This window comes from Mixophyes fleayi, chromosome 4, assembly GCF_038048845.1.
Source record: "Mixophyes fleayi isolate aMixFle1 chromosome 4, aMixFle1.hap1, whole genome shotgun sequence".
Lineage (NCBI taxonomy): Eukaryota > Metazoa > Chordata > Amphibia > Anura > Limnodynastidae > Mixophyes > Mixophyes fleayi.
Window position 1 is genome coordinate 34323938 of NC_134405.1, and position 219120 is coordinate 34543057.

Here is a 219120-nt window from a genome sequence, read left to right on the forward strand (position 1 = left end):
GTTACAATACATATAAACATTTTATTGATTGGCAGACAAAAATATTGTCCTTCACATATTTTGTTTGTTAAAATTTTTGTCTTGCTTCTAAGAACAATTGTACAGAGTAGGTTATGATTGCATCAGTGGAATCAAATAACCTGTAGCCTAACAAGAATTTCAAGATATTTTTAATAAAAAGCAGTCCTAAGCCTTGTCTTTGCATCGGTTCTTCAATTGCCCTATTGATTTAGATTAAATAGCTGCAATTCCATTTGGATGAATTTATTCATTATCCAAGCCTGAGTTTTTTTGTAAAGGAAACATTGAGGAAAATTCTAGAAAGTATTCATCCATCCATCAACCCGGCTAAGGCCTTCTATTAAGCTTGCAGTGAGAAAAGATGGTAGTTTATGGCTTGTGTGTGGACAATGATATTATTATTCAAAATAAATAAACTTTGAGATGTTTGAAAGATTGAGAACTGTGTAAGTTTTTACCAAACTCGATCATCGGGGGCTTATAGTTTTGTCCAGAATGGAAAACAATCTTTCATATCTGTTATGGATTATTTCAACACATAGTCATGCACTCTGACCTCTCTAATGCTCCAGCTACCTACCAACATTTTGTGAATTATATATTTCATGATGAGCGGGATCATTTATTTAGATTACATTTTCCCTCAAATTTTGTTTGATCATCACTGCCACGTTCGGTCTGTTCAAGGACATCTCAGGAAACACCATTTGTATGTAAAGCTGTAAACATGTTTGTTAGATTTCAAGAGTATTAGTTCTTGTTACATATTATTAACTAGTTGAAGTACCCGGCATTGTCAGTGTTGAAATCTTCAAGTTATTAAATTAACTATAAGTTGGATGTAACTGTCAACATTTTAAAAATAATTATCAGCTTAGAAGCTCTTCCAACACACCCATTCGGTGGCTCCCAGCGTCATTTTTGTTTTTATACTAAATTTTATCCAAATCCATCCAGTGGAAGGCCCAGAACAGGCTCCCTGGGTCAAAGTTCTGGCCAGTGTACACCAACAAAACCTCAGACCGGGACCTCAACCATCTAGTAGGTCTTCTGGGATCCAATGTTGCCAGTCTGTGAAGTTTCCATCCAACTCCATCCAGGGTAAGGCTCAGAACAGGGTCCCCGGGTCACAGTTCTGCCCACCGTACACCAACAGGAGGTCCAACCAAGGCCTTGACACCCTTAATACTTGCCCAGGATCCAACTGCTCCACCTCACGTTGACTCCACCCCAATAGGTTCAGGAGAGTCAGAGTGCAAACAAACCAAATCTATCCAGTGAAGGGCCCAGAACAGGCTCTGTGGGTCAGAGTTCTGGCCAGTGTACACCAATGGGTGGTCTGACTGGTTCCCTATACAGCCTTAAATATGGCAGGAATCCAACTGGACCACCTCGCATTGGTTTCATCCAAACTGGTTCAAGGATGTCGAAGATATTCGCCTAAAACGAAAGAAACAAACAAACAAACAAACTTCTTTTATATATTTAGCTAAAAAGAAGATACTAAAATGGATCCTGTAAAGAGAAAGGTTATTGAGAATTGGCCTGTTTCTAAGGATGTTAAGGCTGTCCTGTGATTCTTGGGATTATCTAATTTTTACTGAATATTCTTCAAAAAGTTTTCAATAATTATTCAATCTATCTCTCATTTAACTCATACAGTGTTTTTCTTTTCAGTGGTTTAATGCAGCACATGAAACCGTTTGTACACTAAAGAGCTCAGTTCAGGAAGCACCTGCATTAGTTCAAGCAGGGGCTCAAGATATTTTCTTGGAGGCAGATGCCTCCGGTTCATCTATAGGTGTCACCTTGTCATAAAAACATGGTGTTATACCACTTTATTACCTTATGCTTATTTTTCAAAACAAGTAAATCATGCAGAACAAAACTACTTGGTAGGTGATAGAGAACGGTTGGCTATTGCATTGGCACTAAAAGAGTGTAGACATTTGCTTGAGGGATCTCGTTTCCCGATTGCATCAATACAATCCACAAAAACTTAGAATATCAAAGAAAGCTAAAAGACTTAATTGTCAGCATGCTCATTGGGCTCTTTACGTCCCACATTTCAATTTTGTTTCTGACTTTGTCTAGACAGTTTGAAAAATCTACAGAGAAATCTGAATATTTTACAACCTAGCCATAACTTCCAACAGTATTTGGAAGTTGATTAACCCAAGAGCAAAAAAGAAGTTACTGACAGTGATAAAAACGTTTTGGTATAATCCCCTAACAAAACAAAACTTGCTATAATTTAATAAAGCATCTGTTTATAATTTTATCTATTGCAATTATACAACTTGATCTAGCCACTGGAATGTGACAATTGTACTACAACGGATTTATAATATTACATTTTAAAAAATACATTTCTGCTCTTATAAGCGCAATTGAGCATTGACAAAATCATCTCCAGCACAAAACTCATAAGTGGAGATGCCTCTACTTACTGCAAAGTGTTATACATTTGGAGACATTTATCCACCTACCTTCAATTCTGCACTTACTCCAAATTCAGAGTGGAATAAAACATTTTAAACATTACCAACACATCACATTATCTCATTAAGACTGTTTACAAGAATACAATACATATTTGCACAAAGTGAAATCCAGTTACAATATATACTTATCTTATAATAAACTTTCCCAGATTATCTGTGGATGAGGGGAAAACAAATAGAGATCAATGACTTGAATAGATAAAGGTCAAATGCTGTGTACTTAAATCCAGAAAAAGACTATTGTATTAATCAGTTCGTAGCCATAGAAGACTGCTTGTAGTGGGTTATTGTGGTGCTGTATCTGGACTGTGGTCTGTAGGGGATAGTTATGGTGGGAGCTTGGCCACTTTTACCCCACTCACACTACTACTGGTGCATATCACCTGCACCCTACTTACAGCGACATCCTATTCAAACCACCTACCTCAGTTGTTTGAACCCTTACAGCAACCTATCTCTAATCTCACAATACCAGCCCTCTTAACGCTAGCTATCTAAAGAAGGAATAAACCAGGTATATGGACAATGCTCACACCACTATATCTATCCTCTATGGACTACAGCACAGATACATCACCATGGAAACCCATTACAAACTGCTCTCCATGGCTACAGACAGATACGTATTACCTGTTTCTAGACCTACTAGGTGAAGGGATGTCTGCAGTGCACACACATCACCGGCCACACCAGCCAAGTGCGATAGTGCACTATGATATTGTGTACATCAGCAAATTAATATGGGGACTATATAGGAAGGGGTACAATAAAAAAAAAGAAAATGGCATTTGCACAGGTTGTGTCTGCTGCAAACTAGTTTGCAATATGGGAGTAAATAATGCTAAAATAAGCGCATGGAAAAATAGCATATTTCTGCCCATGTGTAGAGTCATACATATATTGAGACTTGAATAATGTGCTGACTCTGCATTAGAAGTATTAGCAAAATGCTTCTGGCAGAACGTACATTTGCATATAGCATCAAGTAAGCGCATTAATGAATAAAGAATTCTCACTATTAACAATTACCTAATATCAACCCTTTGTTAGGAACCCCTCTAGCCGAGTCTACTCCGTCAGTCAGGTGTTCACTGGAGCCCCTAGTGGTGTGGACAGACTTGGCCGCAGACTGACAGAGGGTCGTGAAGTGTGTACCGGCTGGGGAGAACCCAGGTAAGCGAAGTGAAGTCCAGGCAAGGGTCAAGGGCTGGCAGCAGACAGCAAATCCAAAAAACAGGCCGAGGTCAAGGGTCACGGGCAAACAGGAAGGTCGGTAAACACGCCACAGGTCGGGGTCACAAGAAACACAGGCAGGGTCCAAATCCAGGCAAAGGGTTATACACGGGAAATCCAACAGAATATCCAAAGGACAGGAGCAGGGAGCAGAGCAGGTCAGCAGACTGGTAACAGAAGCTATAACGGCAATAAGGCTGCAGACCTCACTGCCCTAAATACACAGGCAGACCAATCAGGGCTGAGTACACACTTGCAGGCTAATTGCCTGTCACGCTGCCACAGGCTGCGGGGAACGTTAGAGCATGCGCCCGGCTACACAGCCTGCCGGAGCGCATAAAGATCACTTTCGGCGTTCGGCCGTTGCCCTGGCAACGGTCGGCCCGAATCCCGGAAGTGACGTCCCGGTCGTCATGGTGACGACCGGGACGTCGGAAGGAGCAGGAAGCGAGCCGTGGTGGCTGTGAGTACAGCCGCGGCTCGTGACACCCTTACCTCATAATCTACAAGAAGACACAAATGTTACATTAGCCAACAACACTTTTGCACCTTCACTGCACCTTTTTAGGTAGATCTATAAGTAACACGCTAATACTTCAGTCACACTGTTTATAAATAACCTCATTTGAAGAACACCTTACAAATTACGCTCAAGGAACCAGCAAGATGTGATCAAAAAAAGAAAATTGTTGAAAAAAAAAAAAACATGTTTGAAAAATGTTGCCCAAGCAAATCTGCACTGTTTGTATTTCTTAGTGCAGGCACTGTGCCTAAGAACCGTTGCAGGCAGCACCTCATCAGCAACATCTGTGGATAATAGAGAATATTAGTGTCACAATAGTCATTTATTTTCACTAATTATACATTACAAAATTACAAATGAAATACATAATTATTTTGAATGGGTTTGGTTGTTTGCAATTAATCTAGTTTCGTTTTTATTGCCTTTACCCTTTTGGGTTATGTTATCTCATACTTGCCTACTTTTGGCAAGTTGTATCCGGGAAAGGGGCGTGTCTAGAGGGCAGGAGGGGGGGGGCGACCAAACACGTAATTTCGGCCCCCCCCCACGACAAAAATGCTGTTTTGTCGTGGGGGGCCAGGCCAAAATGACGCGTTTTACGGCAAATCGTGTAGTTTTAGCCCCGCAAAAGCAGCATGCGGGAGATTTGCCAGCTCTCCCAGGAGTCCGTGAAACCGACCTGACATTCCGGGAGAGTTGGCAAGTATGTGTTATCTTCAATTTTAGGATTAAAGCAACATTTATAGAGAGCTTTACTTTAGAGAGCAGGAGCCATTAGTCTGTTTCTGTGCCCAGAATATGCAGGAGGAATAGTGCTTGTCAGTATCCCGAGCATCAGAATACCATACCCCAGCCCAGTGAAGTATCACATAATGGACTGATGCTGTCCTATTGGATACCTTGGACATCCCAGGTACACCAAGCCATAAATATTCATAAAAGGCCAATATCACAGCATTTGCAGTCTGGAAACACAATGGGCCTGATTTATTAAGGAAAGTAAGGCAAATAAGTGAGTTTTCTCCTGGACAAAAACCATGTTAGAATGCAAAGGGTGCAATTTAGTTTATTATTTTGCACATAATATAAATACTGGCTACTTTTTCATGTAGAACACAAATACTTGATAAAGTTGCTCATTTTTTTTGCTTTACTTACCGTAATGAATCAGGCCCAGTGTCTGATAATAGACTGATTAATATTGATTGATTCTTTATCAGATATGCTGGTATATATAGTCAGACTATAAAGGCAGATTTCCACTATCGGCTTCAGCCAGTTTGGTCACACACATAAGATATTGATCCCACTCTGAGAATCATTATTATCATTCTCATTGAATTGGGTGGTGCCACAGTGCTTAGCAGTGAACAAATAAAACAAGGACCTACAAGGTAGACAAATGCAGAGATGGAAACAAAGTGTGGGGAGATTGAAAGCAGTGAGGTATAGCACTGTGACTTATATAGGTGAGCTACTGTAATTATGAGTTATTATTTTAGGTAGCATTAAGGAATTGAAGACTTGGGGGAGTGTTTGATCTGGCATACAGGGAATTCTATAAGTGAGTAGCGGCACCTGAGAAGTCTTGAAGGCGGAAGTGATAAGTGGATACCAGACGGGAGGTGAAGTACAGGTCAGCGTCAGATCTAAGAGGGAGTGAGTGTATTTCGAGTGAAATTTTAGTTGCATAGAAGGGTAGTGTTATTGGGGGCTTTGTAGGTGAGTGTGAGTCATTTGCAGTTTATGGTATTTTGGAGGACAGTCTAAGTAAGTAGCTTATCAGTGTGGTCAATAAAAAAATGAACAGTCGATTTGTTTGTGTCCTATTCTACATATTATCTAATTTTCTAAAGAACTGAGCAACAGGTAAACATTATGCAACAAAGAATACACAGAGTTTAAACCCTTGCTCAAGCTTATACCAGGAACTATAGATATCCCCACCATTAATCCCATGAACAGGAAGGTAAAGGCAAATTCTATCTTTAACTATTATACATACTAAAGCTAATGACTGCAGAAGAAAGATGTCTATGTATTTTGTTTTTTTATAATTGTGACCCCAGAAATGCCATTTGTAGGAACCTCTATAAACACAATTTTCTGAATTGTTTTCTTTAAATATACAGTGTTACTAGGGAAAAGTGACATCACAAATGTATATGCAACGATTTTGGCAGAAAACTACATCTAACCTCATGATTTTTCCTCCGGGTGCTCCAGTTTCCTCACACACTCCAAAAACATACTGGTAGGTTAATTGGCTGCTATCTAAATTGACCCTAGTCTCTCCCTCTCTGTCTGTCTGTTTGTCTGTCTGTGTGTGAGTGTGTGTCTATATTAGGGAATTTAGACTGTAAGCTCCAATGGGGCAGGGACTGATGTGAATGAGTTCTCTGTACAGCACTGCGGAATTAGTGGCGCTATATAAATAAATGATGATGATGATGATTTCACATGTAAGACATACTTGGCAACTTGTAAAACCTGTCCCCCAGGAGAACTTGGAGAATAGGTCACGTGATAAGTGTAGGGTGCATAGTGATGATATAACCCCGCCCCTACTATTAAAAAAAAGCAAAGATTCAATGAATTGAAGAGCGGGGGCTGGGCTTAATGACGCGATAAGCCCTCCTCCACAAGCAGGGAGGTTGCTTACTCTTCCCCGAAATTTGGGAGCCTCCCGGAAATTCCAGGAGAGTAGTCAAGTATGATATCAGAGTAGTACTAAACAGTATCCATTCTCTGCTTTCCCTCCATTACCAATTTGCCTTTAAGACCCTGTGTTTGTACAAAGCTAACAGAAGGATATAAGCAGTGGTGGGATTCACCTGGTTCGCCAGAACCGATACCTAATTTTAAGGTCAGTTTGGCGAACCGGTGGCTCTGGACTGAGTCCATCCTCCTCGTTGGTGGGAAGAGCAGGGACCGTTACAAAAAAATTACTCACCTGTTCGTGGTGTCAGCACTCCTCCTCCCTGCTCCATCCGCACTGAGTGTCGGGTGTGACATCATCAGGCCCAACATTCAGTGAGGATCGGCACAGAGAGGAGACTGCAAGCAAGAAGCAGGAAGACAGAAGAGAAGAAAAGAGAAGAAAGAAGCTGATAGAAAAGATAAGTGAAGGAATAGAAGCAACGGGGAGCAAAATTAGCTTGCAGAGTATGAAGAGGGGCAAAAGCAGCATGGCAAAGTGTCTTGTAGAAGGCATAAAGACATATGACCTTCATCCCTGATATCCCTACCTCTCAAAATTTTAAATTTTAAAATTAGAAGACTTTCCCCAAGGTCATCAAACAGTGCATAGATCTGGTGTACAGATGAGCGGCAATAGGCAAGTGCTACTGTGATGGCACAACGCCTGGTGGGCAAACAGTGAAATCAAGTGATAATAATGCCTTTGTCCAGTCTACAGGACTTGGAGTGTCTACTAATATTCAGTTACTAATATGATCCATAGTAGGAAATTTATGTGATGTTAAATACTTTCGTGTCAAAAAAGACAAAAGTATTATAGGAGTGATACCTTTATTGGCTAACCCCAAAAAAATGATTATATTTGCCAGCTTTCAGAGCGCAGAGGCCCCTTCATCAGGCAACTTTACAAATGAATGACTGAGAAAAAGGCACAACATTTAAGAGCTGTTACATCATAATAGGAAAGGAAAGAGGTTGATGGTATGAGGACATGACCATGAAGGGGTTAAAACCAACTTAATAAACTTGCACAATTATTACAGATATTTTTTTAATCGTATACCACTGTATCTTATAAGACTATGATCCCTTTGAACGTGTTTAACTTCCTTCTGTCTTTATTGCGTTATTGCCTGGATATTTTAAGTGTGTTGTACTATCTCTCTCTCTCTCTCTTCCCTTAATTTACAAAAAGTCATACCTGCATCAATCACCACCAGCTTTCTGTCTCAATTCCTCTATCTGAAATATATATACACAGTGCCCAAGTACTTCACTTATAATATTTAATAGAGCTACTGCACTCTGCTAGCCTATATTAATGTCAATGCAGATAGGTATGCAGCAACTGGGAGAACAGATCTAAAATGTTAAGTGTCTGTACACTTTGGGCTAGATTTACTAAGCTGCGGGTTTGAAAAAGTGGGGATGTTGCCTATAGCAAACAATCAGATTCTAGCTGTCATTTTGTAGAAGGTACTAAATAAATGAAAGCTAGAATCTGATTGGTTGCTATAGGCAACATCCCCACTTTTCCAAACCCGCAGCTTAGTAAATCTAGCCCTTTGTCTCATCCCTGCAAAATGAACTAAAATATGAAAGCAAATACTGAATAAACAGGATTTCTTTTCCTATATCTGTCCAAAGTCAGCCTTCATTTTACTGCAACAAATCCTCGCTTCATTCAAGCAATTTCATAGTTTGGTAAAGCAGTGAAACTTCTATAACTGTTACATTCATGTTTCACCCTCAAAACTGTAGTCTAACTCTCTAAACTTTGTTAGAGGACATGACCAGTGCAAATGGGAAGGCCACCAAAAGAAAGAATACCTTGTGCTTTCCGATACATTTGATTCAGCGCGCCACAATCCCATCATTTCACATTTTACGACACCAAAGCAAAGATGTTGCAGAACATCCTCTCTTTCACAAGGTCCATGCAGAAAAAAATAATAAAATAAAGTCCAGATACATAATAATGGAAAAGTAGAAAAAATAAATAAATACAACTTGAAGGTTCACAACATAGTGTTATGAGCATGAGTCCATATTCTTCTAGAATCTGGAGAAGAAAAATAAATTGGCAATAATATCTGATCTTCCCAGTTTGACTGCTCACAACCTTATTCGGGCATGAAAGGGCGGAGGTGATCCTCAATGGTGCCAACCGCCCAATGGGTGACCTGTTCCTGTGGCAGGTAAAGGCAGACGCTGCATAACTTGAGGATTGCGGATGTGTAGCAGAATTCTTTCAGTAAAGTGCTAGCCACACCCCCACATTAGGTTGGCCACACCCACTTGGCAAATGTCGCTCCCACTGAGATGCGGGGCGCCGGTGCCCTGTCTCGCCCAGGGCACTAAAATGTCTAGTTACGGCACTGTGCTATATAAATAACATATACAGTACTTTCCATTAATTATGTGTGAAAATAATTATTATGATAGCACTTGGATTAACAAGAACTGAACTTGTTTACTTATATTTATTGACTTTATTATATGGATGATTTTATCCATTTTTACACTTTTATAGCTTGTGCTAGAGCTGTTTTGTACTGATGGTTCTCGTCTTCTTCAGTCTCAATGTCTAGACACTTTATATGCTACAAACAATAGGTTCTTAGATAATTATCTGATAGTGCTGTCTATTGAATATCTAGCCTGATCCCAGCTGTATGAATGAAAGATATATGATACACTGTCTGCTCCTGTAGAAACACTATGGACCCAGACATATAGCGATTCCAAACACTGATAACAGGACAGTGGTCTATGTCTAAAACAAAAAAACATTTCATGATCACAACTCTTTCAGCAAGTCTAATTCATAACAAAAGGCCCCTATCTTATACCAGTGGTGTTAGTGCATATATAGAGAATTATTATTGTGATTGACTCACCATCTGTCAACATAATACATATTTACCACATTATTGTCATCTATATGTAGCAATCACTGCTGTAAAATCTACGCCATTTATGCAACTAACATTTTTGAAAAAATTATTCCAACCAATAGGGCAGCAATGGGGTCATGAGTTCGATTCCCGACCATGGGCATATCTGTGTGGAGTTTGTATGGGTTGTTGAGTGGATCTCCTCTGGGTGCTCCAGTCTCCTCCCACACTCCAAAAGCATACTAGTAGCTGCTATAAAAATTGACAGTAGTCTCTCTTTCTCTCTCTTTCTCTGTGTATATGTTAGGGAATTTAGACTGTAAGCTCCAATGGGGCAGGGACTGAAGTGAGTGAGTTCTCTGTACAGGGCTGCAGAATTAGTGCCACTACATAAATAGCTGATGATGATAATTGCTTGTTGCCTATAGTAAGGAGCTGCTGCCAACAGAAAAAAATACTAGAACAAGTCAGATGTATGATTTTTTGTCTGCATCTTAGGTACATCTGTCAATTATATTGGAGTCACTGGGCTAGCAATTGTTTCGATAGAGCTTATAGATACTGGGGAGGGGGCGGGTTCATGCTGTTTTTGTGGCACTATTTGTTAGAAATCCAAGCTGAGGGAACAGCAGATGGTCACCAGTGTGAACTCAAAACTGGAGACTAAAAAAAACTACAGTTGCATCCATGTGTGGCTCCCTAATGGACGTGTTCCTTGCGCAGTACAGACACACATCCTGCGGTCAGCTGCAAATTCAGCACTACCATGGAGTGAGATTGCTGTCACTCACAAAATAGTGGAGCTGCTAATTGTTTTTTTTTGTTTATTTTTTAATCTTGATGAAACAAATGACACTACAATTTAGTCCAACAATTTAAAGATATTTTTAAAAAGTACATTTATGAAAAACAAAAGGAAAGGAAAGAAATAAAAATTATAATCAAACTGTTACAATGCAAAAAAAAATAATCAAATTAACCAGAACATATTCCAATCCAGCTGCGGTCAGAAGTAAAGTATTATTATAATTTGTATAAATACAGGTTAAATAACATGTAATAAACCTATAAGACCAACTTCTCTACATTACTGAAGTTGACATTTCCGGTGGTAATCGCTTGAACGCTGACGAGAAATCCGACAAGGAGAAGACCTCCAAAAAAAAAGCAATTTGATGAAAAAATTATTGCAATATACACAGACTTACCTAAAAACCGTCTCTGCAGATATCCAATGGCACCAGAAGGCTGACAGGAAGTCCTTCCAAAGTCCTTCCGAATGGACAGCTCTCCGGCAGTAGTGTCTGCCGTCAGTGCGACCTCCATCAATGCTCATTTAAAGCGGCAATGTTGGGACCCTGCAGGTTAGGTATTTAAACACTTCACCTGCGGGGTCCCAACATTGCCACTTTAAATAAGCATTGATGGAGGTCGCACTAGCGTGAAACTCTACCGCCAGAGAGCTGTCCATTCTCTTTGTCGGATTTCTCGTCAGCGTTCAAGCGTACCCAACCCGACATTTCACTAGGAATAATTCACTAGCTGCTAATTCATCAATTTGGGTATTCCCTGGAATACACGCATGCAGTCTATGAAGGTCTGAGCAGCTTTGTAGCACAAAAAATACCGTCCCCGCATCTATCCAACTCAGTCCTGATTTATGGATGGTAATTTAAGTGTGTATGCAAATTTGGAGCTACATACTGCAGGTTGGTTTGTAGAGATCTGGCTGATCATTACACTGTTATGAGGATTTAGTATATACTAGTGCTTAATTTGCATTTGAACATCAGTACTCTCCATTGCTAATTTGGAATTTAATAAACCCGCTGATTTATTTTGCAATAAAACCCTATCCTAGGAGGGACCTTCCATTTTTACAAGAGTGGAACTAATTTTGATTCTCTAATTTTTTTCTGTGAGCATTTATAACATCTGTGCCTCTCTGTATATGCTGATATGAACACTCATTGCATTAGTTTAACATACTTCTTTTTTTTTGCTGGCAATACTTTTACATGATGTTTTTACTGTTTTAATACATTTTCTGACATACTGTATACTTTATTATTTCAGTAAAACAAACTGGTTTTTACTTTTACTTTTAATGTGGGAACGTATTCTAATTGTACATATATATTCCTTGCTGCATCCAAGCGCTCTGTGTGCATTCAGTTCACACTACTGTGCAGACATCCCATTAAAGTTTTGTTGGCTTTGTGTATCCTTGAATTGATGTTGAAAGTCAGCTTAGAGCTTGTAAGAGAATGTAATGCCAAACATTGTTCACTGATAACCAAACTAAGCAGAGACTTCTACACCAATTCAATGTATTTGAAATATATTGTTATTTTGTAGTTTACCAATACATTTATATGAAGCTGCTCTACTGTCTCTTTCTAAGCCACTGAGGCACTTTTCTATGATAAAAGTAAAATAAGAACATTTTATAGTATAAGCCTGGGAGTAGAAAGAGAATGTACAAAATACTGTTATAGGCATGACCTAAACCTCTGTAATGTTGAGTTAGTTTATTCAGGCCCAGTGAGCCAAAAGTGAAGTTGTTTTAAAACGCTCACAAATTGGCTCTACGCACTCCCAAATTCATCAAGGAGTGGATCTCAAGATACATACAGTAATAGATTTGTGTGCAGCTCTGCTGTGCTCTACTCCACAAGACACTGCAGAATATGTCCAAAGCCTACGTGGATTAAAAATTTGCAAAAGAACAGAAGAAAATAAAATTATAGAATTAATGTCATTAGTTAATAATAAAGGTATTAACGATAACAGTAAAAAAATAATGATATTTTTCATTATTTATTTCCTCCCCCATGAAATACATTTATTAGGTTGTTCTTAATATCTACTGAACATAAAATTCATTTTTACAGTTTCTCCAAATTCCAAACACATGTTATAGCATGCACACAAGACTATTATCTCTAGTACTCAGGCTAGACCTGTAGCTGGAGCAAGAGATATGGCAGAAAAACACTTTTCGATGACCAGAGCTTCATTCAGCTGCAGACGTGTGCGTTTGAGTTTGACACGCCCATACTCTAAATTGACTATGGCAAAACGCCCTTTCCCTGTTCTATTCACTCCCCAAAATCATAGGCTGTAGTAAGTGTCATTGCTCACGAAGAAGACAGGGCTGTATTTACTGGCATAGGGTTACTGCGCAAGCCCAAAACCGGGCTTGCGCAGAGTGATTTTGCGTATGATACACTCAAAATCAGCAGATACGCACCATGATTAAACAGGCCCACAGTGGTTTAAGTAACTCTCAATCTCTTGAAATTATTCCTCTTCGGGTTAATGGATTCTAAATTTATTGTAACTGGTTTATTTTCCCTATTTACATTTCAATTATTCTCAAATGATTTTATTTAAATGTATTGTTATTATTTTTACTAAACCACATCCAAACACAGAACGCAGTGACAGGTTTATCCGCCGGTGTCTTTATATTTAAACTATTAATCATATGAGGTTAACACGTTATTTCATTTAGATTAATAGCAGACTGTTTTTTTAAAAAAATAATAATTATTTAAAAATAGGTTACGTGACAAATTAAGGAGTTTTCTTTTGTTAATTGAGGTCATCAGGTGAAATTCTACCTCTTATACTACACTGAAACGAGATGCTATAAAGTAATTTATATATTTAAAAATAAAGTGCAACGTGAATTAAAAGTTCCCAATCAGAGTGGTCTACAAGGTGCTGAAATTACAAAAAGATCAAGAAATAAAGCCTACAGTATACTGTTTATAAAAATCCATGTTTAATTGCACAATCAGGGAGTTTAATGTCTTAGTAGTTATTGCATAGGGCCTAGGTTCCCAAACTGTGCGCCGTGGCACCCCTGGGAGTCGCGGTGCTGTCCCCGGGGATGCCATGGACAGGAAGAAGAAGAAGAAAAAATATATATATAAAAAAAAATCTCACGGAAAGCCGGGCATGACATCATCACACCCGACATATTCAGTGAGAAGCAGCAGGAAAGAGGAGGATGCTGAGTCCCAGGCGCTGCCATTTTGGTAAGTTTTTCTTTTTTTTTTCTTTTTTTTCTTCTTCCTGTCCACGGCAGGATACAGAGGAGGCAGAGAGCGGATGCAGAGGGGGCACACAGCGAGGGAGCAGTGCACGGATGCAGAGGGGACAGAGCGCGGATGCAGAGGGGGCACAGCGAGGGAGCAGAGCACGGATGCAGAGTGGGCAGAGGGCAGAAGCAGATGGGGCACAGAGTGTGTGGATGCAGGGGGCACAGAGTGTGTGGATGCAGAGTGGGCACAGAGTGTGTGGATGCAGTGGGCACAGAGTGTGTGGATGCAGAGTGGGCACAAATTGTGTGGATGCAGAGGGGATGCAGAGTGTGTGGATACAGGTTACAGAGAGTGTGTGGTTGCAGGGGGCACAGAGTGTGTGAATGCAGGGGGCATAGTGTGTGTTAGCTGTAAATTATTCTTTGACAGAAATATAATTGAAAAAAATATATAAAAATATTATTTTCCCTTGTATATGTGTGTATTATTTTTGCATTCAACTAAATAAGTATTTCTGTCCTGATCTAAATACTTATTACTTTTTTTGATTACTTATAAAACGGGACTGCTCGATAATTATTTTGGAGGGGTGCCTTGAAAAAATTATGGAGACTCTAAGGGTGTCGCGAACTGCAAAAGTTGGGGAACCACTGGCCTAGGGTATCGACAGTACTTCAACTTGCTGTCTCAATTATTTCCAACAGAATCACACTCTTCAAAGGATAGAGCTTTAAGTGATTGTAACTAATCCCCTAGACTCCATTCTTTACTGTGTAGTTAACTCAGTAGTTTACTCAGTAGTTAAATATTTCTATCTAGATTATTGTATCCCTTCAGAGATCATTCACTGTAAACTTGTTCAGCACTGAAAGAGTTTTCAAACCTTGAAGCAACCTAGAGTATTCACTAATTACCATTGCTTCACCTTTCTGATTTACCACAACAGAGATTTAATTCCAACGCCATTAGGGTTTATTTGATGTCAATTCCAATCCTTTGCTTTCAAGATTGATGGATTTCACTAATTACCTATTAAACAGATATACTCATAATTGGGGAGCTGACTTTATAGATCCAGGACATGTAGAATAGGCTTTACACATTATCATCACCATTTATTTACATAGCACCACTAATTCTGATTTATTTATATAGCACCACTGATTCTGCCACGCTGCATCAGTCCCTGTCCCATTGGAGCTTACAGTCTAAAGTCCCTAACATACACATACAGACAGACAGACAGACAGAGACTAGGGACAATTTTTGATAGCAGCCAATTAACCTACTAGTATGTTTTTTGGACTGTGGGAGGAAGCAGGAGCACCCGCAGGAAACCCACGCAAACTCCACACAGATAAGGCCATGGTTGGGAATTGAATTCATGATCCCAGCACTGTGAGGAAGAAAAAAAACTATCTACAATCTTATATCCAATAGGAATAGACCTGGCGCTGACCTTGAATGAACCAAAGCTCAAAGAGCTCAGAAGAAAGGTTATTTTCTAGTAAGTCAATATTATTAAAACCACAATAAATCACTTTGGAGGGGTTCTGTGCAGCTTTGTAAAGGTTGTATAGCAACGTTTATTGTGCAGAAATAGATCCTCCCTGAAGTAAGAATACCACCATAAATTAATATCTTATACAAAACATTTTGTTAAGTAATAAACACATTAAACATAAACAGTAAAAAAAAAAAAAAATTAAAAACACTCCAGGGGGTAAATGTATCAAGGTCCGATTTTTTTCAGCGTTTAAAAATCACGGCAAATCGCGGTTGACAACCCTCGATTTTAGTCCCCAAGTTGCCAGACGTATCAAACTGCGATTTTTACTATGATCTTAAAAATCACCCAGCCTGGTGCTTTTAGCACTAGGCTTGGTGTCCCTAGATGGGGGTCCGCTCGTTTTTTTGGTGGATCCCACTCCCTAGGGAATCCAGCCCAGCGCTGTAAAGCCTGGGTTTGGTTATCATTATGGCAGGGGGACCCCTACCGCGTGTCTCCCTGCTATAGTGCCACCCACAATAACTGGTTTGCCTAGTGCTGGTTATGTGAAAATCGAGGGGACCCCACGCAAATTTTCCCACCGAAATTCACGTAGCCAGCAGTAGGCTGGCCCCACTAGGGTTAATAGTGCTCGGACGTGGGGGCCCCATGCTTTTTTTTAAAAACTTTTATCTACTTTTAAACTTTCGACAGCTGCCGAACATCCTACTGTATAGACAGAACAGTGTAATAGTTATGTGTTTAGTAATCACTTTGCTAAGGAGCAGTGTGTTGTATCTGGCGATTTTTAAAGCAAACTTGGGAGAGTTTGCTTAATCGCAGCTTCATACATTTGAGACTTGTATAGCTGCAGTACAAACAGTCTGAACTTTGATCTCTATCGATTTTGGAAATAGCGATTTTGACAGAAACACATCTCTGGCGATTTTACATGAAATCTCAGCTTCATACATCAGCGAGTTTCAACTCTCCTGAGAAAAATTCCTGGATTTAAAAAAATCGCACCTTGATACATTTACCCCCATGTGTTAATTGTGATGACCAATATTGTCATTGCATTCAAGCAACTCCTATAGTGCACATATAGGGGAAAAAGCGGAAATTCAATATAAAACGAATGATGGTCCCGGATAGTTAAAAATTACATAAAATCGAGGGATCCTTCCAAGAAATTTCAATACCACAATCCTTTAGATGTTAACACTAATTAGAATGTCACCTGGGAGATAAAGTTCACAAATATACCAGCAAGCAATTATGCCTGCAGTGTCTATCTCCATCCACTAGAGCTCTAGCATTGGCGTTCTTTGCTGCACATATTTTTTATTTGTTTAATGTGTTTACCCTCTATTTAGGGAGAGATCGATTATTTGCAACTATAACAATGATTTATATAGAGGGGGGTTAATCACAAACGGACCCTGTCTCTATAATATAGAATAATATAAGAAAATGAAACAATTATATTGTTGCATATAAAGTGTCTTTAGAAATAGTTATACATTTTTGATCAATGTACTATTATATTATTTTGCGTGTTTTAAAGTTGTAATACAGGGAAACCACCATATTATTAGTAATAGTTTCTATCATTGTGTTTATTAATTAATAAAATGTTTTGTATATGATAATATTACTTCATGGTGGTATTCTTACTTCAGAGAGGATCTATTTCTGCACTTTTTTCTTTTCTTTTCTTGTTTTCACACATAAGTACAAAAACTACTTTTAATACCATTTTCATACTAATCTCTTATACTCAGCTGACCTGATTCATTAAGGCAAATAAAGCAAAAAAAAAAGTAGGGGGCATGGCTTGTCAGTCACTGTGGATGGTAGCCTTTCGATTGGGCTCCTGTGCAAGATCATTCCCCATTTTGCTCTTGGGTAGCAAATCTACTTTAATTAGACCATACATGAGTCTCCATGCTCTGATCATCGGGAGGATTCTTCTGACTGATACCCGGACTTCAGGACACGCCGAGCAGCAGGTCCCATAGCGGGGCTTAACTGACCTGTGTCCTCCTGGTGGACTCTCAGAGGAAGGGACTGGGTCTCTGTCTTCAGATGTTACACCACTATTATGCAGGATATTATCACTGCGCCGATCAGTGGTGAAGGAGGTGCAACTCTAGGGCTAAATTATCGTCTGTTCCTGTGAGAGTAGGCAGACGGTAGCCATTATCAACCGCAGGTAGCCATTATCAACCGCAGGACAGTGTTGTGAGATCCAGCAATCTATTCATATAACCCTGCGATTGGGACACTTATTGGAGTCTGTGGCAACGAAAGTGAGCCCCCCTTGCAGCCTGCTTTGTGCACGTATCCTCCTGTTCGTGATTCCGTGCTTAAATAGGAGTCACAAGATGGACCTCAGTGCAGGGTATGTGAGTGACTGTGCGGCTGTTTATAACAGTAGTGAAGATAATACAAAATATCTATCCTCTTTTTGACTGTCTCATCCATATTACTGTGTCCGCACACATATTTACCTCTCTACCTGAAAAAGTCTGTTAAATTCAGCTTACCAGGAATTAATCTAACTTCAACTAGTAGAACAGCTGCTGCTATCTTGTGGCGCTTTTTGATTGTTACACATACTCCTTTGTTTTTTCTTCCCTTTTTGTATGTGTTTCTTGCAAAGCTTAATAGCTCTAGTGTTGCTCCTAACTAGAGATGCTCACTGACCCCCATGTTTTGGTTTTGGATCTGGATTACCGTCGTGTTTTGGTTTTGGTTTTGGTTTTGCCAAATCGCCCTTGTGTGTTTTGGTTTTGGTTTTATTTTGCAATTTTGTTTAAAAATCAATGTTTTTGGGCATAAAATAACCAAATTTAGTGCTCTACCTGTTTATTGGGTAAGTAAAGTAATTGTAAAGCTATATAATTATGAAAAAAACAGTTTAATTCCTGGTAGGCCGTCATTAATTCTACACACAAACCAAAGTGTCTTCCTCTCCATCTATGCATATTGGCAATGCAGCCATCGTCTTTGGGTGTATATTACACCCTACACTTATAGTTAAATATCTAAAGAAATGGACAAAGGCAGTTTGGTTTCTGTCTCTCTAGGCCCCCCTCCACTTGTAGAAAATACAAAAAAATTCAGCCGTCATAGACTGTACAATATAAATTGAAATGGACAAAGGCAGTTTGGTTTCTGTCTGTATAGGCCCCCCTCCACTTGAAGAAAATAGTAAAAAATTCAGCCGTTATAGACTGTGCTATATAAATTGAAATGGACAAAGCCAGTTTGGGGTCAGTCTGTGTATGACACCCTACCCTTATTGAGAAATTGCCAAAACAGCAGCCTTTCAAGACTGTACATGATATAGAAATGCCCCAAGTCCCTTTCCTATTTGGGGGTAGATTGCACCCTACACTTATACTTATAAGTATACTTATTTTTTTTTGGGTGTGTTTTTTTCCTTGATTTAAAAAAACTATGTACTTTTACATAGGCTTTACCAGATGACGTACAGGAAAGACTATCATGGACAGGTGCCAGCACCTGCTTGCTGATTCTGCTCATATGTGGACTGCTTTGAATCCATTTTAATGAGCCCAAACCACTTGTAGTGCAAAATATTTAATAGATACTGCTGCTAGATATGACTTTTTACAGCCAGAAAAATTATTGTTTTACACTGGGGAATATGGGACACCCCAAAGCACTTGTAGTGCAAAATATTGTATAGATAGCTAGTGCTAAATATGACTTTTGGCAGCCAGAAAAGTTCTTGTATCACACTGGGGAATATGGGACACCCCAAAGCACTTGTAGTGCAAAATATTGTATAAATACTGCTGCTAAATATGACTTTTGACAGCCAGAAAAATTAGTGTTTCACACTGGGGAATATGGGACACCCCAAAGCACTTGTAGTGCAAAAAATTGTATAGATACTGCTGATAAATATCACTTTTGACAGCCAGAAAAATTTGTGTTTCACACTGGGGAATATGGTACAAAAAAATTGAAAAAAAAAAAAAGCCTCCTCTATCATCCTCTCTTCCTGCTCTAACAATTGCTAATAGAATTGGTAATAATAATAGAATTGAATAGATTAGAATTGAAAAAATAATACAAAGAATAAGGTGTACAATTATTGCTCTGTTCCTGCTCTAATACAGCCTGTGACCTAACTCTGCTCTCTCCCTCTCTCAAATGGCGATGGATTGCTGTGTAGGCGGGTATTTATGCTTTTCAAATCTCGCGAGAACCGAGCTCTGAAATATGAATACGTCACAATGACGTTTTGCCTCGATTTCGAATCCCAATGGGGGGGGAGAATTCCGAGCCTGCTCCGATCGGTACTCGGATAGGCAAAGTTCGGGTGGGTTCAATTCTCAGGAAACCAAGCCCACCCATCTCTACTCCGAACAATATGCTCTAAATTTGGAAAGGCTTACCTCACCCATTTTCACTATGTAACCCCTCTGCCATAACTATGGCTTAATGCTTTTTGTGTAGCAGTGTCTGACAGATTTCATGTTTATATACCTACCTGGTTAACTACCAAGGACCTGGAGAACACTTGTTACTAACAATTATTTTTTATGAATATAGGGAATAATAAAAAGGTTTCTCACACGAGGGATTCTACAGGAGGAAAGGACTCCCCTCTGCAAACGGATATGCATCAATTTCTCAAGACCTCTATATCTTATGATCCCTCCTTATCCTCTGGATCTTCTCCATCTCATTCTCTGCTGGAGAATTATCCCTCTTTGGACTCTATGGACGTATCTGCTCAGCTGGGTGAAAAAGTGGGACTCAAGGATATTCTACATCACATTAAATTCCTGTTTACTAAACAAGACATTTTGACTCTGGAACAAAAACTGCAACAAACAGATTCATCAGCGGTTTCATCCATCCATGCTGACCTCTCCTCATTAGCTGACATAATGACATTCTTAGAGGATGAGAGAGACGTTTCTGCACATTGTGTTGCAAACATCCAAGACTAACATCATACTTACCTACTTTCTTCAGCTCCCTTCCGGGAGCCAGCCAGTGGAGGGGGGCGTGAAGGGGCGGGGTGGCCGAAATCGCGTCATTTCGGCCCCGCCCCCTGTGACGTCATGACGCAAATTGCGTCATTTGACAGCGGGGGCGGGGCCAAACGCCGCGATTCACCGGGAATCGCGGCGTTTGGGATCTAATTCTGCCCACTTCACTAGGAAGTGGGGCACTTCCTAGTGAAGTGGGCAGAATTCGGGAGATTGCCACACTCGCCCGGGAGTCCGGGAGACTCTCACAAAATGCGGGAGTCTCCCGGACATTCCGGGAGAGTTGGCAAGTATGACTAACATTAAGTATCGGAGGGGGTTCCCACTTAGTTTGCAGGCTTCACTTAATGGCAAACAAGCACTTCTCAAAGACCCTTCTGATCTTGACCAATTTTGCACTACCCTGGATCTTTCAAAGCCTGCACTTCCAGAATGGCACCACCCCTATCACAGAGTGAAAAGTAGCAGAAAGTTCGGAAACCCAGAAGTCGGCGTAAGAACCTGAAAGATGCTACCTGAACCGATCCACATATTTGCTTGTATTAATTTGTAAGTGTTAGATCATTTTGTTCTGGACTTTGTTGAGCCGTCCTCGGGTTTAGATTATGCTCTGTTTACTATTTTAGATATCCATTTGCTGATCTTGTTTATTGCTAATTTGTATATACTGATATTGTTTAATGCAATTGGTATTTTGAAATGCTAATCTTGTTTCCTCAACAGGTTATTTTTTGTTTTTCAATTCTTCACCAGTTAGTACAGACACTCCTGTGGTGATGACCTAACTAGTCTGATTATCAGCATCAGATGCCTACATTTGATTTTAGTCCTCATAGATTTCTACAACATCTGTTCTTGTTGAGGTTTTTGCAGCGGGCTGGATCTGGACTGCGGGGGACAGATTTTATATATGCTAGTTTTACCAGAAATTATGGTGTAAATTCTTACACTCATATACTACCTTAGATGAGTCCTATGTCCTATGTCTTGTCTGCGGCGTCTCAGGTCTCTCTCTCCTCTTTCTTTCCTGGTTTCCACCTCGAGAGGAGTCTTTTTGTGTGCTTAATCTTTGTATGATAATAACCTACTACATATCTTATTTGGTCTTTCTTCAGCTACCTTCGCTCTTTCCATTATATTTACAAATTTGTCTAAACTGCATAACTTTCAAGTTGTCTAGGTAGGGTTCACTTAATTCATATGTCTGTTGAACAGTGATTTTTCGTATTGGAAGCTGCTGCCACTTTGCCCTTGTTGGCATTACCGTCCTTATACTACTACCTTTCCATGGGACTGGTTTTCCCTCTCATGGGATTTAGGTGCGTTGTTCTTTTGCTTTACTACAATTTTCAATTTACAGGTTGGGAATTTTGTAATTTTGCCTTACCCTTTTTCCTTATCCATTCCCTCTCTCCATCCCCAGATCCTTGGCTACTGTGCGCTTCCATGCGCCAGATTATCTTTGATGGCATCTACCCATAGTAGCCACGTAGCCACCAAACCTACTATGACAGAATCATTGAAGTTTTGCTCAATTAATGCAAGAGATCTTAATATACCAGAAAAACGGTCCCAAACTCTCAACTCCTTTCACTCTGATAGAGTAGATGTGGTCTTTATACAGGAGACACACTTCAAACGTGACGCAGCCCCTCTATTACACAGCAAATATTATCAACTCACCTTTTATAGCTGTAACCCTTCGGGTAAAAGCAAGGGTGTTGTTATTTTGTTTTCCAATTGCCTGACAATAACCAATATATCCCACCACACCTTTGGGAGGGGGCAGGAGTCTCTTGGGGACATATACAGTTTTTCAACACTGATACTCCTTTATTAATGTTTATGCTCCTAACCAAGGACAGTTAACTTTCTTGTCTGAGGCTTTGGAAATGTTGGATGCTCGTCATAATTGGGTGATGGAGACTCTTCTTGACACCTCTGGGGGCTCCCCGAATTACCCTCAAAGACAGCATCGCCAGCTAAGACGTATCTTTCATAATTACCAGTTGGCCAATGTCTGGCGCCTCCTGCATCCGTCCGATAGAGAATTTACTCTTTACTCCTTTCCCTATGCAGCCTACTCAAGGATCGATTACATATTTCTTAGCCACAGATTTTTATATTTCGTTAAAGAGGCTAACATAGGTCAATTGGCTAGGTCGGATTACACCCCTATTTATTTATCTTACTTTGACCTTAACCGATGCTAGCTCTTTAAATTGGAGTTGCTCCTTCAAGACTAATATTGTAGAACCCAATTAGAATTTACTATCTCTCTTAATGATAAACCAGATGTGCCTAAAGTGGTTATTTGGGAAGCTCATAAATGCGCCCTGAGGGGCAAAATCATTCAGTTGTGGGCTTTCATGAAACAACAGAAAGAAGCATATATGGAGAGTCTTCTACGTAAGATCAAAGATCTCGAGACTAGATATAAATTCTCCCTGGCCGGAGATGTTCTTGTGGAGCTGATGGAGGCGTGTTCTGCCCTGTGTTATCTCCTACAGGATAAAACAAAAAAAGCTCTGAGGGAATGCAAACAGAAGTATAACAAGTGAGGAATAAACCTGGGCGTATGTTGGCAGAAGCCTTATGCGCCTCAAAGAGCAGCATCATATATTCACTCCATTAAAAATCTTAAGCGCAAGGATTGTTTTTCAAGTGATGCAATAGCGGATACTACACAAAATTATATAATATTCTTCCCTCTCTGCAATTGCACGTCTGAAAGAGGAAATAGCAAAGTATCTACGCAGTTGTGATTTTCCCAAACTCTCTGCAGAAGTCAGACAGACATTAGATGAACCTTTCACTCTGCTGGAGCTGGAGGCTGCAAATTCGTCTACCCCTTCTGGTAAGAGTCCAGGCCCAGATGGCTTCACCATTGTTCAATATAAATCATTGGGGCCAAACTGAACCCTCTCCTTCTGCAAGTGTTTAATGAGATTTCAGCGTAGGTTTTTACCAACAGTCTTTAGAGGCCCATGTCACAGTTATACCAAAAGAATGATAGGACCCCTCCCAGTGCTCCAGTTACAGTTCAATCTCTCTGCTCAATGTTATTTGCGAAATTGCTTTCTAATCGCCTCCAACTTCTTTCACCATCATTGATCCATAGCGATCAGGTGGGCTTTGTACTAGGTCGGGAGGTTTAGGACAACACTACCAAGGTCTTTGATCTAATATACTCTGCGAGCAGATAAGGAACGCGGACTCTCTTTCTGTCGACAGACACAGAAAAGGCATTTGACAGGGTAGATTGGTTGTTTCTTTTTGGAATGCTGGAGCACTTGGGAGTGGGCCCCATATGTAGACATAGGATACTTTCCTTATACAACAATCCCACAGCTAGAATCAAAATTAATTGCTCTCTCTCAAATCCCATTAAGATTCATAATGATAGAAGACAAGGATATCCCCTGTCTCCTCTAGTGTTTGTTTTGTGCATGGAGCCCTTGGCTAACATTATAAGTTGTAGTCCTGATCTTGCAGTCCCTCCCCCCAGGTGTGGGAGGGATTCAGAAATTAGCCCTTTTTGCAGATGACCTGATAGCTATTGTTACCAACCCTGTAGCCTCACTGCCCAATCTGATGTTGGAGCTCCAAAAATTTAGACACCTTTCTAATTTTAAAATCAATTATTGTAAATCAGTAACTTTGAACCTTTCAGTCTCTCCAACTACACTGGTGGGTATTAAAACAGGCATTCCCCTTCACCTGGCATCAATTGCATATCAAATACCGGGGAGTGATTATTACCAAAGATCACCGGGATTTGTTCAGGGTGAACTTTGTTTCGCTTTTATCTAAATTGCATGCAGAGCTTCAACATTGTCGTCCTTACGGCTTCTCTTGGCTAGGGAGGATTAATATTACTAAAATGAATACCTCGACCAAGGTGCTTTTCCCTCTCCAGGATCTTCCAATTCCTAAAGTTTTTGTTGACTTACAATCTCTCATTAGGGATTTTGTATGGGCTGAAACCTCTCTAATTCATAGGATATATTAGCAAGACACAGGTCCCAGGGGGATCTTCAACATCCCCTTTTCTTTAAGTATAATAAGGCGATTATGATGACCAGAGAGGTTGAATAGACATGGTCTTCTGTATCCAAACAATGGGTGGCAATTGAGGGTCATGAGATGGGCATTTTTTCTTATATGTTCCCATTGCTTAAAAAGCTCCTTAGCTTGGCTCACCCTACAATTGGTCTTACCTTACACTGTTGGGCAAGGTTATGGTGTTTAAAATACAATTTCTCTCCTCGATCCCCCTTAATGCCTGTGTCTCAGAACCTTGAATTACCCCCGGAAATGCCCTCAGGTAAGTTTGATCTTTGGATGGACACTAGCAGACTAGACACTTTCTCTTGATAAAAAGAATCTTTTGATCAATGATTGGGCACTGACATCTTTTGAGCTGTTGTGCTGAGACTTTCGGGACTCTAAGCATACTGAGCCTGAGTCATTAAGGAGAGAAAAGCATAATAAAGTGTAACTTTGCACCTGGGCAAAACCATGTTGCATTGGAGGGGGAGGTAAATTTAAAATGTGGGGATAGATTTATTGTTGGGATAGGGCAGGTTTAAATTTCATTGCAAAAATAAATCTATCAAGTATTTGAGTGCTACATAAAAGTCAGCCAGTATTTAACTTATGTGCAAAATAATAAACTAATTTGCACCTGTTGCATTGTAACATGGTTTGTCCCAGAGAATATTTACTCCTTTTTTTGCCTTACTTTTCTTAATGACTCAGACCCACTATCTCCACTAATTATGCACTTCTGATCGAAAATCTCCATGATTCTCTTCTAAAATATACCAAATTATGGGATCGCGATTTGGCCAGATCTGATTCTCAGGAGATTTGTCCAAAGATCTTCCAGTACTCCCAGCTGAGCTCCTCTAGTGTTTCTGTTTGGAGTTCAAAGTGCTCTCCAGGTGGTATAAATGTCCTTCTCAGTTATCTAAAATGTACCCTGGGGTCTTGGGTAGGTGCTGGAGTTGTGGGTTGGAGTTGGGTCATTTTTATACTTTTGGTTGAATTTCCCCAGACTCTCTCTTTTTTGGCTCAAAATTAAAGAAGCGTCCGAAAAAATTATGTCATGTCCAGTTCCATCTGGTCCGAGTTTTGGGCTGCTTATCCTCACAAGTATCCCAATATCTAAATACAATAAATCACTTCTCAGACAGCTTAATAATGCAGCCAAAGCTGTGATTCCTGTTCACTGGAGATACCCTGTCCCCCCTTCCTTAAGGAGTGGGTAGCAAGAATTGATTTTTATATGGCAATGGATGATCTCTCTTTATCTAGTACAGACCGTTATACAGATTATGTTTCCACTTGGGCCAGCTGGTTGGAATTCAAGGAATCCCAGCTGTTTCGTTGAATGTGTGAGGAGTGAGGCCGACATAGAATTTGGATTGTGTTTTGCCTCTGGTCACTTCTGGGTCAGTTTGCCAATTGAGTTTGTTCTAATGGTTTTTGTAATTCATTATTAGATCTCAGGTACTCTCCTTCACTATTTTTGACAATTATTTGCTGTATGCTTCTGAGGATCTAACGTTCTCTTTAAGCCCTCCCATTCTCTTCCCACCCCAAAACTATGTTTGGTGTTTGTTACTGTTTCTCCTGACTACACTCTATGGAGATCCTGTGTTTAGTTGGACTTATAATGTTGAAAATGATGTCTCTATGCTGTGTCAGTTTGTTAGTTTTTCAATAAAAAGAGATTATACAAAAAAAAGAGTACATTTTCAGCTTGGCAAAACCATGTGGCATTGGAGGGGTTGTAAATTTAAAATGTGAGAAAAGATTTATAGTCAGTGTTGGCTCTAAACAACTTTAAATTTCAGTGTAAAAATAAAGCTATCAAGTATTGTTCTGCTACATAAAAAAGCAGCCAGTATTTTCCTAACATGCAAAATAATAAACTAATTTGTACCCCTCGCATTGCAGCCTGGTTTGCCCAGGATCAAATGAATTCCTTTATTTTGCTTTCCTTTCCTTAATAAATCAGGCTCAGCATTTTCTGAATATTAAAGTTGAGGCCACAGATCTGAAGTAGTCACAACATAAGTAGCAGCTCATTACCTTAAGTTATTTAATACCTTCTTCTACCTAATCATAATAAGGATAATGATAAGGATCATAAGGATAGCTTACACATTAGGACTTTCTATAACTAAATATATTACCTTGAATGTGATCATTTGACTAAGTAGACCGGTTTTATGGTAATCACTAGAAAAGTTGGAATCATTAAAGCGTAAGCAGATTAATGCTTGATGCACTGTACAACTGGATGTAATAATCCAGTGATTACTTTTAATGTGTTTCCAACATAAATTGAAACTGGTTTAATTATTAAAGCAGTAAGGAACGTTATGACACCAATCTGAGAAGACAAGGAGCCTGATGCATCAAGGCATGTATCTACCGATATTGAGCGTATCGTACACAAAATCACTCTGCCCAGAACCAGGAGATATGTCCATGAACGCAGCCCTGTCTGCTGTGTCTTCGAAGGCAAAGGACACTTACTACAGCCTACAATAAACAGGGCGGCGAGAGGGCATTTTGCTGTAGTCGCTGTACAAAAAGGGCGTGCCAAACTCAAGCGCTCACAACTACGTCCGTATCCAGTTCTGCCCATGTCAAAGTTACTTTTTTTCTGCTGTATCTCTTGCGCCAGGTACAGGGCTAGTCTAAGTCCTGACCAGTAGTGATTACAGTCTTGTATGGATGCTAGAACATGTGTTTGCAATCTTGAGCAACTGTAAAGATGTATTTTTTGCTAAGTAGAAATTGAGAACATCCTAATAAATGTTTTTCATGGAAAAATACTGTTTTCTCTTTAATGCCTATATTACTAACAGGTGACATGAGTTAAAAAAAAAATTATGTGCGTTCTTTTGCAAATTATAATCCACAGTCACAAGACCAAATACTGGATGGGGACTACTTGCCAGTATTAGCACAAATGAGCTAGGAGGCGCGGATTCTAACATGCCCCTGGTGTTCACCAGGGAGCCCCACAAGGAGGAATGGGCTTGGCTGCAGGGAGCTGTTCTCCAAGTAAGTCACCAGCAAAGTAGTAGGTGAATAAAGAATGGTCAGGCAGACCGAGTCAGAGCCAGCGGGGATACGAAGTACAGAATAGAAGTCCAGAGAATGGTCAGGGGAAGCCAGGGATCAAACCAGGGGAGCCAAATTGTTTTCCAAAAAGAATTTAGGAGCCAACCCGAGCCAGGAGCCAAAGGAACACAGGAGCAAGGAACAGGGAGCTGGATATAGGAGGAGGAACAAGGAGGACGCTGGAGCTAGATATAGACCTAATACTTTGGCACCCTAATGGTGCCAGAGCCGGCTATAAATAGAGGGCAGATTGACCTGATTGACCTGACAGAATTTGGGCAGTCAGAGATGTAACTGACTGCCGACAGCCTGAACCGAAAGCATCCTGTTGCCTACAACAAGCCCACACTGCATGCACCAGTAGGTGTTGGGTGAGCCTGGAGAAGCAGCATCATGTTGCTAGGCAACGGGACGTGCCCAACACAAAAGAGCAGGTGACTGTCCCTGCATAGCGGGGAAAGTGTGGGGACAGCTCCTGACACCACATAGGTATTAGACATATCCTGCAGTGTCTTGTGTAGTGGAGCAGCAGACCTACACCTGATTTTAACAGCTCACATATCTTGAGATCCATGCTTTGATGAGTTCGGGAGTGTGCAAAGCCTAAATAAGTGCGTTTAATACTAAAAGCAGGTTTGCGCTCAGTATGTGTGCTTTGATGAATCAAGTCCAACTATGCACACTAGCTATACAGCCATCACTGGTTTGCAGCCATTTTACAATGATGATATATGGTTAACACATTTGATCAGTGTTCTTTAATCAGACCCTCAAATGTCTCCCCCAACAAACACTAGCAATAAAAGTTTTAAACAAACAGTGAAAGGACAGCATACCATTAGAAATAAAAATGCACTTTCGTAATACAGCTCTGACACTGGTGCAAATAAGGTTAAAGTAATAACCTGTTGATGAAAGAGAGGAAGCAGAGATTAGTCACTTCTCATAGCCTGATATAGAGATAACTGATAACTAATAAGAAGTCCGGTATAACTCCAAATTATGCTATTTAAATCTTAATACACTTGTAGCTATACAGTCATGGCCAAAAGTTTTGAGAAGGACACAAATAATATTTTTCACAAAGTCTGCTGCCTCAGTTTTTATGATGGCAATTTGTGTATACTCCAGAATGTCATGAAGAGTGATCAGATGAATTGCAATTAATTTCAAAGTCCCTCTTTGCCATGACAATGAACTTTATCCAAAAACAATTTTTACATTGAATTTCAGCCCTGAAAGGACCAGCTGACATCAGGCCAGTGATTCTCTTGTTAACATAGGTGAGAGTGTTGACGAGGACAAGGCTGGAAATCACTCTGTCATGCTGATTGAGTTAGACTAAGAGACTGGAAGCTTTAAACAGAGGGTGGAATTATTGTTCTTCCTCTGTTAACCATGGTTATCTTCAAGGAAACACGTGCAGTCATCATTGATTTGCACAAAAAGGGCTTCACAGGCAAGGATATTGCTGCTAGTAAGATTGCACCTAAAATAAACCATTTATCTGATCATCAAGAACTTTAAGGAGAGAGGTTCAATAGTTGTGAAGAAGGCTTCAGGGCGCCCAAGAACATCCAGCAAGCACCAGTACTGCCTCCTAAAGTTGATTCAGATGCGGGATCAGGGCAGGGCCCTCTTTTCCATTGGGCACGATGGGCAGGTGCCCGGGGGCCCCACAGGCAAGGGGGCCCCATAGGCAGGGCTCTTAATTAGAATAAATAACCCTGCAAAAAAAAAAACCTGCAAAAAAAACCTTCAAAGGTCACTGAGCAAGTACATCTATCAATCTCTATATCTATAGCTATATCTATATCTATATCTATATCTGTATCTCTATACATCTATATTAGGGATGTGTACCGGCCACTTTTGGTGTCTCGTGTTTTGTGTTTTGGATTCGGATTTGCTTGAGGTTTTGGGTTCAGATTTGTTTCGCAAAACACCTGACGAAAGGTTTTGGTTCGGATTTAAGGTTTTGGATTCGGATTTATTTTGAAAAAAACATAAAAAGTGCTAAAAACCAGTTTTGTGGTTTTTTTTTCACTCCTACGCTATTATTAACCTCAATAACATTCAATAACAATCATTTCCACTAATTTCCAGTCTATTCTGAACACCTCACAATATTGTTTTTAGGCCAAAAGGTTGCACCGAGATAGCTTGAGCACATAATGCCAAAAAAAGAGGTACAAGATGGAATTGTTCTGGGCCCTCCCTCCCACCCCTCGCGAGATTGGACGCGACACTTGGACGACAGAGACTCGTTTTCAATTTTTTGCCCGCCGGAAATATCCGAACAGTGCTCGGATCCCGTTCGGTTCCGCACTGTTCGGGTGGGTTCGGATTAGCGGAATCCGAGCCCGCTCATCTCTAATATATATATATATATATATATATATATATATATATATATATATATATATATGTAGCAGCCCCGGTGCACTGCTTTGCCCGGGGGCCCATAATGTTGTTAAGAAGGCCCTGGATCAGGGCACAATCAGTGCAGCGCTTGCTCAGGAATGGCAGCAGGCAAGTGTGAGTGCGTCTGCACGATCAGTGAGGCGAAGACTTTTGGAGTATGGCCTGGTGTCAAGAAGGTCTTGACTCTGAAGAATGTCTGAGACAACCAGCTACAGCCTGCTACATCCAAAAAACACATATCTAATCTCACTATTCTGGATAATGTAGCTTGCGTAGTTTATTACACACTATATCCTGTTTATTTGCCTTTGCCCCAGGCCACTTATTTTTAAATATATATCGAACCCCAAAAAGTTTACCAAACTATAGAGGTAAATCTTAACTGTGCTTCCCTCAAATATGTTTGAGAAATCATTAAGCAGCTAATAGGAGAGAACATAGGAAAACCTAAAACCTATAATATAAGAGATAATAAATAGAGCAAATCTCCAAGGTGCTGAATAATTTGAATCAAATATGATTTATTATTTAATCAAATATTAATCAAATATAATGATACAATATAATATTTGATTACGATTAGTCACTGCCTTGGAGACTTGTTCTATTCATAATGTTTACCAAACTGTTTATCTTTCAATCCTTCTATGACATAACCATTTGAATGACAACATCCTTCACCCTTTCCATTTTGCCCCGTAGCTAATCATCTTACCTGTCACTTAACACTCATAAACTTCTTTCCTCCATCACTCGGCACAACATAAGGCCTTTTAAATCATATAATTATCTTTTCTATGTTTCATTCCTTCAGCTAGCAGATGGTGATATAACCAGGTTCTCTTCAATTCTTTCATACACAACATTTTTATTCTGTACAGAAATCCAGCGCACCTCAAACATATAACCTGCTATCACTTTCAAAATTGTTTCATTAATTAATAATGTCCTATGGAACGCACACTCTGTCTGTAGTGTCGAAGTCGTATAATTGGATGAACGAAAGTATATTGGTTGATATTGTTTTATTGGTCGATTGCACTCAGTATGCCACGCTACACGTGGCATTTTGCGATCGCACGTTAAAATACGCACGTACACACTTGCATTACAACATTTAGTTATTTATGTAATTCATATTCATATTGATTCCGTTACACAGTCATTTATGAGCAGAGAGTATTTAGTTTATTATTAGTTTATATAATATGATTATATGTACACTTCAGTGTTATTTAAGGTTCAGGTTATAAAAAAAGGTGTCCTGTCTAGTATCATATTAAACCCCTTTTCACCAGCAGCTGTCTGGTGCATTCAGCGAAGAGATCGCACATTGCATACTCTAGTTATTGATGCTAGGGAATAAACATTTAATATGATACTGACCATAAAATGCTAATAGACTAATTGTAACTGGAGAGTCAGGCGGGAAGAACAGAGCTCATCCCCTGGAGAGATGACCCCCCCACCTTTGGATTCCTTAGATTGAACCAGCCTATGACCTGTTTACCCTGGACCCATCTGATGCCTGGACCTATAGAAGCAAGCACGTCATCTCTATTGTTCACTCTGTAACACTGACTGTATATATAATCATAGCTGCACCCCCACTAGCCTCAGTCTACTCTGACCACAGTATTCTAAACATATATACTGTTCACTGGGGCCCGTGGTAGCGCAGCGGTATGTATGTAACTTTTGGTATTGCCTGTACTGTACAGTATCATAATATAATCATGTATTGAACTGTTAAACTATTTGCATCTGCTAAAATAAATCACTTTGTGCGTTAGAAACACAATACAATCGCTTGGGCAATGCTTATTTGAAAACGATAGAATTACTTTAATAGTAGGAACCAAACCTCCATCCATGACCTCTTCCTCACAAGCAACCGTAACCTTCCGACAATAACAAAAACATGGCTCACACATTCAGACACTGGTTCACCTGCAGCCCTTTCACACTGTGGTCCCCACTTTACCTACACCTACAGGCCTGGAAGCAGACAATAGGGTGGGGTTAGATTACTCCTTTCTCCTTACTGTAGAAATACAGTTCTTATAAATTTCCCATCACGTTTGCATCTTTTGAAGTACATAGTCAATCCTTTCTTTCTGCATGTTGCTGTTATCGTTCAATCATTTGGCTCACCCGTGAAATTTTGGGGACTGAAGCCTGAATGTAGAGAGTTGACAATGGAGTGTGAGGAGAGAAAGTGGAACAGGCGTATGTACACTAATCACTCAAATAGTTTGGAGGCAAAGGGAGGAGAGAAATAGGGCATTAGCTGGAATGAGTTTGAATCCAGAGATGGTTTCTTTAGAACTGGTGAGATGAGCGCATGTTTAAAGAAGGATGGAAATGTGCCAGTTGAGAGACATATTGAGGAGGAGAGCTAGAGTTAAGCAGACAGTGGAGGACAGTATCGGTGAAGTTGAGAGGGAATAGGGTTGAGGGGACAAGTTGGAGGGTGAGATGATGAAATGAGTTTAGAGAATTCATCTTCAGTTACTGGAGATAATGAATTAAGGGTGGATTGAAGAGTGTAGGTGAAGGTGGGTGGAGTGCATGGAATTTGGCATAAGGAAATATCTTGTCAAATGGTTTTGATTTCGTCTATCAAGTAGGTGGCAAAATCATAGGCTGTGATTGAGAAAGTGGGGGAGCTGCAGGTGGGCAGAGAAGTGAGCTGAAAGTGGATGACTCGGGTTAGAAGACTGGATAAATATTACAGATTTGTAGAATGTTTGTTCAGCCATTGAAAGGGCAGTGCTGTAAGATGAAAGGATGAATTTATAGTGGAGGAAATCAGAATAGGAACAAGATTTCCTCCAGTGGTGCCATGCAGTGCGGGAGCACTTTTGAAGGTAGCAGGTCTGTTGGGTGTGCCATGGTTGGGGTTTGGATTGTCTGAAACTGTATGTGGTAGCTAGAGCTGCGTTGTCTATGGCTGAAGTGAGATGAGTTTTTTGTTGTAGAAAAAGGTGGCCTGGTTAGGACAAGACAATGCAGACATAGGTGTTTTAGTGAAAATGAGAAATGGATTGAGATAAGAGTGCCTGTTGCGTATATGTGAGTTTGGGTGCAGTGCGGAGGGCATGAGGTAAGGTGAGGCTAATCAAAAGGAGGTTGTGGTCATTGAGTGGGAATTCTAAGTTGGTGAAACTAGAGATGAAGCAGTAGCAGGAGAATACAAAGACAAGAGAGTGTCCATCACAGTGGGTGGGAGATGAGGTTCACTGGGAGAGACCAAAGGAGGAAGTAAGTGAGAGAAGTTTAGAAGGTAGATTGTAGGATTATCAATGGCAATGTTGAAATATGAGAGCAGGAAGACCTAAAATGAGAGTAGGCAGGTCAAAGGTTAGGAAATAAGTGAGTCAAGCCTCAAAGTTGTCAAGAAATTGGGAAACTGGTCCTGATGAGCGATAAATGACAGCAACAGAAAGGATAAAATAGGCGGTTAGAATGGACATCAAAGGAAGAAAATGAGAGTGAGGGTTCAGAGGGTAAGACCATCTATCACCTTGTCTGTTTCCAGGTCTAGGGGCATGGCTGAGGGAAAGTCCCCCATAGGAGAGAGCTGAAGGGGATGTCGTGTAAGAGGAGATGAGCTAAGTTTCTGTAATGACAAGCAGGTTGAGAGATTTAGAAATGAATAGATCATGAATGGATGCATGTTCACTACAAACAGATCTGGCATTCCATAGTGCACAGAATAATGGAAGTGGAGATATGTGTATAAGATTGGTGGGATTGCAAGCATGGGGTGGATGGAAAGATTTGGGTTGGAGCGAGGAACGTGAGCAGAATTGTGATTGTACGGGGTCCAGGATTAGGTTAGTTGTCACCAGCAGCCTTGAGAAGTAGCTGGGTGAGGAAGAGGACATGCAAGGAGGAAATGTGGCTGAGGATATTTCTGTTTATGTAGGCTGATGAGTGTGTTGGGTACAGGAGACAAAACAGTTCATGTGTGCAGAGTAGTGAGGAGGAAAGCAGTGAAGGGGAAATCATAATAGGGGAGGGAGAATTAGGAAGATGGAGATAGAAGACGAGTTTCAAGAGAAGTTTGGTGACAGTAAATAGGAGAGTGTGTAAATTGAGTAGGTGCATTAAGGAGAGAAGTGAGAGATGTGAATGATTGTGTATTAGCTGGGGCGGGTAATGAGAGAGCGGGAAGGAAAAATAGATCCAAATTGTGCAGGGAAAGGAAGAGGTGAAGGATAATTTACCTCCCCTGGCTGAAGCTAATCGAGTAGGTAGTTTTTGTAGCTTTTAGACAACGAAATCCAGGACACTGACAGTTGGGTGTAGAGGGCCCAGCAGCTAAAGAGAGATGTCAACAGCTCAGTGGCCAGCTAAACAGATGTTGAAACAGCAATGACAGTGGAGCTCTATGCATTCCACAGCTAAACAGAAATGGAAGTTCAGTAGATCCTAATACAACCTTGTTTTTTGGTATGAAGTTGATCCTCAGTGCTGTTGTGACGTATTCAACAGTATTCAGATATATCCAATGCTTTATATTTTTATGAAAATAAGGAAAAGTGAGAGCTTGGACAAAGAACTGAGCCAGTGTACAGCTTACTCCAACTGCCATCTGCATGCCACCATATTCCTGAACAGTCATGTTTTCCATTGGACAGATCTATTTTTCTGTGGGCAAAATGGTTATGACCTTTTGGATTGGACAATTGGGATCTATCTATCATAATAAACCTAGGCCCTGGTCATGTGTCATCCACACCTGCAAGCTGTATAAGGAAGAGGGAGGGATCAAGCATATAATTTATCAGAATAGTAATGTTTCATATACACACGTGTGTAAATCTACATTGAGATTTTTTTTTCAGAATTCATTTTGACTTTATTTGTCATATTAAACTTAATTTAATAACTCTGTATGTTCTTAACAAATCTATGTGCCAGATAAATTTGATTGTTATAACCACTAAATAATTAAATACAGGGAATTGCTTGGTTTGCAAAAACTGATAAATCTATCTTGGAACTGTGAGACAATTTCCTCAAAGAATCTGCTTTGAGAACAAATCTTAGAGGTGGCAGATCCGAGTAGTCAAATAGCAAGTGCAAAATAGTATTTTGAACAGTTTTAAATTATATTTAGACCATCAAGATGATTTTTTTTTTGTTCGATTAACTCTTTCACACCCACGTTATGCAGGCCCAGGTGAGTGCTGTATGTGACAACATGATAGCCCTAATTATTAACCAGCCAGTGAATTGCTTTCATTAACATAACTTACATTTCCCTGACATCTAAACTAAATGGTTGTCATTTGTTACAGTCTAACTGTGCTAATTTCACAGTGCTCAGAAATAACAATATGGGTTATACTATGCTGACGATGACAAAGAACAGAGACAGTCCAACAGAGATAAAGATTTAATGTTACGTAGGATATGACAAACGGATAAACTGACATATGTCTGTTGACATGAGTGAGTTTTCAGTCTGTGTTTTCAGTTTTGACAGCCAAAAGTCTCAAGTTCTTCAGACACTACAGATAAAGTGTCACAGAGCTGGTCATGTTCAGGAAGCTGACACTCTCTGTTATTCGGCCACCATTCGATCCAGGTTTCGCTCCCAATGATGTAGGTATAGCTGAGGAAATGTACAGAGAACTATAGACAACAGCCATAGCCATAAAATCAAAATATACAGCACAGTTGTCTTCTCTGAACTACAAGTACAGTTCAATAACATCTAGTTTTTCTCTGATAATGTTCATTGATGAAATAAAAAAACCTGTTAAACTGCCCTTCACTATAAAAACATCTTATTACTATCTACAATAATTAGAGCTTACACTTTGATTTCTATTGATTGTAAAGTTTAAGATGGCATAATTGAGTTTTGGTTTCTATTCTCTTCATCTGCAGTATGAAGCACACAAAGGATGCTGTTCCAAATTCCACCCCTGTCCACCTTGCTGTATTCACTGTATTTATGTTCCCTAGAAGCATACTTGCCAACTCTCCCGGAATGCCCGGGAGACTCCCGCATTTCGCGAGAGTCTCCCGGACTCCCAGGAGAGTGTGGCAATCTTCCTGATCTGCTAGTGAAGTGGGCAGAATTCGGTTCAAACGCCGCAATTCACTGGGAATCGCTGCATTTTGCTCATTACGTCACAGGGGGCGGGGCCAAAATGACGTGATTTTTGGAGCCCCGCCCCCTACATGCCCACCTCCCCCCAGGCAGCTCCTGGAAGAAAAATATAAAATGTTGGCAAGTATGCCCTAGAGTGAATTGCTTTGATTTTCAGTTAAGATTTTTTTCAAATTATCATGTTCAGAACAAGATTAATACGCTTGGATAAAAGTAATTTTCAGATTTTTAGTTTATTAGTTTATAACATTATTATTATGTCCACCCATCTAATATTTTCCCTTTAATTTGCCTTAATTTGCATGTACTGTACAATTTAAAAGCAGTCTCACTTACCCAAATGTCTCAGTTTGCCAAACATCCTTGGTTGTACCATACACAATATAATCGTGTCCTTTATTGAACTTTAACTTTTCTCTACATTTAATGTGACTGATGAAGGTGCGTTTGTTGCCCCGAGCATCTTCATCTGAACCTGTGACATATCGGATAAGATAGGAATTGAAGCAGCTCATCAGCTAATTATGATCCTAAATAACAAATCCTGCACTCCTACAGCTATCCTAATTATTGTACTCAGACAAGTAAAATACAATAAAATAGTATGATCAAAATAAGAAACCACAGATTTTTTTCTACCTTGGTTCTACCAAATTCACTGTACTGTCTTCCCACAGAATGATGTACTGTAAAGAATAAAAATGTATCTTTATTGTTTCAGAAATGTACATTCTATACATGCCGGCTTATGTGTTCCGATATATCCTTTGTCAGTCTCCGCACTCATCTTAGTTTAAAATGTTATCCTTCTGATTCACTTAAAAACAATGGGCCTGATTCATTAAGGATCTTAAATGAAGAGGTATCTTATTTCAGTCTCCTGGACAAGACCATGTTACAATGCAAAGGAGTGCAAACTAGTATTGTGTTTTGCACATAAGTTAAATACTGACTGTTTTTTCATGTAGCACACAAATATCAACTTTGAATTTCAGTGTACAAATAAGCTTTCAAGTATTTGTGTGCTACATGAAAAAACAGTCAGTAGTTAACTTATGTGCAAAACAGAAAACTAGTCTGCATCCCTTGCATTGTAACATGATTTTACCCAGGAGACTGAAAGAAGATACCTCTTCATTTAAGATCCTTAATGAATCAGGCCCCATATCACTTATGAAACTATTTTATTGCCTAATGCCCACAGATAATCTTCATAATGTCGCTATATTACCCACTTTCTTCAGGCTGTTAAATTTCATAAACATTGCAGCAACACACCCTTAGGCACTTTTTCATCACCCCCCCCCCCCCCCTCCGTTTCTACATCTCTCCCATACAGGTTGAAAGCTCTTTCTCTCTCCAGTGCTGGTCATTGTTTCTAACTGTATCTCTACCTCACTTAAATTTCATAGAATTACCTCTAAGATATAAAAATATTAATAGATGTCCAGCAAATGTTTCTTTAGCAAAGTGCCCTCCACATACTAATAGGACCAAGATACCGCCTAGTGCAGGTTACATTGTCCAGGCTTTGGTGCCAGAAGTCTATTTATTGGTGTCAAAGCTGTGTAGGCAAGACAGCAGCACCTGACTGAAGCACCAGTAAGAGGACACAGGAGTAATGTGTGTTCTGACTGGTTGTTGACAGAAGGCTCTGTGCAGTGCTGGACTTGATGAAATAATCACATGGATAAGATTGTTGTTTTGTTTATAAAATGTAATCAGTTATAAGATCATTTGTTAATAGATCTTTAGTCTAAAATTCACAGAACCATGCATTGTATGTGAGGGCACCTTTAGGACACCTGTGCAAATAATCTTGCACATAATTCTATATTTTGTTGTATTTTCAGCATATATTATTTCAGACTACAAAATGGCTGCCTCCACTGCGTGTAGACAGAAGGTAAACATTAGTCTTTTCCTGTCACTTGTAACAAACACACACATCATAGACATAACTTATATACAACACTCCTCTTACACATCAGAAGAAGCAGTAAATGACTTTACCTATCTTGAACACTTTATTAATTTGCATCACATATCGGTCATAGTCCTTTTCATACTGCGCCTCGAGCAGGTTCACCTTGTACACTACAGAGGTAATAAGACGATTTGTTAACTTGATGAATAAATTGTATGAGAATAGATCATCATCACCATTTATTAATATAGCGCCACTGATTCCGCAGCGCTGTACAGAGAACTCATTCACATCTGTCCCTGCCCCACTGAAGCTCACAGTCTAAATTCCCTAATATAGACACACACTCACACACAGACAGAGAGGGAGACAGACAGGTAGAGACTAGGGTCAATTTTGATAGTAGCCAATTAACCTACTAGTATGTTTTTGGAGTGTGGGAGGAAACCGGAGCACCCGGAGGAAACCCACGCAAACACAGGGAGAACATACAAACTCCACACAGATAAGGCCATGGTCGGGAATTGAATTCATGACCCCAGTGCTGTGAGGCAGAAGTGCTAACACTACGCCACCGTGCTGCCCTAATAGATGAAAATAAATATAAAAATGATAAAAGGGAAAGATGTTCATTATAAAGAAAACTAGGACATCACAGTAGATTATCAATCATAGGCACCTTGTCCCCATATAAGCAGCGATGGTGTGTCCTCAGGCTAGCCTTGGAGCATAAATGAAATATGAAGATAAATGAATTGTTCAGTGGGATTGAACAATTGCTCCTGAGGTTATTACTGAGGGCATATGAGACATTTATTTCAGCTCTATAATAAGTTACAACTTGAAATGTTTAAGTGACCCGGTGATGTTAAAATATGATGTAATTTATGTTTTCATTGTGAAATATTAATGTGGTGAAAATAAATAAATACCATTTTACAACATCCCTCCAGATTATTGGAACTTTTTTTTTTTTTTTTAAATAAGTTTTATTGAGGTTTTTAGCAACAAACACAGGTTACACATATGTATTTTCAGCAGTATTCATTTTGGATGGCGAGTGTTAGAGAGATTATAACATCATAAGAACGTAACATTAAGCCAAAGAAGATTAGGGGGTAAATGTATCAATATGCGGGTTCTTCAACACCCGCGTGTTCAGCCTCTTCCGCGATTAAATTTCAAGCGGCGCTGCATTGTAAAGGGAAGTTAACCCTTTACAATGCAGCGCCGCTTGAAATTTAATCGCGGAAGAGGCTGAACACGCGGGTGTTGAAGAACCCGTATATTAAAACATTTACCCCTAGATGTGTCAAAGAGTGCATATATTCCCATCTACGAAAGGTGGGTATAGCTGACCTGACATATAAAACACAAAGTCAGACAGGGGGGGGGGGGGTGGGTAAAACAAAGAAACATAAGGAAAGAATGGGGGATGGCATGATGCAAGTCATCATAATAGAAGGTCTACAGCATATACAGAGGAGATATAGAACATAGCCTAATCCAACAATCACAAGCGGCTGGTTCACCCCTGTAACCTAAAGATACATGTTTCAGACGGATGTACCCAAGGCCGCAAACTCTGGCGAATCTATAAAATTTAGTATATAGTATAATATGTTACAAAAGAGTCCATATCTGACAAATATAATTTATCCATGGACCTGTAATATTCTAATCTCCTAATCCGGTCACAAAATATTTGGTGGCGTGGTTGTTTTCCATCTCACAGGTATGACTGCCTTGGCGGCTGATATCACAAATTTTAACAGAGATTTTTTAAAGCAGGAAATAGGCATATCTACTTTATTGAGGAGCCAGTACACCGGGGTATCGGGAATAGCCTGGCCAAGCAACTTCCGTGTGAGGTCTATAACCTGCGACCAAAAGGGTTGTAGTATGGGGCAGTCCCACCAGATATGTAATAAAGATCCTGATCCTAAACTACACCTCCAGCAGGCACTAGACAGTCCGCAAAACATTCGGATTATTGGAACTTTTGCTGACATGTCTGAGATGCATTTCAAAATTATAAAAAGTGCCTCCAATTAATTAGTAAGTGTTCACAGATACTATTTGCTGGTAGGAGTGGCCTACTCAGGCAGTGTCTTGCCATGATGGCTGTGTGTCCTGAGGCAGTAGAGATGAGGAGAGAGCAAGGGTAGGAGGCAAACAGCTTAATATTTCACAAAGATTAAAGATTCTGAAACAGCCCCATCATTCCCCATAGATCTGATACTTACTGGTCACCGTTTGCAGAGTCTCTCAGTAGGCATCCAAACTACCCCCCAGACTGTGAGAGACAGAGGTCACTTCCTAGCAGCTTTTTGTCAGCACCTTGCAGGTGCAGCACTTGATTAGTCTGCTGTGAGACTGGGAGATACGAAGACCCAGGCTGGGACTTATGTATGGAGCCCACCATTCATAAACATTGCTGTGTGACTGGATCATATAGCAAACTAATCCATTTTGTTTGTTTGTTTTTTGTTTGTTTATTTTTTTGTTTTTGTGTTTTTACCTCTGGCAGGACTGAAATGCAATATGTAGATTTAACCTCATGTTTCCAATTCCCATTGTCCCATAGATTGTAATCTTGGGAGCAGGGCCTTCTCACCTCTTTGTCTATTTTACCCAGTTTGTTTATTCTGTGTTTGACCCCAATTGTAAAGCACTATGGAATTTGCTGTTGCTATATAAATAAATGTTGATGATCATGGTTCACTCTCCATATATAACTCCAGGGACCTTTACCAGTTTTCCTGAAGTTCCTTCCCATACAATACAATCTCCCTGGGGTTCTAGAGCATACAGGACAGAAAACATGGGACATATAGCTCTGCCATTCACCATTGGTTAGTGCTTCTGTCATTATATATATATATATATATATATATATATATATATATATATATATTTTTATATTTTATGAAAATGCTTCATGGAAAGAAGCATGAAATGTTACATACATGAAATAGATATTTCTACAGAGTCTATGCATTGTACATTACAGACTTTTGTAGCTGTGCAAGTAAAACAAATCAAGCTGAATGTTTGCAAATTGGGGTTACAGTTAATGTCAAGGTATATAGGGGTGGGAGATTGGGGCAGAAAATGAGACGAGAGGAGGCAGGTTGTACATCTTAATAGGCAAGAAATTATGTATGGTATAGTAGTGTTTCACTGATCAGATTAAATAGCACATATCTTTTTGCACTATATATCATCTAAAATTATATATTATATTTACATACTACACTATATGTATTTTATTTTTTTGCATGTCCTGTTCACTTTGTAGGCTGACACAATTAGTGGAACGTTCACATTTATATGCAATTATTTTTGTAGGAAATTGCCAATTAGTGGATTGATCAGGGTTTTTTTTGACATAAATGAAGGTAATGTGTTGTCCCAAGTTACATTGAGAATCTAGGCTTGATGTGGCGGATCTTAATTTGGATGGATCCGTAGTGAATTTTACTGAAAAGCGAGTGAAGGTGAGGGGTCAGAATGTCGGCAAAGTTTTTGTAATAAGAGACCGAAAAATCCATCAAGCCTGGGGCTTACCTGTCTTCTGGGCCTCCACAACCTGAGTAATGTCTCCTATTGGGATTTATCCACTGTGAAGGTTGTTCGCTTGATGGTATAACTTAGATAGATTAGCTTCAGCTGTATTATACGCATAGAGTATAACTATCTGTAATTGTTTTACCTATTTTTTTCCTGCTACCATTACCCCTACCCTATTATATATAAAAATACATTTTTACATATTTAACTTGTCCCAGACACTTTTATACATGGATATCAGCATCATATAAAGTGTCCCATGTGCTTTCAACTATTTCTAATTTTATGATTAAACTACTGTTTTGAAGGCAGTAGGGACCACACCAAAGTAGCAACTATAACATACATATACAGTACAAGTTAACCCGTGCAAGATACTCATGCATTCTAGTCAAATCAAACTACGTAAGGTGTTAAAAAGGTTCTTGTCATGCATTTGGGCCTAGCCCAGGCCTCCTCAGGGGAAGAGCGTTACTTCCCGACGCAAGCGCCCTTTTTTAACATAGTTTTGTCCACATGTCACCACCTCATGATTTTTCTCAATCACCTTATCCTTCATCTTCATCACCACATCCTTTATCAAGCTACTTAAGGTGTTAAAAACTCCCCACTGTCACCCCCCCCGGCAACCACCAACCACTCCCAACTGTCACTTCTCCTTCAAGAAATATATAGGTTAGTGTATAACTCTGCCCAGCAGGTGGCGCTGCCGCTTTTTTTTTTTCCCACACACGCCACTAGGCTTTTATATAGTAGATATACATGTCACTATAAATAAATCACTGAGCAGTAGATCGGCTAGCCAGGAGTCATTAATTGCATTCATAAGTCTAATAGTCATACATCTCACCATAGTCCATTCCTGCCTCACATGCTTTTGTCATTCGATCAAATGCAGTATGTTGTTTTTCATGATGTTTCATCAAGCAATTTCCTGTAAGACAGCAATGTCAGGATAAGAGATAAGTGAACACACCCTACATTACTAACTAAATCCACCCAATGACCAATGAAATTCAAGCAGACTTTTGGAAATGTTTATATAAGTTCTTTTTACATAATAGTGACATGTGCACCCAGAAGTACTTGTGGACTTAAGCTGTGGCAGGGTTTAGAAATTTTACTAATAACAGTAGATCACCTGAATGTATTTTAGTAGATTACATTGTTAGTGTTGAGCCCAATCTGTGTCACCTTCTAAACTCACTAAAGGTCTGTCTTTATTGGATGTAGAACAGTGTTTCTCAACTCCAGTCCTCAGGACCCCCTAGCAGTACATGTTTTCCCTATCTCCTTGCTGGAGCACAGGTGTAGTCATTACTGACTGACACAGTGTAGCAGGTGGTATAATTATTTCACTGGTCACCTGGCAATCCTGCACTGTCAGTGGGTCCTGAGGACTGGAGTTGAGAAACACTAATGTAGAAGGACAGGCCAGGAAAGATAAAGTTGCCGTTTGGACTCTGAGGGGGGTATTTAATTGTTAGCGTTAACGCTAAAAAACGAGCGCTCAAAAAATATTACCGTTTATACGGTAATATTGCGCGCGAAAAGCGTTAATACGGTAGTTTACTCGCGGAATTTCAGGGAGCGGCGAGCTGAAATTCCGCGGGTAATTACCGTATTAACGCTAAGATTTTTTGAGCGCTCGTTTGAGAGCGTTAACGCTAACAATTGAATACAATTAGACAGGTTCATAACCCACTTGTGTGCCCTACAGGCATCAACAGCAGGTTATTCATCAACTGTCTCACCTGGCACCTAAGAGCTTGTTGTGACAAAGGAATTTAGTCAAAGAGACTCATCGCTGTTTCTCCAGTGTTCGCCATGCTGCTGCTTTATTAGACATTATATAAAGGTGAACCACACTCTGAAGCTTCTTCTTAGATTTTTAGATGCCCTGGACAGATTTAAAAAAAAGTAGTTGCTGCCTCTTTTTGTTTTAAAGGAGGTGGTGGAAAGGATGGCTTTCTTATTACCTGATGAGTATTTTTGTAAAGAGAACTTTGCAAATCACATGATCCTTATAGGACTACGTTACATTCTTGGTATTTCTTAGCAGTCCCAAGCAAACATTCTAAACTACTGTGGGAGGCAGTGATTGTGACACTGAAGATAAATGGGGAAATGTTACAGGAAATTTGGGGGATCTATCAACTCATCACCACTTTGAAGAAGCACAGTAGTATGTGCTTACAGATAAATAAGTAAGGAGAAATTTCTGGGACCTGTAGCTTGACAAGGCTGATTCTCTCCCTGTCAATACATTAGTTGAGTCACTAATCTCACATATCCTTTAAGAATTGGTACACTTATTTTATTTTTTCAGGACATGATGATGCTCCACACAGGGCCAATCATCAAGAGGATACTGCTCCTACTACCACCTCTGTTCTATACAATGCACCCTGGACCTTTCTTGTGTTGGCTGTAAACCATCTGTGTTTGGATTCAAGCAGAATTTGGATGCCCAAGTTGCATTTTGTATGTTTTTTCTCTTTTTGTTTTAGTTTGTTAAAGTGCATTTGTCATGTTTCCAGTTTTCATTTCCTGCTTTCTGGGATGTCTTCAGTTTTGAAGTAGAATGGGGAAATAAAAATTTGGCTGGCAGACGCTGCCACGGAACATGGGGACATTTTTCTATCTCTGTTTCAAGTAGGCAACATGATACTAAAAAAGAACACCAGGCACAAAGTCCATTGTATTTATTGTGACTTACCCTCAGAACATTGACACACTTCTCCCTGGCATAACCGACCCAGCAAACTGTCACCTTCATCTTTGTGGTAGAACTTAGTACAGCGACTTTCTGTGAGAAGAGAAACTCATGTTACTTTCGAAGAGAAAGTTGTTGAATGTAATCTACATAATTAATATAATCATTGCTTCACTGCACTACTACTTAAAGTGAAAGCATCACTAATTTACACCTGCTTTACAATCTGCCTTTACAAATTATAAGGTGCTTTGATTTTGGAGAGGTGGAAAAATCTTAAGAGGCGCAATGTGCAAAAATGTAACTGTCACATCAAAGTTCAACCTCCTATTACTTTACTACCAGCCCTTTAGTTTCATCTTCATTTCCTACATCTCTGGGATGCCTTCAGATTTGAAGCCGCCCAACATGGGGAACAAATTCCTGCCTCTGTTTCCAGCAGGCAGCATTATACTACAAAAGAGCAACATGCCAAACAAATAAACTTTTCATTCTTCTCCTAAACCCTGCTTGCTTTAGCTTCATATATGGCTGATATTAATCATGAGTTTGTGGGGATATGAGGATTGTCTTTTTTACAATTGCCAATTTTGTGTGTACCATTGTATTACAATTTTCATAGTGTGCTTGGGAAATGAGCACTGAAAACTTGTTTCTGCAACCTGCACAACAACAAGGTATATGAATATGACAGACAGCAGGCTACGGGGAAGCAGTAACAAAAGGAAACATATATAAAAAATATATAATTTACTTGTTAATACTTGCGCATGCATTGTGCTCCTCCTAGTCAGAAGTAGAGCAATGACACCTGCCATCCAATTGATGATAGGACCTGGCAGATGGCGCCTCAAGTATAGTTGGTTGTCATGTAATGGCAATCAGATTCCTTTCCTTGTATTACCTAGCAGCAGATGCCTGGCAAATAGTTCATTAGAATCTACTGCGCTAGTGAAGCTAATCTAATTAGCTTGGTCTTTCCTTATTAGCCCCTCTGGAATTAAAAAATGCTTCCTATTTTTCAGCTATGCTGGTGATAGTCTCTCTGTTTGAGCTAGTGTACTGTTTGGAATTGTGGCATGCCTGTTTCTGGATTTGCTATTAAACTTTTTCAGCATGTTAACCATTTGTTGCATTGAACTTTGAAGGCCCTGACTTGTTTTATTCTGATTTATTCTATTGAATGCGGCCAGCCCTGAACTCAGCTTGTCTTTCATCATCATCATCATCATCACCATTTATTTATATAGTGCCACTGACTCCACAGCACTGTACAAAGAACTCATTTGCATCAGTCCCTGCTCCATTGGAGCTTGCAGTCTAAATTCCCTAACACACAGACAGACAGAGAGCGATAGACTAGGGTCAATTTTGAAAGCAGCCAATTAACCAACTAGTATGTTTTTGGAATCATGCCTTTGTACTCAGCCTGCCCTGGTCTTTGGCCTGTGTTTTCGACTTATCCTGATATTGTTTCAGTAGTTTGCTACCTCCTTCAGTGTCCTGTCCACCCCATCAGCAGTATTGTGTTTTACAAACTACTTCTACTCCCACAAGTTAAGACATTGGGACAACCAATTACGGTGAAACATATATTCTGCCTTGGAAAGGGGCTGCTATAGTCAAAGACCTCATGAAGTGGTTCCAGTATTTTGTTATCCCTTCCAATATTGCCCATAACTATGATTTCTCTTGAACTAGGTAAATTTAAGCAAAGTAAATTTTTGAGGTCACACTGATGTTAAAGTGGACCCAGTACTTATAGACAGCAGGGGTAGCCATTCTGTGGGCTGAATCAATAACCATGAGTATGCAGTATATTGAAAGTGAATTAATAGGTAATGTTCCTATGAACATTGGTTTAGATCCAACAAAAAATCTCTACTACTTGCGTGTGTTGGTGAGGAGTTCACTTTAATACATATAGGGATGTCTCAGCCCCATATGATGCCTGAGGCACGTGCCGGCCACCTCTCCAGGCCAACAATATTTGCATTAATGAGGAGGCACATAAATATTTATATATATATATATATATATATATATCCCATAACTCTTTCCTGTTATCACCTCATGAGGAGCATGCTGGTAGCCAAGAATGTACAAGATGATTGAGTATCCACCCTCCTTCATATTGCCTCTACATCTGGTGCAAGAAGGACATATATGGCCATATACTTATACCCACCATAATACCTGGTTGTCCCCAGGCTGAAAATGTCAGCCCATCCCTGGTAGGTGTTATTTTACAGTTTACCTGGTGTGTAATAGTCATAGACTGTGACTGATCCAGGCTGGATAAGCCCCACATTAAAGTATTGGTGAGCATTGAACTTCAGACATTCCTCCTCAGTATGAGAGATCTGAAAAGGAAAAAACAAGACATTTCATAGAAAACATGAAATTAATGTCAGATAGTATTGATCTTATCCCTGGTAAAAACAGAAACATCCCTTAATAGGCATGACAGTAAATCCACATTATTTGAAGTAGTGAGGAAATATATGCTACAGCAATATAAAAAATGTAAGTACTATGGCTGGGTGGAAGCAATGTATGAAGGTTTATACTTGTGAGGACTGTGCGTCCGGTTGGGTCTGTCCACAAATCAACTAGACAATTCTTTACAACCAAACAGTGGTTTATTCAACAGATGGCTGTGACAGAATGGACCACCTATGCCACCCTGTCTATTGTTGCTTGGAACCAGCTGGACATACTTTGACACCATCCCCTTTCATTATTCTGAATATACCCCTCCTCCCGCAGTAGAAAGCGCCTGCTGCCACCACTGGACTCCTTAATGGCGCCCAAAACCACGTTCCTTCTGGGTAACTGTTGTTGCTAGTGTACTCCCATGCTGGTACACTTGGGCTGATACCCCTGACTGCTTACTATGGATCAGGGTGTTGTGGATCAATCCCCCCTGGCCTATCACACTGGCCAGTGCTGCTGGGTAGCGGCGGAGCGGTGGTACTAGAAAACTGGGTCCAAACCTCAGAAACAGCCGGAGGACGGATTAGATTTAATGTCTAATCTGTAGGTCACAGGATTACAGCAATATTGAAGAAGTTGTTAAGCAAGGTCTTGAAGCAAAGAGTGATGTTTCTTTGACTCAAGTGTCCTGACAAGGACAATTCCACTGATTAAAAGGTATCAGTGGTCAGTTCAGATGGAACATCAGAATGATACATTTCAGTTTACAAGGGCTATCTTTTTATACAGTTTTAGACACAGTCTTGCAGGCTATTTTTAGAATCGGGATGCAATTTGTTTACCCAAACATGGATTTACATGCAATGCAAAGGTAACAATTTTTACTTATCTGTTATATCCTAAAACCTTGCTGTGATTCCTTGCATCTTATTTTGGACACAGTGGACATCTGACAGCAAGTCTAATTATCCCTTCCTTTCCCTTAAGGAGTATTGAACACTCACATCAAAAGGTCTAATAAACATGAGATAAGCATGGGTGCTTACTTCCAACAGTTGCAGAATACACATTTCCTCCAAAGAAAAGAATTCCCCAAGAAAAGTTGCGAACCCCAAACAAGGCATTTCCTTACACCAATATGTACAAAAGACTTTCTAAACAAAGGCTTATTGTATCAGATATATACATCAGAAATTATGCATTTCCTTGTAATATTATCTGTGTAAATAATTTCTAACAGTGTAACTATAAATAACAAAAGATACATTAATTTCTCCATCCTGTTTTATACAAGGTCATTAATCATTAGCGGAGGAAAACTCCAGCAGCGCTTAATATATTATTATTAAAGCCCTCAACAATATTTTTCTTAATATAGTACTAGCTTTTGATAACTGCATGCAACCTACACCCCCAATTTATTATGCAACCTTCCAAATTTAGTCCGTGAGGTGCAGTCTTTTCAGCTATCTGTCTCACTAAAAGAGGTTGAAGGTCTCCACCAGTTGGACATCAGAAAAATTTCTGGTGCCAACACAATCCATGCCCCTTAAAGTTTGCCTATCATGCCAAGGCCTATTACGCATCTATTTAACTTATCCCTTTTTCAAGGGACTCTCCCCAAACTTTCAAAAAATACACATGCAATTCCAATGTTTGAATGTGATTTAAACAATTACAGGTTCTAATGAGAGTTTTGATAGCACAGTGAGACACTTTTATTTTCCTTGGCTATTGACACATATGGTTCTTATTAGTCGTTCTTTACCTTGTACTAAGGGGTTTACAATTTGGCAGGTTGGAGGAACATATCTTGTTATAGCTTTAAGGGAAAAGCACCTGCTATAGATGAAAAGCATTAGTGTCCTGGAATACTGGCATGCCAGAACAGGTCTGAGAGGTTAACATTATAGGCTGTTAAAAAAGAGTATAACATTTTACATTTTTCAATTAAATGGAAGTTACTCTCTGTCCCCACTTGTCCAAACAGGGAGTCATTAAGCAAGTTTTATACTATCATCATCATCATAACCATTTATTTATATAGCGCCACTGATTCTGCAGCGCTGTACAGAGAACTAATTCACATCAGTCCCTGCCCCATTGGAGCTTACAGTCTAAATTCCCTAACACACACACATAAAGAGAGAGAGAGAGAGACTAGGGTCCCTTAGATTGTACGCTCCTTCGAGCAGGGTCTTCTCTCCTCCTGTCTTCACCACTTTTACTCTGCTCGCCAGCAACCTAGCCTTACTCCTTGAGGACCCTCTTCCCCCATCCCCTCTCGCTTCCTCCTCTTCCCCTGGGGGTCTCCCTCTAATCCGTGCCCTCCCTCCTTGGTGCCGTTGTTGGCTGACCTTTCCGCCGCCCCTCTAGCTGTGCCTTGAGCTCACTGAGTTACTGTGATTATTGTTTACTGTTCTATGCCGTCTCTCCTCGTATTGTTATTTTGTTTGTCTCTGTACGGCGCCGCGGACACCTAGTGGCGCCTTATGAATAAAAATTAATAATAATAAATAATAATAGGGTCAATTTTGATAGCAGCCAATTAACCTACTTGTATGTTTTTGGAGTGTGGGAGGAAACCAGAGCACCCGAAGAAAACCCACACAAACACGGGGAGAACATACAAACTCCACACACATAAGGCCAGGGTCAGGAATTGAACTCATGACCCCAGCAGAAGTGCTAACCACTTAGCCACCGTGCTGCCCCACTAAAGAACTTTTAGTATAAAAGGTATACTAAAATAATACTATGATATAAATTGTTTAACATGGGAAACATATGTAAAATAGATAATTGTGTTTTGAAAAATTGATTTTGTATGTGATATTGTTAGTGACTTGAATGATTAGAAAATGATTGCTTAAAAAGTGTTGGATTGTAAGTGTACTTAGAATGTGAAATTGAAAGTAATAAGTTAAGTAAGTTTATTATTGGAAATTGTTACAATTGTTAAGTAATTGGGAAAAATAGTTTAAATTATATTGTTTGGTTACTTGGGAAAGATTACATCGTACTTGTAAAGACTGTTTGGAAGGTGTGTTTCTGGTTTAAAGATGGCTATATTGAAGTAATGCCCTTTAGATCTGGAGAAATTGAGTTCATGGGATGATAGCTATATAATCACGATTATTGGACAAATAGACTCCCGTCTGAGATAAATAATATCTGTGTTGTAACGGTAAAAGCTTCCATGTGAGATAGGTGTAATGTGGACAATGTGTAAAGGTTGCTAGACAAAGAGATGTTTGCAGTAGACTTATAAGTATTGTAATGTTATTTTTGAAGTTTTAGCGCTAGATTTAAACTGAAAATCGGCGGTTTCACCAAAGATGGAGTTTGCAAAACGGCTGCAAAACTACCATCCAAACGGCCAAAATAAAAGAGATGGTTGTGAGTGGCGAGATTGCTCAAATTGAATGCTATTTTAAGCTAATTTGCCATTGACGTTCAAATTATTATGGCAATCATTATCTATTGATTAAGGGGCAAACTGATTTAACATTAACTTATGGGGGATTTAATTTTTTTTTTTCTTAAGGGGACACTATTATTGCATTATATTATGGGGGAAATGTGAATATATGATCATTTTAATTGAATCATTTTAATGGTGGATATATTTTTTTTATGTTGCACAATTTGGCATTACATAGTGCCAGAATAATATAATAATTAAATAATTTTGTCCCCTTAATATAATTAAAAAAAAATCCCCCACAAGTTAATATTAATTAAGTTTTGCCCCTTAATTAATAAATTTACCCCAATAATTTAAATGTTAATAGTGCTTTCTCCCACCGGTCGGCTAACTCTCTTTCTCATCCCTTCTTCCCTTCTCCCCCTTCCTCGACTCCGTCTCCGTTTCTCCCGTCTCTCCGTCTCATCCATGTGTCTGTCTGTCTTCCCCTCCCTTTAGATTGTTCGCTCCTTTGAGCAGGGCTCTCCTACCTCCTGTTTCCATCACTTTTAACTGCGCTCTCCAGCTACTCAGCTCACCTCCTCTCGGTCCCTCTGCCCTCTCTCTCCTCTCGCTTCTCTCCGCTCCCCTCAGTGACTCTCAACCTGTCATCCGTGCCCACCCTCTTGGGCCATAGTTACCTGCCTATACTCACTTTTCCCATCCCTACCTCTCTTTCATGCTGTGCCTGAGCCCCCAGAGTTATAGTGCTTACTGTTACTTGTACTGTGCTGTTTCACCTTGTACTGTGCCATTGTTTGTCCTTGTATGGTGCTACGGATACTTTGTGGCGCTCTATAAATAAAAAATTAATAATAATAATAATAATAATAATAATGTTCTGAATGGCAAAATAGCTAAAAGAGCATGTTTGAGCTGTCAAGCCATTCAGAAGCAGGTATTAAAACTTTCCTGTCCTATCTTTTGGATGGTGGTTTTGATGGCGGTTTGCACCACTTAACCGTTGACGAACTGGATTCTTAGTAAATATAGTCCTTGGGTCATTCCATGTCAGTTCAACCAGGATTGTCCACCACCCATCTCAGATTTCTACGAAAAAAATTTAGTTAAGAGAGGATGTCAAAACAACTATTTCTGCCAAATATCTCGACTGTCTGACAATTAGTTGATTATATATTGATTTTTCAATTTATTAAATAATTTACTAATCGCGGCTTCTTTATCCAGTTTATTTGAAGTATTACCGGTGTTTATTAAGGAATCAACACTAGTTTGGACCCCTAAGGTAACTCTTCCTCCCGAATCCAAAAATCCAAACCAAATTATTTTATCTGCCTCATGTTTTGCGTTACGGCAAAAACACACGTTTTTTAAATATCATTAAAAACACTAGATTTAATTGACATTAGGGATCCCGTTTTTTGGGGGGTGTTTAAAAAAGGTATAAATTACTACCACAAAAAAAATCAGCCGGGTACTCTCTTTCATAGTGGAGAAAAAAAATAATGAAGTTGATGCTCGATTACTGCTGTACAGCATACATAATTTACACATTGTTAACAACCATACCAAAAAAAGTGAACTAAACTGAGGCAATGGGATAAACCTCCCATACAGGAAATGAAACAAACAAACTGATGGGAAGGGGATTCCCTTTACAGAGACCAAAACTGAAACTTTCTAGAGAAAGAGAGAGGGAGACACAGAAAGAGTGAATCATGGCAGCTGCTCATTTGGTAGTCTTTTAAATACGGACTGCCATATTACTATTTACTCAAAAGTCATTGGATTACATAGCTGGGGCCACTTTACAGATGAAGAAAAAGAACTTTTGATTCTGAGAACTGAAGATTCAAATGCAGTAACCAATGATCCTGGAACCCCAGTCTGCTAACATCATGAAAAGCTTTTGCCGCTAAGATAAGAAGAATTTCAGGAAACATGCTGTAATTCTTTTTTGGACAAGAAGGAAAGAAAAGAAGTGTATAGAAGGGGCACTCCGATTAGGTCTATAATAAAATAAATCTTTATTGGATATGCATTAAAAAATGTTCTGGTTAAACAGGAGCGAAATATTTAAAAATACACATATAAGACAAACAAGTGTGGAGGTGAATTAAAATGCAAATACAATTTGCATTGCCTCTGCTATCTATCAGAATGTGCCTTTCTAAGTGCAAAGATCCCAGCCTGAGTAAATGCTCCAAAGTTGTAATAATTATCATATGAGGTCACAAGAGCCAAAAGGTGATTCTAATAATATTATTAGGTAGTGTAGCCCAATAATAGTGGCATAAATAAGTTCCCTACGATCACAAATATAAGGGAAATCCCTGCCTGAATAGGTAACTTGGAGCGATCAGTGAGAGATATTATGCTACCTATCAAACTGCCCCATAATAAGTGCAAAAATCGAGTAGATACTAAAAAATTTAGGATGGTTGCCATATAAAGTTTGAAAAACCCAAGGTATTTCTAGTAGTATTAGGTAATATAGCCCAATAGCATTGGCATCAAAAAATGAATGAAGAGACAAAGTATTATTAAGTCCCCTATGATCGCGGGTATATGTGAAAATCCCTGCCTAAGTAGGTAACTGAGGAGCAATCATAGGGAGAAAGGTGCAAGCTGGATGATGAGGATAGCGAGACAAAACACCAACGTGCGTTTCGCTTTGTAGCTTTTTCAAGCCTGACTGTTTTTTCATGTAGCACACAAATATCAAATTTAAATTTTAGTGTACAAATAAGCTATGACGTATTTGTGTGCTACATGCAAAAACAGTCAGTATTTAACTTATGTGCAAAACAGAATACTAATTTACACTCCTTGCATTGTAACATGGTTTTGTCCAGGAGACTTAAATAAGAAGTTTCTCAAGTTAAGATCCTTAATGAATCAGGCCCAAGATGTGCTGATACACTTAATGAAACCAATCAACAAATGTGCTGTCCTGGCCTTCAAGAGATAAGTGTTTTGTTCCTTTTATTCACGTCCTCTGTGTAACGGAAGTGCCTCCTATCCAAGGAAGTACTGGAAGGCAGTATACACTTTCTGCTGACACTTTAAGGAAAATTACAGACCGTTACAAACAAGGCAAAAATAATGAGATTGTTGACTCAACTTCAGTTAAGGGCTTAAGTTATGTTAAAGGTTTTAAATTTCATAATTTCTTGTGATAATTATGTATGCGGTACAAGAATAATCGAACATCAACATTAACTTCATTATTTTTTTTCTCCACCATGAAACAGAGGACCCTGCTGATTTTTTTGTGATAGTAATATATACCTTTTTTAAACACCCACCCAAAAAATGGAATCCCTAATGTCAAATGTAATGTGGTCTCAGCTATGTAATCCAATGGTTTTTGAGTAAATCGTAATATGACAGTCTGTATGTAAAAGACTACCAAATGAGCAGCTGCCATGATTGTCTCTTTCTGTGTCTCCCGCTCTCTCTCTGGAAAGTTTCAGTTTTGGTCTCTCTAAAGGGAATCCCCTTCCCATCAGTTTCTGTTTGTTTTATTTCCTTGTATGGGAGTTTTATCCCATTGCTTCAGTTTAGTTCACTTTTTTGGTATGGTTTTTAACAATATGTAAATTATGTATGCTGTACAGCAGTAATCGAGCATCAACTTCATTATTTTTTTTCTCCACTATGAAACAGAGTACCCGGCTGATTTTTTTTGTGGTAGTAATTTATACCTTTTTTAAACACCCCCGCCCCCCAAAAAAAAAAAATGGGATCCCTAATGTCAATAGAATCTAGCGTTTTTAATGATATTCGAAATTCGTGCATTTTTTCCGTAACGCAAAACATGAGGCAGATAAAGTAATTTGGTTTGGATTTTTGGATTCGGGAGGAAGAGTTACCTTAGGAGTCAAAATTTTGTGTCGATTCCTTAATAAACACCTGTAATACTTCAAATAAACTGGATAAAGAAGCCGCGATTAGTAAATTATTTAATAAATTGAAAAATCAATATATAATCAACTAATTGTCAGACAATCGACATATTTGGCAGAAATTGTTATTTTGACATCCTCTCTTAACTAAAACATTTTCAAAAAAATCTGAGAAGGGTGGTGGACAAATCATGTTTTTTTGGGTGATCTGACGTGGAATGACACCCTTAGTATTTTAGTTGACTACGACATTGCCTTATTGTATATTGCATAAGTGCATCAATCCCCTCCACACGCCAGTCCCTCCCTGAAATCGTAAGGTGTAGTAAGTGTCCTCTGCACTCCAAGTCCACTCGGTAGTAGCTGCGTTCTTTGGCGTATAATACGGTTCTGGGCATATACAGCGTAAAATACAATACACATAAAATCAGCAGATAAGCTCCTTAATGATTCAGGCCCATTATTTCTACATTCACATAATCATACATACACATATAGTGCTACATGTTAATTTACTAACAGTTTCCTCCCACACTCCAAAAACAGAGCAGTAGGTTAATTTGCAGCTACCAAATTGACCCTACTCTGTGTGTGTGTGTGTGTGTGTATGTGTTAGGGAATTCAGACTGTAAGCTCCACTGGAGCAGGGACTAGTGGTGCCATATAAATAGCTGATGATGATGAATATCTTAAATAAGACTTTGTGATTTTGTAGAAAATCTTTTATGAAATGTATTATACTGTCCTTACCAGAGTAAATTGTGCTGATATTGAAATAGAGCTGGATTTAAACTAGAACCTACTCTTTATGAGTGGTAATATATTATTAAGATAGGTACTCATTGGTCATTTGCATATTAGCATATTTCATTCACTATTGGACCCTCATGCTAACAGAGAGCAATAACAGACTCAGAAAATAGCACAGTTTTATGCACCCTTTTACAGCTGTAAATTTAGGGAATAATCGTTGGGCATAGATTTATAAATGACAATCTCTAATTACTTAAACAGGTTAACATATTGTAAGGGCAGGATGGATGAGAGCAATTGCTTGGCAGCAGAGGTCAAAAGGAACAAGAGTCATTCATCCCGATACACTTACAAGCCCAAGAATTTACTGATGTGATCCACAAAAGCCAGGACTGGTTGTAGTGGGGCCAGAATATTAAGATGAATCAGACCATCATACACATATAACAAGATGTGTTCTTCAATCCCACTAAATAATGAACAAGTTGAAGAACAATTCATGAGAGCCTGTAAAAGTAATAAGGTAGAGCATATGGGTACCTCTTTTTCCCCTAATACATAATACTTCTAGAAACATTTGTGAATGCCCAACTGAAATCTGTCATATGTATAAATTACAATAATCTGCTAAACCCATTTTGGTTTGTGAACTGAACATAGTGCCAGGTAGCAAATTACTGGCAGCATGAACATAGATACAGATCTATGTAAGGCCTTCAAAATTGTTGACTACAGTCTTCTTCATTCTTTATTGAAAGCTAATTGCTTAGCTTCCACCTCCTCACATTAGTTGCATAGTTACTTTCTTGTGGGTCAATGTCAAATGTGATCTCTCCCCTTTAAATCTGCTAAAACTTAGCATCCCACAGGCATCCATCATGAGGTCTGTAGTACTTGGCATCTACATCAACAATATAGAAGACATTACTGACATGTTCACCTATAAATATATATATATATATATATATATATATATATATATATATATATTAGAGATTGTCATTTAGTGAACAATGTACTGAAGGGGGTATTGTGAGTATGAAAGATCCCATCTAGTAGTCAGAAGACACATAACATATGATATATGTGGCATATTGTGTGTATAACTTTCTTCTCTACCAACTTGGTATAATAAACTTATATTAGATAAATCGTCACTACCAACGCCTTTTTTCTTACATGGCTATCCTTGCTCCTTAGGAGAATTGTCTTACACAGGGTTAGGAAACGCTGGTCCTCACCTTTATAAATACACACACAAAACACAAACAAATTTAGTAAAATGTTTGTAAATGACTCTTTTGTGTAGTTGACGATTGCTACTGACTAGATTTTCCTGATTTCTTGACCTTATTTTGTTTGTTCGATTTTGTTTTTTTGCATGCCACTTACCATTTATAACGACCTTTGCTATTCCAAATTGACTCGATTTAATATCCATACGTTTTATTTGCACTTAGCATTAAATTCATAGGAAAATAGTAATTAAGCAACAAAGTGTAACTGCGATGCCACCTAAAAGGCAAATATCTGCGGTGGGAGTAACTGCAGAGCAAGAAGCAGCAAAAAGGCGAAGATCTGAGCGGGAAAAAGCCCAACGACAAACTTTGACTGAGGGTCAAAGAGAACGTGAACACGATCATCATCGCCATGAAAATCTGACTCCTCGGCAAATTGCCCGTCACAGAGGAGACAATCGAAGAGAAAACAGGACAGAGGTAATATCACATCAACGCCTACAAAGTCAGCAAACAAGATGCCACGCCATTCTTGATGTCGGTAACTTTGATGAAACAAATATTATTGCTCATAACTGTGGTCCTATGAACAGTATTTGTGAATTTTGTGACACTAAGCATTTTGCGACTAAGCAGCTCTTTGACAAACTATTCAATCAATGCTGCCACAAGGGTAAAGTCAAATTGGGTGCAATAAAAAAATGGTCCAACATGATCTTACTCTTATTTTTCCGTCATTTTGATGGGCTATTAACTACTTATGAATAAAGATACATTTAGAAAATATATATATAAATTTTAACAATAAATACATTTATCTGGGTGTTATTAATGTCTACTGTACATAAAATGCATTTTTTACAGTTGCTTTTAATTGCAAACACATGTTCTAGCATGCATTTGAGACCTCATCATTATCACTCAGCACTTACACCTGCCCTGTCGCTGGTGCAAGTGATAAGGCTAAATATCACATAACTGAGAGATGCCCAGAGCTTGAATCGGATGAATGTACATGCGATCGACCTTGACACGTCCTTATTGTGCATTGCCTATGTGCATACGCCCCCATCTCCCCTTCCGCTCTTCAAGTCGCAGACTGTCATTTGCATTCACATATGAATTGCATGCACTTGCGTTTACGGGCATAAAGTTAGGTTCTAGGCATGCACAAAGCAATTGCACCCAAAATGTACGTTCCTTAAAGAATCAGGCCAAGTATATCTCAATAGCATTTAATACAATAGATAAAAGCAATAAAAAAACTAGCAAAATAATGAAAGAAACAAGCTGTAGTGTCAATGTTTGCTTCTCACCTTGTTTAGGTAGATTATCAGGGTCCCTTTATCAAATGCCCCTTTGTTGATCTCAAAATCAGAGATGAATCTGTCTACTCCTTTTCTAAGCTGCAGAAATAAGAAAATTACATTTCAGACACCACTACTGTACTGATATTTCTTCAAAACAAATTCTTACAGTGTGATCTGTTTAATTCTCTCACTTCCAATGTGAAGCAGCGGTGTTCAGAATATAATCTGTGGGCTCTTCTACTTGCCAAACAATAATAATAATAAGTGAGGAGCCTAAAACATTCTGCACCACAATCCCACCTGTCTCACAATAAACTAGAGATGGGCGGGTCCGGTTCCCCGAGAACCGAACCCACCCGAACTTTGGCTATCCGAGTACCGAGCTGAGTAGCTCGGTACTCTCCCGCCCGCTCCGAATCCAAATCGAGGCCGAACGTCATTGTGACGTTGTCGGATCTCGTGGCTCGGTTCTCGCGATACTTCAAGATTATAAATACACGCTTCCACAGCAATCCATCGCCATTTGACAGAAGGAGAGAGCAGGGTGTAGTCACAGGCTGATTAGAGCAGGGACAGAGAATAAAATATTCTTATTCCAATTGGTGTAACAAAAATCGCAAGAGAAGAGAGGAGGATAGAGGTTTATTTTATTTTTTTAATATTTGGCACTCCCCAGTGCTTTTGGGGTGTACTCCATAATTGTGCATAAATATTTCTGGCTGTCAAAATTACTATCTGTCAGCAGTATCTACCAAATAATTTTTAGCACTCCCCAGTGCTTTTGGGGTGTCCCCCATAATTGTGCATACATATTTCTGGCTGTCAAAAGTCATATCTGTCAGCAGTATCTACCATTTCTCTTAATATTGTACAGTCTATAACGGCTGAATTTTTTTGTATTTTTAAACAAGTGGAGGGGGGCCTATAGAGACAGAAAGCAAACTGCCTTTTTCCATTTCTTTACATATTTAACTATAAGTGTAGGGTGTAATATACACCCAAAGACGATGGCTGCATTGCCAATATGCATAGATGGAGAGGAAGACAATCTGTTTTGTGTGTAGAATAAATGAAGGCCTGCCTACCAGGAATTAAACTGTTTTTTGGATGATTTATTACCTCTACAATTAGAATACTTATCTATGAAACAGTTGGAGCACTAAATTGGGTTATTTTAGGCCCAAAAACATTGATTTTCCTACAAAATAGCAAAACAAAACCAAAGAAAACCAAAACCAAAACACGACGGTAATCCAAAACCAAAACACGGGGGTCAGTGACCATCTCTACAATAAACCAACTCTGATGAGCCTATTGAAATATATGCCATAGATGAAGTGTATTTCCTGAAAAGCTATCATTTGTTTTAAGCTACCATTTATGACATACCACAGTGTATCTAATTGTGAACGGTCCAACCTACATAACCACTTACCTTCTTGAGACCTTCAACATCTGGAGAGAATCCAGTCATCATGGAAACATCCAGGATAGACATGGTGGCATCTACAGATTTACGGTGCCTGAGAAAATGGCAAACATCTGTTAAATACTAGGATTGGTTTGGCTTGGCAGTTCAAATAGCCTCACATATATCCATCACTTTACACCCCTTTCCCCTTGTCAGTTGTATTCTCCAAAAAGTTCATATTATGTCAGGTTCTGGTTCCCTGCTAACACCTTCCTGTCTGCACTCATAGTGCAGTAATCTAGGTAACAGTAGTGTCAGTGTTATGTCTTACACAATGGAGAAAAGCAACAATGATACCACTACGGATTAGTGGATTGAAGTTTGTGTAAAGTTAAGTGTTTCATGATTAGTGAATCTGTTTGTAAATATTTAGCTACAAAAATTCAGAATTTGGAAACAAATTATTTTTTAAAATAGTTGTTTACTACCAAATATACTATACTGGATACATTAATACATTATCATTATCATTATCTTTTAAAATATATATATGAACCTGTAACCATTACTGTTTCAAGATTTTTAATTGTTCTGTGAATAGCTTGAGATTCATTTATGTCTGGGTAGCAGGTTCATGTTGAACACCCAAAAGCACCATCAGTATTTGGAGACTAAAAGATGGTTTACCCTGGGGCATTTCAATAATTTGCGTCGGTGATAATCTCTCACGCTGAGGGCAAGACCTCCTCTGCACAAGGAATGATCTCTTTGCTGCAAAGTGGTCACACCCTTGATCTTGTTTTCCAGAGTGGATTCCAAATCTTTGGTTGAACAATAAACTCAAGGTACTTCATCAGATCATCACTCATTTGGTTATCAGTCGTAACTTTTCAAAATAGAACATTACCTATGGCAGTGGTTCCCAAACTGTGTGCCAACGGCTCCCTGGGGTGCCACAGCAATCTCACAGGGGTGTCGCGGCCAGGGCCGGTGGTAAGCAAGGCAGGGGACTACTTGGGAACTATTTTGGCTAAGGGTGCCTTGAACTGAGAAAGTTTGGGACCCACTGACCTATGGAGATGAGCACATAATGTCCAATGAGGGGTCTCATTTCCCAGTCTCTGACAGCAAATCTAGATCTCTCTGGTGTAATGTGTGCCTGTGAGGAGCACTTTGATCTCTTGTCCGTTACTATGATAGGCACGTGAGAGACTCAATGGACACTATGGATCCTGTCCGTATACAACCCCACATCCCACTGCCAAGCTACTTGGTTTGACAACAATAATGGTGAGCTGAAGAAGAGGGTTTACAGGATTGAAATAAAATGACAGAAAACATGCATGCTAAAACTTATCAAACATATTGAAATATACCAATCTACAATCACCAGTAAGAAGTCTGAGTTACAATCTAGTGAGATTATTAAAGCAAGCAAGAGATAAGTTCAGCTTTTCTGTACAGTAGAGAGGCTTTGCAGACCATCAAGGCCAAGCCTCTTAAACTAGCTTTGACCTTCTTAATGTAGAAGACCTTTTTGAAATTATCCTAAGGTTGCATCCAACTACTTGCAAATATATGTATAAGTGTATTACATTTTTCTGAGGGAATCAAATGCTCAATTCATTCTTTCATCTGAGGAACATAACCAGAATCGAGCAATTGATCCTCAGAAAAATTTCATACACTTATACATATATATGTGTCCTCATGCTTGGACTACTGCAGTGCATTCTACTTGGGTCTTTCAGAAAAATAACTGGACCTCTTGTAGCTCTAGAACTCCACCTCTTTCCCATATTTCAGTTTTACCTCTGGTACAAAATGCAGCAGCCAGGCTAACCAACCCTGTTCCTGCCACAGAACACCTGGGGGCAGATGTATCAAGCTGAGGGTTTTCCGGCGGGTTTGAAAAACCAATCAGATTCTAGCTGTCATTTATTTAGTACATTCTATAAAATGATAGCTAGAATTTGATTGGTTGCTATGGCCAATATCTCCACTTTTCAAACCCACCATAACACTCTTAGCTTGATACATTTACCCCCTGTTCTCTATTCATTTCACTGGCAGACTGTAAGATCACTTTCAAGATTGGCTTACTGACACTCAAAACCCTATACAACCAGCCTCCTGTGAATTTGAAACAGTTTTGATTCCCTATACTCCCACTTACTCACTTTGAGCTATAGATGAAGGACTACTAACATACCAAGACTTTCCGATATATTTTTGGGGAATTGAGCTATTATCTTTGCTGCTCCTACTCTTTGGAACTCACTGCCTTGTACCATCCACAAGCTCCCTACTATAAATTTTTTCAAACATAAACTAAATACCTGTTTACTCAAGCATTTAATTTATGTGCCTCTTCAGATTTTTCCATCTCCCTGTAATGCTTTGTGCGCTTCTGTTTATAGAGGTGCCTCTCAAAATTAGAGAGTTGTGTGTACCGTGATGTGCCCAGGGCGGACTATCTACATGCAATAGTGCAAAACTAATTCTTTTTTCACTGTGCACCCATTATGTTTTCTAAATGAATTCTTCTGTCTATAAATCTCACAACTAGTTTATTTATGTGAGAAAACCCTCCGCACCAGTACTAATTGTAATTATGAATAAACCCTAAACCGACTTGTAGATTCCTATAGATATCTTCATTTTTTACAATGTTGGGGGCATTCTATAGTAGTAAAGCATATGCGTAAAGTTAAAGAAGTTTAGTACTACTGTAAATTAGAGGAACTCCCAGAGTTTTCAAGACATTGTGAAAATCCAAAATTCAATTAATCCAATATAGATAAGAGAGAAAAGGAGATGATCCACTGATCAAGCCAAAGAATTAAATAAAATATAAATTTATTAAATCATTAAATAGCAACTTAAATATTGAAAAACCATAAAATGAGCAGTAGGAGCGAGCTATGTTCCTTTATTAATAATTATTCCTCTTTATTGACCTAATTCTACAGTATAGTACACTTTTTTAATCTATGGAGCCTTTTCATATTGTGGTTGTCAAAATTGAACCTGTTAGGTGGCAGCCCAGTGTCGTTTTTGTTTTTATATTGAATGTCATCCAAATCTATCCAGTGGAAGGCCCAGAACAGGCACCCTGGGTCATAGTTCTGGCCAGTGTACACCAACGGGAGGTCCGACCGGGACCCAAAACCTTCTAAAATCTGGCCAGGATCCCAATGTACCACCTTGCATTTGTTTCTTCCCAGTCGGTGCAGAGGTTTATGAATGCATAACCAGACAAACAAACCAAATCCATTCAGTGAAAGGCAAGGAACAGGCTCCCCACGTCAAAATTCTGTCTAGCGTATGTCTTCTGGGATCCCATGTTACCAGTCTGTGAACGTTAAGTCCAAAATCATCCAGTGGAAGGCTCAGAACAGTCTCCCCAGGTCAAAGTTCTGTCCATACACTAACGGGAGGTCCAAAATGGACCCTAACGCCCTAAAACCTTGCCAGGATCGGGTCAAAGTTCTTTTTTGTTTTTTATCTCTGCTCTCACATATCTCCAGATGAGTTTTACAACAAAAATGTACATGTATGTTAGTTTTATGTCATTAATTTTACGAAGGGTTTGTAAAGTGATTATGTCAAAATAATTCCTACAAATATATAACAAAAATCTATTTTGTGCACATTTTGTGTTTTGCTTTTTTGGTCTTTATGTTAAATTTAATTATTATTTTTTATAATAGCGTGCTTTTAGATATTTGTGTCTTAACTATTTATATTGTGCTTACTATCACGTATTTAATTTAAATTAAACTTACTTGAAACTTTAATTCTTATCAATCATATTGGTAAAGTGTTTTAGTTACTGTTTCTGTCATCATGCCCAAATGGTGATATAATAAACTGAATAAATTAATAGAATAACTAATGAAAGTATAAAGATAAAGCTAGGAAAGTGGTAATAAATTCTAACTCGCAAATCAATAGATTTATCATCATCAAATTTATTAATCTATTATATTTAATCCCTTATCAAAAAAGAATCCTCATTCTCTGTAAATTGTGCTGCCAAATAAGTTTATAAAACCGAAGAAAAATTAGTCCGTTCATTAAGTCCATTTGGATGTACTGTATTTAACAAGAAGATATACCTATTATTATTATTATTATTATTATCATTTATTTGTTAGGCGCCACAAGGTGTCCGCAGCGCCGTACATAGTACAAACAGTAAACCATACAGGGTTAAACAGTACAGAACAGTAAACACAAAGTACCAGTGCTTCAGAAACTCCGGGACAGACAAATGGAGTAAGGACGGAGCAGAAGAACAGGTGTGGAGACACGAGGGAAGAAGTGCCCTGCTCAAACGAGCTTACATTTTCTTTTTAGTAATTCCTGGTTTAGGTCACCCCCTCTGATTTCAAGATAAACTTTTCCAATACCAATAGCCTTTAAGCCTCTGGAATCACCATCATCATTTTTCAAAAGTATCTGATGTAAGAGTCCTTAATCTGAACAAGTCCAAATTTGATTTTTTTATATTTACAGCATGTAAAAGTACCTTCTTTTTGAGGGGTCGAATAGTCAATACTATATATCTCTTCTTCCACGAACATGTTAAACAGTCTGATTATATCTTATCATGAAAATCTGTTGTAGTTGACATGTACTGGCAAGATTTACAACTGCCACACTTCTATAATCCTGTTTTACCATATCATCATCATCATCATCATTTATTTATATAGCGCCAACATATTCTGTAGCGCTTTACAATTGGGGACAAACATAGAAAACTACTAAACAAACTGGGTAAAACAGACAAAGAGGTGTGAAGGCCCTGCTCGCAAGCTTACAATCTATTGGACAATGGGAGTTTGGCGCATGAGGTTAAGTCTACATTTGCAGTCGGACCAGCCAGACTGCAAAGGTAAAAGTGACTTATAAGCAAAATGATCCTGTCACACAACAATGTTGCTCAGGGGTAGTTGCATAACAGATGGTAATAGGGTAATGTAGTGAGGTTAAGAGGGTGGTTGAGGAATATTATAAGCTTGTCTAAAGAGGGGGGTTTTCAGAGAACACTTGAAGCTTGTAGACTAGAAGTGAGTCTTATTGTGCGAGGGAGAGAATTCCATAGAGTAGGTGCAGCCCCGGAAAAAGTCCTGTAATCGGGAATGGGAGGATGTAATGAGTGTGGATGAGAGACGCAGATCTTGTGCAGAACGAAATTACCGAGTTGGGAGATATTTTGTGACAAGAGAGAAAATGTATGTTGGTGCAGCTTTGTTGATGGCCTTGTAGGTTAGTAAGAGTATTTTATATTGGATTCGGTAGAAAATAGGCAACCAGTGTAGAGACAACAGAGGAATAACGATTTCCAAGGAAAGTCAATGTTGCTGCAGCATGCAAAATAGATTGTAGGGGTTTGAGTCTGGTCTTGGGAAGGCCAGTAATGAGGGAATTGCAATAGTCCATGCGGGAGATAATAAGTGCATGAATTAAGGTTTTTGCAGTGTCTTGTGTGAGATATGTGCGAATTATGGAAAGGTTTTTTAGATGTATGTAACATGATTTAGATATAGAGTCAATGTGGGGAACAAAGATAAGGGGTGAGTCAAGGATTACACCTAGGCAGCAAGCTTGTGGGGTGGGATTTTTGGTCATGTTATCAACAGAGATAGAAATGTCAGGTATGCTCTTGTTGGTGGGTGGGAATATTATTAACTCTGTTTTAGAAAGATTAAGTTTGAGTTGGCGAGAGGACATCCAAGATGAAATAGCAGAAAGAAAGTCAGTTACACGGGACAACACAGATGTCGAGAGATCAGGAGAGGATTGATAAATTTGGGTATCATCCGCATAGAGATGATACTGAAAGCCAAAGGAACTTATTAGATTTCCAAGAGAAGCGGTATAGATAGAGAACAGCAGAGGACCTAGCACTGAGCCTTGCGGTACTCCAACTGATAAAGGAAGCGGAGCAGGGGTTACCCCAGAGAAATTAACAGTGAAAGAGCGATTAGAAAGGTAGGATGAGAACCAGGATAGAACAGTGTCTTGAAGCCCTAGGGATTCCAGTGTTTGAATGAAAGAGAGTGGTCAACGGTGTCAAATGCAGCCAAGAGATCCAGGAGAATTAGAAGAGAGTAATGGCATTTAGTTTTAGCAGTGATCAGATCATTGACAACCTTAGTCAACGCAGTCTCTGTGGAGTGTTGAGAACGAAAGCCAGACTGAAGAGGATCCAATAGGTTGTTTGCGGAAAGTTAGCGTGTGAGGCGAGTGTAGGCAAGTGTCTCTAGAAGCTTGGAGGGGCACGGCAGCTGAGAGATGGGACGGTAATTTGAGAGAGAGTTTGGGTCGGAATCTTGTTTTTTTAGAATTGGAGTAATCACTGCATGCTTGTATAGTGACGGAAAGATGCCAGTAGAGAGCAAGAGATTACTGATTTTAGTTAGAGGTGAGATGAGCACAGGAGACAGGGATCTACCAATTTGCGATGGAATAGGATCAAGAGGACAGGAGGTAGAGTAGGAGGATAAGAAGAGAGTAGAGATGTCCTCTTCATTTGTGGGGTCAAATGATATATGTATTTCTCCATTTAGAAGTACAGTTTAAATAGCTACTCTATCTGATAGATGGGTTTCTACTTTGAAAAAAGCATTTGCACTATGGGAATAATATCTTAGTTAGGAGCGTTTAAGCAAAAAAGACAATCTAGGAGACTTAGTGTCTCAAAGTACACTATTGATACACTATTGACAATGTCCGCTAATAGGGAGCTGCTCAGAAATTCAATGGGCACAGTAAAAGTCATGCCTGTGAAATACCTACCAAGTTAGAAGCAACAACTATATGAACCATATAACGACTATAGGAATCAGATTGTAAATCTAGAAATAATTAAAGTGTTCAAACTTGATACAATCTCTATCCAGAAAGGAGAATGAATGGATAGCGTGACTTCAATTTTATATGCACCCAGAAATATGAACTGTGTGAAATGCCATATAATGTTAGTTAGATGGACACTGTCAAAGTTAACAATTTGACAACAAACTTCTAATCATCTTAAGATACCAATGTGGTATAGCACAGTAAATAGCAAGATAGCAGTAACATTATCAACAATATTAGTATTTGAATTCTGAGGCTTAAATTTTAGTCTCAGTGCTGATAATTTCTGAGGTGTGCGTGATCACTGATAACTTAGTAAAGCAGGAGTAACACGGAGAACAGAACAAAAGATATTGTAACAATTGTCTCATTGTATGTAAAGTAGAGAGCCCTGGGGTGATGGATACATGCGTTAGCCTGGTTTAGCGCTGTCCACAGAGAGTCACGGAGCAGAACTAGTCCACCGGTCTTCACCATGAACTGCCGCAAGGCAGAATGGACTCTAGAGGTCTGGAACATGCAGGTCAGAGGGTTGCTCTGATCAGCAACTAGGTGTAACACAGCAGAGAGAAAGTGATATCCGAAAGTAGGTTAACTAGCCGAGGACTGATACACTGGTGGTAGTGAGGTACAAAATCAGTATTAAGAAGAGAAGTCCAAAAACAGGCCGGTATCTGGTACACAGGCAATAGTGCAGTACAAAATCAGGGTCGGAGAGAGCGGTCAAAGCAAACAAGGACTGGTACAACATGGGTTAACAGGCAGAAGCACTATCCAAGAAGGAATCTCAAGGAAAGCCAAGGTCAGGAGCAATACAGCATAACAAGGAGTCAGTCTGGGTATGCATACTTTTTGCTCTTACACAACTGCAATGTCAAAATGAGCTTATATACTCTGCAGGTTTGAATATGCCGCCTCCCAGCCATGATCATGTGATCTTCACACAGAGAAGAGATCAGCAGCACAGGAGTGTGAAGCAGGTAAGTTTTGTGACACATACTGTACGAGTTAAAATTACTTTTATTTGGTATTCCTTCACTCTGTACTATAGCTATACAATAAGAAACATTTAGATAAATAAGTGATAGTGTGGAGTACATCATTCTACGTAAGCTGTATCTCATCAATGGCTCTATTAACAAAATGGTGTTATGTGCTCTGCAGGTAATTTTTTTTTTCTTCCCACATTTTGCCCACCAATCGTTATGGTCATACTGTTTCTTTTGCTGTTTATTTGGGTATTTTATTTGCTATCACAGTATATTTTCAGGTTTATTTAACCAATGCTAAAGGTACGGTTTGAAAATCCTACATATAAATTGCTGACTCACTAGCTTTTACCTGCCGATCAGAGCTAGGGCACAGTTAATTTATCCTCCCCCACCTCTGCCCAGCAGCTTCATATTGCCTCTTTAGCAATTCCCACTGACTGACAGTTTTGTTGAAGAATTGGATAGAGAATGTGAATGACAAACCTGAAGCAGATTGTCATAGATATCGTCTTCAAGGCTCCATCTGGTCTTGGAGCTGCATTGGGAACAAATGTACATGTAAACATTATTTAATATACTAGAAACATAGACAATAAAACAACACACACAATACTTGCCCACTTTCCTAAAGTGTCAAGGAGACTACAGATTTTCTGGAAGGTCTCCTGAACTCCCTAGAGAGCAGGCCGATCTCTCACATCCTGTCCACTTCCTAGTGAAGTTGGTGGGATGCTAGCCTCAATGATGTGCTTTGCAGTAAATCACGTCATTTGGTGTTCAGATTTGCAATTCTCAGTCCAACCCTCCACATTCTTTCTGATCATTAGTTTACATGATGTTAAATACTTTTGTGTCAAAAAAGACAAAAGTATTATAAGAGTGATACCTTAATTGGCTAACCCAAAAAAATGTATTATTATATTTGCTGGCTTTAAGAGCCCAGAGGTCCCTTCATCAGGCACTTTCCAAATGAATGACTAAGAAACAGGCACAACATTTCAGATCTGTTACATGAAGAAATTTGTACAGGGGGGGGGGGAATATATCATTAAGATAAGCTAAAGTAATAAAACTGAGGTTTTTGTTACGGATGGAAGCGTAAAGTCCTATGAGTCCAGAGATCTGGAGTCACTTTGGTGTGGGGTGTGAAGTGTGTCCAAGTAGTGGGTCATAAATACAGGTGTTAGATTGAGCCCTTGTGTCAATGACTGGAATGTTCTTATCAGCTTAAATTCCCAGATTTATCTCTCCCTGTTATTTTTAAAAAGACCTTTCAGTATTAGGACTTTTAAATCTGTCCTACTGTGTCCTGGTCCAGAGAAGTGATTACTCACAGGGGTGTCCAGACTTTTCTTTATTGTATGTCTGTCTAGATTCATCCTGCATTGTAGTTTCTGCTTGGTCTCTCCAATGTAAATTCCCTCAGGGCACCTTGTACACTGTATCATGTACACCACATTGGAGGATGTACATGAGAATGTGTCAGTGATTTTATAGTCCCGTTGTGTGTTGGGTATGTGGACTGTGTTTGGTGGTAGGACATGTGTGTAGGTTTTGAATTTTTTGTTTTTTGGGAAGGTGCTAGTCTCTGATGGTGACGACAGGGCACTTCTAACGGGGAGATTTCTTAAATCTGGTGGCTGTTTGTATGAAAGGAGAGGTAAATCTGGGAATATTTCCTTCAGTCTATTGTCTTTCTGAAATATGGACAGCACAGTGGCCTAGTGGTTAGCACTTCTGCCTCACAGCACTATGGTCAGGAGTTCGATTCCCGAAAGGTTTTTTTAAAAATGACAGGGTGTGAAAAATCTGGGAATTTAAGCTGACAACAACATTCCACTCATTGACATAAGGGCTCAATCTAACACCTGTAATTATGACCCACTACCATATCTCTGGACTCATAGGACTTTACGCTTCCATCCATATCGAAAACCTCAGTTTTATTACTTTAGCTTTTTTAATGATATATTCCCCCCTTGTACAAATTTCTTGATGTAACAGCTCTGAAATGTTGTGCCTGTTTCTTAGTCATTAATTTGTAAAGTGCCTAATGAAGGGGCCTCTGTGCTCTGAAAGCTAGCAAATATAGTAATATTTTTTTTGGGTTAGCCCAGTGGTTCCCAAACTTTTGCAGTTTGCGGCACCCTTAGAGTCTCCAAATTTTTTCAAGGCACCCCTCCAAAATAATTATTGAGCAGTCCTGTTTTAGAAGTAGTTGGGTCAAAAAATTATTTAGGTCAGGACAGAAATACTTATTTAGTTATATGCAAAAATGCCCCCTCTGCATCCAGACACTCTGCCCTCAGGCACTCTGCCCCCTCTGCATCCAAACACACTGCCCCCTCTGCATCCAGACACACTGTCCTCTCTCACTCTGCCCCCTCTGCCCTCTGTCACGCTGTCCCTCCTCCTCTGCCCTCTCTCACGCTGTGTCCCCCAACACTGCCCCTGTCACGCTGTGTCCCCCAACACTGCCCCTGTCATGCTGTCCCCCCTCCTCTGCCCTCTCTCATGCTGTGCCCCCCAACACTGCCCCTGTCACGCTGTGCCCCCCAACACTGTCCCTGTCACGCTGTGCCCCCCAACACTGCCCCTGTCACGCTGTGTCCCCCAACACTGCCCCTGTCATGCTGTGTCCCCCAACACTGCCCCTGTCACGCTGTGTCCCCCAACACTGCCCCTGTCACGCTGTGCTCCCCAACACTGCCCCTGTCACGCTATGCCCACCAACACTGCCCCTGTCACGCTGTGCCCCCCAACACTGCCCTTTCACGCTGTCCCCCCTACTCTGCCCTCTCTCACGCTGTGTCCCCCAACACTGCCCCTGTCACGCTGTGTCCCCCAACACTGCCCCTGTCACGCTGTGTCCCCCAACACTGCCCCTGTCACGCTGTCCCCCCTCCTCTGCCCTCTCTCACGCTGTGCCCCCCAACACTGCCCCTGTCACGCTGTGCCCCCCAACACTGCCCCTGTCACGCTGTGTCCCCCAACACTGCCCCTGTCACGCTGTGCCCCCCAACACTGCCCCTGTCACGCTGTGCCCCCCAACACTGCCCCTGTCATGCTGTGTCCCCCAACACTGCCCCTGTCACGCTGTGCCCCCCAACACTGCCCTTTCACGCTGTCCCCCCTCCTCTGCCCTCTCTCACGCTGTGTCCCCCAACACTGCCCCGTCACGCTGTGTCCCCCAACACTGCCCCTGTCACGCTGTGTGCCCCAACACTGCCCCTGTCACGCTGTGCCCCCCAACACTGCCCCTGTCACGCTGTGCCCCCCAACACTGCCCCTGTCACGCTGTGTCCCCCAACACTGCCCCTGTCACGCTGTGCCCCCCAACACTGCCCTTTCACGCTGTCCCCCCTCCTCTGCCCTCTCTTACGCTGTGTCCCCCAACACTGCCCCTGTCACGCTGTGTCCCCCAACACTGCCCCTGTCACGCTGTGCCCCCCAACACTGCCCCTGTCACGCTGTGTCCCCCAACACTGCCCCTGTCACGCTGTGCCCCCCAACACTGCCCCTGTCACGCTGTGTCCCCCAACACTGCCCCTGTCACGCTGTGCCCCCCAACACTGCCCTTTCACGCTGTCCCCCCTCCTCTGCCCTCTCTTACGCTGTGTCCCCCAACACTGCCCCTGTCACGCTGTGTCCCCCAACACTGCCCCTGTCACGCTGTGCCCCCCAACACTGCCCCTGTCACGCTGTGTCCCCCAACACTGCCCCTGTCACGCTGTGCCCCCCAACACTGCCCCTGTCACACTGTGTCCCCCAACACTGCCCCTGTCACGCTGTGTCCCCCAACACTGCCCCTGTCACGCTGTGCCCCCCAACACTGCTCCTGTCACGCTGTGCCCCCCAACACTGCCCCTGTCACGCTGTGCCCCCCAACACTGCCCCTGTCACGCTGTGTCCCCCAACACTGCCCCTGTCACGCTGTGCCCCCCAACACTGCCCCTGTCACGCTGTGCCCCCCAACACTGCCCCTGTCACGCTGTGTCCCCCAACACTGCCCCTGTCACGCTGTGCCCCCCAACACTGCCCTTTCACGCTGTCCCCCCTCCTCTGCCCTCTCTCACGCTGTGTCCCCCAACACTGCCCCTGTCACGCTGTGTCCCCCAACACTGCCCCTGTCACGCTGTGTGCCCCAACACTGCCCCTGTCACGCTATGCCCCCCAACACTGCCCCTGTCACGCTGTGCCCCCCAACACTGCCCCTGTCACGCTGTGTCCCCCAACACTGCCCCTGTCACGCTGTGCCCCCCAACACTGCCCTTTCACGCTGTCCCCCCTCCTCTGCCCTCTCTTACGCTGTGTCCCCCAACACTGCCCCTGTCACGCTGTGTCCCCCAACACTGCCCCTGTCACGCTGTGCCCCCCAACACTGCCCTTTCACGCTGTCCCCCCTCCTCTGCCCTCTCTCACGCTGTGTCCCCCAACACTGCCCCTGTCACGCTGTGTCCCCCAACACTGCCCCTGTCACGCTGTGTCCCCCAACACTGCCCCTGTTACGATCCCTTTCACTCCTCTGCCGCGCGCCAGCCATAGGAAAAAAAAGAAAGAACACAAAAACTTGCCAATCCGCCGGGCGCCGGGACCCTGCAGCCTCCTCTCTCCCACAGCTGTCACTGAATATCGACGTCAGTGACAAGCTGCTGCGGGAGAGAGGAGGCTGCAGGGTCCCGGCGCCCGGCGGATTGGCAAGTTTTTGTGTTCTTTCTTTTTGCTATGTCTGGCCCGCGGCACCCCAATGACAGCGCCGCGGCACCCCTTGGAGCCGCTGCGCACACTTTGGGAACCGCCGGGTTAGCCAATAAAGGTATCACTCCTATAATACTTTTGTCTTTTTTTATACAAAAGTATTTAGCATCACATATATTTTTCTGGCTAACACGGTACTGCAATAATATTTTTTAAAAAATAAATTTTTGGCTGCACAGCTCATTAGTTTGAAACACATTGAGAATATTTGTGTATAATAAAAAATAACATTACTGTACTTTAAAATGTAGTGTTTTACCAAATACAGCAATGTGGAGAGCTAGTTTGATTGTTTTAGAGCAATCATGTTTTCTAACATTTAGATCACAGACTGTCTGAACAATAAGTAACAATCTTATTTGTCACCCACATAAGTATGAACATATTTCTTGATCAGTCCACGTATGGCAGCTTTAGCTATGGGTTGCATCATTATCATCTATATAGTATTTACTGTACAATAGAAAATACAATGACAATCACACTCACCATGAGGCTCGTCCTTCACAGTGACAGAAAGATCAAAGTTACTGCACTCTTTATCCTTCTCCGTCACTATCTCATAGTACACCGCCATCACCTGCACAGAGTGTGATGTCATCAGCAACAACATAGAATCATTAAATCAGTTGTAGTGTACCAGCCCTTACACACAATGGAAGCATTCATTCTGTGGGGTTGGCTGTACCAATATTGAGGGGAATGTAGCCTATTAATGACTTTCTACATGCCACAGTGATGTTAATTGACTGTATTCTCATGTACTGCATATAGTTGAAGCTCATAATATGCCTGCCTCCAGTGTATATGCCGTATACTAGTACACATTTATTTTTTTACTGAAAAATTACAATAAAATGTCAAGGTACCCAAAGCATTCTAAGTTTGAATGCAAACAAACATAGAGAAGTTTCGTGATTCCCTATTTCTGATTGGTAGCTTGGACTCATGTGACCAGTGGCTGTCAGTATGTATCATTTGTTTGGTCCGATCATCGGTGTCATTAATGGCCTAATAATTAACGTTAGTTAAGAGTTCGTATATGAGTTTAGTGTGTAAGATTTTAAAATTGTTAAATATATAATAACATTTTTCTAGCAAAATGTATATCGGACAAGCTACTATTTCACGTTATGAGATCACGTGATTATTTTGAAAAATGATTGTGATAATATGAATGAGTTCTTTATTTATTGACTAATTCTAAATAGCATCTCATTAAATATATATATATATATATATATATATATATATATATATTAATCATAAATTATATTAGATTGATTTTTAAGATTAGAATAGATGCTCATTTTTATGAGCTCTTTTGTTAACCAATGAAGTGACGATGACTTCCTGATGCAATGAATGCTGCTAGGATATGATTGGTTAAGTGATTGGGATTTAGAATATTTAAAGGTGCCTGTATGTATCATGTGTGACCTTTGATGAAACCACCCATTTGTGGGTGTTGAAACGCATCAGAAACCCCAACGTGACCAGTTAGATAGCATTATCTAATTGTTCAACGTTGTGTGTGGAAGCACTACTTGTTTGGATATAACGTGATCTCTTGAGTTCCAGCCCTCAGCAGCATTTTGGAGGAGATATTGGTATAAACATCTTAAGGTACAGCAATTAAATCCAAGCTGCTGCTTGCCGATGAGGATTGAGGACAACTGGTGTTGGACGCGACTTCAACCAATGGCGATTAAGCAATAATGTCATGAAGTCAAGTCGGGTTATTGCTTAATCGCCCTTAGTTGAGGTCTCGTCCAACACCAGTCACCCTCGATCCTTGTCGGCAAGCAGTGCTACAGTGTAGACAAGTCGGGGTAAGTGGTGTTGATTTAATCAGCTTCATTATACCGTACCCCACCCCACTGCAGTATTGGAAAGACATCAGTCCATTGCTTAACGAGTTTTAGTTCAGTTTAAAAATCGAACGATGAGCTTTGGGACGACCATCGTTCATATTTCAGTGTACACACTAATGCAATATTTGGCCCAACAGTCGTTTATCATGTGGTAGTCAAGATAATCAGGTGACAGCTCTGTAGTGTGTACCCAGACTTAGTCATTTCAGAGAATTCTCTGTTATTTGCTGAGCGATCAGATAGACAGTTTTGAACTCCAGAAATTATCTCTATCAGTGTAAACATTGTCCTTGCTTGGACAGAGAATCTAATGTAAGAGTGTTCCCTGTGACCACAGTGGATACAACAAATCAGCCTTTCTAACTATTGTATAATATATACTGTATATTTAGAATGTTCTCTCCAATGTTTGCATAACTATTCACTTTAGGTTCTCTACCAATACCCCTACACAAACAATGAAATGGTAATGATTGAAAAGTTGTAATTTGCCATTTCTTACCGTTAAAGTAGCTTGTCCTTTTCCTTTTGCCTTCACTACAAAATCTTTATTTATTTTGGTCTGTAAAAATAGAGGATGAAGTTATAAGCCAGACATGAATACACTATTTATATGTAATGTTGATATTTTAGACAATCACTTCCTACTCTTGATTGTCGAGAAATCACAACTCGAATGTTTTTAAAACAGGAGACCACAAACTTCCTACTTCAGTTAGACAGTTATATTACATCATCGCTCTCAGGGGCTAGCTGTTAAACCTTGGCATGGGTGATAATCAAACAGCACTGGTCCATGAGCAGCAGCCATCTTTTAAAGGTGGTTTTAGGTATAGACCACCGGGGCTGATTTATCAAAAGGCAAAAATCTCTTCTGCTGGACAAAATGTGTGTTTTCACTTCAATCTCTAAAATCAGTCCCAAGGGTTAGATTGCCAAGAGCCTTAGAAATGTGTGAAGGTCACTGCGTTTTGGTTTTGGATTTGGTTCTACAATTATTTTGTGTTATGTTTTTGCTTTGGCTAACAAACCTCACATGTTTTGATTTATGATTTGGATTTCATTAAAAATTGAGAAAAACAGGTAAAATCGTGTAAATATTCTTGTTCCTACATTAGCATTAATATAATTTTGCATTCGTTGACAGTCATTTACATTCTATTTTTTTAAATTACCACCTCACAACTGTCACTATTTTCACCAATGTTGGACAAAAGTTGCAGCAACCTGGCTGGCTTAAAATATAATAGTGACAGAGAAGCAGCACATAACAGTTTAATAAAAGATGTAATCCTTATTAAACTTATTTGCACAGGAGATAGGATGGCAGGTTAACAATGTAAAGAATACTTTTAAAATATACAGGTAGAGTACTGACTGATAGGATTGCTATTTTAGAAAAGAAGATAGAACAAGGTGGGCCTCAGCCAGAAGTTAAGTGGTGGGAGAAAGACAACGGACTTATTTATTATTTTCAACGATACAGAGCATTGAGGACACATTGTATAGAAACAGTAATAAATGCTCATTAGAAGGATAACAGCGCATCAATAGACATTTTATACAAGATGTGTTATGCCTCCCTATGTTTTGTATGGGGCAGCAGCACCTATAATACACCAGAGATGCTGCTGTTCTGCTCCTGAACTCCGCAACATGCCTGAAGGAGTTAATCTCCTTGCCTGATGCCTAATTAGAACTGCACCTCTCATACTGCTTCAAATACCTGCCTCAAGCTGTGCTCTGTGCAGTTCATCCATGTATACCTGGCTGTTGCTTGTGTCCCCCTGTTCCAGTATGGTTCTGCTGATACTTGATCTCCCGTTGTGACCTTGGCCTGTTTACCGTTTATGCTTGTTTGTTCGTGACCCCGAACTCTGCCTGAATACTGCGTACTGCTTGAACGCTTGTTGCCCTAGACCTCAGCCTGATTACCGGACTATGCTAGTTTGCTTGTGACCCTGTACTTTGCCTGGACTCTGGTTTTGCTTGTACTGGTGTTGCCAGACCTCTGCCTGGTCATTGGACTCTACTCCTCTGTTTGCTTCCCTGGACAGACTCTTGCATCCTGACATTGGGTAACTCACCATTCTTATCCCTGCATTTAAACTATATTTGCATTCACTGGGACCTGCTATTTCTGTGTACCTTCCTGCCACACCTGTTCATATTTATGTTGGGAGTTATAATTGTTTATGCTGTTACATGAAAACCTGCATATTCCATGAACTGAATCTTTGCTCATATATTTTGCCAGAATAAAGACATTTGTATTATACTTCCGTGGCCACTTCCTGAGTTTACTAGGAATCATAACAAGATGGTAAACTTAGGTGGCCTGTACACAGAAGTTAAATGGTAAGAGATAGACAACAGACACAATATTTTCAAAGTTAGATAGCATGTGTGACACATTGTAGAAAGACAGTAATAGAAGCACATTAAATTGACAGCAGTAGCATCAAAATACATTTTAGACAAGATGGACCAATGTGAGTAAAGCCGATAATGTAAAATAGTGCAAGATAGAAATGTACTTTGACCCTACTACCCACTCTTATGTAGTATATTAAAAAGAACATGCAGTTTAGTGACAGGGAATGTCACATTTGAGGCTGAAGTGATTGATTTGTTTGAGCCCCCACATTTTGGTTGCTGTTAAAGTGTAGAATAGAAAAGAATTTTAACAATTTACTAATAGCTAACAGTTATCATCTTCCTCAATGTTGACAATGTCAACACCGTATTCATTATCCTCACCTTTGATGTCAATATCATCATTTCACAATATTAGTTCATCCCCACTGGAATCCAACATTACAAATTATGTTTGCTATTGGCAACATTCACAGTATTCCTCATAAAATTTGTAGTTTATTTTGATGGACACCAGTTTTTCAACACTTTTGGGAAGTAGCATCCTACAATGATAGCTCACAATGTTCCTGTCTGTGCTAAACACTCTTTGAGAGTACACACTGGAGGGTGGGCAGCTTAAGTACACTAAAGCTAGTTTGTACAATGGGGCTCCAAATTGCCTTTTTTCTCTCCCAGAAATCTAAGGGAGTATCTATGATGCTGTTTTGTACATTATCAATAAAGTAATCCTCCACCATTTTATTAATACAAGGTGAGATGTGGTAGAGGTGCCAATATATTTATGTATTTATTTTAAGGCTTACCAGGTGGTAAAATAATCTTTCAAATTGGTGCACTGTGTTGACTCTTTTAGGCTGGAGGGTCTTGCCATAAACGTACAGAACTGATGGAAGAGGTCTTCACCTATAGCAGCTGCCTTTCCTGTAGAGCTTGATGTGCTCATAGGTTTTCGGATCCCCCCAGGTCTTAACTCTAATGTAGTGTAAGCTTATGAGCAGCACCACAGCGGATGGAAGATTGAGGAAATCCAGACGGTAGCGAGTAGTCAGAAGGCAGGCCGAGACCTGGGAGTCCGTAGCAAATAGGAAGGTCGGAGATAAGCAATAAGATCAAGGCTGGCGACAAACAAGAGAATCCAAGAAACAGGTCCAGAGGTCAGGTCAATCAGTAAAAAGGCAAGGTCCAATAGCAAGCAAGAAGTCACAACGATAAGTCAACCCAGAGTGTCAGCAGGACACATAAGGTACAACAACACAGTAGGTCTTCCTTGCCTTAAATACAGGAAGCAGCCAATCAGAGCTCTGCCTGCAAAATACCCCCAGGGGCTGCCTAATAAACAATTACATTATTTAACCCACAGGCTAATTTACTTTATGTGCATGCGCCCGACTGCCCAGCATTGCTGGGATGCGGCGCTGATTAGACAGCGTCCCAACCATTGCCATGGTAACAGTCGGGACGGAGGAAAGGGGAAGTAACTCTTAAAAAAGGAGATTTTTTTTCTGGCAGTAGCATTTTTAGGAGATGCTGAACCAGGGGGCGTGTCATGTGCGACTTGAGCCGATAATTTGTACACAAGGAGCTGTAGACATTACATATAACTTAATCATACCTTCAAGTATGGTTGCCAATAATAGTGATCCAATTTTAAGCTGTTGCAAACCCTTAGGTTCTGGTGAAGCATATAAAGAACTGTCAAGTTTTATTTCCTCCTTAGCTAGCTGCTTTTCCTCTAGTTTGATTAGGGATATGAATTGGCTCAGACTGGCTGTGTCTGAAAGTACGTCAATTGTTAAAATTTCAAATTGTTTCAGTGGTTCAATAAAAACAAAAAGATTCTCCAGTGTTCTGGAGCAAGGTAACATGTCCACCCTCTCCATATCACAAGACTTGATGTATACTTCTTGTTGGTTTTTTGCTGTTCCTCCTGTTGCTGAATGCATATAAAGTGTGGAATTCTACCTTGTTTCTTCTTCATTTGGTGGTATAGCAGATCATATTTTTAATCGCTGCTGCAATGTTCTATATGCGATTGTTGAATGCTGAAAATGTCCAGAAAGTAAATTGACTACAGACAGCATCTCTTACACTGACCTCTCAATTTTTGAGAAATTTTTCATCACCACATTTATTGTGCTTGCAAATCATGGTACTGTCACGATCTGCCTGCAGCATACTGCTTTGCCTGGCAGCTCCTGCCTCCTGGACTATCAGACTTTATCATTTGTGTTCATTGTGTGTTAGCAGCAGTACCTCTGATCACCAGAGGTGCTGCTATTGTGCCTGTTGTCCTATCCTGATGTCAGATCCTGTTGTTGCACCCTGTGGAATCTTTCTCCTGCCTTGCTCCTGTGATTATGCTGCATTGGGATCTATCTCAGCATACAATCTGCTGACCTGTTCCTTATTTGTACCTGGGACTTACCTGTGCATTTCCCTGTGCATGCTGCCTGGAATATTTCCTCACCTCCCATTTACCTGCATCAGCTGTATATCTCGTAAACTCTGCAAGATATTATGTCATCAACTATTCTCCAGCAATAAACATTGTTTGTTTTTCACCTATCCATGACTCCTCAGCTGTATTTCTACTCTGATCCGTGACAGTATAACCAGCCCACAAAACAGCTTTGGAGTCAGGTGAAAGTTTTGTTTTATTCTGGGACCTTTTTTTTCTGCAATCAAGTTTTCATTTGTTTTTTGCAACATGTCTGTTTCACCAATCATGGAATTGCCACTGCTACAAACTTTACAGATGGACATTATCTTGCTACGCTCCTAGCTGGCTAAATTTTCTACCTTACTTTTGGACCCACTCAGGAGACTGTCAGATTCTGTCTCTCCTAATTCAGAAGCTGCTGAGCTCAATCCACCTTCTCTGCTGATGAACCTGTGCAAACAGCACCTCTTAAAAGTGCTTCTACAAATTTGCTGTTTTCTATGAACTATGGGGTAACAAATTCCCAGTACACAGGTGGTCCACGCCCCCATCTGACCGAAGAGGAACGGCGGCGCTGGACAACATACAAGTTGTGTCTCTACTGTGCCAGCAATGCACATTTCTTGCAGGACTGTCCTATCCGTAGACCATGTCGGCCTACTGATCCATCCCCTGTTGCTTCCTCTTTGTTTTCCAAAATTGGTTATGCTCCACCATTTCTATTCTCTGGGAAGAGACCCAATCTGCCAGCTCCAGCCGCCTGTCCTTAGGCGCCAGCTCCAGCCGCCTGTCCTGAGATCCTAGCCTGTCTCCTGTGCCGAGGTGCCAGCCTCTGTCTCCTGTGCCAAGGTGCCAGCCTCTGTCTCCTGTGCCGAGGTGCCAGCCTCTGTCTCCTGTGCCGAGGTGCCAGCCTCTGTCTCCTGTGCCGAGGTGCCAGCCTCTTCTGTGCCGAGGTGCCAGCCTCTGTCTCCTGTGCCGAGGTGTCAGCATCTGCCTCCAGCTCTGAGGTCACATCATCTGCCTCCAGCTCTGAGGTCACATCATCTGCCTCCAGCTCTGAGGTCACATCATCTGCCTCCAGCCTGGAGCCTGCTGCCACTGTGTCCGGTCCTGAGCCTGCTGCCACTGTGTCCGGTCCTGAGTCTCCTGCCACTGTGTCCGGTCCTGAGTCTCCTCCCACTGTGTCCGGTCCGGAGTCTCCTGCCACTGTGTCCGGTCCCGAGTCTCCTGCCACTGTGTCCGGTCCCGAGTCTCCTGCCACTGTGTCCGGTCCCGAGTCTCCTGCCACTGTGTCCGGTCCCGAGTCTCCTGCCACTGTGTCCGGTCCCGAGTTTCCTGCCTCTGTCTCCGGTTCTGAGTCTTCAGCCTCTGTCTTCGGTTCCGAGTCTTCAGCCTCTGTCTCCGGTTCCGAGTCTTCAGCCGCCGTCTCCGGTTCCGAGTCTTCAGCCGCCGTCTCCAGTTCCGAGTCTTCAGCCGCCGTCTCCGGTTCCGAGTCTTCAGCCGCCGTCTCCGGTTCCGAGTCTTCAGCCGCCGTCTCCGGTTCCGAGTCTTCAGCCGCTGTCTCCAGTTCCGAGTCTTCAGCCGCTGTCTCCAGTTCCGAGTCTTCAGCCGCTGTCTCCAGTTCCGAGTCTTCAGCCGCTATCTCTGTTGCTGAGCTTCAGCCTTCTCCAGAGGGGGCACTGCCCTTAAAGTCTGCTTCAGAGAGGGCGCTGCCCTTAAAGACTTCTCCAGAGGGGTTGCTGCCCTTAAAGTCTTCTCCAGAGGGGACGCTGCCCTTACAGTCTGCTCCAGAAGAGTTGCCAATCCATGCGGTCCAGCCCGAGTTGCCAGTCCATGCGGTCCAGCCCGAGTTGCCAGTCCATGCGGTCCAGCCGGAGTTGCCAGTCCATGCGGTTCAGCCCGAGTTACCACTTGGTGCTGTCTGCCCTCAGGCTTCTCAAAGTGCTGTCTGCTCCCAGGCTTCTCAAAGTGCTGTCTGCTCTCAGGCTTCTCAAAGCGCTGTCTGCCCTCATGCTTCTCAAAGTGCTGTCTGCCCTCAGGCTTCTCAAAGTGCTGTCTGCCCTCAGGCTTCTCAAAGTGCTGTCTGCCCTCAGGCTTCTCAAAGTGCTGTCTGCCCTCAGGCTTCTCAAAGTGCTGTCTCTGCCAAGCCTACCGCCCAGTCCGGGCCTGCTGGCAAGCCTTCTGCCCAGTCCGGGCCTGCTGCCCAGCCTTCTGCCCAGTCTGGGCCTGCTCCCATGTCTGCCGCTCAGTCCGGGTCTGCTCCCAAGTCTGCCACCCAGTCCGGGCCTGCTCTCAAGTCTGCCGCCCAGTCCGGGCCTGCTCCCAAGTCTTCCGCCCAGTCCGGGCCTGCTCCCAAGTCTGCCACCCAGTCCGGGCCTGCTCTCAAGTCTGCCGCCCAGTCCGGGCCTGCTCCCAAGTCTTCCGCCCAGTCCGGGCCTGCTCCCAAGTCTGCCGCCCAGTCCGGGCCTGCTCCCAAGTCTGCCGCCCAGTCCGGGCCTGCTCCCAAGTTTGCCGCCCAGTCCGGGCCTGCTCCCAAGTCTGCCGCCCAGTCCGGGCCTGCTCCCAAGTCTGTCGCCCAGTCCGGGTCCTCTGTCAAGTCTGTTGCCAAGTCCGAGTCATCCTGTGCTGAGGGTGCCAAGTCTGAGCCATTGCCTTTCTTTGAGCGGAAAATTTCCCAACTCTGTGCCCTTCTGAAATTTGCTGCCTCTTATATTCCCTCCATACCAGAGCTAGTTAACAGCCCTAAGGGACAGGTACTATTCCTAATATCCCATTTTAGGGGAGAGGCTTTGGAATGGGCAAACCCATTTATTGAGATGGATCATCCCATCTTATCGGTTTTACAATCCTTTGCTGAGGCAGTAATCATTAAGTTTGTAACTCCTCCCGCTATGCCATCTAGCGGGGCCTCTGCATTGTCAGCAATAATACCTATCTCTCCTGGCCAAGAGATACCATTGTGCTCCTCCCAGTTGGCTCAGGTCCCAATCCCGAGGAAGTCCCGTAAAAGGGGAGGACGTAAAAAGAAAGGAGGTTCTGCAGTGCTTCAGCTTCCATCTGACATGGTCTCCTTTGCCTCTCCGCCCATGGACGAGGGCTTTTCTGTCGGGCCCCCAATTCTGGACTATGATTCAGATGAACTCAGACATTTTTGGTAATTGGGCGTCTGGAATCCGCCCTTAAGGGAGGGGGTACTGTCACGATCTGCCTGCAGCATACTGCTTTGCCTGGCAGCTCCTGCCTCTTGGACTATCAAACTTTATCATTTGTGTTCATTTTGTGTTAGCAGCAGTACCTCTGATCACCAGAGGTGCTGCTATTGTGCCTGTTGTCCTATCCTGATGTCAGATCCTGTTGTTGCACCCTGTGAAATCTTTCTCCTGCCTTGCTCCTGTGATTATGCTGCATTGGGATCTATCTCAGCATACAATCTGCTGACCTGTTCCTTATTTGTACCTGGGACTTACCTGTGCATTTCCCTGTGCATGCTGCCTGGAATATTTCCTCACCTCCCATTTACCTGCATCAGCTATATATCTGGTAAACTCTGCAAGATATTATGTCATCAACTGTTCTCCAGCAATAAACATTGTTTTTTTCACCTATCCATAACTCCTCAGCTGTATTTCTACTCTGATCCGTGACAGGTACATTTAGAAATTCACCCAGTCAAAATGCACAGTGTTTGCTCTGTTATCGTCAAGAGGATTCCTGAGAGTCTCAGCTAGGGGAGCCATTTTTCTATGACATTCCTGCATTTTTCAACAATTTGACACCTGTATTTTTCTTAGTGAAGTCAGCAATACAGAGAACAGCAGGCCTGTGAATGAACTGGCATTGTGTGCTAGCAGTACTCTGTTGAAGAATTTAAGATAATTATGATACTACAGGCATTGCTGCTGCTGCTGAAGATAATACATCTGCCCAGTGGGCTGTCACAGCCATGTAGTCTGTTGTTTGACCAGTACCACTTGTTCACATATCTGTAGTTAAGTGGATCGCCAGAACAATGACATTTTCTAGGGACTAAATTACTTTTTGTTTAGCCTCCTGGTACAACTGAAGGGAGAAATGCAATCGGGATGGAATTTGGTCCCATAAACATATGACCTCAACTAATCTGCTAAAACCTGATGGTGAAAATTTAAAGCACATCCTGTCATGGCTTTTGTGATCCGCTGTGCAACAGGATGCTGGCTGTCATACCTGGTTCCTATTGCTAATGACTGTTTCACAGGCAATTGTTGTATATAACTATACATACTCTTTTTGTTCCTGTTCTGTATTGAAGTTTCACCCACAGCAGCAGTAGCCTTTGCTCACAATGATTCTTTTGACAATCATGGATTGCATGAGTCAGTTTGTATTTGCAAATTGGATGCTGAAATATTTATTAATAATGAAGACAGTGATCATGAAGGTGTTGATGGTGAAGATATCATTAGGTATCTACGCTGCATAGTAAAACCTAAGAAATTCTTTATATCTTGGGTAGATTTACTAAGACTTTTAAAAAGGAAAATTGGAGGTGTTGCACAAAACAACCAATCAGACTATAGCTATTAGTTATCTAGTGCATTGAGTAAATTTATCCCCTGATGTTATTCTTGGTATTCACATTTTCAAAACTATAAATCCTCATGAAAATATTTGTAGCACAGTATTATTGATAGGAATCATTCTGAATAACATTGGATCAGCCCACAAAATTGCTGTCACCCTGTGTGTAGATGTGAGGTCAGATAGAGGCATCTAGCGTGTGTAGATATTGTTTTCCATGTTGTTATATATTATGTGCCACAAACAATTTCCATGCTGCATATTCAGTTCTCACCTCATCAGAACGAGCCTGTAGGGAATTCTCTAGATTGATGCGGTAGTTTATGGGGTCTCTTCTCTCAGGTAATTGGAAGGAAACATCCATATTCAACACCTTGATGTTTGCCTTTTTTACCTGATACTCTGCCAGTGCTTGGAAGACCATGATGGTAGCCTAGAGAGAGTGAGAATAAAGATATAATTTTGATAGCCTTGAGGGAGTAGACATAAAATACTTGTCTGGAACACAGAAGGAAATAATATTAAGATAGAACAGTGGCACAGTGATTAGCATGATTGCTTTACAGCACTGAGGTCATGACTTGAGCCCTATAGATGTGGAATTTGTATGCTCTTCCCATATTTACGTAGGATCTTCCGCGTGTTCCTCTTTCCTCAAACAGACAAGAAACACACTGGTAGATTAATCATCTTTAGACAAAATGGACCAGAGGGTGTGTGGTAGGGAATTTAGACTATAAACTCCAATGGGACAGAGACTGATGTGAATAATTAAATATCCTCTGTACATCACTGTGGAATATGATTGGTGCTATATAAATAAAATTACAATAATAAAAACATAATTTTGATATCCTTGAGACATCAAACATGAGGGAATTGGCTATAACAGCAAAAATCATATGAAGACACCATATAAAATGAAAACTTTCACTATCACTCACTTGTGTTGAACCATATTTCTCTCCAAAAAATCGCTGCTCACTGAGCCAGACTACTACAGGATCTATCAGTTCATAATCTTCCAGATACAGGAGGGTTAGTAGAGCATAAGATGTGGCCTCCAACGAGATTAGTCTGGAACCTGGCACATTCCAATGAGTTTTGTCTGGACAAGACAGAGAAAAATGGTATATATGTATTGGAGATGAATTTGAATGAATGACACAAAGCGTATAAAACACCTAACACCCTCGTGGTTGTCCACCTTTACACAACACATGATATGTTGGCGATTTCCACCTAACCTTGTAGTTCTTTACTGTGATCCCACCTTTGCCTGTATGATCTAGACACAATGGTACCTTGCAGAGGTGGGAGATGTCAGCATGACTTCAGTAGAGATTACAAACTCTGCATCTTTGGGTTGATTGGGCAGGAGTCACGGCCAATAAAACCACCTTAAGCATACATTGTACATGTTTGCTTATAGACACAGCACACCTGGATTCAAATGTAGGAAACAGTGGAGTCCTACATGAGACTAGTATGTTTTCCAAAAAAGAACTTCACCTTTAACTTTCCGTTTTATAAATTTACCGGTAACTCAGATACTGTACTTTGCAAGTTGTTGGCTTATTCAACCAATATAATGCATTCAAACTATTTCCAAATTACTATTTTTTACATAAAGGTGACGGTCTAGGAATGGCACTATTGATTTCTTAAAAATTAATTTCAGGTGTATTGAATACCATGGCACATCCAAAAATAACTCTTAGAAAATCCTCTACTTGCACCTGGTTCATTACCTGTTGCTGCAGAAAGTAATTTATTTGAATCCTGCAGTTTCCCAGCCAGAGCAAGTGCGTATGAGGTGATAGCAATGGAATGTGGGTGTCTCAGAGAATAATAACGTTCTGATATGTAGTTTGTAGCCTTATCAATGCTTTGATGCAGATTCTAAGGATCAAGTAATGAGAGGTAGGAGTTACTTTTATTCAGTTGTAACAATTAGATTATAATATTTCACTCAAATATAGATTGTCAGCTGTTTGAACAAGGCACTTACATTGACGTGAGCGCTACATATTTTCTGACTCTCCAGTAAAGTAATGACGACAAAAGAGGTAATGGCGACGTCCGGATCTAATGATCCCCCGAGGCCACCCTGTGTGACAAAGAATACATTTTTGTGTAACATGATATTTCATGTGCATTATGATGACATGTGACATTGACAAGCTAGATATCTATGTGACATTTAAAGACTTCTTGGGCCCCTATTCTCCCGAGACAGTTCTAGGCATTATGAATATGAACACACCTGGAATATATATATATGGAGCTCATAATTTACTTGGATTAGTATTACTGTAATGGTCATCTGTTTAGTGCAGGTTGGAGTCCTTTACACCAAGATGTCCACCATCTGGCTGCACTTAGCTATAATTAGTGGTGGCCTGTCTCCATGCTCTGCTGGAGCCGTATTCCATGATGCTCTTACCTTCATGTACTGACCACTAATGGGAATATCCTCTTGGAACATCCCATCTGGCTTTTGCCTCTCCAGTAGAAGCCACTTGATGGAACCACACAGAATACTTTTGTCAATATCGGTCACATCATTGGCCATAGCAAAGACTTTGGCAACATAAGCCGTGAGCCTGAAGGAAAACAGTAGAAGAATAAATATGGTGAGGACATTTTGCAGAATTATTGCTGTGTCTAAATAGAAAGATGCAGTTACCAGGTGCCGGAGTTTGACCCAGGGAAAGCTCCATATGAGCCGTCTTTGCTACGATGACTGAGTTGATTGACATAACCTACAATGAAAGAGAGAAGATAGAGCATATTACAGCAATTAAAAGCCTGCCATTGAAAATAAAGTGTGTTTGTTGAGTACATGCAAATTCTTTTCTTCTTCTTTCCCATAAGTATAGAGTTGTGTTTTTCACTATAAAAGTGGACCAGTTTTGGAACTCCTTACTATGGAAACTGTGTAATGTGTGATTCAGTAATTACATCTAACTATAAATGGATCGGATGCATTTCTTACAAGATATGGCATGTTTATCTATAATTAACATGATATACTAAAAGGGTAAATGTTGCAGGGGGTTAATAGGATTTAACTAAATTCTAAAAATTAGCTTTACTAGAGGTTATAAATATATATTAAGCATAAAACACCAGCAACTTTTCAGTCAAACAGAAGGAAGGTACCCAAAAATTCCTTAATGTATACCACGTTAAGTATATATAATAACAAGTAAATAATAAATTCAACTAAATCACACTATAGTGTATCAATATGAGTATAAAGCACCAATGCATACTCTGTAATCTGTGCTGTTCTGCATAACTCATAAACCAAGAAGTGTCTTGAGATCTTTTAAAATAATATGTTTTGGAAACATGTCATTGCTCTGGCAAGGTAATGGTTATCACATTGAAATAAATGATTGAAGTGGAGAAATTAAAGTTAATAGGAAAGCCATTATCTTCTCTCAGAAATGATAAGAGCTACAAGTAGCGTCACTTCTTCTTGTAGTGCTTAGGGATAACATTTTTCTAAAGCATTCACCCAGAAATGTATTTATTGCAAAGAGTTCACAGATGATACATGTTACTCCTTACTTTTTTTTCAAGCCAAATGCAGTAAAATAGTTATACTCAAAGCCAATGCACCTGCACCATCTGTATCCACATTAGTGTCACCGCCGAACTTCCATGGGACACCTGCATCCCCCATTAGCATTTGGGACTCTACAAACTATGCCTCCTGTACTCAACGTAGAGGCCAAAGCTCAGAAGGTCCATGACACATCTCTCCATGGAAGGTAGGGAAATATAATTTTGCATGCTCAGAAAGGGAACTCGTGCAAATGCACAAATGCAAGCTTTAGTGTATCTGACACAAAAAAATATATATAGCTTGATATTATTATTATTATCATCCTTTATTTGTTAGACGCAACAAGATTTCTGCAGCGCCATACACCATACAAACAGTACACTATACAGAGTGAAACAGTACAAAACAATAAACAAATTACCAGTACTTCAGAAACTCCAGGCAGGTAAAGCAATAAACACGGAGCAGAAGAACAGGTAGGGAGACAGGAGGGAAGAGGGCCCTGCTCATGTGAGCTTACATCCTAAGGGAGAGAAAACAGAACAGGCACAAGGGGAGTCAGATGAGGCAAGGGAGAGCGTGGGTGGAGGAGAAGAAGGGGTTATGCGGATGGTTGGTAGGCTTTAAGGAAGAGGTGGGTTTTCAGTGCACGTTTGAATGAGCACAGAGTAGGAGAGAGGCGGATGGAACGAGGGAGGTCATTCCAGTGAAGGGGGGCTGCGGGGGAAAAGTCTTGGATTCTGGCGTGGGAAGAGGTGATCAGAGTGGAGGAGAGGCGGCGATCATTGGCTGAGCGCAGAGAGCGGGCGGGAGTGTGAGTGGAGAGGAGGTTAGAGATGTAGGGGGCAGTAGAGTGGGAGAGAGCCTTGTAGGTGGTGGTGAGGAGCTTGAAAAGGATTCTGTAGGGGAAGGGGAGCCAGTGTAAGAAGAGGCAGAGAGGGGAGGCAGATGAGGAGCGGGGTGAGAGGAAGATGAGTCTGGCGGCCGCATTGAGTACAGAGCGGAGGGGGGAGAGATGGGAGTGGGGGAGGCCGGTGAGGAGGAGGTTGCAGTAATCCAGACGGGAGATGATGAGTGCGTGTATGATGGTCTTGGTGGCATCCTGAGAGAGAAAGGGACGGATGCGGGCGATGTAGCGTAGTTGGAAGCGACAGGCTTGGGCAAGGGAATGAATGGGGGGGGCAAAAGAGAGAGAGTAGTCGAGAGTGACCCCCAGGCAGCGGAGTTGGGTGACAGAGGAGATGGTGGTGTTGTTGACGACAATAGAGAGGTCGTGGTTGGAAGGGAGTCTGGACGGAGGAAAGACAATGAGTTCCGTTTTAGAGATATTGATTTTGAGAAAGCGTGCGGACATCCAGGAGGAGATGGCGGTGAGGCAGTCAGACACGCGAGAGAGGACGGCGGAAGAGAGGTCAGGAGAAGACATGTAGAGTTGAATGTCGTCAGCATACAGGTGATACTGAAGACCGAAGGAGGGGATGAGAGTACCAAGGGAGGAAGTATAGAGTGAAAAGAGTAGAGGGCCAAGAACAGAGCCCTGCGGGACACCAACAGGGAGAGGGTAAGGGGGGAAGGACGAGCCGCATGTGGATACAGAGAAGCGGCGGTTAGCGAGGTAAGAGGTGAACCAGGTATGGACAGATCCAGAGAGGCCAAGAGAGAGAAGAGTTTGCAGCAGGAGGGGGTGGTCCACAGTGTCAAAGGCTGCAGAGAGATCGAGGCGGATAAGTAGGGAGAAGTGCCCCTTGGATTTGGCCAATAGGAGGTCATCAGTAACCTTGGCCAGGGCAGTTTCAGTGGAGTGGAGAGGACGGTAGCCCGATTGGAGGGGGTCAAGGAGGGAAAAGTCAGTGAGGTGACTGGCGAGGCGGCTGCAGACAATCCGCTCGAGTAATTTGGAGGCATAGGGGAGAAGTGAGATAGGGCGATAATTAGCAAGAGAGGTGGGGTCAAGATTGGGTTTTTTAAGGATAGGAGAGATAAGAGCGTGTTTGAAGGAGGAGGGGACAACACCGGAGGAGAGAGATAAGTTGAAGAGGTGTGCGAGGTGAGAGCAGACAGTGGGAGAAAGAGAGCGAAGGAGGTGGGAGGGGATGGGATCAAGAGGACAGGATCATTATGTCATAATGATTTATAATTACCTACAATTAACATACTCACAGAGGCCAATTAATTAGGTATACCCTTTAAACACTGTGTAGGACCAAATTCCCCACTTTACTCCCTGAATTCTTAGTGTCATGGAATCACCAATGACCTCCTATCAGCCAAACCCAGGGGTCATTTCTCCTTACTTATCCTCCTCGACCTCTCTGCGGCCTTTGACACCGTGGACCACCCCTCCTTCTGCAAACTCTTCTCTCTCTAGGCCTCTCTGGTTCTGTCCATGCCTGGTTCTGCTCCTACCTTCTCTGTCTCCACGTCCGGCTCTTCCACCGCCCCCACGCCCCTCCAAGTAGGAGTCCCCCAGGGCTCTGTTCTCGGCCCCCTTCTCTTTTCGCTCTACACTTCCTCCCTTGGTGCGCTCATCTCCTCCTTTGGTCTTCAGTATTACCTTTATGCTGACGACATTCAAGTCTACATCTCCTCTCCTGATCTCTTGTCCACCCTTCTCTCTCGTGTATCTGACTGCCTCTCTGCCATCTCCTCCTGGTTGTCCTTACGCTTTCTCAAAATTAACATCTCCAAAACGGAACTCATAGTCTTTCCTCCTTCCAGACTCCCCTCTCACCACAACCTCTCAATCGTTGTTAACAACACTACCATCTCATCTGTCACCCAACTCCGTTGCCTGGGTGTCACCCTTGACTCCTCTCTCTCTTTTGCCCCCCACGTCCAATCCCTTGCTCAAGCCTGTCGCTTCCAACTGCGCAACATCGCCCGCATCCGACCCTTCCTCTCACAAGACGCCACCAAAACCATCATCCATGCACTCATCATTTCCCGCCTCGACTACTGCAACGTCCTCCTCACTAGCCTCCCTCTCTCCCATCTCGCCCCGCTCCGATCTGTACTCAATGCAGCTGCCAGACTTATCTTTCTCTCACGTCGCTCCTCCTCTGCCTCCCCTCTCTACCAGGCCTTACACTGGCTCCCTTTCCCTTACAGAATCCTCTTTAAACTCCTTACTACCACTTACAAAGCTCTCTCCCAGTCTACTGCTCCCTACATCTCTAACCTCCTTACCATTCATACTCCCGCTCGCTCCCTAAGCTCGGCAAACAACCGTCGCCTCGCCTCCACTCTCATTACCTCTTCCCACTCCCGAGTCCAAGACTTCTCCCGAGCTGCCCCCCTGCACTGGAATGACCTCCCTCGCTCCATCCGTCTCACTCCCAATCTGTGCTCCTTCAAACGGGCACTCAAAACTCACCTGTTCCTGAAAGCCTACCAACCATCCACTTAACCCCTCATCCACTCTGCTTGTTCTCCCTCCTCTCCCCTGGTCCCTTTTTCTCCCTTGCATCAGTGCCTCCCTTCGTGCCTGTTTTGTCAACCCTCCCTTAGGATGTAAGCTCGTATGAGCAGGGCCCCTCTCCCCTCCTGTCTTCATACCGGCTCTTCTGCTCCGTCCCCACTCCATATGTCTGCCCGGAGTTTCCGAAGCATTGGTACTTAGTGTTTATTGTTCTGTGATGTTTTACCCTGTATGGTCTACTGTTCGTATTATGTAAGGTGCTGCGAAAACCATGTGGTGCCAAACAAATAAATGATAATAATAATAATAATAATAATAATAGCAAGGTGCTGGAAACATTCCTTAGAGATTTTGGTTCATTTTGACTTGATAGCGACATGCAATTGCTCCAAATATGTTGGCTGCACATTCATGCTGCAAATCTCCCATTCTACTACATCTCAAAGGTGCTTCATTGTACTGAGATCTGGTGACTATGGAGTCCATTGGAGAATATGAAAATAATTGTCATGTGATATGGCACATTATCCTGTAGAAGAAGCTTTTGAAGATGGGTAGAGAGTTGCCATATATGGATGCACATAGTCAACAATAGTCAGGTTGAGGCATTATTTAAACAATGCTCAATTGGTATTAAGGGGCTTAATGTGCACCAAGAAAAGATTCCCCACACCATTAGACCACTGCCACCAGTCTCCACTGTTTCTTATTTGGTATTTGTTTTATTTAATGAGAGTGCAGTCTCCTAAAAAGAGCTGCTAAGTTAAAGGTTATATTGAGCTCCTGAAAGGGATCTTACTTGCCTAAGAGTCAAAAATGGATGAATTGTCAGATATATCATATTGTTTGTTTATATTGATAACCCTAGTCTTCAGCACTTTGGTCCCTGAACTGAATCAGCAGAACAAAAGCACTCACCTCGATGAACATTTCTAATGGCCTCCTCCCTACGATGCAGTCCTATCCGTTCCCACTGGTTAGTTCTGTCCAGATAATAAATGACAATGACAACTGGAGTCATTCTCATCATGTTTTGCTCAGCACAGCCAGATGGCACTATGATGAGATGATGCAGATTGGAACCATCAATGGAATCTTCAACTAACTGAGCAACTGGATTTCCTGTAACAGAGAAAAGAGACGTATAAATTGTGATCAAAATATGTATTTCCAGGGGTGTATTTAGTCATCTCATGCAATGCAATGTATTAGTCATGCTACAATGGGGAGTTTAACAGTAGCAAACAACACAAAGGGTCAATTTTACACCAAGTAGCTCACCCCTACCAGGGCATATAAGAGCCCCCTCTCCAAAGCACGACAATCAGGAGAAGTTTATATCTATACACCTTTACTGAGATTTTGAGAATTGAAGGGTTTCAGCACTGTGCAGTATTCTTACAGTGGGAAGAGTATGGTGTTGATGGCTAAACCTTTATTTGGGCGACATTCAAGTCAACAATATTAGTTCAACAATTTAAAGGTCAACAGAATTATTAGGTCGACAATTCACACAGTCGACAGTATTAATAGGTTGACAATTTCCATGTAGACAGTATTATGAAGTCACAAATTCAAATTGAGAATGTATTACATGGTTAGGGTTAGGGATAACATTAGGTTTAGGGATTGTCACAAATTCTGAAGTCCTCTTACTCCTTCTCTCCTCTTTCTCTTCAACCTGTTCTCTTGAACATGCTTTGTCCTACCTCCTCTTCTCTCTCTCCACTAACACTTATAGTCACCTACCTCACCTTTTCAACTTATCTCTGTCTACAGACATGTTCCCTTTTACCTTCAATCACTCGACCATCATGCCCATTGTCAAGAAATCATACTGCGACCCTGGTTCTATCTTCAGCTACCACACCATAGCGGTATTACTGTTCACCCCCTCCTTGATCCCTTACAATCAGTCTTCAACTTTCTCAACTCCAGCAAGACTGCCCTCACCAAGGTGATTAATGATCTACTCTTGGCTAAGTCAAATTTTCAGTTCTCCTAGCTTTTTCTCCTTTACCTCTCTGCTGCTTTTAACATAGTTGACCATCCTCACTTCCTTGGCTCCATTCACTCCCTTGGCCTTTGCACCAATGCCCTTTCCTGGTTTACCTCCTACCTATAATCATTCTTTAAGTGTCCCTTCCTCGGGTACCTACTCCCCTCCTGTCCCTCTATCTGTTGTTCCCCAAGGTTTTTTCTTGGCCCATTCCTTTTCTGTCTTTACATCTCCTCTCTTGGTTAACTTATCTGCTCCTTTGACCTCCAATATCACTTCTATGCTGATAACACTCCATCTTTGTCACATTCCCAAGATTCACCCTTTTCTCTCCTTGGATGCCGCCAAGACCATCGTCCATGTTCTTGTCATCATCCACCTTGATTATTTAAATCTTCTTCTCTCTGTCTAGCCTGACGAATGTCTGTCCCCCCTGAAATCTCTGCTGAATAGGTCATTATGACTAAACTTCTTCTTCAGTTCCTGTTCCTCTTCAGCTTTGTCTCTCTTCAAAACCCTCCAATGACTTAAACATCCATTAGATCCCCAACTGCCTTTACTGCTTCTCGAGATTTTCACCTTTAGCAGCCCCCTTTACAAGGAACTTGATATGTTCCACACTACTCAGTTGCCCCAAGACTTAAGTTCAGGGAATAGCAGTTATTGATTTGTCACTTGCCCGGTGAAGTGGACAGAACTCGATAGGCGGTAGTCACCAACCTGGATGTTGGCAGCAGGAGACAGGCAAGGGTAAATATAGAGTAATAAACAGGCAAAGATCTGGAGCAGGAGAAGACAGCAGAATTATTTAAGCGAGGTAGAGGTCAGGGCAGGTAGCGAAATATATGCAGTTCCAATTAACAAGCTTTCTCTTGCTATCAGACAGAACTTGCACCTTCCCTGCAGCTGATGTATATGATATGGTTAAAAAAAGCATACTATCGAGATGCTCAGGATGTGAGTTGGCTGCATCTGTATTCAATGCAATCGTGTCATTTGCATTTGGACAGGAACTGCATGCAATTGCATTCAGTGGTGTAAGTTCCATTCCGGTGCATACATAAAGCAAATTCAGATACGTAAAAGCAAATGAACTTCCATTCAGACATGAATCAGTCCCTTAGTGAGACCTTTAATTTCTACATCAAATCACTTGAGTGGCTCTACTGTATGATCAGAAGAAGAGGGTGGGGATTGTTTATCCTTTACTTTAATCCCAAGCCCCATGTACTGTAGAGTAGCGACCAAAGAGGGAAAAGATTTCAAAGAAGCATTTATAGCTCCCCAAAAAATGTAATGGGGCATATTAGAACCTTTATACTCAATAGATGTACTCATTCAAAAATAAAAATAAATCCACTTTCTACTTAAGGAATTCATTTCAATATATTTTACTTTCCATTCTCTTTCTCTTTTCACACTAATATTCTATACAAATCAGAGACAGATTCAACAAGTATCCTACTAGTTTATATGCAAAGTTGAGCGCTGCCATGGTTGCAATAGAAGAGGTGGTTCTTCAGACCGAAGTTCCACACCTGCTGCTGGGCTACATGTTGTCAACCTTTGCTCTGAAGGAAGAACTGTGTTAAGTTAGGGCTGAAATTCAGAGGCTCCTAAGCATCTGCCGTTGTTGCTTCAATTGTTTTAACAACTTGCTCTCCCACATATATTATGCTCAAACATAGCGGTACTAGTTCCTCCCAGGGACAAAACTGTGCAAGTGGACAGTCCATGTCAGAGTCTAACCTTGCACATTGATGATGATCCTAGTTTCCGATTTTGGTACAATGTTCTTATTAGTGAGAGATCGGACATTCACTATCTGCTCTCCACCTAAAAAAAACCAAAAATGATATATTTTGGCGTGTGAAGGAAAAGACAGGTGTTACATTGTAAATGGATAGTATCATGAGAATATCATCTTTTGTTATTTAGTTAGCCATATGTAAAGCAGACAACCCATATGCAGACTAAGTTAATAATGAGAATTCAGCCTATCACTTCAGAGTAGAGATTTTTCGTCACTGTTTACTACTGGCAAGAATGGGTATATTTTATTCTGTGATTGATGGAAAAGATTATATACTGGCATAGGTTGGGCATACTACATATGGATGTGAATGGCAGTGTAACCTTCACTGAGCTTGATTGGGGCCTGTTGCATTCTTGCCCAATCTTTCAGATTGTCCTAGAGTTTCCCGTATTTTCTCCTGGACTACAGAGAGAGCAGAACTCCCGCCCAGGTCGTGCCCATTTCGCTACAGAAAGCTTGATGATGTTTGATGATGCTATTCAAAAGGCCCTGCCCCACTGCATGAGGTATGCAAATAGTCACATTGCTCATTAGGGAAGAGTCCATGATAATGTGAATCTCATCATCATGCCCCCTGCACTTCCCACTTGGGCCTACCCTCTGTGAGATCCAGGAGGGGAGGTCCAAAAAATAGGCAAATATGATCTTTTGTATACTGTGATCTAGTGAAGGGCAAATTGTGTTCTGGATCATTATCATCATCATCATCATCATTTATTTATATAGCGCCACTAATTCCGCAGCGCTGTACAGAGAACTCACTCACATCAGTCCCTGCCCCATTGGAGCTTACAGTCTAAATTCCCTAATATAGACACACACACTCACACACATAGACATAGACATATACATACAGACAGAGAGGTAGAGACTAGGGTCAATTTTTGATAGCAGCCAATTAACCTACCAGTATGTTTTGGAGCAGCAATTAGGCATAGATCCAGCAAGATAAATCAGACTGGACTATGCTTTACATTTCGTCCAGTTAGCCATGGAATGGTTCCACACCTGTGAGTGTAACATTTCCTGCCTACCATTCATTGATGTTGACCAGAAGCGACTTACACATCTTCAAATCTAGTGCAGTCTTTATTTAACCTACTTCTAATGTCTCTTAATAGATGTGTAGCTATTATTTTCATCGTGTATAATAAAGTTACATATTAAAAAATGGCAAAAATATAAAAAATGCTGTCTTTCACTCTCTTGTGTGCACTCACTATTTATTTTCTCTTTGTTAGCGCTTATTATTGGGGGGTTTAAATAGTACTAGTTTTTAGTTGCTATTGTTTTTTCATTGCTGGTATTGGCAGCATCTTGGGGACCACACATTTTTCATTCCCCTATTTTGCCAAAACCAGCACAAGGGCTGGTTTGAACATTTTAGTAGGGGGAGCCCACAAGTTTATCTCTGTTTATTTATTTCTTACCCTTACAGCCCATACTATGTTATACACTTTAAGCATATATTACTGAAATGTACAGTTCTGGATAGAAAGTAAAATGCATATTTTAAAAGACGCAAGTTACACTTACATTTTAAGTTTAAATTGTGTCTAACTTTACATATGGCCCAAAGAGAACAGTAGGTAAATGTTAGATCATAAGTCTGGTGGAAACAGCCCTGGGGATATATTTGTTAACCTGCGGGTTTGAAAAAGTGGAGATGTTGCCTTTAGCAACCAATCACATTTTAGCTGTCATTTATTTAGTACATTCTAGAAAATGTCAGCTATAATCTGATTGGTTGCTATAGGCAACATCTCCACTTTTTCAAACCCGCAGTTTAGTAAATATACCCCCATTGTGAAATGGTCTTTTTTATATAAAATTTGGGGATTTTTTGGTAATATTAAATGAACTCTAAGTAAAATGAATGTTGAAAACTGACATTTTCTTGCTGCCATTGTTTAAAATAGTGATGAAATTTAATTTCATAACTCAGATATCTTAAAATGTTCTGAAAGAAATGATGTTGTTTGCATGAGAAATGAGAGGGTGATATGAAGTCATAGATTCGGGCCGTCAAGAGACACACACACACACACACACACACACACACACACACACGCTCCTCCACAAATACTCAAACTAAACGAGAGGTGCACCTACTCCTCCCTCTTGTTTCTGGCTCCAGTGTCACCGAAGTTAGAATCTCTGTCTTACGAACCCCTTCTGGCTGAAACAGGAAGGATATCAAGAGTAATTATAAAGCAGAAATATATTGAAAAACACATACCCCTATATTTTCTGTTTAGTACATTTTAAAATTTAAGCGAAAAACATTAAATTGGAAGCAAAAAATACCACATGTTGAAGAAGACAGGGATTTTAATTAATTTAAAAGGCTTAATGGCTGATATCCTGACTTCCTTTACCTTCTTACTCTTATTTAACTATAACCTTAAATAACTGACACAAGAGTGTGTCAAATTTAAATAGTTTATTTAAATATGGTGGTGGAGAAGAGCGCAGTCAGTTCGACATCCCCCCAGCAAACCCAACTGTCCCATCATTAACCATAGGACCTTATTAACTGGGGGACAATCAATCAAACCGCGGGTTCAAGTGGGGGACAACCAATCACACCCTAGGTGTACATATCTACCTTAGCGGGACACCGCGTCCCGAGTTTACAGAACCTGTCCATCCTCTGGGCTAGACGGAAAGCAACCACAGGGCAACCCACAGGGGCAGTACCTGTACCAAGACTATAGCCGATTCACTCGAAAAAGGCCGTCTACTGCACTGCGTTTTCCGGCCACTCTCCATCCAGGATCACCACCAGCCGTGCCAGCATACCAATACCCGAGCATTAACTCGATTAGCAGCCAGCCCTGTATGCGTGCTGCCAAGTACCACCAACCAGGGAGGGTGGGTGGGCAACGTTCAGACTGCAGAGACTGCTTAATTCTCTGCCCATCCAACTTATAGACCCTGTCTACCCCTCCCCTATGACAACAGATGGGCGTACTCCATAGTTAACTATTAACCCCAGAGAATAATCCAGTTTGATGATACATCCTCAGCTTTTAAATTGCCTTCAGGCTTATTTCATCCCTCAGCTCTTATTCCTTAAGAGTCATAAAAAGCTTCTAAACCAGTAAAATATTCAGAAGTTGCTGACAACGCTCTCAAATGAAAATATGACATTTACAAAAAGTTTACTGTATGGGTTTTGTTCCGTTAAATTTTTAGCTTTTGTTGCGGAGGTTCTTTTACTTTCTTCTCTTTGATTTTGTTTTTGCCTGCTCATTAACAGTGTACTGAATGTGCCATCATTTCATTTATTTAGTGTTTTTATTTTCCCTGTGGCACAGCCACACTGTGCTGGCCTTCCTGGGGGAGAAAGTGGAGGAGAAGGCGGTTGGATGTCTGCTGTACAGGTGCAAAGGTAGTCTGGCTTCAGAGCCTATGTAGCTGTTGAGGGAAAGCTCTTCATAGCTACAAGAACCATTCCTGCCTTCATGTACCTCCTGACACCATCTTATAGGCTATTCTGCAGCTTTATCAGTAGACCCTCGGTCAGACTATCCTTAGATTGGGACCAGGCAAATCCCTAACTGCAGGACTCTGTGTGACCAAATCCCCCTCCATAATATACACCACTCAGTGCCATCTTACCTACTTTCACAAGTCCTCTTTTTCCTATTAACACAAATCAAGTGAGCCCTTCCATATACGATAATCTTACACTCATAGCTGTGACACTGAGGGTCTGAGGCAGCAGTAATTAAACGGACCCAAGCACTGATTAAATGGGAAGATTATCAGTAGAATTAGGTAAGTCTACTGATATGTGATGAAATATTGTACTACAATGTGTTATAAATGCTGGCTTTTGGCTGCGCCTGGGTCAAAAATGTGACACACACGTCAAAACATTACACTTTGATTTATCCCTTCAGTTATATGAAATATACACTACTAGTCTAGCACTGGCCCTGTTTATAAAAGGTTGTGAGGATCATCTGCACAGAGTATAAATCCTCTTTGGTGGTGACAACCGCCTCTTTTTACATGCTGTAGGTGCACCTAGATCAGTGGTCAGGGAACAGGGGTAAATTACCCCAAATGGGGTAAAAATGAAATTCCTGGGGGTAATGCTGCCGATTCACATGCTGTCAGTTAGATTGTAGACCCCTTTAAATGTGAAATTGCTGTTGTACCAGAAGAGCCTCAAGGGTTGGCAGAGGCACTTCTTGAGCTTGGATGCTATAATAAAGCACGTATTGCATTTGAAAACAAAGCATTTCTATCATATTTTTGGATGTCAACAGCTGCAAAGTAGGGGTGTGCACCGGGCACTTTTAGTGTTTTGGGTTTTGGGTTCTGATTAGCTTGAGGTTTTGGGTTCTGATTTGTTTTGCCAAAACACCTGATGAAAGGTTTTGGTTCTGATTTAGGGTTTTGGATTCTGATTTATTTTTAAAAAAGCATAAAAAGCGCTAAAATCCAGTTTTTCTTTTTTTTTTTACACTCCTACGCTATTATTAACCTCAATAACATTCAATAACAATCATTTCCACTAATTTCCAGTCTATTCTGAACACCTCACACTATTCTTTTTAGTCCAAAACGTTGCAACGCGGTAGCTTTCTGGACTGTGTAGTGGAGTGGCCCCGGTACCCAATTTGGTACCGGGGCCACAATACCTCCTTCAACTAGTCTCAATTCCACTGAACATATGGCTGCTCCTCCATCCTCTGCAGCATATAGAGGGTGGAGTTCTAGCGTGTCAATACCTCTTGTTTGCGATCATGACAGTGCATTTTAATTATTTTTGGATTTGCCCCAACACTGAATGTAGTTTAATATCTGATACGCATCTATCTGGACTGCGTAGTGGAGTGGCCCCGGTACCCAATTTGGTACCGGGGCCACAATATATCACCCTCAACAGGTCTGAATTCCACTGCACAGATGGCGGACACCGGATGGACGTCTAAAACCAACATAGATGTTAAGACCGCAGTTCCTCTTTTTTGGGACTGCACAAACAATTAATGTAGTAATATAAATGGAAGTTACTATTTATTTGAACTACAGAAAGAAAGAACGTAGTAATAAAAATCGCAGTTACTCTTTTTTGGAACTACAGAAAGAAAGAACGTAGTAATAAAACTCGCAGTTACTCTTTTTTGGAACTACAAAAACAAAGAACGTAGTAATATAAATGGAAGTTACTATTTTTTGGAACTACTGAAATAAAGAAAGTATTAATAGAATCGGCAGTTACTCCTTTTTTGAACTACATAATGAAAGAAAGAACGTATTAAATGTAATACAGATTGCAGTACCTATTCTCTGGAACTGCTTAAAGAATGAACGTATTAAATGTAATATAGATTGCAGTACCTATTCTCTGGAACTGCTTAAAGAAAGAACGTAGTAAATGTAATATAGATTGCAGTACCTATTCTCTTGCACTGCTTAAAAATTGAACGTATTAAATGTAATATAGATTGCAGTACCTATTCTCTGGAACTGCTTAAAGAATGACCGTAGTAATAGAACTGGCAGTTCCTATTTTTTGGAACTACACAAACAATGACCGTAGTAATAGAACTGGCAGTTCCTATTTTTTGGAACTACAGAAATAATGAACGTAGTAATAGAAATGGCAGGTCCTCTATTTTGGGACTGCAAGAATATATTGCTCTATAATATTTTTTATACTTTTTCAATTATTATTATTTTTTTTTATTTTGGAGATTTTTTTTTAATTTTTTAAGAGATTTTTGGCCAATTAACAAATTGATATGGACTTATCAGAAACAAATACAGGACAAAAGCACCACTGGACTCAGCAGGACAGAGCACTGGGAAAAGTACTACTGTCCTAAGCAGGACAAAGCACCACTAGACTAAATAAATCAGCAGGACAGAGCACTGGACAAAGTACTAATGCACTCAGCAGGACAAAGCACCACTTTTGTAAAGTTATCAGCAGGACAGAGCACATCAACCTCCCTCTTCAGTAACCACAGGGAGAATGAAGATGGCGGCCGCGAGCGGGGCATTTATGAGATCTGAGTCTTGCGAGATCCGACGCGAGACTTGGATGTCATAGCCTCGTTTTGGATGCATTTGGCGGCCGGAAGTTCCCGAACAGTGCTCGGATCCCGTCGGATCCGCACTGTTCGGGTGGGCTCGGATTAGCGAAATCCAAGCCCGCTCATCTCTACTGCAAAGGCATCAAAATTGTACATGAGGAGGCAGTCAAAAAGTTGCTGCCTTTTGCAACAACCTACCTTTGCGAACGAGGATTTTCCACTCATTAAAGAACATAAAAAAAGCAGAGAAATCGATTGGACGCTGAAGACTGTATCCAAATTTCTCTGACATCAAAATGCCCAAATATTGATGCTCTCATATCAAAAATGAAGCAACATAATTTCTCCAAAACCTGAAGTTTTGAAGTTGAAGCTTCCAAAGAAATTTTGAATAGATTCAATAAAATTTTGAATTCCAATAATTAATAATATATGATTTCCTTCCTTTCAAATCAAGGGGGTAACGTTGACGTATCTAAATATATTTTGGGGTAAAAGGTAAAATTGTTCCCTGACCCCTGACCTATATTTATGCCAAAATGCGTATGTGTGCAGATCAAGAATTAAGCAGCATTTGCAGAGGAGTGCCATCTGAGAGGTAGAGTTGATTGGAGTGAGGGCTTTTCTTGCTTGCTAAGTAAGGTGCAGTTGAATCAGTGAACTAAGCTTTATGGAGCAGTGTAAACATAAGAGTTAATAGTGTGATAATTATTGAAAGTAGATGCAGGGCTGGTGAATACAGTGTATCTTGTTGTGCACAGGGGCAATGTCAACTTCTGTTCTACACAAGCAGGTTTTTTTGTGTTGACAATAACGTTGTTTTTGGAATTGGAAACCTTCAGATATGACACCACACTAGCAATCCCACAATACCTAAAGGTTGTCCTCTCCTAGTGTACATACCTCTTTATACCTCTTTTTTTACAGAGTTTGTAAATATAAAAATGAGTAGTTATCCATCTGTACTGGTGCTTTAATAAGATGGCTTGATGGCTTTTGAAGGAACACAGAGGGTCCGTGCTTTCCCTCTTTGACTCTACAGCAGTGGTTGGAGTCGGCTGGTATATGGTAGTATGCCATAACGCCACTTCTCCTAGAGTCTTCATTGTAAAACTATAAAATTCCATTCACTTACACTTTCCATACTACCACTTCTAAATTTGCATATCGCAACTTCTAATTTTCAACGTCAACCACTACTCTACAGCACATTCGAGGTGATCATGCTTAGACCACAATAGGGTCACAATTCTATATTGAACTGCCCGTGAATGTTGTATGCTGTAGGGATCTACATAAGAGTTCTTGTATGATGTGTAAGAGGATGGGCTAGCTGCAAAAATAGACACATATTTTCATTATCAGGTTTTTCCTTAGATACTTTGTCTTTACTGGTCTGTACTGTTTCACCCTGTATGGTTTACTGTTTGTACTATGTACGGCGCTGCGGATACCTTGTGGCGCCTAACAAATAAAGGATAATAATAATAACAATAATGTCTAATGAAGCTGCTAATGCTCGGGAGTCATTGCTATTAAAAATTGTATATAGCTACAACCCAGATGAAATGCATACCAATGTCCATGTTTATATTGAATTCAGGTCTGACCAATGGGGAAGACGGTGGCCTGAGTTTGTCAGCTTAGCCTATTGAACTAACATTCCTTGTTTTTATAAAGAGTAAAGCTTGAATTGTGTGAAATACAAACTGCAGCTTAAAGTAGCTATAATAACAAGAACTATGTTTTGGTAACATTGCTAATGTTTCTTTGTAACATGTGGTCATAACCCTCCTGCACCCCATTTTTCATGCATTTCATTTCCATTAAATGAAATAATTGTATTAAAGCACTATACTGCATATTGTTTATATAAAAACTATGGGCCTGAGTCATTAGGTAGCGCATCTGTCGATTTTGTACGTATCGTTCGCACATTCAGACTAGACGCAAAGGAAAGCAACCTCGGCCAGGTCGCCTCGGAGCCTAAAACACACTTACAACATCTTCCAATTTTAGGGAGGGATTGTGTGGGGTAGGGGCGGATGCATTTAGACAATGTAGAGTAAGGGGCGTTCCTGTGCAGCAACGTTCAAGTCAAAATCCGACGCGTGCAGCAGTGCATTTTTTTCTGCCATATCTCTTGCTCCAGCTAGAGGACTAGGTTAAGTCCCAAACACTAGTGATGGCGGAGTATATATGCTAAAACATGTGTTTGCAATCAGGACCAACTATAAAAATGTGTTCTATGTACAGTAGACAATAACATCCTAATAAATGATTTTCAATTAAATAAAAAATAAATCAAGCAAAACTTTTTTTATTCTCATATTTTATCATTAATGCTTATGGTAGTCATCACCATACTTATATTCAGATCAGTTTCGTCTTGACTTCGGGTGTATGCAGAGCCAATTTATATACGTTTTAAAACAAACACACGTTGCACTCAGTATGCGTTCCTTAATGACTCTATTTCTTTATCTTAAACCATGTCATTGTCAGTTACTCACCACAACCTTCAGTGGCTTCATGATACCATCCCATCCAAGTTCTCCAAAGACCGAGGCCTTCGCCTCAACATCAAGCTCTCCCACAAAGAGCGGCACAATGATAAACGGAACTGCAAAGGAGGAGTTTGGCTTTACTTTCACCTCTTGGGTGTACTTCTTTGAAGGTGTGGAAAGGCTGCAGAACTTTTCATTGTAAGATAGGGACACTCGTACCTGGAACCCAGAAATACATGCAATATGAGATTGTAGTCCTATTAGTAGACATAATGTAGCACCTGTAAGAAGACCACAGAGGGGAAACGTTTCTTAAACCCAGGGTCTGATCAACCAATAGGCTGATCAGGCTGCAGCCTGGAGCGCTGGATCCTGGGGGTGGAGGGCGTAGTGTCGACTGAGTTACATTCCCCCCACACACATATATTTATTTATTTTAAAAATCGGTAGCGGTAGCTGACTGGCATAGTCGGGCCCCCCCTAGTCTAAAGGGGGCGCCCTGACAGTCTCTATTGGAGACAGGCAGCCTGACAGCAAATGCAAATGCTGTCAGCTGCCTGTCAGTGCAGCCGTGGTTCTGGTCTTGTGGGATTACCACAGCGCGTTAGACCAAAGTAAGAACCGTCTGCAGCCGCATTGCCAGGCAACTGACAGCAGTTGCATTTGCTGTCAGGCTGTCTGTCTTGTCCCGATCAATATGGAGAGGAAGCGAGAGAAGCAGCGCCTGATCAACAAGAGGAAGGTAAGTGACAGGTGCTGGGTCACATTAAATATTAGTGGGGGATGGTATTAAAATGTCAGGAGTGGGCTATAAAAATTGCATAAGGGGGTTATAAAAATGTCTGAAGGGGGCTATAAAAATGACATAAAAGTGCTATAAAAATTGCAGAAGGGGTATAAAAATTTCTGAAGGAGGCTGTATAAATGACAGATAGGAACTGTATAAAAGACAGATAAGGGCTGTATGAAGGGAACAGCTTTGTGGAGGGGAGGCATGATCTCTGTATTGTGTGGCGGGCACAGGGATGATCTCTGTATTGTGTGGCGGGCACAGGGATGATCTCTGCATTGTGTGGCGGTTACAGTGATGATCTTTGCATTGTTTGGCGGATATAAGGGATGATCTCTGTATTGTGTGGCGGGCACAGGGATGATCTCTGTATTGTGTGGCGGGCACAGGGATGATCTCTGTATTGTGTGGCGGTTACAGTGATGATCTCTGCATTGTGTGGCGGATATAAGGGATGATCTCTGTATTATGTGGCGGGCACAGGGATGATCTCTGTATTGTGTGGCGGTTACAGTGATGATCTCTGTATTGTGTGGGGCGGATATAAGGGATGATCTCTGTATTGTGTGGCGGGCACAGGGATGATCTCTGAAATTGTGTGGCGGATATAAAGGATGATCTCTGTATTGTGTGGCAGATATAAGGGATGTTCTCTGTATTGTCTGGCGGTTACATGGATGCTCTCTGCTTTCTCAGTGGTCACTCGAATGCTAAGTAAAAAAAAGTAGATGTTAGTATTGGATTATAGCTCTTTGACAACACAATTTAATATATTTTATTGCCTATATACGCCCGTGCTATGCTGTTGTTTTATCTGGCCATAATGGAGTGTTTTGTTTGAACTAAAGAGCCTAGTCATTCAGGGTTTGTTAATATTTTGCATTATAATTTAATTTCAGGGCTCCAACTTTCCAGGAGCCAACTAGATGACAATGAAGATGCAAATACAAGCTAGAGAGAACAACAGGTAATCAAAGCTGCAAGAAAGGTAAAAGTAAGAGAATTTTAATCCTGAAGATTCATATTCAGGAGTATTCCTATACACATGAATATTCCTTAGTGAGTCACAGATTTATGCCTTATATGATATGCTGAATGTCAGCATATTGCTTCTTATGTGCTTTAATTGGATGTTGTACATGTGCAGAATGAATTTAAGTATGCGAGTGCCACAAATAAAACAGTTACAGAGGTGCAACAGTCCTAATTATTTTTTGCCTTTATAGACTGGTAAGCAAAAAGGCACAAAATAGGGTCTGGCTGCTTTACCATTTGAATAAATATAAATTGACATCAGTAATGATTATAACACACAAGATGATACCTCTGAATGTGGACACAAATATGGTTTATTAAATCATCACAATTTAATTTAGTTCTCTGCTACGCAGTATTTCAATGTGTGTATGGGATCAAGCCTTTGTTTTTATTTACCCTTAATTCTTCATCAATATAGTTGTATATAATTGCCCGGATTTCAACCTGCTCGTTCCGCATCACAGAATAGGGCAGTCTTAGGTCGATGAAGAAATCCTTAAAGGCTACGATCTCACATGGTGGAGCTACACAGATACCTGTACATAAGAAACACGACAAACCAGGTGAAAGTACAATCAGAATATATTAATAACACACTTGTAAATTAGAAAAATTGTTTAGCAAGTGTAGCGCCAGCGTCCAAGAAGGACTGCGCATGCACAAATGATCGGGTCACAGCTGAAACAGAACTACAACTTCCAGTTTGGGGAGGAGATCTGACAATCATAGTCATGCAGAGGAGGTGCAGTGTGGGAAAATGAACAAGGGATGTCACGGAGAAGAAAGGCAGAGCTTAAGAGAGGAGAGAGAAGGATGTGTGTGCCAGGCAGAGGAGAAGGAGAGAGAGAGAGAGAGAGAGAATCGATGAGTAGAGTTGGTGATAGATCCGCCAGATAGTGAGACAAAGAGATTGGAGGGGGAAGTGAAGAGAGGAGAAGAAGAGACCATTTGGAGAGCAATGTAGGAAGCAGCCAGACTCCATACCCGAGTGATGCCATGCTGCCATTGGATGCTGGAGACTAGAGGGATAAGTAACAACTGATTATTATATTACTTATTTACATGGACTGAGCCTTGTTTGTTTTACTGTTAGTAAGAGAGGGAACTGGTGGGGAAACCTGAACATTTATTTGCAAAAAGCCTTTTGCAGGACTATGCTTTGGTATCAAGGGTATAGTGCAGGGATAGATGCTTTTGTCCATATAGTGTATTTGCCCACACCTGTGAATTATTGACTTGAGGTGTTTCAATTAGACCCGTTGACAGAGGTGTACGAAATCAAGCACCTAGCTATGCAGTCTCCATTTGCAAACAATTGTAATACAAAATGGGTTGTTCTGAACAGTTCAGTGACTTCAAGTGTGGTACTGGTATAGGGTGAAACCTTTGCAATTAGACGGATTCTGGAATTTCATCCTTGCTCGATATTCCACGGTCAACTGTAAGTGATATTATTGGAAGCATTTAGAAACTCAGCCATGAAACGGAAAACCATGTAAAATCACTGAGCGGTGTCAACAACTGCTAAGGCGCATGGTGCATAAAAGTCATCAACGCCCTGCTGATTCCATAGCTAAAGAGTTCCGAACTTCTACTAGCATTAAGGCAAGCGTAAAAACTGTGTGGCGGGAGCTTAATGGAATGGGTTTTCATGGCCAGGCAGTTGCAAGCAAGCCTCACATCACCAAGGCCAATGCCAAGCATTGGATGGAGTGGTGTAAAGCACACCGACACTGGACTGTGTAGCAGTGGAAATGTGTTCTGTGGAGTGATGAACTACACTTCTCTGTTTGACAGTCAGATGGGGGAGTTTGGGTTTGGCGGATGCTGGGAGAACTTTACCTGCCTGACTGCATTATCCCAACTGTGAAATTTGGTGAAGGAGGGATAATGTTATGGGACTGTTTTTCAGGGTTTGGGCTAGGCTCCTTATCTCCAGTGAAGGGCAATATTAATGCTTCAGCATACCAAGTCATTTTGGACAATGCTATGCTTCCAACTTTGTGGCAACTGTTTGGGGAAGGCCCTATCTTATTCCAACATGACTGTGCCCTAGTGCAAGCAAGGACTACAAATAAATGGTTTGAGTTCAGTGTGGAAAAACTTGACAGACACAGAGCCTGATCCAACTCCATCGAATACCTTTGGTATGAACTGGAATGGAGATTGCGAGCCAGACCTTCTTGTCCAACATCAGTACTTGTCCTTTCAAATGCTCCACAGATTGAATGTGCACAAATTCCCACAGAAACAATCCAACATCTTGTGAAAAGACTTCCAACAAGGGTGCAAGCTGTTATCGCAAAGGGGGACCAACTCCAGATTACCATGTGTATTTGTACACAATGTCATTATAGTCCCTGTTGAGATATTGGTCAAGCGTCCGAATACTTTTGTCCGTATAATGTAGATAGATAGATAGATAGATAGATACTTTGGGACAGAAATATTAAAGGGTAAGCGTGTGTAAAACTCTAAAAGCAAAGCCTTTTCAGTGGAAAGCATTACTGTTGTGAATTGTGATACAGTTTACAAAGCAGGAGACAGTGAGCTGCGTTATCATAGGAAAAAGGACGGAACAGCCAAGATTTACTACACAAGTTTCTACAACCATTTTGGAGAAATCCTATGTGAAAGAGAGAGTGTTGTTTAATAGACCTACATGAGAAATACATCATTCTACAAGGAAAAAATAAAAAACCGTGTAATTGCTGATAATGTTTTGTGTCTTGTCAAGCACAATGACTCAGAGAGATTCTGTTACAGGGTTAATAATCCATTGTGTATTTGCGCATATCCTATCTGGGGACAAGTAATAAGGATCAGCATCTTTGTCACTCCCTGATTCCAAAGACGTGAACATTTACATCTGCATTTCCAATTGTATTGCACGATTTATGTAAACCTGCCTGCAGCACGGCTGAGTGTGATAATAGTGTATTATCATAGATAATTGTTTATGTGATTAGAGTTTTGTGTTTGCTCTCAGCTAGCTTATAGATAAGTAGGCGAGAGATACCTCTTAGTGCGATAGTGAAAAGATTATGGAAAATTTACAAATTGTGGTTAAGTATTTATAAATATTGCATTGCTATCTTAAGCTTGGTACACACTACAGAATTTTCCACCAATTTTTTTTGCCGATCGATTTTACATCTGATCGATGGTCCGATCGCTCGGTCCATGGGCTGCATACACACTAGCCTTGCTTCAGACAATAAAGGGATGAGTGGCCGTCCCGTTAGCGACTTTTTACAGCTGAGTTGTCGCGAGCAATGATTTTAATTTTGTATACACTGAAGCATCATTTGCGGGGCAAGTAACGATATACCAAAGACATTAGCATAAAGGGGCAGAGCTTTCACTATCGTTAACACCCAAAGCCGCATAAAAAGAGAAGGCAACACTGTCTCCTTATTCATTCCTATAAAATAAAAGTTTATTATACATAAAATTTAGAAAAATATTTAACTGGTAAAGTGCAATGCAATGATTATTCCCTAATAATAAAATCCCTTCGTATGTAATGGACTGCTCCATTCTCTGCAGGCATCATTACTGATTGGTCCACAGCAGAAATGAACGCCCATGTCTGAGTGTATAAAATGACAGGAGACTGTCTGGCACTGAGGAGCGTGAGAAGATGGCGAGTGAGGAGAAGGTGTCAGTGGGGGATGCAGGTGAGGAGAAGGTGTCAGTGGGGGTTGCGTGTGAGGAGAAGGTGTCAGTGGGGGTTGCGGGTGACGACAATGTGTCAGTCGGGGTTGCAGGTGAGGAGAAGGTGTCAGTGGGGGATGCAGGTGAGGAGAAGGTGTCAGTGGGGGTTGCGTGTGAGGAGAAGGTGTCAGTGGGGGTTGCGGGTGATGACAATGTGTCAGTCGGGGTTGCAGGTGAGGAGAAGGTGTCAGTGGGGGATGCAGGTGAGGAGAAGGTGTCAGTGGGGGTTGCATGTGAGGAGAAGGTGTCAGTGGGGGTTGCGGGTGACGACAATGTGTCAGTCGGGGTTGCAGGTGAGGAGAAGGTGTCAGTGGGAGTTACAGCTATGGAGATGGAGACAGAGTCAGAGATGGTGCTGGAAGGGCAAAAAATGTTGAAAAAGTTAAGGTGGGGGATGGAGATGCTCAAGAAGAGTAAAGAGCAAAGCCAATGAGCCCAAGAGAGGTGGAGATGATGGTAAAAGTACTGGACCAGTATGACAACGACATTAAAAAAGGTGAGTAGCACGTGTAGTGTACCTGTTTGAAAGACTTTATTTCATTCTAGCTTCACATGAAGCAATGTAAACGCCGAATTACTAACATAGATTTTTTTCTGTCAGAACGAAGAATTAACGGTGAGAAGGGCTGTTTAGATACCACTGATACCATTAATGTAACACTTGTTATCAAACAAGAAAAAATTGATGTTGAATACCAAGATGTGAAAGAAGTTATACACAAAGATATTTCAGTGAACATGTATAGACAACTAAATGCTTTGGTCACATACCTGTGCTGCTATAATTAACCAAAATGGTGCCTGTTTTCCAGAATACATGGAGGTTAAGCCGGCTATTATTGCGATTGCGACACAGAGACCACAACATAAACTGATCTCGAGCAGTGCGCAAGGTGAGGAAATGAGAGTATTTCTGGTGTTGGATATAAATTACAGATATAGAAGTTTAATGATAAACATTTTTTTATTTCCTTCCTACGAAAGTAGGTAAAAAAATCAAAGGAAATAGAAACCCAAGAGAAATCAAGAAATAAATGTAAAATCTTGAAAAAAATGGTGTTGAAATGTATATGCTGTTTGGAACTGTTTTGCCACAAACCACTAATACCTGTAATGTGCAATACTATTTTTTCACTTGTCATATTCTGCAATAAAAATGTACTTTTTTTCCTGCAATAAAACTGTTGCGTGAACACTGTGTGATTTATTCTGGGTATTTTACAAATATTAATTATTAAAGGTTAATATGACTTTATAAGTTGAAAAGTTTATAAATTTATAAGTTTATAAAGGGTAAATATGAATAGGTTCCCAACATAGATGCAAACAAGTGTAATGGTCTGCAACCAGACAGGTGCAATACACATCTATACATAACACAAGTCAGTGATGTGCAGATACCGCACCACGTGAGACTGGTACATGCATCACAAATTTACATACACACGCCCCCCAGGTCGGGGAAATATCGGAGGATTGTCATGGATCGGTCGGAAGTTTATACACACTATACAACGGAAAGGAGATTGGAACAAAAATATTGAACAGTACGACCAACCAAATGAGGTGACAATCGTCCATTTGGGCAGACTTTCAACCATCGTGTCCCTACACACACTGACCCGACTTTCAAACGAGCAGTCGTATGTCGGCTGGTTGAGCCGATTATTGGACAAAAACCCTGCAGTGTGTACCTGGCTTAAGCAGGATTGGGCTGGGTTAGTACTTGAATGGGAGTCCACCTGGGAATACTAAGTGCTTTAGGCTAAAGTATAATTAATGAAATGCTGTTCTTATTGTATAATGTAGCAATATTGCACAGTTCACTTTATTTGTTTTTTGGATATTAAATTAATAATGATAATAACTGATCTGCCATATATATTGACTCTGTATTCTCAATGACCTTGGTTTTCCAGCACATAACTGTTTCAAACACAATGAGCTGGTAACCTCTATAAAATGCAAGCTTTTGTGTAAACTGTTAACACCTATTTTTCTTCTGACTCATTGTTGGCTATTTATATTCCATTGTTGCATAAGTTATAAAACAAAACCAAATTAAATGATGAATTTATAAATATACAAAATAATCATAGCAGTTTTTAACACTATAAAGGGACTATTATTCGATACCCACCAGGCCACAGTTCAAATTCGACAGAAACTTTCATGTGATATCATTTGGAAAAAGATTAGTGATCCTTTTATTGCATCAGTTATAGCTCTTTATTTATTTTTTTATTTAAATGTAAGACAATTTCAGGATTTTCAAAGGTCATGGTTGTAACTTAGCTTTACTTTGGTTCATCCATAGTACCATGATTAAAACAACTAAAATTTAGTGAGACCTATACTAAATGATTACTCTTCAAATTTTAAATCATTTAGAGTGGAATGACCCCAGGGGCTGGCTAGGCTGGGGGAAAGGGGAGCATCTTCCCCCCCAGGCTGGTACCATGGTGGGCTGTCTTGGGCCACTGGGCTACCTATTTTTTTTCCTTTAAAATCTTCCTAACAAGCTGCTGTTGGGCCTCGCTCCCCTGGGCTAAAACTTTCCAGCCAACCCCTGAATGACCCTGTTCCTTATTATAGAAAGGATCATATAATTTATCAGCATTTAAAGGGGTTCAATTCAGCATTTCATGCCAGGTGACATGGGGATATTTACACAATATCACTATTTACTTACCTCTAGCTGCATAATTTACCTCTTTTTATGTATCATACCTTTATTTTCAGACAGACTGACGGCCAACACCTCCCATGTTGTGATTGAATCTTTCAAGAATATATTTTTCATTTCATGTGTGGAAATGCTGATGAAAGATATGTATGTTAAAGGTATTTTCCACCTTGAAACAACCCAGCTGTTTAATAAATACCCCCTAATGTAACACACTGTTACTGGATTCAGCTAATGCATATTGGTGAGTCATAAGAGAAGCAATAGACCTTCAAGCACTGGAGACTGTGATTCTGTGAGAAATTCAAACTGCACCGTTAGGAGGTGTGTACTGAATGCTGCATTTGATTGGAGAGGAGCTGTGGCCATCCAACCAATACACTTCTCTTACCCCATCGGCTTAGATGTCAAGGAAGTGCGAGGTCCTCAAGCAATGTCGGGTCTCTGAATGTACGTTTTGGGGTTTTTTTGTATTGAGAAAATTATACAGAAAAGTTTGTATTTTTATTGGTTAATTGTTTTTTTTTAAGCAAACCTTCAGTTATTTCATGTAGTCTCACTTCTCTTATTATTACTAGGGATGTGCACCGGCGACTTTTGAGGTCTCGTGTTTTGTGTTTTGGATCCGGATTTTCGTTATTTTTGAGGTTCGGATTTGTCTCGCAAAACACTTGACGAAAGGTCTCGGTTCGGATTTAAGGTATTGGATTCGGATTTTTTTTGAAAAAAACATAAAAAGTTTAAAAATCAAGTTTTTGGGCTTATTTTCACTCCTAGGCTATTATTAACCTCAATAACATTCAATAACAAGCATTTCCACTAATTTACAGTGTATTCTGAACACCTCACAATATAGTTATTAGTCCAAAACGTTGCAACAAGGTATCTTTCTGGACTGCGTAGAGGAGTGGGTCACCACAATATATATTAAAAACCCTGAACTTTTATGATTCGCACCAATAAATGTACCTGGACTGCGTAGAGGAGTGGGTCACCACAATATATATTAAAAACCCTGAACTTTTATGATTCGCACCAATAAATGTACCTGGACTGCGTAGAGGAGTGGGTCACCACAATATATTAAAAACCCTGAACTTTTATGAATCGCACCAATAATTGTACCTGGACTGCGTAGAGGAGTGGGTCACCACAATATATATTAAAAACCCTGAACTTTTATGATTCGCACCAATAAATGTACCTGGACTGCGTAGAGGAATGGGTCACCACAATATCTTAAAAACCCTGAACTTTTATGATTCGCACCAATAATTGTACCTGGACTGCGTAGAGGAGTGGGTCACCACAATATATTAAAAACCCTGAACTTTTATGATTCGCACCAATAATTGTACCTGGACTGCGTAGAGGAGTGGGTCACCACAATATATTAAAAACCCTGAACTTTTATGATTCGCACCAATAATTGTACCTGGACTGCGTAGAGGAGTGGGTCACCACAATATATTAAAAACCCTGAACTTTTATGATTCGCACCAATAATTGTACCTGGACTGCGTAGAGGAGTGGGCACTGGGCACCACAATAAAATATATAAAAAACCTTCAACAGATCTGCATTACACTACACATACGGCTGCTCCTCCATCCTCTCCATCATATACATGTTGGAGTTTTAGCGTGTGACAACCTCTTGTTTTTGATAATGTCAGTGCATTTTGAATATTTTTCAATTTGCCCCACACCACTGAATGTACTTTATCTATGATACGCAATACGCATCTATCTATCTTGACTGCGTAGTGTGGTGGCCCCGGTACACAATTTGGTACCGAGGCCACAATATAATTAAAAAACCCTCCACGTGTCAGAATTCCACCAAACAAGTATCTGGACTGCATAGTGGGGTGGCCCCGGTACCCAATTTGATACCGGGGCCACAATACCTCCTCCAAACATGGTACAGACAATTGGTCATTGAGATCCCAGACAGACAGGGTCAAAGTGTTATTGTTTGACTTTGTAAACCCAAAAAACTGTCCCTGTTGCACATAGTCGTGCAATGAAGACTGACTTTTTCATTTAAAGGCACGATCTTTCAAGTGTAGTGTTTGTAAGTCTAAGTCATATTATACTTTTGGTAAAATTGGTTTATTTTGTTCCTCTTTATGGTAATTAGTAATAGAATTAAAGTATGAAATAGAATTAAAGTATGAAATAGAATTAAAGTATGAAATAGAATTAAAGTATGAAATAGAGTGGTATATAGAGTTGTAGTGTGGTATAGATAGAGTGGTCCACACAATATAATAATAATAAAACCCTCCACGTGTCTGAATTCCACCAAACAAGTATCTGGACTGCGTAGTGTGGTGGCCCCGGTACACAATTTGGTACCGAGGCCACAATATAATTAAAAAATTGGGCATCAACTGTCACCGTTGTTTAATATCTGATACACCTAAATATGGACTGCACAGTGGAGTGGCCCCGGTAGTAAATTTGGTGCCGGGGCCACAATACCTCCTCCAACTTCCAAGTGTAGTGTTTATAAAGACAGAGAGCGTCGAAGTGTTATTAGTTGACTTTCTTAACCCTAAAATTATCCCTGTTGCAAATATTCGTGCAATGGACAGTTACTTTTTTATTGAAAGACTCAAGCTTTCAAGTGTAGTGTTTATAAAATATAAACAACAATACAGTAGTTTTAGAGCACGTCAATACCTCTTGTTTTAAATTATGACACGGCATTTTACTTTTGGTTTAATTTCTTGAATTTTTTTAAATTTGGTTTTACTTTTTGAACATGGCAAACGACTGTTGATTGGTCATATAATGCAAAAAAAAAAAGGTCCAAGATGGAATTTTCCTTGGGCCCTCACACCCACCCTTATGTTGTTGAAATAGGACATGCACACTTTAACAAACCAATCATTTCAGCGACAGGGCCTACCAAACAACTTTGGCTGAAATGATTGGTTTGTTTGGGCCCCCACACCAAAAAAGCTATTCATCTCTCCCTGTACAGACTAAACAGGCTCTACTGAGGCAAGATGTCGTCCTCATCCTCAACCTCTGATTCCTCTCCCCCTACAGTGTGTACTTCCTCCTCATCACACATTATCAATTCGTCCCCACTGGACTCCACAACCACAGGTCCCTCTGTAGTATCTGGAGGGCAGTGCTGTACTTCATTGAGGAATTGATTATTCATTTTTATAAACATCATTTTTTCAACGTTCTGAGGAAGCAACCTCCTTCGCCGCTCACTGACCAGGTTCCCCGCTGCACTAAAAACTCTTTCCGAGTACACACTGGAGGGGGGACAACTCAGTTAAAAAATAGAGCCAGTTTGTACAGAGGCTTCCAAACTGCCTTTTGGAGTTCTACCACGTCACTACCTCTAGTTAATTTAGATTGCAAGGCTTGTAAATATAAATACTTTGAAGATAAAAAAAAAGCAGGCTGCACAGACTGTGGAGCTAGAAAGTGAAATTAAATGGACCACGTTACTTTGGTGGCTATCTATGCCCCCCCCCCCGCCCTACACTTGTAGTTGAATATAAATAAAGCAGCCTGCATAGACTGTAGAACTAACAATTCAAATATACAAAGAAATGGACAAAGGCAGTTTGGTATCTGTCTGCATCAGATCCCCTCTCCACTAGGAGTAAAACAGAAAACTTTTCAGCCGTTATATAATCTAGAATATAAATAGAAATTGAGAAATGCAATTTGGTATCTGTCTGCATCATAATCATCAACATCCTCCTCAGCGCCAGCTACATCAATATCCTCCTCCCAGTGTACAACATTCACACCTTCATTAGCCAAATCTGTAACTGGACTGTGGGTGATCCTTCCAGCATATGCAGAGGGCGTGCTGCAAATGCTGGATGGAGTCACCTCTTCCTGTACAGTGATGGGAAGGTCAGGGTTCACAACCAACAACACCCTTGGACTCGCCTTGGGGATTTGTGATGTCATCTGTTTAGAAGGCAGAGTTCTTTGCTGTTTTGTTGTTGTTGCTGACAGCATAACTCTCTTAAATTTTTTGTAGGGGGGGGGAGGAGGGCTTAGATCCTTGGGTGAAGCTGGACCACTAGTCATGAACACGGGACAGGGCCTAAGCCGTTCCTTGCCACTACTTGTCGTAATTGGCATATTGCCAACTTTACGTTTCTCCTCAGATGATTTTAAGTTTCTTTTTTTGCTGTTTTTTGAGAACTTGGGCTTTTTGGATTTTACATGCCCTGTACTAGGAGATTGGGCATCGTGCTTGCCAGACGACGTTGATGGCATTTCATCGTCTATGTCATGACTAGTGGCAGCAGCTTCAGCATTAGGAGGAAGTGGGTCTTGATCTTTCCCTACTTTATCCTCCAAATTTTTGGTCTCCATTATATGTAGCACAAGATACTGCAGAATGTGTGAACTTGGTAATATTGCAGTACCAATGGACTTATACTGCTGGATTGGTTTTGCAAATTTGGTTATAATTATTATATATATTTTTTTTTTTTAATTTTTTATTTTTTTTTACTTTTTTTTTATTTTTAAAAAACTTGGGAATAATGGGGAAATAACTATGCCCTTAGAAGCACAGAGCACAGGACACAGCACCACTGGACTGAACAGGACACGGCACAGGACCCAGCAGCACTACGGAACTCAGCAAGACAGAGCACAGGACACAGCACCACTGGACTGATACTGCAGAATGTGTGAACTTGGTAATATTGCAGTACCAATGGACTTATACTGCTGGATTGGTTTTGCAAATTTGGTTATAATTATTATATATTTTTTTTTTTTTTTTAATTTTTTATTTTTTTTTACTTTTTTTTTATTTTTTAAAAACTTGGGAATAATGGGGAAATAACTATGCCCTTAGAAGCACAGAGCACAGGACACAGCACCACTGGACTGAACAGGACACAGCACAGGACCCAGCAGCACCACTGACCTCAGAAGGACAGAGCACAGCACACAGCACCACTGGACTGATACTGCAGAACACAGCACAGCACAGCACAGCACAGCACAGCACAGAACTAAACAGCACAGAACTAAACAGCACAGAGGACCACCTAACACACCCTCCCTCTACCCTGATCAATGCCCGAGTGAAGATGGCGGCGACTAGCGGGGAATTTATAGGATCCGAGTATCGCGAGATCCGACAACGGGATTATGAGTCAGAGCCTCAGTTTCACTTTTGAATTTGGCGCCAATACCCGGATCTGTCTCGGATCCGACTCGGATCCGCAACGTTCGGGTGGGCTCGGATTTCATAAATCCGAGTGCGCTCATCCCTAATTATTACCAGTCTTATCTCTGATTAACCGATAATAGCTGTTATTAACTGTACTGTTCTCTTTTTCCCTTGAGTGAGAGACAAGCTATTGTAGGAACTGTACACATTATGTATTCACCATTGTGTAAAGCTGGTTTTACTTCATTGTTTTGTCCATTAAAGACACACGTGGAGACTGAACAGAGGACTATACTATTGCACCTGATTCACATATAGGCATATTAGGCGGATAGACCACTAACCATATTAAGACCATTTTGGTCCTGTATGGTCTATTTTTATGTACAGGTAAGCTGTCAGTACATATTAACATGAGGATCAACAATGCATATGCTTACTGCTAAATGGCTAGTGGTTATTTACCAATAAGGTACAAATTTGGACTAAAACCAAAGCAACCAAGTAGACTTATGTTTTAATTTTCTTAAATCTAGACTAATACAAGCTAATGTATGATTTTTTACAAAGTATTCATTTTACAAGGCTAATATGCCTATGTAAACAGACTCCTCAGGAATGGATGAAGAAATATCACCAGATGACAACCTGAGCTGTACAATTTTCCTTTGGAGACATTATAATCTGTATGTACATGGGCTCAAAATCAACAAATAGTAATAATTGTATATTCTACTTAATGTTAGTGGTCATTTAATAATTATGACCTTGAGCTGGTAGTGGAGATAAGCATAGACAATAAAGAGAAGGGGTAAGCAACTTACTTATTAGCATCAGGTGCTTCTTTCATTTTCACTATATTCCACAGCCAGCTCTCTGGGAATTTGCTCCTGACTTCAATTTCAGAATCTGGGAGGTAATTCTCATCGCTGTCACCTGTCAAAGAGGGATAGTTTACAAGTCTGAGGCATAAGGTATATGGGTATGTGGTATCCATCACATGACCTAGCAGTGTTATCAAGACTTCAAACAACTCCATGTCCTCTAAGTATGTAAAATTAGTCTTATCTACTTGTTATATTAGTACTATAGTTAACAACTTGACAAGTAATGAAAATGGTTCCTGTGTTCCTCTGGTGGGCATTTTTCTACATTAAGGACATGATTCATGTTCGGATGCAACCTGCACGCAACTTGAGAGTAAAAAGCAAGTGCGAAACTTAAGCGTAATTTCGAGCTGATCTCAAGATACGTTTCAATTTAAATCTGGGTGTAAGTATGTTAACGGAGAGAAGACAGAATATGCACATGCCCAATATAAAGTCCCATCTGAATGCATGCAAAAAGAGTCTCTAAAATAAATTAACAACTCATGATACTGTAATCATTAAAAAAAAATGTGTTTTAAAAACATTTAAATATTTGAATATATTTTTGTTTATATTATATACTAAAATCAACAAGTACTTAATGTGTACTGTGCATACAATGCGTTTTTATATTTTCTCTTACTTGCATACAAATGTTCTTTGCTATTTAGTGGCACACATAGGTGTAGTTTGTAATACAAAGACTAACCTGTGATGGTCATCACTATAAGTTGGTACTTACACCTGCCTTGTAGCTGGTGCAAATGATACGACTAAAAAAAGCAAACTTTCCAGAGACCCAGGATTTGAATTGACCACATCTCTGTTGGAACACTCTAGGCAGGCCCCTACTCTACATTGCCTACGTTCGACCACCCTTTTCCACCCTTGTCTTAGGCAGTCAAAGTGTCATTGCATTCAGACATGAATTGCATCCACTTGTATTCATTGGTGTAAGATCCGTTTCTGAGCTTACGCAGAATGAATTTGAGTAAGATACGGCACGCAAAGGGACTTGCGTCTGAACGTAAATCAGGTCCTAAATGTTTCATTTGGAAAGATTATTTTTCTGAGTCAGGCTACTGATGCACTTAAATTAGCAGAAATAGTAGTAATAATTTGCAAAAGCTATTTTACTGTACCCAGTACAATAGAGAAGTTGGTATCACATAACATTGTCTGCTTTCCATGTCTCCCCACACTGTCCCGTCTAACTTTCCTACCTCTCTGCCCTTGTTTCACTTATACATCCCCTTTCCTTTCTGTCCAATATATTTACCTTCTTCAACCTACCATATCACCACTTCCACCATCTCCACTTTGTCTGTTTAGCCTCCACCTGGACCTCTAAGCTTAATGTCCCTTTAGACCCTATTGTCTCTCATTACTCCATCGCTCTAGAATGTAAGCGCTCACAGGCAAGTTCCTCTAACATATGTTGTCCCTGTTTGCCCTCGTCATGTGGTATGCTGAATTATTTATATATATATTATGCAATTTGTGCTGTTAATGGAATCCGTGCATTTATTATTTTGCTGTGTACCCATGTACATGTTATTATATTCACTGTTTTTATATATGTCATATCTGTATGACTATGTCAGGTGCTATGGAACTTGTGGCATCACACAAATAAATGATGGCGATGGCGATGATGATGATGATAATAATTAGTGAGTGTTTTAGTGAAACATTCTTTATCTTTAGTCATGGTCACACCAATCAGTTAGGTTTCATTCTAAGATAGATTAAGTTTCCTGTCTCATATCTGCTCACTTCTGTCCAAGTCATTATTGTCTTTCAGCTCCTTCTCTATCTTCAGTTTCAGTTCAATGGCTCTGCAGCACTCCAAGAAGGCTTCCACACACTTCTCTCCATCTTGGATGAGGCGAGCCCGCCGCTCACAGCTGTAGCCCATAGGGTTGGTAACCATACCGTCACTGCAGCATTGTTTCTCCAGGGCTTCATAATTCAAAGCTAAACAGGAACATCAACAGATACATTTTATTACATATATCTATATTGCTAAAGTTGAAATGTAACCAGTTTGGGCTTGCCCTCTCTGCCAGTCATACACTAACTACAGAATCAAATTCACTTTCAAAGCCCATAGCCTCCCCCCCAACCTAATTTCCATCCAGACTCCATACCACCCTCTCCTCCCTGCCAACCAACCCATTATTTTCCCTGAACTAGGGACTCCCTATTTGTGACAATGTGATGTTTAACAGTAGAGGTGGTATGACGTTCAATTGGCACTCTCTCTATCACAGGTTATCAGATGGCTGCAAATGTGATCACAGCTTGCTAACAATCAACTACAAATAGCCGACCCTCTGTTTTATAGGATAATTAGGGTGAGTTCCAGATAGAATGAGGTGTGACAGAGATAGGTCAGACAGAAAAGTCATGAAACAATGACATAAACTGTGACTTCTTAGCTAATTTCTCCTCTTACCTTTCTTGGCTTTGTATTCGATCAGTGCCGCGGATGATCGACGCCTGCGTTTCTTACTAGCTTCACATGATGGATCTGAGCATAAAGGAGGATATCCCACAAGATGATCAATATCAAGTAAAGCAAAACCAGAACATTGTCAAAAAATAACCAATGTCTTTCTGCTAATAGAGATAGCACCTGAATAGCTTGATCATCAGTGCTGGAATTAATACTAATGATTAACCTAAATTTCCATGATAACCTCTTAAAAATGTTTTAATCTTGGGGGATTTGTTTAGATATGTGTATATGTATTAATTACTATCACTTTATGATTGAGTTTGTGTTCTGTGAAATTAAAATCAGCAATTCATTGTCTGAACTCTCTAATTTCTCAAACATAAATTTTCTTTCAAAGTCACAAGATCAATTATTTTCTTTATTATTTTTTTTAGCCTCAATGGGTTTTATTAGAATTTTAGTAGCAGTTAATGGTGCGGTGGGGTACGAAAAAAAGGAAGTAAGGGAAGGGTACAGAGTAGGGAGCAGACATTACAAAATATTCTTGACAACATAATATTCGAAGTACATAGTAACAGCATCTAGCTAGTCATATGGTTAGATACTAATGTAACAGGGAGATCTTGATAGGAGCCTAGGGGTGTTATGTATGCGGTGGAATTTACAGAGTTGCATAAATCAATAGAGTGGATAAGTCTAGAGCCCTCACCATCTGTTGTAAATACATGCCAAGACATTCACTTAACAATAAGGGAAGATATAGAGTATGGAGCGTCCAAAATCTCCATACGGAAGCTAAAATAAATTTTCGCAATTATGGAGTTTGGGAGGAGATGATTGTTTTCAAAATCGAACTATCACCGCTGACGCTATTAAAATATGTCCCTAAATATATCTATGATGTTTAGGGAGCTGATCAGGGTATAGATGTAAAAGGGCCGTGTGTGGAATTGGAGTTAATGATATAGATGTGACTTTCCGGGCTAGGTCAAATACGCCTTGCTAAAGGGGTTGGATAGCAGGGCATAGCCAGAGCAGATGTAATAGGTCTCCCACCACACCACAATTATGCCAACAATATTTAGAGTGATTAGGCCAGATTTTCTGAAGGCAGGCTGGGGTGAGATAAGTTTGATATAATAATTTAAGTAGCATTTCCACATGGTTGGTACATTTTGAGACTTTGAACAAGTTACTGAATATAATTACTCATTGCTTGCGGGAGAGAGAGATGTTAAGATAAGCCTCCCACCTAGTCTGAGAAACATGTTTCGGGACATCTGACAATCCAGTAAGATATTGGTACCAAAATGTAATACCACCCTTATTGTTACCCTTGGTTGGTTTAGTGTATAAAATGGGCGGGACTGGAGAAATCAGATAGTTTTGTAGGCGAAGGTGCCCATTCCAATGCCGCAATCGCAAGTATTTGTAGAATCCATGGGTGAAATGTCATATGCATCCTGCAACTGCGCAAAGGAGAGGAGACCCCTGGGATCAGATAAGTGGGCCAGGGAGGAGAGACCAGACTGAACCCAATTGGAGATATCAAAGTCTAATAATAGTGTAGAGACGAAGAGAAGAGTGGTATTACTTGTCGGAGGGGAGATCTCTGGAGACTCTCTAATGTTTCTGTCCCAGACTTTGATTGCGTCAATAATAGAGGTCATGGGTTCTCAAGGATTTGGGAAGCCAGATTAGATCTGACTGAGGGAAGCCTACATAGAGTCCTCTCTCCATAACCACCCTGGGTTTTTTCAGGGTGGGGAGAGACCAGTCCCTAATCTGAGAGAGAATAACAAGCTTCCTGATATCTAGACAGGTCAGGTAATGCAAGTCCTCCTAGTTTCTTAGGTAGGGTCATACCGGTACAAATCAATCTTGCGGGTTGGCCTCTCCAAACATATTGGATCATTAGTGAATGTAAACCTACCAGTAAGTACAAGTAAGGGATGGTCCTAAACAGGTACATATGCTTGGGAAGGAGCATCATTTTGAATGCTGCAAGTCGACCAAGTCACTACACCTCATACAACATCCTGGAAGTAGAGAGTTTGTATAGTCTTGTGGTTAGTGGGGGATAATTGACCTCAAAAACCTTTTGAGATGTTCATCGGCACATGAATCCCTTGATAGGAGAGCGATTTATCTTTCTGTACATACTTAAATCTGTTTTTTAAATAGAGCTGAGAATCTGGGGGTAGGGTAATGGGGAGCACTTCAGTTTTAGTAGTGTATAGTCTGTAGTATGATGCCTGGTTATATTCCTTCAAGATGTGGTGCAACAAATCTAGCAGTGTTTTCGGGTCTGATATAAATAACAGAACATTGTCTGCAAAGAGGCACAGACTGTGGTCAGTTCCCCCAGATTGAAGCCTTTACAAGATTTGAATTGTCACAGGTAGACCGTCAAAGGCTCTACTAATACATATATAAGGGACGAAAGGGGGCATCTCTGTCTAGTTCCATTGGTAATGGGAAAAAGTTGTTGAAAGAAATCCATTACTAAAACTTTGGCAGAGAAAAGCATCAGTAGTTCGGCACGGTGTCTCGAGGCGTACTCTACAAGATCAAAAACTTTCCTTGTGTTGTCCGATGCCTGCCGACCCAACACAAAGCCCACCTGATCAGGGTGGATGAGAGAGATGAGAAGAGGGCCAATCCTGCCCACAATCAGTTTAGCATAGATTTTCAAGTCTGTATTTAAAAGAGCAATAGGCCTATAGTTACGACAATCTGCATCATCTTTCCCCCAATTTTGGCATAGTCACAATTCTGGCGTCCAATATTTCTGAGTGGAATCCAGTACAGTCCATGCCCTCATTAAATAGGTTGACTAATAAAGGGACAAAGTCTTTCTGGAATATAGTGTAGAAGTCATTAATGTAGCCGACTGGGTCGGGGGCTTTATCTTTCTGAAGTGTGTTGATCACCCTGAAGACCTTGTCCAAAGTCCAGGGGTTATTTAAAGTTTGAAGATCAACTGTATCAACCAAGGGGAGGTGTGTTAGAGGAAATTTTGTATGTTAGTAGATGAAAGTTGCGGGGTGATTGGGTCATCTTTCAGGTTGTATAGGCCAGCATAATACTGTGCAAACAGATTTGCAATGTCCTTGGGGTTTGAGATTTTTACCCTCCCCCGGGTCCAGCAAGGTGTCTAATACGGATTCTTGCCTGTTGACCCCTAAGATTTGTCGCCAACATTCGACCTGCTTTATTCCCTGTCATGTAAAATTTATGCCGGAGGTGTGAAAGGGCTGATTGGGTGCATGCTAAAAGCAGTTGTTGGAGCTGGTGTCTAAGTTGGATCAATTTATTCTTAGTTGTATGGAAAGGGCACTTTTTGTTACAGGCTTCTAGTGGGTTATTTAGATTCCAAGTCTCATTACATGGCTAGATTAGCTTTTTTCAGCCTAGCACCAATCTGAATCTCAGATTCCCTAAGCACCGCGTTAAGGGCGCACCAATGTGTGAATATGGAAGTATCTGTGGTTGAATTGGTGGCAAGATAGTTATCTAAGGATTCCTGGAGTGCAGTTTTGCCCTCCAAGAAGGGAAGCTGACAGCCTCCATGGTCTGGGGGGGACGAGTGTGGAGAGGGGAACCAAGACCATAGTAGTGGATCATGGACAGAACACGGGATTGGAAGAATAGACACAGGTTTTGAGTGTTGAAGGGACCATTTATCTGTGAGTAAAAAATCTATTCTCGAGTAGGTGTTGTGTATAGGAAAACTAAGTTTACCGCCTAAAATTTTTTGTTTTTCTAAACAAAGTAATTTACCAGCAATATATTGACATTCTTTGCATTTTTCTCAAATCTGCCACTGAAGGAGCCACAAATTTTATTAATTACCCAATAGTTCAGGGGGTAAATTCAGGCAAGAAGTGAATGGATGCACCCTGTTTTTGAAACCCTCCCCATAGAAACACCAGCTCGTAACTAACCAGCCTTAGTCCTGGGATGACCAGCCTTGTATGTCCCTGTCCCCTAACTTATGCTGACATGTCTGGGACTGGTTTTTACTATGGCATGGGTATGTCATGCCCATGTCTTTCCTACTCATTTTATTGGGCACAGTCACATGTCTATTTATATTTAAGCAGTATCATCAAATCCAGGCTGCACGTTTACACATATCTGTGAGACACACAGCCTGCCTTCTTGTCCTTGCGGAGAATCAGACTAAGGTCATGTGCAGGACTGAGCTCATTTCACTCATTTGCATCTGGCAATAGGAATTATCGAGAAATGTATGGCTCAAAAGTAGGAAAACTGTGATCTGACACAGTTGACTCCACTCACAAAGTCAGTCAGTCTGAGGACAACTCATTTTAATGAAGATAGAATTAATAATTGTTGTTGTGTGTCTAATATAAACACAAACTTAGTTAAATATCTTTTGACAAGTTTAACCTTCATCCATTCCAACAAAACAGCCTTCCCATTTTTATCTCAAGTTCCTCCCAACTAAACCCCTATATAAAAATAATTCCTTACAGTTATTGAGGTCTCATTTTTAATGTTCTTTTATCTTTAGCTATGTGAGAATTTAGAATTATGGAATATTCAATTTATTCAATTAAACTTCCATTGGAAATTCTGTGTTTTTTATTTTTGTATATTGTGTAGGGGGGCTTAGAGACTGCTGCTAAATATACTAGTATTGCCTATAAAGTAAACTTTAATCCATCTCTCTTTAAGTGGAATTAAACCAGGAAGTGTCCAGGACTGGCCTTTACCTCCAACCTATCCCTCCTACCTAAGTGTGAGAAATTATTTGTAATTGGCTTGCAGTGAAAGGAGTGCCTGGGATTTCCTGCTTTGATTATTTAGTGGCAGACTGTGATAATTTGTGTGCTTTCTTTTATGGCAATTTTCTTATTTCAACTCTGGCTATGATGGATCAAGACAGCAAAAAGAAGATATGTTGATGTTGTTATCCATTGGACTACAACAGATCAAGAATGTAGAAAAAAGTAAAGAAGATTTTATTAGATTATGCCAGATCATTATTTTTCTTATATTTCATAAAAGTGGTAAGCAAGGGTTTGGGAAGTCTTTTATACAATTAGACTTTATTTTAAAATTGTGTTTACTTATTTTTAGTATTCTGTAATAGAAAAATGTATTAGAGACCTGAATCCATTATAATGGGACCTCTGCAGTGACAAAAGTGCTCACCAGTGGTCCCAATCTTAATCATTACCTAGGCCTCAACAGCCAAAGGGGAAGCCTCATTACATTTAAGTAATAAGCTGGTACTATCTTAGAGGGAGGTACATGCTGTATTTTACAGATACTGGACCCTCATTGACCAACTTAGCTCATGAGTTAACTCTGTCTGGCACTGGAGTTGGTTGGGGTATTGCATTGGGGGACATGTTGCACAATTTTATATTTATTTATTTAGCTTTTATCAGAGCTTTGCCCATTTATTTTAATGGGACTTCCACATGTCACACTCATACTGGAAACTCCACTAAAAAGAATGGGAAAAGTTCCTTACATGCATAAAAGTAGTTTTTTTTTAAATCTATCCAAAGCAATCTCAAATGTCTCATACCAGGAAAAACATTTTTAATGATTTGTACCGCAATTTACATATTGTGTCAATTTGCCTTTAATAGGTTTGCAAATTAGCAAATTAAACTGCAAATCACTAAAATAGTGTTTTTAGCGCTGTTTCTGCAAATTGACTTTTAATAGATATCCAACCTTTGCCCCATGAAAAATTTGCATTTTTAGAGCAAATTTTTACTTAATGAGCATCAGTACGAGGCTGGATCTGTAAAATTGCGCAAAATGTTTTAGTTAATTAAGCCTATGCACTATAAGGTACGTGCCTGATCTCTGTGTTGTGGTGGTTCCAAAATTTGTCTGTACAGCAAGTCCAGCATCATAAAACACCCCCATATTATTAGCTCCACTTCCTGGGGTACAGCCAATGTCAGTCTTTTCCACAATGTCCCAAACCTTAGAGATGGGGAAGAAACAGAAGCTTTTTTTGGTAAAAAAAAAAGGAATATTGTACTTCTGCTGAAGGACCAACTATTTTCATGCCAGCATAAGTAGAATTACGTTATTAGTTTGAACACTTTTTATAGAGAAGTGTAAAAGAGAGTGAGCATAAGGAATACAAATTTGGAATATCTTTTCTACAAAGCTGAGAATGTCTATCAGGTGGTAAGACACAGTGATCTAAATTTGTTATTATTCTCAATTAATACATGTACAGTGAACACTATGATGACGATTGGTTAGATTCATTAAAAAATTGTTTGGTGGCCGTTTTAAACTGCCATACATCGCTGGTGGTTTAGTAATCCAAACTATTGCATTTCCTATGGGGTGTCTTGAGGCTGGGATGTTAAATTAAAGTCTATGTGTGACCGATTAAAAACAAATAAACTGTCGCTGGTTTGGTTAAGGCTGCCATCAAAACTTTCAGACCTGCTTTTGTTAGGCTAAAAAGCTCAATCATGCCTTTTGAGCTATCTTGCCATTAAGAACATAAGAGGAAGCCTGATTTTTTAATAAATTAGGTTGAAATCATTATTTTTTTATTAAGGGGCAAAGTTCATTTATTAATTTATAATTAACTTATGGGCAAATTTAATGTGTCATTATATTAAGGGGCAATGTTATGGTATTATATTATTATTATTATATTTATTGTTTTTTTCTTTCAATAACATCTTCAAAATTTGGTTATTAATAAATGTGCTCTGGTGTTTGTTAAACTTTTTTCAGTGTATTAACTTACCTTGATTAAATTGAATATATTAGTATATTCAAGGGATTTTCATAAACATTCCTTTCCTATCTGGTAAAATTGATATTGTTCGCATTAATTAACACAACGGTAGTTTGTTGTTCCCATTAATTGCCATAATTTTTTGCCTCACTTATTTCTGTTACTTATAACTAGAGATGGTCACTGACCCCCGTGTTTTGGTTTTGGATTCGGTTTTGGATCTGGATTACCGTCGTGTTTTGGTTTTGGTTTTGGTTTTGCAAAACCGCCATTGCGTGTTTTGGTTTTGGTTTTGGTTTTGTTTGGTTTTGTTTTGCTATTTTTTTGGAAAATCCATGTTTTTGGGCCTAAATTAACCCAATTTAGTGCTCCAACTGTTTTAGAGACAAGTAATCTAATTGTTGAGGTAATAAATCATCCAAAAAAACAGTTTAATTCTTCGTTGGTAGGCCTATTCTACACACAAAACAGATTGTCTTCCTCTCCATCTATGCATATTGGCAATGCAGCCATCGTCTTTGAATGTATATTACACCCTACACTTATAGTTAAATATGTAAAGAAATGGAAAAAGCCAGTTTGGTTTCTGTCTCTCAAGGCCCCCCTCCACTTGTATAAAATACCAAAAAATTCAGCCATTATAGACTGTACAATATTAATTGACATGGAGAAAGCCAGTTTGGTTTCTGTCTCTCTAGGCCCCCCTCCACTTGTATAAAATACTAAAAAATTCAGCCATTATAGACTGTACAATATTAATTGACATGGAGAAAGACAGTTTGGGGTCACTCTGTCTCTCTAGGCCCCCCTCCACTTGTATAAAATACCAAAAAATTCAGCCATTATAGACTGTACAATATTAATTGACATGGAAAAAGCCAGTTTGGTTTCTGTCTCTCTAGGCCCCCCTCCACTTGTATAAAATACCCAAAAATTCAGCCATTATAGACTGTACAATATTATGAAAAATGGACAAAGCCAGTTTAGGGTCACTCTGTCTATGACACCCTACCCTTAAGGATAAATTGCCCTAACAGCAGCCTTTCAAGATGGTATGTGATATGGAAATGCCACAAGTCCCTTTCCTCTTTGGGGGTAGATTGCACCCTACACTTACATAGGAAGTTTTAAAAAGATGTTATCGGCATCATCTTCAGCTTAATCCTCACCCTCATCAGTGTGTACGTCATCATCACAGACTATCAATTCATCGCCGCTTGAATCCGCCATTAGAGAACAGTCAGTGCTTGGATGTCTTGGATGGTGAAGGCCTTCCTCGTGGAAGATGTAGTTCATTTTTATAAACATCATTTTCTCCACATTTTTGGGAAGTAACCTTCTACGGCGATCACTGACTAAGTTCCCTGCTGTGCTGAACACTCGTTCAGAGTACACATTGGAGGGTGGGCAGCTTAGGTATTGCAAAGCAAGTTTGCACATGGGTTTCCAAATGGCCTGCTTTTCTTCCCAGTAAGGAAAGGGACTGTCTGACATTTCCATATCAACTACCTCTTGAAAGTAATCCTCCACCATCCTTTGCATGTTTATACTCATATTGGATGGAGTTATGGGCAAAGTGACACATTTTTTTGAAAAATCCTTCAAACCAGCCCAGATGTTAAATTGTTCTGGTCTGCCCCCTGTGTCTTCCCTGCTTCTTTTTTGGAAATTTAATTTTTTACGAGCAACAGCTTGAGAAAGTGAAGGAGGACACGTCGTCAAGCCGAGGCCCAGTTCAGCGGCCAACTTGCTGAGCAATAGCTCCTTGCAAAAGTTCACATCTCGCTCATTTACAAGTAAAGACTCAATGTAGGTTTTAAACCTTGGATCAAGCACAGTGGCCAAAACGTACTGATCCGAGTTCAAGATCTTAATAACTCGAGGATCATTGTGAAGCGAATTAAGTACTTGATCGACAAGGCCAACATACTTTGCTGAATTGCTTGCTTTCAGCTCCTCCTTCATTTTCTCAAGCTGCTTTTCCAATAGTCTAATTAAAGGAATGACTTGGCTCAAACTAGCAGAGTCTGCACTGACCTCACATGTCACAACTTCAAATGGTGTCAGCACCTTGCACAGCACTGAAAGGATTCCCCACTGTGCAAGAGTGAAATACATCCCCCCTCCTTTCCCAATGTCATGACTTGTGCAATATGCTTGGATGGCTTTGCGCTGTTCCTCCATCCTCTGAAGCATGTACAGGGTGGAATTCCACCGAGTTACCACCTCTTGCTTAAGTTGGTGGCAGGGCAAGTTAAACTGCTCTTGGAGCTGCTGTAATCTCCTACATGCTGTGGCTGAATGCCTGAAATGGCCTGAAATTTTACGGGCCACCGAAAGCATCTCCTGCACCTCACGGTTATTTCGTAGGAAGCTCTGCACCACCAAGTTGATGGTGTGAGCAAAACAGGGAATATGTTGGAAATCACCCAGCTGTAATGCTCGCACTATATTGTTGGCGTTATCTGAAATGACATACCCTGGGGAGAGTCCGAGTGGTATAAGCCATGCATCAATCACATCTCTCAGTTTGCGTAACAAATTGTCAGCCGTATGCCTGTTAGTGAAGCCGGTGATACAAAGAGTGGCCTGCCTGTGACAAATGTTACGTAGTGGTGTACATGCTGCTGCTGTTCCTGCTGGTGAAGGTGAATGACCAACCCAGTGTGCTGTCACAGTCATATAGTCTTTGGTTTGGCCACTTCCACTTGTCCACATATCTGTGGTTAAGTGAACAGTGGGCAGAATGGCATTTTTCAGCGCAATCTCTACATTTTTACACACTTTTTTGTATAGTTGTGGAATAGCTTTACGGGAGAAATGGTGTCGCGATGGAATTCTGTAACGCGGACACAAAACCTCAATTAACTGTGAAAAACCAGCTGCGTTTATTGTGGAGATTGGACGCAGATCTAACACTAACATTGCAGCCATGGCGTCTGTGATTCGCTTGGCGACTGGGTGACTGCTGTCATATTTGCTTCCCCTCGCAAATGATTGTTTCACAGTTAATTGCTGAAATGTAGGACTGCTCATTTTATTAACCTGCCTCTGGGATGACGATTCACCCCCAGCAGCAGCAACAGCAGCAGCAGGACTAACGCTTTCTTCAGAGGAATCAATAATAGTGCCGGAGTCATCCAGCCTTAAGTGGGATGCCGGGCTAACTCCGAGCGCTACTGAGGATATTGATGAGGATGGTGTGGTGGGTGTATTTTGTAGCCGTCGGTATGTCGGTGAGCGGAGGGTCTTAGCTGATGAGGGAGTGCTTGTATTCTTTTGGGAAGAACTTTCAGCTTTTCCCAACACTTTGCCATGAACTCTCGTTAAATGGCGTAACATAGACGAGGTTCCAAGATGGTTAAGGTCCCTCCCTCGACTGACTGTGGCTTCACATACACTACAAATGGCTATACAATTGTTGTCTGGATTTGGGTAGAAATAATTCCACACATAAGAAGTGGATTTTTTTGTTTTATGCCCAGGCATGACAATGGCCTTTTTCTTGTCACGTGCCAGAACTGCTGCCACTGGTGCAGGACTTACACAAACAACCTCATCCTCATCAACATCCTCATTAGCGCCCTCGTCGCCTACACAAATCTCCCCCTCATCCTCTTCTAATTTCAAAGTGGCATCCTCAATTTGGGTATCACCGGCTACACTCGGGCTATTAAGGCACACATCAGCAGAATGCTCACGATTAGACATCCCACTGTTGGATGGACTCTCCACAGGGATTGTTGTCATTTGTGAATCAGAGCAAATATTCTCCTGGAATGCCTCACTGTTATCTTGCAGCTCGGCTTTGACGCGTAACAGTAGTTGTGCACCAATTGTAGGCTGGGTAACTTTTTGGGATCTGCCACTAATAGCCAAAGGTGAAGGCCTCATTCTCTCTTTGCCACTGCGTGTGTAGAATGGCATGCTTGCAATTTTTTTTTTATCGTCACTTAACTTTTGCTCAGTTACACTTCTTTTTCGCTTCAATACAGTAAATTTTTTTTTGGTTTTTGGTTTTTGCACTAATTTGAAAACACTCTGTTGTTTGACATCGCCTTGGCCAGATGACGTACTGGGAACACTAACATCAGGACTGGTGACAGAACCTGGTTGCTCATTCAGATCATATGTGGACTGCTTTGAATCCATTCTGAGCGCAAACCACTGGGGAGTGCTAAAAATTATTTAGTAGATACTGCTGACAGTTATGACTTTTGACAGCCAGAAATATTAATGCACAATTAGGGAGGACACCCCAAAAGCACTGAGGAGTGCTAAAAATTATTTAGTAGATACTGCTGACAGATATGACTTTTGACAGCCAGAAATATTAATGCACAATTAGGGAGGACACCCCAAAAGCACTGAGGAGTGCTAAAAATTATTTAGTAGATACTGCTGACAGATATGACTTTTGACAGCCAGAAATATTAATGCACAATTAGGGAGGACACCCCAAAAGCACTGAGGAGTGCTAAAAATTATTTAGTAGATACTGCTGACAGATATGACTTTTGACAGCCAGAAATATTAATGCACAATTAGGGAGGACACCCCAAAAGCACTGAGGAGTGCTAAAAATTATTTAGTAGATACTGCTGACAGATATGACTTTTGACAGCCAGAAATATTAATGCACAATTAGGGAGGACACCCCAAAAGCACTGAGGAGTGCTAAAAATTATTTAGTAGATACTGCTGACAGATATGACTTTTGACAGCCAGAAATATTAATGCACAATTAGGGAGGACACCCCAAAAGCACTGAGGTGTGCTAAAAATTATTTAGTAGATACTGCTGACAGAAATGACTTTTGACAGCCAGAAATATTAATGCACAATTAGGGAGGACACCCCAAAAGCACTGAGGAGTGCTAAAAATTATTTGGTAGATACTGCTGACAGATATGACTTTTGACAGCCAGAAATATTAATGCACAATTAGGGAGGACACCCCAAAAGCACTGAGGAGTGCTAAAAATTTTTTAGTAGATACTGCTGACAGATATGACTTTTGACAGCCAGAAATATTAATGCACAATTAGGGAGGACACCCCAAAAGCACTGAGGAGTGCTAAAAATTATTTAGTAGATACTGCTGACAGATATGACTTTTGACAGCCAGAAATATTAATGCACAATTAGGGAGGACACCCCAAAAGCACTGAGGAGTGCTAAAAATTATTTAGTAGATACTGCTGACAGATATGACTTTTGACAGCCAGAAATATTAATGCACAATTAGGGAGGACACCCCAAAAGCACTGAGGAGTGCTAAAAATTATTTAGTAGATACTGCTGACAGATATGACTTTTGACAGCCAGAAATATTAATGCACAATTAGGGAGGACACCCCAAAAGCACTGAGGAGTGCTAAAAATTATTTAGTAGATACTGCTGACAGATATGACTTTTGACAGCCAGAAATATTAATGCACAATTAGGGAGGACACCCCAAAAGCACTGAGGAGTGCTAAAAATTATTTAGTAGATACTGCTGACAGATATGACTTTTGACAGCCAGAAATATTAATGCACAATTAGGGAGGACACCCCAAAAGCACTGAGGAGTGCTAAAAATTTTTTAGTAGATACTGCTGACAGATATGACTTTTGACAGCCAGAAATATTAATGCACAATTAGGGAGGACACCCCAAAAGCACTGAGGAGTGCTAAAAATTATTTAGTAGATACTGCTGACAGATATGACTTTTGACAGCCAGAAATATTAATGCACAATTAGGGAGGACACCCCAAAAGCACTGAGGAGTGCTAAAAATTATTTAGTAGATACTGCTGACAGATATGACTTTTGACAGCCAGAAATATTAATGCACAATTAGGGAGGACACCCCAAAAGCACTGAGGTGTGCTAAAAATTATTTAGTAGATACTGCTGACAGAAATGACTTTTGACAGCCAGAAATATTAATGCACAATTAGGGAGGACACCCCAAAAGCACTGAGGAGTGCTAAAAATTATTTGGTAGATACTGCTGACAGATATGACTTTTGACAGCCAGAAATAATAATGCACAATTAGGGAGGACACCCCAAAAGCACTGAGGAGTGCTAAAAAAATTTTAGTAGATACTGCTGACAGATATGACTTTTGACAGCCAGAAATATTAATGCACAATTAGGGAGGACACCCCAAAAGCACTGAGGAGTGCTAAAAATTATTTAGTAGATACTGCTGACAGATATGACTTTTGACAGCCAGAAATATTAATGCACAATTAGGGAGGACACCCCAAAAGCACTGAGGAGTGCTAAAAATTATTTAGTAGATACTGCTGACAGATATGACTTTTGACAGCCAGAAATATTAATGCACAATTAGGGAGGACACCCCAAAAGCACTGAGGAGTGCTAAAAATTATTTAGTAGATACTGCTGACAGATATGACTTTTGACAGCCAGAAATATTAATGCACAATTAGGGAGGACACCCCAAAAGCACTGAGGAGTGCTAAAAATTATTTAGTAGATACTGCTGACAGATATGACTTTTGACAGCCAGAAATATTAATGCACAATTAGGGAGGACACCCCAAAAGCACTGAGGAGTGCTAAAAATTATTTAGTAGATACTGCTGACAGATATGACTTTTGACAGCCAGAAATATTAATGCACAATTAGGGAGGACACCCCAAAAGCACTGAGGAGTGCTAAAAATTATTTAGTAGATACTGCTGACAGATATGACTTTTGACAGCCAGAAATATTAATGCACAATTAGGGAGGACACCCCAAAAGCACTGAGGAGTGCTAAAAATTATTTAGTAGATACTGCTGACAGATATGACTTTTGACAGCCAGAAATATTAATGCACAATTAGGGAGGACACCCCAAAAGCACTGAGGAGTGCTAAAAATTATTTAGTAGATACTGCTGACAGATATGACTTTTGACAGCCAGAAATATTAATGCACAATTAGGGAGGACACCCCAAAAGCACTGAGGAGTGCTAAAAATTATTTAGTAGATACTGCTGACAGTTATGACTTTTAACAGCCAGAAATATTTATGCACAATTATGGGGGACACCCCAAAAGCGCTGGGGAGTGCCAAATATGAAGAAAAAATAATAAACCTCTATCCTCCTCTCTGCACTAGCGATTTTGGTTAGAGCAATTGCAAGAACAATATTGTATTCTCTGTCCCTGCTCTAATTAGCCTATGACTACACCCTGCTCTCTCCCTCTGTCAAATGGCGATGGATTGCTGTGGAGGCGTGTATTTATAAAGTTGAAGTGTCGCGAGAACCGAGCCCCGAGATCCGACGACGTCACAATGACGTTCGGCCTCGATTTGGATTCGGAATGGGCGGGAGAGTACCAAGCTGCTCAGCTCGGTACTTGGATACCCAAAGTTCGGGTGGGTTCGGTTCTCGGAGAACCGGACCCGCCCATCTCTACTTATAACTCTTGTCTAGAAGTGTATTCTTTCTCTAATTAGATTTTGTTTTAAAAGTCAAACTCATTAGAGAAATATCTACATGCTCAATTCAGTTCAACTTTGCAAATGTTATTGAGCCATTTTCGATAATGATTGCTGCCCTCAATTATTAAGTTCACCATTAGCGTTATAATATGTTTTATTGGAAATACTATAACCTTAATGTACTGTATATATTCAAATCCAAAAAGTGAATACTTGTGTTACTCAAATAAAATGTGAATGATAGAGTTTATGCATAGTGTAGTAAATATACTATAAATTGGAATTGGTCAAAATAATATCTATCTCCTTCCAAGAAAATTTAAATATCATCAATAAATCTGAACCAAAAATGACATGAACTTTAAGAGGAATGATCTTGTACCATATATATTGTTCTTGCCAATAACCTGAAACGAGGTTAGGTGGAAACAGTGACGGATCCAGGAGGGGGGCGATCAGGGCAATCGCCCCCCCCCCTAGCAGGGGCTTGCTGCCGATGGCTGCACATTATGTGCAGGTCCGTTCTGCAGTGACAGTGTGCTGCTCGGCTGCTCTGATTGTGTTTTAAACACAATCAGAGCAGTGGGGCAGCACACTGCCACAGCCGAGCGGACCTGCACATAGTGTGCAGCCGCCGGCAGCCTCACAAGGCAGAAAGGGGGTGGGGCCTAAACCGCCCCCCCTAAATCGTCCCCGGTACACCAATTATCTAGATCTGCCCCTGGGTGGAAAGCAAACCCATTTCCATGCCCTGTCTTTGCTGGCAGTTTAAATAAAAAATGTTTGCTCAATACATATAAAGTACTATGAAAAAATAAATGTGATTTATATTTTGGAATATTGATATTCATATTGCAGGAAATATTGGTTTGCCTCCACACATTGTTTGTAATTTATATATGTATACAAGCAATAGATATCTATTGCAGCCCAAAATCAATTTTTTTTCATAACGCTAATTCACCTTGTGCAACTGTCTATCTTACTCCACTTCATCTAAATAACCTTTCATTATCTTTAAAGTCTCCAACATCAGTTTCATCTATCATTTTGCAACTATATTCCATATTTCATGTTATTGGTTATTAACCTTTTCTCACAATCATTTCCACCTGACCAGGAACTCGCGAGTTTCTGGTCAACTCTGCTCTGGACACCTCATCAGACCCGCAACAGAAGAACAGAATAAAATACACTACACTCTTCACAAGGCATCAAACCGGGGATAGCATAGACTATTTCTACCCTGAACTCTATGACAAAAGCAAGCTATGTATTAATAGATTTACTAGTATTACTAAGTGGAGGGCCACTCTGTATGTAATGTACACACAACTTTGTCATATGTTTGGTCCCATTTACTTATATATCTAGACTTAGTGTACCCAGGAAGTACCAGCATTTTCACTTAATCAGTTGTTGTTGAGTTAAAAGGGATGAGCTACAGACAGATCACAGACAGCATGGATTTACTGGGGGGAGCTTATATCAAACAAATATTATTGACTTTTTTGACTGGGTGACTAAATTAATAGATGAAGAGAGGCAGTAGGTATAGCTTATCTAGAATTTATTAAGACTTTTCACACTGTCCTACATCGAAGACTGTTAAATAAGCTTGAAAGTTTGGGATTGGATTCTAAGATGGTTAAATGGATAAGATTGTGGTTGCAGGATAGAAAACAGAGAGTTGTAGTAAATGGAGTGCATTCACAGGAGGGAAAGGTCACCAGTGGAGTACCCTGGGTTCAGTACTTGGACCAGAGCTTTTAAATATCTTTTTTGTTGACATTGCAAATGGTATTGAAGGGAAAGTATGCCTTTTTGCAAATGGCACAAAGATATGCAACAGGGTGGGGTTAAACAAATGATTAATGATCTAAGTACACTTGAGGAATGGTCAAGAGAGTGGCAACTACAGCTTAATGCTAACAAATGCAAAATCATGCACTTGGGTCTCAAAAACTCAAATGTTAAATAAAGTATTTACAGCAGTATAATGGAAACTACTGAGGAGAAAAGGAATCTAGGAGTCATTATTTCCGGTTACTTAAAGGTAGGTAAGTAATGTAACAAAGCAATGAGAAAGGCAAGTCAGATGCTTGGTTGCAAAGGGAGAGTACCGGTATCGGTACAATATAAATACATTGGATACTGTACAAGGAAGGGCAACTAAAACGGTGCATGGCCTACATCACAAAACTTACCCGGAAAGACTAAAATATCTTAATATGTATAATTTGGAGCAGAGAAGGGAAAGGGGGACATAACAGAAACTTTCCAATATATCAGGGGTTTTAACAAGGTATAGGAGGGAAACATTCCTCAAAGAAAGGGAAGTATTAAAACACGAGGACATGCACTGAAACTAGAGGGAAGTATGTTCAGAGGAAATTTGAGGAAAAACTACTTCACAGAAAGGGTAGTGGGTAAGTGGAATAGTCTCCTATTAGAGATGATAGAGACTATGACTATAGATCATTTTACACAGGTTTGGTATAGACATAAGGATATCCTTACAAATAAATAAGGATCAAATAAGGTTTGAGGTTGCCATAGGTTAAAAAATGGGCAGGCTAGATGGCCATGTGGCTCTTATCTGCCTTCAAATTCTGTTTCTATGCTTTTTTAGTATGTCTTAAAGGCTCTATTGACATTAAGATTTCTGAGTGCAAATCAATACGCCATGTTGTTGCTTTATTGAATCCAATGTAATAGTATTTTACTTTAGGTTTCTTTCAAGCACATTTAAAATCAGTAATTTGAATGTGATTTAGGGGTCTATTTATTAAAAGGAAAAAAACATCTCTGGAGTAAACTGGTGTTTTTTTATATATCAAGGGCTATCACTGTTTTATCGCCAAAAGTAGCTCTCATTGACGAACTGATTCACTGGGCTGCTCCTGGCAAAAGCTACTCCCTGAAAATCATGGAGAAGCTACTTAAGAAGGAATGTGATGGATAGAAGATCTTTGCTATTGCCACATCATAGTAAATAGACACACAATTAAGCTCTTGAGGCACGCACTTGTGGAACCTTGCTTACCTTGTCAAAATTTGCAAAGTTTGCTGAACATTTATTTCTGTGCATCTGAGTGAGATCGTACAGTTAAGCCTATTACTTGTAGTAACTAAGGGCCTGATTCATTAAGGATCTTAACTTGAGAAACTTCTTATTTCAGTCTCCTGGACAAAACCATGTTACAATGCAAGGGGTGCAAATTAGTATTCTGTTTTGCACATAGGTTAAATACTGACTGTTTTTTCATGTAGCACACAAATATCAACTTTAAATTTCAGTGTACAAATAAGCTATCAAGTATTTGTGTGCTACATGAAAAAAACAGTCAGTATTTATCTTATGTGCAAAACAGAAAACTAATTTGCACCCCTTGCATTGTAACATGGTTGTGTCCAGGAGACTGAAATAAGAAGTTTCTCAAGTTAAGATCCTTAATGAATCAGGCCCTAAGTCCTTGGTACTTATCTTAGTTATTTGTATGTACTTCTCTGACACTTATTAAATCCTAATAAAATCACGTGGTGGTATCTGTGCCTTGGAATATAAACAAGTTGTTCAGAGAAAGTTGGATGTATTCATAAAAATGTAAGTTACTCAATTTAATACTAAGTTACTCAATTTTCAATTTAGTTTACTCAAGTTCAAAGCCTAAAGTACAGAATATGGAGGAGGATTTTTTTTATACCTTTAGCTTAGAACTAACCAATCTGAAGGGAAGAAGAAACAAGAAATGAGAAGAGAAAATCGAGTTTGGCCCTGCATGAAAAGAAATTCTTCAGCTGTATTTAATATAAAATATGACAAGTACTTTGCTGTATATTTGCTATAAGAAATGTAAGTATGCTTTTGTCAATTGCAGAATTCTTGACATGTGTTAATTTATCCAAGTTTCTACCTTGCTCTGGGTCATCTTATACTTGTTGTTCAAAACGAAGACACCTTTGTCCACGGCAACCAGTGCAACATTGGAATTATGATCAGCTTTCAATGTTAGTTTTATGGATTTTCCTGGTTTTACGATGGTTTTGTCAGCATTCAGCTCCAACTGTGTGAAGACAGTATTTACATCAGAATAAAAATACAAAGATTATAAGGAGTACTCTATATATTTAGAAATAAAGGAATTCATGCTATATTGGGCATTTGCCCATTTGTTTAGTGTAAAATACGCAGATTTCTACTGCGCTTGCAAACAAAAATGCCTATGTGTATAGCCATATGTTAAGTTGGCCACATCTCTATTGAGGACTGGAGAGGATGTACGGGGGAGGGAAGGAAGGGTCAAACGCAGTCCAAATACAGTAAAGGCATGATCGAGAGAGACCTGCAGAGAGGGAAGCAGATTTGCCTATCTGTAGCCATATCACTTGTGGGTGCCTGAGGGCTGGTGTAACACACTGATGATGATGACAGTCACCTGCTCACGATTGGCTGATTGTGGATTATCCTATGAAGCTGATAGTGCTTTCTTCATTGTTCATGCCTATGTTATATAATTTTGTGGGCGTATTTGAGAATTTTTCGATACTTTCACTAGTACATGGGAAGAAGGATTATACTTGTTGTATTATAGAGGAATTATACCAGCTGTAATATAGAAGTGTGTTAACAGACAAATGTTTAAAGCTTGCGCTTATGACTTGTTCGGATGTACTACTGACACCAACCTAGCACCAAGCTGGACATATCTTGAGATGCGTCCAATTAAGCATATGAGTGTAAACATACAATTTTTACATTTGTGCATTTTTTTAGCTTTTTAAAATGCATATGCGTCTAACTCATCATCAACACCAAACTCTTTGCATTCTCCTAACCATGCTGTCATTTTCTTATATGCTTCTTTTATAAATTATACATATTTAAAGGAACAAAAAACAAAGCAAATTAAAATTATACAAGAAACATGAAAAGAAAATACAATGTTCAGTGTAACACGGAAATTACTCTTCAGTTTGGTAGTAGTAAAGACAAGTAGAGTATTACCTACCCATTACCGACAGGCTAAGTCTATTTGAACAGTAAAGTTGGTGTCTTAATGAGATAGATAACATGGGTAAAAAAGCAGTAATTTCAGTTAGTCAACTGTATTTATGCATAGTACATGAGCAAGTCTGCCACCTACACTCTTCTGTATAATTCACAGTTTTGTTATACAATTATGTTAAAATTGTGGATTTTTTTATTGTATTAATTTATTATTTTTATTCTGTACATGGAAGACTCTTTCAGAAATTAGGGGAAAGGCAAATTAGGAGAATGATGCAGTAAATTAGCAATTCTGAGTAGAGAGAGAGATTCTGCCCTCCTTTATTCACATAGCCAATCTGTGCCCACTATCATTAATATTGGCACATGGTGTTCTTCCTCACCCACATTGCTAGCCTGATTTCTCAGTAAGTACTGAGTAAAGATCCATGTGTTAAAGCCTTACAATATCAGGGGGTAAATGTATGAAAGTCCGTTTTTTTCAACCCCCTGGAAATTGGCGAGTTTACAGCTAAAATTTAAAGCGTTTACAAGCCAGCGCCGCTTTAAATTTTAGCTGCAAACTCGCTGATTTCCGGCGAGTTGAAAAATCGGACTTTCATACATTTACCCCCTGATGTGGCTACAAGATGTCCTTGGAATGTGAGACGTTTGTTGACGATGTCAGACAGAGAACTTTTTCAGTTAAACCCACAATTTTATAAATGAGCAAATACAATAATACAATACAATACATAATGAACTTAACTAGGGCTTATCATTGTTTTCAGTAAGATTTAATTAGGGGTTAGCAATAATATTTGTTTTGCTACCCATCCCAGAATGAAAAATGTTCTCTTATATGCATTCTACTAGTATCACTGCCAAACGTCTCACATTCCAAGGACATCTTGTAGCCACATCAGGGGGTAAATGTATGAAAGTCCGGTTTTCTCAACTCGCCGGAAATCAGCGAGTTTGCAGCTAAAATTTAAAGCGGCGCTGGCTTGTAAACGCTTTAAATTTTAGCTGCAAACTCGCTGATTTCCGGCGAGTTGAAAAACCGGACTTTCATACATTTACCCCCTGATGTGGCTACAAGATGTCCTTGGAATGTGAGACGTTTGACAGTGATACTAGTAGAATGCATATAAGAGAACATTTTTCATTCTGGGATGGGTAGCAAAACAAATATTATTGCTAACCCCTAATTAAATCTTACTGAAAACAATAAGCCCTAGTTAAGTTCATTATGTATTGTATTGTATTATTGTATTTGCTCATTTATAAAATTGTGGGTTTAACTGAAAAAGTTCTCTGTCTGAAGATCAGGATAGGAGATAAGACTAAGGAAGTCATAAAAATACTGACTGGAAGAAGCCAAAACACAGACCTCTAAAGCAGTACATCTCCTGAAGGCATGGCATACACTGATACTTTCCATGTCCTCTCTCAGACATTCTGCTGCCAGTCTTGCCATACTAATGAAGAGTGACAAACTAGATATCCCACTCTCCGAAACAAGCAATTAATATTTAAAACTGTGTTACATGTGGTCTAATGTCTCGCCTAACAATATCCTGAAAGGATTTGACTCCCAAAAGCAGTCTCTATAAGTGTTAGCTCTGAGATATATGTTCCATGAGGCACTCTTGAGTGGTGTTGTGATAGTGCTGGTAGCCTAGCTTGAGAGCTGACTGTTATTCTATTGTAAAGGAATAAAGACGGTCTTGAAGTCTACAGGCTCATTAAACTGAATCCTATGACTCTGCTCATAACTGAACTTCTCTTGAACTCTGTAAAGACACCTCTCAACTCAATGTCTGAGACGTTGGTGGTAAAGTTGATTCCTTTTATCCTATTTGGATACTGGTATAAACTAAAGCAAAGGAAGGCAGATAAGCCTAAAACCACACCTGCACTAGTTTCACAATATTTATCTGCTCCAGTGTCACTTATGTGCAGATCACACCAAGGCTAAGAGCTCAGGCTCTGGAGTTTCAGACTCTCCCTCAGAGGATTGAACAAGTGTGTGACTGTGATGAAACAAGTTTGATATCACCTTTTCCAGTCTGTCTCCTGTTTCTCACGAAATGTGGAGTATAACAACATGCACCTTTCATAGCCTTGCTAGTGTCCCTCAGCTTATCAGAGTGCAAGTGCAGTGTCTCATTACATGGGGATAGGGGTATATTGTAGCCATATCTATATAGGTGAATATTTCACTAGGTGTTACTCATTGTAAAAATGTGTTATATTGTAGAGATGAGCGGGCTCGGATATCTGAAATCCGAGCCCACCCGAACGTTGCCGATCCGAGCCGGATCCGAGACAGATGCGGGTATTCCCGCCAATTGCAAAACTGAAACCGAGGCTCTGAGTCATAATCCCGCTGTCGGATCTCGTGATACTCGGATCCTATAAATTCCCCGCTAGTCGCCGCCATCTTCACTCGGGCATTGATCAGGGTAGAGGGAGGTTGAGTTAGGTGGTCCTCTGTCCTGCTATATCTCGTGCTGTGCTGTTCAGTTCTGTGCTGTGCTGTGCTGTGTTGTGCTGTTCAGTTCTGTGCTGTGCTGTGCTGTGTTTCTGCTCAGTCCAGTGGTGCTGTGTCCTGTGCTCTGTCCTTCTGAGTTCAGTGGTGCTGCTGGGTCCTGTGCTGTGTCCTGTTCAGTCCAGTGGTGCTGTGTCCTGTGCTCTGTCCTTCTAAGGGCATTGTTATTTCCCCATTATTCCCAAATTATAAAAAATTTCAAAAAAAGTTATAAAAAAAATTACAAAGAAAGTAATTATAAAAATAAAAATAAAAATATCCCTAAACAATCCTGCAGTATAAGTCCGTTGGTACTGCTATATTACAAAGTTCACTGATTCTGCAGTATAAGTCCAGTGGTACTGCTATATTACAAAGTTCACTGATTCAGCAGTATGAGTCCAGTGGTACTGCTATTACAAAGTTCACTGATTCAGCAGTATAAGTCAAGTGGTACTGCTATATTACAAGGTTCACTGATTAAGCAGTATAAGTCCAGTGGTACTGCTATTACAAAGTTCACTGATTCAGCAGTATAAGTCAAGTGGTACTGCTTTATTACAAAGTTCACTGATTCAGCAGTATAAGACCAGTGGTACTGATATATTACAAAGTTCACTGATTCAGCAGTATAAGTCCAGTGGTACTGCTATATTACAAAGTTCACTGATTCAGCAGTATAAGTCCAGTGGTACTGATATATTACAAAGTTCACTGATTCAGCAGTATAAGTCCAGTGGTACTGCTATATTACAAAGTTCACAGATTCAGCAGTATAAGTCAAGTGGTACTGCTATATTACAAGGTTCACTGATTAAGCAGTATAAGTCCAGTGGTACTGCTATTACAAAGTTCACTGATTCAGCAGTATAAGTCAAGTGGTACTGCTATATTACAAAGTTCACTGATTCAGCAGTATAAGACCAGTGGTACTGATATATTACAAAGTTCACTGATTCAGCAGTATAAGTCCAGTGGTACTGCTATATTACAAAGTTCACTGATTCAGCAGTATAAGTCCAGTGGTACTGATATATTACAAAGTTCACTGATTCAGCAGTATAAGTCCAGTGGTACTGCTATATTACAAAGTTCACAGATTCAGCAGTATAAGTCCAGTGGTACTGATATATTACAAAGTTCACTGATTCAGCAGTATAAGTCCAGTGGTACTGCTATTACAAAGTTCACTGATTCAGCAGTATAAGTCCAGTGGTACTGCTATATTACAAAGTTCACTGATTCAGCAGTATAAGTCCAGTGGTACTGCTATATTACAAAGTTCACTGATTCAGCAGTATAAGTCCAGTGGTACTGCTATATTACAAAGTTCACTGATTCAGCAGTATAAGTCCAGTGGTACTGCTATATTACAAAGTTCACTGATTCAGCAGTATAAGTCCAGTGGTACTGCTATATTACAAAGTTCACTGATTCAGCAGTATAAGTCCAGTGGTACTGATATATTACAAAGTTCACTGATTCAGCAGTATAAGTCCAGTGGTACTGCTATATTACAAAGTTCACAGATTCAGCAGTATAAGTCCAGTGGTACTGATATATTACAAAGTTCACTGATTCAGCAGTATAAGTCCAGTGGTACTGCTATTACAAAGTTCACTGATTCAGCAGTATAAGTCCAGTGGTACTGCTATATTACAAAGTTCACTGATTCAGCAGTATAAGTCCAATGGTACTGATATATTACAAAAATCACTGATTCAGCAGTATAAGTCCAGTGGTACTGCTATTACAAAGTTCACTGATTCAGCAGTATAAGTCCAGTGGTACTGCTATATTACAAAGTTCACAGATTCAGCAGTATAAGTCCAGTGGTACTGCTATTACAAAGTTCACTGATTCAGCAGTATAAGTCCAGTGGTACTCTCCTGTGCCGCATTTAATTTTTAAAGGCTTTGCCGAGTGTGTGTGGCTTAGGGGTACGCTCTCTTGTGCTACATATAATGGAAAACAAAAATTTGGAGGATAAAGTAGGGAAAGATCAAGACCCACTTCCTCCTAATGCTGAAGCTGCTGCCACTAGTCATGACATAGACGATGAAATGCCATCAACGTTGTCTGGCAAGCCCGATGCCCAATCTCCTAGTACAGGACATGTAAAATCCAAAAAGCCCAAGTTCTCAAAAAGTAGCAAAAAGAGAAGCTTAAAATCATCTGAGGAGAAACGTAAAGTTGGCAATATGCCATTTACGACATGTAGTGGCAAGGAACGGCTTAGGCCCTGGCCCGTGTTCATGACTAGTGGTCCAGCTTCACCCAAGGATCTAAGCCCTCCTCCTCCCCACCCCTACAAAAAATTTAAGAGAGTTATGCTGTCAGCAACAACAACAAAACAGCAAAGAACTCTGCCTTCTAAACAGATGACATCACAAATCCCCAAGGCGAGTCCAAGGGTGTTGGTGGTTGTGAAGCCTGACCTTCCCATCACTGTACGGGAAGAGGTGACTCCATCCAGCATTTGCAGCACGCCCTCTGCATATGCTGGAAGGATCACCCACAGTCCAGTTACAGATTTGGCTAATGAAGGTGTGAATGTTGTACACCGGGAGGAGGATATTTATGTAGCTGGCGCTGAGGAGGATGTTGATGATTATGATGCAGACAGATACCAAATTGCCTTTCTCAATTTCTATGTATATTCTAGATTATATAACGGCTGAATAGTTTTCTATTTTACTACTAGTGGAGAGGGGATCTGATGCGGACAGATACCAAACTGCCTTTGTCCATTTCTTTGTATATTTGAATTTCTAGTTCTACAGTCTATGCAGGCTGCTTTTTTTATATTCAACTACAAGTGTAGGGAGGGGGGCATAGATAGCCACCAAAGTAACGTGGTCCATTTAATTTCACTTTCTAGCTCCACAGTCTGTGCAGCCTGCTTTTTTTATCTTCAAAGTATTTAAAAGCCTTGCAATCTAAATTAACTAGAGGTAGTGACGTGCTAGAACTCCACCCTCTATATGCTGCAGAGGATGGAGGAGCATCAAAAGGCCATTCAAGCCTACACAGCCACCTACAACATAGGAAAATGAGTGGGGATGCGCCTGAGTCAAGCGCACTGGAGAATGATTTCCGTGTTGTGCAAGGTTCTGCAGCCATTTGAACTTGTCACACGAGAAGTCAGTTCCGACACTGCCAGCTTGAGTCAGGTGATTCCCCAGATCAGGCTTTTGCAGAAGCAGCTGGAGAAAGTGAGGGAGGAGCTGGTACACCATTGCGATTCCACCAAGCATGTAGCTCTTGTGGATGAAGCCCTTCGTACGCTTTGCCAGGATCCGAGGGTGGTCAGTCTTTTGAAGTCAGAGGAATACATTCTGCCTACCGTTCTCGATCCTCGGTTTAAAGCGTATGTTGTGTCTCTGTTTCCGGCGGACACAAGTCTACAGCGGTGCAAAGACCTGCTGGTCAGGAGATTGTCCTCTGAAGAGGACCGTGACATGCCACCAGCTCCACCTTCATTTTCTTAACTGTTTGTGCAGTTCTAAAAAAGAGGAACTGCCATTTCTATTGCTACCTTCTTTCTTTCTGTATTTCCTGTGTCCTGTGGTCTGTTCTGCTAAGGGCATTGTTATTTCCAAGTTATCCAAAAGTTAAAAAAATCTATATATATTTTTATAAAAAAAATTAATTTAAAAAAAATAAAATAAAAAATTTTCTAAAATTAATTGGAAAAAAATATTACAAAATGTTAAAAAATCTAGCTTGTACTGCTAGTTAAAAGTCTAACTACGATCATTCACTGTTGCTGTACCAAAAGATAATAGGTACTGCAATTAAAGTACAGTCCAGTGGTACTCTCCTGTGCCGCAGATAATTTGTAAAAGCTTTGCCGAGTGTGTGTAGTTATGTATCACAGGTTTTAAGAAGAGGCACAACACTGACAATCTCTCTGTGGTTCACCCCACTTAGACTCTCCTGGGGATTCGAATAACTGCCATTTCTATTACTACCTTCTTTCTTTCTCTATTTAAAAGAAACTAAATAACTGCCATTTCTAGTACTACCTTCTTTCTTTCTATATTTAAAACAAAAAAAAACCTGTCATTTCTATTACTACCTTCCTTCTTTCTCTATTTAAAAGAAACTAAATAACTGCCATTTCTAGTACTACCTTCTTTCTTTCTCTATTTAAAAAAAACAAAAACCTGTCATTTCTATTACTACGTTAATTGTTTGTGCAGTCACAAAAAAGAGGAACTGCGCCCTTAACTGCTATGTTGGTTTTAGACGTCCATCCGGTGTCCGCCATCTGTTCCCTGGAATTCAGACCAGTTGAGGTTTTTTTTTTATTATATTGTGGGGACCACTCCACTACGCAGTCCAGATACTTTTTTGGTAAAATTCAGACCAGTTGAGGGTTTTTTTATTATATTGTGGCCCCGGTATCAAATTGGGTACCGGGGCCACTCCACTACGCAGTCCAGATACTTGTTTGGTGGAATTCAGACCAGTCGAGGGTTTTTTTATTATATTGTGGGGACCACTCCACTACGCAGTCCAGATACTTTTTTGGTGGAATTCAGACCAGTTGAGGGTTTTTTTTATTATATTGTGGGGACCACTCCACTACGCAGTCCAGATACTTTTTTGGTGGAATTCAGACCAGTTGAGGGTTTTTTTATTATATTGTGGGGACCACTCCACTACGCAGTCCAGATACTTTTTTGTTAAAATTCAGACCAGTTGAGGGTTTTTTTATTATATTGTGGCCCCGGTATCAAATTGGGTACCGGGGCCACTCCACTACGCAGTCCAGATACTTGGTTGGTGGAATTCAGACCAGTTTAGGGTTTTTTTATTATATTGTGGGGACCACTCCACTACGAAGTCCAGATACTTTTTTGGTGGAATTCAGATCAGTTGAGGGTTTTTTTATTATATTGTGGGGACCACTCCACTACGCAGTCCAGATACTTTTTTGGTGGAATTCAGACCAGCTGAGGGTTTTTTTATTATATTGTGGGGACCACTCCACTACGCAGTCCAGATACTTTTTTGGTGGAATTCAGACCAGTTGAGGGTTTTTTTATTATATTGTGGGGACCACTCCACTACGCAGTCCAGATACTTTTTTGTTAAAATTCAGACCAGTTGAGTTTTTTTTTATTATATTGTGGCCCCAGTATCAAATTGGGTACCGGGGCCACTCCACTATGCAGTCCAGATACTGTTTTGTGGAATTCAGACCAGTTGAGGGTTTTTTTATTATATTGTGGGGACCACTCCACTACGCAGTCCAGATACTTTTTTGTTAAAATTCAGACCAGTTGAGGGTTTTTTTATTATATTGTGGCCCCGGTATCAAATTGGGTACCGGGGCCACTCCACTACGCAGTCCAGATACTTGGTTGGTGGAATTCAGACCAGTTTAGGGTTTTTTTATTATATTGTGGGGACCACTCCACTACGAAGTCCAGATACTTTTTTGGTGGAATTCAGATCAGTTGAGGGTTTTTTTATTATATTGTGGGGACCACTCCACTACGCAGTCCAGATACTTTTTTGGTGGAATTCAGACCAGCTGAGGGTTTTTTTATTATATTGTGGGGACCACTCCACTACGCAGTCCAGATACTTTTTTGGTGGAATTCAGACCAGTTGAGGGTTTTTTTATTATATTGTGGGGACCACTCCACTACGCAGTCCAGATACTTTTTTGTTAAAATTCAGACCAGTTGAGTTTTTTTTTATTATATTGTGGCCCCAGTATCAAATTGGGTACCGGGGCCACTCCACTATGCACTCCAGATACTTTTTTGGTGGAATTCAGACCAGTTGAAGGTTTTTTTATTATATTGTGGGGACCACTCCACTACGCAGTCCAGATACTTTTTTGGTGGAATTCAGACCAGTTGAGGTTTTTTTTATTATATTGTGGGGACCACTCCACTACGCAGTCCAGATACTTGTTTGGTGGAATTCAGACCAGTTGAGGGTTTTTTTAATATATTGTGGGGACCACTCCACTACGCAGTCCAGATACTTTTTTGGTAAAATTCAGACCAGTTGAGGTTTTTTTTTTATTATATTGTGGCCCCGGTATCAAATTGGGTACCGGGGCCACTCCACTACGCAGTCCAGATACTGTTTTGTGGAATTCAGACCAGTTGAGGGTTTTTTTATTATATTGTGGGGACCACTCCACTACGCAGTCCAGATACTTTTTTGGTGGAATTCAGACCAGTTGAGGGTTTTTTAATTATATTGTGGGGACCACTCCACTACGCAGTCCAGATACTTTTTTGGTGGAATTGAGACCAGTTGAGGGTGATATATTGTGGCCTCAGTACCAAATTGTGTACCGGGACCACTGCACTATGCAGTCCAGAAAGCTACCTCGGTGAAACGTTTTGGACTAAAAACAATATTGTGAGGTGTGAGGTGTTCAGAATAGACTGGAAATTAGTGGAAATGATTGTTAATGAATGTTATTGAGGTTAATAATAGCGTAGGAGTGAAAATAAACCAAAAAAACTTGATTTTTACACTTTTTATGTTTTTTTCAAAATAAATCCGAATCCAAAACCTTAAATCCGAACCAAAACCTTTCGTCGGGTGTTTTGCGAAACAAATCCGAACCCAAAACCTCAAGCAAATCCGAATCCAAAACACAAAACACGAGACACCAAAAGTGGCCGGTGCACATCCCTATTATATTGTTGACATTGCAGTTACACTATTATACATTGTTCTTAAATTGAAGCCAGGTGGGTTATGGGTAAAGGTTGGGTGCGGTCCAGGTCTAGAATACAGGTGAAGGTGTTGTTGCTGCATTCATTATCTCACTCCTTTCTCTATAGGAAGTCCTAATCAGCTGGAAGCTATGTCTGTCTGAATATTGGCATTGCCTCATAATTAACCTGAGTGTGTCCCCATTGTCTTTATCCAGGCACCTTGGTGTCATCCCAGCAGGGGACCAAGGGATACATTGGGATGAGAAGGGACAGCCCTGTAACAGCCTCTTTTGACAGAAAGCTGGTTGCTTCTTTTTGTTTTGACCCTAGGAAAAATTGAAGTTTAGGCTTCTGCTGGACTGAGCATTCTGCTTGACATCTGAAGCTCAAAAGAACTCTGTGGATCTTGTTCACTTGGTTGGCCTGATCCAGTGGCAGATCCAGGGGGACCAATCAGGATAATCACCCCCTCCCCCCTAGCAGCACAAACATACTTTTTAAAATGACAAGACACCGATCAAAAGTGGTGGGGACAATCGGGACAAGGGGCGGGACCAACCAGGACCAGCCAATCAGAATGAAGGGGGCGTGACATTGCTAAATCACCCATCCCTAAAAATAAAGCCTAGGTCAGTCCCTGGCCTTATCTAACAAGGGAACCAAGGGCTTGACTCCTAACACGCTGGTAGAGGAGAGATTGTCAGGCCAAACTGCCGTTATTCAACAATTCAGGACATCCAGGTGCCTGCAGCTCCTTAAGCTAGTGGGGTAAGGAACAAATAATGTGGTAATCCCTGCCTAGCATTTATTTATTGCTTGTATATAGTATTCTAATGATTGTTTTTATTACATAAAATGTGCTCTGTGTTACTTTTTTAACTGAATTTGCCTGAGTGACTATAAGAACACTAGAACGTATTGTATGTGTTCACTTGGCTAAGTACGGCACCCCTGGTGACAATTGGGCTACATAAACCCAGTATCTTCACAGTGCTCAGAAGTGATCTAAAACTACTCAGCAAGGAACTGAGGAAAAAGCTCAGTGAAGAGCTCTGCACAGGGCAGAGTGTGAGTCTGTTGTGTGTCCTAATGGATACAGGAGGTCAGAGGACCAGTTGAAGTTGAGTTATAGACAGGAGGGAGTCCTATCTCTACAGATAGAGAGTGTGACCAGTGATTCGCTGTTTGTTCATTCACTAAAGAGAAAGTGGTAGGAAGCATACCTGTCCGGGTTGGGTACGCTTTACCAATGTCCACTACTCCGACATGGAGAAGGCCTACAAAGAAAACCCGAAATGATAAAAAAACGATTGGAAAAGAAACAAACTTACCTTCAACCCGACGCTGGAGATCTCCAATGGGGGCACCATGCTGACAGCAAGTGATTCCGATTGCAGAAGTGTTCGGCACTGGAGGCTGACGTCATCGCGACGTCTGTCAATAGAAATTTAAAGTGGCAATGTTGGGTTAAGTGTCTAAACACTTAACCTTAGGGGCCCCCACATTGCCCCTTTAAATTTCTATTGACAGATGTTGCGATGACGTCAGCCTGCAGTGTCGAACACTTCTTTAATTCGATTCACTTGCTGTCAGCATCGTGTTCCCATCGGAGATCTACAGCGTCGGGTTGAAGGGAAGTTTGTTTCTTTTCCAATAGTTTTTTCATAATTTTGGATTTTCTTTGTAGGGCTTCTCCATGTCGGAAATAATGGTCATCGTAAAAATGATGACCACCGACCTGTCCAGTTGTTAGCTGATTGGCTGATCAAAATAGCAAAGATTTAAGGTAAATTTATATTTTGTCATTTAATTATAAATTACGCTTTGTCCTATTGTTCTAATATCCATCTTACCGTTCCCATGCATTTATCAGCCACATCCACCCAGAGAGAGTCAGACACAATCTCGTTTCCTATGGTATAATAAGCCACAATACGGATAGATGGTATAAATTCTTCTGTGATAAACAGAGACATGGTGATTAATTGTTGGCCTTGCTCCCGATTCTGTCGGCCAACTTTCATTATCCTGCCCTTGCTTAGGATCTAGAATAAAATATATAAGAAGTCTGGTTTACAAAATATAAGAGTAAATCTTGTACCTGAAGGTAATATTGAAAGCTAAGGTGACCACACATGTGATAATCTGAGCATCACTATCAAATTGTGTGTGTTTAGGGGGGGGGGGATTGGCACATGAATAGATAACAATAGATCCAATTTAATCAAATGTAAATGACCAGACTGAATAATGATCTTATGATTTCTGGAAGAGAATTTGAATCTGAAAGTAATTACTTTGATGAATGAAGTGAGAATATTATAACCATATGATTAAAGACAATGCAACAATTCAACAAATGTCTTTTCATATGCAGGAGTTTTTCTGGCACTGCTCAATCAAAATTGTAATACGTATAAAGCAGAATGCTCAAACAATCTGAATAAAACTTGGATTGTTAACTTTTGTCCAAATGTATGTATGTATGTATGTATGTATGTATGTATGTATGTATGTATGTATGTATAATAAAGAATATGGTGTTGTGGCCAGCTATAGAGAAGTATAAGTCTAGGTATATTTACCAAGTATGTGATATGTTGTATATTTCTCTGTGCTGCCACATTGCCATTCATGTTAAAGTTTATGAAGACCTGGTCCCCATGTTCCAAAATATTACTTCCGATACTGATGTGAAGATAATTTCCCTGTCCACTGACGGAGGTGTATGCATTAGCAGATGTTTTTCCAGATGCCTGCTGGTTTGCCAGTAACGTGGTCACAGTGGTTTTAACCTATGAGTAGAATATAGAATTGGATGAGACAAATATTCACATATGGCTGTCTATACAGCTATGGTGTAGAAATATCAAAATCTTATAGCATAAACATTTTTTTAATTTACTTTAAAACATATAGGATGTATTTTACATTACTGTTTGGACTTTTAATATCTCTTAGAATACAGTCAGGGACGGTGGCACGTGATTACCCTTGCCAGTAGGGTGATGGACATACTGGGACACCCTGCCAGCCAGCTTGCAAGGAAACAAAATCTATATTTTTGTATGAACGATGCATCCCTTAAGATTTGAGTCCTCGCTCTTAACAGATCAAGGATTGGAAAAAGAGTGAGGGTTTGGGGGAGCAACGCACAGTGAATCCTCTATGGGAAATCCCAACACATGCTCTGAATACAATAGGGTGCCTTTTACAGGGAAGATGCCAATTGATTTGAAAGACAGAACAGCCGGCCGATCTATGGATATCCCAAAGAGTTAGACAATGTAGTGATTGAGGTTCATCCATTTCAATGTATTTATTATGGTGCAAAGGAGCATCCCACATTTTAAGAGACAACTGACATTAAGGAGTTAAAATATAATTGTAATTTTAAAATGATAAAACCAATGTGGCTAAAGTGCAGAAAAATTCATTCAATTCAAAATACTTATATTAGAGTCTATAATTAGGGTAATCATTTTATCTGTAGAACCATTGACTGAACTATACTGACATCAGTCCAAAATTTAATTGCAAGACCCAACACTCTATAGAGTTAGGGTCTAGTGTTGCAACAAAGCAGCTCATTATTGCTGGATAAAACTCTCAAGGTTTAAGGAGGTGGGTTTCAATATTTCCTGGTGCTGGTGCAATTAGTGGTTTCACCACTCTCATATGATCCATATAAACCTACATCCTCTTAATGAGATGTTAAAATTACTATGAGTAAAACAATAATAAAAATGACAACTGTCCTCATCAGCTATGGGATATAAAAGAGACCCCAACTTTATGCTGAGGGTGACACCTCAAACTCTATAGAGAGCATTACATTTACTAGTAATATATAATTTAGCCTATACAGTGTCTTCTTCAATAATGACATCAACACATCCTAAATCAACATTCAAGTAAGATATTTAAATCCTCGTTTAATACACTTACAGGGGTCAGCTTTAATTAAAAGACAAATCCACCATCTAGATGGGACACCCAAAGCTTCATGCTAGCTGTATTTATATAAATAATATAAAGTAAATGTCCCTTTATTGATGTTGTTCTGGGAGTGAAAAAAGCAAAACCAATATGAAGATTGTATCAATAGTAAAACAAAATATGACTTACTGTGGCTTTCAAAGAATTTTCATTAGTGCCTGTATTTAATATTAATTTCGCTGTTCCATCTTGATGGGTTACACCTTTGACATTCCCAGGTACCATCTCCACTGGTATATTTCCTGCCGGAGATCCATCTGGGTTCGTAACCGTCACCTAACAGTAAATTAACATTAGTAAAATCTATAGAGTAAAATATATATGAAAAGAAAAGAGAAATATAATATATTTACACAGTGAGTTGCGTCAAAATATTCCATAACTCCCCCTCTCAGCAGGGGTCTATCAGTGGACACTAACATTATTTAACTGTTAGACATACTGTCTCTGTTACCTTGATTATGCAATGGAATGGCTTAACTGAATTAACTGTTTGGCTTGATACACTTATCAAAGAGTTACAATATTACATCAGGAAATGGCACTTCACACTTGCATGAAACATCAAGATATTTGACACATTGCATCTGCAGCATTACATGATCTGAGTCTGTGATAACATTTTGATATAATAAAATTTATATCGATACATATTAATACATTTTCATATGCTTTTTCAGCCAGTATATAGTAGTGTAGAGACACATTGCACATAAGCAGGAAGTTCTAAATTAATTGCCTAGTAGATTGCCTTTGATAACTAACTTGGGCTGTCATTTAGCTATATTAACAATTATTCTGATTACTAACAGCACAGATCTATGTCACATTTCATAACAATGGACATTTGAGACAAATGCTAATTACCTTAACCAACTCAAATAGTTTAGCTAACACAACTTTCCATCCTGTCATGCAATATGGCTTCTGCTGTTCTGCTATATTTACACCATATGGCAACAGTCTATGTATTTCTAATACATACAAAAATGTAGAGTGATGTAAAGATTTAACAAGCGTTTATTTAACAGGAATTCCACTGTGCAATTCATTGAATGTGCAGTAGCATATTCAGGAAGCACAGCCCATCACTTTGCTGAGGTTTCATTAAGTCTCAATTCCGTTGTGGGTTTTTTGAACATGCAACACCATTATCTACAACCAGATATTTTTGCATAAATAAATGCAGAAAATAAATTAATTAAACAGAGGGAATTGAACACCACATTATAGTAGGGAGGTCCGCAGCATGAGGTCCCCTAGTAATAATATTAAAGCAGGCCATTGTGAAAGGGGCTAAAATCCCTTACATGTTTTTTGAATTAGTAACTTTTGGAATTGTGAGGAAAGAGCTGGGTTAAGGCTTTGGGGGGCCAAGGGCACTTAGGACAGGGGAGGCTCTATTGTCTAAAATTAAGGGCATAGTATCATCATTTACAAGAGAGGAAAACTGTGTTATTATTACCCTCATCTATCTCTCATTCCCCTGCCATGCCTCTCTCATTGCAGCCCCCTCTGTGTTCTGTGTTCTCCATATCAATCTCATTGCAGCCCCCTCTGTTAAGCTGTCATTGTAGCTCCCCTATAGGTCTCATTGAAGTCTCCCCTCCACCACAACAATAAATGCAGCCCCCTCCAGCCCCATAGATCTCATTAGAGCCCCTTCCTCTCCATCATAGGTCTCATTACAGCTCCCCGTCCACCATACACCTCATTGCAACCCCCTCCATCATACGTCTCTTTGCTGCCCCCCCCCCCCATAGGTCTCATTGCAGGCCCATTCATATAGCTTTTCACTTACCTTTAGTAGTATCTTAATTGATTTTTTTCTAGGTAAACAAATACCTGCCATCCTGACGTACCATGAGATGAAAGGGCATTCCTGGCTTGAAAAACTTGGTTGTTCTTGTGAAGACAATTTGATATGGAGATTTAACTATATAAATGTCGTCCAGTTCAGCTTCCACCATGTCACTGCCTGTAAGACAAATACATAGGGCTGTGATAGAAGTACAAATTCCTTGTCTCTTGTAAAGGTAAAGCTTGAATATAATATTCTTTTGGTACAGTGTTAAACACCAAAATCTCCTGAAAAGGTCTCACTACATTAGAGATGGGCGAGCTCGGTTCCCCGAGATCCGAACCCGCCTGAACTTTGCCTATCCGAGTACCGAGCCTGCTCGGCTCGGTACTCTCCTGCCTGTTCGGAATCGAAATCAAGGCAAAACGTCACTGTGACGTTATCGGATCTCGGGGCTCGGTTCTCGCGATATTTGAAATGAATAAATACCCGCCTCCACAGCAATCCATCGCCATTTGACAGAGGGAGAGAGCAGGGTTAGGTCACAGCCAGTATTAGAGCAGGGACAGAGCAATAATTGTATACCTTATTCTTTCAATTATTATTGCAATTCTGATACCAATTCTATTAGCAATTGTTAGAGGAGGATAGAGGAGGCTTTTTTTTCAATATTTTGCAGTACAAGTGCTTTGGGGTGTCCCATATTCCCCAGTGTGAAACACTAATTTTTCTGGCTGCCAAAAGTCATATTTAGCAGCAGTATCTAATACAATATTTTGCACTACAAGTGTTTTGGGGTATCCCATATTCCCCAGTGTGAAACACTAATTTTTATGGCTTCCAAAAGTCATATTTAGTAGCAGTATCTAATACAATATTTTGTACTACAAGTGGTTTGGGCTCATTAAAATGGATTCAAAGCAGTTTACATATGAGCAGAATCAGCAAGCAGGTGCTGGCACCAGTTCTGATGGTACTGATCCCAGTACGTCATCTGATAAAGCCTATGCAAAAGTACATAGTCTTTTTAAATCAGGGAAAAAAACACATACCAAAAAATCTTTTACCGTGTTGAAGCGAAAAAGAAGTGTAACTGAGGAAAAGTTAAGTGCCGATAATTTTTTTTTTGCCAACATGCCATTCTACACAGGCAGTGGCAAAGAAAGAATGAGGCCTTCACCTTTCTCTATAAGTGGCAGATCAAAAAATGTTACTGAGCCTTCTTCTTGTACGGTCACTCATGACCAAGCAAGACCAAGTAATTTGGAGTCTAAAAGTGGTGCACAACTACTGTTACGCATTAAAGCTGAGCTGCAAGAAAACAGTAAGGCATTAGAGGATAATGTATGCTCTGAATTAGAAATGACACAAATCCCTGTGGAGAGTCCATCCACCATTGGTATGTCTAATCATGAGCATTTTGTTTGTGTACCCATAAAGAAGGGCCCTTTCAGCAGTTTTGCTGATGTGTGCCTGAACAGCCCGAGTGTAGCCGTTGATACACAAATTGAGGATGCCACTTTGGAATTAGAAGAGGATGAGGGGGAGATTTGTGTAGGTGACGAGGGCGCTAATGAGGATGTTGATGAGGATGAGGTTGTTTGTGTAAGTCAGTGCTGTGCAAGGTGCTGAAACCATTTGAAGTTGTGATATGTGAAGTGAGTGCAGACTCTGCTAGCTAGAGCCAAGTCATTCCTTTAATTAGACTATTGGAAAAGCAGCTTGAGAAACTAAATGAGGAGATGAAAGCAAGCAATTCATCAAAGTATGTTGGCCTTGTAGATAAAGTACTTAATTCGCTTCACAATGATCCTCGAGTTATTAAAATCTTGAACTCGGATCACTATGTTTTGGCCATTGTTCTTCATCCAAGGTTTAAGACCTACATTGAGTCTCTGCTTCAAAATGAGCGAGATGTGAACTTTTGCAAGGAGCTATTGCTCAGCAAGTTGTCCGCTGAACTGGGCCTTGGCTTGACGATGTGTCCTCCTTCAGTTTCTCAAGTAGCTGCTGCTCGTAAAAAAATTACATTTTCCAAAAAGAAGCAGGGAAGACGCATGGGGCAGACCAGAACAGTTTAACATCTGGGCTGGTTTGAAGGATTTTTCAACAAAATGTGTGACCTTGCCCATAACTTCATCCAATCCTACTATTAACATGTAAAGGATGGTGGAGGATTATTTTCAAGAGGTAATTGATATGGAAATGTCAGACAGTCCCTTTCCGTACTGGGAAGAAAAGCAGGCCATTTGGAAACCCATGTACAAACTTGCTTTGCAATACCTAAGCTGCCCACCCTCCAGTGTATACTCTGAACGAGTATTCAGCACAGCCGGGAACCTAGTCCTTGATCGCCGTAGGAGGTTACTTCCAAAAAATGTTGAGAAAATGATGTTCATAAAAATGAACTACATTTTCCACGAGGAAGGCCTTCACCATCCAAGACATCCAAGCACTGACAGTTCTCTAATGGCGGATTCAAGCGGCGATGAATTGATAGTCTGTGATCATGACGTACACACTGATGAGAGTGAGGATGAAGCTCAAGATGATGACGATAACATCTTTTTAAAATTTTCTATATAAGTGTAGGGTGCAATCTACCCCCAAATAGGAAAGGGACTTGAGGCATTTCTATATCACGTACAGTCTTGAAGGGCTGCTGTTTTGGCAATTTCTCAATAATGGTAGGGTGTCATACACAGACTGACCCCAAACTGGCTTTGTCCATTTCAATTTATATTGTACAGTCTATAACGGCTTAATTTTTTACTATTTTCTACAAGTGGAGGGGGGCGTATAGAGACTGACCCCAAACTGCCTTTGTCCATTTCAACTTATATTGTACAGTCTTTAACGGCTGAATTTTTTACTATTTTCTACAAGTGGAGGGGGGCCTATAGAGACAGAAACCAAACTGCCTTTGTCCATTTCAATTTAAATTGTACAGTCTATAACGGCTGAATTTTTTACTATTTTCTACAAGTGGGTGGGGGCCTATAGAGACTGACCCCAAACTGCCTTTGTCCATTTCAATTTATATTGTACAGTATATAACGGCTGAATTTTTTTACTATTTTCTACAAGTGGAGGGGGGCCTATAGAGACTGACCCCAAACTGCCTTTGTCCTATTCAATTTATATTGTACAGTCTATAACGGCCGAATTTTTTACTATTTTCTACAAGTGGAGGGTGGCCTATAGAGACAGAAACCAAACTGCCTTTGTCCATTTCTTTATATATTTAACTATAAGTGTAGGGTGTAATATTCACCCAAAGACGATGGCTGCATTGCCAATAGGCATAGATGGAGAGGAAGACAATCTGGTTTGTCTGTAGAATTAATGACGGCCTACCAGGAATTAAACTGTTTTTTTCATAATTTATTAGCTTTACAATTACATTACCTATCCAAGAAACAGGTGGAGCACTAAATTCGGTTATTTTAGGCAAAAAAGTTGATTTTTAAACAAAATTGCAAAACAAAACCACACAAAACCAAAACCAAAACCAAAACATGGGGGTCAGTGAGCATCTCTACACTACATGACAAAGCCTCCACTTTGTTTTACAAAGGCAGTTTCATCGTCTCTTATTATGCCAATCATTTTCTCCTTCATGTACTAGTACCATAAGTCTCTTATACTCTTTACTGTCCTCTTACCTTTAAATGGGATTCAACATCTTTACAAACAAATAAAGCTTTGTATGTCAGAATAAAATTTAGTCTTGTCTAACCTGAGTCAGTGATGACTGTTACAGAAACATACAATCTGTACTGCAACAAATCGTCTGCATTTTTGAAATCCTTGATCAGATCATTTCTCATTAGTGTGGCCCTTTCTCCTCTTTCAGTAACCTAGGTAAAAAATAGAGAAGAACCATGAAAACATGGATGGGAGAATATGAAGTTATTATAGCAAGAGATGGATAGGATTGGACAAGGTGGAAATGCCAAAACATAAAACAGAGATAAGGAAATGGTACTGCAGTGATGAACCAGAGAATTAAAATGATGTTTAGTTAGAGTGGCTGGTGATTGCATTTTTATTGTTTGCTACCAGCTAAACATTTATAAACATTTAATTACATTGTATTGAATATGACACTTGTTAAACCTTGCTGGCACTTAGAAAATCTGGGGCTATGCTCAATTGAAAGAGAGAAATCCTTCTTTCACATGATGGTGCCCCTGTTTATATATTGCCTGCTGATAATTTTTGGGCCTCAAAGAACCAAAGGCTAAATATAGTATTAATGGTACAATATTGGAAACTACTGAGGAGGAAAGGGATCTAGGAGTCTCTATTTCAGGTGACTTAAAGCAAGTAAGCAATGTAACAAAGCCATGCGGAAGGCAATTCAGATGCTTGGTTGCATAGGCAGAGGAATCAACAGCAGAAATAAAGAAGTAATAACACCACTGTATAGGTCATTGGTACGGCCTCATCTAGAATGATGTGTTCAGTTCTGGAGGCCATATCTCCAGAAGGATATACATACATTAGAAACTGTACAAAAGAAGGGCAACTAAAATGGTGCATGTCCTACAGCACAAAACTTACCCGGAAAGATAAAAAGATCTTAATATGTATAGTTTGGAACAGAGAAGGGAAAGGGGGGACATGATAGAAACCTTTAAATATATCAAGGGTTTCAACAAGGTGTAGGAGGGAAATATTCTTCAAAGGAAGAGAAATATTAGAACACGAGGACATGACTGATATGAGCGCGTTCTCTGTACAGCGCTGCAGAATTAGTGGCACTATATAAATTGATGATGATGATGATGATTATGCACTGAAACTGGAGGGAAGTAGGTTCAGAGGAAATTTGAGGAAAAACTACTTCACATAAAGGGTAGTGGATAAGTGGACTAGCCTCCCATCAGAGGTGGTAAAGGCTAATACAGTAGAGCAGTTTAAACATGCTTGGGATAGACATAAGAATATCCTTACAAAGAATAAAGGATCACATAGGTGTTGAGCTTGCCATAGGTTAATACAACAAAGGGCAGACAAGATGGGCCAAAGGGTTCTTATCTGACGTCAAATTCTATGTTTCTATGTCTTTGTCACACACATGTCACACAGGCTCAGGTGAGTGCTGTATTGTGACAGATACATTTTTGGAAAAAACAGGATCAAAGGCTATACAATCTCACACTTTATCACAAGCATATTGTGGAATGAAGCATAAGTTGCACCAAAGAGCCTCCACCTGATTGCAAACCCCCTTGAACACTGGTATAATAAGCTTCACCAGCAGTCAGAAAGTACAAGTGTGCCATAGAAACTCTTTCCTATCATTCTTCTAGTGTATTACCTGAATGCTTTTTCAGTTTTGCTGGTGTAATAGTCACAGAGAACGGCATTGTCAGTTATTGCCCATAAATATGAAAATACTGTAATTTATAACAATGAATCCAGAAAGTAATAAACCCTTAATTCACATCCCCACCCCTCTGCAAGATTCACAAAAGTAAGTCATGGTTTCAGATGGTGAAATTCAGGGAAGGACACTTGCCAAATTTGCTTATACAAGCAAATTTTTATTGCAAAAAAAAAAAGCTATCGAATCTTGGGATAAAATAGAAAGGATTCAGGACTTATTCCAATTTCAATCAAACAAATTTATATCAATAATTTTACAGGGATTATGGGATACAAAGATATTTGCTTAGCGGGTGCATAGATTATCATCGAACTATTCTATAACACCAACTTCTAAAAAATGTTTAACCTCCTGGGAAATAGCCTCTTACTGGGCTTCAGGAACTCTATGTGGTTTTAGGTTGACCTTGACCCCTGGTTCTGTGGCATTCTTTATTATGGCAGTTCGAACAGGTAGCTCTGAAAATATATACCTATTTCTTATGAGGGAAACACAGTCTTTTGAGCATCTGACAGTGTCGCTAACACTTTTACTTCTGGAACTAATGGTAGTTGGTTCACTGGTCGGCCAGGTACAACTGAAAAGAAGTAACCTATGCTTACAGGTTTTTATTAAATTAATATGGTAAATTTGTTTGGCGTTCTTTTCCCTGGCTGGTACATTTTATACTTAACCTCATTCACTTTCTCCATGATCTTAAACAGACCCTGTGCCACAACCAGTAGGGTCAGAGAAGTGCCTGTACAGTCTGCTCACATTGGAACTACCTCCTAGATGGCGTGGAGTCAAATGGAGAGGGAGGCTGTGGCCAGAGGCTCCCGCAAGTGTTGGTTGAGGCTAAACAGATGGAAAATTAGACACTGATCCAGCCTTGGGTACAGCCCTAACAATCTCTTCAGAAGCTTCCTTCCTTCTGTTAGGGGCTCCACTGATAAAGGTGGCACCCCAGGGCATGCAGGAACCTCTTCTGTTGCTACCCAGTGGGTGCCAACCTTGCACTGGTCCATCAAGTACCCACTGTAGGTGATGGTGGAGAGCAGAGATCCGATTTAAAACAGCTACACAGATTACTGGTATCCATCATTGGAACTTCATGTAGCCTCCTCTTGGCTGTGCTAGTGCTGCTGCTCTTTACGTCAGTGCATCTGCTTGAATTTCAGCTACCTGAAGTATTTCTCTGTGCTCAGAAACAGGAGGTGTGGGATCATCTGTCTGAAAGCTAAGGTTGTCCTATTCAGCCTTGTCATCATTATTATTTTTTAAAACATACATTAATTTTTAAACTCACACAAAAATCGAAACGCACTTCTATAAATACAAACAGAACTCTAAAAGAAACACAAAAAACAGATAACACTTACAGCACCTTTACATATTTAACTGATAAATCTGAGCTGCCCGTTGATAGTTCCAGGATTGTAGCTGGTTGATAAGAAATGGGCAGGGTGAGTCTAGGGTTCACCAGCAATTTTGTTTAAAAAATTACAGTGATTCAAAAAGTTTGAACTGATGTTTCTCTGAATCAAAGCAAAGTGATCTCTTGGGTTTTACATAACTCTATGATCAATCCATAGATAATTTAAGAACAACTGTTTACACCAACTTTATTACCTCAATCCTCCTGAGAGAGTCTGTGAGACTTTTCTTAATATCATCTTTCTTAATCCCAAAGAGCACAAATGCTTTGCCAGAAACTGGTTTCCCATAGGTGTACCTAAAAATAAGAAACCCACTGTGTGATTGATTACCAAAACACACACAGACATCTATTATAAAAAAAAATTATATCACTAGGACCTGCAAATGTGCTTCTAATGTTGTAAAGAGATTGTCACTCTATTAGTTATTAAAAAGGCCCCACAGACACCTTCTGTACAAATATCACTGATCACTAGAACACACAGACACCTCCTGTACATATATCACTGATCACTAGAACACACAGACACCTCCTGTACATATATCACTGATCACTAGAACACACAGACACCTCCTGTACATATATCACTGATCACTAGAACACAAAGACACCTCCTGTACATATATCACTGATCACTAGAACACACAGACACCTCCTGTACAGATACCACTGATCACTAGAACACACAGACACCTCCTGTACATATATCACTGATCACTAGAACACACAGACACCTCCTGTACAGATACCACTGATCACTAGAACACACAGACACCTTCTGTACAAATATCACTGATCACTAGAACACACAGACACCTCCTGTACATATATCACTGATCACTAGAACACACAGACACCTCCTGTACAGATACCACTGATCACTAGAACACACAGACACCTCCTGTACATATGGACATATAGCACTGATCACTAGAACACACAGGCACCTCCTGCACAGATATCACTGATCACTAGAACACATAGATATCTCCTGTACATTTATCTCTGATCACTAGAACATTTATACACCTCCAGGGCTGAAAAAAAGAATTCAGGGCCCCGGTATAACAACTTCATGGGGCCCCCCTTGTACATAAAAATGTAAAACATTTGGGGGTGTGGCTATGCATCAATGGGCGCGGACAGGCCACCCTCCTACAGAAAAAAAAACCTGCATTGTTGTCTACGACATTGAACGATCACCAAAAATTGGGATTGACCCACTAGAACCAGAACATTTTGCAGACTCTCCTGCTCTCTCCTACCTGTTCTTGTCACTTTCACAACCTGTAGCTGCAGGTTTCTTTAGTTGCGGCTTGTCTGGATACTGAAATGTTGGAGGCGCTATTTGGAAAAAAAATGGGTACATTTAGAAAATTACAGCCAAAAAATTTAATTACTAACACCCAGGATTAATAATTAGGCCTTCCTCCAGCCCCAACATTAAAATAATTGTATTCACATTAAATAAATAAACCTATTTCCCTCCCTACAAACAGCCCCAGCAATAAATTAATAGTATTTACATTTCATAAATATACCTATTTCCCACAACCATTACTGCCATTAAATGATTTAAAGGCACATTTAATAAAGAGACCTCATTCTCCCCACTCACCCCCACACTCAGTATCACCCAAACCACCCCATCTTAAATTAATAGTCCCCACTATTAAATTACCACACCATCACCTCACAAACAAAATTGCACACATTAATTACTCACCACCTACCTCATACTACATTGCCACAAGCCTCCTGTGTCATCAGACACACATTACTGTGCCCCTTCATGACCACGTTGTGCCCCTATATGATCACACTGCACTCTCAATGCTGCTTTTTCACACTGTGCCATGCTGCTGCCCTCTCTCCTTCATCACACTGTGCCATGCTGCTCCCCCACGATTTCATCACACTGTGCCATTTTGCCCCCCCTCTCCTTTATCACTGTGTTATCCTGCCCCCCTTCATCACTCTGTGCCTTTCTGCTGCTCCCCCTTTTTCCTCATACTGTGCCTTCCTCCCCCCCTTTTCCTCATACTGTGCCTCTCTCCCCCCTTTTTCATCATACTGTGTCTCTCTCCCCCCTTTTTTCATCACACTGTATCTCTCTGCCCCCCTCTTTCCTCTTACTGTGCCTCTCCCCCCCACTATTTCCTCATACTGTGCCTTTCTCCCCCCATTTGACATCACGCTGTGCTTTTTCTGCTTTCCTCCCTTTGCCTCCGTTCTTTTACTTACCTTTGTATTAGCTTCTTTCATCTCTTCTCTTTTCTTTTCTTCTGTCTTCTGTTTTCTGACTTCTCTCTTCTTGCTTCGTTCAGGGTCCACTCTGCGCCACTCCCCACTGAATGTCAGGCGTGACTTGATGACATCACACCCAAGATTCAGTGTAAATAGAGCAGAGAGGAAGGAGGAGGGATTCTGGTGCCGCGATCACGTGAGTATATGTATTTATTTTTATTTTTTAATACCCTGCCCACCCTCTGAACTCCGACCTCCCCCCCCCCCACACACACACCGCCCCAGCAAAAAGAAGGAAAAAAAAAAGTTTAAAAAATAAAAACCTCCCCCAAAAAAACGCAGGCACCTGGTATGTCCGGGCCCAGGTAATTAGTACCTGCCCTCCCCTCTCTCAGCGTCCATGGACACCTCCTATACAGATATCACTGATCACTCCAACATATAGACACCTCATGTACAGATATCACTGATCACGAGAACACACAGAACCTTGTGTACGTATATCACTGATCACTAGAATACACATATACCTCGCACACATTTTACTGATCACTGAACACACAGAAACCTCCTGTATATATCATTGATCATTAGACCACAAACACACATTCTATATAGATACTCACTGAGCTTGAACTGTCACAGAAAATGTTTCATCTTCAAGGTACATAAAATTCTTATCTGTCTTTATTGTAACTTCAATGTTTGGTAAAACTGAGTGTAAAGAAATTCAAACAAATACAAAGTCAATAGAGAGACCATTAGAAAAACAAAAACAAACATTTAAGTATTTTAGTTTGAACACATTTTCAGCTAAATTGACACTAAATTGTCATTAATTCGGTTAAGATATATTCTAACCCATCAATAAAAATTATATTAAATCTCATTTTTGTTTACTGCTCAGTAATGTTTTACCCTGTACTGTCTATCGTCTGTGCATTGTACGGTGCTGCGGAACTCTTGTGGCGCCTAACAAATAAAGGATAATAATAATAATAATAATCTCATAGGACTTACCCCACAACCAGTTTGTTTGCTTCCTGTTGGGTTTTCTTATAAGAATTATAATGGCATTTCCTTACCATATTCTTTCACCTCGAAGTTAGTGGTGAATTCCTGAAGCGTGTTGTCATATCGTGCTGAGATTGTCCAGATTCCAAGACTGCATAATATAGAGGTCAAGTGTTAGTAAGAGTAGATCTTGTCCAGCTAAGCATTTCTCTCTATTGCATTTACTCAGATTGAGGCTTTTATAAGTTGTGACCGTTCATATCTAAACTCATATATATTTAATTATCTTGTATAGACCATAGGCCAAAATGTATTAAAATAGTGACCATGTCAATTTAGTTGCATTGGTGATTTTGTCTTTCACTGATAACCACATAGAAAGCTGATATTACTTATCCTTATTTCCTAATTTTTACTTCAATTTACTCTAAGAGAGCCTTAGGGCTCGATTCATGTTTGAAAACGCAAACTGCACGCAACTTGTATTTAAGAAAATGAGTACAGAAATTGAGCGGAGTTCCAACCATATTCAAGTCCAAGCGGATCTCAATATACAATTCCATTTGAATCTGGGTGTAAGTACGCGTTGCCTAAACGTTGCTTGCTGTATGTTATAAGACAGAACACAGTGCAGGATACCAACATAATAAATATACAATGTAAAGTCCTATCAGAACGCATGTAAAAAAATGCATGCAATTGTGTTCAGAGGCGCCAGGTCCGCTTCTGAGCATGTGCACAACTATTTCATGCAAGATACGGCACGCACAGGGGCTTGCTATACGTCCAAATATGAATTAGGCCCTTTTAATTGTGCAATATAAGTGGAACACCAAGGGTCTGAGTCATTAAGGAGAGCAAATCATAAAAAAGGAGTAACTTGGCACCTGGGCAAAACTATGTTGCATTGGAGGGGGAGGTAAATTTAAAATGTGGGGTCAGATTTATTGCTTGGATAAGGCAAGTTCTAGATCAACTTTAAATTTCAGTGCAAAAATAAAGCTATAAAGTATTTGTGTGCTACATGAGTAAGCAGCCAGTATTTTCCTTACCTGCAAAAATAATAAACTAATCTGCACCCCTTGCATTGTAACAAGGTTCGTCCAGGAACAAACCTTTTTTTTGCTTTGCTCTCCTTAATGACTCAGGCCCTAAGACACATTACTTACACATTCAGAACATCTTCCTTTATTGGTATGAGTGAGCCGTCATGCAACTTTAATGTTTCATTCTAACAGTTTTATGTACTTTTCATGCATGTTTAAATCAAGAAGCAAAGTTTAATTTTAATGGACCCAGATGTGAAATAGAGCTGGTCTCTGGATCCGATTTCATAGAATATAGAGAGCATATCAGATTTATATTGTAACTCAGAGAATTAAAACAAAAGATAACCTCTGCTTTATGGTATACTATCTGAAATCCCCGGAATTGACCAGGTTTAAATTTTCAAGTTTTTGAGTTATCAATAGGTTGGATGTAACTGTCAACATTTTAAAAGTTATTAGCAGCCTAGCAGCTCTTCCAACACACCCATGAGGTGGTAGCCCAGTGTCAATTTTTATTTTTTTTATTTTAAATGTCATTCAAATCCATTAAGTGGAAGGCCAAGAACAGGCTCCCCAGGTCAAAGTTCTGGCCAGCGTACACCCAACGGGAGGTCTGACCAAAACCTCAACCCACTAGTATGACTTCTGGTATCCATTGTTACCAGTCTGTGAAATTTGTGTCCAAATCAACCCAGTGGAAGGCTCAGAACAGGATCTTCAAGTCAAAGTTCTGCCCAGCTGTGATGATTATGTGTTATTGTTCTTTTCCCTTAATATTCATGTATGCCAATGTGTATATTGTATATAACCTTTCAAAGTATGCTTTGCTGACTGTCCTAAATGATCTGTGCAATTGACAAAGAGTCTTTTGAAATTAGCCAGACCCAGGGACAGATCTGACCAATTTGCGTATACAAAGGATGTGGAACTGACCAGCCAGGCAGAAAGAGCAGAGGTGAGAATCATGTCCTCTGAGATGCCATACATATTTCAGGGATAGATAACTCACTTCGAAAACCCTGTGTAACTCTGGTAATCAATCTGTCCTGACTGACAGCTAACCTCCAAAGGTGGGGATGAGAACTATGTGAGAAAGGTTTAAATCAGCTGCTTTACCTAGAAAAAGGGTTCATTTTCTAAGAGGAGACCAGTGCCTAGGTCAGAAATGTGCCATCTCTCTCAAATGTTACTCTTCTCACGACCAGTCTTACACTAGTAAGTTAGGTTTTATTTCCTATTTTATTTCTGAAACTTATTTGTGCAACTTATTTTGTATGTCTTGTTATTAACTGTTTTGTAATTAAGCCTTGGATTTTTTTTCTGATTAAAATACATTTAATCTAGCATATTCTCCGTGATTCTTTGTGAACTTACGAAGCCAAGTGAGGCTCATGCTGCATTTGTTTGTTATTTAAGTGTGTAATAGTAATAAGTGGTTTTGGTGAACATAAGGACTCCATAGTAAATCCTTTGTGGTGACAGAAAAGGTGTATTCATTGGTAAGTGACCAAGGTAACTCCAATCACAGCCAGCTGTTTCAGATTGCAGTATCTGAGACAGGCTGGGCATTCGTGACACCAGCGTACACGATCGGAAGGTACAAATGGGACCCAATTTACAATACGCTTGTTTTGTAAATTAACTATGTGCATACGCCCCTTCCCTCTCCCATTCCACTCTTGAAATCGCAGACTGTCGAAAGTATTCTTTACACTCGAAAATTAATTGCATGCACTTGCATTTCTTTGGCGTTTATTCTATCTTTGATTCTGTACAGATCAATTTTAAGCAAAATATGACAGTGAGCAGAATTGACGTTCCATAATGAATCATGCCCATTAACTTTTCATAAACTTTGTGTGAATTTTCTTCACCTGGACTCTGGCTATCTTATTGTACTTACCTTAACATCCTAATGAGTGCAAACATTTTATTGTTTACTACTAACAAGAATTATCAGGGCCTGATCAACCACTAGAATTGCAAGCTGTTTTTTTTTTCTCCTTCAAATGCCGGTGATCGGCTTCTTTCTCCTCTAATGGGGTCGTCCCTGTCCTCAAGGGGGCGGTCCCGCATGCTCCTGTACCCAATCACGCAGCTAACAGCATTCAACTCTGTTAGCTGCGCTGTCAGTGTGGCTGCAGTTTATTGCTTAGTGTGGTCACGTGAGATCTCACATCTCACGTGACCACACTAATCAAACAGAGCGCGCCCGCAGTGACAGTGCAGCTAACAGCGTCGGATGTTGTTAGCTGCTGCGTGTGAAGATGACAAGCGCCGGCATCTGGAGAGAGGAGGAACAGAAGACAGCAAGGTAAGTGCAGCTTGTTAAATATCAGGGGGGGGGAGAGATGACTGGGGGGGATTAATGAACTGGCTAATGGGGGGGAGGCTTATAAATTGGATATGGGGGGATTAATGAACTGGCTAGTATGGATTGGATAGTGGGGATTAATGGAGTGAAAATGGGGAGGTAATTAACTGGCTAGAGGTGGGGCTTATGAATTGGGTGGGGGGGTTATGAATTGGATAGGGGGGGGCTTATGAATTGGATGGGGGGGTTAATGAAATGGCTAGAGGGGGAATTAATGAAGTGAAAATGGGAAGGTAATGAACTGACTACAGGGGGGGTTTAATGAATTGGAGAGGGGGGATTAATGAAATGGCAATGGGGAGCTAATGAACTGGCTACAGAGGGGGTGAATGAAATGGCAATAGGGAGGTAATGAACTGGCTAGAGGGGGGTTAATAAATTGGATAGGTGGGGTCATAAACTGTCTGGTGCGGGTTGATAAAAATTAAGTGGGATAAATTGGCTGGTGGGGGAGGTGATGAAATAGCTTGCGGGGGGCAGGATCTCTGTATTGTGTGGCGGTGATGTGGGTGCTGACTGTGGTTTCAGCGGTCACTAGAATACTAAATACTAGATAGACAGGGCTGGTAGATGTTACTATATGAGTGTAAATAATTTTTATATATTTTATTGTCTGACTGTACTAGGGGTTGTTTTGTATCATTCAGGGTTTGTTAAAATGTTGCACTATAATACAATTTTTGCACATTTTAAATACAGGACTCCCAAGTTTTCAGAAGCCAGGCAACGGCCAACGCTCCAAGAACAAGCAAAAGAGAACACCAGGTAGTCTACGCTGCAAGATCAGGTAAGAGAGGACGTGCATATTAAAGTGTGTTTTATGTATTAATTAATGTTTTACAATTTTATTTATATTATATATATATATATATATATATATATATATATATATATAAATATGTGTGTGTGTGTGTGTATAGGTATACGCACATTGGTGGGGGGGGGGGGCAAACAGTGTAGTAGCCTAGGGCGGCTGTGACCCTTAATCAGGCCCTGAGAATTATATATATTTATTTTAGAATAAAACCAAATTCTTTAATCCTATGTGAAATGGTGAATTTTGTACAACACATAATGGCACAGCAGTTTTGGCATGGATTTATGAATTCATAATGGATATAAAGATGCCATTTAAGGTTCTACTTTCAACTGTAATTGGTGAGTGTGTTCACACATCACATTGAATAATCAGAGATTCTATTCAAAGTAACCTATTTTGTTATAACTAACATTATGGAGAGGAATTAATACTGAGAACTACAGGTGATATTGAGATCTACACACAAATGTGAATAATTAAGTTTGGTGAGGGCACTGCATATGTTTAACAAATTATCTTTATATTACTTGGACAATATTTAGTATTCTGCTTTCTATTATTTTTTGGCCCCTGTAACAAATTGCCCAACTAGATTGTGCAATTTGTGACTTTGAAAAGTAAAATGGGTGTGGCTAGTTCAGTGTTGGCTAACCTGTGACATTTCAGGTGTTGTGAAACTACAAGTCCCAGCATACCCTTCCAGCAATAAGCTGCTATATATATTGGCAAAGCATGCTGGGACTTGTAGTTTCACAACAGCTGGAGTGTCACATGTTAGCCAACACTGGGATGATTAATAGGGTGAGGTAACTCTGGCCCTGTTTGGGCAACATGTATTCTAATTATGATGTTATGCAAGCATTATCTGATTGTTGCTGCAGAATCAAACAGCTATAAAGTGTCCTTGTGATTTTCCAGAAGAGTACCTTTCTCATACTTGCCAACTCTCCCGGAATATCCGGGAGACTCCCGAAATCCGGGTCGGTCTCCCGGACACCTGGGAGAGCAGGCAATTCCCGGCCGTCTCTGCAAAGTAAATGGAGGGGGCGGGGTTTATTGGTGCCATGTATGCGTTATTGTGGCCCCGCTCCCTATTTTTATTGGTCTAAACGGTGATGACAGCTTTGGGGCGGAGCTAACAACATGATTCTTTGAGCCCCGCCCCCACACACCTACCTGCCCCCCGGACCTCCAGGAACACAAGTTGCCAATGTTGGCAACTATGACCTTTCTATTCCACCCAACATCTTTAATTCATGATTCTTATTTTCCCAAAGGTGAAACTTCTGCTCAACCCAAATTTAGAGGACAAGAATAGGGGCCTATATTACATATCAGCCACAGTTTTGTCTCCTTTTGTTTTTTGTCTCTCCCTGAGATTAAACCATTGTGTCTTAGCCCTTATGCAGTGATCTTATAGATCAGCCACAATTTCTCCAGGTTTCTGCTGTTTTATTGCTCTAAGATCATTGTGGAATCAATGTTTGCACCTGTGTTCCCTCTGTGGCCAATCAAGGAAGTTCCTTGCCTTAAATACATCAGTCTCACACACTCATTGCCTTTGCAACTGATTACCTTCCTGAGCTAATTAGCGTAAACATTGCCTTGTTTAAATTTTGACCTCAGCTTTTTATAGTTTCACTTGTCTTTTGCTCTTCCTGACTTTGGCCTGTAGTTTGACTCTGCATTACTACTGCCTGCCCTCAATCTTTGATTTGTTCCTGTATTTTGACTCGTTTTGTTTTGCTTAGTTTATTTATCAGCAGCCTCCTGAAAAGACTGCTTTGGTAGATATGACCTGTAATTCTTCTCTGGTGTAGTCCAAGTCCCCTTGCAGGGTCCTCTTATGAAAACCAAAAATGTTCCAACGCTGATCATTACATCCTATGTCTGTTTTACCATAAGTGAGACCTAAGAGACCTTAATTCTTAAAGGCAGTATGTGGGGAATTTTATGGGATGAGCAACCTTCAACACATGTATGTCTGGTATTTCCCTTGAAAATGATGGGAGATGCGCCGTGGTCATGTCTAGGTGTCCTTTTACCTTGCCAAGTCTGACAGTTCGTGACTCTTTGAAATAATTCCAGATGCATCGGGGAAGAGTGGCTCTTTTCTCACAACAATCCCTTCCGTATTCTGAGGAGAAAAGAAAATTGTCACTCACAATATTTATTACTAAAATACACGTTGAAGATTTTGTGCCCTCCTGTCGTTCTAAGCATTTGATTCTGAAGCTTTCACAAAGCCATAGTTGCATTGCATTAAAAATTATAGAACGAGGAACAAATACATTAACAATAACTGTTATTTGCAACTCTCATCAATAATAATAATAATAATAATAATAATAATAATAATAATAATATTTTGAATAGAACTACCATATTGAGTAGTACTGTGCAGACCTACATGTAGTGGGAGGAGGGGGGCAGAATTTTGTGTGCTGAACCAATATTTGTGAAAATGGAGTTTGTTACAAATGTTTGTGAAAACCTGCCTAATGCCTCAGTGAAGTTACTAGTGAATAACTATTTGATATTCTCAAAAATGTTGGTTAAATCTTAAAATATCTATCTTCACTCTAATGCATTTGCAAGCAAAACAAGCTCGTTTTCAAGAGTGGGGAGTGCAGACTTGCTCCATTGCTAAATCTCTCATCTTGTGCCGACTATTCAGTTACTTTGCATGCCTTTGAGCATCTGGGTGGGTAAATACAGGGCGATCACATGATTGCACTACATCAATTCTGGCTGCATTGTCTTGGCTCATGAGGAGCATTTTCATTGTCTGTCTGCACCTTTAAAATGCAGGCAGCTCAATTTTTCACTATCCTTTGTTGGTGGTTTTTATTTAGCACTGTGGGTCTGTTTTGCTATCTTCTGATTCAATCTTGGTACTGACCTTTTGACGGCACACTGATATTTCTCTGGATTGCTGTCTGCCCTGAACTTTTGCTTTGACACACTCCATTCTCTTGATTGCTGCCTGCCCTGACCCTTGCCTAGACGATGACTATTGCCTGGATCGTCGTTGCCCTGCCCTGACCTCTCCTTGGACACTGAACCTTGTCCCATTTTTTTTATGACCTGTATGAGTAGCTGCTACTCCCATAATTCCTGGGATCATCTGAGAACACATGAGCATGTTCAGCCCTAAAGAAAGAGGGACTGCTATAGGCAAAGTGTCACGGGCACTAGGAGTCTTTACCCAGGGATCACCAGGTGATGGACTTACCAGAGCAGTATAGATGGTAATATGGTACTCTGGTAGCGGGGTGATCACGGAACAGGAGACAGCAGATGGTAGAGAATGCTCGTGGAAAGTCTATGACTAGCAGCACTGGTAATATATAGGTAGTAGTACACGAGGAACTGAATGGACAAAGGAAACGTGAGGGTAGTCAGTGGTCTGCGGTAGCAAGTTGTACCACTGCTATAGTGAGGAGGAATGTCCAGAAGCAATGCGGAGGTGATGGAAGTCAGCGGTCTGCGTTTAGCAAGTTGTACCGCTGTCTAGGTGAGGGAACGGAATCCAGGTGAAGGCATCCGGGAAGTCAGTGGTCTGCGTTAGCAAGTTGTACCACTGCTATATGGAAGGATACTGAAACAGGAATCAGTGGTCTGCCTCTAGCAAGTTGTACCACTGAAATATATATGTGAGGAGGAGCACGGGGAGATAAATGTAATGCAGAGTATACACGGGCACACTGAACTTGATCCCACGATGATATGCACAAGGTAGTAATAACAGAGCAGCACTGCACAAATATACAAAGTCTCAGGAACTATCCAGACTAAAAGGTAACACAGTCAAATGATGGCAATAGTCTCAGTGGATAGGCAACTTCAAAGAAGAACAACTCAGTCCAGCAAGGTATGCAATCCACGAGCACAGTCAATGATAAGTATGCATACCGTGGTTCAGAAGAGCAGGCTGTCAGAAGGGAGTGCAGAGATACCTGAGCAGCAGGAGGCCGGCAGGATGCGAAGTCCCAGGGAAATGGAAGCGGTATCCAAGTAGGTGCAGTGCACAGGTAGGTAGACCAGCAACGATGGAACAATACTCAGGAAGCCGTAGTATATAGGACTGGTCACCGGGAGATCACTGAAGAGTAGAAGCAGTCTCCAAGTAGAGGACAGCAGCGGAGCGTTGATCCAATGCAGACAGGCGAGTTGACACAGGCAGGAACACTGTAGAAGCATGGAGAGCGGATCAGCTGGCTGCAGACACGAGTAGAACTGAAGGGTAGCGGCAAGCAGAACACTGCAGGTACACGGAGGTAGCGGATAGGAATCAGCAGGTGCAGTCACGATGAAACACGGGAGAGTTGAGATGAGCTGGAACTGTTGAGCACGGAGGCAGCGGAGAGGAATCAGCTGGTGCAGTCTCGATGAAACACAGGAGAGTTGAAGTGAGCTGATAACTGTAGTGCACGGAGGCAGCGGATAGGAATCAGCTAATGCAGTCACAATGAAACACAGGAGAGTTTGAAGTGAGTTGATAACTGTAGTGCACGGAGGCAGCGGATAGGAATCAGCTAATACAGTCACGATGAAACACAGGAGAGTTGAAGTGAGATGATAACTGTAGTGCACGGAGGCAGCGGATAGGAATCAGCTAATGCAGTCACAATGAAACACAGGAGAGGTTGAAGTGAGTTGATAACTGTAGTGCACGGAGGCAGGGGATAGGAATCAGCTAATACAGTCACGAGGAAACACAGGAGAGTTGAAGTGAGTTGATAACTGTAGTGCACGGAGGCAGCGGATAGAAATCAGCTAATACAGTCACGATGAAACACAGGAGAGTTGAAGTGGTCTGGAAACCACAGGAGAGTTGAAGTGGTCTGGAAACCACAGGAATCAGCTGAGCTGAATACACGAGGAAACACAGGAACACCTTCAGAGGCTCATGGGGAATGAGACTCCAAGATCAGGCAACGAGGTATAGACAGCAGGTGCTTTAAATAGGGAGTGTTGCCTGATCAGCCAATTAACTAAAAGGAACAGGTACTGAAGGTTTGAAAGGGCTGCACATGCGCAGACCCTCAGGATGGTGGACGACCACGGTTCCTAAAGACACTGGAAGAAGCACTCACGGTCTGGTGAGTGACAGTACCCCCACTTTTAAAGGTGGGCACAGAACACCTGGAACCGGGCTTGTCCGGATTTTTGGAATAAAACTTCTTAAGAAGAGCTGGAGCAATGAGATCTTCAGCTTTGATCCATGAACGCTCCTCTGGACCAAAGCCCTTCCAATGAACGAGGAAACGAAGAACTCCTCGCGAAATTTTTGCTCCAATATATGAGTAATCTCGAAATCTTCCTCCTGATGAACTTGAACTGGCTGAGGTGCTGAAGGAGGGACCGAGAAACGGTTGATGATGAGAGGTTTGAGCAAGGACACATGGAAGGCGTTGGAAATACGAAGATTCTTAGGAAATAGAAGTTTGAAACAAGCTGGATTTATCACTTGAATGATCCTATATGGACCAATAAAACGGGGAGCGAATTTCATAGATGGGACCTTCAAACGAATATTTTTGGTAGATAACCATACACGATTTCCAATTTTCAGTGGTGGAATAGCCCGCCTCTTCTTATCTGCAAAAGACTTATATTTGGCAGAAGTCTTCTTTAAACAGGTTTTGACCTGAGACCAAATATTTTTGAAGGTCTGACAAACAGTCTCTACAGCAGGAACTTGGGTGGGAGGGAGGGCAGGAAATTCCGGAAAAGACGGATGGTGACCGTAAACCACAAAGAATGGAGTTTTGGAAGATGACTCATGGTACATGTTGTTATGAGCGAATTCAGCCCAAGGAAGCAATTCTACCCAGTTGTCTTGATTGGCTGATGAGAACATCCTTATAAAGGTCTCAAGATCTTGATTGACCCTTTCAGTTTGTCCGTTTGATTGAGGATGGTAGGAAGATGAGAGCGCTAATCGTATGCCCAAGGTTTTACAAAGGGCCCGCCAGAATCTGGAAACGAATTGTACTCCTCTATCTGACACAATCTCAGACGGACATCCATGAATACGAAAGATTTCCTTGACGAAATGCTCAGCCAGAGTAAAAGAGGAAGGCAAACCAGACAAAGGGACAAAATGAGCCATCTTCGAAAATCTGTCTACCACTACCCAAACAGTATTACAATTTTTACTAGGCGGAAGATCAGTAACAAAGTCCATACTAATATGGGTCCAAGGCTTGGATGGAATGGGTAGTGGTTGAAGCAAACCGCTGGGGTTCTGCGGGAGGTCTTAAACTGAGAACACAATTCACAAGAAGCAATAAACTCTTTGACGTCTCTCCTCATCGAGGGCCACCAGTAACTTCGAGAGAGAATCTCAAAGGTCTTGCGTTCACCAGCATGTCCAGAAAAACGAGAAGAGTGGAATCACAAAAGGATTTTCCTCCTAAGAGTAGGAGGCACGAGGGTCTTCCCAAATGGTAGCACTTTAGTGGAAGAAGCAGCCAGCGAAATACATTTGGGGTCTAGTATAGAGTGGTTGGAAACCTCTTCAACGTCAGAGGACGTCACAAAAGCTCGGGATAGAGCGTCAGCTTTTTTGTTTTTGGCAGCTGGTTTGAAGGTTATGATTAATTCGAAACGAGAAAAGAAAAGAGACCATCTTGCTTGACGAGGATTCAAGCATTGGGCAGACTGTAGATATGACAAGTTCTTATGATCCGTGAAAATCGTCACAGGGTGACGAGCTCCCTCCAACAAGTATCTCCACTCCTCTAATGCTACTTTGATAGCCAGCAACTCCTTGTCCCCGATAGTGTAATTCCTCTCCGCAGGCAGGAGACCCCGAGAGTAAAAGGCACAAGGATGGAATTTTTGTTGCTCCGATCGTTGGGAGAGAATGGCTCCTAAGCCAACATTAGAGGCATCTACTTCTAGGAAGAAGGGAAGTTTCACATCAGGCTGTCGAAGAATTGGAGCAGAGGAGAAGGACTCTTTAAGAAATTGAAAGGCTTGGAGAGCCTCAGATGACCATTGCTTAGTATTGGCCCCTTTACGAGTCAGGGCCACAATAGGAGATGCAATGGACGAGAAGTCTTGAATGAAGCGTCTATAGTAATTGGCAAAACCTAAAAAACGCTGAATGGCACGAAGAGTAGTTGGCTGAGGCCAATGTAACACAGCATTCACCTTTTCTGGATCCATTTGTAGACCAACTCCGGAGACAATATAACCCAAAAATGGAATCTGGGGCAACTCGAATGAACATTTTTCTAGTTTGCAGAATAATGAATTTTTCCAGAGTCTGGAAAGAACCTCTGCCACATGTTGGTGATGATAAGGCAGGTCCTGTGAAAAGATCAATATGTCGTCCAGGTAGACAACGACACATACATATAACAAGTCCCGAAAGATCTCATTAATGAAGTCCTGGAAAACAGCGGGGGCATTACATAACCCGAAAGGCATTACTAAATATTCATAATGCCCATCTCTGGTGTTGAAAGCTGTCTTCCATTCGTCACCGGACCGGATTCTAATTAAATTATAGGCACCACGAAGATTCAACTTGGTAAAGATCCGAGCTCCCTTAATGCGATCAAATAACTCAGTAATCAGAGGAATGGGATACCGATTTTTAATAGTAATGGCGTTAAGTCCACGAAAATCTATGCAGGGGCGTAGTGATCCATCCTTCTTTTTTACGAAGAAGAACCCGGCTCCAGCGGGAGAGGTGGAAGGTCGGATAAAACCTCGCTGGAGATTCTCTTGGATGTATTCAGATGTAGCTTGAGTTTCAGGTAACGAAAGTGGATACACCCGACCCCTAGGAGGAGTCTTGCCAGGTAGAAGATCGATCGGACAATCCCATGAACGATGAGGAGGAAGACGTTCAGACTGAGCTTTATCAAAAACATCGGCAAATGAAGCATACTGAGGAGGAAGTCCCGGTGAGGAAGATGAGATGGAAGATTGCTGTATTTTAAAAGGAATGACTTGGGAAAGACAACGATGATGACATTCAGCTCCCCAAGACGTAACTTGAGGAGTGCGCCAGTCAATCTGGGGAGAATGACATTGAAGCCATGGAAGGCCTAAAACAATCGGACTTGTAGTAACAGGAAGAATTAAAAACGAAATCTCTTCATGGTGTAGCACACCAATCTGAAGCGTTACTGGGGACGTACTCTGGGTCATGAGACCATTGATGAGACGTGATCCATCTATAGCAGTCACAGTAATCGGTGTTTTCAAAGTAATGACTGGTAGGGACCATTGATTCACTAGGGATTTAGAAATGAAATTTCCTGCTGCTCCAGAATCAATCAGTGCTTGGGAGTCAAAGGATTTGGTAGCACAGGAAATCGTAACATCAAAAGCGTAGACTTTTAATTTCGTAGAACATGGAGAGGACTCCAGGGACCCTAACTTCACCTCTCCAGAACTAGTTAGGGCCTGGCATTTCCCGATTTCTTAGGGCAAGAATTGAGCATATGTGTGGAATCAGCACAATAGATACAAAGTCTATTCTTTACTCTTCGGTTCCTCTCCTCAGAAGTTAATTTGGAATGTCCTATATCCATGGGGATCACAGGAGATGAAGCTGGACGAAGTTGAGGGGTTGAGCGAAGAGGTGCTTTAACTGAAGTTGTTTTTTCAGATTCCCTTTCACGAAACCTCATGTCTACACGATGGCAGAGGGAAATCAAATCTTCTAATGACGTAGGTAGCTCTTGGGTAGTCAATGCATCTTTAATTTTATCGGAGAGCCCCTGCCAGAAGGCGGCAATTAATGCTTCAGTGTTCCACTGAAGTTCAGAGGCTAATATCCTAAATTGAATGACGTACTGGCCTACTGTACGAGAACCCTGACGTAAACGGAGAATGCTGGAAGCAGCGGAGATTACACGACCTGGTTCATCGAATAAATTTGGCACTATCTTGTAATATTGGATCGTTCTTCTCCCACAGAGGGGAAGCCCAAGCCAGAGCTTGTCCAGAAAACAATGAGATAAGATAGGCCACTCTGGAACGATGGGTAAAAAAATTTTGAGGTTGGAGCTCAAAATGAACTGAGCATTGGTTGAGAAAACCCCTACAAGTTTTGGGGTCTCCATCATACTTTGACGGAGTAGGCAGGTGAAGCGTGGAAGCCGTAGACACCTGGGATGGCACTGGGGAAACGGAGGAAAGCACAGGAGCTTCAACATTAGCTGTAACATTCTGTCCAGATGTTCCTTGGGAGGCTAACGCCTGGTAACATTGTAGTAACAGCTGTTGGCGAGCATCCTGTTGCTCCACACGGGTAACCAGATGCTGCAGCATCTCTTTAGCTGTAGGTTCCGAATCTGGGTCTGTCATGGCCTGATCTTACTGTCACGGGCACTAGGAGTCTTTACCCAGGGATCACCAGGTGATGGACTTACCAGAGCAGTATAGATGGTAATATGGTACTCTGGTAGCGGGGTGATCACGGAACAGGAGACAGCAGGTGGTAGAGAATACTCGTGGAAAGTCTATGACTAGCAGCACTGGTAATATATAGGTAGTAGTACACGAGGAACTGAATGGACAAAGGAAACGTGAGGGTAGTCAGTGGTCTGCGGTAGCAAGTTGTACCACTGCTATAGTGAGGAGGAATGTCCAGAAGCAACGAGGAGGTGATGGAAGTCAGCGGTCTGCGTTTAGCAAGTTTTACCGCTGTCTAGGTGAGGGAACGGAATCCAGGTGAAGGTATCCGGGAAGTCAGTGGTCTGCGTTAGCAAGTTGTACCACTGCTATATGGAAGGATACTGAAACAGGAATCAGTGGTCTGCCTCTAGCAAGTTGTACCACTGAAATATATATGTGAGGAGGAGCACGGGGAGATAAATGTAATGCAGAGTATACACGGGCACACTGAACTTGATCCCACGATGATATGCACAAGGTAGTAATAACAAAGCAGCACTGCACAAATATACAAAGTCTCAGGAACTATCCAGACTAAAAGGTAACACAGTCAAATGATGGCAATAGTCTCAGTGGATAGGCAACTTCAGAGAAGAACAACTCAGTCCAGCAAGGTATGCAATCCACAAGCACAGTCAATGATAAGTATGCATACCGTGGTTCAGAAGAGCAGGCTGTCAGAAGGGAGTGCAGAGATACCTGAGCAGCAGGAGGCCGGCAGGATGCGAAGTCCCAGGAAAATGGAAGCGGTATCCAAATAGGTGCAGCGCACAGGTAGGTAGACCAGCAATGATGGAACAATACTCAGGAAGCCGTAGTATATAGGACTGGTCACCGGGAGATCACTGAAGAGTAGAAGCGGTCTCCAAGTAGAGGACAGCAGCGGAGCGTTGATCCAATGCAGACAGGCGAGTTGACACAGGCAGAAAACACTGTAGAAGCATGGAGAGCGGATCAGCTGGCTGCAGACACGAGTAGAACTGAAGTGTAGCGGCAAGCAGGACACTGCAGGTACACGGAGGTAGCGGATAGGAATCAGCAGGTGCAGTCACGATGAAACACGGGAGAGTTGAGATGAGCTGGAACTGTTGAGCACGGAGGCAGCGGATAGGAATCAGCTGGCGCAGTCTCGATGAAACACAGGAGAGTTGAAGTGAGCTGATAACTGTAGTGCACGGAGGCAGCGGATAGGAATCAGCTAATGCAGTCACAATGAAACACAGGAGAGTTTGAAGTGAGTTGATAACTGTAGTGCACGGAGGCAGCGGATAGGAATCAGCTAACACAGTCACGATGAAACACAGGAGAGTTGAATGAGTTGATAACTGTAGTGCACGGAGGCAGCGGATAGGAATCAGCTAATACAGTCACGAGGAAACACAGGAGAGTTGAAGTGAGCTGATAACTGTAGTGCACGGAGGCAGCGGATAGGAATCAGCTAATACAGTCACGATGAAACACAGGAGAGTTGAAGTGGTCTGGAAACCACAGGAGAGTTAAAGTGGTCTGGAAACCACAGGAATCAGCTGGGCTGAATACACAAGGAAACACAGGAACACCTTCAGAGGCTCATGGGGAATGAGACTCCAAGATCAGGCAACGAGGTATAGACAGCAGGTGCTTTAAATAGGGAGTGTTGCCTGATCAGCCAATTAACTAAAAGGAACAGGTACTGAAGGTTTGGAAGGGCTGCACATGCGCAGACCCTCAGGATGGTGGACGACCACGGTTCCTAAACACACGGGAAGAAGCACTCACAGTCTGGTGAGTGACACAAAGACCACAGCTATTCAGATTCTAGATTTTTTTCCCCTTGAAATTTGGCATCCCGTGTCCCACTATTAGAGATGCTTGAACTACAGTTACAAATTTGTTTGAAATAACCCAGTTCAATGACTTTTGTTGAACCAATCTTGGCAATATCACAATTTGTTTTTGGTTTGAGCTCAATGCTATGTGTGTTACAATTGATAAGCTGTTAACTCCAAATTGAAAAAAAAATAGAAAAACATCACGCATATTTTACAATGTAGACACTTATTGTCGAATGTCAAACATTTTTGAAAAATCTCACTCATGGTCAAACCTGTTCAAATTGTTCAAATTTGGGCATTTTATAGTCTAGCTAGAATTATATAATTTAATATGGTTTTTTTTTAGTTTTAGAACTGGTTCAAGAACAATTTTGAAACAATTATTAACATCTCTAATGATAATGAAATAAAACACATGATATAAAAAAATGTGAATTTTTTTTTCAGTTTTTGCAGATCATTGCTGGGTCAGAATAATTTTGCATCACAAAACATAGTTGAATATAAATGTAAAGTAGCTTAAACCCATTAGTCTGCTGTGAAATCATATGAAATGATGGAGCAAGAAATGAAGAATTCTGAAAAAACAATTGCTGGACATTATTATTTTGTACAAAAAAATCAGGTAGTAGTAGTAGTAGTAGTCGTAGTAGCAGTAGCAGTAGTAGTAGTAGTAGTAGTAGTAGTAGTAGTAGTAGTAGTAGTAGTAGCAGTAGTAGTAGTAGTAGTAGTAATAATAGTAGTAGTAATAGTAGTAGTAGTAGTAGTAATAGTAATAGTAGTAGTAGTAGTAGTAGTAGTAGTAGTAGTAGTAGTAGTAGTCTACATCTAGCCCATTTTAAGAGGGGGTTCAGCAGGAGACTATACATCCTAATACAGCTTTTCCATAATCCAGAAGTAAGAGAAGAAGAGTACACCTGATTCTGTTGAAAGCAGTAGTACATGACACAGTGGTCCTAAAAATACCAGATTTGTTCACATTATTCAATCTGGTTGGAAATTCAAATTATTTTGGCCAGGTTGAGGGCCTCAAACTTATTCACAGTATCATCAAGATTTTTGGGCAGGTTCAAATGGTGGAGCTGCCCTTTCCTCGAAAACACTGTTTGGCTCATTTTCATACATATTTCTGTTTGATAATGAACATTACTGTTTAAGTTTGGAGACCAAATGTGACATTTAAGTTTGCATTCAAACACTATAAACTAAACCATAAAACCACATACAATGTATCCAATTAACACAAACTTCAAACATGTTCAACTCAGTTTGGACATGATCAAGTTTGTTCACTTTGCTGCAATTTAGCAAATTTTATGTCTAATTTAATGTTTTTGTAGTGAATTTTAGAGCTTTAGAGCCAATGAACCAGCCATTTTGAACACATTGCTATTCACCACCAAAGGAAGTGGTTTTGATAGGCCTCTAATGTGCTTAAGCACCAGTGTTTCTAGGGTTAGTCATCTGAGCATAGGCTAACAGTCATGTTTCTGTTGTTTGTACTGCCCTGTATGCTAAGTTCTGTTTTACCTATTCTCTATGTACTGCGCTGCGGACCCTATGTGGTGCCTTATAAATAAAAGATAATAATAATAATAATAATAATAATAATAGTGGACATGCAAGTGGAGATATTACTTATGTGATGTCTTACACTTGGGATCATAGTAAACTTATTATTGGCACTCCAAGTAGTGTGCTCCACTTCAGAAAAAAACAGAAGCGCTTACTTTACTTCATCTAGCTACCTCCATGTTTAAAACTATTGTCAACTATAGCAAAACAATTGTGCAGCATTAGTCCTTCACTTGTTGAAAACGTTCCTGCCAATACTTTTATATTTCTCTCTTTCAGTGGTGACGATCAGTGGTAGTCACTTTAACGGTGCTGATAACACCGACAGTGACTACCACGAACCAAAAAAAGGAAACTGACTTGGGCGACTGCTAATAAATACTGATTGAACTTATTAATCACACAAGTCCTTGATAGTGTGCAAAAAAAATCACGATCAGCATTAACAATGGCAGCGTGTTTTTACGTCCTTTTCAAATGCAACCTTAATATCACTATTTTTAAAGCGGCAATGCCGCTTCTCAGCACACCTAACTGTTACATTTAGGCTTAGAGTTCGGAATAGGATTTGACATAGGGTTATTTCTAACCCTATCCCTAGTATTGCCACTTTAAAAATAGTGATTTAGAGGTCACAATTGAAAAGGACATAAAAACACGTTAATAAGGTCAGTCAGCATTTATTAGCAGTCGCCCAAGTCAGTTTTGTTTTTTTGCCTTCGTCCTCCTGCCTGTCGTTCACACCACGACTGTAAATTCGTACCCCACCCGTGACGATAAGGACTGGAAGACGCAACTAGCTTGGTAGGTTGGATCCTACAGCCATAAGTTGAGTCAATGGCCTATAGACCGATTGTTACTAGAATTGAATCTAAATACCAACATGGGACTTATGCATGAAAGATGTCTGATTGGGGCGTGATTTGGCTATGTAAAAATGTGTCTTGTGTAAAATGTATCACACGGCACATACACACAACTTACTCCCTATTTTGAGTTGTGCACATCTTATTTGTAAAGCACTGGTTCTATTATATTTAGTTATAATAAACAAAGTTGCCAAAGGTGGACTATTCCTTTATCCTAAAACAATTTCTATAATGTCACCTGCATTTGCCCAATGTGCTACCCCAGTCATTTGCCCTATTAGAGCCACCCATAGCACATTAAGGTACTGTATCAGTTACAGCTGCTAAAATGATGGAATTTACCATTTGAATTTAATGTTCTGCTAATTTTAATATGGAGCCACTGCAAGGAGTGCTATGGGGCTCAGAGAAAAAATGCAGAGCAGGGTATCTTCTGAGCAAACTTGGAACCAGAAGAGCAGAGCAGGGTCCTCAATGAGTGGACCAGTTTCAATTTACCCCCAAAAAAAGTTTTGCTATGGACCTTGCAATGCTCTGTTCTGCCCCCTGATATGTACATGTAATTTTGGATTCTGTTTTGTACTCAACAACATTTTAAATACAAAGATTCAATACTTTGCTGAGCATCATATAATTAAAAACTCTCAATATCCCCAGCATAGGGTATGTAGACCCCATATATTTAAATGGTTGCTCCTACATATACCAAAGCCTATGACACAATCTGAGAAATGAGAGGTTGCCGGACATATCAGTCTCACCTGGATTTGTACTGTCACTGTCTGTTTTGCTGGTTGCATCTTGTAATTCACAGGGAAAATCCGAAAGAGAACTGGTGGGGTTCAAAATACAAACATAATGAAATCAATATAGCTTGTGATCAGCGACAGTATATCATGAAGGGTAAGGTTTATAATATAATTTCTAAGGACATATCCAATCCTTAGAAGTAATGTTTTAATTTTTTGCCAGCAGTCTCTTCTTTGGGTGTGTTTAGGAATTAGACACTTTCTGGAAATGTCTAGTTTCTGTCTCTAATTAAAATAGTCAAATAGATATAGATAATATATAATATATTTTTTGGGAAAAAGGGTGAAATTAAAGAGTCTAGAGCAGAGTTGGGTAAAGGTAGAATGGTCACAGAGTTTCCGTTGCCCTTTACCCAGCCCCAAATCACCATTATTTTCTATTGTTCCTACCACCATACTAAGAATGTAAATAGCAATTAACTAAACAAAAATGTAAATCCCTGCCAGAGAGTAAGGAGATGTCTCTGTAGCCCTTAGACAAGACCTATATAGTATTTCCTCCAATCCAGGGTCTGTGTGTACAAGCAGTCTTGGTGATGAGTAGACTTCAAATAGTGCATTTAAAGCACAGGCCAGCAGAAACATTTAAAATTGTTGCATATTACCTCCATGACTGGCAATATCTCATTGGCCATTTCTTGCTAGTGCCTATGTAGCATTTTGAAATGTTTGCACATAATGCTTATGTGTATGTGTCTGTATGGAGAAGTAGTAAGTACCTCTAGAGCCTGGAGTGTAGATGGTTTTATCAGTCTGTATGAAGATGTATCCGCTGTAATATGACAAGAGGATGTTTTTCTCCATGGTACATGTTGGCGACTTTATAAAGATAGTTACATATTGTTTCCTCTTTGGATCTTTCTGTAAATCCTGAGCTGGAATCTGAGGTCATAACAAAACAACATTATGGCAGCACAAAATAATGTATATGGAACATCATATATATTGGTCTTCATTGAACTCTTTTGTATTTATACCAGAAAGATCTGTGTACTTTGTGTGGTATGTGTAGTCATATGCTTTCTGTAGGGTGTATATCCCTTTAAGGTAGGCATTTTAATAAGTGACAATTTAAATCCCTAGGAAAATTATCTCCTTAATTTGCTAATTTCTATGCCTGGCAGTGCTATGTGTGGCCTATGTGGCCTCATCATTTACTGACACAGCATTGTGCCTGACACCTGTAGGACCAATATTTTGTTGGTGGCTGATACAGGTGCATAGGCCATGACTCATACTATCCAACTGGCTGAATGTTTGCCCAAATAATTCAGTGAGAGGTCCATTAGTAGTTGGAGGTTCTCATTGGCAGGACATACTGAAAAGAAGCTATATAACCACCCTATTAATTCATTTGTGGCTAACCAAGGTTCCCTACCTTCCTGCTGGTCCCTTCCAAAGGAAGACACTGAATGCTATGAGTCTATATCTGAAAGGACCTATATAGCTGACAACAATGCTGCTCCAGGCCCTGCTTCCCTCATTCATCAGAATACTGCAGCTTCCATGGTGAATGGAGAGTTTATCGAGTCCCCTGCTGTGTGATTGCTAACACTACAAGGCATTTGAAGTTCCAGTATGCCGTGGATGCAAGCCAGTAATCTAGAGTTCCAAAATTAAAATCTGATCAGAGGGGATTGAAGAAGGAGAGTGAAGACAGGCAGCTAGTTAGCTGGCAAGGTAAGTGTATGGAAGGTGTTCCTTTCTAAAAACCTCGAGGGCCCAATTAAATCCTTATAGGAACCTTGGGTAGCCGTTGGGGTTCACACATTTCTAATTTTCCAGTGTTAAACTTGCTTTTTATGGCAATTGGCGTATAGAGAACAGTCAGTGAGTATTGGAGCAGCAGGAATCAGTGGGAGAGAGAAGAGTCTAATTGTTGGCACCAGATATGGTTCAGTTTCTCCAGCTGGAACCAAATATGGCTCAGTATAGTTCTGATGGCACCAGATGTGAATCAGCATATTATTGTTGACAACAGATATGGCTCAGTTTCTCCAGTTGGCATCAGATATGGTTTGGTATGCTATTGTGGGTACTAGATATGACTCACTTTTGTTTATATAACAACCAGGTACAACTCAACAATAATTGCATGAATTTTCTGCAGTGCCCACACAGCTTAATAAGCTAAGATCACACTGTAAACAACTATTTGGTCAGACATTGCAACAGTGTGTATGCTCCCATGATAATGTTTTATCATGCAAAGCACATTGCATCATTTGATTTGGTTTTATAAACATCTTAAAAATCATAATCAACTTCCACATGTGCCCAACGATGCTGGTCAAATGTGGAAGTGTGTATGCACTTATTAGTGTAGGTAGATATCTATAGAGTGTGTACAGTCACAATATTTCAGCAGCGGGTAATAAGAGATAAAGAGCAAATATCTGAAGGTAAATTTTGTATTTGTGTCCACTTGATTCTACATAATCATGGGGTCTTTCAGTTGTTGTCAAAATTGTTCCAGAAATCGCATCTGAAGTCATTTTCAATAGCGTGTACCCAGCTTTATTGTATGCCCCAGTTATGGCTCAATTTTCTCTAGTTGACTTGATTCAAATTGATATTCTTGGCACCAACTGTGGCTCATTTGTCTATAGTTTGCACTGTATATGGTTTATTAGTATTTTAGCCGGCACCAGATGCACAAAGTAGATACTACATATGAGGTGGAAGAGCACAGGACATGGAACGCATTTTGCACACTCCAGCAGTGAGAAAGATTAGCTCAAGGTGCACTTTAACTAATTTAATAAAAATAAAAGTGTCACATATAATGCTATGTCCGCTCACTCTCATGATCAATGTCACAGACCACAGCACTAGTCTCTCTGTCTCATCATTGAACTGCATATGTACTCAATGTCAGGCTATATAAAAAACTTGCACCCAGATATCACATTATTTCATTTGTCTAGTGTCTAGTTTGTGACACATAAGGTTACAGAGGATGCGGTTCCAGATACCCAAAGGCAGCCAAAGTGTGACCAGTTACAGTAATAGACAGAACAATGGTGATTCTGAAGAGGTTTTTATCAACTCTAGTGCAACATCATATTTGGCGTCCGGCTAGTGTCAGTCACTATGTATAACTGGCAATGCAGTCAACATGTTGCCATATTGTTGAGTTCTCACAACAGTATCTTGCACTTTTCTATTCCTCTCCCTTACGGACCCTAGTTTTGACTCTATTGCTCCCAAACCTTGCTTCCACTATTGTGTAACAGACTCTGGCTTTGACCCTGACCACCACTTATAACTGGACTTTGCTGCTGTGTACCAGACCTAAGACTGTTGTTTGTACCACTGCTGCCATGTTTACTCCTGAATACCCTGCACATCTAACCTATGGTCATTCTCTGGATCCATGTGCTTCTCCAATCTAAGGCTCTGCCTACATCATTTCTGTAATATTGAGTCATATATTACTTCACCACAACAGTCTCCATGTACTACTGTAAACTAATTTATTTACTTCTATTAGCTTTTAGTATGGTCAAGTATCCTCAGAGAATTTCCACTAGGGTACATTATTCTCATTTACTGCACTATTGCTGGTGCTATACCATAACAGAGATACATAAATAAAGAAAACTGAGTAGTATGTAAGTAAATATTAAAAAAAAGAGGATGTTGTCGCACTAGTTAGACACACCAACTACACATCTCTTTATACATTTTATCGGTATCATGTTCTTAACATGTCTAGGTATAAGTAGCGATCATTCTTTTATTGAGGGGCTACCATCTAGTAACCAAATAGTTAGAAGTAAACAAAAAAGAAAAAAAGAACTGGATCTTAAAGGTGCACTCTGTAGTATTGGGTCTCTTATTCGAAATGCACTATATACCAAGTAGTTGGAGTAGGGGTCATAAGTTCATCTGTGCTTTATCTGTGAGGAGTTTGTATGTTCTCCCCATGTTTGTGTGGGTTTCCTCCGGGTGCTCCGGTTTCCTCCCACACTCCAAAAACATACAGCTAATTGGCTGCTAACAAATTGACCCTAGTCTGTTTGTCTGTCTGTGTGTGTATGTGTGTGTGTGTGTGTGTGTGTTAGGGAATTTAGACTGTAAGCCCCAATGAGTTCTCTGTACAGCGCTGCGGAATTAGTAGCGCTATATAAATAAATGGTGATGATGGAGTAAAACATAACTTTTTTTAGTAAAAGATAAAAGGTTTGATTCTAAAAAGCAGCAAAATATAAATGTGAAAAAGTGAAAATAAAGTGTTTTAAAATTTGCCATGTATGATTCTTATACCTTACTTATATATAATAATAAAACACCTTCTTAAATAATCAGCTTAGGGGGACTCAACCTTCAAATAAGCAATAATTTACATAAATATGTTGATATTCCAGTAATATTGTCCCATATCAGTAATTGCTGAAAAAAATGTATTGGTTCAAATAGATTATAATCCTTTTCAGATATTGTTTAAGCAACTCCTACAGCAAAATGTCAGTCACATTGGTTAATTATAGCCGTTTAGTTTCAGATCCAGCTGACATGACAAGAGGAGAGATCCATTGCTCCATTGCTAATTGTCATTGCTGAAATACAAATAATAGGGCTGGCAGGCTTGGTCTTCTAAATCTGCAGTCACATTGTACAGTGTTATATAGGTAAAATACAAAGAGAAGAGCTTCAATGCTCCATTGCTAATTGTCATTGCTGAAATAGAAATAATAGGGCTGGCAGTGTTGTTCGCAATCTGTAGTCACATTGTACTGTGTTATCAAAATGGATTCACAGCAGTAAAGAGAAGACCAGGAGCACCAAGCAGCTGCTGGCACTAGTCATGATGATAGTAATCCCTCTACGTCGTCAGCTAAAGCCTATGTTAAAGTGCATAGTGTTTTTAAGTCAGGGAAACAAAAATGTAAAAAAAAACACCTTTTACCTTGGTCAAGAAAAAAAGACCTGTAATTCAGGAAAAGTTATCTGCAGAAAAAAATAAAATTGCCAACATGACATTCTACACACGCAGAGGCAAGGAAAGCATGAGGTCTTTCTCTATGAGTGCTAGTTCTGCAACTGTCACTGAGGCATCTTCTTGTAAGGTCAGTCATGACCAAGCAAGACCTTGTCATTCGGACTCCGAAAGTGGTGTCCAAATACTTTTATGTCTAAAAGCCAGGCTGGAAGAAAACAGTAAGGCATTAGTGGAAAATGTATGTTCAGATTCAGAAATGACACAAATCCCCGAGGAGATTCTCTCCACGAGTGCTATGTGTAATCCTGACCATTCTGATAGTGTACCAATAAAGAAGGCCTCTTTCACCATTTCTGATGATGTAATATGTGGTTTATTCTGCAGAAATATTAATATTCTTTTATATTAGAATATTTGTTATATTTAATTTTTTAATATTTATAGATTCTGATTTTATGCTTCACATCTCAGATCTACATAAAATTCTAGTTAAATATTTAGTTATAAATGCTAGTTTATGGTTACTAGAAATGTATTGATTAATTATTTTTAATTATTCCACCAAGTATATTTGTTTTGAAGATAGAGATGGAATAGATGTAATAAGGGTAGAGTATATAGAGAACTGTACAGATTTATAGGTGTTGATTCTCTACAAGCATATTGATGATATGCAATTACAGTGGATAGTTTAGTAAATGTATAATACTTTTGTATTAGGGATATTGTTGAGAGATGAATAAATTTAATAATGATACTATCCTACTTTGAAACATATTTGTAGTTAATACTTCTCCGTTGACTGATTTTGTTGCAACAAGTACAGAATTATTGGGCTGTTAAAAGAGATATTGGGAAACAAATGTTAATATATACTCTAGGCTGAATAAGAGGAGGTGTGGAATTTGCCTAGTAATTAAAAGAGGAAATAAATCACAATCGGACCAGCTCTATTCTTGCTTTTTGGCTGGAATAGAAAATGCCATATAATGAGTTTATGGAGCTAAAGAAGAACGAGTTATATAGAATCTTATAATCTGCCTAGTGACTAAATAAGTAAATAAATTGTGATTGGACTAGCTCTATTTTTACTTATTGGCTGGAACAGAGAAATGTCTCATGACGGGCTTGTGAAGAGAAAGAACAACGAGCCACACATTACTGACCCTATCCAACTTTTCAAGTGATACTGGCTTTGATAGACTTTGCCGGTCGCTTAAGCTTTGAAAAGTCTAATAAGAATTGACGGTTAAAAGAGACAACTGCAAATAAATGCCATTATACATCATCATCAACATTTATTTATATAGCGCCAGCAAATTCCATAGCGCTTTACAATTAGGAACAAACATTAATAAAACAATACTGGGTAATATATACAGACAGAGAGGTAAGAGAACCCTGCTCGCAAGCTTACAATATATGGGACAATGGGAGTTAGAGACACAAGGGCACGTGCTACATCATAGTGCACACTGGACCAGATAGAATGCAAAGGTAAAAGTATTGAGTGGGCTGTGTGTGTAGCAATGTTGGTCAGAGGGCTGTTGTCTTGTGTTAGCTGTGTAGAGGGTGGCAATAGGGTAATCTAGGGAAATTAAGATGGTGGTTGAGGAATATCATAAGAATGCATGAAGAAGTGGGTTTTCAGAGAACGCTTGAAGGTTTGAAGACTAAAGGAATGTCTTACTATGCGAGGGAGGGAATTCCACAAAGTGGGTGCAGCTCAAAAAAGTCCTGTAACCGAGAATGGGAGGATGTGATGAGAGTGGAGGAGAGACGTAGATCTTGTGCAGAACGGAGGTGTCAAGTTGGGAGATAGTTTGAGACCAGTGAGGAAATGTATGTCGGTGCAATTTTGTTGACGGCCTTGTATGTTAGTAGAAGAATTTTATATTGGATTCATTGAAATACAGGCAACCAATGTAGAGACTGACAGAGTGGCTCAGCAGTGGAAGAACGGTTTGCAAGGAAAATCAATCTAGCTGCTGCGTGCAAAATAGATTGTAGGGGTTCAAGTCTGACTTTGGGAAGACCAGTAAGGAGGGAATTGCAATAGTCGATGCAGGAGATGATGAGTGCATGAATTAAGGTTTTTGCAGAGTCTTGTGTGAGATATGTGTGCATTCTGGAAATGTTCTTTAGATGTATGTAACATGATTTATAGATAGCGTCGATGTGGGAAATAAATGATAGTTGTGAGTGAAGGATTACACCTAGGCAGCGAGCTTGCGGGGTGGGATTTATGGTCATGTTATCAACAGAAATAGAAATGTCAGGCAGGAAGCTTCTGTTTTTGGGTGAGAATATTATTAATTCAGTTTTTGAAAGATTGAGTTTGAGTTGGCGAGAAGTCATCCAAGTTAAATGGCAGAAAGACAGTCAGTAACGCGAGACAACACAGAGGGTGAAAGATCAGGAGAGGATAGATAGATTTGTGTATCATCCACATAGAGATGATACTGAAATCCAAAGGAGCTTATTAGTTTTCCAAGAGAAGTGGTATAGATAGAGAATAGCAGAGGACCTAGGACTGAGCCTTGTGGTACTCTAACTGATAAAGGAAGCGGAGCAGAGGTGGATCCAGAGAAATTAACACTGAAAGAGCGATTAGATAGGTAGGATGAGAACCAGGATACGAGAGTGCCTTCAAGACCTAGGGATTGTAGCGTTTGTATGAGGAGAGAGTGGTCAACAGTGTCAAATGCAGCAGAGACATCCAGGAGAATTAGAAGAGAGTAATGGTTTTTACTTTTTGTTGTGATCAAATCATTTACAACCTTGGTCAGCGCAGTCTCTGCGGAGTGTTGAGCACGAAAGCCTGACTGAAGAGGATCCAATAGGTTGTTTGCTGTAAGAAAGTGTGTGAGGCGAGTGTAGGCACTTCTGTTGAGAAGCTTGGAGGGGCATGGGAGCTGAGAGATGGGGCGGTAATTTGGGAGAGAGTTTGGGTCAGAATTTTGTTTTTTTAAAAATGGAAGTAATCACAGCATGCTTGAGTAGTGATGGAAAAATACCAGTAGAAAGAGAAAGATTACAGATTTTAGTTACAGGGGAAATGAGCACAGGAGACAGGAACCTACTGTGAGGGAATGGGATCAAGAGGACAGGAGGTAGAGTTGGAAGATGAGAAGAGAGTAGAAACTTCCTCTTCATTTGTGGGATCAAATGAAGAGAGAGTGTCAGAGGGTGCTACAAAGGAATTGAGCTGAATTCTTGTCGAGAGAGATGATACCATTTCAAGTCTGACCTTATCTATTTTGTCCTTGAAATAGGAAGCAAGATCCTGGGCACTGATGGTAGTTGGAGGACTTGGGGTGGGAGGATTCAGAAGAGATTTAAATGTGCTTAAAAGGTGTTTGGGGTTAGAAGCCTGAGCATAGATAAGAGATTGGAAGTATGTTTGTTTTGCAGTGTCCAGAGCTGTTTCTATAGGAGTGGTAGACACCAGTATATGTGATGAAATCATTAGAGGTACAAGATTTACACCAATGACGTTCTGCTTTATGAGTAAGTTTTTGTAGAGTTCATGTTACTTTGGTGTGCCACGGTTGGCAACAAAGTCTACGTAGAGTATGTAGTGTCACTGGAGCCACTTGATCAAGGGCAGCTGCTAGGGTTTGGTGAAAATGGGGTACTGCCCGATCAGGGGAGGAGAATGTAGAAATTGGGGAGAGAAGGTGTTGTAGAGAGGTGGAAAACTGTTGATATTCCTGCGGTTGTGAGGAGGCTTGGAAAAGTTTGACACTAGGGAGAGTAAAGAACAGCTAATAAAGTGATGATCCAAGAGGGGGAAAGGAGTGTTAAGGAAATCAGAAACTGAGCATAGTCTAGAGAATATAAGATCAAGGCAGTGGCCATCCTGATGAGTAGCGGATTCAAACCACTGTTAGAGGTCAAGTGTGGATGTTAGAGAGAGTAGTTTAGAAGCAGCATTGGAACGTGGATTTGAAATAGGGATGTTGAAATCACCCATGATGATGTTGGGGATGTCAGAAAATGAGTAGTGAGGGAGCCATGCAGAGAAGTGTTCAATAAATTGTTGGTGTGGTCCACAGGGGCGATAGATGACAGCAACACGCATAGAGAACAGGTTAAAAATCCTAACAGCATGTACTTCAAAAGATGTGAACATGAGTGATGGGACATTTGGTAGAACTGGGAATGTGCACTGTGGGGAGAGAAGTAGTCCAACCCCACCTCCTTGTCTGCCTCCTGGTCTGGGGGTGTTGGTGAAATGGAGACCACCATATGAAAGGGCTGCAGGTGAGGCAGTGTATGATAGCGTGAGCCATGTTTCTGTTATTGCTAGAAGGTTGAGGTTGTTTGAAAGGAAGAGATTGTGTAGGGAGGTAAGTTTGTTACAAACAGAGCGTGCATTCCAAAGGGCACATTTAAAGGATTTTGGAAGAGAGGGGAGACAAGTGATGCATTTGAGGCTTGCTGGATTTCTGTAGTGCTCAGATATATGCGTGTGGGAGAAGTGAGGGGGACCTGGATTTGGTGATATATCACCAGCTAATAGAAGTAAGTAGGAAGAAAGGTAGGAAAGATGATTGTAAGATGTCTGTCTTTTTAGTTTCTGGCGACAGGGTGAGGCTGCTAAAGTCATTGAATTTAAATAGGAAAAGAGTTCCTGAGTGTTAACTAGAGGTGAGTAAAGTAATGAAGGAGCAATGTGGACAGAGTTGTGTGTTGCAGGATGGGTGAGGGATGATATAGTCCTAAAGATAATGCCATGACAAGAGAGAAAGAAAAATATTTTGACTAGCATTGAGATTTATGAGTAAAATAGCAAAAAATAACGGAATTAAAGGAATTACCTAATTGCAATGTCCTGTGTAATCAGAGAAGTAGTGCAGAGCTAGGCTGCAGAAAATGTAGTGTATTCCTGGATGTCTGGATAGTATAGAGTAATGAAGTGGGGAGCCATGTGGGGGAGTGGGTGGAAGTGTTGAATGGAGAGTAATAAAGAACAGGTGATTAGGTAGCTGAGTTCTTGCAGAGTCATGAGAGAGTAGAGTGGTTCAAAGTCTGCATAATTTCTTCCTACTTGTGATGGCAGAATAAGCCTTGAGTAGAATTGAAATTACAATGATGAGATATGGTACTGAAATAGCTGTAGCATGGGTAGGGAGTGGCTGAGCAAGTAGTACAGCAGGTTGATTAAACAGAGGGGATGTTGCAGGGAAAATAACCTGACAGATAAAACAAACTTTCATGAGGTGAGAAGAAAATAAGATCAGAGTCCAAAACAGTCTTCATGTTGTGTGAAGCTTGTAGCTAGAGAGAGATGGAAACATCAGGGGTAGATTATTAAGTTTCAGGTGAATAATGACTGTTGTCCTTGTGTAGCTGTGGCAATAGACAGAATGTTATTCTCCTGTTTCCTCCTTTTTAACTCTGTTATAACTCCGAATTATGCTATTTACATTTTTACACTTGTAACTATCCACATATGGATGGATGCATAGCAGATTTTTCATCATCATCACTGATTCCGCAGCGCTGTACAGAGAACTCATTCACATCAGTCCCTACCCCTTTGGAGCTTACAGTCTAAATTCCCTAACATGCACAGACAGAGTGAGAGAGAGACTAGGGTCAATTATGATCGCAGCCAATTAACCTACTAGTATGTTTTTGGAGTGTGGGGGGAAATCAGAGCACCCAGAGGAAACCCACGCAAACATAGGGAAAACATACAAACTCCACACAGATAAGGCCATGGTTTGGAGTTGAACTCATGACCCCAGCGCTGTGAGGCAGAAATGCTAACCACTTATCCACCGCGCTGCCCTGTATGGACTGAGGATTTATGCTGATACTGGACTTTTGGAGACTATTGTTTCAATACAACTTCTATATATTATTCACATTATGGCAACCAACTGATTTGACCTTATCTATTGTTCCAAACATCATGATGTGCTAAAACCAATGTTGATTATATATGTGTTGGTTTATAATTCAGTCCAGATTGATTTAGTTTTGGGAGACATCAGTAATAATACATTTATTATACAAAACTTTGCATTTAATTTAATTTATTAGTATTGTTTTTAATTGTTTTTAAATGTGTTTACATAAAAATATCAATTACTTTATTCACTAGAATCTACATTTCTGCAGATGTGTGCATGAACAGACCAAGTGTAGCTGGTGATACACAAATTGAGAATGCCACTTTGGACTTGCAACAGGATGAGGGGGGTATTTGTGTAGCTGATGAGGGCGCTAAGGAGAATGTTGTTGAGGATGATATTGTTTGTGCAAGTCCTACCCCAGTGTAAGCAGTTCTTACACGTGATAAGAAGAAGGCCATTGTCCTCTGCAAAATACCAAAAAATCCCCCTCTTATGTGTGGAATTATTTTTATCCAAATCCTGACAACAGTTGTCTAGCTATTTGTAGAGTTTGTAAAGCCACAGTCAGTAGAGGTAGGGACCTTAACAATTCATGTTACGCCATTTTAAGCGAGTTCATGGCAAGCTTTTGGGATAATTGGAAACATATCCTAAAAAAATAACAACAAGCAGTCCATCATCAGCTAGGTTCTCTTCAATATTCTCAGTAGCGATCAGAGTTAATCCTGCAGCCAAGTTACTAAAGCTAGATGACTCCTCTACTATCCTGGATTCCTCAGAAGAATTCTTGAGCGTTAGTCCCACTACTGCTGCTGCTGCTGGGGGTGAATCTTTATCCCAGAAGCAGACCAAGAAGAAGTACTTTACAATAATTGACTGTTAAACAATCATTTGCAAGGGGAAGCATGTATGAAAGCTGTCACCCAGTTGCAAAGCGGATCACAGATGCCATGGCGACAATGCTAGTATTAGATCTGCGTCCAATATATACTATTAATCCAGCTGGTTTTAGAGAATTACTTGAGGTCTTGTGTCCCCATTACCAAATTCCATCACAACACCATTTTACTAGAAAAACTATTCCTCACCTCAAGAAGGTTCGAAAAAATTTAATTATTGGGCTACAAAATGCCATTCTACCAACTGTACACTTAACCACAGATATGTGTACAAGCGGAACTGGGCAAACTAAAGATTATATGACTGTGACAGCCCATTGGGTTTGAGATTCATCTGCACCAGCAGGAACAGCAGCAGCATGTAGGCTACTCAGTGTATCATCTGCTTCACTAAGAGGCATACAGCTGACAATCTGCTACAAAAACCAAGGTATGTCATTGCAACATGGCTTATCCCACTTGGACTCCCCTCAGGATATGTAATTTCTGATAACGCCACCAATATTGTGAGAGCATTACAGCTGGATGAATTCCATCACATTTCCTGTTTTGCTCACACAATAAACTTGGTGGTGCAAAGCTTTCTAAAAAATGACAGGGACATGCAGGAGATGCTGTCTGTGGCCCATAAAATATCTGAACATTTCCGGCATTCTGCAACAGCATGTAGGTGATTGCAGCAACTACAAGAGCAATTTAATTTTCCCTGCCACCAACTGAAGAAAGAGGTGGTGACAAGGTAGAATTCCACCCTGTATATGCTTCTGTGGATGGAGGAACAGCAAAAAGACATCCATGCTTACTCCACAAGCCATGACATTGGAAAAGGAGGGCTGATGAATTTTACTCAAGCACAGTGGAGAATACTTTCTGTGTTGTGCAAGATGCTATAACCATTCAAAGTAGTCATCTGTGAAGTGAGTTCAGACACTACTTGCTTGAGTCAAGTGATTCCCTTAATTAGACTTTTGGAAAAGCAGCTTCAGAAACCGAATGAGGAGATTAAACAAAGCAATTACGCTAAGTATGTTGGACTTGTAGATTAAGTACTTTATTCACTTTGTCAGGATCCAAGAGTTATCAAAATCTTGACATTGGATGACTACATTTTGGGGACTGTGCTTGATCCTCGGTTTAAGAGCTATGTCTTCTCTTTGTTTCCAACTGACTCAGATCTGAAGAGATGCAAGGAGCTCCTGGTGAGCAAGATGACAGCTCAAGTGTTACGTGACAGGACGGCGTCTCCTCCTTCAGTTTCTCACTCAACTGCTGCTAGGAAAAACTCAGCACAACATTTAGACATCTGGTGGTAAATGTATCAAGTTGAGAGTTTTCCGGTGGGTTTGAAAAACCAATCTGATTCTAGTTATCATTTATTTAGTACATTCTGCAAAATGACAGCTAGAATCTGATTGGTTGCTATAGGCAACATCTCCACTTTTCAAACCCCCCGGAAAACTCTCAGCTTGATACATTTGATACCCCCTGGTCTGGTCTAAAATAATTGACCAAAAAACATGACACCTCTGCTGTATCTCCACCTGATCCTACTATCAAGATCCAAAGGATGGTGGATGATTATTTTAACGACAACATAGAAATAGACATATGTTAAAGTGTGCATTTCATTTTTAAAATCCAATATAAGGGTGGCTGGGAGGGACCAAGGACAATTCCATCTTGCACCACTTTTCCTTTCAGCTACCACTGTGTGCCAATGTTACCTACATGTGCTATATGCTGTTGTGTGATTTGCAAAACTCTTAGACATTGATGATGAAGATGACTCAGCGCAACATTTTGACATCTGGTCTTGTCTACTGTAAAAGAATTGACCAAAATTAGTGACACCTCTACTGTAACTCCACCTGATCCTACTATCAAATATCAACATCCAAGAATGGTGGAGGATTATATCTAATTTTTTTGAATGGTATAACAGTTTTATTAATGAAGAACAACGTTGTTTGCAGAAGTAATGTAAGCATGGATGTTTAAATAGACGTGTATATGTATTACCTTCCACTTTGCTGCTGTTACATCAGTATTGCACAACGTGTTTGTAATCTGCACTTTACGTTAAAGGTACCTAACTATATTATAATTTTTTTGTGAATTGGGGCTGATTCGAAGCTCCGTGATGAACTTGTTTTTTGCTGTGAATTACAGTGGCTCTTATTAGTGCATTGTCTGGCACCCTGGATTGGTCTGGGTCTGATAAAAGCATACATCCCAAAGGGGGGGCAGCGCTTGTCGCCATGTATTAGCTGTAGAATTACCACAGTTATCCAAGGAACGGGTGGAGTGATCAAATGAACCATAACTGATTTCATGATCTAAGGACAATTCCATCTTGCACCACTTTTCTTTACTGATACCGCTGTGCGGCAATGTTTCCTAGATGTGCTAGGAACTGCCGTGTGTTTGAGTCATTGCTCTGTCGCTTAGCATCCAGCCAGGTCGCTGCAGCCTTTGTTTGAAAGTGTACGAAAATAATATTGTGACTTGTGAGATGGTCCAAATTGACTGCAAATGACTTGACATTAGTATTATTGAGGTTAATAATAACGTAGGGGGAAAAGAAAAAAAAATTATGTGATTTTAGCAAGAGAAATAAAAAACCAAAATATGCAAGGGCGGTTTTGCCAAAACCAAAGCCAAAACACAAAGTTAATCCAGATCCAAAACCAAAACCAGAACACAGGGGGTCAGTGAACATCTCTAATTCAAACTAAGTAAATATCTCATAATGTATTAGTCATGCATAGCAAAGAACGGCCAACCCAGTTTCACTGTTAAACTTAGCAAAGAACGGCAAACACAGTTTCACTGTTGACTGGCATCAAAAACCAGGTTCTTAAAGTTCAAAGAATCAATCAGATTTGCTAATGTTGGATTGGATGAGAAGAGTTCAATTTTTAACCCGTTGTTGTCAGATAGAATGTCTGTGGCTACTTAATGTATTCAATGTAGTATATTGTGGCATACCAATTTAATATGATATAAACTTAGTTCAGGAATTATACAAGAGTTCTTAAAAGAAGATAAATAATAAGTATTTCATTCAAGAAAAGGAAATAAAACATCTTGCAGTAAATTTAGCTCTATAAGTAATCCATAAGGATGTTGTATATCAGACTGTAATATTAAATTCAGAAGGGCAGCGTCGGACTGGCCCAGCGGGCTACCGGTTAAACCACCGGTAGGCCCGGCTACCGTATGGCCACACCCCCTTTTCCCCATGGGTGGAGCTTACCTGGAGGCCACAGCGTCAATTGCGATCGCAGCTGTGAATCAGTGGTGTGGTACTAGTGTCCAAATTTCAATTGGCAGTGAAGCTTGGAACCCGCTGTCAGTAGGAACCTTTCTTACCATACAGAGTTCCGAGCCGACAGAAATGACAGGTGCACCTGCGCGGACATACGGCCAAAGAGAAGTTTCCACGGAAGAGAGAAGTGAGTTAATTTTACCTATATTAGCGGTTAAACTCTGTTTATTCACTCACACATCGTGGATTAAAATCTCTTCCCCCCTGGGACGAAGTCCAGGACATTCATCACACCTGGTAAGGAGCCGTATTATATTATTTCTTTCTGCATGTTGTCACATTGGAGCACATTGCATACTGTCACAGTGGATCTTTCTGGCATGGGGACTATTGTCATTGTGGGACATACTGGCACTGTGGTGCATTCTGCATAATTGTATTGTGGGACAAGCTGGTGCTAGGAAACATTACTACATGATGACACTAAAGGGATCTGGAGATTTTTAAATTGCAATTTTTCATAAGTTTCATTGGCTGGGTAAAACAGCAGCTACACCAGGCAAATTACTCCCATAACTCATGGCAATGTCTTCTTTTTCTCGAAGAACAATTGTGCACTGCAAAAATGTTGGCACCCATTCTTGACTCTGCCCTAGGCCCAATGTTGTCAAAAACCATTCCTGGCTGCAGGTATACACAGGGAGAGTGATGTTGGGCTTTGGGTGCTTCATGGGGCCCTTCTAGGCTGAGTGTGCCCTCCCGCAGTCTGCTCAAGCAGCTTTGGTGAAAGGAGGAGTGTTACCAATATTGATCCGCACAGACACTTGGCTCCATATATTCTGGTGCAAATGGGTCTAGAGCCCAATCAGTCCTCATCATGACCACCAGCCCGCCAATGGAGGCATGGGGACTTTGTACCCATTCCAAACTCTCTCTGCTCCTCTGGTTGTACATAAGTATTTTAAGGAGCCTGACGTGGATTGTTAATGTTCTTTATATGTGGTGAATTTGCTTGAAAGTCAGTTTGCACGTTTGAGCTGCAATATTCTTATTTTACAAACAGCTCTTATGCATCACCCAGCTAAACACCTCTAATTATCTCTTCTTTGTAACAGCTTGGGGGAAGCTCTCCATGTTAAAGAAACAACGTACCAGACAGATGATAAAATACTATATAATTATGCTCAGCAGAAAGAAACTTCCTATTTTACAGATCTTTGCCTGAAAACAATCCCTTTGGAACTAATAATAAATAATTATTTTTAGCTTAAGACAACACTTGCATTCTGTCCCCATGGTAAAGGTTTCTAGGTAAATATAATAGGTGGTGTTTAGTAGCAATTTGTTGCTAACCATCTTTAGTCACATTGTGAAAATGGCTTTGATATTGTCATGCTCTGATGTGATAAAAATTACATCTGTTATTTTCAAATCCTAATTTCTGTCCATGCGCATAGCAATAAACGCGTAAATGTTGTACTAAGATAAAATAATTAATGCTAGGAATGGTTGTGCGAAATGGATGTATTAAACATAAATGCTATTAATTTATTGCTGGGGCTGTTTGGAGGGAGGGTAATAGGTTTATTTATTAAATGGGAATACTATTAATTTAATGTTGGGGTTGGTAATAGATCTATTTATCAAATGTGAGCACTATTACTTTAATGTTGAGGCTGGAGAGAGGCCTAATTATTAAATGTGGGTGCTGTTGATTTAATGGCAGGGATGGTTGGCGTTTCTAAATGTACCCATTATTTTTTCCAAATAGGGCCCTCAACATTCCAGGATCCAGACAAGCCGCAACTAAAGAAACAAGCAGCCACAGGTGGTAAAAGTGACAACAACAGGTAGGACAGTCTGTCAAATGATCTGAGTCTAGTGCAGGCTTGGCTAACCTGTGGTACACCAGGTGTTGTGAAACTATAAGTCCCAGCATACCCTTTCAGCAATAAGCTGCTATATATTGGCAAAGCATGCTGGGGCTTGTAGCTTAACAACACCTGGAGTGCCACAGGTTAGCCAATCCTGGTCTAGTGGGACAATCGTGATTTTTGGTGACTGTTCTGACCAATCTAAGGGGCAGGTCAAGACTGTGTATTTTTTATACACACACTGCATTCTTTTGATGCTGCACTAAGGTGCAAGCTGTCCTTCGTGGACTGACCACTCCCCCTCTAGTGTCTGGCCCTGCCTCTATGATGGCTGACCACACCCCCTTTGGTGGGCCCCTAGTGTTGCATTCCCCGGTGGGCCCTTCATGCCCCAGTCCGACACTGCAGAAGGTTCACATTATGGATCATACATTAAAGAGCATGTTTATTCTAGGACATATATTATAACATAAAATAATCTTTTAAGTAATCAAAGAATATTATTGATTTATTATATTCACTAAGTGCACAATATTGAATGGATAATATATATTTCATTATTTAAGAGCATGCAAATTAGAAAACATACATTATAACATTGAATAGTCATCAAGATAATTTAGTGAATATCAGTATTTTATTTGAATAACTGTGTGCTGAGTATTATTAAAGTATATAATTTCCTAATTATAATAATGAACTGGATACTAATCATATGTGAAAGGTGACCAAGGAGAAAGTGAAAATTATATATATATATTTTTTTTTTTTATAATATAGATATAGAATAAATTCATATATAATTAAATTCACTAGAATAAAAAAACAAACAAATAATAAATAAATAATGAGGTGAATAAATATATGAATGAAAGTGTTAGGTGAATAATTTATAAAGAGTGATGTTAAGATGACGTTGTAACATTTTTATCTTTTACTAATAAAGGTTATGTTTTACTCCAGTTACTTGGCACATGTGCATTTCGAATAAGAGACCCCATACTACACAGTGCACCTCAAGATCCATTTATTTTTTCTCTTTTTAATATATTAGTAAAATAAGAAATAAAAAAAATGGTGAATGTTGTTATGAAGTGGAAGTAGGTTGGCCATTGATTTTACTTTTTTTCTCCTTTACATCCTACACATCTCCTGTAATATCCCCTAACTTGTATTTTACCAAGAAGAAATATATTGACAAGCACCTCTCATTTTCAAGCATGGCCTGGATACATCACATAGAATTTTGAGCTGATTACAGACCGAAGGTATTAGGCATTACAATCTTAAACATGCTTATAAAGTGAGAAATGTTTTGAAAGATCTTAGATAGGTGGCATCATCACGTCCGTCAGCCTCAGTGAGGACGAGCAGCAGCAGAGAGGACGTCAGGAAAGAAGGTAAGTAAAGAAGAGTGAAGGGGGGCACAGAGAGACACTGAAGGGGAACAGAGAGACACTGAAGGGGGACAGAGAGAGACACTAAAGGGGGACAGAGAGACACTGAAGGGGGGCACAGAGAGACACTGAAGGGGGGCACAGAGAGACACTGAAGGGGGACAGAGAGAGACACTTAAGGGGGACAGAGAGACACTGAAGGGGGACAGAGAGACACGCTGATGGGGGACAGAGAGACACTGAAGGGGGGCAGAGAGAGAGACACTGAAGGGGGACAGAGAGATACTAAAGGGGGACAGAGAGACACTGGAGGGGCACAGAGAGACACTGATGGGGGCAAAGAGAGACACTGAAGGGGGACAGAGAGACACTGAAGGGGGGCAGAGAGACACTGAAGGGGGACAGAGAGACACTGAAGGGGGACAGAGATAGACACTGAAGGGGCACAGAGAGACACTGATGGGGGACACAGAGACAGGCTGAAGGGGGCCACAGAGAGACACTAAAGGGGGCACAGAGAGACACTGAAGGGGGACACAGAGAGATACTGAAGGGGGACAGAGAGAGACACTGAAGGGGGACAGAAAGACACTGAAGGGGGACAGAGAGAGACACTGAAGGGGGACAGAGAGACACTGAAGGGGGACAGAGAGAGACACTGAAGGGGGACAGAAAGACACTGAAGGGGGACAGAAAGAGACACTGAAGGGGGGCACAGAGAGACACTGAAGGGGGGCACAGAGAGACACTGAAGGGGGACAGAGAGAGACACTTAAGGGGGACAGAGAGACACTGAAGGGGGACAGAGAGACACGCTGATGGGGGACAGAGAGACACTGAAGGGGGGCAGAGAGAGAGACACTGAAGGGGGACAGAGAGATACTAAAGGGGGACAGAGAGACACTGGAGGGGCACAGAGAGACACTGATGGGGGCAAAGAGAGACACTGAAGGGGGACAGAGAGACACTGAAGGGGGGCAGAGAGACACTGAAGGGGGACAGAGAGACACTGAAGGGGGACAGAGATAGACACTGAAGGGGCACAGAGAGACACTGATGGGGGACACAGAGACAGGCTGAAGGGGGCCACAGAGAGACACTAAAGGGGGCACAGAGAGACACTGAAGGGGGACACAGAGAGATACTGAAGGGGGACAGAGAGAGACACTGAAGGGGGACAGAAAGACACTGAAGGGGGACAGAGAGAGACACTGAAGGGGGACAGAGAGACACTGAAGGGGGACAGAGAGAGACACTGAAGGGGGACAGAAAGACACTGAAGGGGGACAGAAAGAGACACTGAAGGGGGAAAGAGAGACACTGAAGGGGGGCAGAGAGAAACTGAAGGTGGACAGAGAGAGACGCTGAAGGGGCACAGAGAGACGCTGAAGGGGGAAAGAGAGACGCTGAAGGGGGACAGGGAGAGACACTTAAGGGGGACAGAGAGACACTGAAGGGGGACAGAGAGACACGCTGAAGGGGGACAGAAAGACACGCTGAAGGGGAAACAGAGAGAGACTCTGAAGGGGGACAAAGAGACATGCTGAAGGGGACAGAGAGACGCTAAAGGGGGACAGAGAGAGCCGCTGAAGGGGGACAGAGAGAGACACTGAAGGGGGACAGAGAGAGAGAGACGCTGAAGAGTGACAGAGAGAGACGCTGAAGGGGGACAGAGAGAGATGCTGAAGGAGGGGGACAGAGAGAGACGCTGAAGGAGGGGAACAGAGAGACACACTGAAGGAGGGGGACAGAGAGATACGCTGAAGGAGGGGGACAGAGAGGGATGCTGAAGGGGAACAGAGAGAGACGCTGAAGGGGGACAGAGAGAGACACTGAAGGGGACAGAGAGAGACACTGAAGGAGGGGGACAGAGATACGCTGAAGGAGGGGGACAGAGAGAGACACGCTGAAGGAGGGGGACAGAGAGAGACACGCTGAAGGAGGGGGACAGAGAAAGACATGCTGAAGAAGGGGGACAGAGAGAGACACGTTGAAGGAGGGGGACAGAGAGAGACACGCTGAAGGGGGACAGAGACGCTGAAGGAGGGGGACAGAGTGTGAGATGGCGAAGAGGGGGACAGAGTAATATGGTGAAGGGGCGCAGTGATATGATGAAGGGGCACAATGTGATTGTGAAGGGGCCTAAATACATCTTACGTCATTTTGACCCAACTACTTAAAAACAGGACTACCCAGTAATTATTTTGGTTTAGGGGTGCCTTGGAAAAATTATGATGACCTTAAGGGTGCCTCGAACTGAGAAAGTTTGGGAACCACGGATGTAGCTCCACTTCCAAACATAAAGTATACACTAAAAGTAGTATTACAGGTGCAATTTTTTCTTACTTGGTTGTACCGTTGATTGCAGTCCTCAAGTCGCTACAAATGGTACATGATATGGACACAACTTTTTTTTTTTTCTCATTGATAGCTCACCTTTATTTTGGCAGTTCCCAGGAATTTATTACCGCTATTGACAGAGATCTTGCCATGAGCAAGAGAGGTTTTTTGTAGGGGAAAATCCATGACTGTAAAGTCAGCAGTAAATGTGGAGCTGTGTCCATCTAACACGATGGTTTCTTCCGTATCTGCATGTAGCACGCTGGACGTAATCAGGGTGCATCTGTTGGGAAAAGACACAGTTGAATTCCCGCACTAAAGCGGAACACTACCTTCAGTGAATTTTCCAGGTGTCAAATACACAGACCACAGCAATAAAAAGAATCAAACCTGCTTGGAAAATAGTCGTTTTTGAAATTCCTCTTGGCAGTGCTGCTCATTAAGTACATGGTACACTATGCTAAAGAGAAGCCTTGAGAACAAACACTCTGTTAAATTTCAAGGCAAAATACAAGGTTGTGTCTATACTATTAACAGACACTGTTTTTCACTGCCCTTTTGTGTGACTGCTTAGGGTAATGTATTCTGAAAGACAGTTTTCCTTCTCAGTTGTATCTGCCCACAATTACCAGCAAGATCTAACTATCTATTTTTTTATATAGTGCCACTAATTCCGCAGCGCTGTACAGAGAACTCATTCACATCATCATCATCATCATCATCATCATTTATTTATATAGCGCCACTAGTTCCGCAGCGCTGTACAGAGAACTCATTCACATCAATCCCTGCCCCATTGGAGCTTACAGTCTAAATTTCCTAATATAGACACACACTCACACACAGACAGACAGACACAGAGAAGGAGACAGACAGAGAGGGAGAGACTAGGGTCAATTTTGATAGCAGCCAATTAACCTACCAGTATATTTTTGGAGTGTGGGAGGAAACCGGAGCACCCGGAGGAAACCCATGCAAACACAGGGAGAACATACAAACTCCACACAGATACGGCCATGGTCGGGAATCGAACTCATGACCCCAGTGCTGTGAGGCAGAAGTGCTAGCCACTAGGCCACTGTGCTGCCCTCAGTCCCTGCCCCATTGGAGCTTACAGTCTAAATTCCCTAACATACACACACACAGACTAAGAGAGACTAAGTGCAATTTAATGGCAGTCAATTAACCTGCTAGCATGTTTTTGGAGTGTGAAAGGAAACTGGTGCACCCGGAGGAAATTCACGCAAACACGGGGAGAACATACAAACTCCACACAGATAAGGCCATGGTCGGGAATCGAACTCATGATGACCCCAGTGCTGTGAGGTAGAAGGGCTAACCAATAAGCCACCGTGCTGCCAACAAGATACTCTATACTCTAAATGAGTTAAGTAAAATCTAGAAATAGAATAAATTATGTGACTCATCCTATCTCTGAAATAAGACCGCCTTTTGAGAAATTCCCTATTTTGTTATAGGGAGAGAACAGAGTCCAGAAATAAGGATTTTAATAACACAGGAGAAATATATGTGATTCTTATACTTATTTCTTAATAAGATTATTTACTGGGATACGAGAGTCACATACACTCAAATGTTGCTCCGTGACTGATTATCTCCCTTATACAGAATATTATTTAGTAATTAAGTGAATGTTTCTAAATATAGATATCTCCACTGAAGATACATGTGATGAACTTATATTGATTCCAGAAACAATAATAAAGAAGCAACTAATTTTGCTCATAAATTGTTAAGAAAAATATTTTATTTAAGTGTTAATAGTTAATCATGTACACTTTTACTTTTCACTTGGTTTATTTCTATTTTTTAATGCTTAACAATGTATATTGAGTTTTATTTTTCTAGCCCTAGATTGCCCTTTATTAGAATACCATATTCACTTTTTTGATTTATGGGTTTAGAGTCTATATAAGGTTTTCTACCATAAAAGTTAGCTAATTTATTTGCATAGGGCTCATAATGTTAACATTTCTTGAGATTATTGCAGTTACAATGAATACAAGTAGGTTAGACAAATTTGCATTGGCTGAAGTCCATGAAATAAGTGATACGATATGAAAATAAGAACATACACACCCTAAAAACATTATTAATTACAGAAATATTAAATCTCAGCTTTCCTTAAATAATAAGCATTTTGTCTGCTTTAGGCAAATCCAGAGGATAATTAATGAATGGGACCTGAATTAACCCCTAAGCACTTTTGAGAAACTGAGACTTCAAGTCTAGGGGGTAAATGTATTAAAGTGCGGATTTTGGAAGCCACCGATATTCGGCGAGTTTGTAGGGGAAGTTCAAAATGGCAATGGCTTTACAGGCAAAACTAGCCCCTGCGTAGTCGCCAAATATTAGTGACTTGCAAGATCCGCACCTTAATACATTTACCCCTACGAAGTGGATTAAAGATGGGCTGGTTTTTTGTAACAGAACTGTGATTCTCTTTATTTGTTCAGAAATTCAGAAAAGGACTACTTCCCCATGATTTAAACAATATGTAACAATCAGTAGAAGACAGGTGATCATGAACAGAGTTGGAACATAAAGGTAAGAGACTGACAGAAATGGACAAGGACGCATAGTTGTGGAGACTTGGACAATGGCAAACAAAGAAAACAAATGTATAGGTGAAGGCAAGAGAATAATTTTAAAACCCAGGACCAGGAGCCTGGAGTTAGTAGTAATAGAGCATACGGTCAAAACCAAAAAGAGCAGTTACCCATGCAGGGGTTAATAACAGTTGCTGATTCAAATATAAACAGGACATTGATACAATAAAGGATAAAGGACAAGGCTAAAGCAGGAAGAATAAAACAATAAGAATAAGAAAATAAATATCACCCTGAACATTACTAGAGAAAAAAATGTATTTGTCTCAGAATGCTCTTTGGCCTATAGCAGCCACCGCTCCCCATGGGAACTAAGATGACCCCCACAGATTGGACAGAATGAAGAACTTTAGAGCACAGGCAGGGCAAGCAAGAGGTGACAGCACCTGAGAGGCTAAAAAGGGAAACCAAAATAACTAAATAAAACCAACAACGGGTAAACAATGCGCCAGGATACACAATTCATGGTAAAACAGTAACAAATGTTACTTCAAATTCATAACCACCCCCTTAAATTTTTAAAAATTATATTTTTCTCCTAAAATACTGGTGAGGTTATCCTTCTTTACATTGGAATGTCTAGAATTGCACTTTTCTTTAAGTACAGTTCGGAACCCGATCATAACTACCACAGAGACAGTTTAAGATCCAAGACCTTTTACAGGAAGACAAGATAGAAATTGCAGGGCTCAAAGTTAGGATAAGCAGATACATACATACCGTATATACTCGAGTATAAGTCGACCCGAATATAAGCCAAGGCACCTAATTTTACTACATAAAACTGGGAAAACGTATTGACTCGAGCAAAGGCCTAGGGTGGAAAAGAGCGCTAATTTAAAAACCTAAATAAATAATGATAGGTTCAATCTATGAAATCATTTTTAGCTAGATGACAAGGAACATTCATAAATGATTATAAAATCATTGGGTACAACCTAACCTAAATAAAGGGGTATATAAGGGGTAGGGATATAAATGTATGAACATGGTGGCTGTATTGTTTGTTCATTATGTAATTGCACTGTAAATTAAAAAAAAAACGAGAGAGAGAGAGAGAGAGAGAGAGAGAGAGAGAGAGAGAGAGAGAGATTTCACTTACCCGGCAGTGGAACGCATATGCGTTCCAACAACAGGAAGTTCGGCATTTGGAACGCAAGTTTGCGTTCCAAATGCCGAACTTCCTGTTGTTGGAACGCATATGCAGAAGTTGACAGCCGAGGGACCGGACACAAGGTAAGTTCACCCGTGTATAAGCCGAGTGGCCTTTTTCAGCATACAAAAGTATGCTGAAAAACTCGGCTTATACACGAGTATATACGGTACACCTAATTCACATTTGTGAATTGATTCACTAAACATAGAATTGTTGGCCCAGTATTGTGAATTGCGATGTGAACTGAACTGAAAGAGATTTGTCCATCTTTATTATTAGTATTTTCAGCGTTAGGAGCTGTATGAGAATGTAGCCACCGTTAATCATCATCATCATCATCATCCTTTATTTATATAGCGCCACTGATTCCCTCTGAAAAGCTATTTCCAAATAAATTAGCATATTGGGTAAAGAGGTCACCTTAGTTTCTCCAAGTGACATACTATACTGTAAGTCAAGCTATAGGCAACTATCAAGTTAAATGATGGTTAGCTTGTAATTTTAATTAGTAGAGTAATACAATTGTAAATGAGGATGTGAATGATATTCATAGAGGAGGTTTTACAGCAACTTGGGTGACATGGATGAAATAGGTAACTTGATTGGATGTGAGCCTTACATTAATGCATTACATTCAATCATGTGACTCCCACTTTGCCAGATAAGCCTCAACGCTGCTGAGCCAGCAGCGTTGATCATAGCATATTACATAAAGGTAGGGGTCCCTCTATTGAGACCCTGGCCATTGCCTTAAAAAAACAGCGATCAAGCTGCAGCCTATTAGAACAGCAATAATAGGATAGAATAGAATAATAGTATAGTATAATAGGAGGACCCAACCTGATTACTATATATAGGGGAGTGGATGGTTAATGATAAAGGCTCTTTATCTAAGTGGTAGATGGAATTTCATCTTAGAAAGACACACTCAGATGCTAATTAACCAGATAGACTTTGTTTTGCTTGCCAAATATAAACTTTTTTCAAAACATGTTTCAATAACTAATGCCCACTTCTTATCATACTGTGCAGCCAATTAATTATAAGCACAGTCACAAGCCTTTACTGCTGATTTTGTTGATATTATCAGTCACACCAATTAGCAAGGGGTCTAGTTTATAGTGGTAATGTAACTATAAATTTGATATGTGAGCAAGCAAGTTGTACAGTGCCTTCTATAGTTTGCATCAGTTTTTCCGGGCTGCACCTACTTTGTGGAATTCCCTCCCTCGCACAGTAAGACTTTCCTCTAGTCTTCAAACCTTCAAGCGTTCACTGAAAACCCACCTCTTCAGACAAGGTTATGATATTCCTCAACCATCATCTTAATTTCCCTAGATTACCCTATTACCATCCTCTACACCGCTAACACAAGACAACAACCTTCTGACCAACATTGCAACACACACAGCCCACTCAGTACTTTTACCTTTGCAGTCTGGCTGGTCCATTGTGCAATATGATGTAGCACATGCCCTTGTGTTTCTAACTCCCATTGTCCTATAGATTGTAAGCTTTCGAGCAGGGTTCTCTTACCTCTCTGTCTGTATGTATTACCCAGTATTGTCTTATCAATGTTTGTTCCCAATTGTAAAGCGCTACGGAATTTGCTGGCGCTATATAAATAAATGTTGATGATGATGATGATGATGATGATCAGTTATTGAGACTTGTGTGGAAAATACATTGTGGAAGTACAGCATTCGCAACTGCTTGGCAAGTAAAATATATAGTATTGATGTAGGTATTACTATACTTACAGTTGTTGTGCAAAGGACCCAGTGAGACAGAACAGCAGTAAGAGACACACAGCTCTGCACCTCATGATGCCACCAAGGGTATCTTCTTACCCTGAGAGATTGGAGGTTTATAAAGAAAAGTGTGCTGAGCACTAATCAAATAACCCTTCTAATCAGTAACTGACTGCATTCTATGTCCAAGGTATGCAAACAAAATCTATTTGGCTCTATTCCCATGAGCCATGATTACAAAATCCAGTTCCATATAATTGACAAGTTTACAAATCTATGAAGAGAAATTATAGGTGACATTGTACTAAGGATCAGTGATCATAGATCCATCTTAGGTTGGTATTGCAAGGAAGGGATGTTAGCATTTAAAACAAAAAAAAATTCAGTGAGCCTCTGATTTCCATCTGAACTAGTTTGCACCCCTTGCATTGTAACATGGTTTTGTCCAGGAGACTACTTACTCAATTTTTTTTACTTAACATTCCTTAATCAATCAGGCCCAATATCTTTATTTAATCCAATAAAAGTTTAGAGAATAGCCCTTTGATTTAATAATAATGTAAAGTGTAATTTTTATGATATGGTTCACATTGACACTAACAGTACATTTGTATAGTCGACACGAACAGAACAGTAGTGTTAGGAAGATGTATACATAATGGTTACTTCAATCACACTCTTTATGAATAACATAATTTGAAGAACACCTTACAAATTGTATTCAAAGTAACAGCAAAATGTCATAAAAAAAGTACTATTGCAAAATTTTTGGAAAATGCTGCCCGGGCAGACCTGCATTGTTTCTAAATCTTGGTGCAGACCATCCACATAGAACAGTGCCTGAGAACCGTTGGAGACAGTTCCTCATCATCAGTATTTGTGTCTGATAGAAAAGGAACATATAACATACTTGCCAACTCTCCCTGAATGTCAGGGAGACTCCCTGAAATAGGGGTGATCTCCCTCACTCCCTGAAGAGTCTGGCATTCTCCCTGATGCTGAGCCAGTACAAGATGTGGTTGGCTTCGCCATCTGTGGCAGGATGACACAGTTCAGAAATTGTGTCCTATGTCCATGTATTGATGCCTATGGAGGTGGCCATTTTCATGGAGACCAAGATTTAATCAAAGACTGACAGGTAAGACAACATGACTTCAGTAATGGAGACAGAAATGTAAAAGATACTTCAGTTTCTAGAGATTCATTAGCCACTTTTCTTTAACGAATAGTTGTCTACTCCGGGAGACTCCTGCATTTCTGGGAGACCTCCCGTGCTCCCGGGAGAGCAGGGCACCCTCCCGGTTCTTGACTCCGCAATAGATAAGTGGTGGGGCGGGGCTTAATGACGCAAATATTGCATCTCTTTAGCTCCGCGCTCCTGCTGTAATTGGCCAAAATTGTGACAATTGTTTAGGGGGTGGGGCCAAACTGATGCAATTTGTCAAGCCTTGCCCCCCACACACACATCTCCTCCGGGATCTCCCTGAAGCCAACGAGGAAAAGTTGGCAAGTATGACATATAAGTGTCACAATATGCATTTATTTTCACTAACTAAACATTCCACTAGTGCATATTGCATACAATTTTTTTTAATGAGTTTGGTTGTTTGTAATTTATTTTGCTTTGTTTTTATTGCATTTATCTTTTTGGATTTTGATATTTTCTATTGTAGGCTTATGCAGCAAAGCAACAATTAAAGAGAACTCTACTTTAGAGATCAGAAGCCATCAGTCGATTACAGTGCCCAGAATATGCTTAAACCTCTAGGAACTACACTACTTGCACATATTTGTTCAACATGTCTCTTACAGAATACCATAGGAGTGCACTTTGCAAAAATTTGCATTTCTCCCAGAATTTGCTTCTGTAAGCAATTTCAGATCATTGTTTTTAAATAGGGAAAGATTTCACATTAATTTACTTCAGCCATAATGTCAACTGCCTTCTCCTCCTCTCGACTAACCTCCAGGCCGTGCTGTGGCCCCTCCTCTGCCAGGTCCTCAGAAACCTCCTAAGGCACCTCCTCACCAAGCTCTTTCGGGGCCTTTGCCCCCTGTTCAGCTTGCTCTCTGTAATGATACTCTGTGAAACACACAAACACATTAGTGTGAGTTTTTTGATTAGTGATCCAAGATTCCAATCTTTTAGGTTGTTAAAGAAAGGACATTAATAAATAATGCACTGTTTTACTACAATCTGATTTAAAATCTACCATTAGTGAAATATCACATAATGGACCAATGCTGTTCTACTGGGTACCTGGACATCCCAGGTACACCAAGCCATAAATATTCATAAAATCAAGGCCAATATCACAGCATTTGCAGTCTGAAAGTGCAATGTCTGATATTAGACTGTTTAATATTGACTGATTCTTTATCAGACATGTTGGAAAATATGATCAGAAGATAACAGGAGATTACCACTATGGGCAGCACGGTGGATAAGTGCTTAGTACTTCTGCCATACAGCACTGGGATCATAAGTTCAATTCCCGACCATGGCCTTATCTGTGAGGAGTATGTATGTTCTCCCCGTGTTTACGTGGGTTCCTTTTGTGTGCTCCGGTTTCCTCCCACACTCCAAAAACATACTGGTAGGTCAATTGGCTGCTAACAATATTGACCCTAGTCTGTGTGTCTTTGTTTTCTTTAGCGAATTTAGACTGTAAGCCTCAATGGGGCAGGGACTGATGTGGGTTCTCTGTACAGCGCTGCGGAAATAGTGGCGCTATATAAATAAATGATGATGATGATTACCACTATCGGCTTGTGTGCATGATCATCCTTTGACCACACTAACAGGCTCATGGGCTAATTGTAAAGATTTCATCCAATTTGGTCACACAACTGTGAGAAATATTATTACTATGATGATGATGATTCTTATTGAATTGCATGGTGCTACAGTGCTTTTCAGGGAATAAATAAAACAGGGACATACAAGGCAGATCAAATGCAAAGCTGGAAGCTGGAAGTAGGGAGATTGTGAAAGAAGTGAGGGTATAGCAGAGTGAAATATAAGTGAACTGTAGTAATGAAGTGTTTTTCGTAGAGAGCATTAAGGAATTGAAAACTGGTGGAGTGCTAGATCAGGCATGCAGGGAATACCATAGGTGAGTAGTGGTAACTGAGAAGTCTTGAAGGTAGAAGTGATAAGTGGATACTAGAGAGGATGTGAGGTCAGGTCAGCGTCAGATCTAAGAGGAAGTCAGGGAATGTATTTCAAGATGAGGTTTTAGTTGCATAAAAGGGTAATGTTATTGGGGGCTTTGTAAGTGAGAGAGAGTAATTTGCAGTGGATGGTATTCTGGAGGACACTCTATGCAAGCTGCTTATCAGTGTGGTTAATGAAAATATGTACAATACATTTGTTGCTTCATATTCTGTTTATAATCTCACTTTCCAGAGAACTGAGCAACTGAGCAACAAGTAAACATTATGCAACAAAGAACAAATAGATTTTAATCCCTAACCCTTGCCCAAGCCTATACCAGGAAATGCAGATATAAAACACACCATTAACACCATCCAAATACAATACTTAATAAACTGTATTTTTAATTCTATGGAAATAAGGGAGGAATTTGATTAATGTTGAGAAACAATTAGTGAAGTAAAATTGTTTATCAAATGCTCCTATTATGTGCATTTACAAATTACATAGCTATTGAAAAGACAGAGTTACAACAAATAAAGTATAATAGCAAACACAAAGATTTATTACATTATTATATATTAATTAGATATTGCAAACACAAAGGAGTAGGAAGGAATTAACAGGAATTTAAAAGCAGATTTCATCTTTAAGTATTATGTATAATCAAGCTAAAAACAGCAGAAGAAATGTGAACAAGAGGTCAAGCCGGGTCTTTAAACCCATTAAAATCTGACCGTGATCTGACCTCACGTTTGCTTCATCCGATCCAGTGAGAAAGAGAAAGAGAGATTAAAGATAGTTTCAGGAAGAAAAATATAAACAAATTAATTTGGTTATACACTCAGTATTCTATGAGCACTAATCAAAAATGTGTTATGTGAGACTAAAAATAGAATAAAAATTCTTAAAAGAATTAAATATTATTTATAACTATTAATGTATTCGCTATTAATTTATTCGTAGCTTCAAACCACCTTATAGGAAATGGGGGCTAGATTTACTAAGAATCGAGTTTGGTGGCGGGTTGGACCACTAAACCGCTAGCGATGTGTGGCAGTTTCAAACCACAACCAAACTCGATTTTTTGTAAATCTAGCCCCCATTTCCTATAGGGTGGTTTGAAGCTATGATTTAAAATGACTGGACCCGGCTTTCCAGTACCACCGCTCTGCCTGATACCCAGCAGCTCTGGCCAATGTGATAGGCCAGGGGGATTCTATCCATAGCAACCCTGATCCATAGTAAGAGGTCAGGGGTATCAGCCCAGTACACCACCAATTAGCAGAAACAGCTTCCCAGAAGAACCTGGTTCTGGATATCGGTAAGGAGTCCAGTGGTGGCAGCAGCTTAAGCCCCTCCTACTGCAGTTAGAGGGCATATTTGGGATAAAGAAAGGAAACAATGGCACAGTAAGCCCAGTCGGTTCACAGCAACAAAAGAGAGGGTGACCACTTCCTGTCACAGTGGTCACTTTTAACTGGCTTACAGTGTGTAATTTAGGCTTAAATTATTATTATTTCCTAATTCCCAATTGACAATATTTTCTGTAAATGTCTTTACATAACTTAGATCATTGTTCATTACTTTTTGGTGAAATTCTTAAGTCACTGTGATTGCATTGAGCCATGGGATGAATACACATTTATTCCTATCTAATTATAATTTTTAAGCAATATAAGCTTGGTCATTTGTGAATATAGCATTTGAGTGGAGAAGATATGTGGACACAGTCTCACTTCTTTAGATGAAATCCAAGTGCCATCTATTTTAACAGAAATCAACGGAGTCAGATTTCTGGGCAAAGGCAGCGCCTTTGGTAGTGATAGAATTTAATTGTTTGCAACTGAGGACAATTTAAGAAAACTGCATGAAGTACCATATTGGGTGATAGATTGCACTTATATAACCTTTCACACACATTATTCAAGCAAATATACAGCATCCATGTTATGGTTGGTACTGTTGTAAATAACGGATGTTTTCTTTCATTGGTTTATGGATTACTTTCCAGCAAAAGCCAGTAATTTTATGTAAGATTCTTACAAGACTATGCATCTGATTATGATATCCAGCTTGCTCCACTGTACAAATTGAGGTATTTACAAGCGCTTGCATTTCTTCCAGCAAGTGCAATTCCAGCCGCTTTTGAGGAATTGAAAACCATTTACCAACTATTGCAGGACAATTTAAAACATAATTTGAAGAGAACTATGACCTTGGCAGATGTTGCGAAAGAACAAAAAGCCAGTCTGTGAGGACAGCACCGTTGTATTCACCCAAAATTTGGTCTGTTCATGAGCAATTATCTAGGAATTTCTAAAAAGCAAAAATGAACAGGGGCTCTTCCATAGTGCATTAACAAAATCTTTTATTTATAAAATCATGTGTAAATGTTGCACTTAAAAGAAATCCTCAGTTTGCAGACATATTACATAAAAACACAGGAATACTCCTATTGATCAATTCGGAGTGGTCCTCACAGAAAGTAATCCTCATCTAGACCCTTTACGCTTTTAATAACGCAGGATTTAGTCAGGAGGGGTGGATCCTAATGAGGCGGGTTCTCTTTAATAGATCAGCTCACACAAATGTATCAAGTTTCATTTGTCAACTTCCAAATGTAGCACTTCACATACTATTATGGTATTGCATTAAGGAGCAGGCTGCAACTATAGTCCAAATTGAAAAAGTTACAGCAAATATTGCAAGGACTCCACCATGCAAAAAGACAAAAAAAACAGAGTACATGCCTCACAGACTTGCATAAATCAGAGAGGAACTATTGACCTCATGACTTGTTTGCATGGAACTGCCGATAAATCCATCATTAATGTACAATGTGGAAAATAATCAATTCAGTCCTTGAATCATTAAAAAACATTGTGACTTGGAATTTGAGAGTGATTTTGGTGTAAAGCTTCCATCCCTTAAAATCAAGGTAAGTGTGCAATTTGACACTGGTAACCAATCTGCTACCATGTGAAATCCCAGTCTTTTCTCTCCTATGCAGCTTAATTAAAGTGTTTTTTTTTGTCCCTGGAAATCATGGCAAAGTGTCCCATTGTAATAAGGGGTTAGAGACTGGTGTTCTGTTCAATAAAATATAGTGCTGTGTTTCCCAAACCCAGTCCTCAAGTACCCCTAACAGTGTAGGGTTTCCATATCTCCTTGCTGGAACACAGGTGTAATCATTACTGACTGACACATTGAAACAGACACACAGGTGCATTCATTATTTCCCTTGTCACCTGGAAAGCCTGCACTGTTAGGGGTACTTGAGGACTGGGTTTGGGAAACACTGATGTAGTGTAGGCATCCATCCTGAAAGTCAAAATAAGTTTGTAAGTCTAAATGAGAGCACTGAGGCGCCAGTGTAATATGGCTGAAAATAGCTATTAATTGTTTAATAGCAATTGTGATGAAACAAGTGTGATAAAGTACAAGCAATTACTTTTTATAGCCCTTGCTTTTGTTCTCCAGCTCAACAGACTACAACTGCCCTGTATAATTACAAGTGGAAAAGAGTACATTGTAGCTCATTGTAAATATATTGTTTATTGTATATTGATGATGTGGCAGTGAGGTTGCTATTCATTGTCCTTAAAGTGAAGCCAGGGGGGTTATGTGTAGGGATCAGGTTCTAAATGCTGGAGTGGGAAAACTAATTAGTGTCCATTGTTCTCACCAGACTAATCCAGACAGGCCATCTGGCAGGGGAGGTTCTGTGGAAAGACAGCTCATCTTCACTACCCTCTCCAACCCCCCCTAGTCTAGCAATAATAGAAAAATAGACCCAGGGTTTTGCCCAGGGAGGGGAAAAGACGGTGGAAATTGGACCCTAGATATAAGGAACCACTAGAGGGGGGAGGGGGTGTTCATTCTGGGATTTTATTCACGGAAGGTGCAAGATATGGTTTTGAGTTGTCGTTTTCTACTAGAGTCTACATATGCAGCTTAGAGAGATGCATGGGTCATCAAGTCTGGACAGCCAGGTGACTGTAGCGCCTTAAGCTAGTGGGGTAAGGGACAGATTATGTGGTAAACCCGTCTGTCATTTATTTACTGTGTGTACATAATAGTCTAGTGTTGTTTTTATTACAATAAATCAATTGACTTGCTTTCTAACTGCATTTGCCTGAGTATTTGCCATAGACTATATGAACCCTAGAAGGTACTGGGTAGACTTCCCTGGCATAGTGAGGCACCCGTGGGTGGCTAGCCAGCGTGAAGTGGGTAGCATTGAGTCAGATAAACCCGGTATCTTCACAGCAATCATTAATACATATAGGATTATGATGCTATAATAATCTTGGATTTCTGGCTGCTATACGGATATTATAACATAATTCACATCATAGTAATTAACCGCTAGTGCAGAGTGTTGTGTTATGAGCGTTTTGTCGCTATCCAATAACGATTGTCGAATCTCGATTTGTGTTTCCAACGCACAAAGATTTATTCTCTTAAAGTAGCAGTATATATATGTAAGCGAAATAAATAGTAAGTACAGCCGTTACCTATCGCAGGCGCTCTGGATCCAGTGAACAGTCATTCAGTCCTGAAGTCTGTGGTCTAGGTGACTGAACTCTGGATAAGGAGCTGCTGCTTATATGCAAACAGAGATACAGTTAAACAATGCAAAGGTGTGGCTTGCGTCTATTGTTCCAGGCATCAGGAGGGTCCAGGGGGTTGCAGATCATAGGCTAGTTTAAGCTCAGGAATCCAAAGGAGGGGGTCATCTCTCCAGTGGATGAGCTCTGATCTTCCCGCCAAGATTACTCATCATAATAGTCCATAATTCCTTAACATTAATAACTTGCGTATGCACTCTGCGATTCCTTCGCAGAGTGAACCGGACAGTTGCAAATGCGAAGAGGATTAGTATGATACCACACTTGACTAGATTCCTTCAACGTGTACCATATGTTTTACTGATATGCATATAACTTATAATATTACATATAAATACTACTATATTTCGACATAAATCACTATGTGTTGCAACTACCATTAATGTGTACTATTTTACAAGTGTGCGTGTTTGTGCGAATCTATGTAAAAGACTAAATACTGTTGTTGCCACGTGTTGCAGCTGCATACGCCCTTCCACGCCGTAGCGTGCCCTTTCACGCCGTAGAGTGCCCTTTCACGCCATAGCGTACCGTACGCATCTTTTCAAACAAAGACAACCAAGTTTGCTCGATTTTAATTGAAATGACTTTATCCAATTTGCTGACTTCGACAGCTGCAATAAGATAGCTTGGTTTTAATCAGAATAAATTATTTTCTTCCTTCACGCTAATATAAACTGATCGCTTAAGCAACATTTAATGTTTCAACCCATTGACCTTTAGCTTTCAGGTATTATACAGGTAACTGTCAATTCAATTCCCATATACCAGATATATCTGCTGTGGAAGAATTGATCTATTAATTTGAAATACAATCAAATATTGAAATAAGAAAGTGTTAGAACAATGAGGACTTGAGATGGGGGATAACTATGTTATTCCCCTTTCTTTAGATCTTTATACACACATAATTCCTTCCTGTAAATCACTTCTATTTTGACCCTTATATTTAGCCAGAAGTGTGAACTATTTACATGCTGTTTAAACTATTTTAATGAATTCCATAATAAAAATAGATTTTATGATCACATTGTAACAATTTTGGTTTATAGCTGAAATATTAGTCTTTATCTGGTATAAACAATTGGGCCACCAGTATCAGAACACATTTTTTTTCTCTTTCCTTGTATGAACCTTTAAATTGTTCTGGGAGTGCACCCTCATAACATATTTTGTGGTTTATATACCAGTATCTTTGAAATAAGGACAAGACGACATATCTGTGTGTTGATATCTTTATTTTAGAATATTAGAAATCCAGCAAACCTCAAACATATAACATGATATCACTTTCAGAGTAATTTAATTAATTAATAATGCCCTATGGAACGCACACTCTGTCTGTGGCAACCTAACCTTCATCCATTATCTCTTACTCACAAGCAACCTTTACCTTCTAACAAAAACAAGATTTGCACAATCAGACACTGGTTCACCTGCAGCCCTTTCACACTGTGGTCTCCACTTTACCCAAACCCCCAGGCCTGGATGCTGACAATAGGATGGGGTTGGATTACTCCTTTCTCCATACTGCATATTTCTTATAATTTTCACATCAAGTTCACATATTTTAAAGTACATACTGTAACCATGTCAACCCCTTCTTTCTACAAGTTGCTGTAATCTGGATCACCCCAATATCAACATTTATCAACATTTAGCTTCCTCACTTATCTTCTGATATCCACATTGTCATATTGGGTGATTTAAACAAAATCCTTCACTCAGAACTGTCCTAGTTCCCTCAACCAATCTGTATTGAAATTATGTTGTCTTTCATGCAAGACACTGCAAAAACCTTAATTCAGCACATCTACTTCACAAATTAATTCCACTCCTTCTGGTCATCCCCATACCAGACTTTCACCCCTGTAATCTATTTTTAATGTAACTGCTAGAGTAATTTTCTTTGAAAAAAGTCCTACTACTGATGCTCAGATTTGCCAGTTCCTACATTGTTTGTGTGTATTTTAATGATTCAATGTGTTTAATTGATAAATGTTTTGAATGAACCGCATTGATGCGACTTAACTGATACCCATTATGGACAGGGCTGTCCATATGAATTATGGACCCCCTGACAAATTTTGATCCTGAGTCCACAACTCCTTGAGTGATGAGTTTATTTGCACCAACCATGTAAGTGAAGGTTCAATTGTGTATACTCTATGACACTATGAGCTAGACGCAGAAAAGGTTCAAATAATTATTGTGGTTAGAATATAAGAGCCAGAATTTATTTGGCTCTGTCACCCAAACACTGAGTATAGATGCAATTTGGGGCCCTGGGTATTTTCACTCCCAGTCACTTTAAAATTATTGGGGGCAGAGAGAGAAATGTTATAATAAAGCACATTTTAAAATGACAAATGTTCAGGCCCTATGTACAAGAACTGTTTATTGGATTGAGGTGGTGTAGTGATCTTCTCACTTGGGAAATGACAACGCTGCATGGTACTCTGGCAGCCAAGCAGTATGTACATTACATGACCAACACAATGACCATGCAGCGATGATGCATGGAGCTTCGGGCATTGGAGAAGCATGACTGAATGTCAACATCATGTTTGAATTCTTCGGGGCCCCAAAAGATTATTGTTACAGTAACAGCCATGGGGCCTCCTGACATATGTCCCCACTGTACCCCTTATGGGAGGTCCTACATCTAATCAGAGCGGCTTTCTCATGCTCTAGCCAATCTCTTAATTGGCTATTTGTAGAGAGGCCCCTGCCTGTCATTCGTGTTGTGGCTCCTTTAGTAGGAGGTTATGTGTCATCTAACAGGTGTTTCTTTTCTTTATAACCATTGGATTACTGGAGAAGAATTAAGAAATGTAGAAAAAGGAGAAAGACAAATAAAATAAAAAGGAAGAAGAAGATTATAATGATTTAGGTATATAATAAATTGTAAAACAAAGAATCGGGTGAGTCTTTATTAAAAATAATACATTTTAATAGTTTTCAAGTACTTTACTATGTGGTACTATAGGTCACAGTGGGTCCTGGATGTCAGCACATACCCAAGCAGTTTATAGCTCCCAGGACTTGCTGGGACTACTAGTGCCACATAATAAAACACTATTTTTAAAAATGCTTAAGTTGGGATGAAAAATACATGTACACTCTCTTAATGTACATCAGGGGGTAAATGTATCAATCTGCGGGTTCTTCAACACCCGCGTGTTCAGCCTCTTCCGCGATTAAATTTCAAGCGGCGCTGCATTGTAAAGGGTTAACTTCCCTTTACAATGCAGCGCCGCTTGAAATTTAATCGTGGAAGAGGCTGAACACGCGGGTGTTGAAGAACCCGCAGATTGATA

The 219120-nt window shown here is 40.4% G+C and overlaps 1 protein-coding gene across 1 annotated transcript; it reads right to left on the reverse strand.

The window, feature by feature from the left end:
- Positions 1-35414: 35414 nt before the first annotated feature.
- LOC142151178 (venom factor-like) lies at positions 35415-208109 on the reverse strand. Its single transcript, XM_075206544.1, has 41 exons — positions 208019-208109; positions 202569-202755; positions 182602-182764; positions 181835-181905; positions 169435-169526; positions 163218-163297; positions 162759-162846; positions 160077-160179; positions 156810-156930; positions 153132-153247; positions 151399-151545; positions 149856-150065; positions 149124-149315; positions 136967-137116; positions 124686-124815; positions 118837-118911; positions 118155-118355; positions 116334-116445; positions 110376-110464; positions 104325-104464; positions 102107-102319; positions 95650-95716; positions 93471-93557; positions 90641-90844; positions 85417-85492; positions 85174-85333; positions 84739-84837; positions 84479-84629; positions 83672-83835; positions 83002-83160; positions 73851-73910; positions 71964-72054; positions 67200-67251; positions 58876-58963; positions 57447-57536; positions 46626-46731; positions 44372-44461; positions 42503-42586; positions 38166-38249; positions 36489-36627; positions 35415-35648 (listed from the first exon to the last, which is right to left on the reverse strand). Exons 1-41 carry the CDS (start codon positions 208081-208083, stop codon positions 35507-35509), a joined length of 4938 nt encoding a protein of 1645 aa, XP_075062645.1. The 5' UTR covers positions 208084-208109; the 3' UTR covers positions 35415-35506.
- Between the last annotated feature and the right edge of the window lie 11011 nt (positions 208110-219120).

What these genes read in the sequence shown, in the direction of transcription:
- LOC142151178 (XM_075206544.1), bottom strand. Translation starts at nt 208,083, where the DNA reads ATGAGGTGCAGAGCTGTGTGTCTCTTACTGCTGTTCTGTCTCACTGGG. An exon ending in GGGTCAAACTCCGGCACCTG is followed by an intron (nt 85,334 to 85,416) that starts GTAACTGCATCT and finishes GTTTTCCTTCAG; the next exon opens with GCTCACGGCTTATGTTGCCA. An exon ending in TGTGAAGGACGAGCCTCATG is followed by an intron (nt 67,252 to 71,963) that starts GTGAGTGTGATT and finishes TTCCCAATGCAG; the next exon opens with CTCCAAGACCAGATGGAGCC.